This window comes from Phoxinus phoxinus, assembly GCF_949152265.1.
Source record: "Phoxinus phoxinus genome assembly, chromosome: 7".
Classification (NCBI taxonomy): domain Eukaryota; kingdom Metazoa; phylum Chordata; class Actinopteri; order Cypriniformes; family Leuciscidae; genus Phoxinus; species Phoxinus phoxinus.
In genome coordinates this window covers 16,421,391-16,651,710 of record NC_136882.1, presented here as the reverse complement: position 1 = coordinate 16,651,710, position 230,320 = coordinate 16,421,391, and the positions used below count along the sequence as shown (strand labels likewise).

The 230,320-nt window shown below is 38.1% G+C and overlaps 10 protein-coding genes and 1 long non-coding RNA gene across 41 annotated transcripts; 8 read left to right on the top strand and 3 right to left on the bottom strand.

The window, feature by feature from the left end:
* The first annotated feature begins 278 nt into the window (after window positions 1-278).
* Window positions 279-27,004, top strand: als2a (alsin Rho guanine nucleotide exchange factor ALS2 a). Its single transcript, XM_079618666.1, has 33 exons — window positions 279-644; window positions 862-1,010; window positions 2,246-3,610; window positions 5,573-5,741; window positions 5,847-5,943; window positions 7,559-7,636; window positions 7,744-7,926; window positions 8,920-9,091; window positions 9,200-9,389; window positions 9,479-9,544; window positions 9,669-9,831; window positions 9,918-10,049; window positions 12,208-12,336; window positions 12,437-12,460; window positions 14,226-14,296; window positions 14,500-14,566; window positions 14,641-14,840; window positions 15,111-15,176; window positions 15,729-15,827; window positions 15,944-16,111; window positions 16,197-16,308; window positions 16,434-16,511; window positions 16,629-16,756; window positions 16,845-17,009; window positions 17,256-17,373; window positions 17,863-18,020; window positions 18,223-18,339; window positions 18,519-18,695; window positions 23,622-23,667; window positions 23,761-23,822; window positions 23,921-24,070; window positions 24,181-24,277; window positions 24,463-27,004. Exons 1-33 carry the CDS (start codon window positions 622-624, stop codon window positions 24,499-24,501), a joined length of 5,058 nt encoding a protein of 1,685 aa, XP_079474792.1. The 5' UTR covers window positions 279-621; the 3' UTR covers window positions 24,502-27,004.
* A 302-nt stretch (window positions 27,005-27,306) lies between these two features.
* mpp4a (MAGUK p55 scaffold protein 4a) lies at window positions 27,307-41,964 on the top strand. Of its 3 annotated transcripts, none has more exons than XM_079619200.1 (21): window positions 27,307-27,515; window positions 27,858-27,946; window positions 28,133-28,260; window positions 28,409-28,486; window positions 28,776-28,859; window positions 28,957-29,088; window positions 32,678-32,759; window positions 33,576-33,661; window positions 33,782-33,853; window positions 34,668-34,864; window positions 34,952-35,010; window positions 35,570-35,587; window positions 36,403-36,444; window positions 36,758-36,775; window positions 37,772-37,819; window positions 37,911-38,084; window positions 39,282-39,362; window positions 40,306-40,399; window positions 40,634-40,742; window positions 40,838-40,972; window positions 41,108-41,964. In XM_079619200.1, exons 2-21 carry the CDS (start codon window positions 27,892-27,894, stop codon window positions 41,294-41,296), a joined length of 1,881 nt encoding a protein of 626 aa, XP_079475326.1. In that variant the 5' UTR covers window positions 27,307-27,515; window positions 27,858-27,891; the 3' UTR covers window positions 41,297-41,964. The 3 variants fall into 3 exon arrangements, 2 of the variants coding, with proteins under 2 accessions (XP_079475326.1, XP_079475327.1); XM_079619201.1 differs by having other exon boundaries at window positions 27,426-27,515; window positions 27,839-27,946; XR_013798386.1 differs by lacking the exons at window positions 33,576-33,661; window positions 33,782-33,853; window positions 34,668-34,864; ... (9 more) ...; window positions 40,838-40,972; window positions 41,108-41,964 and adding exons at window positions 30,912-31,197; window positions 31,305-32,217 and having other exon boundaries at window positions 27,342-27,515; window positions 32,678-32,757.
* A 173-nt stretch (window positions 41,965-42,137) lies between these two features.
* tmem237a (transmembrane protein 237a) lies at window positions 42,138-49,854 on the top strand. 7 transcript variants are annotated; one of them, XM_079619198.1, is made up of 13 exons: window positions 42,315-42,469; window positions 43,803-43,839; window positions 44,056-44,127; window positions 44,498-44,603; window positions 44,717-44,897; window positions 44,997-45,090; window positions 45,195-45,355; window positions 46,268-46,385; window positions 47,208-47,399; window positions 47,957-48,030; window positions 49,206-49,293; window positions 49,418-49,539; window positions 49,657-49,844. In XM_079619198.1, exons 5-13 carry the CDS (start codon window positions 44,783-44,785, stop codon window positions 49,722-49,724), a joined length of 1,032 nt encoding a protein of 343 aa, XP_079475324.1. In that variant the 5' UTR covers window positions 42,315-42,469; window positions 43,803-43,839; window positions 44,056-44,127; window positions 44,498-44,603; window positions 44,717-44,782; the 3' UTR covers window positions 49,725-49,844. The 7 variants fall into 7 exon arrangements, with proteins under 7 accessions (XP_079475319.1, XP_079475320.1, XP_079475324.1 ...); XM_079619193.1 differs by lacking the exon at window positions 44,498-44,603 and having other exon boundaries at window positions 42,138-42,469; window positions 44,754-44,897; window positions 49,657-49,854; XM_079619195.1 differs by lacking the exon at window positions 44,498-44,603 and having other exon boundaries at window positions 44,760-44,897.
* Window positions 49,855-51,322: 1,468 nt separating this feature from the next.
* On the top strand, window positions 51,323-83,346 carry abi2a (abl-interactor 2a). Of its 16 annotated transcripts, XM_079617552.1 has the most exons (13): window positions 51,374-51,560; window positions 66,453-66,620; window positions 68,977-69,153; window positions 69,324-69,341; window positions 69,892-69,989; window positions 71,113-71,262; window positions 73,918-74,039; window positions 74,996-75,202; window positions 76,411-76,569; window positions 77,933-78,019; window positions 79,819-79,989; window positions 81,555-81,597; window positions 82,174-82,322. In XM_079617552.1, exons 1-13 carry the CDS (start codon window positions 51,444-51,446, stop codon window positions 82,187-82,189), a joined length of 1,533 nt encoding a protein of 510 aa, XP_079473678.1. In that variant the 5' UTR covers window positions 51,374-51,443; the 3' UTR covers window positions 82,190-82,322. The 16 variants fall into 16 exon arrangements, with proteins under 16 accessions (XP_079473670.1, XP_079473667.1, XP_079473666.1 ...); XM_079617546.1 differs by lacking the exon at window positions 81,555-81,597 and having other exon boundaries at window positions 51,377-51,560; window positions 73,921-74,039; window positions 82,174-83,346; XM_079617538.1 differs by lacking the exon at window positions 81,555-81,597 and having other exon boundaries at window positions 51,377-51,560; window positions 82,174-83,346.
* Window positions 79,862-90,557, bottom strand: LOC307001269. The gene is made up of 3 exons (XR_013798195.1): window positions 90,476-90,557; window positions 84,953-85,042; window positions 79,862-79,994 (listed from the first exon to the last, which is right to left on the bottom strand). It is a non-coding gene; the product is annotated as an uncharacterized lncRNA (long non-coding RNA).
* A 1,532-nt stretch (window positions 90,558-92,089) lies between these two features.
* raph1a (Ras association (RalGDS/AF-6) and pleckstrin homology domains 1a) lies at window positions 92,090-171,650 on the bottom strand. 4 transcript variants are annotated; one of them, XM_079617535.1, is made up of 17 exons: window positions 171,398-171,650; window positions 129,942-130,061; window positions 129,409-129,511; window positions 128,069-128,697; window positions 126,235-126,309; window positions 121,230-121,307; window positions 118,584-118,743; window positions 114,700-114,821; window positions 113,427-113,492; window positions 113,155-113,298; window positions 104,621-104,731; window positions 103,085-103,183; window positions 102,853-102,973; window positions 102,563-102,702; window positions 97,540-100,322; window positions 92,397-93,813; window positions 92,090-92,108 (listed from the first exon to the last, which is right to left on the bottom strand). In XM_079617535.1, exons 2-15 carry the CDS (start codon window positions 130,059-130,061, stop codon window positions 98,217-98,219), a joined length of 4,074 nt encoding a protein of 1,357 aa, XP_079473661.1. In that variant the 5' UTR covers window positions 171,398-171,650; the 3' UTR covers window positions 92,090-92,108; window positions 92,397-93,813; window positions 97,540-98,216. The 4 variants fall into 4 exon arrangements, with proteins under 4 accessions (XP_079473661.1, XP_079473660.1, XP_079473663.1 ...); XM_079617537.1 differs by lacking the exons at window positions 92,090-92,108; window positions 92,397-93,813 and adding exons at window positions 101,525-101,559; window positions 151,819-151,875 and having other exon boundaries at window positions 100,185-100,322; XM_079617536.1 differs by lacking the exons at window positions 92,090-92,108; window positions 92,397-93,813 and adding exons at window positions 101,461-101,559; window positions 151,819-151,875 and having other exon boundaries at window positions 100,207-100,322.
* Window positions 171,651-179,216: 7,566 nt separating this feature from the next.
* Window positions 179,217-181,401, top strand: LOC307002037 (uncharacterized protein). The gene is made up of 4 exons (XM_079619250.1): window positions 179,217-179,372; window positions 179,664-179,966; window positions 180,273-180,391; window positions 180,579-181,401. The coding sequence occupies exons 1-4, from the start codon at window positions 179,279-179,281 to the stop codon at window positions 180,651-180,653; spliced, it is 591 nt and encodes a 196-aa protein (XP_079475376.1). The 5' UTR covers window positions 179,217-179,278; the 3' UTR covers window positions 180,654-181,401.
* Window positions 181,402-182,397: 996 nt separating this feature from the next.
* On the top strand, window positions 182,398-184,954 carry cd28 (CD28 molecule). The gene is made up of 4 exons (XM_079619222.1): window positions 182,398-182,682; window positions 183,172-183,516; window positions 184,248-184,396; window positions 184,543-184,954. The coding sequence occupies exons 1-4, from the start codon at window positions 182,631-182,633 to the stop codon at window positions 184,618-184,620; spliced, it is 624 nt and encodes a 207-aa protein (XP_079475348.1). The 5' UTR covers window positions 182,398-182,630; the 3' UTR covers window positions 184,621-184,954.
* Window positions 184,955-186,128: 1,174 nt separating this feature from the next.
* LOC307001342 (uncharacterized protein) lies at window positions 186,129-191,736 on the top strand. 2 transcript variants are annotated; one of them, XM_079617694.1, is made up of 6 exons: window positions 186,129-186,553; window positions 186,756-186,871; window positions 188,332-188,652; window positions 188,803-188,972; window positions 190,927-190,974; window positions 191,104-191,736. In XM_079617694.1, exons 2-6 carry the CDS (start codon window positions 186,817-186,819, stop codon window positions 191,218-191,220), a joined length of 711 nt encoding a protein of 236 aa, XP_079473820.1. In that variant the 5' UTR covers window positions 186,129-186,553; window positions 186,756-186,816; the 3' UTR covers window positions 191,221-191,736. The 2 variants fall into 2 exon arrangements, with proteins under 2 accessions (XP_079473820.1, XP_079473819.1); XM_079617693.1 differs by lacking the exon at window positions 186,129-186,553 and having other exon boundaries at window positions 186,578-186,871.
* A 4,676-nt stretch (window positions 191,737-196,412) lies between these two features.
* On the top strand, window positions 196,413-208,382 carry LOC307001573 (uncharacterized protein). 3 transcript variants are annotated; one of them, XM_079618253.1, is made up of 7 exons: window positions 196,435-197,165; window positions 199,232-199,675; window positions 204,286-204,333; window positions 204,436-204,650; window positions 204,731-204,890; window positions 205,137-205,255; window positions 206,526-207,156. In XM_079618253.1, exons 1-6 carry the CDS (start codon window positions 196,655-196,657, stop codon window positions 205,238-205,240), a joined length of 1,482 nt encoding a protein of 493 aa, XP_079474379.1. In that variant the 5' UTR covers window positions 196,435-196,654; the 3' UTR covers window positions 205,241-205,255; window positions 206,526-207,156. The 3 variants fall into 3 exon arrangements, with proteins under 3 accessions (XP_079474378.1, XP_079474380.1, XP_079474379.1); XM_079618252.1 differs by lacking the exons at window positions 204,286-204,333; window positions 204,436-204,650; window positions 204,731-204,890; window positions 205,137-205,255 and having other exon boundaries at window positions 196,413-197,165; window positions 206,526-208,382; XM_079618254.1 differs by lacking the exons at window positions 204,286-204,333; window positions 204,436-204,650; window positions 204,731-204,890; window positions 205,137-205,255; window positions 206,526-207,156 and adding an exon at window positions 202,006-203,323 and having other exon boundaries at window positions 196,413-197,165.
* fer1l6 (fer-1 like family member 6) lies at window positions 208,146-230,052 on the bottom strand. Of its 2 annotated transcripts, XM_079618250.1 has the most exons (42): window positions 229,889-230,052; window positions 228,829-228,908; window positions 228,513-228,630; window positions 228,368-228,422; window positions 228,106-228,237; window positions 227,954-228,016; window positions 227,795-227,873; window positions 227,503-227,659; window positions 227,229-227,415; window positions 225,991-226,183; window positions 225,470-225,792; window positions 225,236-225,344; window positions 223,744-223,900; window positions 223,522-223,642; window positions 223,020-223,120; window positions 222,180-222,270; window positions 221,670-221,789; window positions 221,200-221,352; window positions 220,934-221,111; window positions 220,693-220,817; window positions 219,924-220,058; window positions 219,605-219,751; window positions 219,321-219,428; window positions 218,331-218,492; window positions 218,032-218,203; window positions 215,963-216,087; window positions 215,619-215,741; window positions 215,474-215,519; window positions 215,322-215,366; window positions 213,898-213,974; window positions 213,661-213,789; window positions 213,430-213,570; window positions 212,339-212,466; window positions 212,071-212,241; window positions 211,819-211,973; window positions 211,593-211,735; window positions 211,405-211,493; window positions 211,216-211,314; window positions 210,233-210,474; window positions 209,907-210,064; window positions 209,573-209,673; window positions 208,146-208,835 (listed from the first exon to the last, which is right to left on the bottom strand). In XM_079618250.1, the coding sequence occupies exons 1-42, from the start codon at window positions 229,921-229,923 to the stop codon at window positions 208,655-208,657; spliced, it is 5,454 nt and encodes a 1,817-aa protein (XP_079474376.1). In that variant the 5' UTR covers window positions 229,924-230,052; the 3' UTR covers window positions 208,146-208,654. The 2 variants fall into 2 exon arrangements, with proteins under 2 accessions (XP_079474376.1, XP_079474377.1); XM_079618251.1 differs by lacking the exons at window positions 227,229-227,415; window positions 227,503-227,659; window positions 227,795-227,873; ... (4 more) ...; window positions 228,829-228,908; window positions 229,889-230,052 and adding an exon at window positions 226,510-226,648 and having other exon boundaries at window positions 208,147-208,835.
* Between the last annotated feature and the right edge of the window lie 268 nt (window positions 230,053-230,320).

The following is a 230,320-nucleotide window of genomic DNA, read 5'->3' as shown; positions in this document are numbered from 1 at the left end:
TATCGATTTAAAAGCACTTTATTGGTAGGATTGTTTTTATACAATATTGCCAAAACACCCAAAAAAAAAATACAATTAAATATTCAACAAGTCAATAAGCATGCCATTTACAAATAGACAATTCTTCAAAATTATAGTGACCAATCGAGTGGTCAACAGATTCCCAGTAACTATTTTCACAATTGCATTACTAAAGTTAAAGAAATTTGAGATTTGCAGCAAACATCCGCGTTACGTAAATCTGAACATTGAAACTATTTTGACCCTGCGCGCTTTCCATACCCAAACCAAACTTCAGAGCTGTCAACTTCAGTCGCGAGCTTTCATTTACTTTCAGATATCAAAATCGGACAGCTATTATCCCTTAAACTTCTGCAGAATGTTACACATTTCACGAAAAACAGAGTGCAAAGTTTTTTAAATAGACTTATTGAACTTAAGCGATCGTAAATACTGTTTGTTTTTTGCTCTGTTGGGCGGTTTCAATGTGATTTCGAGACAGTAAATGCGCGAGACGTTTGTGTCAGCAAATTTCACTTGTAAAGTCTGTTTAATTCACCATTTGATCTGAATTTAGTTACTGGAGTGGCTGTCACACCGTCTCAAATAATGGATTAAATAATGCTGATGGAGGAACAGAGCAGGTGCGTACTTATTTCTGTTATAAAGTGTCACTTTTTTTGAAGAAAAGTTCGTCTAAAAATTATATTTCTGTCATGACCCACCGGACGTTACAGAGTAAACATGTATGCTGTTATTTTTCCACCCAGTTGAACACAAAATTGATTTTTGAAAGATGTTGACCTCTTTACATACACATTAAAAAACGAATGCGTTTGTTTGTTCGTTCGTTCGTTCTAGCTCTGGAGAAGATGAGGGCTCTAGAGAGAAAGGTGTGCTCTACAGATGGCAGGGCTATTTCTGCGGTGTGACCCCAGAGAGACTGCTTCTGTCCAGGCCTGTGCTTCATGCTGCCCTGGGGAATTTACATGGACTTCTGCTGACAGAAGGTCGGATCTCTCTTCAAATGAGAATGAAACGACGATTTACATACAGTTGTGGTTTACACGCAACTGGCTTGAATAAGCTATTTCACATAGCAGATAGTCCACAAGACCAAAATAATAAAAAACTATACAAACGCCCCATTTAAAAGTTTACACATGCTTGATTCTTAGTACTATCATTGCCTGGATGATCCATGACTGTTTACATGTTTCGTGATTGTGAGTTGTTTATGAGTCCTTTGCTTGTCCTGAGCATTTAAAGTACCATGCATGGAATATTGCAGTATTTATTATAAATGATTTATCCATGGTCATGCACATATTATTATGTGTCCTTGTAATATTTCATCAAAATAACTTCCTCTCCCTCTTGCAGTGACATCTCTTCTCTAAAGTGTTTAGACTCACATGAGATCACAGCATTAGCAAACCACAACCATCCAATCAATTCCTAAAATCAAGTTCCTATCTGCCCTACATTTTTTTCTGGTTTGAGAAGCCAGGTCCTGTACATTCTTTGCTTTTTCAGCATGTTCTGCATATTTTAAATCTTTTTAGCAGTCGCTGTATGATTTTGAGATCAATCTTATCACATCGAGGACAATTGATGCATAATTATTACAAAAGGGTCAAACATTCTGACTGATGCTCAATAAAGCAACATAATTCAATAAGAGAAAACTTTTTGAATACAATGATCAGAGTAAATTATAGGCTAAGTATTTTATTTAGTTTCTGAAGGACAGTGCAAAATGAACTTATGACCGCAACTATAATCATATTATATAGGATAAAATACACACACACACACACATATACATACACATGTACAGTAGCCTATATGTATGTGTGTGAGCGTGTCCGTGTGAATATGTATTATTATTATTATTATATATTGTATTATATTCATCATTTATTTTACTCTCCTGAGATTCACTTACTGTTAACTACAGTACTGGAGTTTTTGATGGCGATAAATCAGTAATATTTAAAAATTTCAGGGCTGTTTTGCACTCTCTCTGACCCCTTAAACATGTATTGTTTTCTGCGGGAATAATAATTTCAAGCCATTTTAACAGCTTGTTTACTGTACATTTCTAGCACTTTTAGGAATCTAAAGGATGTTCTCTGGATTTTGATAGTTCACATTTTTTTGGGGAAATTGTGGATAGATAGATAAAGAGATTACTCATGAAATCTTTTGGACAGTCTAATTGTCAAACATATTCCTCTCTCAGATGGGCATGTGTATAGTTTTGGCGAGCAGCCGTGGAAACGAGTCAGTTCTCAGCCTGCCGGCCCTGTTTTAGAGAGTGCACTGAAGGAACACCATGTGATCTCCGTGTCGGCGGGCAGCTATCACTCTTCTGCTGTAACAGTGGATGGCCTCGTCCACATGTGGGGGGAGAACTCCCATGGCCAGTGTGGCATCTCTGGAATGGAGCAGGTACCCAATCCCACTCCCGTCAGTGTGGTGGATGGTGAGACTCATCCTCCGCAACAGGTCCAAGTCCTAAACGTGGCCTGCGGAGCGCAGCACACTCTGGCCCTGTCAAGAAAGCATGAGGTGTGGGCCTGGGGTAGTGGCTGCCAGCTGGGACTGGTTACCAGCGTATTCCCGGTATGGACACCCCAGAAGGTGGAGCATTTAGTGGGAAGATATGTGATTCAGATTGCTTGTGGTGGGTTCCACAGCCTGGCTCTGGTTGAGTTTCTTCCTTCCCCAGAGGCCAGTCAGCAAACTCAGGATAGATGTGGGCAGTGTAAGCAGAGCCTTTTCACCATGACTGAAAAGGATGACCATGTTATTATTTCCGATGAGCATTACTGTCCACTTGGAGTGGAACTGGCTGATACTAAACAAGGTCGAAGATCAGGGCAAAGTTCTCCAGCTTGGACACCAAAAACCAAAAACTCCTCGCCCGACTCCCAAGTATCCCCACTGACCTTGAATAACATTTGTGCAGGCCAGGGATCCTCATTCGGATCTCAGCAAAATACCACAAGCCAGGAGACTCAACTACTAGACCTAGCTGTATCTGAGGCTGGGCATGTACGTCTGCGACGAACCAATAGCAATCCCTACCCTGATGAGCAGGCTCTGAAAGACTACCTCAAACGGATTTCGGACCAGACCCTCGCTGAGCAGGCCGAGGCCACCTCAGTAGGAGGTTCCCATCCTCCGAGCCGTCAGACATCCCTCACGTGTCCTTTCCGATCAGACCAAAGTGAAGAGCTTACACTACGTCCCTCTTCACCGACGCTGAGCAGACCTGATAGGATCACAGCTTCTGCCAGACAACGCAGTGTATCAGATACTGTCACAGACCGGAAGCGCTCGCTCAATTTATTACCAACTTTGGATTCCACTTCTGATGATTCTTCACAACACTCAAGTGTGGATGGAGGCATTTGCATCAGTGACCTTTTAATCAGCAATGGATGTTTATTTGAGTCCTGTGAGGAGGGCGGAGACACCGCTGGAATGGACTTCTGTCCAGCCAATTCTCTGCAAAGTAAGAAGAGCATAAGTCTTATGGACATCACATTAGAGGACACTGAAGCACATGATCGCAGAGGGTCTTTACCTGGTTTCTCTCCAGGTAAACCTCATGACTTTTTTAAAATATGTTTTTATTAAATGTTATATCAGTGGCTATACATTTTTTATTTAGTCTACAATAAGTATGTTTACATGCACCAATTTCCGTCAATCCAAATGAATGCAGTTCGAATTTAGATTCAGAAAGTTCTGTTTATATCTAAACATTACATTCACATATAAGTATATGCATTATATGTATTCCAATATCTCAGAAGAGCTTTTTATGAAATATTCAGTCTCCTAAACTGACTAGTTTGTAAGATATAATCAAACATACGCATGTTCATAATCATATGTAAACATCATCATGTTTACATCATCATGCCACTGTGCATGTGTATTAGGGCTTGCACAGACAAGTTAACTAGTCGACTTTAATGATCTGCCATGACGCTTTAAGCATGATGTCAACTAGTCGCTGATCATGGCCTATAGAGGGATAAGAAATCTTTGAAGTCCACTTTTACACTCCGTTTCCAAACAGTTAAAATGACAACTAAATGCATTCTCCAAGAGCGCTCCACAAGACATGTTTGATTATACATCTGGATGCTCAAAATTGATCGGGAGAATACACGTTTTAAACAGCTTATTGCACACGTAAGTTAAACGTTGTTCTAAACTAATGTGCTGCTATATTGTAATGCACACACACACAGAGAGATTAGCTTGCACATCACACCTGGATCACTCGCACACAGAAACATTCAGTAGCACAGAAATGTATTGTCAAAACTGTTCTATGATTTATCAATAACGTAGCTTAGAAACTGAAAAGTTCTAGCATATATTTCTTAGTAACTAAAACCCACAGCTTCACTTGTACTAGAGAGACGCTGCCAGGTACAATGAATTCACACACAATCACTCTCTCACTAATGCATTTATATAAATGTAATCTTTACTCTGCTATTTTATATGTATTTGATTTAGAATAAACAGAAATCTGTGAGGAAAATAACGACCCAAAGACAAAATAACTGATAAAAATAAGCTTGAGGTTCGGGCTAGTCGACCCCTAATGTGTATACCGTATTTTGGAATTCAAATATTCAGATTCAAGCATTTACATGCTTACTTTTTTTCTTCTTCTATTGATCAGATTATTTCAGGTCTTTACCACCCCTTCGAATCTGATAAAAAGTTCCTTTGGATTGAGTCATTGAGCTCAGTCGGATCGATTGAGGTGTTTATTTGAAGACTTTTCAGTTTAAATGAGATTGAACTAATGGCTCAATGAACTGTTAGTAATTGGATTAATTACTAACTTACTAATTATTTAGTTTGATGTAAACGTCGCTATAAAGTGTGTTGTCTTAATCAACCAATCAGACCTTTTTTCTGATGGCCCAACCGTTGGGCCATTAGTTTAGAATTTCACTTTTCATTCAGAATTTCATCAAGCCAACATTTTTACTAGCTAATCATCACCAAAAAATTATACTTTTTTTGGGTTTTAGTGAAGTTTATATATATATATTTGTTAGAAATGACAGAAATGCATCACAGAAAATAACTTTTTATATATTTGCAAGGCATAAAACAATTATTTTGCAATGCAGCACTGACCTAAAAGGCCTGAACCTCTGTTTCAGCGGGCCAAGCTTATTGTTGAGGCCAGCTAACAAAGTAAAGCATGTCCTGTCGAATACTACTTCCTTTATAGAAACCCCCCTTTATGGGACCCTTTCGCTTGTAAAAGAAATGAGCCATGGCTGACTGCACACAGGGTATTTCTACAATGGCATCAGTTACTCAAAGCTTTTATTTTGCATGATGCTGCATCAATGTTAATCGTAGTACCAAGACCACTGTTGAAACACTTGTTGAAACTATTAAAGTTACTTTAAAGGGACAGTTGACTCACCCTCATGTTGAACTAACTAACCCTTAAAGAACTTATTGTAGAAATTCTACTTATTTAAGAACATTTTTATTACACTGTCTTGTTGAATTGCAGTGTCGCCTTCTGACAGTCATCGAACCAACAATATGAGAGCTGTAGTGGGTGCAGTGACATCAACTTCTACCTCAGAATCCAGAAATATCCTTCCTTCCCTCTACACTGAGGTGTGGAGTTGGGGGAGGGGCCAGGAAGGTCAGCTAGGTCATGGAGACTATTTGCCCAGGTACAATAGAGCCCTCATAAACACATACGTGTTTTGTTTATGTTTAACTGTTGGTTTCTTTGACCACAGTGCATGACTGGAAACATTTTTGTTTTCTCCTTGCAGGTTACAGCCTCTCTGCATTAAGAGTTTAAGTAAAAAGGAAGTTGTCAAGATCACAGCTGGAGCAAATCACTCCTTGGCACTGACAGCTCAGTGTCAGGTAAGAAGGGACTTCAGAATAGTTCTCCATTTGATTTTGCAGAATTCTTTCCAAAGAGTTTTAAGCCTTGAACCGAACCTAATGTGTGATTCATAGCAAAAATGTATATACATGAAAAAATATGCTAGGGACATGACTGTATATCTATGAGGATATTACTTTTTATCCCATTAAGCATTGCACATTTTAATGTATGATTTTCTTATCAGAAATCTTGCTTTATACAAACTTTAAGTAGGTAGCTACCAGTTCACGTTACCTTACCAGTTTTCAGATCGTCAACACAATCCTGCTTGTCATTGCCAGTGTTATGATAACAGTGACTTCTGTTATTGGTACATCTAGAATTTGGCTGTTAAATACAATAAAGTTGCATAATGCTTAAACACCTTGGTGCTTTTGCAAGGTCTTTTTTTGAAAAGTTTAAACCAGTGTTACTTTAGTATACCAATGCTAAAGTTGACTAATAAGAGGAATAAAAAAAATATCTTTTGGAAATTGATCTTAATGCCTTAATTAAATTTTTTAAGGAAAACTCCAACCTTTAAGGACACCAATTTTCCTTGTGAATGAATAATGTATCGTAAATAAATAAATAAATGTTCATCCTTAAAATACAGGGTGCATAAGTCAGGACACCCCTAAATTCCCATAGAGACAGGCAGATTTTTATTTTTAAAGGCCAGTTATTTCATGGATCCAGGAAATAGCCATTAAAATAGCCCCACATCATTACATACCCTTCACCATACTTAGAGATTGGCATGGGGTACTTTCCATAAGATCATCTCTCAATGCAAATCAAACCAGCTATTAGGCTAACTGAAATAAAACCATGCCAATCTCTAGGTATGTGTGTGATGATGTGGGGCTATTTTAATTCCAAAGGCCAAAGGAACTTTATCAGGATGCATAGTGTCCTGGATCCATGAAATAACTGCCCTTTAAAAATAAAAATCTGCCTGTCTCTATGGGAATTTAACATAGGTGTGTCCTGACTTATGCACCCTGTATTTTAAGGCAGAACATTTATTTATTTACGATACATTATTCATTCACAAAAAAAATTGGTGTCCTTAAAGGTTGGATTTTTCCAAAAAAATTTAATGGAGGCATTAAGATCAATTTCCAATAGATGATTTTTTTATTCCTCTTTTTAGGCAACTTTAGCATGGATGTCTAAACTTATGCATAGCACTGTATATACTACTATAGTATAAGTAGTTTTTATTTTTATATTTTAGTACTATTTTTATATTTTTGTATATATTTAATTAAATTTTTATTATTATTTAAATATTTATTTAAATTGAATTACGTTATAGAAATGTTAGTACTAATTTCAGTTACTTTCCAAGGCAACATTTCAAATTTTCAAAGTTCAAGTTTTTCATCTGATGTTTATATTTAATTTAATTTAATTTAATTTCATTTTTATTTCAATTACTGAAATTGATTTTTAATAGTTTTAGTTAACAACAACACTGGTTTAAAATTATTAATTCATTATTTGTCTGTTTATATTTTTAATAGGATCTTTTTTTTAGATCCCTACACAGTTTGTTTTTCACCTTTTTTTTAATGACAATTATTGTGTATTTCTCCTCTCTCACAGGTTTATTCCTGGGGAAGTGACAAATTTGGGCAGCTGGGTCATATGAAAGGTCCCTGCACAGTTCCTAATCTCACCATGGTATACATCCTTTAATTTTTTCATGATGTACAGTCACCTTTTCTGCAAACCTTCCCTTTTAAGGCATACATGCAAAAATAAATGTGCAGTTGTGCATGTGTCGATAGATCTCTGACGGTATCCGTGTGTGGGACGTGGCAGCGGGGCAAACGCACACTTTGCTGCTGGCTGATGGAGACTGTTATCAGCCCATTCTCTACTACAGCGGAGAGCAGGTGCTGGAGAACACTGACAGCGCTCATCCCCTCACCTACACCCAGACGCCCACCCTTCTGCCCTTCTGCATGAATGTTCGTATACAATGTTATAACAGTTAATTATTTTTACAATTAATAATTTTTGCTGCAGATAGGCTGTTAGTAAAATGACAATAAACTCTTAAATTAGTTGATTCCATTCTTCTTCAGTGAAGATTGTTATACAAAACATCATACATCAAAACATTGTACATCATTAAAACACAAAATCAGTGACAAAGAAGAAGAAAAAAATCTTAATGATAAAAATGCAATAAAAAATAATAACAAAATGTGCTAAAACAAAGTAGACATTCCTCAAGACACTATGGGCCAGATTTACTAACAGCTTGATTTGAGATTTACTTAGGCGTTAAAAAACTACTGTCAGGATTTACTAAAGACACAGTGAAAAGTGAACGCTGAAAAGGCATGGACACAGTTATTTTTGCAGCTGACCGTATTGCGTATGCATTTGTAGGGGTTTCCCTTTCAGACACAAAATCTATGGGAGGAGAGTATTTAGTATATGAATCACGCAAGGTGATTTACCAAGGTTTTGGCTCGTCAATTTACTGGTATTTGCGCCATTATTTAATAAAATAATGGCAAAAGAGCACTTCTTAAACCAGACGCTAATTTGCGTTGCTTTTGGTGAATTTGCGTTGGTCATTATGGAAATGGCTGCGTATGTGTTTTTTTAATGTGCGTCATAAGTATATCATGCAGAAAACTTTCCATTCTCATCTGTGCTTTTTTTTGGAATTGCGCTCTCATGCTAATTTGCCATGTTTAGTAAATCTTGCCCTATATATATATATATATATATATATATATATATATTATAAAAACATCAAATAAATATATTATAAAAACATGAAATACATTGCACTTTGAATTCATACTTTTGCTAGCAAGTATCAGTGATTGGTTGATATGTATAATATTACTGGAAGGTAATTTACTTACCGGTAGTTTTAATGTTTGTGATTAATTGTTTAATGTAAAGCTGCAATTTATTCTAATTTTGCTGAATCCTTTGTGAAGATTGGTTATGTGAGCAGAGTGTTTGGGGGAGGACTGAATTGTTTGGCCTTGGCCGATCAGAACGCAATGGGTTTCATAGCGACAGTCCACGAGCTTGCTTCGGCAGAGAGGAAGTTCTACTGCATCCTCAGCAAGGTGAAGAGACAAATCCTGAGCCCCCTGCTAGCTCGTGGTAGGTAACGGATTCTTTTTTACTCATTGCACTTACATTTTCGATCTTGTGGATTGTTATTGGGTTTTATAATTGGATATTGATTGTATCTGCTCTGTCGTAATGTAGCGAGTTTGAGCTCGTCTCTGGGTCAGTCCTCCATGTTGCTGTTTCAAGAGATGGTGGGTAGTTTCAGCAAGCTTTGCCATCTGACAGGACAGCACTCAGCATCCCTCACCAACTTCCTGCAGCGAGGCAAAGCGATCAAAACACTGGTCTTGATCAAGAACACAGCCATTTTCATTGACACCTATAAAGAGCAAGTATACTATTCATACTCAAAAAGAGAACAGCATCTTTTATATTTTATATATCTATAATAACACCAAAGATGATTTTTATCCTCAGGTACACCGATCCAGTGGGAAACTTTCTTGTTATGGGAGGATTCCAGTCATTGCTGAAACCTTCACAGTGCGTTGTCATACCTGAGCCAGCGTACTCATTAACATATCATGATAGTATATACGCTATCATGAATTGTCTGACGTTCTAGTTGTACAATCACACTTTGTTCATGCATGATCTGTTTCTTCAGAGAATTATTTGGGAAGAAACTGGAGTTGATACAGTCTCTGCTAGAGTCCAAGGAGAAGAACCCATCACCCTGTGATCTGTTAGTCAACTTGTTTTGCATGCCCTTACAGCACCTGCATGGGTATAACAGATTACTTCTGAAACTAGCCAACTGCTTTGAAGTGGTAAGAAAATAATCCATTTCTCATTATACTCTTAAATGGAATGAAAGTGGCATGAAAATACATGACATTAATCTTTTATTGTTTAGAACACTGAGGAATACCAGTGGATTCAAAATGGCTGCTCCAAATATGAAGCTTTAGCTCGCTTTGTCAGCAAGCAGAGAAAAGATGCTGAGGCCACTTTCAATTTCTGGAAGAACTTCAAAGGAAAGAATTCGGTATGGTACAGAATATGAATTATGGACTTATGTTGCAGTCACTTAACTGTATAATTATAAAGCAGATCGCTACAGCCCTGGCTTCTGGTTGGAGCTATGATGCGCAATAGTACCCGTCCTCCTGTCACTGCACAACTCCTATAGCTGCTGTTTTTGTTGTATAGCAACATTCATAGCAAGAACTGTTATAGCAAGGACTGTACACTACTGTTCAAATTTTGGGTTCGGTAAGATTTTTCAAAATGATTTTGGAAGTAGTCTCTCACCAAGGCTGTATTTATTTGATCAAAAATATAATTAAACAGATATTGTGAAATATTATTAGAATATATTGTGAAATATTATTAGAATTTAAAATTACTGTCTTCTTTTTTAAAATATATTTTAGATATTTGTATTAAAATGCATTCCTGTTATGGCAAAGCTGAATTTTCAGCATCATTACTCTGGTCTTTAGTGTCACATGATCCTTCAGAAATCATTCTAATATGCTCATTTTCTCCTTAAGAAACATTTCTTCTTATTATTATTATTATCATCAATTTTGAAAACAGTTTTATATTTTGCCAAACAACTATTTTATGTTGACGCAATCAAATAGCAAACAGTGTCGAGTGAGAGGCGTGCACGCTTTATAAATGCAGCTAACATGTCGGCAGTGGGGAAGCATTGTCCGAGAAAGACTCAAAAATAGCCGTTTGCAGACACTGTTCTGCTGAATTGTCTAAAAGCGGTGCATCAAGATGGACACGAAATCCAGGGGGAGAAGTCGGATCCAGATCCCACCTTACATATACCTAAACCTACCCATCTCCACCCCCTGATCCCTAAACCCACCCCTAAACCTACCAATCTCCACCCCTTAGATCTGGATCCAACTCCGCTCCCTGGATCTCGTGTACTGCAGTGAGGTGCTACTGGGTGTATCTGCAAAAACTAATTGGCAGCTAATAGGCTATTCAAGAAGGGCTCTTCTTGGGCTCAAATATGGCCAAATAAAAAAAAATCTATTTTTTTTAAGTTATGTTGTGCTTTGCTGGTATAATGTCTGCTGGAATGTTTGAAAAAATTCAGCATTAAGTAAATATTTTTAAATTGTAGTTTTGTAATTAATTTTTTCTTTGAAAAGCAAGACAAAATAGTAAAAAGCATTTTATTAAATTTATGCAATGGTGAAGAATTGGCTAAATAAATGGAAAAAAAGGCAAAAAACATCGGTATGCCGCTTTCAGCCAAGTGTTTCATTATATTCAGTTTCGGCTTTGGCCAAGATTTTTCATTTCGGTGCATCCCTATTTTCAACGATAGTGTTTATCTTTGGTTCACTTAATTAAAATTTCATCAGATGAACCTAATGACCATGCTTAATAAAATTCCTGCTGCACATTTAACCCTTTAGCTAGATTCCCAATGTAGCACTGCCTCACTTGTTAATTTATTACAAACCTTTCTATCTTACACTGCAGTCCGGTTGGAAAATTAGCTTATTTGCCCGGCAGCTATTTTAAATGTTTCAAATAAACTATAAAATAATTCACACGTGAATGAAACGCACAAATCATGAAGTTACTGTACACAAATACTGTATATAACAAAATTCTTGCTTTGAGAAATTTTGCAAAAATTAAAACACACATAAGTGTGTGTCAAGAGTACTTGCATTGTGCATTTGAGCTGCAACAAGCTACTAAGATCCAAACAAATAGCAAATAAGATGAGCTTTTCATTCTTACCATACCAAATGTGTCGTCGTTACTAAGCATCAGTATTTCTTGTCAAAGATCAATCTGAGAATGGTTTTCAAAAACAAATAAGAAGAAGAAAAGTTGGCCTGCTATAGTGTCTAACACATAGTGCAAAATAATCCAGCGCCTTGTTGGCTGGTGTTAATTTCACAGGCTGGCAGCAGAACTTGTGAATGTATATTACTTCCCCTGTATAATGTGGTTAAGTTGACCTACTTACTATTTCCTTTAATTGAAATTGAATTGCTCAGCAAGCTGCAGGCCTACATGCCAGCAGATATGACCACATACATTTCAGATACGTTTCTGGTTAGTTTATGTGCAAACCTGTAGGTGGCTGGGCAGAAAGATGTGCACATGTGATGTGTCTCCATGTGTGCAGTTCTCTTTAACCAGATATTTTCTTTTCTCAGGAATCTCTGCGCAAGCCGTCTCGTCGCCTGGTTTGTGAGAGCAGTAATAAAGCTCTGACGTTACAAAACGCTGGAAGATTCTCTGCCAGCTGGTTCATCCTCTTCAGTGATGTCCTGGTTCATGCACAGGTTAATACACTTTTAACACAAATTTGACCACCCTGTATTTTTCATTACACTCATTTCTTCATGTCATTCATGTTCTTTTTTATTTTCTTCATTCATTTAGGGCACTATTCCTTCAAAGAAGCTTGTGAGTATTGTGTGTTTAAGTTCCTGCCTGCACAGAATCAGTGTATACTTTAGGGCTTGACTTGAGACATTGAATGCATTTCTGCTCTTTATAAGCCTGATATGATAAATTGTTGGATATTTTAAAATATGCTAATATAAGTGTCCCAAGCTAGTTATCTGCTGGGATCTTTTGCTGTTTTTACTTTTAACTGAAGTAAAAGTTTTCTGCCGAAAATAAAAAAATACAAGTACAGTTATACTTTGATGAAATCTGATGTACAGAAATAATAGGCAACAGAGATGATAGAGTAAATGTGACATCTTGCTGTAACTTGGAATCTTTTTAAAATACTTTAAAACAAGGCCAAAAATGGAATTAAAAAAAAAATCAGAACCTGTAAGACATCATTTGGTTACACACTTTTTTGTGTGTGTTTTTGTTACAGTGTTATTATACATTAAGTACTAAGAGATATTAATTGATGTACTTACTATAGAGTAAGGATTAGGGTTGATGTTAGTTGCATGTAATTATGCATCATTTAATGTTGTTACTCTTCAATATATTTGCAGAGCAACTAAAACTAAATTAATAATGAAGCTACATTTATTTAAACTATAAAAAATATATAAATTATTGGTCCTGTCCCAGATTAGCCTGGCTCCGCCCTCCTACGTACTTCCGCTTAATTTTCAATTTCCTTCAAGTATATTCTTGGGTTTTCTCCAGTCAATTTTTTACCGGTCCAATCAGCGAACAGAAGGAGTGGCTGAGAACGATGACGTTGTGCGTAGTATGAGTTGTCATACGTCACGACCAAACGTTAGCGATTGGTTATGGCAGATCCAATCGTTTTAAACTTCAACAGAGGACCCGCCTTCAAGGAAGTTAACGCTTGTCAATGGAGAGAGGCCAGACTCTCTGTACAAATGAAATGTACTAGAGTCTGGTAGAACCAGGCTAGTCCCAGATAACACAACTCATAATTATGCACTTTCGGTCTTGTGGACTTACTGTACAGTGGCTGCCGCGTGGGCGTGTCCGTTAAGTCCATGAGACGTGTGTGTGTGTGTGTGTGTGTGTGTGTGAATTTGTTTTCAAGTATGCTGGCATATTGCTTAATTTGCTTCATATTGCTTTGTGGTTTTTGAAACTGAACTGTGTATGCAGTGACATTTCTCTTGGTTGGTCTGTATTTCTTCTTGGTCCTATGCCAGCGGCTTGAAAACATTCAACATTTAAATGTTTCAATTCCTTTTTTGTCTGCACAAGCTTTTATTAACAGTTTTTTTCAAGGTCTGTAAGAAGCAGAGTTGTGTGACCGATTTATTTATTAAGTTAGACAAAGACCCACATACTATCATATCATGTCATAGTACATCATAACATTTCACATCATATTATATTGTGTTATTGCATACTTTTTATTTCCACAGATTTTTTTTTTTGATTAATGCTTTATTTGTTTTGAAATGTTTGGGTGTTGGGTGTGGTTTCCCTTGTGCACTAGGGCATGTCATTAGGGCATAATTATGTAGGTACGTGGGTGTGTGTTTGTGTGAATGGCTGGATAAAGTTTCTTCAATATGGCTAATGTGTTTCTTCTTTCAGGCAAACCTGTTATTTACAAATTGTATATATTTTCTGTTTAAATGTTCTTTCCTGACTCAGCAGCAACAGCAGCAGCATCAGCACAGCATGCAAAGGCTTTAGTTTTTATTCCTGTAGATAAGGGAGTGGTTTTCTTGTGTAACTGAATAAACTCTCTTTTTTTCCCCTACAGTTCTCATCTCACTACATCTACCCACTTGCTACACTGTGGGTGGAGCCCATCTCAGATGAAAGTCTGGGCATGTAAGTTACTCATCTGAGCATCTTTTATCTTCAATTTGAACAGTTCTTGTAGTGTAGTTTAATTTAGCACATGAAATATTAAGCCGTTGGGAATGCTCTTGCACATAATAAATGGGAGTTTCAACTGGGACACTGTTGTGCTTATACAAAAAAAAAGAAGAAGACATTTCTGCCCTAGTTTAACCTATAACTTTCATTGCTAGTCTTGCCCTTAAGCTGACCACACCTGAAGATAGCTTTGTTGTTCTGGCATCTTCCCCTCTGGAAAAGGTAATGCACTGATGCAGTCAGAGTTTGATTAAGAAGTTTCTCTGCTTTGCGTTAATTCTGCCGCCTTCTGTTAGGGAAAGTGGCTGAGAGCCATTAACCAGGCCATTGAGGATGTGCTTGCTGCAGGCCTGAACAGGAGGACACATGTGTCTAGAAGCAGCCAGAATGGAGATCCTCCTGTGTCACGTACTGCCACCTACACTTTCAGCAAAGAGGGCCGACTCAAGGATGCTTCGTACGAGGGCCGCTGGCTATCAGGCAAACCTCACGGCAAGTGAGTGAATGCAAATGTTCACTGTTTGTTTTCACACTTTAAACAATAAAAAAATCTTCCAATAATTGCTCTCAACCACTTATGCAGGGCTGTCAGGCATTTGTTTTTTGAGTGAACAGCAATGACAGTCTTGTCTAAGGTGTTTTTTATTTTATCCACTGTGGATTCACAGCATCATGTTGTACAGTAGCTCAAATGAAAGTGGCTCTTGACTGTTACTGCGGTTCATGTGTGATACATGTGCCTTCTGTTCTCCTTTTCTTTAAATAGAGGGATTCTGAAGTGGCCAGATGGGACAGTTTACTGTGGCACATTCAAGAACGGGTTGGAGGATGGGTCAGTACACACACTGTTAAAGATCAACATACTTGTGCTTGCAGATTCTCTATAATGTACAATACCATTCAAAAGATGGGGTCTATAAATGGGATCTTTTTTTTTTAAGATACAGATTTACAAAAATATTAAGTGTTTGCAACATTGATAATGATTGTTTTTAGGGCCTAAAAATGAATGTTTCTTGAGCAATGATTTTTGAAGGATCATGTGACACTGAAGACTGGAGTAATGGCTGCTGAAAATTCAGCTTTACCATCACATGAATAAATTACATTTTAAATTACATATATTAAATAGAAAAGGGTTAATTTTAATTATAAATTTTTATAATTAAATTATTAATTTTATTATTAATTAAATTATTAATTATTAATTAAATTATTAAATTATTAATTAATTCATTTTAATTATTAATTTTATTTTACTGTTGTTTTACTGTATTTTGATCAAATAAATGCAGTATAAAAGAAAAACGTTGAAAAATCTTACCAACCCCAAACTTTTGAACAGAAAATTATATGCGTTTTATACTCTCTCTTCTCTGTGTAGATTTGGAGATTATATGATGCCCAACACAACCCTCAACAAGTTTGAGCGTTACCAAGGTCACTGGAAGGAAGGGAAAATGCATAGCTTTGGCACATACTGGTAATAATTATATAAATGTGTGTGTGTTAAATCATATATTTTTCGCATTATCAGTTTTATCAGGGACCCCGAACATCTTGAACCTTGCCCATGTTCTGACTGCTCCGTCTTTGCAGGCATGCTTCAGGCGAGGTATACGAGGGCTCATTCAGGGAGAACATGCGTCATGGTCACGGTTTGTTACGGAGTGGGAAGATGGCCACTCCTTCCTCCAGTAGTGTGTTTGTGGGCCAGTGGGTTCAAGGAAAGAGAACAGGCTATGGGGTGTGTGATGACTTCAGCAGGTATGCGCTTTGTATTTACCAAATTTGAGATTTGAAACATCCTCCTGCTATAAACAATTCATCGACTTCTTTGTATATCTCCCAGAGGAGAGAAATACATGGGAATATGGCTTGATGACCAGCAACATGGAGACGGGGTCGTTATCACTCAGTTTGGATTGTATTATGAAGGAAACTTCTCTAATAACAAGATGATGGTCAGTTGAGTTGGGGACACTATACTATTACATAAATGCCTGCATTTGCTGATATTGAATATATACTTATTATTATTTTATATTATTTAAGTAGCATACTAGAGTATGTCTTTTTTCTGATAAAGGGCAATGGGACTCTTCTCTGTGATGATGACACAGTCTTTGAGGGCGAGTTTTCAGAAGACTGGACTCTGTGTGGAAAGGTGACCTTGAAATAATTTGACAGTTTCCTGTGAGAGCAAATCTGTTGAAACCATATTGTGATTTGTGCATCTAAGTGCTTTTGTGTCTGAATCTCATGTGATTTTCTGGATGTGAAGGGCGTCCTATTCATGCCTAATGGTGACTCATTGGATGGGGTCTTTGATGGTCAGTGGGGAAGCGGTCTGAGAGTGGCTGGAACTTTCACAAAACCCTTTGAATTTTTGAGGAGAGAAAGCAAGATGCCGTAAGTTCATTCAAGTTTGTCATGAATAATGCTTTGGCCTACTGTATGTTTATTTGTACTGTATTTTTACGTGTGTGTGTGTGTGTAGTGTGGCTGGTCAACACGCAGTGCCTGCAGAAGAAAAGTGGAAAGCCGTGTTTGAGGAGTGCTGGGGTCGACTAGGCTGTGAAACTCCTGGTCAGGGACTGTATAAAAAAGCCTGGGAGAACATCGCCATCTCCCTCACTGCTAGACGCAGACAACAAAGAAATTCGTATGTACACACACACATGATAAACGAGTAAAGGTGCACACAACACACAAAAATGCTTTGTACCCGGCAACAAATAATGAAGGATAAGATGCCACCTTCTTTAAAAAAAATACAAAATACCTGATTCAATAGTTCACTAAACTTGAACTTTGGTACGCAAAAGACAACTTCTCTGTTCAAATGCACATGAATGTAAGTGTATGGAGCATCTTAATGTATGAAGAAGTCACGTATGTATGTTTGTAGTCCAGATGAGCTGAGCCGATCTCAGACTAAGATGCTGGAGAGTCTTGAGGTGATTCCTCAACATGTGGGCCCTGTTACTGCAGACTCCTACAACAACATCCGTCGGTATCTCTTGAAGGTGAGACTTCCAAAAGCATATTAACACCAAGTCTGCAGAACTGTACAGATGCCTCAAAAAAGCATTTGGACACTCATTGGACAATAGGACATGTCATTGCAATAGATACAAAATAGTTCTTACAGGTGTCCATAAAAGGTAACTACAGGTAGACATGTTCAACTAACATTTAACAGCTATAAAGTGTTCAAATACTTTTTGATGTTTTGAAATGTGTGCGTGTGATATTTGTCTTTAAAATCAATGATTTAAAGATTTTGTTATAAAATGCACTTACGCTTCTGTTTTATTTTTTTTACTGGTTTTAAAAGTTTTTGAAAGAAGGCTCATATGCTTACCAAGTGAAAACAGTAATATTGTGAAATATTATTACAATTTAAAATGTAATTTATTCCTGTGATGGCAAAGCTGTATTTTCTACAGTATACAGTGTCACATGATCCTTCAGAAATCATTCAAATATGCGGATTTGGTGCTAACTCCCTTTAGGCCTGTGACACCCCTCTGCACCCGCTGGGCTGGCTGCTGGAGACCCTCGTCACTGTGTATAGGATGACCTACGTTGGCGTGGGCTCCAACAGACGCCTCCTACAGCAGGCAGTGGAGGAGATCCAGTCATACCTAACACGCATATTCCAAATAGTCAGGTAACACGTTCAGGCTTTTCTGTAATTGCTTCACGGTGAGCTCCCACATACTCCAGTGCTTTAAAAGCCAGTGAAGCATTTTTGCTAGATGTAATAATGGGGCATACTATTAATTTAATTAAAATTCTCATAGACCGCTGCATTAATTGATTTTTTTCCGACAAAGCTGTTGTGTTTCAAGTGTTATAAATATTTCCTGTAGGTTTCTGTTTCCTGGTCTTCCTGCAGACGGAGGTTTTATTGTGGATTACTCCAGTTCCTCAGATGATGGCACAGACTCTCTTAACAACAGTACACACTCAGAAACTCCACAGCAGGGGTAAGACAGCACCACTATGACTGAACTACAGATTTGCATCACTACTAGAGTTACTCAGAAACTGTTAAACATGATAATAGTGGATCTGTCCTAAACCTAGTGGAGCACCTAACATCTTAGATATAGATATATACTGTCATAACAATTAAACAGGCTTGTGTGTGTTGTGTGTTCTGCAGTTGGTTAGTGAGCAGCTCAAGTCTTCTCCTGCCAGTGTTGCTGCCGAGGCTTTACCCTCCTCTCTTCACCCTCTACACACTAGAGAAAGAGAAAGAGGAGGAAGTGTACTGGACCTGTGTGCTAAGACTCAACAAACAGCCTGATCTCGCCCTCCTAGCCTTCCTTGGAGTACAACAGTAAGTGACAAAAGGAACAGTACAAGATAAAATATTACTCTATTACAATGTGTACAATGTGCAATTATAGTGGCCCTAAAAACTATTGGATGCTTTAAGGCCGATTCACACTATGCCAACAGACAGTTGGCAAACCGTTTTGTAGTTTTTAATTGATAAATCAATTGATATTTTCTTCAAAATTAAGTCAAAATATATTTGGACACGTGTCCTTGGTAATTAATTCAAAGACATTGCAAAAATGCATCAGTAGAGGTCAATTCGGTAATACTCTCTATGAATCCTGTATTTATAATGCATGCATAATGCCTTGTAAATAAATCTTATATGTTGTATCATCTCATAATCATTTACAAGTGCTCCTTGTCTGCTTTAAGTAAAGTGAAAAAGACTAGGTCTCTTAAACAGCCATAAGATATTATGAAGTGGTTTTAAACTTAAGGTAAAACTAAAACATTAAACTTAAGAGAAAATAAATGATCATGATAATGTAAATACAAATGGAATTTATAATCCTCTTATGGTAATTATAATACTCTTAAAAGGTATAACCATGAATAGTAGTTACGTATTATAAACAGGGTTTGAAATTAACACCCGTCAATTGTGGGTGAAAATCCACAGTGGCGGGTAACGCATATCACGAGCCATTTTGGCAGGTTATGATTCATAAATTATGTTCTATCACTTTGCATGGCATCACTATCAGAGCCCTTCCCCTAAAACTAGCCTCAAACATTAGTAAAGAGGGTCGCACACTGAGAGAAACGCTGTGCAGTGCCACATCTTTAAAATTCAAACACACTGTTTTTTTGACCGTAAGCACACTCCGGCTGTTCAAAATCATGCCACACCACAGCATGACTCACATAGTTTTCCATTAAAATACAACTATTTAGGACAAATATATTTCAGTTGAATTAAATCGATCAGCATTTATTGGCATGGGGCATGGAATATACGTAGCTTGATTTTGGCGGACAAGATAAAATACAATAGAGAAAATACAATCATTTGTTCAGCTTAGTCTAAATAACAAACAAAAGGAAAGGCTGCTGCAAGAAAATGTTAGAACCCCCATAGTAGATCTCTACAGGTGGTGCTGGGGAGGAGGGGGCATAACAGAAGCTTTCATTGTCATGATTCTGCCATCTAGTCCTTGTCTTTCTTTAAGTCTTGAGGCAGGATCATGACAGACCCATGTTTTATGTGCAAACACATGGCCTTGTTGGGCCATGTGCTTGTGTTGTCTCGTCTTCTAGCCCCGCCCTCCTTGTTATCCTCGTTTTGTCATTATTGCTTTACCTGTGTCACCTGTTGTTATCATTAGTCTCGTCATTATTGCTTTACCTGTGTCACCTGTTTTGTTATCATTAGTCTCCCTATTTAATCCCCTTGTGTTTGCTGTCCTGTGTCGGTTCATTGTTAATCCTTGTCAAACCTTTGTCAGTCTGTGAGTATCTCGTGAAGAGCTGTTGTCCTGTTGTACCATTGCCTGTATTAGTTGTTTGTTTTTTCTTGTAGTTATCTGTCACAGTCTAGTTAGTCTCCATTGTCCTGTCTATGTTTTGCCCCCTCGTGGGTTTTGTTTTCTCTGTTTTGTCAACAATAAATTGTGTTAGTGCATTCTGTCTGCGATTGGGTTCGTACTTCCTCACCATCATAACAGAATGAACCGACCAAAGAGGAACCCAGCAGACAGTTTGTCTTTTCCTGCCGAGGGACAATCTGATCCCCTTGAACAATGGTGGCTGTCGACTACCTCCGACATGAGGAGTGGCAAGGCACCGTTTTCCCCCCAGGGAGAGAGGTCGTTGAGTGAGTACGCCCACGACGTGGAAGAGAGGAGGAGGTTCTTGCCAGAGATCCTCCTCAATTCATACTTCATCGCGGGTCTCAATGGTCCTCCTCCTTTGATTGAACGGGAGGGGCTGATCCGCCGTCCGTTTCGGGAAGTGGTGGACCGTTTGTGTCGGGAGGAGCTGCAGGACTCCTCCACGAGGTCTTCACCTTCTGCCTGGCTGCCAGTCATTCCTGAGGGTCGGCTGATAGGCGTTGCGACGTTTGGGAACCAGGTTGGCTCCTCCACGACTCCTGAGACTCCATCCGCACCTGTAAGTCTCCGCGGCAAGCGAGGGAGACGGATCTCGTGGGAGTCCGCTTCGGAGTCTTCAGCGACGGAGTCAACCCTGCCAGAGTCTGTCCTCCCAGCACCAGTTACGGTCCCCGCTGAGCTTCCCCTACCGGTCACAAGCCCGGTTGTGGTCTCTGCTCCGCGGCCAAGGAGAAAGAGGAGGAAGGGAGCCCCCCGTCCTTCGTCTCTGCCTGGAGTAGAGCCCGCTGCAGCAGTGAACGCCGCCCCAGAGCCCGCTGCAGCTGTGAACGCCGCCCCAGAGCCCGCTGCAGCAGTGAACGCCGCCCCAGAGCCCGCTGCAGCAGTGAACGCCGCCCCAGAGCCCGCTGCAGCAGTGAACGTCGCCCCAGAGCCCGCTGCAGCTGTGAACGCCGCCCCAGAGCCCGCTGCAGCAGTGAACGCCGCCCCAGAGCCCGCTGCAGCTGTGAGAGCTGAAGAGAGAGCCGCGGCCGATTCTGCTGCTAAAGCAGTGTTACAGTCGGTTTCAGCTAGTCAAGAGATGCCTGTCGTCATTGCTGCCAGGACCCTGTCTGATTATTTGTCACGTCTCGTCAGAATCCTAGAAGTCCCTGTCAAGCCTGTCTTGTCCCCAGACCCCGTGCCTAGAGCTGCAGAGAACGCTGTTCCTGAGTCGGTTGCAGAGAACGCGAATCCTGAATCGGACATGAGAAGCGCATCTTCCGAGTCTGATGTGAGGAGCGCCGGTTCTGATTCGTCTGCAGAATTCTATGACCCTGTTCCAGCTCTGCAGCCTGCTGCTGCATTGCCTCTCTCCACTGCCCAGCCACCTACTACATCCCCTGTCTTGAGTCCTGCTTCATCTCCTACTGTTTCCCCCATCAAGATTCGTCCCGTATCGTCGCCCCCTGTTGTCCCTATCAAGTCGCCTTGTGTTTCCCCGGTCAGCCCTGTCTGCACTCAGCCCCGAACTGTTTCCCCCAAGACTGTTCCTCATGTGTCCCCTTCCAAGTCTGCCCGGATTCCTCGCCCTCAACCCTCACCCCGTAAACCCAAGACCACAGTCCCACCCACCCACCCTGGACATTCCCCTATGAACTCTCTTGTTCCTCCGCCCCCCCTCCAGTGTTTGTTATTTTTATTGTTGCACCCCAACCCTGTCGTTGTGTTTTCGTGTCTGCCCTTATTGTTGTTTGTCATGTTTAGTTGGTTTGTGTCTTTGTCTCAGTCTGTCATGTCCTGTGTTTGATGTCTCCTTGAGGAGCGTCTGGTAGCCGCTCCTTAAGGTGGGGGTTCTGTCATGATTCTGCCATCTAGTCCTTGTCTTTCTTTAAGTCTTGAGGCAGGATCATGACAGACCCATGTTTTATGTGCAAACACATGGCCTTGTTGGGCCATGTGCTTGTGTTGTCTCGTCTTCTAGCCCTTCCCGCCCTCCTTGTTATCCTCGTTTTGTCATTATTGCTTTACCTGTGTCACCTGTTTTGTTATCATTAGTCTCCCTATTTAATCCCCTTGTGTTTGCTGTCCTGTGTCGGTTCATTGTTAATCCTTGTCAAACCTTTGTCAGTCTGTGAGTATCTCGTGAAGAGCTGTTGTCCTGTTGCACCATTGCCTGTATTAGTTGTTTGTTTTTTCTTGTAGTTATCTGTCACAGTCTAGTTAGTCTCCATTGTCCTGTCTATGTTTTGCCCCCTCGTGGGTTTTGTTTTCTCTGTTTTGTCAACAATAAATTGTGTTAGTGCATTCTGTCTGCGATTGGGTTCGTACTTCCTCACCATCATAACATTCATAATCGCGCCACACGCCGGTCACAGGCTAAGGTACTATATGTATGGTTTCTTGGATTTGGAAGTAATTTGATTGACTGGTGCCACAGCATTGGAAGAACCAATCAGCGTTCATTTAGTTTCGTGTCTGTACTATGTATGTGCGTACTGACTTCACTCATATCACACTTTCTCTTTCCGTTTCTGCTGTTCTTCCTTCATTCTTGAAGTGAACTTTTCCCTGTATTGTGATTAGATTCACTGTTCTCTTGAACTTGAGAATGTGAGTACAGAATGACGCGAGCAGTGTGCAATAAGCCTGTCTGTGAGATGTCTGAGGCGCAGAGTGGCGCTTCCCGTCCGGTGTACGACCGGTGAACGCTCCTAGGGCGACCATGAACAGGCCACTTTTTTCAACCCGTTCTCATATATGCCACATGTCCAAGAGGGCAAAAAGCGCCCTAGTGTCTTTATTGCTATGTGCAGGTAAACTCGTGGCAATTATAAGAGAAGTCACAGAGAATTTTGTTTCCATTTTATTATATTTGAATGGTATCAGTAAACAGTGATTTACTGTTGTAAAGCGTTTAAATGTTTAATAATCCGATTTAATAAATCTATTTAAATCTAAGCTGTGACTTTGATCATCTGATTTTGTTTAGTTGAACTTCTCAATGGCTGGTAACTTAAAAATGTAGAAGTCAAATTGGCTTGTGATTTGAAAAATGTAATTTCAAATCCTGATTATAATGTATTAACTGTCTTTACGATTATTCATGAGATGATACAACATATTATAATATGCTTGCATAATGCATTAAGAATACCCTTATAATGCATTATAAATATAGAAAAGTGTTATCATTAAGTCTACGAAAATGTAATATATTTGATATACAGTATTTTGTTCCTTATGCAATCTATTTTATATTTTATGCATGGTTTAAGTGTCCACATACTTTCCGTTGTCTCTGTATACAGTATAATAATGACTAATCAAAGCCTCAGTCCAGGAAGGACGGTGGCTTTTAATTTTTTTTAGATAAATGTCTCTTTGTTTTCCAGAAAGTTCTGGCCAGTTTCTATCTCTGTATTGGGAGAGATAAAGCAGGTGAACCTTTCTGTCATTTCTAAGAAAATAATCAGTGATGAAACTCGTGGTAAAATAAATAACTGAAATGGTTCAATTGGATTTATTGGACAGGTCTTGCCTAGTACTAAGGACGCCTGCTTTGCTACTGCTGTTGAAACCCTGCAACAGATCAGGTAAAGACTGTCTGTGTGTAACATGGATAGAAAAACAGCAATAACAACGCTATTGTAGCAGCTTTCTTATATTTTCATTGTTGTCTTTGCTTCTTCAGCACAGCATTCACTCCCTCAGAAAAGTTGCAGGTGATACAGCTGACCTTTGAGGAGGTCACCCAGGACGTGCAGGCTCTGCTTGGGCTGGATTTTCTATGGTCCATGGATGACCTCTTTCCAATCTTCCTCTTTGTGGTGCTTCGCGCACGGTACTTTTCCAAACCTTTCACTGCATATAGACCTCACGGCAATGATGTTATCAGTTGAAACGTTCAGTTTGTCTGCCCACGTAAAGAACCTTTTGCTTGTGACCGTTTAGGATCAGAAACCTGGGCTCTGAAGTCAGTCTGATAGAGGACCTTACAGACTCCAGTCTACAGCTGGGACAGCTTGGGTTCATGTTGACAACTCTCAAAGTGAGAATGAAATTACATTTTCTTTTTTTTCCACACATATTCAGGGACAAGAAACATTACACTGGTTTTATTTTTATTTTATTTTATTTTAAGGATAATCTTATCCCACACAGTCACTAGTCCCCTATCATTCTTTTCCATCTTTTACTTAAATCTATTTCTCTCTGTTTATCTCTGCTTTTTAGGCCTGCTACAACCAGATTCAAGTTGAGAAGACTACATAGGGATGGGTTGGTTTGTGAGCAGCACAGCCGCAGCTTTCCTAACTTGCGCACATTCTTATGGAGTAGGTGCCGTTTAAATAGACACGGATTACAGGTCAAAGTCAAGATGTGCTCATTTATTTCAGGCCTCACGAAGAGGCTCACATTCAACTCAAGCATTCCCTTAAGCACTGTGCTACAGAAATTATGTTTTGATACTCTATTTCACGGACAGTAAAGTTACACCTTGAAGAAACATCCATATTAACTGGGCAGAAAAGAGACGTCATTTGTTTTATACATAATCTTTATACAACTACAATTATTCAACCACTCACCATGTCTCAATATTTTATACCAGTTTTGGTAATAACTGACACTCATAATTACTACCGTATATATATGATTTGGTATCAGACTGTTACTGACTTGTGTACTGATACTCCAACTAATGATAATGCTCTAATTTTAATATAATCAGAAGAAACTATATAATTTTATCAGAGCAGTACCTACTGTATGTACTAAGATACCTAGGGGTTTTGACAAAATGATCTCAGAGTGACAGCAGTTTGAACAACATTTGAACATGCATATACTAATGATGAAAGGTTCAAGCTCAGTAAGATTTTTTTATGTTTTTGACAAAGTCCCTTCTGCTCACAAATGTTGCATTTATTTGATCTAAAATACAGTAAAAACAGTAATTTTGTCAAATATTATTTTACTACTTAAAATAACTGTTTTCTATTTGAATATGTTTTAAAATGTAATTTATTCCTGCAAAGCTGAATTTTCAGCATCATTACGCCAGCCTTCGGTGTCACATGATCCTTTAGAAATCATTATAATATGCTGGTTTGCTGCTTAAGAAACATTTCTTATTATTATTAATGTTGAAAACAGTTGTGCTGCTTTTTTGTGATAAATTTTTTTCAGGATTCTTTGATTTAATAGAAAATGTAAAGAAAACAGCATTTATTTGAAATCAAATCTTTTGCATCATTATTCATGTATTTACTGATACTTTGGATCTTTTAAGTGCATCCTTGCTAAAACTATTAATTATTATTTTTTTAATCTGACTGACCCCAAATGTTTTAATAGTGTATAAATGATCCATCCAAAGGAACTTCACTATCATAGGAAATTCACTAAAAATGAATCAGACTTTCCAATGCTTTTCAAGAGAAAGAGAACATTCAAGGAGAGTATGTATGATTAAGTTGTTAGCTTACATGGTTACAAATGGAAAAATAGCTTGTTACTGCATGAACTTTGAAAAAAGAGTTACTGTCACGTTACTGAAAGATGTAGACAAATTATTAGCATCGCTACTTTTAACTTTTAAAAATCCGATAGATGCACTATTAACCAGCTTCTGTTTGGGTTACTGGTTCTGTTGTGATTTTGCACATTACACAGGGTTGCTGTGTTTTTAAATACATTTGAAGTCTTGTGATGTTGGTATTATAAATTGTAAGTAGAGATTGAACAATGTCATTGAAGCACTGACATGTAAAGATGGCTTGCAGTAGTGAAGACATAATTGAAGTCAGATTATGTTGTGATGTATTTTAACTGTATAATCTGTGTAACTCTGAAACAACTGATATTCTGAAAGAAATGGTTTGGATTTCAGCATATGACAGCACACTGACATGAAACACTATATGAAATTTTATTTAGTTGTAATTTGCTATACTCTAATCAAAGTGTACCAGAGTGAATTTATTAAGATATATTTAGAGCTTATACACTGGAGTCTTGAGTAATATTTTTTCAGTCCATGGCATTTTTACCCAATAAGGGAATAATATTTAAATATATTAGCAATATGCTGAGCAAACTGATCAAGCACTTGTGTGAAAGTACTGTTTGTGTTTCTGTGTTTTCCTCTAAAAAAATTTTGTACAGTACAGTACATTTGAACATGCACTGAAAACGTTTTGCTGATATGTCACACAGCCTTAGTGTGAGATCTAGTGATCAACTGAAATGGGTTTTTAATGACAATTAATGTTTTTTCATTGAAAACCAACCAAATGTTGGCTGGTGCTGTTGATCACAAATTGGCTAAATATTGGCTGATTAATCGGCCTACACAATATTTCGGTCTGTCACTAGTTAGGTCATTATCATACCTAGGCTGGTTAATACGACATTGCTTATAAAGATCATTCTAGCTTTACTGCTATACTTACAAAGGCTGGTATTATTTTCAGAAGGTTACTGGATTTTAATTTGTTCAACGCATTTAAATTGAGTTCATATGAATGAATTCATCATTTTTTAACAATTACCTGACTACTTTAATAAATGTTGCATACTTTGGAGATTAAACTTATGTTGTGGGTTTTCCTCTTTTCTTTTTTTCAATTTAAGACCATTATCAATGCATTTATCATTGGTTAATGTACCTTTAGTTCCCATGACCATTAGCAATGTGATGTCCTGGCTTTTTAGCTCTGACATACTGTTAAAAAAATGCACATTTCTTCATTAAATATGATGTTTTTCCACTATCTATTTGCTATGTATTTATTTGATTGTCATTTTTAAGTCTCTGGCATTGTCAAATGTGTTTATCTTTGTCTATTATGTAATGGTAATGTCAGGAGAAAATCTGTGGTACCGGCTGAGTTAAGTCTTGGATTTATGTGATGTTTTTTGTGATGTCTTATTTTCCATTTTAGCTGTAAAGTTGGTAGGGCCGTATTGTGTATGTGTGAGTGTGTCTATCGAGCTCTAAAAGCAGGCGGAGATAAGAAGCTTTGAGTGGCAGGCGGTCCTATTGAAGTGCTCACCGAGAGAGGCCGGCCCCTCGCAGGATTAAGTGAGATAGAAAAGGATTACAATCTGAGTTTCCAGAGACATTTTATAGTAAAATCACATGCATGTTGGCAGGCCAGAAGCAGAAGATCACCTTGATATAAAGCTCAACTGACCAGATGCTCCACAGCCTCCTGGTCTAAACGTGGGACGTGGAAGTGACAGTGTGATTTGGAGGAAGACCGTGAGAGGAGTGTAAGAAGGTAAGTGTGGCATCATACTCTAATCTTCACATGACGGCCTCTTGACCTGCTTTCGTAATAGCGAGTCACTCCAGTTCAGAGATCACTATCAATGTGAAATGTCATTCTTTAAATTAATTAAGTAAACACTTAATTTTCTAGTTGACTTCATTTAGAGATGTTTTACTTCTAAAGCTATAACCTAAAAGGTTTGTAATCTTTTTGCTTCTTTAAACCATTGCAGCCAACTAAGTGTGTGATGGTTCTGCCAGTTTTGCACTCATAATTCATGATTTATCATTATTATACAGAAATGCGGATTACTGTATACTTTTGTATTCTAGACATTGATTTGTTTCATAGGGCTGCATTGATCTGATGAACAGAGAAGCTTGTCATGCGGGAATCAATGGAGGAGGAGCCAATGACTCACCCTGGACATGATGACAATGGTGCGCCTTGGTTGGCACAACATCACTCTTAACTAGATTAAAGGAGTGTATTTGCATGCACAAATTATAGCAGGAAATCCAATACTACACAATTTTGAAATTCATGCAAGATCTTAGACCTTTGAAAGCCACTTCGCATTCTATATACATTTTTCATTCTTAATTCAGTCTTGTTTTCTTTCTCAGATGTAGGTCTGGCTCAGATCTTGGCAGAAGTGGTAGAGGAAGTGAGACTGTCCATAGACAGAGATATTAATGGTGCTGATCTTCTGTACAGTCTCCTCCGTGCTCCCTGGCTCTATTCCCTTCTCAGGGTAAGACATGCTCATTCAAACAGCTTTACACTAGATTTCCCCAATAAACCGTTATCATTATACCAGGCAGATCATTGACTCTGAAATTCTCTATCTATAGAGTTTGCAGCTGTTTTGCATGTGAAAGATTTGTTTTTTATTCCCATAGGTATATGAGTGTCTGGTGCTGCACAGTCGAGATGCCCCAAGACCATACATGCCTTACTCCTCAAGACTATCTCAGGAGGTCAGTGTCTGTCTTTTATTACTGACTTTGCTTTAGAGGGATATTGAAAATCTATGATCCTTCCATGTCATATAAAACCTTCTATAACTTACTGTGAAACCATTGGTTTGAGTGTCTACAGTATATTAAAAGACTTCTAAAGCCATTTGTGAGGTTGAGTAGATGATTATTTGAGCACTATAGTATATTAAAAGTCTTCTAAAGCCATACATGAGGGTGAGTAAATGATGAAAGTATTTTAATTTCCGGGTGAAGTAATCCTATCATCCTCTATTCTCCTGTCCCACAGATTATGTCCAGTGTGCGAGGACTGGCTGCTCCCTCCTCTGAGGCACAGGAACTTTATATTTTGCTGAAATACCCTCATATGCAGGTTATAGTCTAATTCAGGTTGCATTCATTGCTAATATAGTGCATTTATTATTGTTAGGCCACTCTTTTTGACCATTTATTATGCATTTCTCCCCCAGGCTTTGCTCTCTGCCCATGATTCTGTGGCTCAGAGGGACTATGGTCCAGTGTTGCCGCCCCTTCCTGACAAACTGCCTGACAATGAGGAGCCCATGAGGATTGTTTGCCTTGTGAAGAACAAACAGCCTCTGGTGAGGATCAGATCATAAATAGAAATGCAATTTCAGATATGTTAGCGAACAGCTTAGCTGTAATCCCACTTAAATGTCCCTCGTCGTACTATAATGCAGTATCATGTAAAGTGTGCGTGGCATTACATGTATTTTGCCTCATTTATGGTGTAGTCTATCTAAGTATTGTATTGTTGTACTGTATTGTTACGTAATAATGGGCGTTTGAGTCTTATTTTAGCACATACATACAAATCCTACCAGTCCTACCCTTGATTTTGGACTTCACTGTGTTCATTCTTATGATCACGGTGATGTGTTATAATCTACAATTCTGCTTATTTTTCAGTGCAGTGAAAGGATAAGGGTCAGCACTTTATTTTACAGTGTCCTTGTTACGTTACATGTTCTCACAATAGTAATAATTAAAAAGTAATAGTAAAAATTACATTAACCCTAAACCAAACCCTAATCCTAACACTATAGTAAGTACATGTTGTCAATAAATATTATTCAGTATTTAGCAAATTCACACTGCACCAACAGACGGGTTTTGTTGGATCACTGTGTTACCCTTTCTGTATCTATTGGCGTCTTTCAGAGCATTTCAGAGTTTTTGAGCATGTTTCATCTGTGCTTGTCGTGTCGTGGGATGTCTGAGAAGTGACATACTATAACCTGGTAGTTGTCTGCGTCTGTTGGTGCAGTGTCAATTGGCCTTTAGATGTATATTTACTGGACAAGGACACTTTAAAAGGACACTTTAAAATTAAGCGTGGGAGAAAGGTGTTCCTTGGAGATGTGGCCGAAATCAAATACTTTGTTCTTAAAGGGATAGTTCACTCAAAAATGAAAATGTTGTCATTACCTACTCACCCTCAAGTTGTTCCAAACCTTTATGAGTTTCTTTCTTCAGTTGAACACAAGTTATTTTAAAGAATGTAGGTAACCTGACAGTTGACGGCACCCATTGCCTTCCATAGTAGGAAAAAAAGCTATGGAACTCAATGGGTGCCGTCAACTGGTTCATTTTTAGGTGAACTATCCTTTTAAAGGCATGAATAATGACTTGAATGATGAAATTTAGCCAATAATTTGTCCAACAAGCACAAGGATAGAGCAATGCTTTTAATGAACATTTATTTAGATTAATATGCTATGGTGCGTCTATAAAACCAATGACTAAAGTGTGGACATTATGAATGAAATCAGGAGGACTTTAGCATTAATAATAGTACTGTAAAATGGTTGTAATGTCCGTCATGTTGCCAGAACGATTGTTTAGTATACTGTAATGGATTGTTTGATAATAATCAGATATTTTAAGGTATTTCAACTCAAATCAATATTCCATGACCATGTATAATTATTTATTTGGTGCAAAGCAGTGTAATAAGTAGTATGACTGTGCATTATCCCATGTTCATCTTGTTTATACTTGTTTGATAACCTAGGCTCAAATCTGCTTGCCAGGAACTGTTTTTCTTCACTTCTGCTTTGAGTTTTATTTTGCATCCACTTTTTCACTTTTGTGGCAGATAGCTACGTAATAGTTGGTATAATGTACGTACATCCAGGTGGTTGTTATTGCAAAATAAAGCCTTTTAGCCCTTTAAACAAGAAATGTAGCTTTAACTTCAGGTTTAAACCATGCCTACATCCGGTTCCATCTAAATTAAGATACAGATCATTTTGTCATTGTAACGGATACAGATAATGGCTTCGGTTCACCCCTTAATGCGGTTTTGCTTGACTTTTATTCTATCTATATCGTAAGATCCCCAAGCTTTTCCTGGTTTAATGTTTGTCGGTTAACACTTCCATCCTGTTCTCTCACTTATAAGAGTGTCAGAGAGGGAAAGCCCAGTTACTGGAAAAGCCTTAGGCGACTAACGGTGGAGAAACTGGCTTTAGCCAGGCGTTTCGGCTCAGGGGAAACGAGTCTCCTGGGGTCTGCAGGCGGCCTGTCGTCCTCCACAGGTCTGCTGTCCTCCGTACCCCCAGGACAGCCACACTCACTGCCCAGGTATCAGTCCACCGGGAGCTGCAACCTGTGCTGCCAAACTGCCCATCTCTCGGGAGGAGGTCTAAACCTGTCCGCTCCGGCCGTTTATGACTCTGTGATTATGGGTAAGGGTCATCATGTACCGATGGCCTGACGAGGCCAAACACTGTGTTACTCTATTTAATTCTGAAACCAAATTAATCTGTCCTGTTTTGTCCTTCACAACTTGAAGAGAACTGTACAGATGGACTAGTTGAAGATCATCACCATACATGCACAGCTTGTACCGCCTCATCTCTAGTGTACCCGCGCACATGCTACCCATCTGGATGTGGCCTCCATTCCCAGACAGCCCCCTCCAGCCCTCTGCTTCAACGCCAGTACTCCATAGACGCCACCTGCTCTTCTCATCCAGCTCCGGTGGTCACGAAGCAACACAGCCTGGATGAGCTGAGGTCCACCGTCCATACTGTTGCCAGCAGTATAGACCCCAGTACTAGTGACGGTCGAGATCTCAGGCAGAAGATGGTGGCGGTAACGGAGAGAATGACGGACAGCGTGGAGGAAAACGCCCAGGCGTTGAGTCTGTTGGTGGAAGTGGTGGACAAACTGCAGGGTCTTATTATCACCAGCAAGTCTCCAGAAGTGGCACATGCTTTCAGACCCCAACATGTCTCAAAAATGGCCTGCACCTACTCGCCCTGCCAGCCGATATTGCCAGCCAAGAAATCTTTCAGCAACACTCCTCGTGTCTCATCCTCCTTCTCGTCGTCTTCATCCTCAACCGCATCGTCGTTTTCCTCCTCTTCTCTCAGCTGTAGCATGGATGTTCCTCATGTAGCACCACAGTGCAACTCATCGTGCATATCTTCTTTAAACCAGACCAGAAACAGGTCTGTAACACCAGGAGGTGAAACCCGACAGACTTCCCTTTCAAATGGTTTGACCGCCTCCAGTCCAAATGATGACTGTGAAAAAATCCTTTGCCTCTCTAGCAAGAAGAAAAAGTCAAAGATGAGGAAATAAGAGTGACTTGTGTTCCCACTTCTCTCTCCTAACATTGCTCTTTGCTGAATTTGCTGGTTTTGATTTTACTGAATGAGGCGATGAAATTGTTCACTACAGTGGAACTACACAACAAACAGGCAATTACTTGATCTTGTTCTCATTTGTATCTCTCGTTCATCCCATCTACACTCAAGACCCATGGAACGATTCATTAAGTTGTGTTTGTTAACATTGTTCAAGAGTACCAAGATCTTCAAAGTATACGCTTCATTCTCACTTCATTCTTCATCTGAAGCTTATTTATCAATCCGTGTCTTTCCCTTAACTTCTGAAACTCTCAAGTTCCTCTTTGACCTCTGTCAAACTTTTAGTTTAGGTCAAGTCAGGCATGTTTCTGTTTGAGTTGACTGCATTTGGCAATCTCATTTCTGTAGTGTCCGTCTTCCTAATATTTGATCATAACGTTGACCTCCATTGCACCCACAGTCTTCATCCACTCATGTGCATCTGTAAGATCCATGTGTGAATCACCATGTGACACCTGCAGTCATTGACAATAAATTGGTTGACCATTCTTGTCTGTTTACCCATTTTTAGGGGGCAACTATTAGGAAGGATGAGAAAACGGGGAACATCTTTATTGCAAGGGTGATACATGGAGGACTGGCAGATCGCAGTGGTGAGTAACCTGTTGGTAGTCATACAATTTTTATTCTTTAAACTCATACCTAGCAAGAGTTACGATGGTTCAAGTCAGATCATTTCTTCCTTATTGAGGCATACATCTGAGTGAAATGGATTATCAAAAAATAAAAAATGTATGACGGGGACTTGGCTCTACCCATCGGTTGTTGATTGGATGGATGCAGATCTGAATGCAAGCTTGCGGTCGATTGTAAGAAAAGGGTTGACTAGCATTGTTTACCTTCCGTTTTACTGGAAGATCATGTTGTTTAAGAATTATAAGTCAGATTATTATTATTATTATTTTTACATATGGAAACATATCAGCATGGATGAATTGTTCACAATAAAATAATTTTTAAAAATAGAAATTTCTTTTCACGCCTACTTTAAAGGTTAAGTGTGTATTTCTGAGCCATTAGTGAAACCAAACTTAAAGGAATAGTTCACTTTAAAATTAAAATTCGGTCATCATTTAATCAAGTTGTTCCATCAACTGTCTGGTTACAGACATTCTTCAAAATATCTTATTTTGTGTTCAGTAGAAGAAAGAAATGCATACAACTTGTTTGAAACAACTTGAGGGTGAGTAAATGATGACAGAATTTTTATTTTGAATTGAACTAATCCTTTAAAACAAACTTATCATTTTGATGTTGTATGAAAGTATTAGACTCTAATAGTACTCTAATAGTAGACTCTAATAATAGTCTCTCGCGTGCGCGTGCGTGTGTGTGTGTGTGTGTGTGTGTGTGTGTGTGTGTGTGTGTGTGTGTGCGTGCGTGCGTGCGTGCGCACACTTGTCTTTTAGGACTTCTTCATCCTGGTGACAAGCTGGTGGAAGTGAATGGACAGAAAGTGCAAGGACTCCTGCCCGAGCACGTCATTCAGATTCTGGTAAACTCAAATCTTCTTTTGTGTTTCTTATAACCTCCCACACTCTCCCCCCATTACAAACCATTCTTACTCTATTCTTAATGATCGTTTCCATTCATGCAGTGTTCCACACTTTCACAGGTGAGATCGCAGGGAAATATTATTTTTAAAGTGATCCCTAATTCACCACAACCCATCAACAGCCGAGCAACAGTAAGTGCACTGTAAATATTTGCATAAAACGTTAACTCCCCAAAATGTCAGTATTATATTTAATAAATATATTTATAATATTAAACAAATATATAAAATTAAATGCACTACTAATCAAAAGTTTGGAATTATTACAATTGTTTAAATGTTTTTGAAAGAAGTCTGTTATGTTCACCAAGGCTGCATTTATTTGATAAAAAAATACAGTAATAACAGTAATATTGTGAAATATTATTACAATTTAAAATGACTTTTCTATTTTAATATATTTTAAAAATGTATAGTAAAAAAAATAATTAATACTTGTATTCAGCAATGATCCATTAAATTCATCAAAGTGACAGTAAAAACATATAATGTTACAAAAGATTTATATTTCAAATACATGTTGGTCATTGAACTTTCTATTCATCAAAGAATCCCAAAAAAAATGCATCACTATTTCCACAAAAATCAAGAAGCAAAAATGTTTTTAACATTTATAATAATAAGAACAGTTATTAATAATTGAGCACCAAATCAACATTAGAATGATTTCTGGAGGACCATGTGACACTAAAGACTGGAGTATCGATGCTGAAAATGCAGCTTTACCATCACATAAATAACATTTTTAATATGATTAGCATAAGAGACTTTTTTTCCAAAAACATAAAAAATCTTAATTATTCCAAACTTTCGACTGCCATTGTAATGCATTTAATAAATACTCACTATATACAGTATATTGAGTTTCCTTTCTATGTTAAAAATATGGCTTATTAAAAAAGGATACAAAAAAATGTATGAAGTGATTGTCTTTGTCTCCCATTAGCTGTATGTGAGAGCCATGGTGGATTACAGTCCTCTGCAGGACCCTGCGATCCCCTGCCCAGATGCAGGAATGGCCTTCAGTAAAGGAGACTTGCTGGAGATCGTAGACCAGAGGGACATCCGATGGTGGCAGGCCAGGAAACTCCACAGTGCCTCATTGTGTTGCGGCCTCATCCCCTCCACTAACCAGTTCAGATCGTCAGTTTGGAATTTTGCTAAAGTTCTTTCAAATTGATATCATTGATAAATTAAGCAAGATAAAAAATGCATTTCTTATTTTTACAGTAAGCAAAGGGAGTTGTGGTGGTCCCAACCTTATCAAGCTCACACCTGCATCAGACCCTGTACGTTAATAACACACACACACACATGTATGGACTTCTGTGCTCTCTTTAAGATGTTGGTTGGCATCATAAGCCTCTTATCCCTGCCCTCTCTTCACCCTGATCTAATTACTGTAAAGAAGCTTGAAAGTGAGCTTTTCTTGGCATGATCCTTCCTTCATGACGATTGACTAGTCCTGTCCTCCTTACGCTCAACAATTAAGGAGAATTAAGAAGTATTAGATGCTATTATTTCTAAATCACCAGATGTTAGGATTCTTCTGCATATCCTTCAGAGGAATCTGAAACAAGTGTTTTGAGATGTTTTGAATGCACAGTAGCAAAAACAGCCTTTTTATATTATCTAAGAGTCAGAGAGTCCTCATACATTTAAAAAAAAATCATGTTTACATATACAAGTTGACCCCAGAGGGAAAAAATAGTATGAAAGAATGGTATGATGCACTAATAGTGGTCGTTTCATATGATTACCCATCATGTTGCATTCATATTTATTAGTACACAATCTTTCTTTATTAAGTTTAATTCTTTGTCGTTTTCTTTTATTTGACATCTAAAGTGAGCCCGGGTGATGTTGGTATGTATCTTTTTTCTGTTTTTCCCTTTCTTTTTTTGTGTTCGCTTATGTTTATGTGTTTTCATTTATAGTCAGAGTTTAGACCATGTGTTCAATATTTAATATACTTTAAGCTCTTTGAAATATGGTGCATGTGTCACTGATATTGCTATAACGACAAAATCTTCACTATTGAGGACACGGTTTGCATAATTGTTCAATGTTCCATATGTGATGGATTTCTGCATGAAACAGAATATCCAACAAGGAAAAATCAAGGGTGTGACTTGTTTCTATCTATTGGAAAATGATTGGATTGTGCGAAATTGTGCACGAAGTACAGGGTTTGGACAATGAAACTAAACACTGGCATGTATATGCACGGCCTGGTGGCCAATCTTCACTGATTTTACATTCTATTAGTAAGAGCAGAGTGTGAAGGTTGAATTAGCAGAGCAATAATAACACAGCTGTGCATCAAACATTGAAATCCACACAACATAATGGGAGACATTTCAGAGTTCAAAAGAGGACAAATTGTAAGTGCGTGTCTTGGGGTTGGGGTAAGGGCTCATCTGTGACCAGGACAGCAAGTCTTTGTGTTGTATCAGGAGCTATGGTATGCAGGGTAATGTTGGGACACCACCTGCCACGTACTGTAGGACGAACCACTAATAAATGATTGTGGTGTAAAACCAGGTATTTTAGTTTAATTTTCCCAACCCCTGTAAATAGGGCCAGTTGTGATTTCATGTTGATTATATTGGTTAACCACATTTGTATTAACTGTGTAGTGCTGAGTGAGTGTGTTGAGACTAACTCTCTTTGTTTTAAAGGAGAAGAGGAGGTAACAGATGAGATCAAATACATTGAAACAGGTGATTATCCCACCCAATCCATGTCTTCATTTATTTAACTCATTATGCTGTGTGGAAATATATGAAAGCCCCTTTCTGCCTTGGAATAAAAACTTTCATTGCGACTTTTATGTGTTTACATTTCAGAATTCTGAGCACAAAACTCTGAATTGTTAACTTGCAAATCTGAGAGAAAAAAAAATAATTGCTATAACTAAAAATTGGAATCGCAAGAATTTTTTTATTTTTATAAATATAAATTTTTATAGTAAATATTATGGGCTGTATGAACAATTTTAGCACAATTTTTCATTTAATTTATTTGTTTTTACAGATGAAGATTTTGAGTTCGGTAGGTAAGTCTTTTCTGAGAAAAGAGCATTTCATTGAATGAGAGAATGGCTACTCTTTGTTTTGATTGGTCCACTTTAGACATCCTACTATATATAAGTAACTTTGCAACTACATGCCAACTAGTTTTGCGAAGCCAGACCTTCAGACTGATGGCAGAAGGGCTGGTCTCCATCGCAGCTTTCATTGGTCAAGGACCGGCCAAGAGGACGTCTGACCGACATGTAAGGCAACCAACCACAGTTTGTTTTGTTTCCGTGTCATGTTTAGTGGCCTGAAAATGTAAAGTGCCTATCATTCAAGAAGGTTGTGAAAATTTTTACATACTTTTGAAAATTCAGCGTTTAGCTGATCCTGATAATCGCTCCTTGTCACAGTTGTAAACACCACGGCTTTCCTCTTCCATGAGGGGGTTTGGCATCACAAAGGCTTTGGTTCCAGGCGGACTGTTAAAGAATGCGACACGCGTATCCTGGAACACCTGTAGAACTCCACCAATCAGATGACGACTTCGAAACTCCTGAAGCGTTTCCCATTTTGTGTGCCATCAAACGTCTGACAGCTGAGACTACATGCTAAACTCTCATTTGAGCTTTAGTAGACTGTTGTTAAGATGACATGCAGTTGCAAAGTTACTTGTAGTCAGTAGAATGTCTGTTGGGGGACCATCACAATAAAGTGTTAGCAGATATTTAGCAGACAGTCTACTGATACTCTAATGACTGGTAGTTGACATGTAGTTGCAAAGTTACTTATAGTTAGTAGAATGTCTAAAGTGGAGTGTTACCTTTTAAGGGGGTTGTGTCTACCACGAAGTGTACTTATGTATTTAATATGCATAATACATATTTATTTACTGACATTGGCAGTGGTTGATAAAACTGACTAATAATGAAATGTGCTTATGATGAAATCACCTTTCTATGATCTCTGATTTGTTATGACGTGTAGTCCTTCTCTTTTGTCTTTTTATTGATCCACTGTATGTTTTGTCCAGTTTCAGAGGAGGGTGAGAATGGTGAACACATGCAGGGCTTATACATAGGTATGAAATCTAAATGAATGTACATGGTAAATTTCCATTTTGGATCATATAAACCCATACACATATATGAAAAGTGAATTGTTTGATTCAGCGGGGTTCCGGCACAGTCTGCGTGTGTGGAGGAGGAAATCGTACCTTAGACAAAAGCCGTCGTGTTATTCCTGCGGAGTCGGCATCTGCCATAACACTTCAGCCAACCTCTATGAAGAGGTGGTCCACTACCAGCGCCACATAGATGATCCCCCTCGTCTCATTGTGCTCATTGGTAGGGTCCTCTAAGTTATACACGTCTTGACAGTCATACCTATATATATGAACTGATAATAACTATAATTTGAGATTAATTGATCAGAGTTTGACCCATTAAAGTATTAGTTCACTTTCAAAAAATTTTTTGCTGATCATTTACTCACACCGATGTTATCCAAGATATCCATGTCTTTCTTTCTTCTGTCGAAAATAAATGAAGGTTTTTGAGGAAAACATTCCAGGATTTTTCTACACAGAATGGACTTCAATGGCAACCATCTATCCCAATGTTCAAAGAAGGTTCAAATGTCTGTCTCAATGCAGCTTCAATGTCTCTACACGATCCCAGTCGAGAAATAAGGGTCTTATCTAGTCAAACGATCTGTCATTTTTTTATTTTTATTTTTTTATGTATATACTTTTTAACCACAGTTGTTCGTCTTGTCCTGGTCTGCGACGCGCCACGTATTATGTAATCACATTGGAACGGTCACATTCACGTCATCTAACGTATTTGTCTATGTACTCCGGTTCAAAAAAGTAGGGAAGAGCGAAAAGCTCCATCTCATTTTCTCCTCCAACTTCAAAATCGTCCGATATCTTTGTTTTAATTTAATCGAATAAATTTTTTCATGACCTTTCCATCGTAATGACGTAATACGTGGCGCGTCGCAGACCAGCACAAGACGAACAATTGTGGTTAAAAAGTATATCGATTTTTTAATTTTTTAAATGACCGATCGTTTGGCTAGATAAGACCCTTATTTCTCGACTGGGATTGTGTAGAGACATTGAAGCTGCATTGAGACGGACTTTTGAACATTGGGATAGATGGTTGCCATTGAAGTCCATTCTGTGTAGAAAAATCCTGGAATGTTTTCCTCAAAAATCTTAATTTCTTTTCGACTGAAGAAAGAAAGACATGGACATCTTGGATGACATTGGGGTGAGTAATTTTTTTTTGAAAGTGAACTAATCCATTAATGCCTTAATGCAGGGGTATCAAACTCAGTTCCTGGAGGGCCACAGCCCTGCAGAGTTTAGCTTCAACCCTAATTAAACACACCTGATCCAGCTAATCAAGGTCTTCGGGATTACTAGAAACCTCCAGGCTGGTGTTTTGGAGCAGGTTGGAGCTAAACTCTGCAGGACAGTGGCCCTCCATGACCGGAGTTTTATACATGTTTCTTAACATGTTCCATGTTTTCCACAGGTCCGTCGGGAGTTGGTGTAAATGAATTACGCAGGAGGCTAATCAAAATCAACCCTAATACGTACCAGGGACCAATATCTCGTATGTGGCCTATAATCATAATCTATGACTTAAAGGTGTTATAAGCAAGTTTTTGGGAATATCATCCAAATAATGTCCCTAACACTCAAATATCACTGAGATGTCAAAATAAAAACTGTGGCAGCCATTATTTTAAATGGGTCATGAAAACTCACATGATCAATCAATGAAGCTGTCTACGCCGCACAATGGATCTCTTATTTACATTGTGTTGCACTCTGCTGGATATGATGAAATTGAGTTGCAATGGCGAGATCACTGCATTCTTGTGCTCAACAGACTTGACTGATCGGTTACAATGGGAATAGATCTAAATATAATGTAATCAACACTTTTGATAATTAGTCTCGGCAGATGTAATAGTAAAAACTATAAAAGTTAAGTTCATTCGTCGCACAGCATTTCATGTCTTATACCACATCTCATTTTGGTGAAAATAGTAGGTCATCTGGGTATTCCATGCATATGGAAAGTTTGCATACTGTGAATGCACAGTAAACATATTATATACTGCAGAAATACAAAGAGCAGTACGCTAATCCAAACATATAGGCTGGATCCGAAATCGCCCCCTAAACCCTCATTCACTATTCCCTACGTTACTCCTCACTTGAAGAAGTGAATAAAAAAAAAGTAGTGAGCGAATTCGGACATTCGCTGCGTGTACATCAGTTGTACACTCGTTATTGCAGTTATTATTACAATCCAATGTGGGATTGAATAAGTGCACTCGATAACGTCCACTATGGTTTCGGACACCACTACAAATGGCTGTCCCCGCAAATAACGCCCTATTTGAGGGTATAGGGGGCGATTTCGGATTCAGCCATAGTTTGGAGGGCTGGGTTTTGGAGAGAGGCCACGTGATCGCCTGAAATTGCTTACAGCACCTTACATTATTTAAAAAACAGTCTGAAGTTACAAGTCTCTTGTTTTTCTCCAGACACAACGCGGCCCCAAAATATGGGTGAGAAGAATGGCCGTGAATATCACTTTGTGCCCAAGGAAACGTTTGCGTTCATGGTGGTTAATCACAAGTAATCTTATCTTTTATGTTATAAATACTTTAAAAAAACACATGTAATTGATCATCTGGTCTTGTGATTTAACTGTGTGTGTGTGTGTGTGTGTGTGTGTGTGTGTGTGTGTGTGTGTGTGTGTGTGTGTGTGTGTGTGTGTGTGTGTGTGTGTGTGTGTGTGTGTGTGTGTGTGTGCGTGTGTGTGTGCGTGTGTGTGTGCGTGTGCGTGTGTGTGTTTTTAACAATGTCAAGATTCCTCGAGTATGGAGAGGACAATGGACACATGTACGGCACCAGCTTAGACTCAGTCAAAGATGTTTTGGACAATGGGAAAATATGTGTTATTGACCTTGAACCTAATGTAAGTGTCATTTATTTATCAAAACTTAACTTGTGTTTTTGTCATTAGTAAGGTTGCAAAACAGTAATGCACATGCACGTCTCTGTTTATTCCAGTGCATTAATTCAGTCAGAACCAAGAAGCTGAAGCCCTACATCATATTTGTGCGGCCTCCGTCCCCTGAATCCATGAGGCAAACAAGAAAAGACCCGCATTTTCTTGCCAACAGCTACATTAAGAGATACTTTCATGTAAGATATGCATTTGATATTTCTTGTGGTACATTTCTTTCTGATAATAGATCGATAAGCTGCTACGTACAGACGGAAAAGAGTGTGTTCATGCATTTTGATTGTAATGCAACATTTTCCTCCTGGTTTTCTCAGGATAAAGACTTTGAGGAGATCGAGGACGCAAGCAGGGCCATGGAGGGCAAGTACCGTCAGTTCTTTGACTGCGTGATTGTGAACGATGATCTGCAAGATTCATGCATGGATCTGTTCACAGCTATACAACATGCTCAAGAAGAACCACAGTGGGTTCCTGCCAGCTGGTTTGTTCCTGTTCATCCATGACACACATTAGAACAAAGCAGGGAATTTTTTTAATCGTTATAACGAATGTAAAATAACTGAATTTCAAAAAAGCGAATGCCTTTGTGTGTAGTTTAGTCCTTGAGTAAAATCCTGTTGGTCACCAGTAATCATTTGGATTATGGCGGTAAACACACATTTAGGCCTTAATGGTTTCACTAGATCTAAATTGTATCTATCTTGAGATCTATAGGCTTATTCTGGTGATTTAAACTGTTTACACTGGCGTAGAAGAGCTAAAAAAAAAAGTGTTAGCTACATAAAGAAATGCAAATGCAATTGTCTAACAAGAACAGTCACATGTGGTTGTTTCTCCAAATTAATTTTTCATCTAGATTAATCGTTTAGCCTTTTCCAATAAACATTTTGTGGTGTGGTAGATTATGTCTTTATTTATAAACAGAAGCCTTGATTTTTTTTAAATGTTTAAAACGACTGGATGGAGGAAAATATTTAGTTTTTGATGTTTTAAAGAATATACCAAAGACATTAGAGCTCATTTTGGGGATATTTTTGAATCTGCTCTTCCTGACATTAATTAAGCATTTCTGATCATATCATTATTAGGCTATACCTATTTTGTTGGCATGTCATCCTAACAGTTTTATATATTGAGAAAAATGCATCTCTTTTCAAAAATAAATCCGTTTAAAAAAAAATGAACACTGAGAGTGTACTTATTTGTTTCGATCACTTTGTTTGTGTAGCCTACTATGTGTTTTATAGTACGAATTAATTGAACATGCTGGATAAATGTGTATGATGTAACAGTTGTAGTTACTAATAGTGTGTAGATAAGAGGTTTTGTCACTGTGTGTGTGTGTGTGTGTGTGTGTGTGTGTGTGTGTGTGTGTGTGTGTGTGTGTGTGTGTGTGTGTGTGTGTGTGTGTGTGTGTGTGTGTGTGTGTGTGTGTGTGTGTGTGTGTGTGTGTGTGTGTGTGTGTGTGTGTGTGTGTGTTGGTTGTCTCAGGGTGTCCTCCTCACTCACTCACCGATCTATGCCACACTAATTCCCTCCTTGGCCGATGAGCGTCTGTGAGGATTAAGCCCAGGATTAGACAGCCTGACGACACATCCAAGACTCTTCTCCTCCTCTCACACCAACAGCTCCTGCACCACGACTGCAGCCAGAGAAGAATGGGAAGAAAACAAACAGTAAGTTATGCCACGACGATTATAGCAGATCATACCATCAGTCATTTTGACAAGCAGCGTGAGCTTTGATTGATTGGTGAACATGATAAAGACAAAGAGCTACTGAATAACATGTCTCGTTCTCCGTGCTGAGCCTTATACCAAATGTGTGTAAAATTCGTCTCACTTTACGTTGATTATAAGAGCGAGATCTGTAGGATTTATTTGTAAACTTATATTAGTATAAGGTTTTAATAGTAAATATAAATCTGTCAGAATTAGCTGAATGGTCTGTTTACTTTTACACTAATGGACTTCAACGACAATCCCAATTAACACTTCCTATTCTCTAACAAATCTTGGTCATTTGTTAACTGGGCTCTTGTGTATTTAATGTGTCTGATGTATTTACATACTGATGTGTTTACATCGTGTGACCATGTGACCTGCTTATAATATGGTATAATTAGACACTGCGCTGATTTGTGTTCACAAATCACCTACTGAACTTGCATTGTCTGGATGTTGTACTTCAACGTGTCGAAGATTTAACTGTAACATAGCCTATAGTGTGTGTGTGTGTGTAGAGTGTAGAGTGTAGAGAGTGAGAGAGAATGAATGAGGCATTTATACATATATAGAGAGAGATGCCTATAGTTGTTTTATTATTATTTGAGATATTGATGTTATTTTTTTCTATAATTATTTATTTTAATTATTAATTTTATTGTTGAGAGAGAGACCTATCTATTTATTTTTTATTTTTTTATTGTTATTTAACATTTATTATTTGGATTAATAATTGGATTGTATTATTAATTAATATTATTTGGATCGTAATATTTGATTGTGATTTCCAGATATAGCATACATATGTCTCCAATGACTGTTAAAGAGCAGTTCATATGAAAAGTATCTGCTGTGTACAAAGTCTAAACATCTTTAAAAAGTCAGTTTTACATACATTCTAAATCATGAACATCTTGAAGATGTTTTCTGAATGTCTATTTAACATCTGAATTTGTAGACGTATTGTAGATGAGCAAATGGTCTAAAAAAACATCTTGCAGATGAAAACACGCACATCAAATAAATGTATCTGAGATGTACTTGTGCTATCAGCGAGCTTTAGTGTCATTGACTTGCTAACTGGTTAAAAGTGAGAGCTTAAGTCAGGCAGAAAGAAGCAGTTCAGTGTTGTTTACCTAATTGGCCTCCTAATCTTCTCTCAGTAAAGAGCTATATCCAGCATGAGGCTAATTTAAAGGAACATGCTCACTGTATGCTCACACACATTGATTTCAATATGAAGAAGAGAAATGAGTCTCATATTCTTCATTTTGTTTCCATTCAGCCCTGATTTTCGGGTCTGTCACGTCAAGACACCAGAGGTCAGTTATCCTTGTTGAACATCTGAACATCATGCGAACAGGAAGTTTGAATAAAAGCAATTTAACTATTTGGCTTAGCCCTTGTAAATCTTCAAAGCCTGTACTCGTCAACAGTTTCTATTGCACTTGAGTTGAGTCCTATAGATTTCTAATCTAATTACTATATAGGACAAGTATAATTGTTGGCAGACTGTCCTATTTCTGCCCTTTACATAGACACAATGCCAAGTGTCAAAGCCAAGAAAAAGAAAATCAAGAAGGAGATCAATGAAGTCGAGGAACCAGAAGGTAATTATAAACAACTTATTCGATCTTAAGAAGATGGCGTTTCTTATCATGAGTAATGTCGTATCAAATACTGTACATTTTTATTTACACTGCTGGGCAAAAACATTCTTATAAAAGGCCATTGGTGTAACATCGACCTCTGCAGGCAGGCAGTGGAATAGCTCAAATACCTGTGCAAAACACACAGACTTACAGTAGTGTTGTTAGTACATCTTGTGGTCCCATCTAATATTAAGTGTCTTTAACCACTGTGTACTGAATACAAGGCCCTTATTGGGTATGTTTTTACATTCTACTTCAATGTGTGTGTTTTTTTTAAACCTGCATTACTGCTGTAATTATTTTCTGTTATTACATCTATAATTTACAGTACACAGTTGACCCTTCCATTACCCACCCCTAAACCTACCAATACCACCAAACCTGACCCTAACCTTACCAGTATAGTGTTTTGCAATACAACATGAACTCAATAAGTAAGTATGTTGTACCTAACAATTTTTTTTTTTTATGTAAATATAATAATGGTTAAAGACGCTTAATATAAAGTGAGACCAATTTTGTAATTAGTAATTTTGTTTCCTTACAGCATTTGTCTCCTTTATATTTGTATAATGCCCAATAAGCAACAGCAGGGCCTGAGGCGGCTATAGAAATGGAGGGTCTGGAGAGTCGCAGACAGTCTGAAAGCAGAGAGCCTCTGACCCCTGAGCCTCAAGACAATCCACCACTGAAGAAGAAGAAGAAAAAGAAGGCTCAACATACTTTGGGTAATTCATTCATTTGATTCATTAGATCACTTTTCATTTAAGGTATGGATGTGATTTTCTTTTTTAGACGGATTGTTCTTGTTTTCATTGTTTTATAAGATCATGAGGGTGAGCAGCAAGACCATCCAAATGGAGATGTTCCAGAGCCCCATACAGATGGAGAGGAAGTCACCAAAAAAAGCAAGAGAAAAAAGTGAGAGGCAAACAACTTATAGAAAAGAAAGTGAATAGACCTAAAAGCAGTAGTTTGTGATTGTATTGTTTTCTAGTGGGAGTAATGCTCCCTTCTTTTTGAAGGAAGGCTAAGACGATGGAAAACCAGCCTCATAACGAGCTAGTGGCTGTGGAGGAAGATGACATCATCACCGATGTGCACGCGCCCATATCTCAGCGCTCTCTGTTCTCCGCCCCTCTGGGTCACAGTCATCCAATGGGAAAAGTGTTCGTCGAAAAGAACCGTGAGTTTCATTTTGAGATGGGGGAAATATCTGAAGTACACTCCAGGGCAAAAAAAAAAAAATGGGCCAAGCCAAAAATGGCAAAATATTTAGTGGTCTTTTAGTGATCTTAACCATTTTAAGGACAAATCACTGGTCAGGAAATTAGCAAGAATTGCACAAATACTGTAGATAAAGTAACTTGGAATAGCTTTCCCCAACTTGCAGACAGCTTTTTACAGGAAGCAGAGTTCAGTGTTGTTCCACTCAATGTTAATGGCCTTGTTCTCAAGCAACTCCTTGGTTGTCTTTGCAGTGTGTGCAGGAGCATTGTCTTGTTAAAAAACTGTAAACTCTAAAGCATTAAATGACTTTTCACAGTAAAGTAGCTCGTCAATCCCAGCCGATAAAAAGGCTCCCCACACAATGACATCTTCATCCATGCTTCATCTACCACATCCATGCTTCACTGTGGTAGAGATGTGTTTATTATTATATTTCTCAGCAGATTTTCGAAGACACCGCTCTGGAGCATCACCATGCTACTTGTGTTTCATTGTGAATCATCACTTCACACACAGAACATCCCTTATTCTGTCAAAAACTTAATTCTGTCTTTGAGGTTTTTCTGAGACAGCGATGGCATTTTAAGTTGTTAATTTGCTTAAATGTAGCTAATTTCTTGACCAGTAATTTGTGGTTAAGACATTTGGGCTTGGCCCTTTTTTTGTGTATATACTATCATTATACATTAATATATGCTAACAATGATATACTTTGCCAACAATAATTCGTTTTTACATTAATTAAGAGACAATGAGTGAGCTTACTTTCTAGAAAAAAATCTCATATTCTTTATATAATAAATATTATATAGTATATATAGTATATAATATCAAGTATGTAACCAATAAAATATGACATCCAACCTAGGCCGCTTCCAGGCGACTGATCGTTTGGGCTTATCCCGTGAACATCTGGAGGAGTACATGGAGGTCAGACCCACGTGGAATACACGAGATGTTGCCATGAGGGTCCACAGCAACTTCAGGTGAGTTTGGTTGGGAGATGGTCTCAAATGGTCTTGTCAACGCTAATTCAATCAAATGTTTCAGTTTCCAAACAGCATTTTATTTTATCATTTAACTTTTTAGTTTCAGTTTGAATTAAAGTTATCATGACCCTGCCATCTTCATGTTGTGGAGCTTAATGCTTTAGCTCCAGGTGCTTTTTTACATTTTCAACCTTCTTTAGTGTGTAATGTTGCTGTTTGAGTATGAAAAAAGTCTGCAAAGTTACAAAACACAAAGTCCCCGACTCCCTCCAAAGGCAGTTATTCTCTTTATCAGTGCTGCACACTGTTTTTGAACTCCCTGAAACGCTTCCATTGTAGTCTTGAGTTTTCTTCCTGGAACAGACACGTCATAGTATTCCTCATTTAAAAAATTCATGCCCAAGGCAAATGCAAAATAAAGGGTCGAGGCTTGGTTGAGTTGCGTTAGTAGTGTGTTGAAACCTGCGGTTATGGTAAGGACCGTGTCATTTCTGAAACACACTCGAAGAGGTTGACCAATCGCAACACACTTGTCCAGCTGACCAATTCTGAAACACACTGTGCTTTTCGGAAGGAGGGGCTTCATAGAGACCGGAACTAAACAAAGCGTTACTGACAGACTGGGAAAAGAGGTGCTGCAACTTTGTAAAATATGTGAAAAATAATGTTTTTGAACATTAAAGCATGAAAACCTATTCTTGTAGACCCCGAAAACACAATCAAGACTTTGTAAAAATGCATAATATGGCGTCTTTAATGACATTTAGTATGTAGTAATTCCAAATCGGAGCTCAACTGTTTTTTCTGTGGTTCTTGTAGGATCATTGGACTCTTCTCTCATGGATTTCTGGCTGGATATGCGGTGTGGAACATCATTGTTGTGTATGTGTTAGCTGGAGAGCAGATGACCACACTACCCAACCTTCTCCAGCAGTACCACAGCCTGGCTTACCCAGCACAGTCTCTGCTCTACCTCCTGCTGGCCATCAGCACCGTGTCTGCCTTCGACAGGTGTGTGGACCTGTAGTAAGAGAAGTGTGAATGTAACTGACAACAGTACGTACAATACATAATCAAACTCCAAGCAATTTAACATTTTATTTCATTGAGCAAATGTATTTATTCCAATCTACTAAATGTTGTCCTTCCACCAGTGATTCCCTAAAAAATTTTTTGTCAATAAATATTTATTTTAAATACACCCATAGTAATATTACAATATACATTAACAATACATTTTCATGTTCAGGGTTCTCTGATGACGGTTAATGGTCACATGACGTGCAGTAAACAAATGAAATATAAAACATTTTTAGTATGTGTTTTATTAAAAAAATATTTTATATTTTCATTATTTCATTATTTATTCGCCTTTCATCAACTCACATTCCAGTTTGAGAAAACTTGCTCTAAGATCAAATCCTTGACATACAGTACAAGACAACTGCTAAGAGAATATTTCAATCCTATCTGTTGTATAGTTTTTTGTTTGTTTTTTGAGTGTTGGAAAATGTAGCTCATGGCATTTGAGTTGTGAAAGTAAGTTGTCTGTACCATCTTCACATCAGGGTGAATCTGGCCAAAGCCTCTATGGCTCTACGAGGATTTCTTACTCTTGATCCAGCGGCTCTTGCTTCCTTTTGTGAGTGAAAAACAATAAACTTTACTCATTGTTAGTTCATGATAGTTAATGAATTAGTTAATTCTAACAAATGAGACATTATTTTAAAATGTAACCATACATTAACTGAAATAAATAAGGGATGATCCACGGCGAGCTGTGTATTAAACATTTTTAATGCACGACGTGGTGGCATTCAAATTGTTAATACACAGCTAGCCATGGATCATCCCGCTTATACCATGGTCATTTGCCAACATTAACAACTTAAATCTGTGTGCATGTTTATGTTTGCGGACCAATATTTGACTGAAAGTGTAAAAATTACGGTTATTTTTGTCGGTTACGATCTAGCATTCTGCCAGCTTTAAATCAGACAGACATAAAGTAGGGTGTAAGATTACATAGAATTAATGAATTATAGCATTTAAGAGAGAGAGAGTACAGATGTACAAAGCTTTTTTAAATTATTATTTTAATTGTCTTAATTATTTTTCTTTTATTTCTTGTTTATATAAATGCATTCATGTATTTGTTTAATGATTGATTTATTGATTTTATTGATAATTTGTTAATTGCTTATGTAATGGCCAATGCTTTGGCAATACTGTACAAGTCATGCCAATAAAGCTCATTAGAGAGAGAGAGAGAGAGAGAGAGAGAGATATGTGTGTGGATTACCTAGCAACTGATTACAGCGTCTCTCTCTCTCTATTAACAACAAAGCTGCGAGTTTAACTACTTCAAAAACAGCGATGTTACCTCTTCGTTGCTGAAAAATATGATGTAGCTATTCAGTATAAAGTACAATATACAGCAACTTGCGTTGATAACAAGTTGCTGTGCTCCTGAATGTTTCTGTGTGTGCGCAGCATGATTTCCGCTCTCCGTGTGCGAGTGACGTATGCGTGTGCGCATCAATGAAAACCACGTATTAATATAGAACGGTGATTCAGCTGACTTGGAACTACCTGTGCATTAAACGGTTTTATTGCACAGTGCACACCTTCCAGCCAATCAGAATCGAGTATTCAGACAGACCATGGTATAAAATAAAATAAATTTCATTTAGTTGCCAAAGAAACATTTCTCATTTTCATTTAGTTTGAATTGATGTATTAAAATAACTCAAACAGAATGGGCTATACTATTTATAAAGTAACCTCCTGTTTTTGTTTTTGTTTTTTTGGTCCAAGTATACTTTGCTGCTCTCATTTTGTCTTTGAGCCAGCAGATGACCAGTGATCGTATACATCTCTACCCCACAGCCAATGAAACACTTTGGTGAGTTTGTCAGACTTAACGTAATGTAATCCCACATAATGTCCTTCAAAAGTATTGAAACAATCACCACATCATTCTTTAAGTGGAATTGATTTATCATACACATGCAGTGGTTGTTGTTTAGGCCCCCAGGTTCAGAGCATCAGATTCTACAGCCCTGGATCGTGGTAAACCTGGTCATAGCTCTTCTGGTTGGACTGGCCTGGGTGTTTGTTGCTACACGACCAGACATGGACTACACCGAAGGTAATAAACCTATTTGAGTGTGTGTGTATTATCCTCTTCATGTGTCTATTGTCAATGATCTTATTCCCCTATAGTCCACATCCTAACATATGTCCTAATATCTGTCTTTACTCTCAGAGTTTTTAATGGCAATGGAGGTGGAGGAGTATCCACGTCACGATGACAAAACTGAGCTGGCAGCCTGACACACTGACACATGACTTGCTTTATCAACAATCAGAAATTAACATTGAACATTGTTTTGTGCTGCTTGTTATATAGATAATAACTGTGTAAACATATATAAATAAACTTTTTATTTAAGTATCTGGTTTCAATTTGTTTTGGGTCTTATAAGTTTATATTTTAGATGTAACTGATCACTATTTTAATCACCTTTTAGCCCCCCCCCCCCCCCCCCATTCCATGTCTGCAAAAAGTATGCATATGTTTAATGTACGTATACAACAATTATAATTTACTGTAAGTATTGCACTGCATATATATCATACAAGTTATAAGTCGATTAGAATAGAAGCAGATAAAAGGACCCTGTTGTCACCACTTGACATTTACTCACCACATCACAAAAGAGCATTTTTAACTAGTGATGGAAGAAGTCCAGTGAATTCCTGATGACAACTGTGACGTTATAACAACACAGGGGGCGCAATTTCCAAAGGAATGTGAGAGAAAAGTGCAAAATAAAGGATTCAAAAGAAGGTTTTCACCGCGATGACACAGAAGAACCATTTTGGACTCCCCGAAGAACCTTTTAGTGAACACTTCTTAAAATATCATTTTTTTGTGTCCTCCTTTTGTGTGTGTGTGTGTGTATAGAACAATTTAATAATATAAAGAATATTTTCATTCAACTATATAGAACCTTTTAGTGCAATAAAAAAGATCCATACGTTAAAGATTCTTCATGGAATCATAGATGCAAATAAAGAACCTTTATTTTTAAGAGTGTAGGCACGTTTCATTCAGTTGATGAAGTGTACGCATTCTTACAGGTATTCTCATTAAGTTATTTAAAAAAAGAAACGTTTATTTAAAGGGTTTATTTAAATAGTTCACCCAAAAATGAAAATCCTGTCATAATTTACTCAACCTCAAGTTGTTCCAAAACTGTTTGAATTTATTTCTTCCACTGAACACAAAATAAGATATTTTGAAGAATACGTGTAACCAAACAGTTGATGGACTGCATTGACTTCCATATTATTATTATTGAATACTAAGTCAATGGGACACATCAATAGTTTGGTTACTGACATTATTCAAAATATCGTATTTTGTGTTCAGCGGAACACTGGGTGATCTATCCATTTCAATAAAAACACAGGAACAGTAAAACAAGAAAAAGAAAAATGCTTAGTAATACAGATTTGTTTATCTGCTGTTTCATGTTCAGCATATGAATAAATGAAAGATAGCATTTTGAAAAATGTACGAATAACATTAAAAAAACATTGTTATATATGATAATATATCATGCTTAGATCGTTGGTTTAATAGCCAGGTTGTTAATATTGGGAAACACTTAAATCATATATGTCAAAATATTTTCTCACATTTACATGTAAATAAGATAGTTATTGAACATGCTATGCTATTATATCATATTAAATATATGATCATATAATCCTTAGAGGTTAATTTAGCTATCAAAATGATTGTCCATGATATGATGTTAATATAATAATATAATATAATATAATATAATATAATATAATATAATTAATATAATATCGCAACATCACTAGCATAAATACGCAAACTCTTTTAGTAGGATTCGTAAACGCGCTTCCCTGCTTTTTCCCAAAACTCAGCGGGAGGTGAAGCCGCTGCACTTCCTGTCGCTAGTAACGTTAGTTGAGCTGTGCGGGCGGGCGCGAGCGTGGAGTGAGAGAGATGTAAAGATGGCGGAGCTGCAGATGCTGCTGGAAGAGGAAATTCCAGCGGGTCGCAGAGCGTTACTGGACAGTTTCACCAACCTCGACAGAGTCGCCGAATACTGCGAAAGTAACTACGTACAGGTGAGCGGGCGAAGCGTTGCGAAGGAATGCTGATACGCGCTGTGTTTGGAGTTGATGTGTGCTGAAGTGTCTGCGGTGGCTGTTGGTCATCTGTTGAAGCTGAGCACCAACTACTAAATACGTACACGCAACTGCGGCTTCTCCTGGTTGAGAAATACCGTAAAAGTTTATAGCAATCGTAACTGAGGCTGTAAACCAAGCGAGTGCTACTTTTGCAAGAGATGCGCTCAGGTTTGCAGTGATTGCAGCGCGTTGGTAGTAATGATTAACGTTACATGATCTGACGCACTGGAAAAACTTTGTTCTGTCTCTCCGCGAGTAAAACATGTTGACAATTACAGTTCTGAATAACTCAAATGGAGCTTGTCACCTACATTTGGGCTTAATAGACAGATGAGACTTGATGTTAGTCATGATCATATTCATAGCGAAGCGACAGGACAAACAACTGGTGGAGGAATCTGACAGACTGCTGGATGGTTCCACACTGATGTGATTTATGGCATAGGTTTCTTTCACTCTGATTTCTAAAATAAATAAATAAAAAACAAGCAGCGTTAAGCCTAATCAACTCAAATGAAGAAAAATTCTTGAGATTCTTATTATTTATGATATCGATTTATGGTATCGATACTCGTGACTATGTCATTGACGTAGTGTCATGTTAGGACAGTGCTGCATAGGGTCAGTTTTGGTCGTCGACCATTAGGCTATGGATTTTTTTTGGGGGGGGGCCCCGATATTTTAGCAGGGTTACTGATAGCTTATATAAGCTGTTTTATATATCACTATATTTTCTTTAAAAATGGTAGATAACACATGCTGCATTTTTTATTTTATTTTACACAACATTTACTAAATTAGACAAATAATTTGAAAATTGATCAATATGAAAAAAAAAACATTTAGATGTCACCCTCGATTCTGTAATCATTATAGTATTTTTCACACTCAGAATTTGTTAAAAACATCAATAAGGAGGTAAACACTGTAACAAACAGTAGACTGGCTAGTCTGTGTACACTGGAAATCATATTTTCTCATAGAAAATGTCATATCTAGCCACTGAAGTGAAGAAAAGTCATATTTATAAAATGAACATTGTTGTTATGTTTAGATCTGCTTTATTTCTTATTTTATATTATTTTACTGATATTTTGGTTATACAGTATTTTGGTTGTACTCACCTTGATAAAATTGCATGTAATCAGTTTATTTGCTTAGGAAAGTCGATTTGCTTAGTTTCCACTGTTCAAATAGGACAGAAGAATTGTAAAATCTAAAGACTTCAAGATGCATTTAAAGGGCTAGTCTACTGTTCAAAATGTTTCATCTTTTCTTCATCGGCAATACATTACATTCCTGAAGCTGTTTGCCACTTATGCTCGATAACCTAAAGCTTTGTTTTGTGATTCCCAGTACTGATACATCACTAAGCAGTAATATTTTTCTTAGTAGCGAGGCCCAGTTAATATTTAGGTTCTTGGCTTTTAGAACAGAGACGTGAATGAAACGAGGGTAGTGTTCCTGAAGGCCGTTTTAATGGACCTTCTGTTGTATTTTCCATTTTACTTTCTGATCTTATAAACTAACTGTGCTTATGGATATGATAGACTTGAAATGGTTATTAGTGATCACATGTAATTTAACTCATAAGCATAACTGAAATGCCACGTCATAAGTGACCATGTGGAGCAATTCCGTGTGTCCACAGTCCACAGGCAAAATGCACTTGAGAGACGAGACCACTCACTGATTTCAGTAGTGTTTGTTGTTAGCATGTTGCTAAGCTAATGATGAGATCCTCTAAAAAAATAAACATAAAACTATATGTAGATGTAAAACTGTACACGGATATTACGTTAAAGTCCATTTATTCTGCAGTTTATAATTTGGGTTGTGTAATATATTTTAATGTTTTAATCTCTCAAACGCCACATATTTTAAAATGTCATTTATTTCTGTGATGGTAAAGCTGAGTTTTCAGCACCATTAGGCCAGTCTTCAGTCACATTATCCTTCAGAAATCATTGTAATTTGCTGCTCAAGAAACTTTTGTGCTGCTTAATGTTTTAGTGGAAAATGGGTTACATTTGCATTTGATGAATAGAAAGTTAAAAAGAGCTTTTCCACTAAGTGCGTTCTGGAGCTGGCTTCTTTTTAAACGATATATGGTGTCTTTGAATTTGGCTAAACAAAGCAGCATGATTTAGCTGCCTTCGGTAACCGCCTTCGTGTTGGGAGTGATGCTGCCTATTAGAACAGGCAACAAGTCACTTTTTTATTTGTCTGATCTTGCCCTTGGTTTCAAAAGTGTTTGTCATCTTCATGTACCGGTAGTCATATTAAAAAAGTATGTCCATGACTTAGATGCAAATTGAACTTGAACATACGTCTTTGTAACGAGTGTTACTCCCTTACCTTTCAGAATAGTTTGCATTGGGAACAAGCCTATGTTTCCTAAAAATGCTGTCCTAGGTAGTAGTTCATAGGTTTTGTACCAGAGCTAGAGAGAGAGAAGGAGTGAAAAAGGAGTCAGGGTTACGTGCTTGTACAGATTATTAGCTCTGTTAATTAAATGTCAGATAGATTGTTTGGCTACATCACATCAGTTGCTTATCTTTATTAGACAAATCATACGCTCGATTTCATTCCCTCAATGAAGGTTTCTGGGCCTGCATGTCTGTGAACATCAGCTGTTGGCTGAAGTGTGAAGTTTCAGTTCTTGGATCACCAGAGAAAGATAAAAGGGCTGTGGGCAAATTTGTATGTATTTAAGTTATTTGTGGTGGGGTGTCGTATCCATTCCAGGTTGTTCCAGCTTGTTTCGATTATCTCTTGCGATATTAAAGAGTCCCATTTTTAATTGGATCCATGTTTGTATGATGTGAGATGGCTCAGTGGTCCACTCTGAATCCTAATGGAATCTTGGAAGGTGGGGACGCCCTTCCAAAATGTTTGTTTTAATGGCAGCCATGGAGATAATGTAACACACTTTTCTTTGGGTTTCTTTTCCAAGTTGAGAAGGCGCTTGAAAAATAGCACGTTTTTTTATATTCCCCTAAGGAGAACTGACAGTTAGAAAACTGTCAGAGTTATAGCAAATGACAGAATTTATTTGGAGGAAATCGTTAGATTTAGTTTGGGCTAAAAAGCACAGTGCTTTAACACCGCATTCTTGAATCTTTCACAGTAAATGAAGACAAGGGCAAATGAAGCCAATACCTGCTTAAAGGTCAACTAGGCCCCTTGCTGTTGCTTCCAAAATTATGCTCTGACACAGACTGGGTTACTCGCTCGCACGGCTCCAGACTACTTTTCCACTGGTTGCACTGGTGCTACCAACTTTCTCAGTTGGTCACACATGATTTGGTTAGTAGCACCAAGTCTTGCCGTTGTTTAAACTGCTCTCCCTAGAAACGGTGCGCTCATGCTCTATCAAAGTGAGAACACATAAAGCCACCTCACAAACAGCTCGCGAGTACCAAATTGCAATAAATTGCCCTTAAATTGATCGCTCCTGCTTGACGCTCACGCACTGCTCCTACTCGCGGTGTGAATGCACTCATTGATTAACATGCACGCCTAAAAAAATATGCGCCGAGGGCCTCGAGGCTCACGCTTGCGGTGTGAAACGGCCGTAATTCACGAGGTTTCCTACTTGTGTGTTCCGTTTGCACGTGTGATGCTAATGTTGCGCGATGTTAATCATGTGGCGCCAGAGTGCATTTGACCAGCATAAAATCGGCATATGTCAGACTGACCGTTCGATCGCCGGTCATGGCCGATCACGTGAAAATCCGGCCAATTCCGGTCACCAGCCATCAATCGGTGCATCTCTATACAAAATCACCGTTTTGAGTATGCACATAAACCTAGTTGGTTTTGTCTTAAGTGAATGGAAACAGTTAAAAAATAAAATGAATGTGTATCAACATTATATTAGATCTGTGCATTCAGTCTTAAAGTGACAGCAGCCTAATAATCCGTCTCCACACAAGTCACCCAAAGCGGGGATTTCCTGATTGGAGCATCCCTATAAATAATTCTACATGATAAAAGGATGGCTTAGATCAGTGTCAGTATTGGCAGATTCTGCCTCCTGTGATCGACAATCGGTGATTGGTTCCAAATTTCCTGATCAGAGCACCCTTTAAAATCAGCCCATGCTCACTCTAGAGAGGGACGGACAAGTTAAAACTGTCTGTAATGAACCCCCGGGTTTATCTTCTCCGAGTGTGTGATTGATTGGTTTGTTATTATTCAAAGAATGGGTTTGTATGTGTTGAACTGCACTGGCTGTACTCTGTACTCTGACCAGGACATTATCCCAAAGGAAAGTTTGTCAAGTCGATGTCAGTGTGAGTCTTCGTGAAGTATGCTTCTCCTTTTATGGACAGGATGGCAGTTGGTTTCTTTCATCTCCTGGCACCAGGACTCTTTTCTGTGAGGGCAAACTCTAAGACTACTTACTGGAGAACAATATTTGCTTGTTGCTCTGCTTTCTTTCTTCTCCTTGTATTGTTTGTGTGTGTGTGTGTGTGTCTGTGTGCGCTGTTGGGGGGCCAGAGTGTATCAAATCAGTCCATATGTTATGCAAGGAATAATATTCATCCGATCATTAAAGAGGATATGCATTGACGTCACTTTCCCGCCGGAACACGCCCGTCATCCGGACTGAGTGGCAAAAGAGCTGCTGCATGACTGGATTTAACAGAGGAAACTGAGAAAACACAAAGATTCTCAGTTTAAACTAAAGGATGGACTCTCTAGTGTTCCTTACAACTTACCAAAGATCCAGTGATCCATGGATATTGACATGCAGCCAGGATTCGTGTTTCCTAAGTCCTGAAATTTATATGTGCCTGATTTTGACGCCGAAAAAAAAAAAGCAAATTTGCCTGTGAATGCTTTATATAAATACAATATACCGGTAGGTATATATATGTAAGGAATAATTGACGACAGGCCGTTGAATTATTATAAAAATAATGCACACCCGAGGTGGTACTGCGGTCACGACGCGAAGCGGAGTATACTATACTTGTACTACAGTTACCACACCTCGAAATATTGTTCAGATGATGTATTTCAAGACGTTTGTAAAGTTTTTGTCATTAAAACGCTCTTGTATGTAGGACTAATTCCTTGCGCACCTAAACCCATGCTCCGTTGCTAATTCCAAAATGTCATTTTAGAGTTAGTAACGGAGGTTTAAGCCGCTGATCGCAGACTAATGCTGGACACACTTAACGACTAGAAACATTCTCTGACTGTGAATGCATCAGATTTTAAACACCGCTGTGAACACAGACTGAACGCGCTGAAAACGTGTGCATTATCAGTCATAAGTATCAAATAATTACATTCATAACCGGCCTTAGAGAGAAGCATGTGCGTCAATATTATTATTTATTTATTAATTCAATTCGTTTTAATTCGTTCATTCTTTTTTTCTATTAGTGACAGTAGACTAGACTAATAAATGAAACACAAAGCCCTTTTAACAAGTATAGGCCTATCAATTTTATTTATTTGTTATATTATATTCAATAATTACGAAAACCCGTGCAACAGGACTATCAATTTATTTAAATATTCAGTTTAATTTTCTATTGATTATGTAGGACTGTAGCCTATACTTTATTTATTAAAATTAAACTGCATGTTTCCATTGATTGTGAAGTTAGACATTGAAAATTGCAGATCAAGCACATGGGACTGCAGTTTCTCTTGTTATGAATTGTATCCTATTTCCGTTATTACAGTTGACTACGCGAAGTGATATGGAACTGTAATGAGGTCAAGACCTGCCGGAACTACTTTAGCCGTGCGGTTCCCTGAAAATAATTGCACACCGTAGAACGTTTGTCAACCAATCAGATTCAAGCATTCAACGGCCCTGTAGTATAAATATATATAATGTAAAGGGCATATCGTCCAGCCCTAAAGCTTGTATAGTTTTTGTCAGTGTTGTTGATTGAATTGATGAGTTGTCAGCACAAAAACAATACAATATATAGGGTATGATTTTACCCCAATATATTGGGGTAAAATCAATATATTACCCCAAAATGATGACTCCAATAATGATGATGATGACGTTTCGCTGCCTGGAGTACAGTTTTTTTCTATGAATTGCAGTGATGCATTGGCTTCTCTGTTCTGTAACTTTCAGCAGTCTGTAAAAATATAGCCTACCTCAGATTTCTTGTCCAATCTATTTGTCATCTCAAAGCTTTTTCCCGGTTTTGTGTTTTATGTGTTTTTCGCAGCATTCAAGCTAAAAGGTCTATTCAACAAAGATTGCTTAAGTCAATAAATAAATTAGGTTTTAGGCATCACATTTATATTAGTATTTCTTTATGAGATTAGCTCAAGATGAGTTTTAACAGTATTCAATTATTAATGTTTTTAAAGATTAACTTTTATATTAGTGTTCGATGGCAAAGGTAATTTAAAAGTAAAAACAGAAGAAATGGGCACGAATAAGTAAACATCTAAGATTGACACATACATTTAAAACAAATGTTGAATACTTGCCCATATGCTTACAATATATTGTACAAAAAATCACTGTAATATTCACAGTGTTGTTCACTATATTGAGCAACACTGAATATTAAAGTGCTTTTTTCACACAAGACTTTATTTTGGGCCCCTAAACACCCTGAGGCTGTCATGGCTATTTTTTTTCTTTTGGCTGTGATTTAAGTCATTATATTTATTTATAATTATATTATTCATATAATTTATTACATTATATTATATATATTTTTAAGTAATGCTGCTTCCCTTTGGTTATTTAAGTAATTATCTGAACATATAATAATGCACACTGGATTGTTTTAGCAGTGATAATCACATACTAGAGTGATTTGTTTATCATGGTTTTTTTTGTTAATTGCTTCTCAGACATGCTTTTTAGTGCTTAGTCATCTTGATTGCATCATTAATGGCAAGGAGACATTTAAAGTGTGAACCAGATGTTGCCATTTGGAAAAAGGACAGCGAGGCCCATGTTTCACATTTCACTGTGCAGTAATTCACCATCTGAGAGCGATTACAGCATATTAGGAGATTTTTGCATCCAGACTCAGCAGTCAGGCCTTACTGTCTTCTCCTCCACACTCGGTCCCTCACCCCTCTCGTGAGTTTAGTGAGATGTAAAAGAGGCAAGCAGGCGTTTCTTTGTGAATTGTCCTCCAGCTTCATGGTGCAGTGTTGCCCTCTCCTCTGGCCAGAGAAACCAGACAACCAACTAGGTCAGAGTGTCAGGAACAGGCAAAACTCTGGCTAGAGAGAGCAAGACACGCACACATACACACACATACACACACACACATACGCACACATACGCACACATACACACACATACACACACATACACACACACATACACACACATACAGAAACTGACAGAGATGGTAAGAAGGAGAGAAAGAGAGGGGGGTGTTTGTAAGATTCCACAGTCAAGTCAATTCAAACTATTTATAGAGCACAATTTAACACAACCTTACAGTGAGAAAGATATTTCTGTTTGATCCGTGACCTGTTATACAGCATCCGCAGAGACACGCGATTTTGGATACATTGAGAATTGACTTCCATAGTATGGGGAAAAAATACCATGGAAGGCAATGGGTGCCATTTGGTTACTGCGTCAACCGTTTGGTTACCAATATTCTTTCAAATATCTTTTGTGATAATTTTTATCTGAAAATAATTAATTGAAGTTTCAGATAAGTGCTGTTCTTTTGAACTTTTTTTTATTCATCAAAATCAATCAAGTGTGACCTGCCGATACCAATTTTTGCCGCTTTTTCTTTCAAAGAACTACAATTGATAGCATATACAAACAAAAATCGACTTTTCTTTAATGCTAAATTTTATTTTCCATAAAAAAAACAAGTACAAAGACCGTAATAAAATAAGCACAAATATACTAATAACAGCACAAATAAATGCAATAGGATAAAGACATATAATAAACACAGCTTTAAGTTTTTCAGGTTGGTATGGAGTATATTCAGGTAAGAAATACTGCTTACAAGCAGATTAATGCTTACAATTTAAAGTTACAAAAGTTATTCTGTCAAGAGCAGAGAGTGATTTTCTTTGTCTTATGTTCTTTGATTAATATGACAGACAGCCGCAGGAATATTAGGCTCCTGTCACTTTAAGAACTTATGCACAGATACAATATACTGTTACACATCTTACGTTATCTTTCTCAACTAATTAGTTTTAAAACTGACTGTGTTTAACTGAATACTTGCCAAGATGGGCATTTTGAAAACGTTGTGTGTATTTGGCCGTTTAGCACAGTAAGCCACTCATTCTGGTACTTGTGACTCTCAAGCTGCTCGAGTGCCCTTTGAGGCGGTTTATGAGCGCCACTTATATAGATTAGTGGTGTGAGCACGAAACCTGTGGGAATTACTAAAATAATGCGCAATACAAGCAGTATTTAACTGGAGCAAATGTGACAGCGAGTGAGAGGAGACGGGTCTGTGTCACTTCGCCGTCGGAGAGAAGAGAGCGAGAACACGCAGCTGACGTTATTGCCTGTGCCGCTGGCAACAAAATGGATTGGCTTGAAATCGGTAAGACGTGAGACTGACCGGCCGGTTACCGGTCCTAGCCGTTGATGTGGAATATTATTCCATTTCTACACATTAGAATGATTTCTGAAGGGTCATGTGACACTGAAGACTGGATTAATGATGCTGAAAAATCAGCTTTACCATCACAGGAATAAATTACATTTTAAAATATATTCAGAACAGTTATGTTAAATCAGAAACTTTTAAATCCTTAAACAAACAAAAAATGTAATGGTACGGTACATATACAAAATAATTATTGGTTTTGTTCAAATGTGTCTGTATTGTGCATCCCTAGTTTTTACTTCTTAAAGAAATGTATTGAAAATGTTGTGTGCGTGCGCAATGCCATATATCCTTTACTTTCAGCAGGGCCAGTCTGTCTGCTGTAATGTTGCCTAATGTTTGGTTCATTAAATCTTTGTTTCCCTGACAACAGATGCAGTAATTACACTCACATTTGGGGCATTGAAACCATATACCAAACATAACCTGTAGTACTGTATACAGTTAGGTCCATATGTATTTGGACACAGGCACAATTTTTCTTTTTTTCAGGTATTTACCAACACATATTCAAGCTATAGTTATTTAATGGATATGGGCTGAAAGTGCACACTCTCAGGTTTAATTTGAGGGTATTTACATCCAAATTGGAGGAAGGGTTTAGGAATTACAGCTCTTGGGAGAGCCACCCCCCCTTTTTCAAGGGACCAAAAGTAATTGGACAATTGAATCAAAAGTGATTTCATGGACAGGTGTGGGCTATTCCTTCGTTATTTATTCATTAATTAAACAGGTAAAAGGTCTGGAGTTGATTCTAAGTGTAGTATTTGCATTTGGAATATATTGCTGTGAACCTACATCATGCGTTCAAAGGAGCTCTCCATGCAAGTAAAACAGGCCATCATTAGGCTTCAAAAACAAAATAAATCCATCCGAGAGATAGCAGGAATATTAGGAGTGGCCAAATCAACAGTTTGGTACAATCTGAGAAAAAAAGAATCCACTGGTGAGCTCAGCAACATAAAAAGGCCTGGACGTCCACGGAAGACAACAGTGGTAGATGATCGCAGGATCCTCTCCATGGTAAAGAAAAACCCATTCACAACATCCAGCCAAGTGAAGGACACTCTCCAGGAGGTAGGCGTGTCATTGTCAAAGTCTACAATCAAGAGAAGACTTCACGAGAACAAATACAGAGGGTTCACCACAAGGTGCAAACCATTCGTAAGCATCAAGAATAGAAAGGCCAGATTAGACTTTGCCAAAAAGCATCTAAAAAAGCCTGACCAGTTCTGGAAAAGCATTCTTTGGACGGATGAAACTAAAATCAACATGTACCAAAATGACGGGAAGAAAAAAGTATGGAGAAAGCTTGGAACAGCTCATGATCCAAAGAATACAACATCTTCTGTTAAACATGGTGGAGGCAGTGTGATGGCATGGGCATGCATGGCTTCCAGTGGCACTGGATCACTGGTGTTTATTGATGATGTAACAGAAGACAGAAGCAGCCGGATGAATTCTGAAGTGTATAGGAATATACTGTCTGCCCAGATTAAGCCAAATGCAGCAAAGTTGGTTGGACGGCGCTTCACAGTACAGATGGACAATGATCCAAAACACACTGCAAAAGCAACCCAGGAGTTTTTTAAGGAAAAGAAGTGGAATATTCTGCAATGGCCGAGTCAATCACCTGATCTCAACCCGATCGAGCATGCATTTCACTTGCTGAAGGTAAAACTAAAGGCAGAAAGACCTACAAACAAACAACAGCTGAAGACAGCTGCAGTTAAGGCCTGGCAAAGCATCACAAAGCAGGAAACCCAGTCTTTGGTGATGTCCATGAGTTCCAGACTTCAGGCAGTCATTGCCTGCAAAGGATTCTCAACAAAATATTAAAAATGAACATTTTATTTATGATTATATTAATTTGTCCAATTACATTTGAGCCCCTGAAAATAGGGGTACTGTGTATAAAAATGGTTGCAGTTCTTAAAATGTTTACTTGATATTTTTGTTCAACCCCTTTAATTAAAGCTGAAAGTCTGCACTTCAAATTCATATTGATTGTTTCATTTTAATTTTATTCTGGTGGTATACAGAACCAAAAGTATGAAAATTGTGCCTGTGTCCAAATATATATGGACCTAACTGTATATTTAAATCCATGTGCTGTTCATGTCTCTGAACTGATGCTTGGTATAACAATAACAGTCATTTACAAAATGACACAGATCACCTATAAACTCCACTGAAGCCACACACTTGCTTTCCACGTTTGGTTGCTGCTTCTCTCTCTGTGTGTGAGTTCTTGTCTCGTATGTGGCTGATATACTGACAGGCAGCAGTTACAGTGACATGAACCATAATTCTCCAGCTGTACAGAGAGAACATTGTGCCGGGAGACAGATGCTTATATTAATTTGGCTAGTTCTGCATTCGTATGCTGGTGAAGATGAAAGGGAGATGAGTCTGTGTGTGTAGGAGGAGAGACGGTGTGGGCTGCTTTGAGTCTCAGTTTGGTCTTCCACATCTGTGATACATCCTCAACTGCACGTTCACATGACTACGCATCAGTGTTGTGGGTGCTGCTTCCAGACTCACAATTCATGTAGTCAAGCTATCCATTTGAAGCAGTTATATAAACTTATCTTTTTAATTATACAGTTAACAAGATTGAATTTAACATATTTATATATATATACATTTTTGAATGGCTGCTAGCAATATATAAAAAGCAGTGTGAGGCCTATACCGGTATATATAATTCACTTAGACACATCTTGCTGAAATGTGTCTTGTTGAAAGCTTTATTGAAAAGAACCCTCTGAATGAACAGATTTGCTCAGTTGAATTGTACAACGCTACTTGAGACATCCTCTGACAGTGATTATTGCTTCAGCTCATTAAGGTTCATTGCTTTCGTTTGCGCTGAGCTACAGTCACGCTTCTGAAATCGTAGTCCGCAATGTCACCGGCAGTCTGACACCCTGTTTGAAAAGCTCTTGCTGTTGAAAGCGGTCTCTGATGAGGTGAAAAGAGCTTTGAGCACTGTGTGCATTACCATGAGGAACAAAAGTGTCATCAGCGTCTCTTGTTCTACCCACCTGTTCATTTTCAGCGTAATTATTTGAGTCATCTGTGAAAAACCAGTGTCGTTCGTTCTGCTGTGGCCAGCGCTGTGAGCATACATTAATGAGCACACTACCGTGTAATTACCCACGAGCCCTGCCTCCGTTTGTGTGCGCTTGAAACAGAGATGTACTGTGTTGGTGGGCTGAGCAGTAAATGACTCCTGTTGTACCTGCTCTCTTTTCCAGTGCTGTTCATTTCAAATGAAACAATGAGCAGACGTCCATCACCTCTCCCAGGCCTGCCCTTCAGACCCACGTCAGTGCAGGGGTCACAGACTTTTTTTAAGACTACCCCTGTTTAAGTAATGTCTATCACTTTTTATATTATTTGCTCCTCACAGGCAATTGCAAGTTATTCAAGGTGATACAATTATATAAACAGTGCTTTTGTTTATCTGAAGTGCCATAGAAATGGTGTAAACTACAGTATTTACACAAATCACTGGAAACAGTGAATCTGAGCTTAATTCTTGCGCACAGGGACCCATAAACAGAACACACATGCTAATGCTAACTGAATGTCATAACGACTGCCCAGTGTGGAAATGCTCAGTTATTTACTTCTGTCTGTCCAGATTCAGAGCGATTGTCATGTCTAGCATTAGAGTTGAGAAGTTATTGAAATCTAATTCTATTTGTGTGTGTGAAATTATTTGGGATTTATTATTTCTTTTGTAGGCTTTATGGTTCCCAGTCTGACAATACTTTGGTGAAAAAAAATGGTTTTAGTTCGAACTTGAGATATTTAGATTTTTCTCTGTGTTCCTACTCTATCTTCAGTGTGTTTTTAATGAGTTTCCCAGATCTCTACTGAAAAGTGTAGGTGTGATAATATATTCAGTAGTTGTCCTCTGTGTCTCTTTGTCCACCTGAGCGTCTCTTCATGAGCGGCGTTTGTGAGGGATGTGATTCCTCTCCAGATGCGGCTTCTCGTAGTCTTGAAGGTTCAGCTCTGTGTAGGAGGGTCTCTCCTCCCCCGCTCCCTGTGCTCCGATGTCATCAGCGTGGGTCAGCGCACTGCGTCTGCATATTAGTGTCAGTGTGTCGCTGTGTGTCCTGGGGGAGAACGGGCCTACATGCCTGCCCACTGTAAGCCCACAGCTTCTTCAGGGCCTGCAGTGTTTCAGTGAAGTAAACACACGCAGTGGTGCAAATCTTTATGGAAATAAGTTAATCCATGCGAATGAATGATTTATTTTTCGTGTCATGCGTTTGGCAGCTTGTTAACTGCTCTGCTATGGTGCAGCAAAAGAGATTCACGTAAAGGCTGGTTCACACAGAATGTGATTTTGCTGTTAAAAAAGCGAGATACACCTCAGTGCAAGGTTTGGAGACGCGTTTTTGTACTTTTAACTTGAGCGCCGCGTTTTTAGAATGCCGTGTCACGCGCAAGATGCTGCAAAAGACACACGTTAAAGAGGTCCATCTAGCTCGTTTACATTGAAAAACTATGGAAAAATAGCACAGCGGAATGGGAAAATGTGTACTGCGTGAACGGCCCTTAAGATTATGAGTGGATCGAGGTTTTTTTTGGCTGATAAACTGATTTATTAGCTCGACTGATTAGTTGGCCGATATTTTCTCATTTTGATATTGCATCAGCTGATAATCACGCCCACTCTCTTTTAAAGAAGTTTGTGAATGTTGAATAAAGGTAATTTAATTTCATCTGTTGTCAAATTTGCTATAAATGAAGAGTTCTGACTTTAAATTTAAATAATTAAATAATTGATGATATATTTTATTATTAAATAAGCAAATAACAATTTATAACTATTTAGCATGGGTGTCTAATATTGCTGTTGTAACAGTGTTGTGTATATAAAGTATTTTAAAGGAATGTGGTGGTTTTAACTCTAGGATGGAATGGGTAAAAATTGTATTTATATTAGTTTGATTTGTTTTAATTCAAAGAAATTATCAATGGCATTAAATTACACTGTGAAATAACTGGTTGATATTGCTGCTAACCTATCAATAACAGCATTAGCAACACTGCTCTCTTGTCTGGCACGAAAAACTCTTCATTAGTCAACCTAATAATTGTGTGCTTGTTTGGGGTAGTTCGGGTTCCACAGTGGGCTCTCGTTGAGTGGTCTGTTACATATATGTGCTCAATAATATAGAGCACTGTCAAAAATATGTCTAGTTATATGTGGGGACTGTTCCCTCCTGGTACCGTCCTGGGACAAAGACAGGAATTGTGTTCAGAGACACTCACATACGCTTTCTCTCTGTCAGGCTTGGGATCAAAGCCTGGGTCATGTGACTGTGCAGCTTGATGTCACAGAAGAACTGCTTAGATCCTGACATTCCACACCAGGGGCGTCGCTAGACCCTTTTTACTGGGGGATGAGTCCCAGTAACATACCACTGGCACTGTGTCCCAGTGAAATATTACTGATAAATCCTGGTCTGACGGTGGAGATTACTGTTTGCTGACCTGAAAATTATTTCCCCTGATAATATTTCAGCAGTCATCTCGTGTGTTTTCTATCAGCTGCTTAGAATTAGAACCAGAATTGCAAAATTCGTAAATTGGTATTGATGTAATAATTGATCAAACGGTTTTGTAAAAAGCTTTGAAATTGTTTTCAATTCTTCCGGAGAGTTCATTTAAGCACTGATGAGGTAGATGCATGAAACCATTGTAAGAAATAAAACTTGCAAACCATTTGTCAGCAATGAAGCAGCTCTTTATTGTACTTACAGATTGTGAACACTTTTTAAAAAAAAATTATCCATTTGATTTGGCTTAATTCTGACTTACAAGATCCCATTTTGATTCTGATTTGTTTTCATTAAACATCAATTCAGTAAAAAATATTTTAGTTTGCAATAGCAATTTTGCTTTGTCAGGTTTCGGACAACTATGTTGAGGAGGGGTCCTGCCATTTGTTCAGTCATTTGTTCAAAAGAAAAGCTTCAGCAAAAGCGTAGTTCAAGTTAATCCACAGGAATGGAGACATGCTACAAATATTTAGTGAAAGCCAGTCACAGAGATCCGCTGAAGTAAGACTTTCAGACTAATTGTCCAGGACAAATCACTCCAGGTACTCCAGTGGCACAGTTTGACTCTGAAACTGTTTTAATGGCTGAACAAATTGAATGGCACAGTGACTGTTACTCTTTTGTTTCTCCGTCAGTCTCCAGACAAGCATGTCGCTCTAGAGGAAACCAAGAACTACACCACTCAGTCCCTGGCTAGCGTAGCCTACCTGATCAACACGCTTGCCAACAATGTGCTCCAAATGCTCGACATTCAGGCGTCCCAGCTGCGCCGCATGGAATCCTCCATCAACCACATCTCTCAGGTAACCTAGCGACACACCACACCCCTTCTTACACTCTCACACTCTGGGCTATTTACTGGAGGAAGACTGAAGGCTCTAAGAGGTGAGACGTAAATGACTGTTACCTGGTTTAGGTAAAAGGTAGTCTCAGCCGTCAGGCGTCATGCCCACGGACTGTTGGCTGAAGTTCTGATGCATAAGGCACATAAAATGGGAAACACTTTGGGAATTTAGAAGTTGTCATTTGATTGGTTGAGTTCTACAGGAGTTCCAGGATACGTGTGTTGCATTCTTTAACAGTCCGCCTGGAAACAAAGCCGTTGTGATGCCAAACCCCCTCATGGAAGAAGAAAGCCATGGTGCTTACAACTGTGATAATGAGCACTATTCAGAATCAGTTTAACGCTGGGTTTTCAAAAGTATGTGAAGTTCACAGTGCCATTGTTGCAGTAAGCTTGCACGACATTCTTGAATTTGTCATTCATTAGATGCACATCGGTTTGTTATCGTAGGGGACATCAACTTTACATTTTCATGCCCATAAACATGACGCGGAACAAAACAAACTGTGTGATCGGTTGCTTTACATGTCAGTCAGATGTCCTCTTGGCCAATGAAAGCTGCGATGGAGTCCAGACCTTCTGCCGTCAGTCTGAAGGTCTGGCTACGCAAGACTAGGTAAAAGAGAAATTATAAAACGCTCTATAAATGGTTCTGACACTAAAATAAGTGTAGAAATCTTTAGACTGTGGTAAATCCGCTTCATGTTGTGCAAATCACAGCTGTTCACGGAAGTTAAATCACTTTAATGTGGCCTATTGCTCTGATCAAACATTGTTTTCATGAATGACCACACATTTAATGTACAGTTACTAATGATTGTCTTGTTTTTGTTTGTCTTTGGTTTGCTGATCAGACAGCACCCGTGTCCAGTCAGTTTTCGGTCGATCTCATTGATTCTGTAATTAAACTGCATCCCACAGACTCAGCCTGTATGGAACTGTAATTCAGCTTCGGTGTAACTGCAGGGCTCTAGTGCAACTGCTGTAGTGTTTTGTTCCTACCAAAGATATGAGCTAATGTTAGGGAGTTTTTCCCTCTTTTGCACCTCGCTTTTAAATCGCTTATTTGAAAGCGAAATTAAAATGCACACGGCCGCACGGGCGTTCACAACGGTGCGGAGCAGAGCGAGCGTTGAGCTTCCATTGGAATGAACTGAAAACACTCTCTCTGCTTCACTCGCTCCGTGCCAGTGGACTAGCACCATGAATGCCTGTGCGCGTTTTACTTTCACTTTCAAATTAGCCCCAATTCAGGGCTGGCAATTGCTTGAATGGTGGGTTCGTTATTATTCTCAATGGACACAACAACAAAAAAACAGTACAATGACAAACTCGCTTAAATTGGCATTTTTACATATGGCTTTGAAACCAAATCTTCTGTCATCGTCTTGCCAGTCAGTGAGGCAAAACCTGACTCCTGCTGATGATGACTCTCGTTCGGCTCACGCTGAATTGAGCAGACCCATTCAGTTTTTAATTGTAGTGTCTGTTCTAAACTAAATTATTTTTATTACTATAAAAATCAAAACTACTGTGGGGGCGGTGCCGCGGTGGGCAAGTGATGTAACCGGTGTTGCGGCTGAACTATCGCACCAGGCCTAGGACCTCAAATATGGATGAAGAGATAAAAAAAGCCATTTATTAGGCAGCGATGGATGCAAAACAGATCAGAAATTTGGTACGTTTACATTTCTTATGGATCTTTTCTCCACTGCCCTCATCTGTGGACTCAGCTGCTGCTCTGGACTCGAGACCTATTTACCATATCACTGTCACTTAATGCTGAAAATCGTTTAGCTGTGTTTGAGATGCCAGCAGCAGAGGCTTATCCCCCTCTGTGTTTCGTCATATTTTTATTTATTTAACAGCTGTCAACAGCATGGGCTCTAAAGCGATTAAACAGCGCCACAACATCTAATGCAGCTCTTCTCATGAAGTGCTTTTGACACGATTCTCTCCCATAATCGCCATGTGAAATGAAACCGTACTCAGCCGAAAGGAATTTCAGGCCTCTCACAACCGCATGCTTTAATATTTTGACCTTACATAGTGTTTTGTGACCTGCTTTCACAACTATGAATTTTAAAGAGGCCAAACTCAGGCCATCCTTTTTCCTCAAGATGTTTCCTGCTCCAATGGCGTAATACATTTTTGCCACTGTAGCTTTAAAACTTCTGAATATGTAAATGACCTCTATTATGTTTGGCTTTGGCATGTGAATATGGTTGTAGTTGTGAATCACGTCAAACCTGATTTCTGAATGATCCAGTTTAGTTTTAGTAGATCTGAAATGTCTTTGTTCTTTTACTATTCAGACAGTGGACATCCATAAAGAAAAGGTGGCGAGGCGGGAGATCGGCATCCTCACCACCAATAAGAACACCTCCCGCACTCATAAAATCATTGCTCCAGCCAATCCCGAAAGGCCGGTGCGGTACATTCGCAAACCTATCGATTACAGCGCGCTGGATGATATCGGTCATGGTGTGAAGGTAGGACACAAGCTCACCAGCCTCTGGAGAAAACCTTTTTCTGACTAACATGTTTGTTTTGAACTAACAAATGGCAAAATCTAACGTGGGTTTTCTTTGTGTCCGAGACGTGTCACTAACCTCTCTGTGCTTCCTCTCACCTCTGTTCTCTGCTTCGCTCTTGGTTTAAGTGGTTGCTTAAGTTCAAGGTAAGGGCTTTTACAGCTGTCCTACGATCAGGTGACATGAATGGAGAAGGAATAAGGTTTGATTCCTTAGTTCATACTTATGACCTAAATACAGACTGAGAACACTTACATTCTTGACCCGTTTAGTATTAAGCCGTCATGAAATGCAAAATAACTAGTCAATGCTGATTTGGAGATTCTGTAATCCTTTTTATAAATCGAGGAGTAAATAATATTTAAGTTTGACTTGGCAAATTTTGCAGGTCCGAAATTGAACAACCATTTGGCAATCATCCCTGTTTCTTCTTTCATCCCTACCATTTTATAATTGTTGCATGTGGCTCAGAAGTTGGCGTGTTTGATTGTTCTGTTTGTTTGAGCTTTTCTTTGTTTTCTCTAAAAACGAAATGAGAACTCTCTATCTATCACTGTCTTTCTCTCTGTAGCTGTTTTTTTTACGGCTGTACCCTAGGCCATTGTCAACTCTGATGCCGTTTTTCCTCCTCTACCGTGAAACTGAGATGTTATATTTCACAGCTAAAGGCTATTTATGATGTTGATTTTGTCATAGGTCAACACCCAGAACATGAAGATGGGCAGCCTTCTTCGCACCACACCTCCCACACAGAAACCACCCAGCCCGCCGATGTCAGGCAAAGGCACCATAGGGTATGTATACAGACCATGTAGCTCTAGAGGTCACGACTGAAAGAATCTGTGGTGGTGAACCACTCATTTGAAGATTTTGTTTTGTTATAATTTATACTCGGGTCCTTTCATCTAATTAGATCATTTAGTGTTTTTCATAAATTTTTTCTAGTGCAACATCAGTGAGGCTTTCATTTCCTAGTAAAAGCCTGTTTTTCAGTGTAGGTCACACACAGCATGATGTGACGTGTCTCTAGTCGAGTTGTGTAGGTCATGTCTTTAGTTTTGTCCTCAGGGAAAACTCTGCTTCATCCCCACAGATGACATTATCCTTCACATCCCTGTTTACTTTTATGCCAGTGAACAGCCAGATTTACATTTGGGCCAATAAAAAAGCGTGTTAAATGTGCTTTGGCATCTAAAATTGAGAAACTGAAACGGATTATGAAACGGATCAGATATGCTCAATCTTTAAAGAGTGTTCATTAAGCCGGAGCTTGATATTTCTGAGCACTGAGTCCTGCCCTGTTTTCTGAACACTAGCTGTGCAGGTTGGTGCTCTTTTGGTTCCCTGTGTAGCCCCATGGCGGCTGGTCATTGCAGGCCAGATAGTGTACTGCTTAATGGACAGGTCTGCAACATAACACAACTAAAGCATATTTCCTCATTAGATGCTGTATATTTGTGTCAGTGGCATAAAAAATAAAAATAAAATTATGTGTAAAAAAAACTAAATTTTTAGCACCATTAAGATTTTATTAGATATTTTTGCATTGTGACATTTTTCATGACAACCCTTTACAATGCGAGTACGGTAAATCACTCGCATATGCGACCAAATTTCATGAGGCAACTTAAAATGCCTTTAATTAGCCAATGGCTTGTAAATGATACGCTTAGTTACCTGTAATTGAGTTAAAAAATAAGTTTAACGCAGATGGGCTAAAATTGAATTGCCTACTGGGCTTGACTGAGAGGTAAAAACAGTCTTTGCAGTAATACTCTATCCTGGTTATATAATTTGAGAATAACAGCCATTAAATCAGGCAAACCAGTTTTATGTATAACATGGCAGCAAATATTTCAGTTTTCTAGGCTAGTAATTGTCTGATTAAGTTTGATAACCTGCTGTCTCTCTTGACAGGAGACACTCCCCCTACAGGACACTTGAGCCAGTGAGGCCTCCTGTGGTGCCTAATGACTATGTCCCGAGTCCCACACGCAATACAGTGCCCATCCTGCAGCAAAGTCCTGTACGCACAGCATCTGTTAATCAGAGGAACCGCACTTACAGGTACCATTACCCACATCCTCTTCTCTCGCACCGCTCTCCACCGGCATCCACTGACTTATAGTCACTGTATGTACATGTGTATTTATTAGCTAGCATTGATTAGTTGCTTTTGCTGAGAGACATTGCTTCTCCCCAGCACATCTAAAACAAGCATCGCTGATTGTCTGCACAATTGCATAATCTGAAACCTTGGCAACCAGTTGCGAGTGACGTTAGCAGTGCTCACATAAACGCATCATCGGTTATGGAGGATAAAGACGCCTGAAGATGCTCTCAGATGACTGCAGAGCCTCTCTTTCATCGAGATGTCTCCCATCTTAAACTTTACTTCCTTCGTTTTATTTTTCCTGAGGATTTTTCAGTCCAGTACATCGCAGAACAAGGTCTTTGAAGCTCCGACCTTTTCTTCTGTGCATGAAATTATGTAACCGCTCACTTGTTCTCTTTTGATCTCTGTGCCATCTGCAGGGATGCCTGTAAAATCTTCTTTTATGCTTTTGGCTGACACTTTTAGCCAAAGTGTTTTATAGGGGTGTTTACAACAACCTGCCCTTGTTGTTAGCGGCCCTTTTTTTTTTTTTTTTACTACTTTTTTGTGCTACAGGAATACCTTAATACACTCCTAAGCATTTCTCCGGTTTTCATCTGAGCAAGTGAGTGTCCTCCCACATGCTCTGGATCACTGCTTGTCACTCAGTGCAGCATCAGAAGAAGAGCATTTGGTGCCGTTTCTCCCAGCACTCTCCCATCTGTCTGCTAGTTGGAAATGTTATTGAACATCTTGACTATGACAAATGACAATGGTTGTTCCCTCCTAAAGTTTAGAGGGACTGATCATTTGTATCATATAAATGTAAATTCAAATTTGAGAACATTAAATGTTTATCAACAACTTATCTGATGATAGAGTTCAGCATTAATCTTGCAGAGGCTACAGACAGTTCAGAGCCTTGGCACAATGGAAGCACACATGCTCTTGACACATTAGCACTTCAAGGATGGAGGTTTTGAGTCCAGCCTATGTTGTGTCCTAATCCCATTTCCCCCTCATAATTACACCGAAAACCTCTCAAATTTTCAGGCGAAACGTCTACTTTTGGTTTTGGAGGGCCGTAATCAGTGATTAGCACGATGGCGATCTGACTGTTCAGCATCTATTTTGTGCACACAATTTGGATAAGCTATGACAGTTAACTTTTCTGGCTGGTAAACCCTTGGGAACTACCGTTGGTCCATGGCAATTACGTAATGTGTAGATGGGCTCTGGGACTCCATCTTTGTCGTGGAAAAATTCTCTGATCCGTTTTTTCTGTTCAGTCTGTTAATGTCAGACGTGAGTAAAAACATGAAGAGCTGCTTTATAGCACAAATTGAAGTTGTTTTTCATGTTTAATCTTTAAAGCTGCTTGCTGTACAGCGATCGATTATATAAAGTGCTAAATAAACATGACATGTCTTGACTGGTGCGCTGAATTGCAGAGCTGATGCAAACATGATCAGATGCTTTCTTAACTGCTGTTTTGTCACTGCTGTCATTTTTGTTGTACGTTTTATTTTGTTATTGAGAGAAACCATGCAGCACATATTTGCATAATCATCTAAACGCCGCTTTCAGCCGTGCAGGTGGCTTCGGGGTGTTTGCTAACAGTATACCAGGTATTTCAAGCTTCTTTTTACCTCAAGGCTAGTGTTTTTTTTTTCAAATCCTGTTGCTGGGGATCCACTGCTCTGCACATTTTGTATGTCTCCCTTATTTACAACACCTTATTTAGATCACCAGCTTATTAGTTGAGAGCTCCATGAACTGAACTAAGTGTGCCATATAAGAGACATACAAAATGTGCAGAGCAGTGGGTTTCCCGGACCATGATTGAAAACCACTGCTCAAGCTAAGAACTTCGCCCTGAGTATATCAGGATCTTAAGAAAGGGGGATTTAAGAGGATTAAAGATTGGAGAAGTCCGACATACATTACCTGAGAGAAGTCTGTTGTTCCACCGAAAGATCAAGTCATGATATTTTGATAAAAAAATTGGTTAATTTTTTTTTCAGTTGTTAGCAGTCAGAACAATAATATGCATTTCAAAAATAGATGGGTGAATTTCCATTTCATGCCAACATTTAAGAAATTAATTATTGCTGCTAGATCTAAAGACGCAGACAATAAAAAAATAAAATAAAATTCAGCCATGTAACGTGCGTCTTGCTCCTTTTCTTCAACTGCTTCAGCTCTATATCCACCTGGCTTTGACAAGGAGTGAGATCATTTTTTGTAAGAGAGATGAAAAGCACTCAATTGACACGTGCATTTCTTCTTGCTCTTTTCTCTGCATCTCAAGCACATTATTTCATGCAGTCTGTGTGCTCAGCTTTTGCCTTTTCAGAATTGAGCTGGTGAGTGCGCTTTTCTGGCCACAAAGTGTCTGCTGTTGCTTCTGTTCATTCTGTTTCACAAATGCTGCCATCTCATGTTCTTTATGTTATAGCAACATAGCATGGGCTGGTTCAGTGTCTAAGTGTGTTTTTGTCATGTGTGAGCTGTTGGTCCATGTATCTCTCTCTCTGTGTGTGTGTGTGTGTATGTTTGAGAGCTCTTACATGACATGAGTGTGTATAACATGAGGCACATGTACATGTGGTGTGTAATCTGTTCAGCAGTGGGAGCAGTGGTGGCAGTCATCCCAGCAGCCGCAGTAGCAGTCGTGAAAACAGCGGGAGCGGAAGTGTGGGTGTTCCCATCGCTGTGCCCACACCCTCTCCACCCAGCGCCTTCCCAGGTGACATCTTCATCTCCTCTCTGACTTCACTTAACAACATATATACCACATATTCTCTACTTTTTTGATAATTTAGAATAAGTTATTGCTTAAGTGTGATATGATCTTGCTAACATCTGATTTTATATCCAAGATCAAATACTAAAAAACAAAACCTGTTCATGCAAAAGATAAAAATGTTGATCCATTTACCCTCGTTGTTCCAAACTTTTATGGATTTTTTTTTTTGTGGAATACAAAAAGAGTTTAGTTATATTTCCACTGAAAAACTTGCATTCAAAATCTAGTCTGTTGATATTACAAGCAATACCAATGAAATTATAGTTCTTGTTCTTTTGTGTCGACTGATATATATATTTTTCCATAAATCATAAATACAATAGTTTTCAATGGCTGCAAGTCAAAATTTGCAGTTAAAGATATTGGTCTTATCACAAAACTATCATATAGCTTCAGCTGTAGAATATAACACATGTTAGTAGAATAACGTAAAATAGACTTCTTTTCACTTTATTATTCACTTCCAGGTATGGAAAAGGTGTATTTCAGCAATTTCTATGGTAGTTCCTCTCAAACGACTGAAACAAGGATTTTTCTGAATAAGGTTATAAATGAACATTTAAAAAAATGCAACAGTAACATCAGGGTTGTTCAATCCTGCTCCTGAAGTGCCACTGTCCTGCAGACTGCAACACACCTGTGTGGGTGTGTCTAGTGACCCTGAACACCTTGATTAACTGGTTAAAGTGTTTAATTGGGGCTGGAGCTAAAATGTGCTGGAAGGTGGCCCTCAAGGAGCAGGATTGGATACCCCTGATGTAAGTAGTCTTCAGAAAAGATTTGTGATTTTTTATGCTCCGCTTCTTCAATCATGCCCCCACATTACCTCCCTTTATGTGAAATGCAAAGGCATTTCTGATTTGGTTTCCTTCCTCTCTCCTCGTTTTACCCTCAAGCTGTTAGTGCCAGCACACCTTCAGCTCCAACTAACTCCACTCAGCCTTCTTTCACTTCCTCTAACTTAACCCCCACACAACCCCCAATCCCTGAATCTCTCGACTCCACCGAGAGCTCTCTGACCCCAGATAAAGGCTCTCCTACCTCCCAGCCACCCCTCACTACAACTGCAGCTAGTGCTACATCCAACACCGACCCTGAGACAGGTGAGTCCGCCACTGCCCGAATCATCTCCAGTCCATCAGTCACACCTTCTACCCTCGTGTCATTCCACACCTGCTGAGACATCATGCTATTCTGTGGTGAATTTTTGTTCTTTGTGTCCTGCTCATATTGTTTCCTCATTGAGTCTTTCAAGCTGTTTTCATTGTTGGTTTGTTACAATTCTAACTTGGTACATTTGAGTCATCAACAAAAGTACCAATGTGACTTCTACTAGCAGCACGTTTCTCTGTTGCTTGATGACCCACAAAGCTGTAGGCTGTGGGATCTTTTTGGAACTATTTTTGCTGACAGAGAACAAGTGTTAAAAATCTGGAAAGTCTGTTGTGGTGGGGGTCAATTGGTTGTGGTGGACCCTCGTTGGTTTCCCTGCAATTTGGCGAGAAGTAACAATTATTTATGTAAAAACAAAAATCGTTTCACACTTCTTTTTTGGGGGGGGGACTAAAACTCTAGATTTTTCTACTAAAGTTCTCATACATTTCATGTTTTAGTGTTTGACAAGCTACAATAAATGTTTTTTTTTACATTGCTGTCAATTTGACCCCTAACACAATCAGTGTAACCAAAATGTGTACAACATTTCCAAAACGTATAAATAATGATTGTGAACTGTCCTTGTGAAACTACTCCAGGGCCCATTGTCAAGCAGAAAATTTCTTTCACACCAACCAAATGAATCCAATTTTGGTCCACACCAAGATGATCTGGTTTCAGAAAGGGCTTAAGCCAGTATTAGGCCCTAGTTTAATTAGGATATTTAAGTAGCCTTTATAAACATGCCTTAGGATTTTTTTTAATGTAAAAACATCCTTTCAAAGAAAGCTGGTTTGCATCTTGAGTCAAAGCAATGGCACTGACATATTTTAAGAAATGTCAGTGCAAGTTTATTTCAGTTAAAACCGCTCAAACATGCATTTTAGTTTGGGACTACTAGGCTTAAGCCTTGTCTGTGAATCCAGTGGCTAGTGTGAAAACCTCAGTCCAGATCAGTTTAGATCATGAAGTTTTTATGACATTCATGCTTGCTTTTGTACCATTGATCCATTTGATCTTTATGGAAAAATGCTTGTCTTTAAAAGGTCTGACTGTAGACCCCTAACATTCTTCTCATTTATTTTTAACACTTTTAAGGAATTATCGTGGCGTTTCTCAGAAATGAACTTGTCTCGTGACTGTGTTGTTCTTGCAGGTGTTCCTCAGTTCTACAGCATGAACAGGCCCGTCCCTAGACAGATCTCACCCACAGTGGGAGGTTCGCTGCCGTATCGCCGGCCGCCCTCAATCATGGGTCAGACGCCCATGCCCTCCAGCCAACAGAATGGAGGGCCCTATTACAATCAGAACCAAGGTACCGCTCTCACTATTCATACCTCACGTCCCAGAAACACCCAGTTCTGCTTATTCGTCAACGGCAGTTTAATTTGTTCTTTGATATTATGAATACCTCATAGTCCGTCCCCCCACCTGGATTTTCTTTTCTTTTAACATTTGACACCATCATATTTCTGCACATTAATTTTTTTTCCTGTAGTAATATTTCTGTCATTGTTTTTAAAGGTGCATGCATGATTTTTTCTGTCAAATTACATTCTCTTATCCCAGTTTATAGTTCTTTGACTATTATTAGTAAGCCAATCATAGGTTTATCTCCCCCAAAAGTTTAAACATATTGGCACTTTCAAACCAATAGGCCCTATGCACAGCTGCACTACTTCCTGAACTTGTGCAGGCTCCTTTGTTTCCTGTCTGCCAGGATTGGCCAAACTGATTAATCCAGGTGTGTCTGACCAACAACAATAATCAGACACACCTGGATTAATCAGTTTGGCCAATCCTGGCAGACAGGAAACAGGAGCCTGCACAAGTTCAGGAAGTAGTGCAGCTGTGCATAGGGCCTATAAGAGCGGTCCACTCAGATCAGTCAATCTCTTTCCAGCTCAACCTATAGCAAGAGTTTGGGGTGTGGCCAGAGGGTGTCTAGGTTGTGGGATGGGATCATGAATGATGTAGGAAAAGATATTCGGTTATATAAGTGCAAGGCAAAATTCACTGCATTTAACCCTTCAAAGATTAAAGGGTCATGAAGAAAAAAATCAGGGCATTGTGATGCAACACTACAATGGACACTTCAATACCACACAGCATCATGCTGATTGATAAATGTACCAGTTTAGTCGTATACAGTTGTGGCACATCATGTCAAAAACTGTTTGTTTGCAAACTTAAGCATCTCGCTTATAACAGTGTTTATCTAAATTGCTTACTCATTACACACTGCAACACATCTAAAAGTATTCCTAATATGCTGGAAATTATATTATTGAAAGTAGCCTACATTCACCTGTTGAGACATGCCATCACAAGCAGCTGTATTTGAGTTGGGTGAGGCGCAACGGGCCAAAGAGGAGTTTGCAAGGTAGTTTGAAACGGCATACTTCACCTTTAATGATACATTGTTGTATTAACGTCGTTAGAGTGTTACTTTAATGTATAGATGGGTTAGTGTTTGAACCTCTCTAGCTGGTGTAGATCCACCCTTCATCCTTTCTGCTATGAGGTAACCACTTCCTGTTTGTCAGACAGTGTTTGCACACTCAACTAACTATCTACTGTCTTCTGTTTTTCCCTTACACATTCACTTTCTTTATCTTGGTTAATTGCTCACACCCCCCCCCCTTCCTCTGTGCTTTTTTTGTGGTCTTGTGGACTAGCCTCAGTGGCCCCCCCTCCCCCTTCCATACTGCAGATCACACCCCAGCTTCCACTGACGGGTTTTGTGGCTCGCGTACAGGAAACCAGTAAGTGGCTTTGAGCTTCTCCAATGAGACCCTCCAGCATTCAGAGACACCCACATACACACATTCAGCTCAAAGCAGCTTGTCTAAAAGCATGAAAATATACCTATACTACTTGTTTTAGGTTAGTCAATTGATTACAAATCTACATTTCCTAAGAAAGCTCTCAAGCTGACAACTTTGTGACAGAGGTCAGTGTTTCCTCTAGGATTTTTTCCAGCTGTGGTGGCAGGCCCATTTCCCCAGGGGGAGGGGGCGTCGCCCATGAGTGATATTCCCATGGGCCACGCCCCCTTTCCCCAGGTGTTTAAACCTCCCCTAAGTATTATAATTAGGGCTGGGTATCGATTCAGTTGTTCCAATTTGATTTCGATTCGCAAGCTCTCAATTCGATTTTGATTCGACTCACAAAAATCATATATTTGTAAAAAAGAACAGTGAACATAAGTTTACAAGTGGTTAATTAATCAAAAGAAATTAAGAGCTGCAAACCTGTATATTAAACTATTTTTATTTTAGGTACACTTGGGTACATTAAAACAGAACCCAACTCTATATTTCAAAAGCATACAGTGAATAGATGGGATTTTGATGCAAGATGAAAAATTGATTATTGAAAAAGTCAGAACAGTCTCATGCCTTGATCGAACAGGATCAGGTTATTTTATGTTAAGATAAAACTAACATAAAATCTCACAGCATCAGCTGTAACTTGGAGGCTGCAAGCCTATATGAAGTGCAAACTAATACTGGCTTTTGGGTGATAGATAAATAAATATGGGAAAAAAATCAATTCGTAACCTTTGAGAATCGTTTTTAAATAGACCACATTTAAAAAAACGATTAATCGAACAAAAAAAAAGTTTGTGCCCAGCCTTAATTTTAATATGAAAGGCTCCAATTTAGAGCGGCAAAGCGATTATGCGCATCCCGTGCGCCGAATGATGCACTTGAAGCAACGCAAAGTCACAGCGCGCTACATTGAAAAGTTCAAAGCACAAAGCGAAGAGATATTTGATGCTTCGTGTATTATATCTAATCTATGCAACAGTTTGAGCAGTTTTAAATTTCAGTTACAGTGCGCATGAAGAAGAATTCATAGTGCTCTCTACTCCAGTGCTGTAATCTTACAGACACCCGGGAGAGAGGAATATGATTTAGAATGCGCAATAAACTCCAGCAAGATAAAGTAATTTAATGCAAACCATAGGCCTACATAGACCTTTATCTACAAATAAAGTATAATAATGGGAACTTTGATCTTGGAGAGAGTGTCATCGTATTACTGACGTAGCGGTCGTAACCGAATGTGATGCGCTGTTTGAATGCTGAATGGAGAATGACTGAGGAGAGATGAGTTTCCATTAACTTTAATTTAACGACTTAAATATAATTTTTTACCTCACATTATGCTATCGAATGACTTTACAAGTCTTGGAATATAGTGCACAAAAACGTTATGGTACTTTACATGTTTTTTTTATGCCGCAATATATGCACAATATCGGAGCTCACTGAGAAGCTGCAGTCGTGGCGGGAGGATTTTTGGTGTGGCGGCCCACCACGGCAGAATGAATGTAGCGGAAACACTGGAGGTACATTTGAATACAGGTGCATTCATGCGTGTATGCATCCGTCTATCTGAGAATATTAGGAGTGTAACTTTTATCACTTTCTTTTTCACAGTAAACTATCCATATCATAACTGACTACTTGCTCTCTCTGCATGGATCCATGAGCGTGCATGGCCTTCTCATCTGGAGTTGTGTTTCTCCTGTTCATTTCTTTACTCTCTCACTCAGTTTCAGATGCGCCTCCCCCACCTCCCCCTTCAGAAGAGCCGGTGTTTGAGGAGACACAGAATCCAGCTCCTCCTGAAGACTGTGAGGAAGGAGAGTCTTCTGTGGTGGAGTACAGTGACCCTTACGCTGAAGAAGACCCACCCTGGGCTCCACAAACTTATCTGGAGAAAGGTACACTGAAAATATTTTGAAGATGCTGGTTAGATTAATCTCAATCCTATTGGCTAAATAGGGCATAACAGCACACTTCACAGTGATGTTCATGAGGACATTTTAATGTGTTCGGTTAAACTTTATTAGGTGTCTTTAGTGCTTGCATTAAAAAAAAAAAGATTGTTAGGTAAATGAAGATTGTGTTAATGTTGGATTGCAAAACACTTGTGCTGCTATTGAGGTGGGAAACTGGTCTAGTGGGTTGAGGATAAGTAAAGGAAGGGTCTGCAGTCTAATTATAGATGTAATTACAAGCAGGTATTTTTTAAATAGAAGTACAAAATATGTGCATTGTAACAAATTATTAATTTAAATGTTAGTACATGCTATTTAATAAGGGTGTCACGATTTCGATTTTAAATCGAAATCGACCGAAATTAATTAACAATCTCAAACTTCGAATTAAAAAATGTAATCATCAATGCTGCCACGGCCCATGGCATGTCCGGAAAAAAAAGTGCTGCGAGTCAACTTCTAAAGTGGGTCGCACGCCGGACGAGAAGTGCACAACACCATGCCGCGTCCTGGCTATGACAATCGAGGTATCGCACACCGGACGCGCACTCAGTTTATGGCCAGCAATATTTTTATGTTTAAGGACATTATGGAATTAAGATCATGTCTGTACTATGTTATGATTGTTGCTTAGTCAGCAGTCTGAGCCGTTGCTGGGCGCCGCGGACAGACGCCGGTGTGTACACTCATAGAGAATAATGTGATTGAACTTTAAAGACGTGGCGCTGCGCGACGCAAAATATTTTCGTCCGGTGTGCGAACCACTTAACTTAGCTACAGCCAGTCAAAAGATAGCAAGGCAACTGCAGATGCAGGAGAGTAGACTCATCGACAGAACTTGAACCCCTTCCTCTTTCACTGAAGGTGCTGGTGTGGAAGTATTTTGGATTTCCAGTGAGTTATGTTGACAACGTTCGCGCTTCAAAAAAGCCACAGTTTGCAAGTTCTGCTATGTGCGTGTACCATAGTCTTCCACTGGCAGCACGACTAACATGGCAGGGCATCTCCGCAGGCACCACAAAAACATAATTTATCTGTTAAACTTGAATTTCATCTTCTGTGAAGAAGAATGCAGTTACAAAAGAGAAACTAGATTGCAGGTTATTTTCCAATTGACTGACGATACAAGTTGTTGTTACATTATGTTGTTAATAAATGTTTTAAATTTGACAATGTAGTGTGGTACATTGCGAACAAAGGTCAGATATTATATTGCTAAGAGTCTAGTCTAAAAATGGTATAGCAACCTGTGCTTTAAAAAAATTAAAAAATCGAGAATCGTGACACCCCTACTATTTAAAAACTTGTTATAAAGAGAGACCTCAGTGTTGACATCACCATGATTTGTAAAAGGTGGGTGTTAAATGGCACTGATAGAGTATTATCTTATTTACAAGTGAAAACAATTAAATTAGCAAAAAAATATAATAAACACACTAGTGTTAATTTCGTTAATGAAATCTATGATGAAAAAAAGCTTGTTGACGACCTTTTTTTCTATGACTAAGACTGCGGAAGAAGCGCAGATGATCTGAAAACACCAACAAACGAGTAAGCTGGAGTTCAGCGATCTCCATTTTAGACACTCTGTCATACAGCCAGTCTGTGTTTCTTCACGAGCCACTTGTGCTGTTTGCTGCGACTAAATCTGTGATCAACTGTAAGAAATCCAAACATGGATCTCGACTATATTTGTGTGAAAATTGTGTTTTGCTGTTGTTTTAATAGAAAAACATTAATGTAGTTTGGAATTATTGGATTACTAGAAATTAATTTCTGAGAAATTCTTCTTGTTTGACTAGTTTTCAGAATGTAGAGAGTGTTAATTTATGGTACAGCCTATAATAAATCAGGAAACTAGACGAGTAAAATAAACCATGCATATGGGTTGACATTCTCTTGATTTGTGCCTATAGGTGAAATTCAATTATCCTGATGAAATGTAAAAATATATTTCTCAAATGAAAGCAATCGTCGTGAGATATTTACTTGACTAAATATGAAAGCTAACAAAATGAACACAAACACACAAGTGGTGGGAATGTGTAGAATTGTGAATGATGGGCACTCAAATTTCTGCATGGGTCAGTGGTAACTTGCCGGTCTCTTTGTTTTTCCTGCTTTTAGTGGTGGCAATCTATGACTACATGCAAGACAAGGAAGACGAATTGTCTTTCCATGAGGGGGCCATCATCTATGTAATTAAAAAGAATGATGACGGTTGGTATGAAGGCGTGATGAGCGGTACTACGGGACTCTTCCCTGGAAACTACGTTGAGTCCATCATGCACTACACTGAGTGAGCGTGTCCTATGTCTCTCTCTCTCCTCCACCTCTCAACGCCCACCAGCGCTAATCTTACACTGCAGAAGAGTGCATGTGTGCATACAAACCATGCTAATAACAGGCTGTGCTCACAGACGAGTTCTGCGACTGAAAAAAAGGACGCAATATCAAGATGAACATCCAGATGTTACAGACCACACTTTTGCACCAAGGACTGAGAGAACTAAAATTATATAAATAAAAGCCAATAACATGTTTACTTTTACCTTGAATGAAGGATACAGCGTTTGGAGTTGTGGATATGCATAAGCTAGATTTGGAGTGGGTACATTTGTATTTCATAGCCTTGCCTATTCCACAGCATTGCAGTGTTTTGGAAGGCAGCACTGGGGCTGACTGATGTCTCTGAAACGGATTTATTTTTTGAACGGCCCGAGGTGGGTTCATGGTGTTTTAAAGTGAAGTCACGTTCAAAAAGGGAATTCATTACAATCGTATTTTGAGGAAAAATGAAAGTGTGGCACTGAACAGAAAAAGTGAAAATTGAGAAATTGCTTTGTATTTATTTCATGTTGTGACAGTTTATTTTTAATTTGTCTCAGTAAAGTGTTTATTTGAATAATTGTTTGATTTATATCTATACTCTCCCATCTAAGAGAATCTGTTTCAGCCAGTTTGTTGAAATATTTGTGCGACCAAAGTATAATTTGTGTCTTTGCAGGGTTTGTCTCGTTTGCATAAAGGTCTCACCCTAGGTTTAACTTTTTTTTTAACCATCATTAAATATTTCTTACATTTATGGATCACTTTATACATCTTTCCTTATGAGACTCAGTCAGCCCTACCACACATGCAGTACTAGACATATCTAATAACCTCATGAACAGTTTTAATTTTTTGTTTGTTTTAAATATTGTGCAGTGAATGATGCTAACCAATTGGTTATTATTTGTTAAGTGTATGTAGTGCCTCATAGACTGCATGCTTAATAAAAATAAAACAAACATTTTTACATTTCATTTTTTTCTTATTTTATTTACAAGATTCCCACATTATTGGAAAGCCTGAAATATCAGAAAATTTTAAAGTGTTAGTTCACCCCAAAAATTACAAATTTGTCATTACTCACCATCATGTCGTCCCAAACCCGTAAGTCTTACGTTCATCTTCGGAACACAAATGAAGATCTTTTTGATGAAATCGGAGATATTTCTGTCCCTCCATTGACAGCTACACAACTACTACTTTGACGGTTCAAAAAGTTAATTAAATTAATTCAGTCATAGTTTTGTGTCCAAATTTTCTGAAGCGATCAGATTTAATGTAAGATTTTATTCACATTTAAACATTGATCAGCGAACATAAACTGAAGCTCAACCGAACCTGCCTGACACACGAGAACAAACCTCATTGGTTCTTGCTGACGCTCAAACGTGCTGCGTAACACGAGAATGAACCTCACTGGTTTTCGCACATCAAGCGAACATGCTTGAGCTTCTGTTTACCATATAACTGATGTTTGAGTTGTTGAATGTTTATATGTGAACAAAAGCCTAAATTCAATCTGTTCATCATATAAAGCAAATTTGTCTCTTCAGAAAATTTGGACTAACCCGCTCAATTCATATTGGATTTGATGTGTTAAAAGGATGAACGAGTCTTATGGGTTTGGAACGACATGGGGGTGAGTAATTAATTAAATCATTTTAATTTTTGGGTAAACGAACTAAGAAACGTCCAAAAAAATGTGGGAACCCTGTATTTAATTAGTTCCTCATTCTGCTTTTGTTCTTGATCCTTCTTATACCCAGTTTAAGACTTTCATATGACATGGACAATGTCTAAACGTTATAGCTTTAATCTGGGTGCTCTATAAATGTTTATATTAAATATATTGTGACATTTTGTAATGTTATTCAAAAAGTGTATAAGCTACTATTTGACAATCACTGATCTTTTTTCCCTCCTGCTACTAAAACAGTTTTCCATTTTGCAGGACCTAAAGTCATAGACTCCATTGTGTTATACCTCCATCACGAATCTGAATCTTATGTAAAGAACAGATGGAGGTTCTTTAAAGCAGGGTAGAGCCAGGTGAGCGAATCCCTCCAATAATACCTGGCAAAATGTGACGTTCAGATGGCTTAGTTTAAAAGCACATCACTGCAAACAGCACAGAGAGATGACAAATATTTATATTTTAACATAAATATAGTGATTTTTGTAATCGATCAAAGCCCATTAACTCAATATTCTTGTGTGCCAACATATGTGTATATAACTAAATAAAAGTATGAACATCAGTATTTCCATTTGTGAGGATGAAACTAAATGTGCAAGATCTCTAAATGTGAACCTTTTCCTTCCCGTTATTAGTAATTTTCATGTAAATTGTGCCCGATCGCTCTAAAACGGCACATTTCAGTGCTTTCTTAAAAGACAGCCGTATGGGTCCAGACACAAAAGTGAAAAATTGTGTTGACCATAAGCTTTCTGTTTTTGACTTCTTTCCATACTGTTATTGATGAATGTGGTAAGGGGAGTTTATAGTGAAATGTCATCTCAGATGGAGTTGAGCTCAGTGTTTGGGATACACGCCCATGTTCTTTTTCAGACTTACGTAACTTGGCAGTGAACAGGGGTCCAGATGGCTTGAGACGTACGTAAGAGTGCTGGAGGTTTGCACACTCAGACGCCCACAGGCTGTTCGCTGCAGAGACAGAGAAGAAGAGCAGTTATTCTGCTGTGACGGTTGACGCTACAACCACTATATCTTTAACATGTTTATATCTCCTGTGGATTTACTCCACATCTTTATACAGTTATATACATTTTTATTATTATTCTGAAAGGATGTTGTAGCTATATGTACAGCAAAAATTGCAACACACAAAAAAGTGAATGTTTGTGTGAAAACTGCAAATCAAAGCTCAGTTCTGTGAAAAGTGTCCCTGCTGTGAGAACAAGATATCAAATGAGCAGTGCTGTTTATCAGAAGTTTGGGGAGAAAATGTTTGTCAGTGTTTGTGTTTCTCTAGCAGTGGTTTTGTATGTTTATTTTTTATCAGGATAATGTTAAAAGAATTACATTATTGTCATATTTTTGCTATAATCTGGGGAACAAGAGGAAATCAACTAATTAAAAAGTGTGGGAACCTCTATTTAATATTTAATTCGTTCCTCATTACGCTTTTGTTTTTGATCCCTCTTATACCCAGTTTCAGACTTGGACAATGTCCAAACATTACAGTATAACTAGTGGAAAAAATTGAACTATACTAGCATGCATTCAGATAAGAGTTTACTATACTAGAAAAACAGTTCCCAGAATAAGGGTTTTGTTCATAAACATCAGGTTGGCAAATGCTGTCATGTGTTTTTTGTTGTAATTTCACACAAGTGATTAATTATATGTCACCTATAAAACCTTTAACATTTTGTTTATTTTATGATCTGTTATATATATATATATATATTATATAGGCTATGCTAGTGTATATTCTTTTTTTTAGTAGCTAGCACTTAATACTTGCGACAATATTTCAAAACACTTCACACAGTGAGCACATCAGTCTATGTGGGCTAAACTGTGGATCATTTATCATTTCTTTGGCATAAATACATTCAATGACAGTATAATATAAAAAATATTAAAGTTCAAATTCTAACAAAACAGCAATATGCCATATTGCTACAGTTATACCAAATCTAAAAAATGAAATACTTTCAAAACAATCAGATTTAGCTGAACGCCTGCACAGTTTGATTACAATTATACAATTCAGGAATAATTTTGTACTGTAATGTAAACATGGACCATGTAATGCAGTGAATGCTAAACAGTAGAGAGCTGTCATTTCTTTTTGGAAAGAAATTGTACAGAAGAAATAATTGTACAAATATATAAATATAGCTGCAAGCAGCGATTACGGGCCCAAGCCGGTGGCACCGCCACCCTGGTGCCTTTAGTTACACTAAAGGCACCGAGGTGGCGGTGCCACCGGCTTGGGCCCTCCATCGCTGCTTGCAGCTATATTATATATATATATATATATATATATATATATATATATATATATATATATATATATATATATATATATATATAAAAAGCCGCCACCCCGTTGCCTTTCGGGTTCCTGTGCACGACGGGCAATAACGTAACCCCGCTTTGACTGTCGAGAAGAAGTCTGCTTTAGAGCTTGTATCAGTGTGAGTCTTTCTGCTCCCCTCCAAACACACACAGAAAAGGGGGGGCTGTCTGTATGTGTGCCCTCCCTCCCTCCCTCCCTCCCTCCCTCCTCCCCCCCACACACACACACAGAGAGAGAATGGCAGGGGGATCTCTGTCAGAGAGAGACAAAACCACATTCAAACCAAAATATCTGACTTCCTGTTGGTCGGAGCTAATGACTGTAAATGAGAAAGTTGTCCGGATCGATAAGCACAATATACAGACCGAGTTTTGTGACTGTAGGTAAAAATAACCCCACCACTTTAGTCAAAAGTATCTTGAAAGTAACACACTTCCTGCTACCAGTTGGTGGCGCTATAACTTTGACTCACAATAGTCACATCCATGTGATCGCCCTCTTACAACAAACACACTGCTGAAGTTTCATCAAGATCAATAAATGTATGAAGACGTTATAACACATTGTGTTTTTCTTTTCTCGCCATAACTTCGTTTCCTCGCCACGGCCAAACCATTCGAGATATCAAAAATCCGTCCGCAATTTAGCGTCCTAAATGTCTTTACTTCATGCTGACCGAGTTTGGTGGCGATAGGATCATTTTTCTTGGAGGAGTATATCAAATTCCAGGGGCATGCGTTTTCATACAACCCATAATAGCCGACTTCCTGTTGGACTGGCGTAAAACTTAGAGCACGAAAGTTGTTCGGCCCGATGAGATCTATATGTGTACCGAGTTTCATACTTGTCCATATATCAAACACGCTTGCATGAATAAGTGTTCGAATCCCATTCCAGGGGGCGCTGTTGAGCCCCCATGCCACGCCCAGGTACCAGCTTTAGCCCGGCCCTGATGGCCAGGGGTTCTGACCTGTATGCAAAGTTTCAAGAGTTTTCGAGCACGTTAAGGGCCCCAAAAGTGCCCGAGAAGTCCCACACAGTAGAGAAAGGGTTAAAATAAAGCCCCCCTCCTCTCTCACACACACAGACACTGAGAGAGACTGGCAAAATTCCCATCAAATCACATTCAAACCAAAATATCTGACTTCCTGTTGGTCGGAGCTAATGACTGTAAATTAGAAAGTTGTCCGGCTCGGGGAGATAAATATAAATACCGATTTTTGTTACTGTAGGTAAAACTAATACCCCATTTTTGACTAAAGGTGGCGCTACTGAGCCCCTTACCACGCCCGTTTCTGAAACTTTGCATAAGTGTACTAGGCAATAAATGTAAAGTGTCTGTCGAGTTTCATGCAATTTTAAGTATGCTAAGAGTCTCAAAAACTTTAAAAAAGAATATTAAAGTTTGATGCGTTGCCATGGCAACAGTATTTAAGATATCAATAATCCTTTCACAGGTCCACATCTGCCGTGTGTTTACATTATACAGATGAAGTTTGAAGCAAATCGGTAAAAATAAGAGGGTGATTTCAAAGCATTTTGAAAGTGACACACTTCCTGCTGCCAGTTGGTGGCGCTATAACTTTGACTCACAATAGTCACATCCATGTGATCGGCCTCTTACAGCGAACACACTGCTGAAGTTTCATCAAGATCAGTTAATGTATGAGGATGTGATAACACACTTCCTGTTTCCAATATTCGCCATAAATTCGTTTCCTCGCCACGGCCAAACCGTTCGAGATATCAAAAATCCCCTCGCAATTTAGCATCCTCCATGTCTTGACTTCATGCACACCGAGTTTCGTGGTCATCGGATGAATTCTCTGGGAGAAGTGTTTCAAATGCCAGAACATGCGTTTCCATACAGCCCATAATAGCCGACTTCCTGTTGGACTGGCGTAAAACTTAGAGCACGAAAGTTGTTCGGCCCGATGAGATCTATACGTGTACCGAGTTTCATATTATTACATGCAAGCGTGTTTGAGATATGGACATGTTTTTGAATCCCATTCCAGGGGGCGCTGCCGAGCCCCCCTGCCACGCCCGGGTCCCAGCTTCAGCGCGGCCCTAATGGCCGCAGGTTCTGACCTGTGTGCAAAGTTTCAAGAGTTTTTGAGCACGTTAAGGCCCCCAAAAGTGCCCAAAAGGTAGTAAAATAATAATAATAATAATAATAATAAAGAAGAAGAAGAAGAATAATAATGCTTAGAAAAACAATAGGGCCTTCGCCTTTTCAAGGCTTGGGCCCTAATGAATGCTACCAGTTGATAGTGTTTTTATGAGGACAAACTTAGTTGGGTGACAAACTTTGCTAGTGTTATGGAAGAATGAGTTGATTTAAGACATGATTTAAGACATGAATGAAGTGTTTTGGTAGGTTTAGTGCATTTTGGGTGGGAAATTTACTGCTGTGCCAAGTTCAACGTTGGTAAGAACTGTGTGAAGGGTTTTGGAAAAAACAACTAAGTGACCTAAGTATTGAGAAACCTATCATAGGCTAGCAAGTGTTAAAATAAATAAATCAATAAATTGTAATGGTAGGTTCCGCTGTGACAAACTCACCCATATAGTGTGAAAAATATATATTTGTACAAAAGACAGAATATGAATACTGAAATGTACACTCATTTAATTTCATTATTTATTTGTAGAGCACATTTAAAAACAACCCATGGTTGACCAAAGTGCTGAACAAGACAGAATAATCGAAACAGGGATAATACAGTATAATAAAACGGCAAAAACAGATAATGCAGTTTACAAGCAGTAGAATAAATAATACATTGCAAAGAAGAAAAGAGAGACGGTTAAGATTTAGAGAGCGCGTTAAGTATCCACATTAAGAAAATGGTTTTTAAGCTTCAGTTTAAAAGAGGCAAATGACGATACTGTTCTGATTGATGATGGTAGGCTATTCCATAATTTGGGGCCTGCTATTGCAAAAGCTCGGTCACCTCGATGTTTCAATCTTGATCTGCGCACCGAGAGCAATCCAAGGTTACTAGACCTAAGAGACCTGTATGGGTTGTGGAAGTGTATAAGGTCAGCCAAGTACCCTGGTGCTAGGCCGTGTAGTGATTTAAAAATAAAAGCTAAAATACACTCAATAGAAGTAGCAAAATTAGGAGTGTATCGATTTCATATCACAGAGAACCAAGAATATACCAGGGAGGCAGGGACCACACATAATAGTGATTTAAAAAAAAGCTTTAGCCTAATTTTGTTGTTGTTGGGATAGGTGCTCAAAGAGGGAAAAATTACACACTAAAATTGCACACACAAAATGAAGTTAGTACACTGTAGAGCAGAGGAGCTGGGTTGAAGTAGAACATCTTTAAATTACTTGCATATTTATTTACCATACCCATACACTCAGAATAATGAATGGGAATGATGTTTAATATTTAACAGATTTCTTGAAAATGACCAATTTACAAAGAGTATTTTAGCATCAACTACTATATGCTATCATGACCACAGGCAACAAGCAGCTAAAAAATGAAACACTGACTGAGCATGCTTTAGATGTCTATAAAATAAATAACCATTCTTACAACTAATATTATTTAGATGCATTTACACTCCAATTACAGTTGCATTATTCAATTGTACGAGATTTTAAATTTCCCATTTTGAATATAAATATGAAATGGAAAAAATAAATAATTTTTTTATGATAATTTTCTATATGAAACCAAAACCGCCAGTAGATGGCGGCAAGTCTTAATAAGGGATTCAAATATTCGTCGTTGGTGAAATTTATTGAGAAAAACCCCTAAATGTGTTATATAAGCTTACGGTTTATTGAACTGTTGTATTAAAACATTTGCTATCTTCCTGATATTCTGGAAAACAGCACTTTCGCTCGAGAGATAATTTTGGTCAGGTGGCATTTCCGAACTTGCACGTGTGCGACGCCCACGCCATTTAACGCTTGTTGCCAGGCTATTGCCTAAGTTAGACTGGCTCTATGTCGATATTTAATAGTGGTTTAATTTGACAGCAATGCAAAACAATCCGGAAACTTAAGATAAACCTATCGTTACCTCATGAATGCCGCTCCGCTCGATTTGTGTTGTGGCCATGACTCGGGATGCGCACTGCGCATGGGCTCGTGCTGCGAGAGCCAATGGGTGGAGCTTGACGACAACATAATGGGTGGAGCTTAAAGGTCAAGTCCAACCACACCCATATAACCCTAGGTCAAGGGATGGAAGTATCTATGAGTAGGCCTACATCAAGGCAAGCTAAGACGGGTTTCTGTGTATAGTCATGATTATTATTGCACATTCGACATCGTATAATGTCTTAAAGGGGTGGTTGAGTATGATTTCACTTTTCTTACTTTAGTTAGTGTGAAATGTTGTTGTTTGAGCATAAACAACATCTGTTATATATATATATATATATATATATATATATATATATATATATATATATATATATATATATATATATATATATATATATATAAATATATAAAAATGTATATATTTTGAAACGTTGTCCATGTTTAGCATGGGAATCCAACTCTTCAACAGTGTAAAAAAACTAAATAGCATAATCGCAGAGCTGCTAACACACGAGCTCTGCAGCAGATCATTTGCATTTAAAGGGCCAGGCACACAACTGTGCGTTTTTGCAAACCCTCAAAAAGGTGCTACTTTAACATGCTATATACAAATATCTGTGGGGTATTTTGTGCAAAAACTTCACACATACACTCTGGGGACATCCGAGATGTATTTTACATCTTGTGAAAATGGCATTTTACCACCCCTTTAAATAATACACAGATTGATATTTTTATATTTGCAATGTAGGCTACACTAGCTCGGCTACTGTTTAAAAGTTTGGGGTTAGTATATTTATTTATTTTTGAAGAATAAATTAATAGCCGACTTTAAGGATAGATTAATAAAATTTATCAAAAGTGACAATTTTATAAAATATTTATATTTCAAATAAATACTGTAGCCTACTTTGGAATAGTTTTTTTATCCTTAAAAAATGTTTCATGGTTTCCTCTAAAATATTAAGCTGCACATTGATCATTTCAACTAATATAATAATAAGACATTATTAGTTATTAACAGGTAATAATTTATATGTTAAAAAAAATAAGAAAAAAATATATTTATATTTATGTGTAGGCTAATGCAGCCTCATGAATCCTCAGATAAAGTTTTTTTTTCTTCAAAACATCTTTATCTGCATGTTACAGCGATCTCTGGAAGTTTTTTTTTTTTTTTATAATAACAAAACATAATTTACATACAAGAGTAGGCTACATTTAACCAAATATGTCCTCAGATAAAGTAGTCAAGCAGTTTCACATAGTAACCTACCGCCCTCTAGTGGTTATATTAATATAATTATTATAGTCAACCAAGCCATAATGTGTAACCCTTACAATTGGTAGTTCACAGAAAAATCTGTCATTATTTACTCACACCCACATGTCATTCCAAACCTGTATGACTTTCTTCATTCTGTGGAACATAAAATATATTTTGAATAAGGTTTCTATATAGTTTGGGTTCACATTGAATTCCATTGTATTTGTTGCCCATGCAAAATCAATGGGAACTATCCCTTTAACACTCACTACAATAATTATTCACAAAAAAGATCATTCTGTCATTATTTACTCACCCTTGTGAGATTCCAAATCCATATCTGTATGGAGAATACAAAAGAAGTGTAAAGAAGAATGGTCACACACATTTTTCCTTGCACACTCAACAACAGCATAGTGACATCTGTCAAGCTCCAACGTTCATTATTGGCACCAATTTGTAATAATTATTACAGAAACACACCAGGAAAACATACATAGTTGCCTTTTCAAATGTGGACGTTTTGTTGTAAGACAACTCTTAAGTCATTACTGTCTCCCTGTGGTTGTTGCCGGTCAGACATAGCCATAGGCTACCCTTCACCAATATCATACTAACATATTCTCACCTTTTCGTCACTTTCTCAAGTCTACGGAATCGTGCTCGAGTCTTGTGCGTGTTGGCAGCTGTCATAGCTCCTCTGGGCATCAGCTGTATTGCTGATTCAGCTTCAGTCGGGTCCAGCTCAGAGTCCAGCAGTGAAGAGGTCATTATCCGGGGCACAGGACGGGCCACTGGGCTCTTTCTCTCCAGGGGTCATTCTATGTCAAGGAGAGTTAGACTGTTCCAGATTACTGCTTTGATTTCATAAAATGTGATTAAAACAGACCGACCGACCTCTAGTTGATGCTTTAAATAAAGCAATGACATTTGTTGAGCTTTAATCAAGATGCATTTTCACCAATAAAATAATATTATTATATCTCTGTGCACATTTCTGTGGTAAACTCACATGGACGGCCTGTTATGAAATTAAATGTTTAGTAGTTAATTGCTGTGGTACAGCCGTAATATGTTGAGTAACTTTCTACCAAAGGAACATTCCTTTACAGTTTAATAACTCACAAAAACTTGTGCAACACTTAGGTGTATATTTGTACATTTTAAAACCGTATGCATGTATTATAAAGAGTTTGTCCGTAAATGACTATCATTGTAAATCAGAAGATTTACCATAATAAGCTTTTAATTGTATGATAAAGAACCATCAAAATAACAAGAACTTAGACAACATTCTGTGTGATTTACACATTTATATTGTTCATTTTAAATGTAACAGACATTTACTTCCCCATTTTTTTTAAACTAAAGGTTCCTGACTTTAAGAAACAGCATTAGCTCTGTACTCCTACCTGTAAAGTTGTCTGTTCCTACTTTCATTGCTCAGACTTTCAAAACCAAAGGATTTTTTGGAGATGTAAAACCAATAGGTACACATTTTCTCAACTTACGCATTCAAGTTTGCTAGATGGATGAGAATGAGAGTAGGCACACAGTGATTTTTTTTTTTTTTTGCATTGAAAGTCAAGCAAACTTGACATGACACCTTTTATTTTGTGGCTATGATCCTAAAACCCAACAAAGTGTGCAATTTTAGGCAACCATACAAAGGAAGCATGCATGCTAGATTAATGTCTGTACATTTTGACATTGCCGTGACATGAGTGAAAGATGTTTCAGATATGTGACACATTATTACAGCACTGTGTGTAGACAGAGGTCAAAATAAGGAGAACGACATCACTTCCTACTGTGTGCTTCACCCATGCAGAGCTAACGCACATTGATAAAGTCAGGAACTGCAGCTGTATGTACAGATAGATAGCAATGTAACCAATATAAACAGACAGCACATCCGATTCCAGACACAGACCAGTTCCTCAAGTGGTAACAGGCTCATTTTCATCCTCGTCTAACATTTGGACATCTTCATGAAAAGTAAGGGTCCACAGCGACACAACATAACAGATTTATCAATAACAATAGCCGCGTTTCCATTACCCTTCAAATTGCGCAAATTGAAATTGCGAATTGAAAATACGCTCAATGGAAACACGTCAATTTCGCAAAAACTCTCATTTATCGCAAAAAAGTTTTTACGCTCGCATGAGGAGGTTTTTCAGCCAATTCGAAAAAGGAATATTTCGCAAAACTGCAATGGAAACAGTTTTTGCGCATTTACAGTCACCTGACTTAGAAGACGCGGTGTGTTTGGGGTCCGTGTACGCAAATAATAATAATTATCATCATTAGCCTATAACATAGGCTACATATTTAGATGAGGCTTTTATCCAAAAAAAAAGGAACAAACCAATTCGTCAAATGTCATTCATAATACGGGTTAGACAATAATAATACAGAGCTGAGATTATCACAAATAAACACAATATTTTGACGCATATCTAAGGGTATGTGTGGAGTGTGGAGCGCGCACTACATGGCACGGAGGCGCGGGCGTGAACATTTTCCTATTAACAGTGAAACAACTTAATATAGCCTACTCTATAATTTCTGGTCATACAGAAAATAATAATACATTATTTGTAACTACGTTTATTTGTGTAAACAATAACAAGAAAATGTTGTGCTTTTGTAGGCTAAAATAAAATAAAACAATCAGGCGCGTTTTCATGATCTCCGTGAACTGGAGCGCGAGAACTGAAACAAAATATAGCCTATATGTAGCTAAAGCTTGAAGTGTCCACTTTAAAACGAACAAATTCGAATCGAAAGCTATACATTTTGTTCTGATTAAGTAATCCGTATGAAAGGTGCATTTCTCTCTAAAAGCGCATCTGCTTAACAGCGGAGATGGAGATGTTTTTAGCCGAGTTAGAAAACAATAGTTTAATAATATTAATGGCTCTTTCTTATTCAGCACTGCGGGAAAATGTCAATTCCAGGTTCTAATTTGGCCTTAGAAAACCAGTAAAATCAACAAGTTTTCCATATTAATTTGTGAATATTTTACATGTTTAATAAAGGGGGAAAAAGTCATTAAACAAACATCTGAAAATTCGTCGATATTTACTTATTTGCGCAGCAGTTGGTGTAGCCAGTTCAAATTAAAATTGTGGTGTTCAACTTTGCGTTTTAAAAAGACAACCGTTTATTTTTCGTTTTTCAATTACGGGTTTAAAAAGGAAAAAACGAATGGACACAAAAGCAGCCTACATCGTTTGGAATAGGAGACAGAGTTCTTTATTAAATTCATAAAAGAAACAATAATTAGCCTATAGGAATACTGGATTCTAAACTTCAAAGAAATGCCACAATCAAAACCTCAGCGCAGAAATGAGGGTGAAAGGTCCGTGTACGTTTTGATAGTTTGTTTTTTCGTTTGAACCAAAAAACAAAATAACGAGAAACCACCTTATTTTCGTTTGTCGTTTGAAACCAAAAACAAAGAAACGGTAAAAAAAGAGCCGTTCTCCCGTTTTTGGTTTCTGAATCCAAAAACGAAAAACGACTAAACCAAATACAAATAACGGTCCGATTTTGGTTTTTGGAAATTCCTTTTTTCATTTCTCCGTTTGAAGATCGCCTTAAAAGAAAGATAGGTTGGCCACGTGACCCGAAAATAATAGTAAATATAGCCTATCAAAATAAAAGCCAAGCTTTTAGAGCGGTCATAATATGCAGCACCAACGTTATATACCAGAGTAACGTTGGAAGAAGAAAAAAATTAATCAATAAATAGGCTTATATAAACCAAGCTTAAATAAAATAAGCAACAGTAGTTTATTACAGCTATCTATATTTAAAGCTTATAAAAAAATACTAGGGAATCCTGTCCGTTTGAAAGGCGCATAGGCTAAATTACAGCGGAGATGTATGGAGATATGTTTGCAGGCAGCCTACACTGATTTAGAAAAGACGAGTTCATTAATAAACAAATAAAATGCTTCGTTATTTTTTCAGACACGTTTATTATCATTAGCCTACTTTTGCCGGTGCTTTGTGGCAAGTTTTGCATGCGCTTGAGCGCGGAATAGCCTACATGCACCCAGGATTGAATAAACGCGCGATTAGTCCTAATTGCTTAAATGAATGACTAGAAAAATCTTTAGTCTATCTATGGCAACTCTAATCAATAGCCTACATTTAATATTTGACATTAAGTAGTCAGCTCTTTACATTAAATTAGTTGAGTACGCATAATTAGTGAACTAATAAAATAATAAAATAAAGTTTAAATTAAGATACTGACCATTATATATAACATTGCTTATTCCACCAGACAAAGGACTTTTTATAAGGTGACCGTTATAGACATGTGAAGATTGTAGGCTGTATCTTGAAGATTATTGCATTGTATTGTATCTTCTGTTATAAAGACGAAGATTTACATTTCGTTAATTTAACAAAATAAGAACACAATGTTGTAGAAAATAAACAACTTAGGCTGTTTTGTTAGATGTGTTTTGTTTAACTATATCTCTAGGTAATATAGCCTATTAACAAAAATAAATTATATAAAAAAAAACGTATAGGCTAGGCCTATATAAATATATTTTTAAAAAAAGGGCGTCATTGATTAATTTTGCCTGATTGGGGGCTGCTACTATTTGCTTTTAAAGCTTTTTGAACGTAGATGTATGATAAAGACATGATAGGCGATCAGTTTTATGTGGATAAATCATAGGAGATAAATGCATATTTTGTATGACTACATGTCCTTAGGGGAAAAAATAATATTTATGTGACAGCAATGCGTCACCGTAGCCTACAGTAGGCGTCTGAATATTTTGTTATTTTTCCACCATTACGGTGGAAACCACAATAAATATTAATTTAATTATATAATATAGCGCTAACAGTAACTCTGCACACACAATAAGTTCTTAACCTATATTACATACCAACTGTATTGAACCAAACAATGCGCTCATTAAACGTGGTGATGTGTATGGCTATAGGCATGATATTAAACCACTGTAATAAACTACTGTTGCTTATTTTATATAAGCTTGGTTTATATAAGCTTATTTATTGATTAATTTTTTTCTTCTTCCAACGTTACTCTGGTATATAACGTTGGTGCTGCATATTATGACCGCTCTAAAAGCTTGGCTTTTATTTTGATAGGCTATATTACTATTATTTTCGGGTCACGTGGCCAACCTATCTTTCTTTTAAGGCGATCTTCAAACGGAGAAATGAAAAAATGAATTTCCAAAAACCAAAATCGGACCGTTATTTGTATTTGGTTTAGTCGTTTTTCGTTTTTGGATTCAGAAACCAAAAACGGGAGAACGGCTCTTTTTTGACCGTTTCTTTGTTTTTGGTTTCAAACGACAAACAAAAGTAAGGTGGTTTCTCGTTATTTTGTTTTTTGGTTCAAACGAAAAAATAAACTATCAAAACGTACACGGACCGTGGTTCAAACGAAAAAACAAACTATCAAAACGTACACGGACCGTGATATTTCGTTTGGAATAAGGGTCTTTCCCTGCCATTAATGCTTGGATAACACGTACGTCTCCCTCCATTAATAATAATAATGTCTAATGCGGTGGCTGTGAGATTATATAAACCAACGTCCGCTGCCGTGATTTTTGGAATGACTATCGCGAGAGAAAAAAGGACGTTTTAGTCGCATAACATCGGTTAATGGAAACGCCGTCATTTCGCAATAGTTTTGTATCGATATTTCGATAAAAGCGCAAAACATTTGCGCAAATCTGTAATGGAAACGCGGCTAATGATAGTTGTTTTTTTTTCTTTCTTTTGACATTTTAGTGGAAGGTTTAAAACCATTTAAATTAAACATGGAAAGTTTAGTAGAATACTTCATTTAGAATGTATGCTACACCAATGCAATTCCCACATCGGGATTTGCACATCTAATGACAAGCAAGGTAAACGTTATTACCAGGCCCTCACTATTTTTCTGAGAGTGGATCAACCAAATCACTCAGACAAAATGCGCGCACGCACACACACAAGCATCGGTTCAACAACCCTGATTTTCTATTCACGTTTAACGTTTACAGTCAAGGGTTTCAAAACTAAACTTTAAAATAAGAATATATTTCAGGTATTAAATAATTTCATATAAAAAAGTACAAGTTCCCTCCCACCCCAGAGTTCCACATATATATTTTATCATACATATACATTATCCCCTTTCCTCACAGCAGTGTCCATGCAGTACCTATAATAACGTCAGTCTCATTTTCTCAGAATTTTTGTATATCTGCTACACTTAATAGCAAAGCGACACAAACACGCAGAGAAGCTTATGTTATAGATGGTTTGGCTTTTTCATATTGTGGTTATAATCTGGGGTTAAAATGAGTATTATTTTAATGCAGCCGTTTCAGCCGTTTAAGATAAACAGAGTGGAAAAGGAGAGTAGCATATCCGTACTCGGCATATGTCCTGACTACCAATCGCTTGTCAGTTTAGTGTTTTGGTCCCGTTTGGGTGGAGCCGGCGGAGGACCCCGCCTTAATGTTGCATAGCCTGAGATGTTGGCGCTCATGTATCCGCCTTTTTTCTGCTGGCCCAGCAGCAGCTCTGGAGGAGGGGGCGGAAGGGCCATATCGTCCATGGTGGCTACTGGCTCCAGCTTGGCTGAGATTCGTGAGGAGGTGAGGGAGCCATGTCGAGTCATGGACTTCCTTTTGAGAGTTCTGTTGAGGTCTTCCAGGAAGTTGGGCTGGATGGACAGATTGGCCTTGGGCGAAGTTGGTGGGATCTGAGAGTTAAAAGAGGACAGAGGCATCTGTTGAGGAGGTGGAGAAAGGACAAGTTGTTCGAGTGGGCCACTGCTGCGGCGGTGGTGCATAGTCAGAGGCGTTGCTTTCTTCAAGGAGCTCTGTTTCCATGAGGATGTGGAGGAGTTTTGGGGTTGAGGGTTCACCACGGCCACTTTGGGAGCCCCAGTGTGCAGTTCTGACGGGAGAGGTGGAGGAGGCAGGAGTTCCGAGTCTGGTGGCGGAGGGGGAAATTCACACTCCGGAGGAGGAGAGGGGAAGTCTGAGCTGGACTGGAGATATTGACCTTGCTTCCCCTGGAGAGCCAGAGGCAGATTAGCCAAGTTGATCTTGCCTGGTTTTTGTGGTGCCCGAGGTACTGCAGATGAGTCCTTTGAAGGCGATCCTGTCGTAGAGGATGGAGTTGAAAAGGAACTGGGTGGGGCTTGACTAGTTTGGGCAAACATGCTGACCAGATCCTCCACTTTCTTGGACTCCTGGTACTCAACAGAAGAGGAGGCCTTCACGCTGGAGTTGCGCTGTGGGGTTGGAGGGGGCTTCTTCCCTCCTGAACCAGTAGAAGAATTTGATGATGTTGATGGGGACTTCTTGATTGGTGATCCCACCTTGCCAGAAGGCTGAGGGGCAGGAGGAGGGCTTGGAGCAGGAGGTGGAGGGAATTCAAGGGTACTCTCTGGTGGAGGTGGAGGAAATTCAGGAGATTGTGGTTGAGCCTGTCCTCCTGGCTGCCATTTTGGTTTGTTTTTTACCACGGGAGGAGATATGGGACATTTGGATCCATCAAGAGTGTCAGGGAATTGGTTTACAATCTGCTTTACAAGCGATTGGGTGGGAGAGATGGGGGCAGATACAGATGAAGCTTTGGAAGAAAGGCTATATTGCTTGGGAAGGGTTGGTGGAGGTTGATTGGGACTGTGACCACTGGACAAGCTCTGCTGTTTCCTCATGGTGACCGGAGGAGTTGGAGACAGAGAAGGTGGCAATGGGGAAACGGGGGAAATGCCATGGCCAGGTTTTGGAGCCGTTTGGGGTGGAAATACACCAGTGAAGGTTTTAGGTGGGGCAAGTGGACCTGACTGCTGAGGCGGCAGAGAAAAACACTCTGGAGGAGGTGGTGGAGGCTCTTCATCTAGCTGGACAGATGAGAAGTCATAGGCCATATTTGGGAACTTCTGAGCTAAGAACTGCTGGAGCCCATTGGTGCTGAGGGGAGGTGGGTATTTTAACTGTTCTGGGGGTGGTGGGGGAGGCAAGTAGCCATTACTGTGTAAGTGAGATGGTGGTGGCAGCTGGTCTTCCTCTGGAGGTGGAGGGGGAACGTAGTGGGGACTGAGAGGGGCGTGCTTCAACACTGCCATGGCTGACCCTGGCACTGGCATCTCTGGAGGAGGTGGTGGCGGTGGGGGTGGAGGAGGACTGCTGTCAGTTTCTGCCAAATTATTCATACCAGGTTTGAGACACTGTGGGGGTGGCGTAGGGGGAATAGGTTGCTGCTGTACTACCAATAAGGGGGTCTGTTTGTAATAATTTTGAGCCTGGGAGATGTTGTGCAGCCTAGCAAGGGTGCTGTATTTAGTGAACTTAATCGGGGTGGAGTGGTGCGTCGGGTTAGGGAGCGGGGGAGGTGGTGGAGGCGGTGGTGGTGGAGATAGGGGTGAGGAAGGAGACACTGGGGACACACCACTGTAGCTGCTACGAGACTGGATAGACTGGGGTAGTTGTAGAGGGTAAGAGGCTCTAGCAGGGTGTGTTGGTGGGCCATCCATTCTCATCTGTGGATATGACAAAAACCATTCAATTAGAACAGGAGTATGAATGCGATTTTTTGACATTGATTTAACATTTTTGTGAATGATACGTAGGTATTAGTAGTGTGCAAGAAGATATTCAGCAGACAGTGCAATTGACCGTTCACAAAGACCCGCCCCCTTTAGTTACTGTTGCTATGTCCGACAATCTACACCGCTCTCACTCTACACCCTGTTCTCACACAGTAAAAAAAATAATACATCGCGGAGAAGAGAGCACACTGACAACATGCTGACAGACAGGACAGAGCAGGTTACTTTTAATTTGAAACAAAGTCTCAACTTTCCTATTTGGTAATTTTTTTAAGAAATTGAAACAATAAATATAGTTTTGTGTCTCTTTAATGAGTCTGACAGATCGCTGTAGAGCCTCAGTTAAAGCTGCTCGTGAACCGATCATCTCTTCCTTCTAGTTAATTTATAGCTTCAAATAAACATGAATGAACATAAGAAGGAATGTTGTTTTAAGCGCGGAACAACGCCAGTACACTTTTTCAAGATCAAATCCTTCAACGTTAATCTACTAACTCTCCTGACTGCTTTGTTGGACAAAAATGTCGGATTCGGCGAATAGCGGATTATGATTGGTCAGATCGCCTGTCAATCAAACTCCCTGCGAAGGGTCAATCAAAAGAGTGAAATGACATGAAATGTTACAGGAAATGTTATAAAGTCTTAAGGGAGGAACCAATAACTGTTAGTATTGAGATCAGCTCTTCTAAATTCAGACTCTTTTGTCCTTACAAAATCAATTCATTGAGATGTAGAGCTCAATCTAAAAATCACCAATTATGACAACAGCAATTCAGTGTGTGCATCACAAAACAGGAGTTTATCCTGTTCCATGTTGTGCTTACCTTCTCTGAGAAGATCTCCCATTGATAACACACATCAAACCAAAACACTCCAACCATTAAGTAACAGGTTATTCAAAATACAACACCAGTGCATTGTCTGTTAAGAGTTAACACAAACTATTACAACAGGTGTCTCACACCAGTCCCCAATTACCCAACATTCACAAAAACAACTAAGATGAACCGCCCGCCACACACATCATATCAGTGGTTAGTCGCTTTAGAGGTTCACATGTGAGGATTACCGGTATATAAAATATAAAGGGCTAGAGTGTGAGGTTTTACCACACTCCTAACCTCAATCCCCACCATTGTATAGCCTTTCCAGACTTGACATTCTCATCCTGGGTAGATAAACAGAGAGGGGACCAATTCAATAATATAACTGGGGACAGTGTGACATGAGTTCGATGTCCCACAATCACGCAAAGGGTCTTTATTGTGACTCAGATTGCTCTTGCCCTCTGAGTAATTAAATTTGACACTTGAAAGTAGCTGACAATATGATGTCATATCCAAATTTAACAAATTCCACTGACATAATTTTAATTAAATCTGAGTAAATTGGAACTCTAATTAAAAACACTGACACCATCAAACCTCCTTGTTTTCTTTTTGTTTGGTGTATGCGTTTGTTCTTTCAGGTTTTTATTGTTCCTATATATATATAAACGAACATACTTTGCATCGTTCCTAACAATGCTATTCAACCATGACTGAATTCACAATGCAGTGATGCACAATGGCCTCTTGTATCTTATAGCTTACATGATGTATACCGTATATACCCGAATATAAGACGAGGTTTTTGTCCTAAAAAATAGGCTGAAAAATGGGGAGTCGTCTTATATTCGCGATATAGACAAAATCACGGGGGGAAAGGGAGAAAGAACAACAGAATGAATATGAAATAGTGACTGAAACGCAACCGATTAAGACAAAACCAGCTTTCCCTTCCAAGATGTTAAGATGGAGAGAGAGAGAGAGAGAGAGAGAGAGAGAGAGAGAGAGAGAGAGAGAGAGAGAGAGAGAGAGAGAGAGAGAGAGAGAGAGAGAGCACGCGTGCTGGAAGAGAGAGAATGAATTATCAGTGCAATTTTCAAATAAAATTATTTTATGTTGAAAACCAGATTTTTTCTACAAAAATCTCTTTTTGTCCCAAAAATAAGTCTGGAAAATGGGGGGGTCGTCTTATATTCAGGGTCGTCTTATATTCGGGTATATACGGTAATATTGCAAAGATTTTTTCAAATGGATTAGGATATAAAAATGACACCATGATGAAGAAACAGAAGTGGAACGAAGCAGAGCAAGTAAAGATATAAAATAAAGTTCTTCAATGGTCACCTTGGGTTCATCTGACTGATTGCCTCTCTTCCAGGCCTCAGAGAAGATGGAGCTGACCACACTCTGAGAGCGCACATGACCAGACGATGTAGTCTCCGACACGCCGCTGTCTGATTGGCTAGAGTGGTTGGACTGAGATTCTGCAGGCATGAAAGAATAAATGAATCAAAAGTTGAGTAAAAGAGGTGAATATAGAAACTTGATCATCTGTCTCATAGACAATACACAAGCCAGTTAAATATGAAGTACTGCCTCATATCTCAGGTTACCTGTGTTTCTGCTGAACTCACCTGGTAGACTGGAGGAGCTGGAACCAGACTTGATACTGGAGCTGGACAGGGAGGACCAATCATGAGCAGCCTCTGTGCGTCTCATAGCTTCCTGGTAGTTCACATACAGCTGCTTCCCATACTGCATTGCAAATCACATATATTCAGCCACAAAACTAGCATGAAACACATATTATACATACACATTACATTATACACCAAGCAGGGTAATGTCATTTTAACAAGATATTACCTTGGCAATGCGTATCCCGTTGACCCACTGATGCAGTGTTCTGACATCGTCACAGCACAGATACTTGATGTACTGTGATTTCTTCTGAATCTGAGGGTGCTGTGTGAGGAAATCAGAGACATTGAATTGTATTGTCTTTGTGGAAAGCATATTGCAATAGTTTCATATTGCCATAGCATTTATATACACATCATTTTCTATACTGTTACTGATGCCTGATGCTGTGCCATATTTTGAAGGAGATTTTGTATGCTGGTATATTGTTGTGGTATAAACCATTTTGGATAAACCCATCTCTAAATATAAGTTAAAAACAACAAATATGGTCATTTGTCAGACAGACTCTTCTTGTCTAAATAGGCAAGTCTTCACAAGAACAAAATGCAATGTGGCAAACCCTTTATGCTGAACTCAAAAATCTGGCTACATGAGACTAAGGTCAGGCAAGTTATAGTGGATAAATGTTACGTTAAAAGAAAGCCAAACACTGCCCAAAAACTGTCTATATTTATGTTTGTCTCACTTCTGATTTCCCTCTGAGGGTGTCTGCACAAACTGAAAAAAAGATGTTGTTCACTTCCGAATTGTAGATTGTAATGCAGACAGAGATCTGGCTTTTACAGATCCCAGCACTTTAAATGTATTCATGCTTTAACCATACAGACAAATGGGGATCTGGAAAGTAGCTTATGATAAAGTCTAGAGATATGCAAGGCCAAAAGCTTTTTTTTTTTTTACCACCACTGTGGTGGTGACTACCACTGTAGTCATTTAAGTAAATGCATTTTTAAGAACACACGGCTTTAAAAGATCCTATTCCTTTCCAAGAACAAAACAACATCTGATAATAGAACATTTGGGTCTTTACAGCGATGATGGTTTTTTGTTGGCGAAGCCTACATGGAGACAGAAAATGATAGTTCTGCAGTAGCAATCTATAGAATAGATTATAAACTCTTTTTTCCCCTCAGAATTGTGATATAAACTTGCAATAGCGAATTATAAAGTCTGATTCGGGAGACATAAACTCGCAATTGCGAGAAACAATATCTGAATTGTGAGATAAAAATATTTTATGTTTAAATGTTATCCATGTCAAATGTTATAGGTTTAAATATTGTTTCATGCTGTAACTCTAGGGCTAATACATTAGACCTATTGTTTAAATCTAATTCATACTTTAATAGTAGACTAATCATCGAAGGTTTCATCAGTCCAGTCGGTGGCTTGCAACCATAAACTTCTGTGTTTAGTTTCAAAGAGCGGCTTCAACCACAGTATTCTATAAAAATTAAGATGTTTTTGCAAGGGACAAGACACTTTTTTCTCTTATTCTGAGGATTTTGCCCACTTTCCTACAATTGTTACCACTGTTTTTCTGCCAACACAATGCGTGCACAACTGCAGTGACGTAACTATAACATCCACTCCAAGATGGTCTATGAGGAACGAAAACTTTCATGCTTTTTAGATCGTTTATAACTGCTTACAATAGAATATCTGATGCAATGTACAAGGATGATTGCTGTAACTCACCTTCAGGACCATGCAGTAGTCAGTTGGGGCTTTATACTTGCTGCGGTAGTCCTGACCCAAGTAAATATTAACATGATCCAGCTGCAGGAAGCAAACCAGGTCTCTAGAGGCCTACATGTGACACAGGAAAACAGGCAAAAAATGTATTAAAATAATTGCATGTTAGAACAAAGGATTTTTTGGGTAAATTAACCTGTAGTAGGGAATGCAGGTAATAGCCCTACTACTATGTATTGTCTTCATTCAAATGCTTGAATCTTATTCTATAAAATATTATAAGAATGATTAATAATTTGTTTTATAATCATTTTAAAGACATGCCACACAGTTGACCTGCTGTCTAATTCATTTCTTTGTTTATATTGTGGCAATGAAAATATTGCTTTTAAAATTGAAAAAAGAGACCTAAATTGACCTTCACTGTTGAATCCACTAGGGGGAGCACTACATTTGCAGAAAGTTACATTGAATTAGTGCATAGAAGCAGGAAAAACAGGTTGAAGTGCATGACACATGCAGTTCTGAATGTTCTTTTTTTGAAGCACTGAGATTCTGTAGTCTTTCGAAGAGTCAGACAGTCATGTGTTAAGCATCAGAGTTAAGTATGAAACAGGATGCATATGTTAAGTGATGGGCAGCAGCTGTCAAACCCAGAGTGATGACCTGAGGATGTGCAACAGCTGCTCTTTTATCATCTCTCTCTCGATCACCCTCTTCCTCCCTGTGGTTTGTGGATAATGAGCAGTCACTGGCCCATGTCTACTCTGAACTTGACCTCATTAGCTGATCTCTAAACATGGAAGAGACAGTCAATGGGCCCTTTATCTCCTGAAAAGCACAGGAATTATGAAATGTGACTGACAGCAAGAGTGTTGCTCAAACGCTCAAATCTCATTCAGGAATGTGTGTATTCAGATACGGTCCATCAAGATGTGCTTGTGTCAGGTTTGACATCAATGATGTCTGGTATCTAATCACGATTCCCTTAATGTGAATATGTTCTTGCACAGCAGCACAAAATGATGCTATTATAGTATCATGTATATACTATTATACTATTCATTCATATTTTATTTTAATGTGAGCTTGCTTTAGTAATTTTGTTAGATGCTTGTGTAATTAAAGATTTTTTATAGTATTTCTATATTCATTTATTTTAATTTCATTTAAATTTTTTGTAATTTTAGTACCGATCTTTTGATTTTAGTAGCGATTGTGTATCATCACTGCTGACGGGCTTTATAGTGTAAGTGTATCTACACATACATGTGACACATACACATACACTTAAGTGCAAGCATAAAACTAACATATGTGCACATAATCTTAATTCCACTCGCCTACTAAGAGATCTCTAACAACAGAGATTCTGGGATTATGGAGCAGATGAGCATCTTGCTCTGGGATTGAAATGTTAAACTAAAATAAAGCACATCCTCAGACAACTGATTAGTGCTGCCCAATTGACAGTAATAATGTAAGTCAGTATATTTTTTATACTCTGTAACATGAGGTTTTATTCCAAACAGCAAAAAAAGCACAACAAAAAATAATAATGATATCCCCTCTTATTTCGGCAGATTTCGCAAATGTGCAGATGCTTTTTTGCACTGATAATTTGTGAGGGATCACCGAAATATGCATTTTAAAGGGGTCATGTCAAAGAGCAACTAGGGATACCATCTAGGAGTTCTTCAAATCAACACATGGAGGACGTTAAATGCCAGTTTTCCAGTTTATTCTCCCAAGCCAGGAAAGTGCAAGGTGCTCACAGGTGCCAAAACATGAAACATCAAAAAGGGAAAAATAAATAAATAAAAAGACTTCAATGTACCAAAACAATCACCTTGGATCAGGTATCACAATTCAATCAGAGTACTCAGCAGATACTGCACTCACTACCACCAGTCTTAGACCTCCTGACCACTTCCTCAGGTGAGCATTTATACACATGGGTACAACCATTTCTCAATCATAAAATGGGGATGTATTAAATACCATAAACATGTATTAAAGATCAAATAACCCAATTTCCTTCAACACACAAATTTAAATAACACAGCACAAACTTCAGTTCAACAATAATTATAAATATAATTATATCAATAAACAATAATTATACATAAATAACTCCAGAACACTTCCACCCCTTACACACCATACTTGGTATCTCCCACTCCCATGATGCAACACAGCACAGGTACTAAAAGCACAACAGAAGTCCATTCCGGTCTTTTACTAACATCAAGATGGCCGCCACCATGCATGCGTGCTCAGGTGGCCAGTCTGAGACACAACAGTCTTGTTGTAGGTGCATGTTTGTGTGGGTGTGGGTGTAATCCATCTCTCCCTTCGCTGGTACATCAAGGTAAATAAAGTGTCTTTTAAAAACCCAAGTATGTGTGCATGTGTTTTTAGCAAGGGTTAACAAGGAGAACAGAGGGCAGCTCTGTGACACTTCTTCCCCCTTCTGCAGACGACCACTGTCGTCCCGAGTGTCAAATCTCCACCCCTCCAAGAACTGGGGTTGAAAAGTCAGTTTTAGTATTTACCTCCTCTGGGATACGGGACAAAAAGTCAGCCACCTTGTTCCTGGCTCCCGGGCAGTATTTCACGGTGAACTGGTAGGGCTGGAGAGAAAGAGACCATCTCGTAATCCGGGCATTAGAGTCTTTCATGCGTTCCAACCATTGCAGAGCTCGATGGTCGGTTTCTAACACAAAGGGTCTCCCCAGTAGGTAGTACCGAAGTGAATCCGTGGCCCATTTAATGGCCAAGCATTCCTGCTCCACTGTTGAATAACGTGTTTCTCGAGGGAAGAGTTTACGACTCAAGAAGACCACCGGTCTGCGATCTCCGTCCACTTCCTGCAGTAACACCGCCCCCAGTCCAACTCCAGAGGCATCCGTCTGCAGGATGAACGGTTTCTGGAAATCTGGGCTAAGCAGAACCGACTCTCCACATACTGCCTCTCGTAAGTCCTGGAAAGCTCGCTCACCCTGCTCCGTCCAGACCACCTTGTTGGGAGCTGTGGCTCTAGTGAGATCTGTAAGCACAGAAGCCCTGGCAGAAAAGTTAGGTATAAACCTGGGATACCATCCCACCAAGCCCAGGAAAGATCTCACCTGTTTCTTAGTTGTGGGGGGTTGGTAACTTCGGATGGCCTCTATCTTCTCCTGCTGTGGGCGAATGACTCCTCCTCCAATCAAAAATCCCAAGTAGCTGATCTCTCTTTTGGCTATTGTACCCTTCTTTGGGTTGATGGTAAGACCGGCTGCCTTAATTCTCCCCAGGACTTGCCGCAGATGTTGACAGTGTTCTTCCCAGGTCTCACTAAAGATGACCACATCGTCCAGATATGCTGCAGCAAACTCCCTGGTGCCTTGCAGGATCTGGTCCATTAAACGTTGGAAAGTCGCTGGCGCCCCCTGCAGGCCGAATGGCATAACCTTGAACTGGAATAGCCCAAATGGGGTTTTAAAAGCAGTCAGTTCCTTGGCTCTGGCAGTTAAAGGGACCTGCCAGTACCCCTTGCATAAGTCCACCGTTGATAGGTATTTGGCTCTGCCCAGTCTTTCCACCAACTCATCAATTCTTGGCATCGGATAAGGATCTACCTTAGACAGACTGTTAAGTTGTCTGAAGTCAATGCAAAATCTAAGGGTGCCATCCTTTTTGGGGACTAGAACAATGGGGCTACACCACTCACTAAGGGATGATTCAATCACACCCATGGAGAGCATAATGTCTAGTTCATCCTTAAGCACTGTCACCAGGCGTTCAGGGATCCGGTAACTCTTCTGGCGGGCTGGAGTTGCCTCCCTAAGGATGACATCATGTAGCACCAGGTTAGTACACCCAGGTTTCTCCTGAAACAGCCTGGGATCCAACAGCTGCTTTACCTGGTCTCTTTGAGGTTGCTCTAGATGGGATATATCTACAGATTGTTGAGTGCAGCTGGTTGGGAAGTACTGCTCTGTTGGTTCCTCTTCCTCCCCGACCACACGAACAAAAAGTTGTGCAGCTCCGGTCTCCTTCCTGGGGTGGAACTCTTTCAACAAATTAATATGAAAGTTTTGCTTTTTCTTCCCCCGCTCTGGCATTGAGATCTCGTAGGTGACTCGACCAGTTTTCCGCACAACCTCATAGGGTCCATGCCACTTAGCTAGCAACTTATTCTCATTGGTGGGTAGCAGCAACAGCACATTTTGGCCAGCCTCAAACGATCTCTCCCTTGCCCTCTTATCATACCAAACTTTCTGAGTTTGCTGGGATTTTCTCATGTTCTCCTGGGCCAATGATGTCATCTCTTCCAGACGCTCTCTCATTTGGACCACGTATTGGACCACACTGCACATACCATCCTTGGGTCCCTCCCACTGCTCTTTAAGCAGGTCCAAAGGACCTCTCACCTGCCGGCCATATAACAGTTCAAATGGGGAGAAACCTGTGGAAGCTTGCGGTACCTCTCTGTAAGCAAACAACAGATAAGGTAACCATTGGTCCCAGTCGGACCCTGACTTGGAAACAAACTTGCGCAGCATGCTTTTGAGGGTTTGGTTGAAGCGTTCAACCAACCCGTCAGTCTGGGGGTGGTAAGGTGTGGTCTTAATGGCCCTAATTCCCAACAGTTGGTACACCTGTTTTAACAGCAAGGACATAAAATTAGTACCCTGATCTGTTAAGATTTCATGAGGAATCCCCACTCTGGAAAACAGCTGTACAAGACAGTTCGCTACCTGTCTAGCTTTGATGTTTCTAAGGGGGAAGGCTTCTGGGTACTTGGTGGCATAATCACAGAGTACTAAAATGTACCGATTCCCATTCTTACTTCTTTCCAGGGGCCCCACTATATCCATCCCCAGTCGACTAAATGGTGTGTCAATGACTGGCAATGGTAACAAATGTGCAGGTGCAACCCTCCTTCCAGATGTCATCTGACATTCTGTACAGGTACGAATGAACTCCGTTACATCCGTATATATCTTTGGCCAACTGAACCGGCTTGCAACCCTTGCTAACGTCTTATGCTTGCCTAAGTGTCCTGACCACGGAACAGCGTGCCCCAGAGTCATAACTGTATGGCGCATCGATTCCGGAACAACCAATGCTTCAACCTCTCCTTTCACCTGATAGAGTATACCTTTTTTCACTATGTACTTTTCCTCCATCAAGCAAGATCCAACAGCCTTTCTAACACCATCTACTTCAGACACCTTCTGAAACCAGTCCTGCAACGTAGGATCACTTCTCTGCATTTCAGCTATGTCCTCAGGGATTGTTACATTAAGAGGGCCTTCTGGCACAGGCAGCTCCACAACCTGCCCTTTCACACTACCCTCAAACTTAGATGTACGCCTTTCTTTTTTAGATTTGCGTCTTTTCTCACCGGTCACCTCAAAGTCAACATCAGCAAAAGGCAACTCATTAAAGTCGGCTGTAGCACTCTGGGCTCGGGTTACGGCATAACAGGGCTGAACTTGGGGGACCAAATCACAGAGAATGGGAAGATCTTGCCCTAGGACTACTTCATGAGGTAACTGGGACGCAACGGCCACCCGCAACAAAAAAGTCTGCCCCTGCACTGTTAAGTAAATCTCTGCCGTCGGATACTCCCTAACTTCTCCATGCACACAGCAAACTTTAATGGAATTCTGGGAAATATATTCATCTTCAGGAACCAAGCTATCATGTACTAGAGTCTGAGTGCTACCCGTATCCACTAAAGCCTTAGCAGACTGACCATTCACAAGTACCGGAGTCAATATGTCTGTGGGGCGTGTCTGCACTGACTCATGAGATGACGTATGTGGCAGGTAGGGGCGAGGAACATAACAGAAAGCCGAATGCTTAACCTTCCTGGATGGACAACAGGGCTTAGTGTGTCCTATCTCCCCACAATAGTAGCACCTAACTTCCTGCTGGTTAGTTCTATCCCCTTGCTTGCCAACAACACTCACTTTACCTTGGGCATGACCACCCTCACCCCCAGACTTACTTGGCCATCTTTGACTCCGACCTCCAAAGTGGCGCTGGGCATCCCGGCGTGCGGCCAGATACGTCTCTGCAAGCTTTGCTGCTTCTTCTGCCGTGGCTGGATCATGCTCCTTAATCCACACTGCCATATCAGGGCTTATCATGCGCATAAATTGCTCCAAGATAATAAGTTCTGACAACTGCTGAATAGTACAGGTCTCTGGCTTCACCCATTTCGAGAAGAGATCTTTCAAGCGCACATAAAGCTCACGGGGGTTCTCGTCTGGCAGAATCTCTGAGGAGCGAAACCTTTGCCGGTAGATCTCTGCATTAATCTCATATTTTATAAGTATGGCCTCCTTGACTTTATCATAATCCTCAGCATCATTCCCATCCATGGCTACATAGGCACCACGTGCCTTTCCCGTTAACAGGGGAACCAGTCTTATTGCCCAATTGGCTTTAGGCCATCTGCACGCAGTGGCCATCCTTTCAAAGGTGGTTAAGAACTGCTCAATGTCATCATCTCTTGTCAAGGGATGTAATCTTGGCTCAATACTTCCTGATGATGTACCTTCTCCTGTTGGCACTGGGCTTGTAGACGTGTGCTGACTTCCCCTTTGGTCCCCTCCAGCCTGGATCTCTAAAACCTGGTGCTGAATTTGCTGGAATTGGTGCTGCATATTTCGCCAACGCTGGTCTTGCTTCACCATTACTTGCTCCATTCGATCATCACGGGCGGCCTGGGACTGCAGGAGAACTTTAACCAGGCCAGCCAGTTCTGACACCGTTCCCTCTGTTGGGCCCGCTGCAGGAGTAGTTATTGCCTCATCCCTACCGGCAGCAGCTGTTGCTAGTGGTAACTCCGTGGAACTGGGCAGCTCCAGATTTAATCCCAACTGTTCATCTGAACCCACACCTCGGTCTTGTCTGGTCTTGGGTGGCATAACGATCCCACTTCTGACACCACTTGTCAAAGAGCAACTAGGGATACCATCTAGGAGTTCTTCAAATCAACACATGGAGGACGTTAAATGCCAGTTTTCCAGTTTATTCTCCCAAGCCAGGAAAGTGCAAGGTGCTCACAGGTGCCAAAACATGAAACATCAAAAAGGGAAAAATAAATAAATAAAAAGACTTCAATGTACCAAAACAATCACCTTGGATCAGGTATCACAATTCAATCAGAGTACTCAGCAGATACTGCACTCACTACCACCAGTCTTAGACCTCCTGACCACTTCCTCAGGTGAGCATTTATACACATGGGTACAACCATTTCTCAATCATAAAATGGGGATGTATTAAATACCATAAACATGTATTAAAGATCAAATAACCCAATTTCCTTCAACACACAAATTTAAATAACACAGCACAAACTTCAGTTCAACAATAATTATAAATATAATTATATCAATAAACAATAATTATACATAAATAACTCCAGAACACTTCCACCCCTTACACACCATACTTGGTATCTCCCACTCCCATGATGCAACACAGCACAGGTACTAAAAGCACAACAGAAGTCCATTCCGGTCTTTTACTAACATCAAGATGGCCGCCACCATGCATGCGTGCTCAGGTGGCCAGTCTGAGACACAACAGTCTTGTTGTAGGTGCATGTTTGTGTGGGTGTGGGTGTAATCCATCTCTCCCTTCGCTGGTACATCAAGGTAAATAAAGTGTCTTTTAAAAACCCAAGTATGTGTGCATGTGTTTTTAGCAAGGGTTAACAAGGAGAACAGAGGGCAGCTCTGTGACAGGTCATGAACAGCATTTATTCATATTATTATTTTATGTTTCCTGAGGTATATTCGTATGATTTGTACAACAAAAATGGTCATAATAAATAAACAACAGGCCATTTTCTACCCTGATTTTAGCCCTCTGATTTGAGCGCTCTGTTTGAAGGGCCGTGTCTGCTGTGAGACTTCAGTGTGAACGCCCACTGCTGTGATTGGCTGACATCTTTGCACATGAAATAGCTAAGTATTACATGTGGAACTCCCTATAAAACTTTTACTACATTTTTACTTTTACAGCTGTCGAGATTAACTCGCTGTGAAAACTGTTGATTCTAGCATTGTATTAAGATCTACTCCCATCTAATGAAAGGTTGCAGAGATGAGCTTTGTAGCTGGTAACAGACGTCTGTTGAGCGCATGAATGCAGTGATCTCATCATTGCGACTCAATATCTTAAATCTCACAAATGCTTTTATCATAACTAACAGTGCAAACACAATGCAAATAAGAGATCCATTGTGCAGTGTAGAAAGCTCCATTGATTATAACAGGGGTTTTGGCGAGGAAGTTTTGAGTTCTGAAACTTGCAGGATGCTTTAATAGTACAATGACCTCTTAAATGTAAAAAAATATATAATAATTTCTCAATTCATGCCCCTTTAATACCAGGTGGAAGCAGGGTCATAGTATAAGAGTGGTTGTGCGTCAGTCAGCAAGTTTGTGAGGATTTATCAGTTATTAAGTGTGTGAAAGTGAAAAGATAATGAATTTCAAAGCAGAAAAAGAGACCGACTCACAACTCACCTTGGCTTTACCCTTTGGCACGTAATATAACCCAGAGGCTCGTAACAGGAAGTACCGCTTCTTCCAGGATTTCTTGCCGTCATCTTTGAGCCAGAGCACCCCTTCCATCTCAGGAACACTGATGGAGCTTCCACAAAAACACTCCTGCTCAAAAACACACGCACACACACACCTTTATCAGCGAGTAAAACATGTCTGACATGACCTAAATAAGTCATGCTGTTTAAAGCACAAGAGAGAATGTGTATAAGTAGGTTCACAGTCTGCCTCACCTCCAACAGAGCCTCTTTATTTCTGTCTGCCATTTCACACGTCTCCTTACGCCCCAGCAAATAGTTCTGAGGAAACAGATGATTCAGGGAGATGTTCATAAAGTTGCTAAGAAAATCGTAAGAAATTGGCTAAGAAATCTGTCTATCACTGTCTGATTTACAGGTATTGCATACTAGAGAATTAGCCAAAACAAATCTTTAGATATTTGAATGTGTTATTTTAAAGGGCATTCAACAAAGTGCAACATAAGTAACAAAGCGGTTAAACACGTGGATTGACATCTTGTATTCAGGGTCGCAGCCAGAGACTGGGCAGTAGACACACTTTAACCAGCTTCTCTTGAGATCAATTATTCATTACAGTTCAGCATTTACATGACACTGACCTACATCAGCCACATATGCCGATAAAACAACTGATCCATAGAGCACCGATGCACTAACCTCTATATTACTAATACACTCTTTGGTGACAGAACTGCACAAATCAATTTCAAGAATCATTTAAACATCACACTACTTCATTGCATGGGCAATTCATTCAAAAATGAAAATGCTGTAATTCTGAAAATTAAGGCATTATTTTTGAAAATGTTGACTTTCACTGAAGCCTTCATGCATCATTAAACACAACACCAGTGAATAACTAACTTACACTATGATTTAAAAGTTTGAGGTTAGTAAGATTTTTTTTTAAAGAAATTAAAACTTTTATTCAGCAAGGATGCATTAAATTCAAAAGTGACAGTAGACATTTATAATGTTACAAAAGACTTCTATTTCAAATAAATTATTTTCGTTTGAACTTTCTATTCATCAAAAAATGCATAATAGTTTTCCACAAACAATATATTAAGCAGCAACATTTTTGATGTTTTGAACATTGATAATCATGGGAAATGTATTTTGCACAAAATCAGCACATTATAATGATTTTTGAAGGATCATGTGACACTGAAAGACTGGAGTAATGATGCTGAAAATTCAGCTTTACCATCACAGGAATAAAATACATTTTAAAATATATATTTATTCTAAATTGTAATATTATTTCACCATTTCACAGTTTATACTGTATTTTTGATCAAATAAATGCAGCCATAAGAGACTATTTCCAAAAACTTAAAAAACAATCTTAAAGGCAGCAAACTTTTGAACAGTAGTATATAATACTATATACTTCACAAGACTTAAAATGTACTGCACAAGGACCGTTTTCTGCTGCTTTTTGGAGCTAAACAGATATGGTCACTATTGACAGACGGAGTATTACCTGAGGGTTCTTGAAAAGGGCGTATTTCTCAATGCGTTCGATGAACATCAGTCTGTTGGTGCTGTCCCTGGTCCAGTTTAGCAAGTTCTCCACCAGGTTCTCATGATCCTCGAATATTCTCTCTGGAAAAACAAAGTGTGAACATTATAAAGATGAAGAGACGGTATAATAAAAAAAAATATGTGACTTGCTGTTCAATAAATCAACGAGATCAACTAAGGAAGAGATCAACTACAAGAGAGGTCAGTAAGGAAAAGTGACATTTATCTAAATTATTATAAGCCTTGCTGGCACTGTCCTGCTCTCTTTGCTCTCTGTATCGAGATAAAGACCCCTGAAGACATTTAGGACAAGAACTATGATGCAAATTGCATGCACTAGACAAATTTGAAATAGGTCAAAAAAAAAAAAAAAACATAAATCAAATCCATACATTAACAACAATTTCTACATGGGTACTGCAAGTTCCATGAAATCAAACTTATTATTTAAACAAAACTTCATAATATATGATAATTTTTTATATATAGGCCGTTATGCTGAGCCTAAGTTTGCTTTGTACATTGAAAAGTATCCTGTCAGAGTTTAGAAACATCTGCCAGAATCAGTATCTAAAGGCAAACCCTTAACAAAAGATTAACAGTTTATTAAAGATGATAAAAAATAAAGAGAGTGAAATCACTAATCTGACAGATTATAGGTCTGTCCATTAGGAAATTAAAGCTACTTGAGGAATTAATGATACCGTATTCTCCTCCTGATCCCAATAGCTGGATTAAGCCAGATTTCATCACACCTCAATGCTAAATGAGTGACCTTTAACCTCAACATGCGCAGCCCACAAAAACAATGAGCCAATAAATATACCTGCTAAGACAGCATGACAAAAATGATTCAAGAACAATATCAAAATTAAATACATGTTTAATGTATGAAAATACATTTATTTATCTATTTCCTTATGAATATGAGTGTGCAGATGCACTCAATCACGAAATACCTCTAGAAAAGACCTCCAATGCTCTTTCTATTACAGGGATTTTAGCATTGACCATCTGGTGGATATTCTACACACGACCACTGTATATCCTTGCCTTCCTCTCTCTGCCTTTTCTCCTTCCACTGAAAGAGCAGAGAGTGGAAAAACAGAAGCCCTGGAGATGTAGGCTACGGCCACACGCATGATCGCTCAGGACCTACATAGAGAGAAGCCCAGCGCAAGAGGCCCGTGACTCACACACACATGTTCCGGGTTCAACACAACTCTAACAACAACATACCACAGGAAATACTGTACATTTGATTTGTCACTCAGAAAAAAGCTACAAAAAAAAAACTGTTTACAGTAATGCCTTTACAATGGAAGTGTATGGGGCAGCGCATTGCACCAGTGTGACAGTTCATACAAATATGCATGGTTTGAAAGTATAATATCAAGACTCAAACATTACCTGTGTTAACATGCAAAGTAACGTTACCATTTAAAAGTTTGGGGTCAGTAAGATTTATTTTTTAAATAATTAAAAATACTCAAAAAAATACTTCAGCAAGGATGCATTAACAAAAGTGACAGTAAGGATATTTATAATGTTATAAAAGATTTCTATTTCAAATAAATTAAGTTCTTTTGAACTTCCTATTCATGAAAGAATTGTGAGGGAAAAAAACGTATCAGTTTCCACAAAAAAATATTAGGTAGCACAGCTGTTTTTAACATTGATAATAATAAGAAATCATGGTAACACTTTAGTTAGAGGACCAATTCTCACTATTAACTTTTTGGCATGCATGATATTACTAGCATATTGGCTGTTTAAGTCAAGTCAAGTCACCTATATTTATATAGCGCTTTTAAAAAAGCGTTTCAAAGCAGCTTTTCAGTGTTAACAAGAAAATAATGCAACAAAGTTTGTTTCGGCTGTACAGCAGCTCTAGAAGAAAATAGTCCAGCTTAAGTAGTTCAGTGATGGTTCATTTCTGTTGTAAAAAAAAGTTATTAATTTAGTTAACTTATATACCGGTATATACAGGTGAAACTCGAAAAATTTGAATATCGAGCAAAAGCTAATTTATTTCAGTTATTCAACTTAAAAGGTGAAACTAATATATTATATAGACTCTAAACATGCAAAGTGAGATATTTCAATATGTGCATAATTACATGCAACTAACCCTAAACCCCTAACTCTATAGTCAGTACATGTTGTTAATTAATATTACTCAGTACTTACCGTATATATTTAATTACACACTATATAATATATATATTTAATATATATATTAATATATTTTACAATATTACATTCTTTACTGTGTTTATGATAGAAAAGCAGCCTTGGTAAACATACTGTAAGAAACTTCTCTTAAAAACATGAACAAATCTTACAGACGCCAAACCTTTGAACAGTAGCGCACAGTAGCATTTTAGAGTATGAATTGTGATCAGGTTTTCATTCAATATTTTAAAACTTTTCATAAAATCAGTAAAAACATAAAATTCCTTGTGCCTTCCATAACTGTCCTGACCGTCTTCAATTCTACTGCCTCAGATAACAACTTCTAGTTTTACTATTATGAAATTAGTGGAACTAGTTCTAGTAATATTTACCTAGACTAGTGCTACCCCTTCCACAGACCGCACATGATTGTATGGGATAATCCTATTGGGATTTCAGACATAGATTTTGCTAATCTATACTCTCTGCTAATCTGCACCGATCAAATAAATCAAATAGGACTGTTGTTGTGTTTTTGAAGACCAGCGAAAAATGAAAAAGATTTTGTTTGCAGCTGAATTATCATCCAGCTGTCGTTGTGCTCGATCTGGGGCAAGCCTGACCACATGACTTTAATCCCTTTTTTCATTTGTCTTTATTGATTCAATCTCTCTTTGGATGATACTTCAGACTAGTCAGTAAAGGAATGGTCTACCACCACACAACACACCGCATGTGCACTACCTGCCAGACCACGTTTTCGATGAGGCACAGGTTTTTATCGGTCTTCCTTGTTTACAAGGGTATTAAATATATACATAAAAGATACAGGGTCTTAAAATGATATTTATCGGTTTTTATTTTTGTTTAGCAATTAGCATCAAGTTATCAAGATATCCAGACGCACAATTGTATATTCTGCTTAGTTTGAAGAGTTGTGTTAGTTAGCTTTTGAACGGAAACAAAATACCCAACCATTCAAAAGTCTGGGGTTGGTAAGACTGTTTTGCTTAAGTAATATTGTAAAATATTATTACATTTTAAAATAACTGTTTTCTATTTTAATATATTTTAAAGTGTAATTTATTGATGGCAAAAGCTGATTTCAGCATCATCTCTCCAGTCTTCAGTGTCACATGATCCTTCAGAAATCATTCTAATATGATGATTTGATCCTCCTGAAACATTTCTTATTGTTATCAATGTTGAAAACAGTTGTGCTGCTTAATTTTGATACATTTAAAACTGATACATTTAAATAAACAAAACAAAAACAGCATTGAGATAGATATATCTTCTGTAACACTACAAATGTCCTTATTGTCAATTTAATGCATCTATGCAAAATAAAATGATTAATTTCTTTATTATTTTTCTTTAAAGATCTTACTGACCACAAACTTTTGAATTGGTAGATCTACACATTTTCCACAAATGTCTTCGGTCTAGCATATAAAACCTTGTGGAGAGATTATTGTGCCACTGTTTAAAAGAAAGACCAGTTTGCTCCATGTTGGTATGTTACTGTGGAACTAATTCCAAATGTACTTTAAACATGTATAAAACAATATAAAAAATTTAAATAAAAACCATGGTTGGTCCATTTTTCATGTCAATTGGCATTCTTAGCCAGAACAAGTCACAAAGAGGACCAGACAGGGGTCTTACCCGTCTGTAGTTCAGTGATGATTTCCACCAGAGACCAGTCCAGGCTATACCCGCAGTGAGATTTGTCCAGCAGGTTGTCCAGCACCTGACGCACAGTCTGTCTCTCATCCACCATCATAGTTTTTGAGCTTTCATCTGATAGGTGTACTCGGATTACCAACTGAGGGGAGAGACAGGACATGACGACAGTTATGTATGTTCAGAAGCGCCACTGGGGTTTCTGAGCCCCCTACCTAACTTTCTGTGTGCGAGGTAAGGTTACAAACTTTTGATTCTTTTCTCTGTGCGTTTCCCAAAAATGCACGTCACACGAATGATATTGTTCACAAAGTGCTGAAATGTCAATCACTCATCACTGTAACCTCATTACGTTCTATAACTTTTAGTGTAATGTAATTTTTTTATTTTTATTTACCTGACCATAAGATGAATAGAGTTTATTTATCTAAATATTCAAGGAAATTATCTACATAACTAAATTTGGGTCTTATCGGGTCCATTCGGTAAAAGCCACAAAGACTCTAATATAAGACTCAACCCGACACTCGGGAAAGTTTTGCACCCGAATCCACTCGAGTCTTGGGTCGGACCTTGGGTTTTCGGATCCAAGTGGACCAGTGCAGACCTTTACCAGGGCCCTTTGAATCATCCTATTCTTCCACCCCTTTGACATTTTATTGGGGGATTTGGCCTTTTGTGAGCACTTCAGGCAAACATTCACCTTAGCTCTGAGACAAACAGCAACATCAACTGCACACAAACAAGATTAAATGAAATAACCCTTCCACATACATATCCCCTTTTTAGTACAAAAAATATCTTCGCAACAACAAAAAGCCTGTGAACATATATAAACCACATAAGAATCCCCTCTCTCTCTCTATGACATTACACACATTATCGCAACTAAGCCACATATACATACATACACATATATATATATGATTCAGTTGCGGGTAGAGCCACTTTTAACAGTAATAACTCTTATACACGCATATTTATCAGATCATAATTAGTGAGATCCTTTGAGCAATATCTTAGAGTGACAGCTTCCTCCCTGAGCACCACCGCAAATAATCCAGCAGCTTGTTAAGTTTCTACAAGCTTTTATTTCGGATTAACTGTGGATTTTAGGAGCGTATTTATAGTGATTTCACTGTGAGAGAGCAGCATTTAAAAGAGACACAGGCTCAGATTTTGCCCTGTGACAGTGACCTGACCCAGAAAACATTCCATCAGGGCTGCTGACCCACACACACATTCAGAGAACAGTCACTGAGGGACAGTAAGGCCACGCGGGCGCACGTGCACGGACACTAATCCCCTCAATGTGTTTAAGTTGTCTTGATCATCTGGTGTCGGCTGTTTGCATCAACACAGCCTTGTTTCACCTTCTCAGATAACAACACCGAACCCTCAGGAAGTCCTGACACAGGACATCAATTTATGACTGCACTTATATCGACTTGCCATAATAAATCCAATATTATTTTTAATGACCATTTCCAATACTGATAATTATTGATTATATTGTCCAGTAAATTAAATGCAGAATCAAAATTATGAACAATATTATTATTATTTTTGGACAGCAACTAAATAATCATTATAAAATGGATAGTTCTGGTCCTTTATAATGATTGACTGAGCCGCGCTCGAAGCTGTTGTAAAATACTCTCTAAAAACACACACCTGTGACCTCACTGCATCAGTATCACTGCTGCTGCATCAGTGTGTCATTGCTGAAGAACAACTTTGACTGGTGGAAAATGTATTGAATTATAATTTGCTCTGCATTGTGCTTAATGCATAGCTGTTTTAAAACCACCGTAAACCATGGCTTCTTGTGGCTTATTGCTTTATTTGAAAACAACAATAAAACTTTATTATTATTACTATTATAATTCTGAAAGAACCATTAACCGAAATAGACAGTGTGACTTTCGGTAAGAAATATTGGACATATTTTTGGAATGATTATAAACATATAACAAACAACAATAAATTATATTTATATTGTAATAATAATAATACATTATTATAATTAATTATAATTAATAAGTATTATGTTTTATTATTATTATGAAAGAACCACTAACCAAAGAAGAAAGTGTGACATTCGCTGAAACCAAATCTTTTTGGGTAATCATTAGTAAACAACAATAAATCATATAAAACAAATACTCTTATTTTTCATTATTATTCATAATAATATTATTTTTATTATTTTATCGTCATCATCAATAATAATAATAATTGTTACCATTATATAATTATTATTGAACCATTAACCAAAGTAAACTATCAGTAAAAAACATCAACTAGCAGAGATTGTTTAATCTCTACTAAAGGCAACACAGCCCCTCTAAAGCCAAAAAACTTGAATAATTCTGTGAATATGTGCTATTAAATCATTTGCCAGGTCCCACGAGGGCCTGATTTAGCTGTGTAAGTGTGCAGCATTACACTGCGATGACCCACTTCTACACTACACCACTGCACATGCTGAAGCGGATATGTAAACTACTGTAGAGCACAGAAGTATGAGCAGTACAGGTTGTTAAACTAGAAATATTTGTGACCGGGCTGGTGTCAGTTCAGTTAAGATCGATTTACATGTAAACAAAAATCCGCTGATCATCTCACCTTTTTAACCTGAGCTTCCTTTATCTTCTCCAGAGCTACTCGGATCTTCTCAGCTTTTTGTTTGGCAGCTTGTTCCTCCTACAGACATACAAGACATACAAACACAGTCACCAAACGGAAATACATTCTGAATAGTACTGGTATGTGGGGTTCCTCACGACTACTATATGGTTAAACATTTGGACATTTGATGAGCTAAAAGAACCAGAGTGCACAATCCTCACATTTACCTGACTTTTCCAGCATGACGCCATTGTAAAAAGGGTAATTTTGACCTTGAAGAACAGTTTATACAAAGTATAAAGAGGAAAATAAAGGCTTAAAAATAAAAAAGCAGCACTAAGACATCAGTTGGTAAATACAATCGGAGCGCTCTTCTCCTGGCATTTGCATCTAGTAGCCCTTTAGCAATCCCTAATACAGATTCACCTCAACAGATTACAGAAAGCTGCTTTTCAATAGTCACATTTAGATTTATAGGTCCAGTCGAACAGAAAAATATCCCATCGTAGCAAGTCTGAAGCTAGTCCACATCTATTCCTGACTGTTCTGGCCATTGCTGAGGGGTGCAGATCCATACTGTTTAATGTCCATGTAAATCCGTAATAGTCATTGGTGAGATTACTGAAGAATAAATGACTGGAATCTTTTTCCAACAGCATAAATGATTCCCAGAGAGAAGCTCTTCTGCCCAAGAGCATAAAACGCATCTAATACAACCAGCGGAGAGGTGGAGGATGGGCAGATCTAGACTCTACACTCTACTACCTCTCATCTCCTGGCTAATCTCTCTCTCTCTCTCTCTCTCTCTCTCTCTAAAACAAAGAGATGATCCCTCCCCTTTTACTGTCAGATACACTTCTATCAAGCCCTCCTCTGTTTCGGTGTATTTGTGTGTAGTTTCTTTAGTCTGGGTTTGGGATTGTGCCGCATCACAGTGTATTATCCTCTCACACTGAATAACACACAAATACACATGAGAAAACAGCCACAAAAGGGCACATAAAAACTGACTGCAGCTACAGAATCATCCTAAAATCTGGACACACACATGCCGCCTCATTTTAACTAACAAAATGGCAAATGAGGGAATTACGGCTCAAGCCTCTTAACGGTACACATCCTCCCCTGACTAATGCGGAGCACAGCGGCCACAGGAATATTAAACAAATAGCATCATATTCACAATCAGAGCCATATCTATTTACTATTACTTATTTTTATTAGATTAAGAGATTGTATTTAGTTAATAGTGTATTTTCTTCATGTTTCTGTGGCATGAGCTCACAGACTCATAGACAGCATGTGGAAATAGGACATAGCTGACACAGAAACACATATTAAAAAAGAAGCATGTCCCAACATATTCTTCTACAAGAATGGCCTGATCTGATGTTCAGAATCCAGATAGTATTAGTGGCTTATGGTGATACCACTATTACCACTATTGAATTTCAAGGCCTCAATACAAAAACTGAATGACCCTTTGTTTAAGAAGAAAAAAAAAGACTTGTGCTATCAGCAGAAACTGGCCAGCAGCTGTTCTCCTGACCCATAATTCTACATCACAAACCACCTGGCAGCACAAACTACAATTATCTGTATTACTCCAATATCAAGGCTTGTACGGGATCCAAGGTTTTTCGGAAATTAGGAGAGCAGTGCAGCTTGTGTAGTGAGAGGAGAGAAAAAGACATCTCTGTGAACAGGTGTGTCCCCTGAGGGCAGACTTACAGTTTTAAAAAAAAGTGAAAAGGGGGAGTATGACGAGAAACATGAACCCAGGAGGTGTAGGTGTTAACCTCACAGACATTATGTGACGTCAGCATAGTGCGTATAGCGGTGAGTCACAAATAACATCTGAATCTGAACATGTTTTCACGAGACTGTGAAGTTTGTTTACTTAAGGAGAGAGTCAAGCAATTCACTTGACAAGCACTGAGTATTAATTTGCACCACCTTGTGAAAAAGAAGTGTGCTGCAGCTTAATGTGCACTTGTAGTATATTAAGAATATATTTAAAAAAAACTTGCAGATAATAATATTAATGTAATAAATGGCCACTTTTATGTCTGTTTCTTAATCACACATCATGAAAACTAGATTTAGCATGTTATTAAATATGGCAATGTTAATGTATTTATGTAATCTGTTACGCTGCTGCTGCAGAGCAAGTATGTACTTACTGCTAATGAATACACAGACAAGCTGCTGTGAGCATGTAAGATCTGCTTCTGCATGAATAGACATACATAAATCGCGAAGCGATGGAGGCAGGTGGAGCTGGGGGAGGTAGAGGGTTTCAGAAGAACTCACAGCCTCACAGCCAACAGCAAACACTGAACCAGACTATTTAAATGTTGAGCAAGCTCATTGGCCGAAAGATCAGCAGAGGCCAATCAGCTTGTGCCATGTGATAATGATGTGATTGCATGTAAAGGGCCTATCAGCCCGCACCATCTAGAGTTTCATAACTGAACTAGATATTTAATATATTTTAAATTGGAACTAATTACAAATTTGCAATTACAAATAGATTTAAATACAAGACATATAAGTTTCAATAGAAATTACATTAAAGTATTTTTTTTGTTAACCATACATATTTGTCAGTATATACAACAGTACACTTTAACTATCAAAGACAACATAATTATGAAATTACACAAAGATATACTGAAATCCTACATAAATGGTTCAAAAAGGCACTCAAGTTCAACTAATTGCATTTAATATCAATTTAAACCATAATACATTTATTTAATTGTAGTGAATATGTAATTAACATGACATTCAGTTTGCACTTAAGTATATTATATCCGTAATAAGTATTCTTTTTAAAAGTATGCTAAAGTGTACTTCTTTTTTCACAAGGGTAGTGTCAGAACAACAACTGAAAATCTAGGTAATGAAACCTCCCGAGTGCAAAGAGGATTAAAGGCACGTTCACTCAACTCCTGCAACCAATCAGATCATCTCAACCGACTCCAAGCCTCGCTAATGCCACCACAACACAGCTGACACACTTTACATAGTGTCCACAGCAAAACAGCAAAGACCAACACAAGAAATGACAGTGAAACTTCACTGTCCGTTCATTTGTAAACACTTTTCCCACAGATGATTTGCCAAAATGTAAAATATAGTTACCATGAGGTTGTGTTGGGTTTAACACATTATAAATGTGGTTATCAGCAATGGATGGCACTGTTTAGCCAGAACAGATCTATGCTAAGAAAGCTTTAATCCTGCAAACTGTTTAATGGAGGTTTGGTTAACAAACATCTTTTGTTGAGCAGGTAAATCCTCAAAAAAGTGCAAACAAACACTGGTTGCTTATGGGAGCGCAACACTTCTGTGTGAAGGGACTGCAGCCTGCTGCTTCTGAAGAAACTCAATCTCTACCTAGAATCCATCTGTTGTGCTGATCATTATGTCACTCGCTACCTTGCGGGTCCGTCTGCCACCTGTCCACAGCTAAACGATCTTAGGGTGTACCCATCTAAAAAACAGGTACATATAAACCCTGAGGGAGCACACAGTCATCACTTACAGTCATTACCACAGATGTTGTGTTACATAGGCAGTGACGAAACAAAGTTTTCTTCCATAATAACAGAAGCAATGATGCTGATCTAACAGCAATTATAAATGATCCATTTCCAGTTTTCAACCGCATGTCCTAGCTAGTATAATACTTTTTCTCAGATGTCCAAATGTTTAACCTCTAAATGGAATGAGCTCCCCAAAATCCTTTAAACATCTTCATGCATATTTAATTATTTGATTTGAACACTTCGCACTTCGCAGTGCTGAAGAGCTGCCGATAACTCACAGCTCAAAACGTATTTCAAAACATGCACGCATGAACATGTTCTCCAGATTTACCTTAAGTAAGATAACAGTCATAGTGCAAAACAATTTGTTTTCAAATGTGTATCTCAGATGATGGAGCCCCTAAGGAGACATGGTGGTAAAAAAATGAGATGGAGTAAAAATGATATTGCAATGCTTTTGCGTTCCCCCTAGAAAACTTGCACTTGCTAAAACTATAACATTCTCTTGCAAAATAATTGTGTTCCTTCGAGAAAGGTATTAAAATACAATTTTTCCTCCCATTTCACATAATTCCCATCACCAATTTTCCAAGCGAACGCAAAAGCATTACATTTTATCTACCCAGCTTCCCTGCAAGCCCTTTAGGGGCTCCGAACAGATGCAACATTATGTGATTTAAACAACCCTCACTAATATGACAAATTATAAAGTGGATTGATTCAGTAAATGTCATGCGTAAACATGATAAAAACTAAAGATCTATTTACACCAAGAATATGCACAACAACAAGATTTTAAAATGAATCCATGAACCTCTTTACACCAAATTCTTTGAGTTCTGAAATATTATACTTTTTAATTCTGTCAGGTTAGTTTTTTTTTTTCTGATGATTTTGAAAAATCAATTAGCATTTATGCATTTGGCAGATGCCTTTATCCGGCACATTTGAGAACATTGCTAAGTTTGGATGGAATTAAACATGTGACTTTGGCATTTATTCACATGTCCAAACTTTTTTTTGAGAGAGCGAGAGAGAGAATTTTGTGCAGAAAAATGTTCATGAATATTTTAGCATTTGTGTCGTTTACTTGTCAGACTTGTTGTGAATAGGCCTTAAAAAGAAGTGCACTATGACTATATCAACAATTCAAAAATGGAGAGTTTGAGTTAATAGAGACCATGGATAATAGAGTATCCATGCACATAATTTTGCATCAACCATTTATTCTGATTCATCTAATGAACTTTGATTTACTGAACTGACTAGGTACAGATGAGGAATCAGCATGACGCCTTTGTTTCATTAGAAAAGCTTCCTTGTGTCTTAACGTAAAGAAAACTGATGGAAGAAAAATGGGTGAAAATGAATCATGCTGGCATGCATAGAGGGGTTAGGAAGCCACTAGGAGAAACTCAATACATCCAGAGGTGGAAAGAGGGCGTCACCTTGGTCAGCAAGTGAGAGGGCTTTCCTGCAATGCTTTGCAGAATGAGAGAGGTCTCCCTGTCCAGATACGAGTGCTTTGTGCAGAAAGAGAGAGAGGAGAGACAAGAGTCATTAGTGCTTTGATTAATAAACATTAATCATTGTTCATAGTGTGAAAGCATAGGGGAAAATTGTGAGCAATAATCACTGCAACTAGATAGAAAATGGTCCTATCGAAACAATTGCATGTCACATTACATATGATTCATTTCTCTATGGACAATCACTGTGGTTTGGTATAAGATGCCATAAGCACTTTATTTAGCTTGTTGTTTTGTAATAGCGTGCGGAATTAAATGATATGCTAAATGAATAAAATGTTGTAATAATAATAATAATAATAATAATACATTGAAATTGATGTCAAAAGAATCTGCTAAATGATTAAAATATAATAAAATACCCAATAAAAAAATAAACAATTATCATGCATTTTATGTAATCTGTATATCAATTATTGCACACCTAAAGTACTTTATAGGTATCTGTTTAATACATTTCAGTTGATCTTGAAAAGAGACTCTCATTGGCTGGGCCCTTTTAGCCAATCAGAAAACTTCAGAGAAGTTAAGGCAATAACAAAACGCTGCGTTTTTACATTTTCAGGTTTGTTTATATGACTTTGGAGGGTTTGGGAAAAATATATGCGGTTGGGGCGGGGTGTCCAGGTTTAGCAAAAGTTTGCAAACGACTGAATCACTTATCTATCATCGTTTATCTATCATCAATCATCTGTAGGTCAATCATGTTTGTCAGTAAAAATCTGTGGGATAGAAGGATAGATTAGTGAAATCCCTCCACATCAATCTTCTCTGTTCAACCACAGAGTCAAAGGAAGCATGCAACTCATTGACTGCATTCAGACAGCTTTAAATAGCTTCCTAAATCATTTCATCTGTGATCACACACTCATTCTGTTCAACAGACTAATTCACGAAAGCTGCCCGGACAAACAGCAACAGGGACAAAAATACTAATCGCCCAACAACAAGTTGGTGTTTGTTGGCAATGCGAACTAGCCTTAATGAAAAGAAATGGTGCATGATGGCTTTCATTTAATTTAAGAAATAAAATGTAACTGATAACTGATGCATTTGAGAAGTCTGCATTTATTTAAACATACCAACAATGGGTTGAAAGTTAAACCTTTAAATATTTGGGTTAGACTACTATCAGCAAATAAATACAACCCAAACTGCTGCAAAATCACTATCTGTGTAATTAAGTCTGGGTAAAAGCCGCTTTTATTTGTTTTTTTCAGTCAGGGATAGAAACAACTCATTTGAATACTTAATCTGCTCTGCTAGAGGCCTGACGAACTCGGTTCCGTTCCAAAACCTACATAGGCCGCTTTTTAAGCACTCGCGACTGTTGCAACAGGTAGACAGCATAATCGATGTCGATCAAAATCAATGTTCTCCAAGGTCCCCTACTGTACTTAAAGAATATTCAAAGTTTTCTTCCAGTTTTTCATCATTTACTAGATAAAGATTACGGATTTTTAAATATATTTTTCTTCAGTTTCTACCCCATCAAATATTTTAGAACTTATCATAACTAGAAAAATGTCTCATTATACAAATGCCTACAGAAACCGCTTAAAGCTCCTATATATAGGTTTTTCAAAACAGTGGGAACACTGTTCCTTCAAAGATTATTATTATTTTTAATTAAGTAATATCTTGATTTTTAGATTTTAATAAGCGTTTTATCTTATTTTAAATCATTGCATGCATCCTTCAAAGATAACCCGTGTCTCCATTAGAGATTTGAACAATTCGAAGCGTTGTTTACCTCTGAACTCGGCTGGTCCTGTCCGTCCTGTAACCCGTCCTGATCAGACTTGGGTTTATCGATGTCCAGCGAGTCCATGCTGGACGCAGAAGCAGAGTTAATGCTAGAGCGAGAGGAATGGGCAAAGGACCGCACCTCATGCTCTGTGACCGTACCCACGGACCCTGTCCTGCGATGATGATGATGATGGGAGGGCGGCCGCCTCACAGTGCAGGAAGAGTACGGTGCTGAGACCGTAGAGCCCAAGGATGTGGAGCTCTGCCTGGCTGCTTCGTCCATGCTTTGGGAGGCTTTTTCCAGCTGGGCTGTGATGTCATCCAGAGAGAAGTTGGATGCCAGCGAGGGTCTGCTGGTGGCGCTGCCCACTCGGACCGTAGATGCGGGCGAGGCGCGGGTACTGCTGCTGGTGCTGCCGCCACTGCTACTCGCCCCTCCGCTGTTGCTGCCCGTGTGCTTAGTGCTGTGACTGCGGCCGGCGGGGGGCTTCTGACGGACTTTGGGGTCGCCGGCCAGTCCGAGGCGAGAAGAAGCGCTGCTGGGCTTACCGATGGTGCTGAGCTCCTGCTCGATGGAACAGAGGTCTGCCATCAGAGCATCCAGATCCACTGCGTCACCCTGGTTAAGTGCCTCTGTAAGGAAACACATTAAATTGACCAAAAGTGACAGTAATAAATGTATAATGTTACAAAAGATTTGTATTTCAAATAAATGCTGTTCTTTTAAACTTTCTATTTAAAATTAAACTTTCTAATCAAGTAATACAGTTTTTTTTAACAAGGTTTCCACTAAAATATTAAGCAGAACAACTGTTTTCAACATTAACAATAATAAATGTTTCTTTAGCAGCAAATCAGCATATTAGAATGATTTCTAAAGGATCATGTGACACTGAAGACTGGAGAAATGATGCTGACAATTCAGCTTTGCAATCAAGGAATATATTGCATTTTAAAATATATTAAAATAGAAAACTGTTATTTTAAAGTGTAACAATATTAACATGATACTTTTTTCAAAACTATATATATATAAATAAATAAAAAATCAAGTTTTGAACACTAGTGTATATAGTCCCTCATGAGGTCATAATGACATTAGAATGTAAAGCCCCCATTGAATTCAGTGATTGGAGAATATGTAGGCCATTCTTCATGAAATCATAATGATTTTTAGGGAGACAATACACAATGATTCATAATTTTCCTTGTATAGTCAAAAAATAAATGTAGAATCTATAGCCCCTGCCTGGGGTCATACTGATATTAGAATATTAACAATATAACATTACAAAATATTCTATTATTATTGACAATGTAATGTAGAGTGTATCCTGTGTATACCGTTGATGTTATAAACGGAAAAGCGGTAGGCCATGTTGGCCATGTTTGTCTCCTGTCTGAGAGGGGCTTTCTGCACCTTCTCTGGTCTCCCATCATCTAGACTCTAAAGACGACAAGACATAGAAAAAAGAGTGATGAGACTTCACATATACAGTAGTTTCACCTGCGTCAGTACTGTTAATAAAACTGTAGAGGGATTTCAGGACTGAATTAATTTAGAAAATTCCGATTATCACTGATGCAATTTAAAAAAAAAACAGAATCAGATTATTCTGTCATTCTTTGTTTTAACATTCATTGTTAATACAGTTTGTTGCATAACATTTAAAACTAATAAAAGAAGCTTAAATAGTAAACCAAAATGCATCTATGAGGATGCTGCACCAAACAAGTCCTTCACGCTACTTAAAGCCTCATGAGTTGTGACATCACAGATGTAATCTATACAGACAACCATGACATGTGTGAAATTATTAGCATCACTGCACCTATACAGGACCCAAATGTACAGGTTACAGGTCTCTCAGCCTCACCTTTGTGAGTTTGTCGAGCTCTCCGAGCCATGCTCCAAACATTTTGTCCAGGTCCTGGTCCTCTTTATCGCTGTCCTCCTCTGCAGCGTGATCTAGCTCATCATCTGAAAACTGCTCCATCTGAAACAGAGCACAGGACTGCTCAGAAATCATGGGAAACTAGACTTTCAAAAGATGATTTACTCTATTGTAATCGCGTCCGTAGACACCAGTGTTTATCCAAACTAGTTGTTCTGTGATAATATTAATATTTGTAACACAGAAATAATGAAGCTGTTTAAAACATATACATAAGGGTTGTTTCCTCCAGGGAAGCCGTCCCTCCTTAAAAAATTGTATGAGAAATAATCCATATAAAATAAAAAACGTAAATATTACAAAATGTGACATTAAGTAAACTAACACTGTCCGACGGCGACAGCAGCAGGTAGACTTACAGCGGGAGTCCGCGTCTCTCTTGCCTCCCCTGAGCCCATTGATTTTTAACAGACTCCCTAAAGCATGCGGTGGGTTTGGTGGGGGGTAATTGAGAATTAATGGGGGAAAGTCATGTGAGAGGAGGCAATGCCTCCATCGCGCTGATTGGATATGACTGGTTATGACTGGTTTGTGTGGTAAATCCCACCTCTTGTTCTCGTGTGTGTTAGTGAATCGGTCTGAATGAACAAAATTATGGCATTAATGGGACGACTAATTAAGAAGTAAGTAAATAACTCAGCCACTTAGATATCACTGCTGTATGTCACGTCAAAATCAAACTTGAAATGGCTGAAAACGTGATGACTGGGGGTTTTAGTGAGCAACCAGCTTGGTGAAAGCTGTACATGTTTCAGTAAAAAAGAAAATCAAAGCACTGTCTATCAATGAACATTTGACACTCGTAAATTTGACATGTGACCCTAAAACATGCTGCTTTCGTTGGGCTCTAATGCACATGTGTTACTAAAGCCTCAGATTCAAAGATTCAGATTTAAATCATACACTGCCCTCTGCTGGCCATTAGGACACATACAGCCTGATAATGCATGACAGACTTCACAAATTAATGTTACTCAAGGCCAATGTTGTCACTACTGTAAATTATGAAGTTCTTATGTAACATCACAAGCCCGAGGTTTCTTTGAGCTCAGCATTCAAAGTATGAAAGATTTATCGATAACAAGAGTCCTATCAATCTAACACAAACAGGACAGATGGAGACCTGGTGTGTGTGATGTACACATCTGAATATATCAGTGTCTTATCATCATGTTTATATCAGATGGTTTGGAAATCATCCTCTCCCGGTTTAAATAGTTTTGGCAAGCTTAGCAGCAACACATTTCAATGTCTGTTATTACACAGAGCCATTAAAACTCCAGTGTCTAATGTTTCTGTACCACACATCAACCCTCATATGATAACACACACTTTAATAAGTAGTTTCACGTTTATCTGCAAGCCTCAATGAACAAAATAAGCACTGTTACACTGTGCGTAACAGAATGAGAGTAATCCTCTTACGTTATTAAAATTCCTCTCAGGTACTTTGGTCTGAAAATTTCCTGTCACTGGTGAGGAAACCTCGTGGACCGACTGTACCAGGGCACAGAAATCTCCAACGTAACCATGTTACGGGGGAATAGACATGGGCTATTTACAGTAGTTTTGTTAGAACAGTTTCCAAGCCTGTGGTTCTGAAGCCAGCATTCCATAGGTTATGTACGATATGCAGGGGTGGTCAATTGCAATCTGGCAACCCTGTAATTGTGGGTCAGTCTTTCTCAAACATGCAGAAAGAAACTGGCCAGTGGGATGATGAAGTGTTAGCCAGATGTTCCAGAGTTCAAGATCTTCATCAGAACAGCCGGCAAGATCATTAGAGATGGGGACCAGAGACCATACAGTGATGATATCATAAATAATAATACCATGGTAATTTGATATACATCACGGTTCAAAAATTTGGGATCGATGAGAATGATGTTTTTGAAAAAAGAAAATTACAATTTAAAAGAACTGTTGCCTATTTGAATATATTTTCAAATGTAATTTATTCCTGTTCGGTAAAGCTGAATTTTCAGCATCATTACTCCAGTCTTCAGAGTCACATGATCCTTCAGAAATCATTCTGATATGCTGAATATGCTGCTCAGGAAACATTTATTACTATTATCAATGTTGAAAACAGTTGTGCTGTGCTTCATATTGTTGTTTCCAATAGAGCAGTATTTATTTTAAATATATTTATTTTGTAACAGTATAAATGTCTTTACTGTTCAATTTAATCCACCCATGCTGAATAAACGTTTTTTTTTTTCCAAAATAAAATAAAATCTTACTAAAACCCAAACATTTAAATGGTACTGTATATGATGGTGCTGAATAATATATATTCATATTCTATGCTATATGATGTAATCCATATCCCTTTAAAGAATGGCATGGTACATCTCCATTAAAAAAAAGAAATAAAATAAATGTTAAGGTATATGTCAATATTATACAGTATAAGAGCAGTCAGCTCATAGGGATCGGGGTTCGATTCTGGCCTGGGTCAAATCACAATCCTATTCCTCCTCTCGCTCAGTCTCTACTTTTCTGTAAATACAGTCTAAAAAGCCTCAAATATAGAGCAACTGGTTCATGCTAAATTTTAAACACATCGGTCTCAAGTTTCTGGAAAGTTTTCAGATTCAGATTCCACTTCTCGCATGTCCTCTTGGCTCGTTTCCGCGGCCCAGATCTTCCGAGCTATATCAGCAATTGTTTATGTTTAATCTGTGGAGAGAGAGAGTGAGCGAAACCAGGGAGAGAATTAAAGGGAAGCGCTTCGAGGAGCTGTGCTACAATTAGCTCCCTGCGGTTAGCAGCCCTGTGATTTGGGCCTGGACTGGCAGGCCCGGGGTGTGGGCCGCTCTGCGTACGGTAAAGACACCCAAACTGTGGTCCTTGCTGACACACACAAACTGGAAGAAGAGCGAGTATGCGTGTGTACATGTTACGACAACAACATCATCACCAGAAGGTCTGTGATCGCACGTGCTGCGGAGTCATGCCACGGTAGTCTAGTCTATTAGATGCTGGACCGGATTGCTTGGCTCGCACCTTGTCCGTTTTATGCAGATCCCGTCTGGAGAGACAGCGGCCACGTGTAGCGTCAAGCCTGCAGAGGAGGCATCTGTTTCCCATCACTGCCTTACACATTCCACACACAGCAAGCTCTTCGCTCTGATGGACTAAAGCAGGCGCTCCTGTTGCCTCCTACACGGGAGAGCTAGCAGCGTTAATACTTATTAAAAACAGCAACATGTGTCCTACCAACACTGCCACGCTCTCGCTGGGTTCACATTCTGTGAGCTTCTTGCTTTCTATTGCAGATCCCTTCAACATAATTATCATCAAAAGAGATTTTAAAACAAGCTACTGCAAGTGCACCATTACCTTGATGCGTCAACTAGAAACAATGATGATTTCAGGGTGCTGCCGTATTTTCCAGAAAATAAGCCACACTGGGTCAAAATAGTGAGAGTAAAAAAAAAACATGACTTATAAGTCACATTAAATTCAGAAAAAAATCATAAAATACACTATAAACATGTATTTTAGTTCCCATTACTTCACAACAAATGCTTTAAATTTCAAAGTATTCAGAAAAGAACAGAAATGGAAACCATGGATAAAACAAACCCAAATTACAGTGACATTGATCATAAACAACATTTATTATAAACGCCAAACCTAAACTGGAACTACCGGTGTGTGGGAAAATATATTTGGCTCATTCAGCATGAATCCAAATGTGCACATGTTTTATGTGCTTAATTGCATTATATTAGTTGCTTTAGAATGCAAGTTGCAGCACGTTTCAGATGATTAAATTTTTTTTACTTATATTCCGGAAAATACTGTACTTGACGGGTTGCTGTCGAGGAGTATCTAGTTCAGGAGTGTCCAATCCTGGTCCTGGAGGCCCATGGTTCTGCAGAGTTTAGCTCCAACTTGTCCCAACGCACCTGCCTGAAGGTTTCTAGTAATCCTGAAGACATTGACTTGCTTGTTCAAGTGCGTTTAAATTGGGGTTGTAGCTGAACTATGCGGGATAGTGGCCCTCCGGGAGCAGGATTGGACACCCCTGGTTTAGTTAGTGAAGAGGGCTCCCGATACTACAATGGTGTCAGACGCTGTACTGTCATCTACTGACATGGATCAGCATGATCATCTCTGAGTTTAATGTCAATTACACTGATACTAGTGAGTTTTAGAGCTTTAGTTGTATCTGTTCAACAACAACAAAAAGCAACTTGGGCATCACCACTCAAGATTTTCTCGATCATCAAATCTTTCCACCTTGCGTGTGTCGTACCAATGTTTACACTCGTTTTTGTGTCTTTGTTGGTTTTTCTGTCTGGCTTCAGATATGTTCTATTTCTTCGGCCATACAGGTACTGATTTTCCATTGGTAAAGCACTATATCAAGTGTTTGTAATTGTCTAATTTTAGCTCTTCACATCACCAAACAACACAGCATTACTAGCGTGTCTATAGACACAGCAGCCTAATAATAATAAATAAAAAATCTATGAGTACAGTCTTTATCTCATGTGAGTGTCACCATTTAGATGACAGAACACAAAAACACAATTTAAATTCTAAATTTGTTATACTTTTTAATTTTGCAATTGCACCAAACTACTGAAAGTATGAGCAGTATTATTAGTGTTACCAGCTTAGCAAACATATTTAGCTAAGTGGAAAAAATTAAGTAATTATAATGAATGGCAGTTTAGAAGTTAAATATCATTTAAATTTGAACTGATAACAAATCATAAACAGCAATGGAAACATTAAATCTGAGGGCATGTAGCTGTGCATGTGTGTAGGAGGACAGTCTGATGTGAACAGGAAGTGTGCAGGATGTAATGGATTCCTCATCCCCCTCGTGGCTTGTTGTGTAAGCCATCCCTCAAGATGAGAGCCACGCCAAACTTCTACCATGTCACAACAAATACACACTCCCTAAAGCAGTTCAACAAAAATTGTGATTCATTGCGCTCAATGACATTTTAGATTATGTAACTAACAGCCCATCAAATTCTTAACTGATCCTAGGTCAAAAAACCGCATCGCAATCTAGAGCAAGCACACATCTCCACCCAAAGCTGCCATTTCATAATCAACCAACCTACCAGAGGAGTGCCAGAGGAATCCAGCGTCTATCTGAGATGTGGATTTCCTAAGAACCCTGATAAATGAGCAGCTAAATCCCGAAGAATGAACTTAATGGTGATAACTGTTGGGAAGCTCCACAGATGAGCTGTAACACGCTGGAAATACCGGTGTATTTACTCAGTCATGCACTCTGACACCAATGGATAGCAGAAAATCGGATGACCCGCCTCGACAGACCAATGAGACCATCACAGTTGTTTGTTTTTTGACTCAAAGGCCGCGCAGTGTCTAATACAATATTTGAAGGTCCTCTATATAACATAATATTGACAGAACTAGAACAGTCATATATATATGAACTATATTGTTAACAGAAACTGGAAGTGTCGTTATAGATAAATTAACCACAACTTTTAGTCCACAAGTACCATCACCACAAACTTGCTGTTATGATAATCTTGGAAAATAATGAAAACAATCTTGGAAAGTAACTTATAAAAAAATAACAACAATGGGTGGATCCCAAATGGCACACTCCGGCCTTGTGGACCTTCTTCAAGTTCAGACTTGGTGACGTCAGGAAGTGCAGACCTAAGGGGCGCTGGCCTCGAGTCCACGAGGGCACGCAAGAGTGTGTTTTGGGACAGGGTTGATGACATAATGCCACCGAAAGTCAAACAGCCACGAAACTCCTCCCCTCATTTATCTGATTGGGCGTTCCCAATGATTCCTGGGTAGGTAACTCGTGTGGAGTGTGCGAAAGTGCGGGCTTCGCCGAAGTCCGCATCGAGGGCACTAAGGCGGTGGTCGCCTCTGAGCGCTGAAATGCCAAATGGGACACCCTACGGACTCGTAAACTTGGCGAGCACGCGCAATTTAAGGTCACGAGACCGCGAGTCCACATGAAGTGTGCCATTTGGGATTAAGCCAATATATTTTATTTTATAATGAGTAACAATTTGTTTATTGTTTTTTAACTAGCATTTCTCAACACTTCTCAATGTTACAACAGCCAGATATGCTTGTATTCTCAGATGATCTGTCTTTCCCATGATCCTAACTTCATGCTGTTTGCAAATGGACAACAACTGTGTGAATTGTGCTTCCCACTGCCTGACCTTATAATCTTTGATCTCTGGGTCAGAGGTCAGTATGTGTGATAAAAGCGGCCCATGAAACCCTGGTGTCTGGCATAACTTTTAAACGGGGAATGCTAAGACACTAAGCATCTCTTTACACCATTATCAAGCCCAACAGTGAAAGCATAATAATGTAATTTAAAGTGCATTGCTGGGGAGTTTGGGCCTATCAGAGGCTTTAAGCTCAGAGTTAATCTGCTCTAAAGCAGCCTGTTAAAAATGGATGCAAGGAGGCTTTGAAGTGGGGTTGTGACCCCTGTACATTCTTCACACAACACATGGTGGGTCTCATAGAAAGAAAGTGTGTGTGTTATTAATGGGAGTATGGTAAAGCCAGGAAAATCACAGATACACTGACATAAACCACAGACTGCATCAATGTATCACCACATTCATCACCTGTGAGTGCATCAAATGACCGTACATACTCACAGGTCTAAACAAGAGTCCACAAACTGGTTATATTAAATGGGCATAAATCAACAGGCAGAGGATAACATTCAAAAGTTTGGGGTCAGTAAGATTTTTTTCTTTTTGAAAGAAATTAATATTTCTAAAAATAATGAAAAAATACATTATGGTTTCCACAAAAATATTAAACAACACAACTCTTTTCAATATTGATAATAAGAAGATTTTTTTCTTGAGCAGCAAGCATATTAGAATGATTTCTGAAGGATCACGTGACACTGAAGACAACAACATCATCATAGGAATAAATTCCATTTTAAAATATATTAAAATATAAAAAGAGTTATTTTAAATTGTAATTATATTTAACAGTAGTATAGTTTTTACTGTATTTCTAATCAAATAAATCCAGCCTTGGTGAGCATAAGAGATTTCTTTCAAAAATAGTAACAAATCTGACATAGACCAAACTGGTTTCAATCATGTTTCCTTCAATTCCATGACCAGAACATAAAAACCAGCTAAACAGATCAATAAAAAGGGTGAATTCAAAATGATTGATGCTACTTGTACCTACTTGTTTGTATCAAACATCACACAGTGAAAATTTTAAATTAATTTGAATTTAAAGAAATTATGATTTGCATTAACTTATGCAAAAAAATATGCAACTTACTGTAACAGTTATAAGCATGCATTTGCTGCCATGTTAAAATAAATTGGCAGTGACTTCCAATTAGTCAGTACTACCCTGCACCCTTCACAGTGCTCATTTCTTAGTGAGCAAAGGGATCCTCACTTTCAAGTGGAATTTCCCCCAAAATTGTGGGTTTATTTGATTAAAAGCATTCCTCTAAACTCATCAACATTACCTTATGTGACATTTGGAGGCAACAACATGCTTTAACAGCAAGTGTGCATGAAAGCTTCCAATTATACGCCAACATCCAATGAATTTCCTGAAACATGACCTATATATGAAAATTTGCAGTCTTGGAAGGAACTGCGGACACGTGGCTCAATCCAAGCAATCCTTGCCCTTTTGCATCCATGCAAACCTTATCCAACCCCAACTACTGAAACAATGAGCTAGCAGAGGTGAAATTTACATGAGAAGCCAAACGGAAAAAAGAAAGAAAACATTAACTAAAGGACGGGTACAGGACCTGCCAAAAGCTAATAGGATTGTGCTTTTGAAAATAATTATATTTCGTTGACTGAGTGGTCACGCATATGATGTAGAAATACACAGTTCACCATGGAGACTGAATTATGTAGCAAGTTTGATCTGTGATGGTAAAATCTGATTAAATTCTTTAGAAACCATTAGAGCAGCATAATACTACATTGGCTAGTTCCCACTTACCTGGCTTTCAGCAGATCGGTTCGAACTTTCAGGATAACTTTACATCACCTAGTTAATATTCATGAGCCAAACTGATAGTTCATATTAAATCCCTTTACATTTATGTTCACCAAAAACGTTATGAAAGTAGAAAAACCTATAATCAGTGCATTTAGAGAGTATTTTCCATTCACAGGTCCAGCATTCATCTGATACAGATGTGGTTTATTCCAAAAGCTCAGAGCTCTGTGTCCTTGGGGGCTGCTTCAGTTTGCAGATCTCTGGTTAATTCACTCCAACTTCAGGAGCAATAAAGATACAGAGATGGATTTGGTTTGGTTTGTTGTTGGGCTTAAATACAGTAACCCTATGATGCCTGGGCATAATTACAAAGAAGCATCCACCTTCTTTGTGGAGCACAAGTGGAAATGTTCCTCCAGCCACACCACCAACTCAAGTTCAGTGCTCTCAGTAAAACATAGGGGAGCATTGAAGAGCGTTTTCCCACGACTACGACTACGGCACAGCTGTCATCCTCAGGGATGGGTGACTTGGGACACGACCGCAGTAAGCTCCTCGCACGAGGCAGATTCCAGCTGAGCTGTGGTGAGGATACAAACAGAACGTCAAGGCAGAAAGAAACTGCTTCAAATAAGATCCAGATTTTCCTTCATTCCCTCTGCCTTCATCGCGAAGAGAAAAACAAATGTACTCGTGGTGAGGACGAGCTGGCCTCAGTCATCGTAGGAAAAAATGAAAATGAATCAACAAGAGAGTCCAACTCTCAGCTTAGTATTCCAGATGTGAACGAGGGAGCATGGAAACACACAAACACAACACATTTTCTCGCTTGCGTACAAAACCACACTCAAAAATAGACCAAAGAAACATCAAACTGGAGGTTATTGGGTACACAATCAAAGTTTGGAAATATTAAGCTTTTCCTCCCTGCATTCCTCTCATTTCCTGCCTGTTTATCTCCGTTCTTTCTTGCGATTTGTGATTACTCCCAAGAGAAAGCGAGGAGTGTCAAAGGCAGTGAGCCCAAGACAGTCTTCTGCGTAGTCAACATAAACATTACCAGGGCGATGTTTAGACTGAAGTTAAGGGCACAGTGGATTTGCGATTAAACTGTCTGCAAGCAGGCTCTTTATAAATGTTCAAAACAAAAACAGAAAGAAAGACGCGGGGGGGAGAGAATACGAGGAAAAGAAAGGAGTTTTATCTCTTTTCAGTATCAAAGGTAGGTCCCCTGGCAAACCACTGTGTGTGGACACCACACACACACACACACACACACACACACACACACACACACACACACACACACACACGCATCTAGACGGGGACCAAAATAGAAAAGCAAATCTTAAGAGAGGTTTGTGGTTCTCACGGGCAAATAAAAGCAAGTGACAGCACTATAAAGGTCATCACCAGAGATCAAGGATAAGTTGACTAAACAAACATTGGAGAACATTCACAAATTTGAACCAAAAAGACTGTAGGGTCAATGACAAGAGTGTTCATAGTAAAATAATAAAATAAAATAACACAAATCTTAGGAAACTTTAGAAATGTTTCCTTGGCAACTAAAATAAATACGTTTAAGTTACAAAAAGGTACTAAAAATAATTACCGGTAGGCATAACACAATAACTAAAACTAATTATTAAAAAAACAATACAATAAATAATATAGTAAATTATAGGCTACATGATAATACTAAAATAACACTGACCTTGACACACATTTTTATGAGGGTCTGCAGGCGGTCCTCTGTATGATGTCACTTCCTGTTTTAGGTTTTTGCATGTTGGTCGCACCACATGACTTTGATTTGGTGGGCAATAGTTCTTCAAATACTAATAATCTGTGAAGCAGTTTTCTTAAAATTAATGATTTCCTCTAAGAAATAATAATAATAAAAGATTATGCAGACTTCCATGAAAAGGTTTTATTTTTCAGAATTTCATTCTTTGGCAAGCCTTCTTCCCTTCATTCAAATTTATCACCCAGACATTTTTTACTTTATGCCCCCCAAAAATATTTTGAAGAATTACCTGTATTCAAGTTATTGTGTATTCAATGGACTTTATGGTATTTTTTTATAAATTAATAGATTTAGAAAAACAACAGCACACAACAAATGAGACAAGACGTAACAGCTTTCAAATGGTAAGTTGGATAAAGTGCATGACACATGGTGTCCTGGACTGGTAGTGTGAAAATCCGTCTCCTGCTCAACAGATGGTCCAGTCTAACATAAATGATCTAAATCAAGTCAGCGCAGGTTGTCAGAAACCACATACAACAGACAGACTGAGGTACAGGGATGCTGGTACTCAGCCAATGTCACTGTTTCTGGCACAATCCCTACATATGGGAGCGATCATAGGCCGTATTCCCACTGATCCCACAGCACTGCTATGCCACTGAGATCCTTAAGCATTATTAAAGCAGCCATTTATCTACAAGACAGAATGAAAAACAAAAGTATGCGTGTGACTGAGTGCCACGTTGTGTTCGGGGAAAAACAGATTGAAGTGTGAAAGAAGAGACTGAAAAAAAGAGCAAGAATCCAGTTGAGGATGTGTGGTGGAAATGTTTAAGACCTCTCCAGCGGGAGCATTTTATCCAAGACTGATGGAATATGTCCTACTGAACAGGTCTGACAAACAAAGTCATGATTGCCTTTCCATTTACTGCACGGGGCCTGGATGGTTATTTCCACTAATTTTTTTCACTCTCAGCAAAAGTTTACATTCGATGCCTCGTTCTCATGAGCTCTACATTCCAGTCTATGAGATCAGCTGCTCCAAGATCCAGCAACACGCTATACAGATACCTAACTTTAGTGTGTCTTTAGTAACATATTAAGTTCTTTCACACAGGCCTATAGAACTTTGTCAAAAGCTATCATTACAATGCCAATTTGTCATCAATGTAATAACTTGCATTTTAAGACTAAGAAAAAAACAATGAATCTGACTTTTAACCTCCATGGCCTGCTTAAAAAGCCCCCGGAAAGACATGTGGAGGTCTCATTCAGACCTGGCTCTATTCTAGTATGGAACATCCACTTTTTTCACTGATCCTCTGATCCAATGATGCACTGATCCAATCAATTCCTGATGAGTAAAACAAGTTCTGCCCTACTTTATTTATTTTTTTCAAATGAAATATTCAATTTCATTCTAAATTGGATTATTAAGGATGTAAAACGAATGCCTAAGAAAGTTACAGCTAAAATCCAATCAAATCAACCCTGAATGCTTACTAAAAGTCTTGAAGCGGAAAATGTTTTTGCAGAAAAGATTTGAAAAAGTTTGGACGGAGTGATTTTAAAGAATCAACAAATTGACAAACAAATTGTTGAACTAATGATTCGCTATCTGCTACTGCTAGTCAAGGGCAGCTGGTGTTAGCAGACAGGACTTTCTTACTCTAGAGGCCTTCTATTTGGGCAAACATTTCAGAAATTTAAATGTATTGTTCATAAAATCAATAAAATCACAGCCAGAGTAAAAATGACACTGGAAATCCACTGTAGGAAGACAGATGAGGTACATAAAACTGGCCATTGCTCTGGGCGGCTCTGAAGTCACACTCATGCCGTTATGAAACCATGCGCTGTAATTGCTGTGTTCAATTGCTGTGTAATGTACCAGCCCTGTGTAAAAACAGTAGCCAGTCTACATGACCTTTCTGAGCTAAAGACAGAACATGAAAACTGTCTCGCTCCCACCCGAGCTACACCCATCACATATCCGTCACTGGACCGCACTTTTCCATTAAATAGTTCCTGGACTGAAGTACACTGAGCACTTAGTGTTTCACAAGCAAATTCTGGAACGCACTTCAAAGGGTTGTGTGATTATTCATGGCTACTATACAGTATGTGGAGGATGTTATTAAATACTCCATGAAATCAATATTTTGTGGCTTTTAATACATATGTGCTAGCTTTGAGGTCATCTGTATACTTGTGTACTCCTTAAAGTTGATCAAATTAATGTTTGTCTATTTAAAGTTAAGCAATACTTTCTATTTCAGACCAAAAATATTGATGATTTACATTTTAACTGTGAACAGGCTATAATCAACCAATCAACCAACCCACCAACCAACCAACCAATCGCCCTGGCATTTAATAAATATGCCCTGCTCAAACCTTTTGTTTCAATTGGAAATATATCAACACACACTCTAAAAAATGCTGGTAATTTTGAGTCAAATATGGACATACCCAGCCGTTGCGTTAAATTTTTAAATTACATTTTTAACCCAACGTTTGTGGTTTGTCCATATGACCAAAATTGTGTTGAAACAACCCAGCATTTTTTAGAGTGCAGGAAGAAAAACATGTTTTTTTTTATTAATAAATGTCATGTTTTTTTTAAATAAATGCACACACAAGCTCAATATCTGTAAACAAAATGAAGTGCCAAATCAACCGAACTCTTTGATCATACATTAATTCAGTATGTTAATCAGGATTCAGTATAAGAAAAACATATCCTCTTTGAAGATGTGGAGTTTATTTTCCAACGGGATGCACTGGATTAGATGTTTATAAAATTAAAGTCAGAGTCAAATAATATCTCAGCGGCACCACAAAGTCTCCATTGTTTATTACATCCAGAACCAAGTCATCCAATCACAAAGCAACATCCGAAGCTCAACACAAAACCTTATAGTGACCAGACAGATAGTGGAGCTGACCAGGAAGAAAGTGAACAAATCAATCAATTTGTCACACAGTACAAGTTAAAATGTTTTTATGCTAAGTGCAAAACTTGCAGTGCAAAGCAGAAATATGTGACGTCGCCGCTTTCACAATGAAGGCATAAAGAAACCCATAATGTGTCAATTAATTCGGTCCGGGACTTTGACTCTTAACTAGTTACAGGTTTAAATTTGTTGCAGACTTGCACAGATGGCACTATTTTCTACATAAAAGCAAGAATTTTAGTGCTCCTTTCCTGGAATGAAGAACACTAAATCCTCCGTGCAGTTCCCTTCTCACTGCTCTCATTATTGTGAAACTATCGTCAATGTTTCCCAACATGAAGCCACTGCAGAGTTCCGGAGTCTGAACCAAAATAACCTTGAGTTAATAGGAGACGTGTATTTTCTCAGTCAGATCTGCCATGCTTCTGTTGCCTGTCATTTCCGCATCCCAGACCAGGATAAACAAAGAGCCATCCAATTCTCTCCCTGGTCAAGCGCCTCTGTGAGGCTAATGGGAGACCATGGTCCAACCTCATGAAGTCATAAACACACACACAAATCATTTAACAGCATCTTCACACGCGAACGAACAGCAACAAAACTTGACATGAGGCTATAATTTGGTTTAAAAGATAATAGATCCATGATATTGTACAGATGATAAATGCCCATTTATTTGGTTTGTTTGGGAGGGAGCAAGTGGTTCATTTGCCCAAAAATATGAAAACAATGAAAAGAGGACGATCCTTTCAAACAGAAGCTATGGAGAGATGAAAAGATGAAAAGAGGTTGTTTCCTGTGTCTCCACAAGCAGGATGCAGGTCATTAATCAATGGTGTGTGTGTGTGTGTGTGTGTGTGTGTGTGTGTGTGTGTGTGTGTGTGTGTGTGTGTGTGTGTGTGTGTGTGTGTGTGTGTGTGTGTGTGTGTGTGTGTGTGTGTGTGTGTGTGTGTGTGTGTGTGTGTGATACTGTTGACTTGTAGATAGTCTAAATCGCCAATTTTTGCCTGTACAGAGAACGATTTTACTTCACCAGAAAATCAATACAGTAATAACTATACAGGGATTTTCAGAAATTTGTTCCTAATGCTTCAAATTATGGCTGCACGATACTGAATAAAAATGTGATATGCGATAACATGTTAAATGTGATATCCAAAATGGGATACGATATTGCTTTAAGTGTGTAAAATCAATTTAAAGTAGATTTAAAAATATTTAAAACTGAAAATGATATAACTAATATACATGTTTCACATTCTTTCTGGGAAAAGAAAGCTTTTTACAACTTCTGAAAGTGAACAGCAGTGTTTTAGCATTACATAAAAAGTAATGTCACAAATCTGAAATATCAACAACTATTTACTAAACTTGGTAATATATAGTTATTATATCAACCTGAAAACTTGACATCAAGAACATGCAGATAAACAAGAACACCTTAAACCAGGAGTGGACGGTTAATTATTTTTGTTATTTTAATTTATCTTTATCTTTTAAAAAAAATGCATAAATATTAAATTAAATGTAAATTCATGGTATCAAACAAAACAAACGTGAATGATGACGAATGACTAAACACTATATTTGAACTACACACAAAACATCTTTGTTTATGGTGGTGGGGTTGACAACCAATTATGTTTGGTTATTATACCATATATGAACCAAATATGTAATTTATTCCTGTGATGACAAAGCTGAATTTTCAGCATCATTCCTCCAGTCTTCAGTGTCACATGATCCTTCAGAAATCATTCTAATATGCTGATTTGCCTGCTCATGTAACATTTCTTATTATTATTAATGTTGAAAGCAGTTGTGTAAAAAAAATTACAGGATTTGTTGATGAATAGAAAGTTGAAGACCTCAAGTCTCTGGATGTTGCGGGGCTGTCTTGGCTGACACGCCTCTGCAGCATCGCGTGGCGGTCGGGGACAGTACCCCTGGGATGGCAGACTGGGGTGGTGGTCCCTCTTTTTAAGAAGGGGGACCGGAGAGTGTGTTCCAACTACAGGGGGATCACACTTCTCAGCCTCCCTGGGAAAGTCTATGCTAGGGTACTGGAGAGGAGATTACGGCCGATAGTAGAACCTCGGATTCAGGAGGAACAGTGCGGTTTTCGTCCCGGCCGTGGAACACTGGACCAGCTCTATACCCTCTACAGGGTGCTGGAGGGTTCATGGGAGTTTGCCCAACCAATCCACATGTGTTTTGTGGATTTGGAGAAGGCATTCGACTGTGTCCCTCGAGGCGGCCTGTGGAGGGTGCTCCGGGAGTATGGGGTCCGGGGTCCTTTGCTAAGGGCTGTCCGGTCCCTATACGACCGGAGCAGGAGCTTGGTTCGCATTGCCGGCAGTAAGTCAGACTTCTTCCCGGTGCATGTTGGACTTCGGCAGGGCTGCCCTTTGTCGCCGGTTCTGTTCATAATATTTATGGACAGAATTTCTAGGCGCAGCCAGGGGCCGGAGGGTGTCAGGTTCGGGGACCACACGATTTCGTCTCTGCTCTTTGCGGATGATGTTGTCGTGTTGGCCCCTACAGACCAGGACCTTCAGCATGCACTGGGACGGTTTGCAGCCGAGTGTGAAGCGGCTGGGATGAGAATCAGCACCTCCAAATCCGAGGCCATGGTCCTCAGTCGGAAAAGGGTGGCTTGCTCACTTCAGGTTGGTGGAGAGTTCCTGCCTCAAGTGGAGGAGTTCAAGTATCTTGGGGTCTTGTTCACGAGTGAGGGAAGGATGGAACGGGAGATTGACAGACGGATCGGTGCAGCTTCCGCAGTAATGCGGTCGATGTACCGGTCTGTCGTGGTGAAGAAAGAGCTGAGCCGCAAGGCGAAGCTCTCGATTTACCGGTCAATCTACGTTCCTACTCTCACCTATGGTCATGAGCTTTGGGTCATGACCGAAAGGACAAGATCCCGGATACAGGCGGCCGAAATGAGCTTTCTCCGCAGGGTGGCTGGGCGATCCCTTAGAGATAGGGTGAGGAGCTCGGTCACTCGGGAGGAGCTCAGAGTAGAGCCGCTGCTCCTCCACATCGAGAGGGGTCAGCTGAGGTGGCTTGGGCATCTGTTCCGGATGCCTCCTGGACGCCTTCCCGGGAAGGTGTTCCGGGCACGTCCCACCGGGAGGAGACCCCGGGGAAGACCTAGGACACGCTGGAGAGACTATGTCTCTCGGCTGGCCTGGGAACGCCTCGGTGTCCCCCCGGAAGAGCTAGAGGAAGTGGCTAGGGAAAGGGAAGTCTGGGCATCTCTGCTTAGACTGCTGCCCCCGCGACCCGGCCCCGGATAAGCGGAAGAAGATGGATGGATGGATTTTTAATCATAGTTCCGCCCCATGATCTCAAATAGGGACCCACGTGTCAGTCCTATTGGGCAGAACCTATTCTAATCAATATTCACAGCTACAACCACCCTTGTAACACAAATATCAATCCCACCTTATTGAAATAAACAAAAAATCCTGAAAAACATATGGTGTAGATACTAAATATGGGAATCCACTGGACTGGCCACAGTTTGTGGTGTCTGGCTGTAGAACAGCTGCCTGCCCATGACCAAATGAAACACTGGAACCAAAGCTAGGCTAAGTATTCCAACCATTTGTCTCGTCAATCACGTGGTCAGTTCACATTAGTAAGAGAGCTCTGGGTTAAGAGGAGGAGGAAAAAGAAAAAAGGTCCTAACATCCTGCAACGGAGTGACAAAGCATCACTAATGTCATCATTCACGCACAACTGAGTGCTGTAAACGGGAGACATGCATAGAGACTCCCTACGCGGGCTTGGCAACACACACAATGGGACAGTCTTCACACACAGCTCTGCCAATTAGAAGCAGGAGGGGAAAGAGCAGAGGATCCTAAACCAACTCCAAATGAACAAATTAGTTTGCAGATTAGATTAGCCTTCCTGCAATCGCGATATAGAGGTTAGATGCACATGCAAGCTCAGATCAGTTCAACTCATCGAACTGATCATTACGTGCTTAAATCGCAGCCAAAAGGACCAAGCAAGATTTTTTAGAAAGGATGCAAACTGAAATATTAAATGGAACTCTTTATGCAAGCATTATGCAAGACATGCAGCCTCATAGGCCTATATGCTCATGTCTAGAAGCCCCTTTATACATCTCAAGACCCAGAAGGGTGTGGCGACTGCCAACGACACATACTGGCGAATCCCCAGACGTCACAACCAGCACAGATGCTCCAGTTTTCCAATCCCAGCTGCACGGTAACAGGGTCACACCTGATAATGCACACGAAAGACAAACAAGTGCTTACCAAACCTTACCAAACCGAAACACAGGAAGTCACTCTTTAGGTTCACTAACTATAAAGTCACAAATTGTCCACCACAAAGTGAAGCAGGAGGAGCCATACCAAAACCATAGCTAAGCCTCTCTAACGTCAAGGCCATATATTTAACCTCTGGGATACGGCTGGGCTAAGGCATAAACTCTAGCTGAGATAAAAGGGGGCAACACTGTCTGCCCCGGGGCACTTAGAGATACGAGGGGCTCTAATTGAGTGAGGGTACAGAGACAGTCTGATGCTACCATTAAATTTAATGAGTAAGAAGAAAGACGGGTTTCCGCAGTGGACAGTGAATACAATTATAGATGACAATTCTGGTGCAGGACAGTCCAGCTGAGACTCCATTTACACACAGCAGGGGGGTTTGTGTTCATCCACAGAGACATAATGCGCCACACTATGAATCAATACTGTGGCCCATTCTCTTTTCAAGTAAACCCACAGGCATTGAACATGGGCCAAGCTGGCAGAAGTGCCCATGCACACATCACAATGACCTGCAGTTCATCGACAGCAACGCTGAGCCTAATTTTAAGTTCATGCAAAAATGGCCCAGAGCTGGTCAGAACTGTTTTCAAATGTAGATCACTTGCCATGCTACACTGGACACATTTAATACGGTTAAAAGATGTAGAGGGCTTTCATTTGCAGCATGAAAGCAACCGGAACAGTGTAAATGTATACATTTATTGGAAAAAAAATGTATATTATATTATATTATATTATAATGCACATGCAGGAAGGTGAGAGACATTGAGTTGGAAGATAAAAGCACACCACAATCCTCCATTACGTGCTTTCCTGTGGGTGTACTGACATCATTCCATCACATCCTGTACCCACTTGCTCTTTTCTTATCTCCAAGAATCCAGTACTATCTGAACAGTCAGTTTGTATGGCGCTGAAAGGTCAAGGTGGAACAGAATTCAGTAGAATAAGTCAGCTAAGGTCAACAGCACTTCAGGATCTGCATTTGAAAGAGCTCCCGAGTCAGCCAAAGGCCATTCTTCCACATAAAAACAAAGATCCTGGTTTGTACATGTTATGAATAGATCAAAAATATCACACCCTCTCCAGAGAGCCGCATAATAGGCAGACACACCGACTGGCCCTTGAAAATGAGACATTTGGATACACTGCCCACCATTTAGCCTAGAGATCCTGGAGATCCTCCATTGTTTCAGGCCTTAGTGCCCCGTAAATGGCACTATCCATGAAAAGAGTACAAAATAGAATTCTATTTTCAAAATAGAACTATTTTTCAACAATGGGGTTTGTGAAAAGAAAGAGGTAATTCAATTTGAGAAAATGTTCATCCATTTCAGGAAGTCAAACTAAATAGCTTTTTTATCCATTTTATATGGTAATGATATAGTGTAAAAAAAAGTTCCCGATTTAGCCTAAATGAAGTTGTCACTCAGTAGAGACAAGCTAGTTTGGGAACCTGACTGTGTTGGTTTATTACGGTTACATTTATAAACGTACATAAATTATAAGAAAAATATTTTTGGTCTTTGGTATTCTTGGTGTTTTTTTATTTATTTTTTGCTTACAGTAACTTTGCAACAATATTGGTTCAAATATATTTTCTACAATGAACTGAATGTCAATTCAACAAATTACGTACAATTATGACAATGTTTATTTTAACTGTTAAATCAACAAAGAAAGAGCAAGATTTCTTAAGATTGTGATTGTTTTTTAACCTTTCTCATCTTAAGAGGTTCCAGAAAGATTTATGTTAATTGTGAATTTGTGTATTGATTTGTGACGTGAATTTAATATTCATCTCAATACGTGACCCTGGACCACTGGTCTTATGGGTAAATTTTTTAAAATGGAGATTTATATTAATCTGAAAGCTGAACAAATAAGCTTTCCATTGATGTATGGTTTGTTAGGATAGGACAATATTTTGGCCGAGATACAACTATTTGAAAATCTGGAATCTGAGGGTGCAAAAAAATCTAAATATTGAGAAAATAGCCTTTAAAGTTGTCCATTTATGTTCACGATTGTGTTACATTCACTCATAAAAATATTTTTTTTATATATTTAAGGTAGGTAATTTACAAAATATCTTCATGGATCATGATATTTACTTAATATCGTAATGATTTTTGGCATAAAAGAAAAATTGATAATTTTGACCCATACAATGTTTTGTTGGCTATTGCCACAAATAAACTCGTGCGACTTATGACTGTTTTTGTGGTCATCGTTCACATATTAGAAATTTAATCTAAGGTCCTTTTCCAAAGTTTTCAAGCATTTGTTGCATAAAAAAATAATAATCAGCTAACACTTTACAACAAGGTTTCATTTGTTAACATTAGTTAATGCATTAACTATACAATTATATACAACTACATTTGTTCAGCATTTATTATCCTTGTTAATGTTACTTAAAAATATATATATTTTCATGTTAGTTCACAGTGCATTAACTCATGTTAACAAACACAATTTTTGATATTTAAAATGTATTAGTAAATGTTGAGATAAATATTAACTAATTTTAATAAAAGCTGTAAAATTATAGTTCTTTTTTAGTTCATGTTGTCTAATGTAGGTAACTAATGTTAATAAATGAAACCCTGTAAAGTTAACAAAATGTAGTGCCAGATAGAGCGATCGACGCGACTGGGTCGTGTCAGCGTTACGTAGCAGCTGAACTCAAGGGCTGCTATAACAGACGCCAAAAACAGCACACAGTAGGACAGTACGGCTGCCCGGGAGCAGCACATACTTTCAGATTCTATTTCCATCTAAACCTAAACAATTAGAAACGCAACACCTTTGCACAAGCTGTGTGGGACGCTGCTTCTTCGGCATCTGAGGAACTAAAAACATCTCAGCTTTTCTTCAAGGCTACTGACATTGATTTTGTACTCCTCTGACAGCCTTTACCAGTGAGTCATGTAATTACACACACACAAAAAAAATTAATATATCTTTCTACATCATGGAAAAGTGCAGTTTAAGTAATTTTACATAATTTCCACTAAGCACGATACATCTTGTTCCTCAGACAACTGGTCCAGACACCTAACACAGAGCCAAACTCCAACGCTCTTTCCCTCCACCTCACTGATGGGGAAAACGACACTTTGTGTAATTATTGTTCTAGGAAACATGAGACTAAAGTCTTTGCTCGTGCAGTGGTGGGGCCCCGAGGTCCTCTCCCACTGTCCCCTCTCATTAGCCCTGAGCTAAAGCAGGCGCTCTGGAGATGACCACACTTCTGCGACTCCCTCTGAGATCAGACGTGAAGAGGCACCAAGTGAGAGGGTGGACGGAGGAAAGAAGCACTGAGGTTTCCTCCAGGCGGGGTTCGAGGGGTTAATGATAGCGTGTGGAATGTACGGCAGGCGGCAGGTCTCAGACCTGATAACAGGGCAGACGACACACAGGGATGTAATTCAGGAACATCAGAGTCCCAGAGGAGAGACTGTGTACTGTTTCCATACATCCCCACATGCTTTCACTTTTCAAACGGAATAACCAATGCAGACGGACTCTGTGGCGAACACAGGACGATCCGAGGCTTAAAGCAGCGTTATTTGAGATTTGGCTAACTTCTGGGAGGTTTTAAGGGTTGCGTCTGTCCACGGACGTTATGTTCCTTTCAAAACACGCATCGCGTGTCTATGGAAATATTCAGAGTGTTATTGAAAAGTACAAGGAATGTTTAAAGGAAAAGTCAGTCACACACGTGGGATGAGAAAGGTCATAACTTTGTCAAGTTCGTTGTTACAACCCCATTTCCAGAAAAGTTGGGACTTGCAATAAAATAAAGAATCTGTGATTTGGATTGTCTATTTTGGAGTGTGTTCCAGACATCAAAATCTAAATTAGTTTTTATGTACAAAACACAAAATTGAGTTGGAAATCTTTTCTTTGTACATTTTGTCAGTTAAATAAAGTTTCAAGAGAATTAACCAACCACAGATTCTTGATTTCATTGCATTTTACAACATGCCACAACTTTTCTCAAAATGAAATATAATATTCTACTTCTGTTTCATAAAGAACATTGACGTTAAAGATCACGTGTGTGATTTCTGAACAACTAATGTCATCAAATTAAATTGTAATAGTTTATGATTTTACAGGAAATCAAGCTATGGTGTTGTTATTATTACGCATAGTTAGGCATGCACCAATAGTAAAGTTATGATGAGATGATGGCCGATATTCTATATGTTTTTGTCTAAAAAAAATATGACACTAAAACTAAAACAGTTTAAAATACTTTGAATTTAGGCGGTATAAAAAAGGATGAAACATGGAAAAAAGAATGAAAAATGGATATTCATTTGAGACTTGGCAGCCAAAAACAATGTTAATGTATTATGCACAATTAATATGTGGTTATCAGCATATATTAGAGATTTCTTTTGTATTTTATATATATATATATATATAGGCTATATACTGTATATAGTTGTAATCGTTGTAATCAGGTTTATTGGCAAAATGTACAGACATCCAAGGGAAACTACATGAAACATTTGTTGTGTTATTTCAATTACTTTTGTTTAATTTGTTCATAGCAAACAGCTGAAAGTCTGTAAATGTTTACAATAAACCTGATTTGCAATGGATGTCAAATAATATACACTGTATAAGATTGGAAATAAATGTCTAATATATATGTTGATAACCACATAATAATCGTGCATCCTTACATACAGCAGTCCATCACTTGAGATATTTTGGCAAACAAACAAAATCATTCAATCAGCCAGCTGCTTTTAGTGCTATAAGCTTACCTTTGGTTCTGTGGCAGTGCCAAGCTGATTTCTGAGGAGAAAAGGTCCTCAATCAATCTGTGAAACAGAAAAAACTAATTAATTTGGATTCTTAATTATAAAGTTGCCCTGGCCCATTGTTCACTTAAATCAAATAACTACAAACCAGTCCACTTTAACCATCAGATCTGCAGGTTAAGAATACATTATGCAGCTTCTGGACCTGGAGTGACAATGCAGCCCTGGCGACATTGCAGAGTCAAAGGGAAGGATAAATGCAGCCAAGCAATCTGATATGACCACAACGGACTGGCAAAAAGGTTGTTTATTGCAACATGGCGCTTGTGGTCATGAAGACAGAACCTGAGCTGTTCAAAATGCTTCAATATTCCAACCCCAAGATTCAATTCATGCATAATGCACATATAATGCAAGCACAGTAGTTGTAGTACCATAAGATAAAAGCTCTTACAGAATACAATTTTAAGCAAATTGAAATCAACCGATTGATCCCGTTAAAGTCGTCTATGAGATCACAAGATGATGTTGACATGGGGATGGTTTCTAATTTAAAGCAGAAAACCGCATAACATGTCATTAACTCTTTTCATCATCCGGATTTAAGTTAAAACATATGTATTTAGCTATATGTATAAGGGAAAGATTATATTTAAGATGACAAATGAGTTATGGTTTTAAAAGTAATGGTTTTAATAGAACAAATATTTACTGTAGTCTCCCAAATAAAGGCATAGTTCACCCAAAAATGAAAATTCTCTCAGTTTAATCCCCCTCAAGCTATCCATGATATACAGTATATGACTTTTAGGAAGATTTGTAGGGAAATAATCATGTCATGAATGGGTGCCGCTCTGTTGACGCTGTGACGTTAATCCATATGACCCCAGTGGATGAACCAATGTCTTTCAGAAGCAAATTGATAAATGTGTTTAAGAAAAATACTAATGTTTTTAACTTTAAATATAAATCAATGCTTACAGTATTACTGTCATGCGAGCAATCATGAGAGGGACGTTGTGTGTCACTTGACGTAATTGTATTGTGAAGCTTCAGAAGACATTGATTCGTCCATTGGGGTCATATGGATCACCGTCACTATCGCTGTGTGTGGTTTTTCAAGAGTGCCACCCATTCAATGGCATTATAGGGACTCACAGAGAGTGATTACTTTCCTAAAAATATGTTTATCTGAAAGAAAGTCATGTGTGAATAAACAATAATAGATTTTTTTATATTTTTGGGCGATCTCTCCCTTTAACATTGCACAATAAAACAAACTAATTTTACAAAAAATAAGAAATAAGTTATTTAAAACTGTTTTAGATAGAGGGACGGTAATCTGTTAGACCAAAGGTTTTACTTATTTTCTACTTTGGTCATCAGGTATTTAATACCAAATCTATAAAGAATAGCAGCACTCAACAAATCCAATTTCGTGTGCATAAATTACTCTTGTAACAAACATTCATTCTCAAACGAGGAACAAATAACATTTTAACCTTAACAGTTTGACATATACAAAAACAAAGATGAAAATAACTTTGCAATTATTTAAATGAATAAAAAATTAATAAAATAACCTATTAAATGTTGAAATGAATAAATAAATAAGATTTATTGTTGCAGACTAATGCTAATTTTGTCAAAAAAGCATTAAAAAGTATATGTAGCATGTCATTATTTGACACTTTAAATATAGAGGAACATGCGAGTTATATAGGAAGTATAGCATGTCACACTGCCGGACACTGCTGCCATTGCTTGGCATTTCATGTCAACGGCCCAACTACTGTAAGCAGGGCTGAGGAGCTAAGGCACAGACTGTAACACCTCAGATCTGTTTAAAACAAATCCTGTATATTCCCTATAAGGTATACCAATGGATAAATATTATTAAAAAATTATAACATTTAAATGGTGCAAGAGACCATAATGACCCTAAAAGGTTATTGTTACCATTAGATTAAGCTTTAGTGCCTCACATACTCCAGAAATGAAGTTGAGTCAAATCAACACCACTCCACTATAAATAAACAGTCAACTGTAGTGGTGTGTGTGGGTCAGTGGGTTAGGCTATTTATACATACAGTGGGGCTGAAATGCTTTGATAGACTCTCACACACCCTTCTTCATGTCTGCTACACAGCTGTTCACTACACAACTGTTCTGGTTGAACTACAAAAAAAAGACTAACTGCCTCTGTTAACTACTTCCCCAAGTATTTATACATTCATCTTCCCCCCCCCCAAAAAAAACTAAACATAATGAAATATGCCATAAAAACAAACCTTAAGTTAAGCCAATCTAAAACACTCACCAATTCACAAACACACTTTCTGCGCACCCAGTGAAGAAAATCACAACCATTTGCAATTCAAATTCAAGGATCCGCTCTCAGCGGCAGGAAGCAACATAAAGCCTAATGTTATGAGCTAGTTACATCTCGTTCATACTGATGGCAAGAGAAACAAAAGAGTGATTATCATCACTGTGACCTCCTCCACCAGTGGCCCGCATCCTTCTGCCCATGCAGACGAAAACTGATACACTTCCCTTTTCTAATGATTAACAGCTGAGCAAGAGAGAGATATGATGATGCTAGGAGGACAAGAGCTGCAGAGCACCATTGCAGTGCACAGTTGCAGGTCTGACTGGCAATGAAGGGTTGTGCGTGCCGCAGGACATCAGAGAGGAGCAACAGAGCTGTCGTACAGCATCAACGCAAGCAGTGAATACACACACTGACCTAATACTGCCTCACCATTTACACGCGACCGCACTAGTGAAAGGATGTCGTGCCATAGGCTGGTCTCATTCTGAAAAAGAGAAAGACAAGCGATATATCGGCCTATACAGATATGTTCATTTTGGATTGTTATCGAATATCAAATAAATAAAAAAAATTTCCAGTGAGTAGAAGTGTAATGCTATCACATCTTTAATGTAGAGTAGCACGATTCTGGATAAATTGAGAATCATGATTTTTTTTTTTTTACAAATCACGATTCTCCCCATGATTCTTAACACAACTAAACAAAATAACATGTAATTTACTAAAGGTTCTGACAAATGTTAATTGCTGCATTCTATTTAAAATGTTTAATTAATCTGTATGAAATTATTTTAAATCGGCTTGAATGAATGGTGGTGGCGACAAGTGTATCACTATTTGACAAATTGTATCGCTATTTGACAAATTGTATCGCTATTTGAATGCTGTTACATCAAAAAAAGTTGATTTGCTATTTTGATCGCTACCGTAGACATCAGCGTTTAGCCTAGGCCTATATCCGATTCCGAACTATAAACTTTTATCCAAGTTCTTAAAAATAACAATACTGTGTGGTTAAAAAGACTGTTTGTGAAGCTGTTAATACAGACATAAAATACATATTGTGCATAATGCTACATTATAAAAATTTTTTTGATTAAATAACTGAAAGTAGTGAGGTTACTCTATTTACATACAAAGCATAATTTTGATATGCACCGTTTAAACAGAAGTCACTTTCAAACCAAGAAGCTTTCTCTTAGTCAACACTGCAAATTCGCATGGCCAACAAATTGGTGTGTGGAAATCTTTCCCTCTCATGCGAAATTCCAAATTGCACAGATTCCTATTGAAATAACTATGAAAACCATCTTCAACTATCTGGCATAAGTATTGCTGCTCCCATGATGCGACCTGACCATGTAAAATAAGAGTATTCATCTCATGCAAGTGTGTATCATTTTAACATTTTTAAAATAAAGGTAGTATCCGTGTAATACCCAACACACCTGCAATTCATAATTATTTTAGGTTTTGGCAAATTCTTATGAATTCGTACAAAATTTTTAAATTTTCTCATGAGATCCGGGTTGGTGATTAATAAATAAAAAAACACGACAGCAACATTCTAAAGACTGATATTTGATAAACAGTCACGGCAGCTTATACCAGGTGATGCTTCCCTGTTTTCTTTCACAGATGAAGCAGGCAGCTGTGTGTATTTGTTGTATTAATGTTTGTGTGTATCTGCATGCACGTCTCTGGCCCTACAGCTCTCATTTCAAAGTCAGAGCTGTAAAGAGGAAGCCCCGCTCCCCCCTCCGGACAGACACAGATTAAAAGAGGAACGGAGGGAGCTACTGACAGCCTCTGACTGCAGCGCCAGGAGCTTTAGTGTGTCACCTGTCTCTTCAGCCTCCAGGCCTACGTTTGGAATTGAAATAATTAACCTGGCAGAGTCTGTGAGCTGCTGGTGGTGTGGAGGGATGCAGCGGAGACCGAGAGTCATTATTAGGTCAATAGGACTCGTAGAAGGAATGGACCAGAGGCCATACTATGGCTTTGATGGGTGTTTAAACGATGAAAGCCACTGCACTCTCTCTCTCTCTCTCTTTCTCTCTCTCTGAAGCCTCAGAGAAGAACTACCATCACCCATTCAAGAAAACACTCTTAAGCATCATAGCTAGTGGTGGTAATGAGAAGTCAAGCAGTTCACAAGAGAGAAAATAGAGCACTGCAAGTAGTAGGCAATCCACTGCTTTTCAATGTACAATCTATGGCATTTCAGCCAGCAATGTTTTAAAACAGAGGATTGTATATGCAATCCCAAAAACTATTTCCATGAGACACAATGTAAACTGTATTTTAAGTGCTTCAAGCGATCCACCTTTTTTTAATCTAAGCACGTTCTTAGATAGGTCACTCTATGACAAAACAGAGGGCAGAATAACTCATTAGCGCTTTTTGCTAAGGCAATTACTCATACTTATTTTTGGAAACCCCAAACTCTAAGTATTAAACACAAAATGTCTGACCTAGTTTGCGGTCAGTAAGATTTTTTTTTATTATTGGAAAAAAGAAGAAGAATACTTTAATTCAGCAAAGATGGCTTCCACAAAAATATTAAGCAGAACAACCGTTTTCAGTATCGATATTATTAAGAAATGTTTCTTGAGCAGCAAATCAGCATATTAAAATGATTTCTGAAGGATCATGTGACACTGAAGAATGGAGTAATGACTCTGAAAATTCAGCTTTGCCATCACAGGAATAAATTACATTTTAAAATATATTCAAAAAGTAAAGTTATTTGAAATTGTAATAATATTTCACAATATTGCTGTTTTTACTGTATTTTTCATCAAATAAATGCAGCCTTGGTGACTGGTGAGCATAACCGTATTCTCTCAAAAACATCTTACCGACCCAAACTTTTAAACAGTAGTGTATATATATATATATATATATATATATATATATATATATATATATATATATATATATATATATATAGCTATATATATATATATATATATATATATATATTCTTAAATTATATATATTCTTAAATGGTCAGACTTATGGTTTAAGTCTGGCGGCTGAATGGTAAAATCGGTTTAAATGAATGCAAGTATCTTACATTAGCCACTGACTGAGCATATTATGTGAACATGTGACTCATATAAAGGGTGTGAAAAGGCTCTAGACTCATATGAGACACACAAAGTAAAAAGGAAAGAACGTGGTCCATCTAGACTCTGCAATTTCTCTGGCCAGTGACATAGATGAACATACACACAAAAATATGACTCAACCACCACCCACTACGACCTCCAACAAATCTCACACAAAAGCCTCTCTGTGTGCTTGTCTTTTATGGGAGAGTTATGCTTTGAGTGGCCCAACTCCCATGACCACATGTCAGACGTTTCTACCCAGAGTGTCCTAAACTGGGCCACATGGACAAAAAGACAGACACACCTTCTCTGAGAGTTAGCCAAACCGAGGCGTGCTTTGTGTTAGTGTGACCAATGATGAAAATAGCAGCAGTCAATAAGGATACACAAGAGACAATCGCTTATACGTTAGATCATAGCAGGAAAACACAGCAAGAAGAATGAGTGTTAAAATGGAGCTGGTGGAGAAACAACACAAAGCAGGAACAATATTGGTTGCAGCCATTTCCTCCAATACAAAAATAGAACCGTATCCGGAGTTTCGAAGGGATTTTAGAAGAAAGTAGCCAACATGTACAAACGGGAAGAGTTTCTAATGTGCATCAGCAGAATGTTTCGGTATCAGAGTAAAAACTATTTCATTTTAAATGTCATAAATGTAAAGACTCATAACCAACCAATCCCTCTGGGTGGGAGAGAAAGCATGAGAAGATACCTCATCCATATCGATCTCTCTGCAGGCCGTTGGCCTTTCCCGGAAATGCACTGTGATCTCAGTGCACTGGGATCTGCCGGTAGACATGGGATGGTGGTGTGTGTGTGTGTGAGAGACATTATTCCAAAGCATCTCTCAGATTTAGTCAGCTACATAGTATACCTTACAAACATGTCCACATTTAAACTGTGCACAAAGAGATCTGCAGACAATGTACATTTGTCATTCACATTAAGAACGTCCATTAAGGCCGGGACACACCATGCCGACGGTCAGCTGTCGGGTAAAGTCGGGACATTTTTGAGCGTAGGTTGGCTTAGGTTTTTCAGTGTCTTTCATACCGTTGGCTCCAGTCGAACACGTCTGTTTTTTGGGGCGATTCAGCATGTTGAATTGGCGTCGGGCAATCGGGGAGAGAGAGAACTCTGATTGGCTGTTCAGCTTAGCGAACGACTTAGCGAAATATTTTCATAATAACATGAGCCGACTGGAATGAAGAAAGTGATTGGCATGATTTATATTCAAAATGTTAAGCAAGCCTTGCTTGGTTTAAGGTTTGTATCTGCAGTCCTAGTTTTGGTCTGCCTTTTTGAATGAAAAAAAACTGACTGTTGAGTATTGATACCTGCTGATATAGAGAGGTATTTACTTGCTCGCAGGCGCAGGACGCATTTGCTAGTTGACAGTCGCCTTAAGTCATTTTGGTGTGTTCAAGCGCAGCTTTTTGGCCGAGACGCAGTCGACGAGAGGCAACAACAGTCAGCTTTCTTCGTCACTAGTTCTTTGACGTCGGCTTGGTGTGTCCCAGGCTTTAGAGGGTAATTTTATTTAGCTGTATCAGTCATTATTAAATAATGAATTGTGCATGCATGCTCATTCTCATGTTTTTATATTTAGATTACATTTGCTATCGTCAAACCAGTGTTGTTTTTGTAAACTAAAACTATTAAATATAATTTTCAGTAATTGAAATAAAGCTGAAATAAAATAAAATATAAATATCAGTTGAAAAACTTACTAACGGCAACTAACTGAAATAAAATAAGTTGAAGCACTAAAATTATTTAAATAGAAACAGATACAAATTGAAGCAACATTTTAAAAAGAAATTTAGACATTTAAAAAATGTAAAAAGCTAATAAAATCACATTAAATTATTAATTTAATTTTAAGAAATTTAAATAAAAACTTAAAATATAAAAAAGGTGACACTCATAATTTAATAATACTTGTAATTTTACTAATCATTTTCAGTGTTTTCTTTTCTTTTTTATTTAGACAAAATAAAAATAATGATCAGCTTATTGGTATCGGACATCATTTTAAAAGAGTTTTATCCTCAGCATCATGCACACAAAAAAATATGAATATAGCAATGAAAATGAAAGCAAAACACAATGACAAGCTATTCCATACGAGGGAACGCCTTAGGCAGGAGTGCTGAAGACCCATCATAACTCCACCAGACCTGCTTTGAAATTCTAGCCCAAAAATCCATGAGCCATCTCTACTTTCACACCGCAGTAGCAGTCTTTATCACATTTATACACACAATGGTGTGTGTATGTGTATGTCTGGGTTTAATCGCAGAGGAGCAGATTAGTTTCTGCGCAGTGCGCACCACGGTTGGCGCCACTGGAGGGTCAGAGCGATCCTATTCAGAACACACACATGCTGAGTATTAGAAGCACGCAATGGTGGAAATGTTTCAATGCTGACATGAGCCAAATATGACAACAGTGAACTCTCCCTTTAAGGCTTCGTTGTTGCCATGCATTCTGGGATGGATATATCTGCAAAAGGCATGCTTTAAAATGTACTTTTATAATTTACATTGGGAAGTTGGGAACATGCCTATGATACCCTAAAATGCTGCTTACACAGGCAGCTCACTTGGTGTGATAGAGGATAAAATAACCTTTTCATTGTGCAGCCATCACACTCGCATTAAAGGTGCTGTAGGTGATTCTCTGCAAACACATTTTTTTTGTTATGCTGGTTGAAACTCTTCCCCTAAATATCCTGATAGCAATCACTCTGTTAAGCGGTCTAAATGTATTTTAATATATGTTGTCTGTGGAAGGCGTAGGACCATAGGATGTTCGTTCAATCGTTGCGTTCCGTCCGAACTGTCCTTTAGCATGTGTTCCCTGTCAGTCAATGTGTGTTTGCATACCACTGCGCAGCCCGTTTACGCAGACATAAGTCATCAGCACGTTGAAAACCATAAACTTGCTGCATCTAATTCCGTTTTTTAAGAATTTGTTTACGTTTGGTATAGTAGTACTGTTACTAACTGTACTATAAAGTTTTCTCTAAAATAATAAATATGTCTATGGCAGGGAGGGTGGGATGTACGCTTTTAGTGCTATCAGGCTAAAGTTAGCATTTTCCCAGATGTCCTACTGCACCTTTAACTTTAATAGTAAATGACTAGGTTTGATGACCTATTGTATGACTGAAACTGAACTCTCATTACATTTAGGGATCTACAACAGGATAGCCAATGCTACACATGCTGCTACATGATTTGGACAACCCCAAGAGGAGTTTTATCAAGGGCCAGTTGAGTGGATCAGATCCATTACACAGATTCAATATCACACACACACACACACGATTTACTCTTCATTTGTACTTTGTCTCTGTAAATTCCCAGACATACAGTAGCAAGCCAAGAAGTGATGGCAAGAGATGTTTTTTGCTGTTCACATTTGAGTCACAAAATAATTATTTAAATAATTAATTAGCTTAAAATAGTGCATTTCAACTTGCCTTTACACACACTTTTCTAGACACTTCACCTCCGAAGCTGAGGAAGTTCTTCATGTAAATGATATGGAAGTGGCTTGGGTTTCTTAAAAGCGATGAAGTGCAGATTAGGGGCCGGTTTACACAGAACGCATTTTTGCGGTTAAAAGCTCAAGATGATCATCAACTAATAAAATAATATACAAATAAATAACGTAAAACAAAATAAAATAAAACGCATGCATGCATACATAAAAAAGCAAGCTATTGAGACTATTTTAACTTTATTTTATCTAACAGTGAACTTTTTTGTATGGGTCGTACCTCTTTGAATATTTAGTTTCTCCAGGCTTCAGTCATTGTCGGGATACTCTTCAATCTGGTAGCATTATCAAAATATTAATATTGGTCAAAAATATTGTGTTTATATTTGATGCCATATCGCCCAGCCCTAATTGCACCCTTTCAGACTCTGAGGACACAATGTGCATGATGCCCCTCTTCAGCCACCCAATGAGAGTCTCTGGATGGTGTTAGGAGGGTCTAGGCCATGACGTCACAAAAGAGGGGAATCCTCAAAACACACACACACACAGAGAGAGAGAGAAAACGGGATAGATGGTTCGGAGTAATTTCATGGCTTATGCTACCGCTAACCCGGACGTCAAGGTCACTTCCGTGATTTGGGATAAGCCCGTAAAAGTCGTGGCAGAAAGCGATGCATAAGGATGTAGTGTAAAGACGCCATGTTCCAGGAATGCACTTATATTTTGTTGGTAGTACCAGTAGCAACAATTATTAGTTAACACTAAGTTGTCAACAAATATCAAAAAATAATTAACAATTGTGGCCGTCGTTACACTACATCCTTATGCATCGCTTTCTGCCAGGACTTTTACGGGCTTTTCCCAAATCAAGGAAGTGCCCTCGACGTCCGGGTTAGCGGTAGCATAAGCCATGAGGCAAGTATATTTAAATAAACTCCTGATGTACTTACAAACTTTCCAATGCCTCGTTTTATGAGTACAGAACCTATTTTTGTACTACTGTAGAAGTTTGGTACCATTCCATTCCGGACATTATTAGTGGGGTAATTTACGAGATACCACCTTGGCTGATATTTCTAAATACGCTCTAACTTTAATAATGTTCGACCAAGGGGAAAAAAGCTTCTGGGGGGGATGTTTGGCTCGAGGTCATGGTGCAAAGGACCCTAGGTTGAAATTACTCCGAACCATCCCTTTAAGAGATAGTGTACGTTGTAATGACTAACAAATGCTGTTTTTAAAACAGAAGAATATATTTCAATATTTAATAACAGTAATTATAATGAAATATTTTTAAATATTCAGTTTAAAAATAGTAACAGGCAACAATTTGCTTAATCCAACTGTGTGTGTGTGTGTGTGTGTGTGTGTGTGTGTGTGTGTGTGTGTGTGTGTGTCTGTGTGTGTGTGTGTGTGTGTGTGTGTGTTTGTGTGCACCTTTAGTGTCTAATACACGTTCCCTTTCCTTACTAAACATATGAAGACTTTCTGCCCCGACATGTAATTTCTCCATTACAGACAGTTGGAAAATTTCTTCTGAACTTTGGTCAAAATTGTAAAATTTTCTGACAGTTTCCAGAAAGCTGTCACGAATTACACTTCTGCCTGAAAAGAACAGGCAAAACCTATTTTTTCTGTCAATAAACACGAGTTAAACAAAATAAAGGTGTCAATCTGAACAAACTTCAACAATTTCCTATGAACATACAGGAACATTTGCCTCTCCTTTACCTCAGAGCTGGACGTGTAAGAGGGAAAAACAGCTGGGATGTAATTATGTCTCTCCTTGCATTACCACAGCTGTTCCAGACAAGTCATAACACGATCAAATGATTTTCTGTGTAAGGAGTTCACTCTTAGAGTTGGATATATAGAGGATTCTGTTACTCCCAGTGCTGAAACTAACTTTGAATTATGAGAGTAGCTTGTAGATCGGGAAGCTAAAGTTTCAAACTAGTCAAGCTACCTTTTTGTAACCGTAGTTGCAATAAAAGTTCATACAAAAAAGTAGCTAACTGGTACATAGCATCTGTTTAGCGGGGCAAATTATGTTAAAATATAACAGATTTCACATCTAGATTTCATAATTAATGAAACTAGAAAACAATATAAATAAAAGTAAAAACAGAAGTTAAATCTCTCAACTTATCACTCAAATAAATCATTTTGAACGCGTTGATTAACATGTATTGTCCGAACGTATCCACTAAAATGAATTACACTGAACTCTTTTCTCTCTCTTCATCCTGATCATTCTTCCTCAGACAAATTAAACCGATACTGCCAACATCTCTACATTTCTCATTCACCTTGAACAAGAGTTTGACCTTAACCAGCTGACACTGCTCACAGTCAGATACTGAGCTAGTAAAATAAACGTCGCAATGAATCAATAAACAGAGAGGGAAGAAGACCATAAACCTGCATCCTGATCTCCATCCTCTCATTCTTCCCCCGGTCCACCACACAGGGAACACAGAGCAGAAAGCTTGGCACGACGGGAAACAACAACAGTAGACGAGTGAACCGAAAGCAAATGAGGTTAGATTTTCCGAGCACGGATTTCAACATTATATCAACTCGCCAGAAAGTTTCTTCTATTCATACTCTTTCTTTTTACGATCTGGCAAGCCTACAATTTTGCTGCTGAGAGATTACCAATTTTTATGAATCCTCTATAAAACCAATAACAAAATGGGTTGCGTGGTTACATCAAGGTAAGATCTCAGAGATTCAACCACTTACAGGTCAAGACAGAACAACTTGTGACGCTCGGATTGCACAGACAAGGCCAAGCAGAAATCTTTTCAAGCTGAGATTTGGGAACACAGAGAACTCTGTAGTTGTCATGAAGTAAGAGACACGTCTGCCACTATTTGAGCTGACAGAGAGACAGCACAAGTAGTGATGGTTGATGCTCTATCATGCGAACTCTACCCCCATTGTCACTCTCACACACTCTCTTCCCCGAACACACTTGGCTGCCTTACAAGAGTAGGTCAGGACTGAAACAGTGGGTCGCTAGCATTAACAGCCGATCGCTAGCAGGTCGCTTCTTTGGTCATGCTGAACAAAAATAACACAGTACCACTTGCTAATATCTAAAATATCCTTAAAAAACAACCCACTCTCCAAAACCTCCCAAGAGTCTGGCACTTACTTATACACTCTCATTCTAATATTACAAATAAACTTTCTCTTTTTCACTCTCTATCTCTCTTTGGTTGTAATTTGTGCTGCTTTACATTTGATTAAACGACGAATCTAGGCTAGAAAGAGAAGATGCATCAATACCAGAATGAGAGACTTTTAAAAGTTAATGTATTGTTTTTAATTTATTAAAGCGGACATGAACTAAAACAAAAATCAATAAAGCGAACAAATGGACAGGCAGAGTCTTATTAGATACTGCGATCTGACTAGAACTTTGTTAAAAATAAAGTTCATCCACTCTTTCTTAATGTTAGGATCACAAGGACGGCAATGAAAAGACTGTTTTCCCACAACTTGGCACTTCAAAACGTCTTGTAATCCTCAGAAGCATCTCTATTGTTTTGTTGCTGGAGTAATGACACGTATGAATTGGTGGGCGGGGCTAAAAGAGGCAATGATGCAAAACGTAGATGTTAATCTTCTTCGGCAAAAGGCAGTCTTTCGTCACACTATGACGTAATAATGTTGCAAAATCCGAAACGAGTCATTTTCTGAGCTTGGTATCAATAAAAGCTGTCTAGACTAACGATAAAGTGTTGGGTTCTGAGTTCTGAAACTCTGAAAAGGATATATTTATAGTACAATGACCTTGTCAAAAGATCCAGGAAAATGTTATTTCTCAATGCATTGACCCCTTTAAGACATATGACCCCTTTAAGACTAATTGTAAAGTTTTTTTTTTTAAAGAAATAAATACTTTTATTCAGCAATAATGGATGTATTAAATTAATAACATTAAAGAGATTTATGTTACAAAAGATTTTTATTTCAAATAAATGATTTTCCTTTGAAGTTTATATTCATCAAAGAGGCTTCCTCAAAAATATTAAGCAGCACAACCGGTTTCAACATTGATAATAATTTATTGCCAAGTTGGGCCTCTCAAACAAACAGATTAGACCATGTGATGCCACGACTAGACATTATAGAAATTACACACTTACACACAGTTGACACACATACTAAACTGTTCTTCACCCTTTACTGAAACCATGCACACTGCCAGAGGAGGAGAGCTGATTGGCTGGAACATGTTGAATTACTGAAATACATATGGCTGAAAAATACACCCATGTATATTTACATTGGGTGAGGCATTGTTCCACCTACCAAAAGAAAAGCAGCTCAGGTGGCAACAGTATGAATCAGCAAAATATCATGGCATACAAAAAAACTACTTGGATGTTAATATACCACCTTTCATCAACAAATGCAACTGCTGACAACGTCAACACAATTTGATGATCTACAGCACTGACAGACAGAAACTTCTCGAACTTACAACAATATCAGAAAGCGCCAAAGGCAAATCTGCCTCACCACAAACGTATTTAAAGCTCTCTATCAGCACCACAATTAAAAAAACGTATTACATGGAATACTTGATTCTGGTTGCTCAATCATTCTGCTGTCAAACAAGTAATATTGTATAATGACCACTAAACGTTAAAGCTGTCTATCGATCACTGCACCTGTTAATAGCCCTTTTATTTCCGTTTATTGTTCATTCCAGTATTTATTTATTTTTGTCAATTTAGTGTAAATGTGTAATTTTTTTCACCACTATTGCCTATTTATTTATTGTCCTATTTTAATAATTATATTGTATTTTGCTTTAAACTTGTATGTTGTATATGGATTGGTTTATTGATTGTATGTTTATTTATTTCTATGTGTAACTGTTGTTGTTTTTGTTGCACTGTTTTCGCTTTGTCTTGGCCAGGTCGCAGTTGTAAATGAGAACTGATTTTACATGGTTAAAAAAGGTTAAATAAAATAAAATAAATAAATAAAACTGCATAACACACCTTAAAGTCAAGGCCATTTGTTTTTTTTTTGTGCTAATAAAATGGGGTTGTTGTTAAAGTGACATACTCAGAACCGAAACTCTGCATTTAACCCATTCAAGGTACATACGTTGGGAGCAGCGAGTAGTGAACACACACACACTGCAAACCGTGGATACACATAACCGAACCAGTGGGTAGCCATTTTTGCAGCGGTGCCCAGTGAGCGATTGGGGAATAGGTGCCTTGCTCAGTCACTTCCTGCAAGTATTGAGAATCGGATTACCAGTCTCTAACTCTCTAACCATTAGGCCACGACTGCCCCTACAAATATCATCAATATATGTCTAATTAAAAGAAATATAACATCTACCCTACCATAAGCTGTGCTTTCAGCTCTTGTATCAGTTGACAGTCTCTTTCTTTTCACATAATGAAACAATATAACTCAAATCAATAAGTAATTTAAATATGTATTTGATAAGTGGCCATGTAATAAGCAGGATAATATACAACCAGCAGGTCTTTCAAACAAGACACCTTTCCTTGGCATTAGGGTCCGGATTACTCCATCTGGTTTATTTTGTAATGAGCAGTTGACTGTACATTATCCCTTAATACGGTGCCTTATAATAAGAATCACATGTATTGCTTTTCTGAAGAACTCATGAGGAATGCATGGGCAGAGAAACTTCTGTCAGTTATGCACAAAAGGAGGACAAACAGCACACACTGAGAGCGTCACTTCACACTCGGCTGATGGTAGTCCTTGAGCAGAACTGATAGAACTCTGGTTATTCATTCCTTCTCTCCCTTTAGCCCGCGTCCTGTGGGAAACAGCAACTCCTCTCAGAGGGACGTGGAGATGAAGGCTGCCAAGGTCAACTGTGTCCATATAATCTTGGCAGCAGTATAATGTGACACTTAATCTCATTGACTGTCAGTGGCTAAAGGAGCTCAAATGAAGGCTGTAGCCTGTCAAAAAGAACCACTCCACTATCTGTGGTCTTAAAGGATTAGTTAACCCGAAAATCTAAATCTGTCATCGTTTACTCACCTTTATGCGATACTAATGGCTTCCTTGCCAAATCATACAGGTTGGCAACAGCATGAGGGCGAGCGTGGTGAAATTCTTCGCCCTCATGTGAAATTTTCAATTGCACGGATTCCTATTGAAATGAACCGTTTTTGTCTGTCAAAATCCGTATGGTAAATGTGAACACACCTAAAGAGTTTGTCAATATAAGATGAAATAAATAAGTGAGATGTATAACACTCAAGTAAAGCTCTGAGGTGTGGATCATATTTAATCAGCTGTTTATAAAAATGCTGTTCATAACAGATCATTGGGCACAGCCTCTAATAATGGCAATTCAAGTCTACGTTCACACTGTCAGTCCAAATCCGATTATATGTGTATCCGATTGGAATCGGATCTAAAATTGACATCCACGTTGTGTATCGCAACTGTTCAGATCTGATGTGTGTGTCAATGCCGCTCTTTCGGTTTCCGGAATATCCGTATTGGATTTTATGGCAATGATGTAGCATTGGTAGGTAATACGCCAAAAACAAAAACAATAGTAACATGGAGGAGTTTGCAATACAGATGTTGTCTTAATTATAAAATGACAATGTGTATCGCCGCACTGGACTACTGCGTCTTATCAGACAGCGGCAGAACTGTAGGAGGCTGGTACACGTGGCTTTATTAAGTGCTGTTGTCTCTGGCGGCAAAACATGTCTCCGTTATATTGTCATTTTCTGCTCGTCCGGCAATTAATACTTTATAACCTTGTTGTTAACAACATCTGACGTTTACATTTTACGTGCCGTGAGAATAACATAAACCACGCGAAATCCGATCAGAGCAGTCAGACTGAAATAGATTTCACGAAATGCGATTTGAATAGGATTTCAAACCACATATGAATGTAGCTCAAAACAGATTTGTAAAAATTGCATTTCATGTGATTTATTGCCGTTCACACTTGCTTAATCTGATCGGATTTCAATCGGATATGCACTGACAGTCGGATATGCAGTGACTCAGACTGACAGTCTAAATTATCAGGGCATTATTTTAAATATTTATTTTCCAACAATACGTCTGACTCTGAAGTAAATTATGTTTTCAGTGAGAGCATTTCATGTGGTAGAAAGCATGACTAAGAAGCTTTTAGGAGTGTGTAATTTCCGTGCCATTAGTGTCTCCAAACGCAATTGCAAAAATTATGTTTGTTTTCAAACAAGCTTTTCCCAACCCCATATACCATTGGTCAATCAGATAGTCCTGCCCCCAAACTCACACCATTGGCTGGGCTCATGTTGCATGCGTTTGACCTCGTAAATTAAAATTTTGCTTTGAAATGACAGACTTCTCTCTGGTGCCGTATGCCTTCTCCAATCATTGCTTAAACTCTTTCTTACAATCGACTGAAAGCTCACATTCAGATCTGCATCCATCTAATCAACAACCGATGCACAGAACCAAGTCCTTGACCGGCATTTGTTCTTTTTCAATAATCTATTTCACTATACATCACAATAGGGAAGAAAAGATCTGTTGCTACTTCAGTTTTTGGTCATTATAAATAATTCATGCATTTTGATAGCAAATTGAGTGCATGAACGCAATGAATCTCCCTCTCCAACAGTTTACCTCTCACACACACAGATGAAGCCGTGTCACTGCCTGTGGCAGCTGCCAATGTTTCTAAAACAACACTGGTTGAGAGGCTGTAAACACTTTTAATCTTTTACCCAATATAGGCAAGTTACAATGTAAGCAGCGCTGTTAGAAGGGAAGCCAATGCAAGGGGGGCAAAATCCGCCATTGTTGTAAGACAGTTCACATTGATGTGAACATAATACAGAACCAAACACGCCTAAATAAAACATTGGATCACAATGCAAAGCTCAACAGGCCATGTGTACAAACACTCTGACATGAGTCACCTCGTTCCACCTTTACGTTTACAGTGTTATGGAGACGGGGGGGTTTATATGACAAATCATTCTGATGACAAATCAGGCTCTGGTCTAATGTCTGTTATATCCAAGGGAGCAAACATCTGCATAGAGTCAGACAAGTGCCATTCATGAGCGAAACTAAGCTGATGACAGATCACACACACCTGACAATACATTCAGGCTGCTATAGAGCAGATGTCACCTAAATGAGCTGAAATTGGCACGAAGTCCTCCCTCCCTCACGAAACATTAGCAATATTGCACTTGTGTGCTGCACTGAAGATTGATGCGCACGGTTGACCTGCTCCTGCCCCAACAGAGGACGTCCTTTCGTCCGGGACTCATGGGACGCTGTTAATTTAAATCATTTCACTCCCTTTCATCCTAGCTGGCCGTTTCCTCTTCGTCTGCTCTTTTCCTACGTCCTGAAGAGCCCCGCAGTCGTCTCCAGTTTCAGTGCTGAGAGTGGGCGCAGTGCGAGCCGTCAGATATCGGCTCATGCTGCAAAGGTCAGCAACGCAGAGAACCTACTGGATCTTTATCAGGACTCATTTACGATCACTTAGAACAAAGAATCTGTCAAGCAGAAAAAGATCCAGACCGCTAGACTCTCCGCATTTGAACCCCAGGGTCCACACTGCCAGCATCCACCCTAGTTTCACAATCACTTGACGTCATTCTGGTATAGTAGGCCAGCTCTAGAAAGAGGAATCCGGTGGGAATGGACACTGGCTTGCTGCTGCACATATGGTGAGAGGTAATGAGAATTATTTCTGCACATACCACTAACAATGCATTTTAGGGGCCTCATATACTACTAACAATGCATTTTGGGAATCTTATAGCAAAAATTTCCCATTGTAATTCCTATATTAAAAGCAAAACAATTTCATTGTTTTACCTCCCTCTCAGCACATATTCTACTGCTCCCACTGGATTAGACTGAAGCAACAGCAGTCTGTGCAGGAGAAATAAATCTCAAGTTTAATGCATTACCAGCAGCAAGCGCAGTAAAGCTTCCAAAATCTGAAGCAAAGAGATTGCTATTGGAATATTTCCTCTCTATACAAATGCAATGATACACATTTCAGATCTGAGCTCTTCCGGCCTGCCATACGCATCAAAGATGCATATGAAAGATGATAGTACATTCTTATATGACAGTCATCTGCAATCTAAAGTAGCATTAAAAGAGTCATAAAGACCCCTCTTTGGGGGTCTGTATTTTTTGTTTTATGTTTCTTTTGCTCACCAATGCTGCATTTATTTAATCAAAAATACAGAAAACTATAATATTGTGAAATAGTATTTTTTTTAATGTAATTTATTCCTGGTATGGCAAATCTGAGCAGTTTCAGCATTATTAATCCAGTCTTCAGTGTCACATGATCCTTCAGAAATCATTCTAATATGCTGATTTTGCTGCTCAAGATTTTTTTTTTTATTATTATAAATGTTGAAACAGATTAATATGTTTGTGGAAATCATAATTAAATTTTTCAGGATTCTTTGATGAATGGAAAGTTCAGAAGAACTATATTACTTTGAAACATAAATACTGTGTAACAATGTAAAAGTGATCATTTTTATCAATTTAATACATCCTTGCTGAATATAAGTATTAGCCTAAAGTATTTTTTGTTGTTGATGATGTAAATAATTTTTTTTACATACATATATACATTTTTGCATTTTTGGCCAAAAATAGTTTGATCATGCATGCTACATTTTTGTTGTAATGTGAACTGTTTTAGAGTTTACATGCTGAAAAACTATTTAGTGGCAGGATTCATTGTAACAGCATACCTCATTACTTTTCATTTAAAGGAAACTTTAAATGAAGTGTGAAGAAAAAAATATTTGCTGAAGTAAAAGTGTACACAATCTCAGACAAGCTGGACAAATATGTGTGAAAATAGGCCTCCACTGCACGGGCACCAAGACTGGCACTAAACCCACAGCTGTCACAGCAAAGGGTGGAGCCTGAAAGTGTGTGTGTGTGTGTGTGTGTGTGTGTGTGTGTGTGTGTGTGTGTGTGTGTGTGTGTGTGTGTGTGTGTGTGTGTAGGGGAGGTCCAATTTGGCAACAGCTCATCTGTGTGCAGTATGTGTTACTGCAGAACACACGCCACCAGGTACAATGAGGGGGGATAACACCAATAACAGCAGAAACGAGACCAAAAAGGCTTATAGCGAAGGTTTAACATCTCAACCAGCCTCAAGATCCGGAACAACAGCAGATGTAGGCTATTCAGATAGATGGAGATGCACCCCATCCTCTATTTGACAGACTGATTAATCTCGCCTCATTATTCCAGATTCTTTATTCTAGTGCAAAAACTGACAAATCAGCTAAATGTAGGCTACCATTAATCGTTTCAGTATTTTAATATCGAATACAACGGGGGGAAGGGGGGGTTACACAGGGAGCAGCCCTGATATTCAGACATGAAGGCACTGCACAGCTGTCTGAATTTCAGGGCTGTTCCCTGGATTTTCCTCTGTGTATCCCTATATACTAATGAGCTAATAATACACAGCCAGTGTGAAATACACAAACCAATGCTCGTGCTCGGTTCATTAATGTCTTTGTTTCAAAAAGAGGTCGCATGCAGCAGCGAGTATAAATAATGAGTAAGCGCTTACTGTCGCAAAGCAGCCGACGGTTCTGCGGCTTCTGTCTTGTCCGAAGGAAACGGTAACAATGGAAAAAAGCCGCTGATGTGTTGCACAAATCCAGCGACAGAATCCCAGGTCCTGCACTTAAATCGGGGTTTCGCTGCCCGTGCCGACCGCTTATATTTGAGGATGAGGATGGTGATGATGATGATGAGACGAGCGAGCCTCCCGTTTCTCTCCCGCTTCCATTCCCGTTCTGAGCTGCGGACCGATGCGCGTTCCTGGCGTCTCCGTTTCCTGTCCAGCCCCGAAATCCATGTGATTGCGCCCTACCCGTTGTGACGTCATGCAAGGCATGGCAATACGGCTCACTGGCGTTTTGATACAATGGCTTTCCCATTAAAAAAATGCAGCATATATGTAGGCTACCCTGTACGGAATGTGCATTGACAAGCATTAGGCCGCATTTCTATAGGCTATAGGAAATTTTCGGAGCGCAATATATTATTTATCTCGCATAGTAGCTAACGTCTTGGCGTCCCTGACCCTGACGATTACCATATTACAAGCAAAACACTAAAGTTGGTAACACTTTACAATAGGCTAAGGTTTCATTAGTTATAACATTAGTTAAATACATTACATGAACTAATAATGAACTGCACTACTACATAAATGTTAATACATTTATTATTTTTTGTTAATGTAAATTTCAATATTTAGGCTACTAATACATTATTAAAATCAAAAGTTTAAAGCTCAAATTTGTAAACATTAGTTAATGCACTGTATTTTATTACCTAACGTTAATATTAACAAATACAGTAACAAATGTATTGCTAATGGTTAGTTTATGTTAGTAAATACTTATTGTAAAGTGTGTAACCATATCGTTTTTATTATATGTTTGTAATATTTAAATGTATTGAGTGGTAAATAATAAAACTAGACATATTTGAAATTAAATAACCTAGTGAAATTAATAGCAGTGCAATTGTTGCTTATGTAAAATAAAAAAATAAAAAAGGAATAGCCTATGTATCATTCAAAATTGTCAGCAATTGTTTTGGTAACACTTTAGTTTAGGGTCCAGTTCTCACTATTATCTTATTAGCATGCATATTACTAGGATATTGGCTGTTTATTAGAACTCATAAAGCACATATTAATGCCTTATTCTGCATGATATTCTACATCCCTTAATACTACCCAATACCTAAACTTAACAACTACCTTAACAATGCAGTCATTAGGAGTTAATTGAGGCAAAAGTCATTAATAGTTAGTTAACAGTGAGACTATTATAATGATTTCTGAAGGAAAATCAGCTTTGCTATAGCAGAAATAAATGGCATTTTAAAATACAGACTTGTTCAATAAGAGAAGTTAATTTACATTTTAATAGTATTTCAAAACATTCGTTTTTACTGTATTTTTTATCAAATAAATGCAGCCTTTGTGAGAATAAGAAACTACTTTCAAAAACATTTAAAAGTCTTACTGACCTCAAACTTTGAATGCATATCTTTGTGACACCTTAATTAGCTTCATTAACTTAACTTTATGCCTCTACACACAAGTTTGTAGGTGATGCCACAGGTGGGACGTATAGATAATGATGGTAGTTGGGGAAGGGTTCAAAGGGGTATGAAATAAGAGTAGATGAGTATGAAGACAAGACGGCCTGCAGCCTAACCACATCACATGTGACTCATCAACGCTATGTGAAACTGAGACCACTAATCTCAGCATGACCATATTTCTGTGGTCTACATCACTGTCTCAATTCTTAGTGAAGATGTATGTGCTCTGCATTCAGTAAAGGAACAGAGCGAAGATTAGAACGCCATTTAAAAACTGAAAATGTTCAAATGTTTTTTTTTATATATATATATAAAGCGTGCTATAGAAAGGGAATTTCACAGCCTCGTAAATGTTAACCAAGCAATAGGTTCTGGAGACACAGTATGTATTCTGCCATTTACATTTAGCAGACGCTTTTATCCAAAGCGACTTATAAATAAGAACAATATAAGCAGTTAAACTAACAATAGGACAACAATATGCAAGTGCTATGACCCTTCCCAGTTTAATCTAACGCAGTACGTGTACTTTTTTTTTTTTTTTAAAGATAATAGATATAGAATAGAAGAAAAATTGTTAGTATTAACAAGGCTGAAGACGCATCTTTTTCGGCAACACTTGATCCATCAAGTGTTGCCGAAAAAGATGCGTCTTCAGCCGTTTCTTGAAAATGGTCACGGACTCAACAGCTCTGGTTGAGTTAGGAAGATCATTCCACCAGCATGGAACAGACCAGAGAAAGTTTCCCAAACCAGGGAAAGATATTTTGTGCCTCTTTGAGATGGCACCACAAGACGGCGTTCACTTGTAGAGCGCACGTTTCTGGATTGCAAGTAAGTCTGAAGTAATGAGTTCAGGTAAAAGGGAGCAGAGTGGTTGTTATGTAGGTAAAAGTCAGAGACTTGAATTTTATGCAAGCGGCAACTGGAAACCAGTGCAATTTTGTGAGGAGGAGTGACATGTGCTCTCTTCGGCTCGTTAAAGACCACTGCAGCATTTTGGATCAGTTGCAAAGTTTGACAGTGCAAGCTGGAAGACCAGCCAGGAGAGCATTACAATAGTCCAGTCTGAATAGAACAAGTGCTTGGAATAAGGAGTTGTGTAGCATGCTCTGATAGGAAGGGCCTGATCCTCCTAATGTTGTATAAGGCAAATCTGCAGGACCGGGCAGTTCTAGCAATGTGGTCTGTAAAGTTCAATTGATCATCAATCACAACTCCAAGGTTCCTGGCTGACCTTGATGGAGTTATGGATGACGAGCCTAGCTGAATGGAGAAGTTGTGGTGCAGTTGGGTTGGCCGGGACCACAAGCAACTCTGTCTTTGCAAGGTTTAGTTGAAGGTGGTGGTCCTTCATCCAACCAGAAATGTCTGTCAGGCAGGCTGAGATGCGAACAGCGACTGTCGGATCATCAGGCTGGAATGAGAGGTAGAGTTGTGTGTCATCAGCGTAGCAGTGATAGGAAAAGCTATGTTTCTGAATCCCATAGTGATGTCATGTAGATGGAGAAGAGAAGTGGTGCAAGCATTGAGCCCTGAGGCACACCAGTAGCTAGATGTTGGGTCTTAGACACCTCACCCCTCCACGACACCCTGAAGGTCCTACTTGAGAGGTAAGACTTGAACCATTGTAGTGCGGTTCCCGAGATGCCCTTCGTTTTTAGGATTGACTGGAGGATCTGGTGGATAACTGTGTCAAAGGCAGCAGACAGATCCAGCAGGATGAGAACTGAAGATTTGGAAACTGCTCTTGCCAGTCTCAGAGCTTCAACTACAGAGAGCAGGGTAGTCTCGTTGAGTGTCCGCTTTTGAAACCAGACTGGTTGTTGTCCAGGAGGTTGTTCTGTGTAAGAAAGGAAGGGGTCTGGTTGAAAACAACTCATTCAAGTGTTTTCGTGATGAATGGAAGAAGGGATACCGGTCTGCAATTTCTTCCGGTCTGGATTTAGAGTGGGTTTCTTTAGCAGCCCGAGCCTGCTTAAATGCTATGGGAAAAGTACCAGTGTGAAGAGAGGTGTTTATGATGTGTGTGAGTGCGGGTGCGACTGAGGAAGAAATGGCTTGAAGTAGATTAGTGGGAATAGGATCAAGCGGACAGGTAGTAGGGCGATTGGAAAGGAGGAGTTTGGAGACTTCTGCCTCTGAAAGTAGAGAGAAGGAGGGTAGAATGTGTGTGTTAGCTGGTAAGATGTGTGTGTCAGTTTGTGGTTTGGTAAATTGGCTGCTGATGGTGGTTGTTTCATTTATGAAAAATGCGGCAAAATTTTGTGTCGAGTAATGATGCTCATTAAATATGCCCTTGTATCTGAGCTGCACCAATCACATCGGGTTATCTTATATAGGTGGGCCAGAGGCGAGATGACGATAGCGCTGCAACATTGAAGTCATTAGTAAACATTGCAAGATGGCTATGGATAAACACCAGTTGTTTGAAACGGCTTTGGGGTGCTACAATGAAATATTTAGACTTGTCTTTTTCTCTAAAAGAGGAACAGAAGACGGTGCGCGAATCGTTCTCTTCCGTCGCTCTGTATACGTCACCCAGTGTATTGTTGTGATTGGTCGTAATGTTAGCCAATTGCGTGCAGCGAGATTTTCAAATGCATGCTTGGTGCCGCCCCTTGAGATTTTTGATTGATTTTTCCCCAATATAACTGTGTTTGGCTGAACGAAGAAAGTCCAACCCAATCTCACGGCAATTTGAATTTTACGAGGTGGCTATTTCGTACTAATGACCTACCCCTGACCTCACCCCTAAACCTACCCATCTACTAGTGTTTAGACAAATCGTGCGAATTCGTACGAGTGAGGTCGTACGAATTAGCCACCTTTTACTCACTTGTACGAATTGGTCGTGAGATAGCGTTGTCATATACACCTAGGATGGCTTGAGGGTGACTAAATGATGGGATAATTTTCATTTTTGAAATGAAAACAAAAATTAGTGTTGTTGATAATCAAAGCATGATTTTCCTTAGAAATACGGATTTGGTTAAACCATTAGTAGCCTAATTATTTCCTACTTGGAGATTTTGTTTGGCTATTACAAACATTACTGATCAGATTTTTTTTTTTTAAACAGTACCGGTATGTGCATTATTTTAAATTGCTTATAAAGAATCAACACCGCATTCAGAAATCGAGAAACGTTTGCTTGCTCGTAAATGCAGTCAACAGTAGCAGAATGTTACAGAATGCTGATGGTAAAATGTACTTGTAACCACAAATGTAAAATGTAACCACAACATTGCAGGCGACACCTCTTCTTTCCTTTTGTTATTGTTCACTTCCTCTGAAATGCTGCACTGCACACAATGGATTTGTGTGTGAAAGGTGTCACTTGCAGAAGAGTGCCGAGAAGTTTCAATGCAAAAAAGTGAAGAATTTTTTTTATAAATCTCATTATGTAAAAATCCGCAACCGTTAAAATGATTCACTTCATGAATAATCATTTCATCCTTTAAAGACCCTACACATGAAGGTTGGAAAATATCTATTCTGTGTTTATTGTATCAGTTAGACTGATAAGACAAATTTGGTACACAGATAGAGGACAGTCGAAACATTAACCACTGCAATTTTGGAGTCTCAAATTCAAATTCCTCAAACTCAACTCAAGCACTACCAACTGTCCAAATTTCCACTCATCTTTATAGTAACTTTTGAACCTTAAGGCTTTTCCTCTGATTCTTGGCCTAAGACGATTATAATGCATTTTCTGCCATGAAGATGTTCCTGCCATTTTTTTTTTATTGTTCAGACGGTTTGTCTGATTTTTACCAGAATTGGCTCAGATCATCTTAAGACCGTGCTGGCAAAAAGTTATTAAAAGATTTTTGATAGACAAAACCTTTCTTGTATGGCGCAAACAAATTTGTTGAGGGGTACGCCAAAATATACGTGAGGCTGTATCTACGCAATGCTTTAGTGTATTCAGACTAAACTTACAGAAGCATGACCTGAAGCTACTTGTAGCGTTTTGGCATAGTGCCACCTAGTGGTCAGGAAATATGAAACATGGCTATTTTTGCTGATAACTTTTGAACCGTTTGGAGTGTCTTTTGATTCGGTGCAACGTACCAGTCGAATGGTACCCAATTTTTCCAGGTTGACCATTTTGGGTGTCAGCAATTTAGAATTTTGTTGTTAAATTATATATTTTATTAAAGCACTAGCATATCGTTACGAAACTTGGTATGTGACCATGACTTGAAGGTAGCTACTCAAAAAAGTTAAAGACAGCGGTAAAAAAAAAATTCTAATCTAATTGCTTTAAAATAACTTTACCTATTTTAATGAAACTGATCATGATAGATTCCTCGAGTCATACCGAGAACAATGATACCAATTATGCCATAGTCTGTCACATTTGCTGTCCGCCATTTTTAATTTTCTTTAAAAACCTGTTTTTACGAACTCCGCCTAGTCCTAGACCGTTGATCTGATTTGCACCAAATTCCAATCAGATCATCTTCAGACCATGCCGACTAAAAGTTATTAAAAGTTTTTTGATTGACAAAACCGCTCTTGAATAGCACATCATTGTTGACATGATGCCGAACTCATTCTGCGGCTGTAACTTGGCATATTGCTATAAAACTTAATGTCACTGTCACCTCACACTGACCACACCAAATAAATTTGGTGACAGCGCCACCTATTGGTCAAAAGTTATGAGCAATTAAATAACATAAAAAAATTTATCTAATTTTTCAGCTATTTTGACTAAAATCATCTAAAAATGTAAAAAAAAAATATTTGGTCTGATGCTCCCAGCCATGCTTGCAGATCTCATAATGGCTTTTTGGTGCTTGGCCCCTTAAAGCTACACTGTATAATTTTTTTTCTTAGCAAATATTTCTTAGCAAAAACCACTTTGTTCTTTCAAAAATATATGTGCTCATTAATGTATAATTACTTCTACCAACTAATCAAGTATTCTCGTAAGTGTAGAATCTGCTATTTATAATACACATGAGCTTTATGTGGAAGCCATGTTGCTCCTCCATCTTGAAAATACATTACCCAAAGAGGGACATACCTGGAAATTCAAGCTTCGCCTTTCGCGTTTTTACACTCAGAGGCACTGTGACGAATGCGAGGGGGGGATTACTCGCGACTGCCGGCAGATTTGAAATAATACGGCCACCGTAGGAGTTAAAACCAAGGGGGTAATCCATCCACCGGAAACTGAAGCCTCCGCGGGCGCCGCCATTGTAGCAGAACTTCACCTGCTGTTAGCATTCCATTGACTCCCATTCATTTTTGCGTCACTTTGACAGCGAATAACTTTACATCTGAGGCGTCCAAAGACTCCATTTGTCCATTATTTATTTCTAAAGAAACACGACAATGTATAAACGGCTCCATTACCTTGTACCTTACGTTATGGCCCCGTTGAAGCCGTTTTTGTAAAAATAGGCTAGCGATTGCGTCATAACCCACGCGACTCTCTGTCGCACTGTAGATAAATTACCGTATAGACCGGCGGAGAAGCAAGCAAGCAATCGGGGGGACGTGGAGGCATAAAGTCCGATAAAGTGAAGGGAGAAGCCCACAGAGAGTGATAAAGTTGATCTTGCTGCTAGCTCATGGACAGCTAATACTCACGCTCTCCGTCTCTGCGAGATTCGGAAGGGAATGATTCAGATTTCTCTCGGCACAGCTACTAGAAGACTGACAGCTGTCAGACACGTTGCTCACGTGTTCAAGCTCAGTTTGAGCCTGCGCAGTACGCCTGGCGATCAGGAAGTGAGTGCTTCAAATGGGCTTCACTTTTCTCCGTTGAAGTCTATGGGGTTGCTGTGTCCATCTTATATACTGTCTATGGTTAAAACGCCCTCGGAATGGGAGGGGCTAGAAAGTAATATTCAGTTGGTAGTCATATACAATTTCACCGCTAGATGGGAGAAATTCCTACACAGTGTAGCTTTAATTGCTGGTTGCAGCTATGATTGCTGGTTGCAGCTATGTTTTTCCTTTGTTTCTTTTATGCTGCAACATAAAGTGAAATATGATTCAAATCATGGAAGTATTGCCAATTTTCACCTTATATTCACTGTTTTATTACTTTAAGAACAAAAGAAGGTAACCATAAGGGAACTAAATTTTTCACAAAAAAAAGATCAGACCCTTTTTTGCAAAGATCAGCCATTTAAGACGCCAGTCAAATGTTTGGCTGCTTTTCTCAGTCCTATAGTGTTGAATTGTGACGCAGGTAGGAAACAGCCCCCACCCCCTCAGCCCGCCTGACTCGTGCATCTGTCTGTAAAAGTTTTGAAGTCATATTTCCCTGTTTTCACGTGCTCGGATCAGCAGTGCAGAAATGCTTGAGCAGTGGATCATTGCAATGGCTGTTCTCCTAACCCTCTTCCATCCTGAACTTACTGAATCCTCCTCAAACTGCAATCTCGACAAAGGTTTGAGAATTTCTGTTGCTTCTTAATTCAGTTGTGCAAGTTGATTTACGTGGTGTGCAGAATGTGACCTTGTGGATATTCATAACTGAGTGAACTGAGCATCTCCAGAATATGAATCAAAAAGAGAGGTTTTATAATATATAGTAAAGTTAATATTACAAAATAAAACTTTGCATTAAAGAAACCAAATCAACATTGGAGGAACCCGCCGACTCCACTCCCTGCGTACTTCACCACATCCTCAATCTTCGTCTTTTAAAAATAAAATGTGCATATGCTTTTACCTTTCAGGTGTACAAATAAAAAGAGTGGATGAAAATGCGACAGCATTTGTGTCCTGCGGTGAGCTAGCAGAGAATGAAAAACACATATCCATCAGTCTATACAAGGGAGAAGAAAAACTGCACTCAACAGATATGAGAAACAACACTCATCAATCATGGCAGCAGTTTCAGGTGTCCAAACAAAACTCCTCCGTCTCATATAAGATCCTAAGGACTAAAGCCTATGACACAGGACTCTACAGCTGCACAATCATCCACACTGACATCACACGCAAGCCCGAGACATTGCAGACTATACTGCTCATTAAAGGTAAAACGAGATGCAATGAAATCATTTTAATTGACATTTATGCTTTGATTAGTGACAAAACTCAGCAGTCATTGGTCACATCCCCTGCTTAAACCAACCTAGTATGATCTGCTGGTTTCCCACCTGGTCAGATCGTAAACCAGCATTGCAGTCTTGCAGTCTTTTCGCTTGATTAGTTAATGCATTGCAGATTATGCCATTAATTGTACTGAAATATTATACTGAAAAAATACTTTTACAGTAGAAAGTGTAAAGTACATCAATATATTTGGTTAGGCTAATTCAATATTATTTATATGATTTCAGCTGCTCAGCAGCCCACAGAATCTTGTCCCAATGAGCAAATGCCACGGCCACTTTTTATTGGCTATGGGGTCATCATTTTATACAACCTGGTCATCACAGTCTTCAGCTGTTACTTCGCAGTGAGTATCCATGTTATTAAGCAACCACGCGTTGCATAATATGCCGTTATTTGCAGCAAGGACATGTCCTATGTAAATCCATAAACAACTCTAAAGAGTTCATATTTGGAATCTCACAAAATCAAGATTTAAAAATTGCTTGATGCGCTAGCTCTATGAAATTGCTGATATGCTGTTTTTATTTCAGCGTAAACTGAAGAACCCCGAGCCACCTGAGAACCCCTACATAAACACAAGACCCGGAGGATTCAGACGACGCTGATGAGCTCAGCATCCAGCAAATGTAGCACTAGCAATATGACATCTTCCATTGACTGTTACATTTGTACCTGTTACAGTCAAACAAGACAGAGTCTATGTAACATATCTTGTATCTATTGCTGTATATATTCATAAGTGTATATATATTTACACTGTAACACTATGATGCCTTGACTTTTATGGAAACCTATGTTTCATTGTTGCAAACATCTTTCAATCTGGCATTTCTTCAATGTGACTTGAGTAGGATTTGAATTAATTTAGAGAAGCAATACAATCAAGATCTTTTGCACAAGACAATAAATTAATTTTGTGTTGTGTTTGCAATGCTATTACAAGTATACAATATCCCACTTTATTTGTCTGTCTCTACTTTATCTGTAATTACACTATTGCACTTACTATTAGAAATCTGCAAATCTGCACTATAGTGTCAATAGAAACATGTAATATTATATCAGTATACTTTGTTAGTAACAGCAGAGACAGGAAATGACAGGGAAAAAAAAGTTGGGTGGCGGTAACCATTGTTCTGCAAAATGTCTTGTGAGATTCACATGCAGGATCATACCTTGTGTGTTAACGGTAACCTTTGTAGCCAATGCAAATCTTAGTTTCACAGAACAGCATGCACAGTATGTGCACCACGAATGCATTATATTAAATGCTTTCAATTGTAATGTAAGTACAAAGTAAAGCCCCTTAAAAGTGTGAAACTTTGATAAAATAATAAAATTCAGATTAAATGAAATAATATTTGATCGTCCTTCCATTTTATGTCTTTAATGAACAGCACTCCCAACTAAGAGACATTATAAGTTGGATGTATTACATCAAATGCTTTAAATAGTAATGTACGTAAAACACCCCAAAATTTTGACCCAACATTATAAAATGAAACTTTGATTTTAAAAAAAATGTTTTTTTATTAAACTTAATAATATTTCGTCCTTCCATTTTATGTCTTTAATGAACAGCGCTCCCAAGATACATTATAAGTTGAATGTATTACATCAAATGCTTTAAATTGTAATGTACATAGCACTCTATAAAATGCTGGGTTGTTTTAACCCAAATTTGGGTCAAATATGGACAATCCCAACCGTCGGGTTAACATTTTTAATTTAAAATTTTAACCCAACGGCTGGGTTTGTCCATATTTGACCCAAATTTGGGTTAAAACAACCCAGCATTTTTTAGAGTGTAGGTAAAACACCCCAAAATTTTGACCCAACATTATAAAATGAAACTTTGATAAAATTATATTTTTTTTTTATTAAACCTAATAATATTTCGTTCTTCCATTTGATGTCTTTAATGAACAGCGCTCCCAAGAGACATTATAAGTTGAATGTATTACATCAAATGCTTTAAATTGTAATGTACATAGTAGGTAAAACACCCCAAAATGTTGATCCAATAGAATAAAATGAAACTTACAATAATATACAATAATAAAATTGATTAAACTTAATAATATTTCATCCTTCAATTTTATGTCTTTAATGAACAGCGCTCCCAAGAATCATAATAAGTTAAATCTGATATGATGCAATAATGAGCAAGTGATCAGCAAATTCAGTATTCTGACCAGTTTAGTACTAATTTCGAAAGTGCCGAATCTGCTTTCAAGTGTATATCTGATTTTAATATTTTCCACAAATTCAGTCAAATAATCTCTTGACCACTTGGCTTTATGATAGGCTGAGAGTCAAACCACACCCTTAACCAAATTTTCCATTTCCACTGCTATTGTACTGTTTTTGCTCTTGTCTCATTCTGCTCGTTGAATTTTTTTTCCCCTTGATTACACATATTGTGCAAATTGGCTACATTACTTGCAAAAATTTTGAGCACTTTACGGGCATTTGCAGTCAGCTTGAGGTTTCCTGCCACGTTACTGATGTCACGACGCTTTCCAGAACTCAAGTATAAAGAGACAGGGGGGATATCTCCACAGTTATTATAACATGCCACAATGATTATCACACTTATTATAACCGTTATACTATATATCCCGCTGGGATTCGGTAAGTACCTGCTGGGCTTCAAATGTTTGTTGTTGTGTCTTTGCTTTTCAGGCACAGATAGTCTAGATAGTAACAGCTTTACCACTGTGGGCAGTGTGGCAAGACAGCTTGAGTAGTAATAGTACATTTTATTAATAATTTTTAATAATAATCTTTTTTTATTAGGATCTTATCTACTATCTTTTGTTAATTGACAGTTAAAATGTTGCTATTAGCAAAATTGAGGTGAAGTGGGTCAAACTTTGGCCTATATTTACAACTTCCAACATGATCCGGATCCTCATGTTCAGCAAGAATTCCTGTTGGAATATAGACTTCATACAATCTTAATTCAGATTACACCTCTAGACTGTTCTGTACTTAAAAAATGTAATGTTATTAAGTTCAATTATCACCTAAAAGAAAAAAAAAAAGAAGAAAAAAAAGAGTATATATAGTGAGAATTCAGGCAACATCTGAGGTTTCATTCATCTTTTGTTTCGTTTCCAGCTCTACGCGTGTCTCAGCCTTATCGTGTGGAAGGAAAAGAGGGAGAAGTCCCACTCCACTGCTCCATTAGTATAAAGTTAAGGCCAGAGGAAATGCAGATATCTCTGTATAAAGGTTTACACGGCCAAGAGAAGATCTGCAGCAGTTTTGTCAACCTCTCTGAGCCCTACTTTACAACAGATGGCAGAGTTAACTGCAGAGGGAATATTAGCTCTGGAAGAGTGGATATGATCATCACTGGACTCCGAGGGGAAGACACAGACCTCTATCGCTGCGAGATCGAGATTCTCTTCCCACCTCCGTATCTCAGAGGGGTTGGGAACGGCACTCTTGTTTACATACAAGGTTAGTGATAGTCTTGTTTTCAGTCTCTTGCATGTGGTTTTCCCACAGTTTCACCTTTTTTTGTACACAGTTTTTGATGTAGAGGTATGCGTCTGTAACAATAAATCATTATGACATTTTTTCATATTTCACACGTTGCATTGACAAACAATGCTTTTTAGAAGCCACTTAAGTGTCATACATTTTTTTATCCCAATGTTTCCAACATGCATTTTAATAGCTACATGTATATAATGTTTACAGACCCTTAGCCATTGTTCATTGTTAAAGCTCTAGAGGGAGCCAGAGAGTAGGCTATAAAAGCGTGAAGAAGGAAATGGTGCGGTTACCTGAAGACACATGGGTGGAAATGGGGCCTCCCCGCACGTTCAACTTTACAGCGCTTTGTGCTCCACATTTTGATATGGAAACTTTGACTTTACGTGTGAATGATGTTTTTCTTTGAAAATGTAGATTTCTTTATGACGAAAGGGTGCTAACGTAATATCCTAAGGACTGAAAAAAACAATCACCAAAAGATGAGAAGGAAGCAGTTATATGCCACTGGCTTCCTGTTTTCAACAAGTACAAGGCCTCATAAAAATTCCGATCGCTGCATAAAAGATTTAAATGAGAAAAATGATTCACGTAGGCCTGCATACTGTATGTTTTCAAGGCAGTGAAAGGGGTATTGGATGGGGTAGGGTGCCATCCAGAGGGCAACTTCAGTAATCACTGATCTTCTTTTCTAGAAACCCCAAACTGTCCCACTGCATCCACCGTGAGCCAGAGTCAGAACCAGAGGCAGACATCCGAGTGGGAAGCTGTCAAAAATAATGTGGGACCACTTCCACTCCTATATGCCATTCTAATCATCACGTCCTGCAGCTTTATTCTACAGGTGAGAAATATGTCTATTCTAATGAAAGGTCAGCATGACAGATCACCAGTAGGCTATATGCTGAGTTTTGGATAGATTTACTCAAGAATAGAGTTTGAAAACAATGTGAATAGATGTCACTAAGATGTCACTCATTTCTAACACAGGTGGTCATCTGCAAATGGAGGGCTTCTTCGTCTATGGCACCGATGCTTTCACAAAAAGAGAGCTATATGAAATTCTAGGGGGGGAAATCTCCCCGTTTGCATGTGCTCACATGTAGTATTCTCACCTGCATGTACCTGCATGTCATTTTCTCCTGCATGTATTTACATGTAATATTTCCCTGCATGTATTATTGACATGTACTCAATGAGTTTTACAGTTGCATGTACTCGCATGTATTCTCACCTGCATGTATTCACATGTATTTACAGAACATTTGATCATTGTTCTTTTTTTATTTTATTTCAATATTATTAAATAATAAATATGTGTTTTAAAACAAAAATTATGTCTGATCAACTGTTTTTTTCGAGGTTGATAATGGGAATGAATAAAGAATTATTTTTTTAACGTATTTCTATGGTGTCAATTTGTTTTCTAGAAGAATACTTTGTGGTTATGATACTGTACACTTAATTCGTTTATTTATTTATTTATTGCACAAGTCATACATCCATTTTTATTATTCATTCATTCATTCAGAACGTGCATGAACGGAAAAAAAAAAGGAACAGGAAGAAGAAAATCTTATAATACCTTTCGCTTATTTGTGCACATAAAAAACCAAAAAAAACCCCAGCTGCTTTATGAATGGATCAACCCCAATCCTCACCCCAAACACTTTCAGTAATACCTATCTTTACACTTCATTATCATAATTGTAAGCGTGTTAGTCATCATTCTTCTTGTAACATTCCTGTATTTCTTCCTTATACAAATTCTTAAATTTACAAACACTTTTGCAGCACTTCAGTTCATAGTCCAAGGTGTTCCACAATTTAACTCCGTAAATAGACAAGCACATCTGTTTTTGTGAAGTACGTACCAAAAGAGTTTTAAAATGATATTGCCTTCTATGGCCATCTTCCTCTGACACAGGAGTGAATACATTTAGTAAAGTCCACGCACCACTTTTAGAATTGATATTTTTCCACCTTTAGTGTGATTTTTAAACCAACAAAACTCATGTAACAAACAAAGAAATACTTTTAAGGAAAAAATAAGAAGAAACGCCTAAAATGAGCTGGTTGTATAAGTGTGCACACCCTTTTAATAAGGCATGTTACTCTGTTTGGAATTAACCAAACGCATTCTAACCCGTACTGAAAAAGCAATTATAATCCTCAAGTCTCTATATAACATGAGTCTTATTCAAAAAGACTGGTATTAAAAGCAAAAGGTGCTTCAACCCAGTTTTAGTTGTGGTGTGTACATTTGTGCAACCAGGTTAATGTAAGTCTTTTAGCTTTTCCTTGTCTTGAATTTTGTGGGTTTCAATGTCACATCAGAGGTCAGGAAACCTCGGATAACTTGGTAGTAATAAGTAATGCAACAAATGGTAATGGCTTTTATATAAGTAAAAACAAGTTGAAAGTATGTCCGCCGTCAGTATCAATCTTCTTTATTTTTTAAGTCGCCAAGGCACGAAGAAGAAAAAATGTGACAAAGTCATCACAAATGTGTCACAGTTCTGTGATCCTGCAGCTTTCCATCACATAAACAGGACATGAGTACTCGATAACTTGCTGTGCTTTCAGATTTGATAGTGCTTCAACAGGATGCAAACAACCATCACCACAACTAGGACATTAACATGCTTAATTTTTTTTACCTATTAGTAAGAAAATAAAACCTGTTGAAATCATATCCGTTTTCTGGCTGATGTAAAATCACCTTCACAAACAATATGATCTCGACATGTGAACAATATAAAGATATAGCCTATTTCATATGAAACTTAAAATGCTTTAAAATGTGTAAGTATTTCATTAAAAAGAAATCAAAGTAAGTGGATCAACATTACTTTATTGCTCATTTAGTAGGATATGGGTTTTTCCTTACATGGTTGTGCATCAAACATTTTCCTTTAAACAACTTCATATTACAAGAAAGCTGCCCACTCATTTCCTCACTCACAGACGCGTTTCTCGGCTGGGACACCTTAAGCAAGAGGTAAAAACTCAATCACGCTTTTTAAATAATATCCCACACTATGATTCATTTTACAATAGTGAATCTTCAATGTGTGTGTTAAGTATTGCTATCTTCCCTCATCACTTAATTCACTTCTCACACTACCATGAGTGACAAATATGATGTTTGTGGGTGATATTGATCACTTAACCCACATACTTCCTGTGTTTTCTCCCTCCAGTAAAAACAAACTGAAGAACCTCGGCCACCATCACACAGTCAAACTCAAGAGGAACGTTAACATGCCTGACAGGTTTACTCTGCTCGCTCTCAGCTTTTCTCTGATCCTTCACAATGGTAAGGGGCTAAATTCGCATTACTCATTACTTTTCTGTTTACATTCATACCAAACTTTCTGAAAAAATACAGATAGTTTGGACCAGCTTAAAATTCCAAAATGCTTGGTTATGGCACATGTATTATTACATGGGCAATGCTGGTTTCTTTTTGGCACAGGGTAAAGCATCACTAAAACCAGCATGAACGTAGACAGAACATACATTATGCTGGTAACCAGCAATAAGTTAGTTTTAACTGGCCATTTTTGCTCATTTAAGCTTGTCATATTACTTTAATTCAACAGGTGTAACAGTTTCTGGTCAGTTTGTTTCTATTTGCCTATGTTCTCTGCCATTAATTCACTTGTTTGTTCCAATAGTTGCTGATTTCGTTCACCTGTTGTTTAATTAGTATTCTCATCCCTCCCCATGTATTTAAAGGGTTAGTTCACCTCAAAAATAAAAATGTTGTCATAATTTACTCACCCTTAAGTTATTTCAAACCCGAATTAATTTCATTCTTCTGCTGAACACAAAAGACGACATTCTGAAGAATATGGGAAAACAAGCAGTTGATGGACCCCATTGACTTCCATAGTATGAAAAAAAAAATACTATGGATGTCAATGGGGCCCAAAACAACTTTTTGGTAACCTATATTTTTCAAAATATCTTCTTTTGTGTTCAGCAGAAGAATGAAATTCATACAGGCTTGGAGCAACTTGAGGGTGAGCAAATGGTGAGTAAATTATGACAATTAAAATTTTTGGGGTGAACTAAATCTTAGTTATTTGTCCTGTATCGTTTATGGAAGTGTTGTGTTACTCCATGATTTCTTGTGTAGACCTACTCAATAAAGTGTTTCTTTTGGATTTTCCGTCGTTGTGAGATTCATACAGCCACATTGAGTGACAACAGGAAAATGTATTGAAATAAAATTTGCATTTACATGAATTAATTAGAATATGGTCGTAGTCTGGCTTAATCTGGTTTTGGCAGTCAGGACTTTTACATAATCAATGTTCTGGTTTCTGGAGATCTGAATAGGACAGATGTCATTTGCCTGTTTTCATTTCAAATCTTTCATTTCAAAGACTTTATTCTAAATATCCATCAGCTGAATATTAATTTGTACCAGCAGACGCCCCAATTAAGCTAATTCTGGGTTATATTAGATGTAAAATTTGTTGTCAAATTGTTGTGTGCAATTGAAATGACATGACTGAGAAATGACCGGAATCATAATAAATAGCAAGAGCATTTTTAAGAAGAGAATAGAAGCAAAATGTAAATTGGTTATACGTGAATATTTCCAAAAGATGTGGAGCATGTAAATGTCATTTTCAGACAATATTGATTTTAATTGAAAAATTATGTGCATAAACGGTCAACGTCAAATGGTTTTCTCAAAGTAAAAAATAAAATATCAAATGTTTGATCTGTGAATGAATGAATTACATTTTTTATTTTTTATTTCAGTTTGTAGTTGGAGTGTGAGTGAACCTCTCAACCAAACGCTCAATGACGATGGCTCAGTCAGTGTCACATGCATGTTTTATGGAGATGAAAAGATCGACGCCATGGAAGCCAAGCTGAAAATGAATGGTAAAGAGGTTTGTGAGATTTACACAGATGACCAAGAAAATAAAGAGTGTAAATGGCAGCACAATAACAACACATTCACGTTCACCTTGATGAAACCTGAGCCCCTACACAAAAATGAATTTTCCTGTCAGATAACCAAAATAAAACCATTACCAATCAAAAGTGTCGATGGGCCGAAAACAAAGCTTTTCCGAGGTAAGTTCGCCCTTTTTGATCAACACAGTACAGTTATGTATAAACCAGTTTTATATACCCATAAATTGTATATTTAACTGCATATAAAAATGTAGTTTAAATTGTGCATTTTTCACAAACAACCATTATATAAATGATTTTTATTTTAAGGTTACAGTAACCAGTGCAGCTGTTCATGTTCACATGACCAGGAGAACACACCTGAAGCCAATCACTCACTCTCAGACACGTATACCCTTCTTATCTGTGGTCTGATCATAGTGGTGGCGACGCTCTCTCTCTACGGCATTATTCTCACTGCATTCTACATGAGATTGAGGGTAAACTTACAGACTTTTTATTTTATGTTTGTACTTGTTTTATTAGTGTCTGCCTTTACTACTCAATATCTTGTTTCAGTGTCTGTATGCATATCTTGTTGCATTCATTTACGTAATCTAAAAGGAGGGGCTGTGCTATATTGTGAATATACTACATGCTGCGTTCACACTGTTTTAATTACCGTAATTTCGATATGACAACACGTGACGTTCTACTGAGCACGTCCTCGGACTAGGAGTTAAATTATGCGTTTCACTAGCATCGCCTAAATTAATCTGCAGTGGTCAGGTGGTACAAGTATGAGCTCTCAGGAAAAAGTTGTAATCACAAGTTTTACGAGGACATGAACGCTGAAATATTGTAATTATGGTAAAAATGACATGGCGTGACTATATTCACAATACAGCAAACCCACAAGAGCTGGTAACACTTTACAATAAGGTTTCATTTGTTAACATTAGTTAATGTATTAAGTTAACTAACATGAACTAACCATGAGCAATACACACTTTATTAGAAGGTGTCTTTGTTAGACTGTAATTGTATATTTAAGTACTAAGTAATATTAATTAACTACATGTACCGTGCTTAGCATAAGTGAACACACCCATGCTTAAGTTAACTAAAAAGCACCCTGTATTTTAAGGAACACCATTTATTTATTTACATTATTCATTCACAAAGAAATTTGGTGTCGTTAAAGGTTGGATTTTTCCTAATTTTTTTAATTAAGGCATTAAGATCAATTTCCAAAAGAAGATTTTTTATTCCTCTTTTTAGTCAACTTTAGCATGGGTGTGTTCACTTCTGCTAAGCACTGCACTTACCGGTACTATAGGTTTAGGATTAGGGTTTGGTTTGGTGTAGTTGCATGTAATTATGCATAACTTATAGTTATTACTATAGTAACTACATATGTAACACATATAGTAACATAACAATGACAGAATAAAGTGTTACCTACGTTTGTTACTGTATTTGTTAATCTTTGTTAACGTTAGTAAATAAAAATCCAGCTGTTTATTGTTGTTCATGTTGCTTCACAGTGCATTGACTATTAAAATCAAAAATTGTATTTGTTAACATTAATGTAATACTAAATGTTGAAAATAACATTAAATGCCAGAAGGGCAGCTTATTATTAGTTCATGTTAACTAATGTAGTTAATGTTAATGAAATATTATCTCATTGTGAAGTGTTACCCAAGAACCTTACACTTTTAAAAATAAAGGTTCCTTATTGTCATCGATGGTTCCATAAAGAACCTTTAACATCCACGGAATATTTCAATTCCAAAAAAGGTTCTTAATACGCCGTATTTTTGACGTAAGAGTGGGCGCGGCCAATTGTAAATATAATGTTTCTGGCTTCTGGTATCATCCGATTGAGTTATTTTTAGCTGTACAAAACAGCTTGTTATACTGATTGATACCGCAAATGTATTTATTACCGTATTATCACATAGCGCAATTAGCTTTACCATTTACTGCACTTTGTTATTCTTCTAGTCATTTAATATAGCGGCTAATGAAGCGAAAGTCTCGCACATTCAAAGAAAACCCACATTGCAAACCCCCCTTTTGAAATCTTTATTTTTAAGAGTGTACTGGATTAAGAAAATTATTACTATTTAATTAAATTATTTAGGACACAAATTGAAGCTATATTATATTTTTTTATTTTAAAGAAATGGCATCCTTTCACTAGAACATTGTTCCTGTTTCGCATCTTCTGCCCTCTATTGTTATACCCGTGTGTCCTATGCTTTTGTTTTGTCCTTTGTGTGCAGGCATCACTTTAGATTTAATAAAGCTGTCAAATTAGTATATATTTTAAATCATTTTCAATTCCTTGAGATAAAAATGAATTAAATCCCATGCAATGCAATACAGGTGTAACATTTGTTATTCTAAGATTAATACAATTGTGCTGTTTTTTGTCTTCCTCTCCAGCTTGCAAAGTCTGATTCTTCTGACACTATGACCTATGTGCCAATGCAGGTAAGGGCTTTCTTCTGCCATGCCAACACTGTATGTGACTGTGTGCCAGTATTGCAATATGACCGTGCTATACCTGTGGCTGTTTGGCGCAACTATACTTCAAATACAAATGATTTTACTATGTTTCAGAGGAATATAAAACGGCGTGATCCAGACAACACAGAATACGTGGACATGCGTGAAGTGCAGAAACGGGGAGGATCCCACAGAGACATGAACCACAACTCTCATATGATGACTGCCTGAACCCATTTCTAGTGGAATCAGTGAGCTCACGCTTTAACTGCTCTGGACTGAATATAGTTAAGCTACACTAAAGGAACATTGTAGGACAAAACGATTGCCTTCATACCCAACAAAACAGACTTTTCCAAATGCCTGAATCTGCATATTCAACCGCTCCCATTACCCTGTATTGTTCTCTGTCAGACGGTTTCATCTGCTGGCTAGTAAAACCTCATGCTGAATTGTAGCTATGCCAAGCTAAAAGTATATTACTGTATAAAGTTTCTAGCTTGGACATTTTTTTATTATTATTTTGGTCCCATGGACCAATAATCAATTACCGGTATATTATCAGTTTTGTTCAATACAAAAAAATGCTGAATGTTTATTTTTCCCCCAATTTTTTTTAAAACTTTTTTATTTTTATTATTATTTTTAAATATATACAGAGATTATATTGAACGATGAATTAAATTTTATCATTATTTGGTGATGTAAATAAAGAAAATTAAAGGAAGATGAGAGCTTATATACTACATGTGTTGTGTATCTAGATGTGCATGACTTAGCTACATGATCTTTTTAGGAAGGAAATGACTGCTGTGCCAATATTAACACAATGTCATACAAATTCTGTCAGGACCACTATCGTCAAATACGATTGACAATTAGCATACAGTTAGGATAAGCGGCATGGTTCTGTTCTGGGCAAGAACTTCCAGCGCATCCATGCAGCCTAGCATGGATAAGAGCAGGAGAGCAGCAATAACCGCCCTTAGGGCAAACAGAACAGAACCAACATCAATTTATTGCAGATATCATTAATTCAAGATTTTAAGTACAACATTATTCGAGAATTTATTCTCATTCGAGGGGAATCAGAATGCCATACTGACTGGACGAGAGGAGGAGCTGGGGAGGGAGGAGGGTAATTCGCACCTGAGAAACGCGATAGCTGTTGATAATACTGAAGGAGCTTATATATGTATACGGTGATAGGCGTCGTATTCCTATAGGTAGACGTGGATCAGCTGAGAGTCAGCTGATGCGAGCTTGACTAACGTGACTTGCCAGAACTGACGTTACGCTTAATTTGTATTGTACTGGAAATAATCTCAACAACGTCTCAGGTGCTGCGGTTATCACTCCGCCCAAGTAGCAGTGCTTCGCCTTCAGAGAATATAGTTCCCAGTATTTATACGGTTAAAATATGTCTGTCTCTCATGTGACTTTGTTTTTTGTACACTCTGTGACTATACAAATCACAGCATGTAAATAGGAAAATGTTTGCGTTATTTTGTCACTTATTTGGATTAGTATGCTAGCTGCAACCATTTACATCCAGTCTTTGTGCTAAGCTAGGCTAGCGGTGGGTGCGTCAAACAGACTTATAGCACGCACGGAGATGAAAAAGGTATGTATGGACTTATCTAACTCTGGGGGATAAGGTGAATAGGCTAAAGTCCCAAAAAGTCGGAGTGTTCCTTTAAAAGACAGAAATGTCTCTTACTGGAACTAACAACTACCCACAAATAGACGTATGCAAAGTCACAATATGAGCATGTCTAGTCATAACTCCTAAAAGTGAGAGAAAAACAGATAGCATGCCTCTGAACATGCATTTTCCTCCTCATACATGACATGACTCTCCCATACAGTCTTTTATGTAACAACAGATAAAGTCTGTATTGACAATATTTCAAAATGAAGAATCTCTTGATGATGAACTAAATTTGGCAGTACCATCAAACATTTGACACTCTGTCTGTGGAACAAACTCAGAGTTCCCAGTAAAAAAGGTACACAACATTTATGCCTAGCCTTCGCTTTCGCATCTCACTCTGCATAATTTCCACATCATGCAGAAGCAACAACCTTATTGTTGCCAAGCAAGTTTGTTGACACAAATTAGCAATATCCTTCAACCTCAAACCACATCCACTCTCTTCATGTAAACACACATATATTTCTATCCGTTGTTGAGGACTGAAGATCTCCCACACACTGTAAAACACATGTTTTAACATTTTAGATGACTTAATTGTAAAAAAAATTGCATCTTCTTTTATTTTAGCCTACAATAATTATCTTCCTAGTGCAACAGTGTTACAGGAAATCACAACTATTTGTAAAGGAAGGGAAGTAAATGGTTTATATAAAAAGTAGATCAACTAATCCACATTTGAAATGGCTACGTCACGGTCACACGTTCCCGCCCCACGGTAACAGCACGAAAATACTCAACGTAATTTCGAAAATATTCTTTGTATTAAAAATCTATACATTACCTGGCTTTCTATTAATGCAATGAACGAACACTGTCTGTGGTACCCAGTGGCCACCATTATTGGCAGTTTAGTGTTAAGTGATTAATTTACACCAGAACAAAAGACAACATGCCTTCATCTCTGAAAACATTATTTTTGTCTTACATTTCAAAATGACCTCAGAAAAGCTCAGTGCCGACATATTTTTGTCAGTACTTTTTTGTGAATTGAAATGTGTGCAAAAGATTGTGGATGTTTAAAGGATGCGAAGGATACACTTGCTGAGCTGAATAAAGGAAGCTAAACAACGGGCCTTTCCAAATACCCACACTTGCGGTCTTGACCACTTGAGCACGTGCACACAGCGGAAGTAAGTGCGCAAGATTGTCCCAGGTCTTTAAAAAATGTCAACGCTGGAAATTACACCAGAAGTGGTAAACGTTGCTCAAAAACGTACATTTTAACACAAACTGACCACCAACCGCAACTTTCAGATGCCATCTTTTTAGCTCAACCGTCACAAAATGGAGCGCACAGGATTGTGGGATATCAAAGGCAGTGAAGGATACATCTATGAAAATAGATGAAGGTATGTCAGGAGGAGACAGTAGGTAAAGCTAACATTGGATTCGGACGTGCCTTCATGCCTTCCTACCTTGGAATGCATCTACGCAGCCACCATTTCAGAGCGGTATTCAAAGTGTATCCCATCATGCATCATTTTCAGGAACTCATGCATGTGTCCTGAAATCATGAGATGTCAAGGAAAACATTACACTGTAAGTTAAATTAGATTTAACATAAAATGTTGCATATCTTATTGCAAGTGCAAAGATGAAAATGTGTTTACATTTACAACTGCTTTTTAGAACTACTGAACTAACATTTAGAAGCTTATTTTAAAATGCAAAGTATTAAAAATCTAAATAAATTTGCAACATACGTGTGAATTATTGAGTAATCAAAAGTTCTACTCGCACTTGTGGTCTTCCGAAAACAGGAAATACATAATGTAAGTAAGTGGTCAAGTGCAAGACTGCTAGTGTGGGTATTTACTAGGGCTGTGAATCTTTGGGTAGACAGCGAATTGACTCGATTCACTATTCATATGTTATTCAATTCGATTCAAGAGCGATTTTTGCAAATTCAGAATGATTCCATTTAAGACTATTGATATTAAATTTGATGTGATTAGTTCATGCATTTAAAGCATTATTTAAATGCTTCCCCAATGTGTCTTCTCTTTACACAGCGGCCTTCAGGGGGTCAGAGAGTGGGGCAAAAAAAAAAAAAAAACCTCTGTCCTTTAATGTTAGTCCATGATAGTTCTTAATGATTCTATTAACTTTATTTTAATAGCCTATACAAATTTCCATTTGTAGAAATTTACATAAGCCGAAAAGGCTTTAAAAGTATTGTTAGTTCATGCTAAATATTGTGTGGGATAGTGTTAAAGGCTACACAACCTGTTCCAGGTAGACCCAGAGCCTACATTAAAGGGGCGGTTGATTATGATTTCATTTTTCTAACTTTAGTTTGTTTGTAATGTTGCTTTTTGGGCATAAACAACATCTGCAAAGTTATTATGCTCAAAGTTCAAAGCAAAGGGAGATATTTTCTTTTGAAGAAATCGTTTTTTTAAGGACTAACGTTACAACAAATGGCTGGTAGGGACTACATGACATTCCTCTGGGGTTAGTGACATCACCAACCCTAAATTTTACATAAATTCTGCCCCCAGCCGGGAACACGATTTATAGATTATCATCATGACAGAATATGCTAACGTTAATCAATGACTAGAAGATACACATACATAAATTCTTCAACTAACCATTCAGAGACGTCCTGTTACATTCTACATGATGTCAGTTCTTCTTGAGTCTCTCCATCATTGTCTGACTAAACATTAAAGGCTAAAAGTTTTTTAAATTTTCAGTGCATCATGCATGTCTGTAACGTTAATTGAAGCTGCTAACGCTGCTAGCATGAGCTCTTGAAGCTCCGCTCTCTGTGCCAGGAGCAGCAGGTCATTTGCATTTAAAGGGACACACACAAACGAGGTGTTTTTTGCTCACCCTCAAAAAGTGAACATTTTTAACATTATATAATATCTGGGGACATCAGTGACTTATTTTACATCTTGTAAAAAGGGGCATTATACCACACACAATCATCCACTTTTCCTTAATCAAACTAACTTTTCTTCTCGGAATAGTAAGAAAATCCCTCTTTGTTCTCTTTATACAGAGCATTTGAATGATCATACAGAATGATGATTCTGAAAGAAACGTGCCTACTGTTGCTATAGCAACAAATGGAACTTTAATGCGCATTGGTAAACCTGCAATCTTGTTTCAGTGTTAGTTATTTGAGCAGTTTCTTTCGTACATTCAGTTTAAGTTACATTTTATTTATCATTCATCAGAACGTGCGTATGCATTTTAGACACAATTACGTTTTTTGCTCCGTCAATGCCATCCATGAATTTAAGCGGGTTTCACTTCAACTAATTTCTCTGAGAGAAATCCATGTACACTCCGGGCAGAACGAGTTGCCATAAACGGGCCGAAAGCAATGATTGGACAAACATTTTTTGGTCCTGTGACTTCCACAGATGTACATGTTTTAATATTTTAGACCACTTCTATTATTGGCTAATAGCCAATGGCTATCATCAGGATGTGATGAGAAGAGAATTGCAGTATAACAAAAAGTATTAATGAAAATGCCTTTAAATTAGTCCAACGTAAAAAAAATACTTTTAATAATGTAACTCCGAGATTTTGGGCCTGAAGTTTATTTACTTTCCCCCCCTTACTACTTGCAAACTAACTTTTCACAGTGTATTTTGTGGTGGTATTTCTGCCACCTTACCCTGGTGATGTACAATGCAGGCAAAAATGCCATCCCCATAAACCATGACTGTTATGTACGCTTTTATTCAGACAGCATCGCTGTATGCTTCGTACAGAGGGTTAATGTCATAGACTGCTGAACCGGATGTGATTCCTGCTCCGTCTCAGTGTTGTCGTTGCGTGGCCAATCAATGGCGGACGGAGCCTGTGCGTTTGTCTGGTAAACGTAGCCTACGTTTTGCACAAAATACAGGCCTACTCGAATATAAATCGGTCAATAAAATATTTTTAGTCGCGTTTTCGACCCAGCTCAGATCTTCGCCCGTCAGCATGGATGTGAATTTGACCATCTCTCTGATGCGGGGCCAAATGGGCGCTGTCATAGAGAAAGCCGTGAACGTCGCGGTGGAGACCGTGTTAGGAGAGATGATCCGTGTGGTCGGGCTCAAATTTGAGGAGATCAAACGGGAGATGACCGCTAAAGAGAAGGAGAATGAGAACATGCGGAGAATGTTGGAGACGTCCCGCTGTCAGATGAAAACAATGCGCAAGTACATTAACGTCTTGGCTGCTAAAGACGCCAACCATAGACTGCATCAGGGAGATGGAGACATGACATTATCCACAGGCATGTACTGCAGAAGAGTCCCGACGAGCACCGTGTCAGTGTGTGCCAAAGCCCCAAACCCCTGTCCCAGACCGAGAGTCCCTGAACCTGCCCCTGTAGCTGGACCCTCATGGGTGAGACATCAGATGCACATGTCCAAAGAAACCTTAAGAAATGAGAATCACATTGCTGATTTCCACAATGAAGAGATCCATGGATCATCAGTTAATAAAGGTATGAAACGCCAGCTGATATACATGAATGGGTGATTCAGTACCTTTTCATATTCCCATCATGTATATATTAGATTAAAATAACAAAGATTAGATAGAAATCATGTTTGTTAGTTGTCTTTAAATTAACAGTATCACAACATATGGCTTAAATTGTTAGTTAACCCCAAAATGAAAAATATCCCATAATTTACACACCCTAGGTGTATATGACTTTCTTCTTTCAGCCAAACACAATCAGTGAGTCTTGTCATTTTTGTCGCTAAGATAAAACTGGCAATTTATTAAGAAATATTTTTTTCTCTAATTGAAATATCACTTTTAATTTGTACTTTTACTTTCCATCCCGCTATCATTCTGCAGGAAGTGACTATTTCTGCTGGAGACATTTCTAGCTAGGTATTAGAAGTTGATTAGAATACTTTTGTGATGTTTTGTTGAATTATTTGGTTTGTCTTGTGCTTTAAACATTCAATTATGTTTAAATAAATGACAGAAATGGGTGTGATTGTCCACATTTCAGCTGTCAATCCCTCACTGAGCAACTCTAGCTCTTTATTTCCATCCTGTTGAGTTTCATCTTGTTAATTTTCTTGCCATTGTGTAAAAATTATTTCTTAAACTACACTTTCATACACTACATTTTTTTATAGCAACTCTTCCTTATATTATAACACAAGAATACTGTACTCATTTTAAAGAAGTTACATAGCTGCATAACAGGAATGATCAATACTATTCCACGGTTAGTGATGATACAAGCAAATATCACCACAACAAACAAATGGGGCTGTTTACATGAAGGAAACCCTTTTAAACACTACACTAATACCTCCATAAAATATAACACAAACTTTTTAAGTTACAGAGATCAAAAGGTGCTGCATAACAGGAATGAACAATACTATTCCATTAACCGTATATATATCACAGCAATAGGTGGATACATGCAAAGGTATCTTGTTGAAAATGGATGGATTGCATTGCAGCCAGACACACACTCAACACTGTAAAGTACACTACTACTTCACAATAAATACATTGCACAATATATATATATATATTAGGGCTGTCAAAAGATTAATCACGATTAATCACATCCAAAATAAAAGTTTGTGTTTACATAATATATGTGTGTGTTCTGTGTATAATTATTATGTATAAATACACACACATTCATGTATATATTTAAGAAATATTTGCATTTATATACTGTATATACAATACATTTATATAATTTATATTATATATAAATATGTTATATATAAAATATAACCAATTTTTCTTAAATATATACATGATTGTGTGTGTTTTTATATATATAAATAATTATACACAGTACACACACATATATTATGTAAACACAAACTTTTATTTTGGATGTGATTAATCTTTTGACAGCCCTAATATATATATATATACAGAAGTATATTGCACTGTGTATTTTAATTGTATCACTCTTTGTATCAGTATCACTCAGAACTAGTGGTAGGCATTTTTTTAAAAGGCCGATATTGATATTTCGAACAGGGTGGTAGACTATATACTATTTAACGATAGCACATATCATATGCACAATTACTGATTTTCTATAAACATTTATTTTATACAATATTTATTTACTATATAGCCACTGCAAGTGTGCTTACATAGACAACTTGAGAATCATTTCAAGTATCATCACCGTAATATTAGCAAACAGGACGCTGCATAGTTTCAAAGTGGGACAAACTGACTATTACTAGTTAATCAAATCTTTTGCTAATGCATTGTCACTCAATGCTAAATGCCACTTCTTGAATTGTAACAAAAGAAAACTAACAAATATTATTTCAATTCCCATAAATGTTACTTTAATGTTTTATAAAATATACAAGGACAGTTATGATGGGGACATGAATATTAATTTCATTACTTAAATGACCCACTATCACTACTCAAAAGTTCAAGGAAAACAGTTTAGGAATTTTGTAATGTTGACTATTATTTTCAATCAGGCAGTGTGTATTATACTTTCCTAATGTTTTCGCTCAACTCAACAGAAAGTGACTTTTGTTGTTTCCATAGTTGATAACGCAAGCCCTCACCTGGTGGACAGTCAGGGGCTTCTGTCTGAGACCAGTGATCCAATATGGGGTCAAACCTCTCTGGCCTCTGCAGAGACTGGGCACACAGACATGCCCGACAGCAGCGTCCTCTCTGCACCCATGATGGCAGATCCAAACATGTCCTCCCAGACCGCAAGCACAAGTACAGTGACCTTTGGAGCACCATCGCTGAAGATCAAACAGGAGGAGGCCGAGGTTGAAATTGTCTGTGTGAAGGATGAACCCGCAGACGCTGGCAGCATGTCTAGGCTTGAATATTCAAACCCTGAACTTCACCATCAAGTTGGGGAACCAGAGCTTGGGCTCTCACTAGATCTACCTGCATCCTTTCACGCTCTTCAGTGTCCAGGCACTTCAGCAGACCTTGCAATCCCAGCATTCATCAACATGGACCCAACCTCCTGTAAGTATAAAATTAACATTTTTACACTGTTTTATTTTTATTTGGGGTATTATGAACGTGTAGATAGTAGAGCCTTTTCTCAGGCTTTTAAATCCCAGATATCACACATATGTCGCCAAGATATGTTTTTAAGTATGGTTGACAAAAAAAATGTATTGCGTAAAAACTTCAAAGAATAATTCCATTAAAAAAAACCTTGTTTTTATTTTATATACTGGACAAGGGAATAATAATGACAGTATGAAGGTTTTATAAAGCTGATTTTAACAATCCTGTTTGATAAAGGGGCGATATGTACGAATTTTCTTATATGAATTGCTTTTTATATTGCCAATGTGTGAACAGCTTGTAACGAAACGTAAAAAACGAGAAATTCCCCGACTTTAGGTAATCGATGAAAGCCTGATTTTTGTGTGAAGGACTCCGTTTGCCGGGAAAATCCAAAGGATGTGACATTTATGCGCACTCCCAAGATACTCTCTTCTGTTCAATGACACATGAAATGAATGCAAATTGCAAATACAATATTCAGGATCATGCTGAAAGAGCTATTGTGTACCGTAATGTCAATGTGTCATTCAAAGAAAAGGGATTTAGTCAAACTATAGTCTCAAATATACTTTATAATCAAACTATCATAACAGTGTAATTTGAATTACCTCATCTGTCAACATGATGCCGGTGAATCGCAGAGCTGGAATAATCAGCAGCATGGATGATTCTAGTATATTGCTGCAAAGGTGTTTCCAACTTTTTACTTCTAAGTGAAGAACGAAAAAGAACTTTGGCGTGAGTAATGCAGGGCTTTGAATCACGTTCAGTCTCCTGTATGTTACTTGTGCTCGAAGTTGCTGGCTGCAGTTCACTTAACGGCCACCGGTGTCGCTAATAACAAGGGTTTCTAAATTCTACATACAGCCCCTTTAATACAAGATAAATGCTAACCATCGGAGTATAGTGTAGCAGTGGTTTTTAATAAACGGTAAACGGAAGCTCAACCGTTCGTGCTTGACATTAAATTACATCTATTCATTATATAAAGCGATCGTGACTCTTCAGAAGACTTTGGTTAAACTGCTTAATACATATATGGATTTCTTTTATGATTATTTATGAACGTTTTAAAGTGTCAGAGTTGTGGGTGAATAGTCTTTCAATGGAGGGACAGAAGTCAATTAGATTTCATTAAAAAAATGTTAATTTATGTTCTGAAGATGAATGGAGGTCTTATGGGTTTGGAACGACATACGGTTGAGTAAATGATGACAGAACTTTAAACAAGCCTTTTAAACTTGTTTTTAAAAATTCTTAATAAATTGCAAGAAATTTAAAGTTCTATTTAAAGTTTTACTGAAGTGGAAGTGCACCAAAAAAGATTATTAAAATTAAGTGCTTAACTTTAAGGGAATCAAGACAAAGCTTTTATAATTACGTTAAAAACTAGTGTAACCATGTAGAATCAACCAATAAAATAAAACATTTGACTTACTCTAATTTAATTGAAAAACTGTATGACTTTGTGACTGTATGACACAAATATCCTAAAACAACATCTAAGGGATATTCAAAAAACATTTTGGAGAAATTATCTGATCGTGTGGTTAGAAGTATATTTTTGTTTTGATACTTGGTTTTGATTGTGTGGTCCAAACCCGTCGGCCACAGACCTCTTTTGGCTTTGTTAGACGCTGAACTGAGGTCCGTGAGCACTAGCAGCAACCGCTGTTTACCACTGTAGCAAGAAGAAAAGGCACTAAAATGGAAATCATGGTTATCTTCACCGGTACCAATGGTTTGTCACTTTGGTTTTACAATCAAAACTTACAAACACCTGCCATGGACATGTTGCGAAGAGTGAAAGCTGCTTTCTCAAGGCAATTTCTACAGAAGAGCAGCAGTGAGATGTTCATAATCACAACTTAAGCTGTATTGCTTTAATACCAGTTGCAAAAGTGAACTGCAATCCACATGAACTGTACCGTACCTGTTTTTTAATAGGTTAGGATTTCAACGCTCAATACTCAGGTTTTCAGTCTGAGGAATTTGGTGTATGGCAGTGACGCTGATGTTGTTATAAGTCATTGTTAGTCTTACACTGAACTTCGACCCTGTAACACAGAATTAAGGTTTGAAAGTTACAAGGTTGAAATGGTCATAATATAAAAAAAATTAAAAAAATGAAAACAGAATCAATATTGACAGTACCTCACGAAAGGCTCATTGTACATATGATGAATTCATACATATCAAGTCATGCTGAGTTTAAAGAATCTATTCATTTGGAAAATGGAGAAGCTGAGCAAGTCTTCATATTGGATTCCTTTTTTCAGACTCTGTAATGGCAAAAACAGCTGCTGAAAAACAGAGAGCATACAGGGCGAGAAGGGATGCTGATCCTCACCGCAGGGAAAGGTACCTCCGAACTGAGCGAGAGAGGTGGAGAAGAGATGTTGAGACAGGGAAAAAGAAGAGAATTGGTGACCTGTGTGAGAAGGCTCAGAGATGGAGGCGCAAGCAGTGGAGAGACGCCAAAGAACGACAGAAGAGGAAACCATTTTTCAAAATAATTGACTCCCCTCCAGACAGCCCCGAAACTAGTCTGATGGTGTTACTGCAACCCCAAAGAGGACCGCAGACAGACTGACAAGTCAGGGTCAGGACGTCCCAGGTGCAACTCTTCATGGCCTTACCTAAACCAGCATAGCCTTAAAAGTGAGGTGATCATAAAAGCACTTGAGTCCATCAACATTGAGGCTCCATCGGGTAGTCACTCAGGCACCCAGTAAAATGACTTGTGACCAAGTCAATGAGCTGCACAATATTTCAGATGTGACTGAAAGAGAGAGAGGATGACTGAGATTCTGGGTAATCCATCGTTTATGATGGATCTTAATCTCCACTGACTGAACCTTGTGACATCTTGACATTAAAATTCACAAAGATGGGCCATGCTAAATTAATGTGTTACTCTTTGTATTACATGTGTTCTGCTATGAGGTACTTTGTAATGAGTGGTCAAAATTTAAATAAATGAATTAATTGATGTATGATTGAATCAATTAAGGTATATTTCAATAACAGTAGACACTTCAACCCTGTTATCATTTTTCAATTCTGTTGAATTGGACTCAGCCCTGTTACGTTTTCCCCCATCGCTGTGTTTTTGTAATATTCGGAATCTGCATATTTACAGAGTATCGGAAGTAACCAGTAAATTAAAATATTTCATGCTTTGCAATAGCATTACTGAATATCTTTAGAATACTGAATCATGTGTTAAACTGTAACAGGAATATATATATATATATTTTTTTTTTCAATGAATTACATCAAATAACTTGGTAATTTGGGCCTGAGGTGGAAAATATTTCTTCTTGAGACCAACAATAAGATTTTCATGCAATAATGAATGTTGATTATTTCATGAAAATGGTATTTAATGTTTTATTTGAAAAGGCCAGGTACACAGGGCATCCATTTCTGAAAGTGTTTGTTTACTATTGTAAGACCTTGAAGTTACATTAAATGTTTCATAGCACAGGCCAGATCATGGAATACTTTGTTCAAAACTTTTTTTTAAAGGAGCTTTCAGTGAATGAGACTGATAATCCTTTTCTAACGAATATTCATGTTAAAATTGTCAGAATTAAAAATCAAAAATAAATCGAGCTGTTCATGTTTTAATACACATCGCAAGTCATTCATTGAAGGGGAATCACAAGAGAAATGCATCAACATGAACAGGTGAGTCTAACTGCTTTACTTGAACTTTAAAACTTTAAAAGGTCACCGTGTTTAACATATATTAAGACTTCTAATTACCGTACTAAACCGACATTCATGGTTTTATGAACATTTGTTTTATTTCTGTACATTTTTAAACATTTCAGAATAGTGTTTTTAAATGGTATGTTAATATAGAATTGATAAATGATTGTAAAGGTAACAGGGCTGATGGTAACAGAGTTCAGCTAGACAAGGAAAGGTCATGACACTATATGCTTATTAAGAGAATTGAATGTGAAAACTTTACAATAATTTTCAATAATCAGACCAGCCTTTACTGTACAAAATGGTAACAGGGTTGAAAAGAAGCATAAAAAGGAAACATGTCCTTGTAGAGTTGATGTTGCCATCCAAATCCTATAATTATGACGCAATTTAAATAAGAGTTAGAGAGCCTTATGATGTCAACAGGGTTGACATGTAACCTGAGTACACACCTTCAACCTAAATCGACAAATATATTAAGAATAAAGCTTTTACTTGTTAATATTTGTTTTAAATATAATGTGTGTGTGTTTGCTAAGCAAAATGAAGTTGAAAAGAAAGCTGAGGACCGACAGACAGACAAAGAAAATTAAACCTATTGTCTGTTCTTCGTTTACAAAAATGCTTGTAATTATGCATAGTGAAAGTAAAAACAAAAAGGTAAATATTGGATCCATTTAGTCCAAGTTTGGGTCAGTTTTATTTTTTCTTTGATTAAATCATTTAGCTGCTTTAGTGCTTTTCAACATAAATCTAACAACAGCCAATTCAATTTCTTTGTTTTTCTGAAATGGATTACTGTTAGAAAAAGTTCTAATGTTTGTAAATTTGTTTTACAGCCATGTCGGATGCGAGCCCAGAGAGTTTTGAAAATAATAAATGTACAGGTAAGTTTAATCCCTTCATTTACAATGTCGAGTTAAGCGCATACATTCATAAAGGTTTACTGTTCAGTGTGAGTCCCAGCTAAATCACCGGTGGTTTTGCAGCTGACGAGAGGGCCATTCTTGAGTGGCAGGGAGAAATGGACTGGAAAATCAACCACCTGACTGCATTGGTTCAGTGTCTTGTGGGGAACCAGCACTTTGAACCCTCACTGCAGATGGAGGATGAAGACGAGGATTGTGTCTTGCCTCTGATGTCAATGGAGGATCTTGACCGGTTGGAGCAAACACTTCTAGACAAAGGGAACATTCAAAAATTGGTAAGATTCTTTGGAATTATCTAAATAAAGCAGTTTTTGGTCAATTTTTATTTACATGCTATATTCAATCTCTGTTTTAGGTGAACAGATTGTCTGTTAGTGGAGGTCAAACTATGAAAAAGACCGTGGGGAGAATTTGCAACAAGGTCTTTGCCTCAAACTTGGCCAAACAGCTCAATTGGTGCGGACGTGGAGACAAGCGAGGCTTGAGAAAAACAAATATTGGAGTACTAATAATAGGCATGTCTAAAACGAATGGAACTCTTTTAAGAATAAAAGTATTGTAGTGATATAGTTGCATATCTCAGTCGATTCACATACGAATACATTTTAATTTTCTTGTTCCACTTGTGCTGACTAAAATTTTACAATTACATACATAAACACTGTCAGACTTGGGTGCTCAGGTAAAGTTCAGTAATAAATAAAATAAAAATGTTGTTTTGTTTCTTTGTAAACTAATAACCTATCTATTTAACATAACAGCTGCAGCAATGAGGAACAGTGCCCTCCTGAATCCCACAGAAGCAGAGGCAGAGAAATGCATCAAAGACTATCTGCGTTTGGCCCCAGGAAGGACATCCTCCTAATCTATTGTAAAAAATGTCAGTTTTGATTTATACATTGCTTGTACAAAGAATTACTGTATTGCATACTGTTAAATAAATATTTTAATAACTACTTGATCTATTGTTCAGAAGTTGTAAATTAGGGTTATTAGAGTGTCCACAGTCAGTGGCAATTTTCTTTTAAACGTAATGATTTTAGATTAGGCTTAAGCCTAAAATTTTGAGCTGTTTTAACTGAAAGAGACTTGCAATTGTTTTGTCTCAAGATTTTTGATCACAAATGTTTAGAGCAAATTGGATTTTTCATTTCTCATCAACTTAACATTCTCAGAAGAATTAGAAAAATTCTATAATAGTTTACTGATGCCTCTGTTAAATTGTTTTCATATAATTATGTTCTTGGCAGCAAAATGTCTTGCAGGTCAAGGGGGTTTCATTAGTTTGATTGCAACTGTAAATGTCCTAATTGAACGAAGGCCTAGTCCTGGCTTAATCTAAGCCTTGTCTGTGAAACCGGGCCTAAGAAGTTTAACCTTTTCCCGTGGTGTGAAAATTACAAATATTCCATGTAATCTTTCAAGTAATATCATATAAAAAAACCAACAACTACAAACCTACGTCGGGTTATATTGTAAAACCAAATGCATTCTAAAAACTAGATATCTAGATATCTTGGCTTTTGTGAATCTGAAACTTGCTCAGCAAACATTGATAAGAAGATACTTGAGGTTACCAGTTATCAGAAAACTGACAGGATGTGATGCTGCAGTTAGCAGCCAAAACAGTTTTCAGGAGAGGAAAAAGCTGACGTGTAACATTAAAACCATTGCTTTCACCACACACATAGAAGCTGCGTATGCATGGAATCACAAAAGATCTGCCGGTTCGTGAGTTTCATATGAATTGTGATTCATTTAAGTGATTCTTTTGTGCCACCCTGTGACTCTGAACATGTGGCATTATCTTAAAGTGAACACTGTCGTTTAATAATGTGTTATAATAAGCTTCCGAGGGATATTCTGTAATATTTTAAGCTTCTGCAATATTTCACTGTGCATCTCTTTAGGTTTGAGGGTGTTTCTGTATAATTTACCTTTTAGTTCTTACTCTATCATATAGTAGTTTTGAGATGTGCTTCAGTTGGCCTAGGTCAATACGGAGTACTTATGAGCGTTAATGTAAATAATATTAACATCATATAAAACAATAACATGCTGCTATTGTTTGAAATAGTGGCTCAAAATTTGGTGAGGTTCAAATATTTGTATTAATATATTTAATCTCTCACCTCTCTGCCCATATTCAGATGATGACTCTCAGCTGTGCGTGGGAGGGGTCCAAAAGCAGGTGCGTCCGAGACGCAAGGACCTGAACCTGTATGAAGAGTACAAACGCAGCAGGACTCTGAGTCTAAGAGGCCGGAACACAAACCGAGGGCTTGGTACAAACCGACGGCGTGAGCTGGAGCAGACTCTACCACAGGCTCTGCTTGCAGACCTGGTAAGGGAACGAAGAGAAAAGACTCGCCTTCGAGTGGCCCGCTGGCGTGCCAAACGCAAACTACAAGCCTGTTTGATGGCCTCGCAGGCTGCGCAGTTTAACGGCGCTCCGGTGCAGAGTTCACCTGCCCAGCGAGGCGGCCTGATATCCCGCAGGCGAGGCGGGGTGACTGCGCAGCGAGGTGGGCTTGGATTGAGAAGGGGACTGTCCGAGGCTGGGACATATAACCTGCTGCTGCAGTTCGGGCCCAGTCCTACCCATTCAGCACCAGCACACGGCATCAATGAGGGTATGATGCCCTCAGCGCTATCACAGAACAGACCAACTTACCAATGATGTAGTGTTTACTTGCTGGCTAAATAATGGTGGTACTTGAAAAAAAGTTGTCGAATGGTTAATCATGTTCCTAAAACTATACATTGCAAACCAAAACCCCATACTGATCTGTGCAAACCTCAAATTAATTCAACCTTTGGCTTTGCAAACTCAACCATACAATTCTACCTAATTAGATTACATAAAGCATTTAACAACCATGACTGTATAATAAAATACATTCTACAATAATCTGTGCTGAATAAAATGTAAATGGGAAAAGTACAAAACATATTGTCCAAGGATATTGTGATCATCAGTGAAGAAATTTCACTCTGCACTCAATGTTAACATGAATTTCCTAATTATGTTGGCCCACGTAGCTTGTTGACATGTTTTTGACCGGCAGTGTTCAGGGTGTTTTTAAATAATAATTTGGTCCATTCGTTAAAATATACCCATGTGCATCATTGTGGCGTAAATTTTTCCAGAAAATGGCATTGTTGGGTATAACTATGACAGTTGTTGATCAGATAATTTTGTATGACAGTGTTTTCTAAACGAGCACACAGTGCAGATGTGCTGTATAAGCAGATTAGTGTGTTTTGAGCAGACAAACGTGGTTTAACAGACACTCGTGTAAAAAGTGGTGAGTGCTGTTTATAGTGTCGAGAAATGAGTCTCTGTTTTGGTGGCTGATGTAATGGTATGTTTTGGTATGAAAAGGTTTTACTGATAAAAATCTCACACATATAGTTATCTAGGTAATGGGGAAAACTGTAAACCAAGAGCTGGATCAGGTTTGGTATCGATTCATTTACAGCAATCTTAAGTTTGTTTTTTGTTTTTAACCACAGTGTCTTACTAAAAAAACGTGCAATAAGGCATTGTGACAGTTGCTTCTATACTTCAGTAGCTCAGGACCAAAAGCCACAATACTACGTTAACATCGCACACTTATTCTTGTCTTTGAACGATAACTTTATAAAGCTTCGTTTTTTTATCGGAAAAGATTACATTTAAATCATAGTACTCTGAGAAGTGACTTTGAAATCCAGTCAGCTGAGAGAAAACACACTGATATCAATATAAGGCAATAGACAATGTGTTTCACAAAGACTACAAATCAATTTTATTGTAACCCTCACAACTTTACATGGACTCATTTGAGTTATGCTCGCTTGTTTTATGTAATTGTATTTACACAAAATGTTCATTTTTTAGTTATTACTGTCATTTTTAATGTCACTACATAATCATTTCTCAAGTTTTGAAGCTCTACAGTAGAATAGTTCAACCGTTTACACTAGGATGTGATTAATGATTAATAAACATGTTTTCTACAGTTTTCATGTGCTATGTTCAGTGTTATGCTGTTTAAAGATTATTAAATGTTTAATGTTGTGTATGTTACATTTGTTGGTGCATAATTAAATAAAATGTAAGATCTTAAAATAATATAAGATTGTTCCTAAAATCAACCAAGTTATGCTCCCGAGTAATCATCTACCTGCAGAGCAAATGTTTAAATGTGTGCTTCAAGAGTTCAATGCGTTAAATCAACAATAAGTTACATTTGTGCTGCTCCATTGTGTCCAAAGACTTTAAATGGGTGTTTAATTACCCATTGACTATCTTACTACTGATCGCCCCTGGTAGGGTGTAGAAGATGAGAACCAGGAACAAGGTCACGATCAACAGCACCAGTCCAGCAATGATGTATTTCTTGTAGTTTCCCCAGATCAGGTGAAAGAAGCACTTGAAAGGATTCATAAACCAAGAGAAGGATGTGTCTGGGCGACTAGAGAAAAGAGAGATAATTAAATAATTACAAATAATTTACATAAACACAGTACATACAGTAAACTACCCACACAACCCCAAAACTAAAAAAAATATTTATTATAATTTTATATTTTTTCTTATTATATAGGCCTATATACTGCAACCCTAGTAATAATGGCAATTAACCCAAGGTGTTAGAGGGTTAGTTCAACCAAAAATGTAATTTCTGTCATTAATCACTCGCCCCATATGTCATTCCAAACCCGTAAGACTTTCGTTCTTCTTCAGAACACAAATGAAGATCTTTTTGATGAAATCTGAGATATTTCTGTCCCTCCATTGACAGTCTACGCAACTACCACTTTAACGCTTCAAAAAGTTCATAAAAAGATCGTAAAACTAATCCATATGAATTGAGCGTTTTAGTCAACATTTTCTGAAGAGACTCGATCGCTTTATATGATGAACAGATTGAATTTAGGCTTTTATTCAGATTTATACATTGATCAGCGAACATAAACAGAGGCTCAACTGAACCAGCTTGACGCTCGAGAACAAACCTCTTGCAGAAGCGTTACATAGCTGTCTATGAAGGGACAGAAAACTCTTAGATTTCATCATCAAAAGATCTTCATTTGTATTCCGAAGATGAACGAAAGACTTACGGGTTTGGAACGACATGAGGGTGAGTAATTAATGACAGAAATTTCATTTTTGGCTAAACTATCCCTTTAAGTGTATTAGTCACATTACTTTGGTTTCTCTAGAGGCTCTGGCTCTTTGCGTGCACGGCCCACTGGATTTTTCTCTGCCTCTTCAGCTGTCACCAGGTGGAACTCCGCTTCTACCTTCCCCTATGGAAAGAAAAGAGTTAAATAGTATAATAGTTTTACTAGGTCACATTATATTTGATTAAATGTACAGTACCATACATACTATTGTTTTACACAGAACAAAATGCATCTCATGTAATTGCATTTAAAATACATTAGTCAAAGCTTTGATTGTCCGTATGCTTGCAAACATGGAGCTATTGAGCTTCAGACTAAGTTTAAATTTTTTCACTGAAATAATTAAATTCACACACTGTGAGGTCGCCAGCTTTAATGAAGGGCCACCAGCCTTTGGAGCGTTTCTGCTGAAAGATAGAGATGTTCTCTGTGGTTTCTGTCAGCATTTCCATCTTACAAGCTTTAGCTGATTTGGCTCCATGTGGAAACCCATGCAGGTCCAACTCCACTGAGCCTGAGAAAAAGACAAAAATGACCTTCATCAAGTATTAATATCAAATATTTTGAGCCAAGGTTTCTGCTATTGTAAGCTAGCAGTGCTCCTACAGCACATCAGGAATGACTACAGAGCACTTCTAGGGAGGATGTGACGCATATAAACGGATGTTAAGCGATTTCTTACCCAGGAAGTCATCAGAAGAAAGCCTCTCAAAGTCCCACACCTGCATAACAAGGACTGCAGGGAGCTTCTGTTCAGTTTTGTCCAGAGAGTAGATACTTTCTCGCTTTTGTACCACCACCACTTTCTCAGCTGGCAGGTAGTTAAAGGGGAACACAAAGCGCCAGTTGAAGTTGCCTTCTCCGGTCAGAGAATTGTAATGGACATCAGTTTCCTGGCCGTCATCTTCAAGACCCTTTAACCACCTGAAGAAAAACATGAAATTCCACAGAATTTTGATGTTGCAGGAAAAATATTATTTAATCATAATGTTATGTATTAGGGATATTAGAAAACATTAATTGAAAAAAAAGTTTTTTTTATTAATATAAATTTTAAAACATTTAAATTTTAAAACAAATTTTAAACAGTTCAAAATCTACACTAGAGTTTAAAAAAATTGGGGTTGATAAATGTTTTAAAGTATTTTATGCTCACCATGGCTGTATTTATTTGATAAGAGATACAGTAAAAGTAATATTATGAAATATTATTACAATTCAAAATAAATTTATAATTTTTAAAATGTAATTTATTCCTGTGATGTGATTACTCTGGTCTTCATTGTCACATGATCCTTCATAAATCATTCTAATATGCTGATTTGCTGCACAAGAAACAGTTATTCTTATTATTAATGTTGAAAACAGTTGTGATGCTTAATATGTTTATGGCAACCCTGATATGTTTTAGGATTCTTTGATGAATAGAAAGTTCAAAAGAACGTTTATTTAAAACTGAAATCTTTTGTAAATGTTGTAAATGGGTTATAAATGTATTCACTGTCACTTTAGATCAATTTAATGAGTCACTGCAGAATAAAAGTATTATTATTTTTTTAAAATCTTACTGACCCCAAACTTTTAAACAGTAGTGTATATTGAGAAACTTTTTCAATAAATAAAAAAACTAAACATTTTCTGTTTATTGTGATCTACCAATGTTACCCTTTGACGTAAATGTCACTTGACTGCTGTCCTGTTATGAAGTTGGTGTCCTCTAGTATGACATCTTCGGTGTTCCAGATAATGATTCTCAGTTCATACCTTTATATAAAAAAAAAAAAATTATTGGACAAACCACTACTAACTTTACTGCACAACCCAGTAAGATGGTTTTGTGGATCTTCAGCTTACCCTTTGGGTTTGCGAGGGGAGATGTCCACAGGAGGGCCAGGATGAGGCATATCCATTGGAAAAATGTCCACCCACATCTGCAGATGGCCCTGAGGAACATGCAAATGGACAATCATTACAATCACTGTCACCTTATGCATACTATAAAGTGCATTAAGGTGACATAAACCTCTAACAACACTCATTACCTGGTCTATTCCTGGTTTGTCTTTAAGGTAGAGTGCACGAGTTTCAATATGCTCTGGGACAAGTTTACAGGCCCCACTGGTCATCTCAGACCACCTGTGTAGCACCTTTAGAGCCAAGTGCTCGTATGACTCCACCATCTGATCTGTGAAGCAGCAGCGAACCCATTACTCCTTTAGCTATTAATCAACAATCAGCATCATCACGTAAACCAAAACAGTGACATACCTTCATCAACAAATACCGTTTTCCCCGTGAAGACTTTGTTTCCTATGGTAATGTGTCCTGGAGAAAAGTGTGGGTTGTCCAGTCTGTTTTCTTTGCAAAGCTTAATCAACAGGTCCGTTGGCTTGATGCAGTCCCTCCATGCATTATAACCCTCACTATCTCAGGTGACATGAGATCATCAATTGACACACCAAGAGTGGGCATGAAACTAACATGATGAGAAGAACTGGATGTTACAATACAAATACTCACATGGCATATTCAGAAGGCAGACCGCAGGTAGCTCGATGCCTGCTGTAAAAACGGTTCTCCAAATCGATCTGTGTTTCTCCAATCAAATCATCCCCGCCGACAGTGTCATAGTCATAGATGAGAATAGTTAGCAGGGATTCCTTGGGGAAAGTGGCTTGAATTTCAAAGGATCTGAGCAGGAGAGGTAGATTGAGAGAGAATGAATCTCAATGAAACAGGCAGTTGATACAATGATTAAGAAATTAACTTTAAAATTCTGACTGTTCACCTTCCAAACACTGGGTTGAGCTGCTTTGGGATGTAATTGACTCTGTCTTTGATCTCAGTTTTCCCAAGTTTCAGCACTATATAAGGGTCTGCTTTGCCATCTGGATCCGCAGGGTGCAGGTTGAAGGCCTTTAACATGCATAAAAGTGACAATTGACTGTATAATCTGGTGGTCACTGCTGTTGAACACCCCAAAGACCAGCAAAGCTGCTCACCAACATTTGTCGATGCTCATAAATCAAACACAAATCAACAGTTTGGGGTTGGTAAGATTTTTTTATGTTTTTGAAAGAACTCCCTTGTGCTTGCTAAGGCAGCATTTATTTGATTAAAAATATAGTAAAAACATTATGAATAAATACTAATGCGTTCCTATGATGGTAAAGATGAAATCTTCCTAATATGCTGATTTGCTGCTCAGAAAGCATTTCTTATTATTATCAATGTTGAAAACAAGTTTTTTTTCAGGATTCTTTGATGAATAGAAAGCTAATTTTAAAAAGCTAATAAATGACTCTTTAATCAGAGGTCAGAAATGTGACCACTGACTGTCCGCTGTGTTTATATTGTGTTATACTGTATTATTATGTTTATTTTAACTATGTATTGTTTCATTTTATGTAAAGGCCCACTAGGGACTAACATTGAGAATTTGCTTCGGCTAAAATGTTGTAGTATGTATCATGAGCTTATGTAGCATACCTGTCCCTATTCAAATAAACTTAAAATAAGTAAATAAATAATTTATTTGCAATAGAATTTTTTCTAAAAATGTCTATATAAATGTCTTAAATGACATATAAATGTCTTTACTGTCACTTTTGGTTACTATAATGCATCCTTCCAAAAAAAAAAAAAATTACTTAAATAAAAAATAAAAAAATTGTTCTGGTCAACTAGCCAAACCAGTAACAGAACGGAAATAACCAAAATCCAGTGTGAACCAGCATGGAAATCCATGTTTTTTTTTCCAGTGACACTAAATCCATTGAAGTGCATGACCAAACGATGAATAACAATTACCAGAATTCAACCAATAAGTATGTCAGTTTGCATCAATATTACTGTATAAAAAATATGAAAGACACTTACTGCAACTACGTACACGCGGATCAGGACCTCTACTGCAGTGTTGGGAGGAATACCCTGGTTTATTTTAAACTGCCCAGAATCCAAATATCCATCCTCCTCCTCGTCATCCGTTTCTTGCAGTTTGCACAGACAGAACCTGCCCTGATGGCGCAATCAATGATGGGAATTCTGTGACCTGGACCTTAAAAAGTCTCCATGTATGTTATGGTCCTACATGCAAAACCAGTTTACCTTGAACTTCCCGACAAATCTCTCATCAGCAGAGCCGTCCTCCTCATTGGCCTTTCCTCGATAGAGTTCAAAGGTTTTTACCCAGTCGTCAAAAGGCCCAAACTCCACCTCCAGCTCTTTGTCATACACCTGGAGTGATTAAAAAGTGAGGCTGCATGTCTGTTTGATGAATAAATACAAATGTAATGTATAGACAGTATTTGCAGGAAAAACAAACATTCTAATGACACATTTTACCTGTAATGATGCAAGCCTGGGCTGTTCTATCACACTCTTGTAATTCATCTCCTTTTTCTTTTCCCTAAGACCTGATGCTAAACATACCGTAGAAAATAACATAAAATAACTTTTTACAGTCTTTAAAAGGTAAACCGTTTATTACATTTTTAAATAAATATGTTTTTATCACTTCCACCAAAGAGCAATTTAAGTGTCTTACACAACCAAAACAAACCAACTGACTGACAACTTCCCAATGTACTGTCAAACACATGAAACACAGATTTTTTTATATATTCCAACCCTCACCAGGCACTACACATTTAATGTATTTATACACTGCAAAATTAGTAAGCTGTTATACACAACCGTTTAAACGTTTGGGGTCAGCAAGATGTTTTTTTTTTTTAAAGAAGATAAATTAATACTTTTATTCAGCAAGTAAGCATTGAATTAATCAAAAGTGACAGTAAAGACATTTATAATGTTACAAAAAAATATCTCTCAAATAAATGCTGGTCTTTTGAACTTTCTATTCATCAAAGAATCCTGAATTAAATGTATCATGGTTTCCACAAAAATATTAACCAGCACAACTGTTGTTAATATTAAAATTGTCATGTGACACTGAAGACTGGAGTAATGACGCTGAAAATTCAGCTTTGCCATCATAGGAATACATTTAATTTCTAAATATATTAAAAGAGAAAACTGTTATTTTAAATTATAATATTTCACTATATTTGTGTATTGTGTATTATGTATTGTTAACTTGTGAGCAGAAGAGACTTCTTTCATAAACGTAACACAAATTAAAATAAATAAATAACTCTCAACGAACCGGCCCCAAACTTTTGAACGGTAGTGTATGTGCACAAAACCCCTAAATAGAAGTGCAGATCTGGGCACACTGGGATTGCAAAATGTTGTGTGATCGCTTGTAAGCAAAATTAAAGGGATAGTTCACTTTAAAATGAAAATTCTGTCATCATATACTCACCCTCAAGTTGTTTCAAACCTGTTTGAATTTCTTTCTTCTGCTGAACACAAAGGAAGAGATTTATAAAAATGTCAGTAACAAAACAGTTACCAGGTCCCATTGACTTCCATAGTATTTTTTTTTCCTACTATGGAAGTCAATGGGACCTGGTAACTGTTTTGTTACTGACATTTTTCTAAATATCTTCCTTTGTGTTCAGCAGAAGAAAGAAATTCATACAGGTTTGAAACAACTTGAGGGTGAGTATATGATGACAGAATTTTCATTTTAAAGTGAACTATCCCTTTAACTGAAGTTTTAAAAGACTATGTGGACAATTTAATTCCATTCACATTTGTATGCTAATGCACAGTTTGCATAGGGAACAAAACACTCTGCAATCCTGTTGACCGCAGCGAAGGAGGAGGGCCAAGCAATGGACATTCTTCCCAGTCATTCTTACCCAGATTGATCAATCCTTCGGAAATAATGTTCTCCAGAGGAGTTACTGAAATACATCATAATGTGGGCATGTTTGACTGGATCATGTAGACATGTCATGCTCCAGCTTTAGAGAACAAGACTGATTCTGGAATGAACTCAGATATCACTTACTATTTTCAAAGAGCAGTGGAAAAGGATTGTTTTCTTTTTGCTTTGCCTAAGAAAGAAGTTGCGGTACAAAACAGCTAGTTAGCAAAAATACAAAAGCAAGACAAATAAAACCATCTGATGCTTACAAACATGTTTAGAAGCTTACCAGTTGGATCTTCTGCATTGATGCATAGTATTTCGACCACCAATCAATGACGTTATCAGCAGACTCATCAGCCGTGGTGCGTTTCTTCCTTTTAGTAGATCTTCGTTTGCTCTTCTTCGACACCTGGCATTGAGTTTTATAGAACAATAGTAGAGTGTGCATGTGCGTATATGCTTCTACTTGCACATATGTATTTTCAGAAATTAGGGGATAGATTAAACTGGGGGGGGGGGGGGGGGGGGGGGGGGGCTGGACATGTGTGATACATATTTGACAATATAGGTGATAATATTCACAATCTGAGGTTCTCTCAAAATGTTTAGTTTATCCAACTGAAAACAAACCTCCTTGTCCTGGAAGTCTGGCTCAGTTTTGGGGGGATGGTGGATTATCTCCCCATGCTCTATTTCTATGGCGATCTCCACGTTTGGCGGTGGCACAACACTTTGCTGCAGAGACAGCTGAGCCACTACAGGCGCAAAACAAACCATACTTTTAATCAGATTTAGGCAATCACTATTATTCATTTCTCAGATTCACTGAGGAATTTAATCATCAAGGTTTAGGGATTTAATAAAACTGCAGACAGATGTGTTTGAGCAGAGTTGAAACTCAATTCTGCAGGATTGAACTAAAGCCTAATCCTGGGTTAATCTAAGCCCTGTCTGTAAAACAGGCCTATATGTTATTGCGGACTCTGAATCATAATGTGCCCAAGACGTTGACCATTGGGTACTAGTTGCAGGCATGAAAACAGGTCAGGGGTAAAAAAGGTGAGAAGGATGCGGCATATATATGCCCCCCCCCCCCCCCCCCCCCCCAAAAAAAAAAAACAACAACAACAAAAAAACAACTTATAATCTGCATTGGCATTGTAGTAGGCTACCAGTGTTTCTCACAGGATTTTTGGATCACTGTGATGAGTGGTCCTCTGCCACTCTAGGGGGGTTCGGGGGCATGCTCCCCCGTAAGAAAATTTTGTGCTTTTCAATGTGAAATTCATCAATCTGGTGCAAATTAAACAAAGAAAATTTCAAAACTCTTTTAGTTACAGTGTCCGTCTACATTACTAGCCTACTACAATAATAGTTATAATATTAATCCCATGATAGTAATAGCCATATAGCCTATTGTAAAACAAATGCACTGAAAAATAAAGGAAACTTTCATAATTAGTTTTGTACTAATTTCTATACTTGAAAGAGTATATTTCTATACTTCACATTAAAGATGTGATTGGGCTAGCCCAGTGTCAATCAAGAAAAGAACCAATGGGCCGCTGATCTACGTATTTCATCGGGTCTCAGAGAAAAAAAACTATTTACTACTACTATTTATCCCAAAAATGCCCCAAACCAGTCGTCTGTATGATAATCTGAAACAAGCACTGGTGAGCCGTTGTCCTGCTTCACTTCACAGATGCTGAGTGAAAGGAGAATTATAGAATGAAAGGATATTCATTTATATGACACTTTATTAATCAGGAGAGCAGCTTGTTCAGCGCGTCATACGTCGTCCTTTCAGTTTCGGTTTTCAATCGATCAAGTTTTTTCACGTTCTCTCGATAAACCACCCCTTTCAATCCGATCGAAATAATTTGTAATAGAGCTGACACTTTGAGTTTTTAACGGGTTATGTTAAAGCCCTACTTGTTATGTTTTTATAAAATATCTATAGTGAATGCATTATCATATCACCGTATTATTTACCGCCATGCAACTGCGAGCCACAAATTAAAGCTTGGCGAGCCGCATGAGGCTCGCGAGCCGCGCAATGAATACTTGTTCCTGCTCGCTCAGCGCTCACGGCGCCCGCGCCCACTCGCGATATTATCTCGCCCACTTCTATGTCAAAATAAAAAATAATGACATTGGCAACATCGCTGTCTGTATCTGACAGGACAGTTAACATTGTAAGCTAACTTACCTCAGGCTTGCTTTCCGACGTGCGGTTCTTTGTTCGGCAGTGTGTCCAGTTCTCAGACTCGCGGTGTAAAAGACTTTGAAAACATTTCTGCCCTAACGTTACTCTGACTCGTATTGGCTGTCATGTTTCGGCATTCGGAATGATGATTGTTTTTTAAAGCTTATAGTTTTGTAAAGTTTATGGTAACTTTATAGGGGATAAATGCTGGCCTCGACCTCGAACACCCCCCCCCCCCCCCCCCCCCTCTCTCTAAAATATTTTCTCATCGGATCTGCACAAATCACGTAGGTGACCCTTTTAGGTTTTAAAACGGCGAATTTCGCCGAAAGGTGAGGAGTTTTCATGCCTGTAGTTGTATAGGTTAGACTGTGTTGGAATTTTTCTGGTCAAGAAATTTGATGTTGAGAAATGAATGTAGAGTTGTGGTCTCTGCTTATTTTTCATTTATTAGGACTATTATTGTGACTGTAACTGGGACGTGCGTTACCTGCTATGTTTCTGGGCTCCTGTTGGGGCTGTTGGATCGGTAAAGGGATGTGTTTGAATAATGCCAAGTTGTTGATCATATGAGTACCCACAAGTGTGCTCCGTCCAAAGGCCCTCCAGTCCACCACGGTGATGGTAAGAGGAGGGAGGAGGTATTCATCTTCAGGAAGCTCCTACAGACAAACAACAGCGGCCAGAGACATCCTGAGATCAGCAGAAAATCAAGCGATGGATCACATGAGAGAAGCGATGGGGACGACACCGTACGTGTCAAAATTGTTGTTGTAGCAGTCGACTTACCACATCAAAGGCATCCACAAGTATTGTGAAGTTTGGGTTTTTCTTGTAACTCTGTATCACTGAGGAGTTGACACCTGCCCCTGCACACTTGATAAAAACTTGGGGCCGATCGACAGATAAGAGCTGAACTTTTTTCAGTTCTCTGAGGCCCCAGAACAAAACCTGCAGTGCACATATATACAAGCTCAACAACACTTGTGTTCAAAGTACAGACGAAAAAGCCACATTAATTTACTTGAAACTGTAATGCATGTTACACTTGCCAAAATACACATTACAAATTAAAACTTCAAAAACAAGTGTGACACCTAATAAAAGTGAGACCTGGTATATAGACAACAGGACTATTTCCAACTATTACCTTTTAATAGGTTTTGCCTATGGGTGAAAATACTGTTCAGATGAGATGATTTTAAAAGATGCCTATAAAGCTAAAACGAATTCACAACACTTTTGGGAAATGGTAGTTGAGTCGAGATATAGTGGTTTGACACCAGCAGAAAAAGCTCTGACTACACAAAGGTTTCAGAAGTAGATGTCACACGTTGACGCATGAAAGATGTTTAGACTTGTGCAGTGTACTGGAGGAGTTAAACCTGAATTACTTAAATCTGTATGGTATTTTCCGTTACAGTTAAAATAAATAAATATATAAAATCAATCAACACATCAAATGATCAATCACATTAAAATCAAATGATTTTTAAGAATAACGATGGGCTTAGAATTCAAATGACAAACAACCACCAATCTCTCTAAAAGAAAACAAAGCATTTATGATCGATGTATGGAATAAAATGGCTCCAAAAACACAAATCTCACACTATGAAAAGATAAGTAATATGTTTAAAGTAATTCACTGCTTGAAATCTATGCATTTTTACAACTGTCACCTAAACTAAAGAACAATGCAAAATGCTTTCATAAGAATGGTCATGAAGTGTTTTGCTTTTTTTTTTTGTACTTTACATATAGTTATAGATTGTGCACCTCAATTCTGTACTTGCAGAGCACAGGCCGGATGTATGAAGGTACAGGGATAACCCCTCCATCTGGCTCATCTAAATCAGGGAGAGTGTGTTCTCCTGACTTTGAGATCTACAGCATCATGGGTAAGACAAACAGCAGACACAATATAAGTTTCTGCATTAGTAGAACATACAGAACTCATTATTCCTATTAGCAGTAGTAGTAATAATAGTAATAAATAACTGATTCAACCAAATTTGTAAATTCATATTGCGGTCATGTGTTGCGTTTTTTAAAGACTGGACCTGAATGAGTTCAAAGGCTCCCAGTATGTCTCCTCCTGACAGGCCGCCACAGAACAATGGACTGTACTGCAGCTGAGGAGGGACGTATCGCTCCTCTGACAGTTTGACTACAGGAACAGCCACTGTCGACCCCAGGTACTCTGTACCCTGGAGAGAGCAAACCATTGTGCCTCAGGTCACAACATTTAAGACAGATTGAGAAATAATGAAAAACATAATGATGTTTTTCAGCTGCAGAACAAGCGTAATTCAATTACAGAACAATTAGAGAAGTACTATATGTGTGTTCCGTATACGTAGGTGAATGTGCTTTCCTTACCACTGCATCATCATCATACACTTCAATCACAACTAGCGGTGGCTCCTGGACTATTTCGTGGAGACCTCCATACAGAGACACGTTATTTATCAGGATCAGCTGATTCCACGTGGGAGTCAATGTTTGCTTGATGATCTGAAAAATTACAATTTAAACAAATTTTTTCACATTATAAGGTTATTTGCTTAGTGGCAATTTTATCTTTTGTGAAGAATTATCCAGAATCAAAAGGAGTATTTGTAAAAAAAAAAGTTGCTCACGTTTCTATCCATTTTCTGAAATGTACTTTGACAACCGATTCACTAACTTAATTAATAATCTACTTTCTTTACCTCAAAACCTTGCACTTTTTTTTATTTATAGAATCATAGTAATATTCTACTAATATATATTATACATACACACACATGCTCACAGTATCGGTCAATAGAAAATGAAAACATTACTATTTTTAATGAAAGTCTCTTAAAATAAAGCATCTTATGCTCATCAAGCATGCATTTATTTGATCAAAAATACAGAAAAAAAGTTGTTTTATTATACGTCATATAATATTTAAAATAATTATTTTCTATTTGAATACACTTTCAAATATATTTTTTTGTTATGCAAAGCTAAATTTTCATCTGCCATTACTCCAATCTTCAGTGTCACATGTTCCTTCGGAAATCATTCTAATATGCTGATTTGATACTATATTAGTGGTGCAGTCAACAGCGTCATCTATCAATTTTGTGTCTGGAATGTCATCACATAAACTCATGCTTACACCAGTGCTTTGGCTATTGGACAGAAAAGACACCCAGGCAAAGGGGTCTGAGAGGCCAGTGTTGTCTGCTGCGATGAGACCACGAGCCTGGTACATATGAGCCCTCAGCTGGAACGTGTGCTGCTCTGTATACCAACAACAAACAGGGTCAAACATGTCAATCAGTGTCTTACAAAGAATAAGAAACCGAGACAAAGAAAAATGCTCTTTCTAGCAACATTCGAGTGCTGAGCAATCTTGCCTGTGTACAGTAAATGCTCAGGAGGATGGCCAGTCCTCTCCTCAGATGAGATGCCTTCCAGCTCAAAGCCTGATGGGAGATTGTTCAACATGTGGGATGAATCTCTGCAAGTTCCCAGCCATAAGTACACATCAAGTTTAGCCTGGACGGTCCACCCCGGTCCACGCTTCCCTGGAGGCTGAACGACACATTTTTATGAATATGTAATGAACGTTTCCTTTTAAAAGTTAAAGCCAGAGCTTAGCATTTTATATCAGAGTTCAGACCTTGAGGAACAGGGTCTTGATCTTCCCACAGTTTCGGCCTCTCTGATCTGGGCTTTCAGAGAAGAGCAGGTGACGAGCAGGGATTCTGGCATACGCCAGACGCTTGTTATTACTGACCAGACACACAAACACATCTGGTAAAGTGTGTTGAGGCTGAGACAGGCGTGAGATGAAGAGGAATATTAGTAATGATGTAGACTTACATTAGGTAACACTTTATTTTAAGGTGACAAAGTTACATGTTTCTACATGTACTTACAATAGTAATAACAGGAAATTATGGACAATTACATGCAATTAACTCTAAACCAAACCCTCACTGTAACTATTGTAAGTACATGACGTAAATTAATATTACTCAGTTACATTATACTTTCTTAAATAAGTGCCATGTCACCTTAAAATTAAGTTTAACCTTACATTATACATATGAGAGTTCAAGGATTTGTACATAATGACAAAATAACAACCTCTTCCACCAGAAATCTCAGTTTCTTTTTAATTTTCTGGACTTCCAGCAGCATCTCTTTTACAGTCAAAGATCTCCTCTTGGGCTCAAGGAGTCCTCCTGCTACTTCAGTCATACTCTCCTGAAGAGCAGCAAATAAAACCAAAGATTAGTCAAATATACATACACTACCAGCCAAACATTTATATACACATGACAGAATTTATGCTCTAATGATCTTACAAATCTTAATCTCTTAATCTAATCTAATTGTAATCTACCTAAATGCTTGACATTGGTTTTGTAGACAAATTTAAATTTCACCTACACATACATTTCATTGCACATTTTTTTATTACATTTTGGTGTTTAAATAAATGAGTTATGAGGACTTAATAAGGACTAGATAGAGGAAAAGCACAATAAGTCAAAGTCATAAAGGCATAATAAAAGACAGAGAGCTCTTCTGAAGTTTCTACAAATAGAGGTCTTTTAAAAACAGCGTATGAGAGCATGCATAAAAGACACCCACCAGCTCCTGTTTGCACAGGGTGAGCCTCTTTTTATCCAGTAAGGTCAAGTTGCTTCCCTTCACCTTCTTTTCAGCAAATGCAATAAACTCCCTGTAATAAACATACCGTCACATCCAGCATAAACATAATTGGGATACAGTTGTAGAATTTCATTAATGAGCGGACAATAGGAAGGATGAAAGGAAGCGTTTATGAAGGGATAGTTCACCCAAAAATTTATCTTCTTAACCACATGCTTTTCCAAACCTGAATGACTTACTTTCTTCTGGGGACCACAAAATGATAATGTTTCCAATAATGTTTTAATGTTATAATGATAATTTTAATGATAATGTTTTTGTCCATATATTGAAAGTCAATGTGGTTTAAATGTTGTTTTGGACCCCATTGACTTTTACTTCCACTGTATGGACCAAAACAGAAAAGAACTGGACCACAGAACAAAAAGTTATACAGGTTTGGAACGACATGAGGGCGAGTAAATGATAATGACAGAATTGACATTTTTGGGTGAACTATAATTTTATAGGTCTCATAAACTATTTTTTTTTGTTATCTTGTCAAATAAAACACTGTTGTACTATGAAAACATTGTACCATTCTGAACACAGAACTTCCTAAAGTGATACAACAGTGACACCTATTGGGTGTTCAGAAATTTAAGTTCACCCAGTCACGTCTTAAGGTACAAAACTGGAACAAAAAAAACTTTAATAGGCCTATTTTAAGGGGACCTCAGGGGAAAATACTTATAATAATAGCCTACTAAATTCAAACCCATTTGACCTCTACTAATTGTACAGAATGGAATATTGGTTCTGCTTTTGCTTTAGACCTACCTGGCATCTCTTCTAAATTCCCGAAGAACATGGTGCATAAGAGTCCACGCCTCTGGAGACAACATTTTATCCAATTCTGCCACCTTAGAGATTCCCTCCTCCTGACAAACATTGAAGGGATAGTTAACCCAAAAATGTACATTTTGTCACCACTTACTCACCCTTAAGTCGTTCCAAACCTGTATTAGTTTCTTTCTTCTGTTGAACACGAAAGAAGATTTGAAGAATGTTGGTAATCAAACAGTTGACAGTAGCCAATGACTTCCAAAGTAGGGGAAAAAAAATACTATGGAAGTCAATGGCTAAGTGTCTGGTTACCAACATTCTTTAAAATATCTTCTTTCGTTCCCAACAGAAGAAAGAAATTCATACAGGTTTGGAACAACATGAGGGTGAGTAAATGATGACAAAATGCCAATTTTTCACTGAACTATCCCTTTAATTGAAAATAACCACATGAACTGCGAACTAATAACAAGGCAATGTAATAAGGCTGACATACAAACATCAAGGCAATAGTGTCCAGCATGTTGGCGTGATGGAGTCGGTAAGCTCGATCCTCCCAGCTGCTATAAACATACACACAGGGCTTTTGCGCTGTGATGGGCAAGTGCATGTAGTGCCTGCACAAAACAACATTATGGGTCCAGTTTTGCTCAAGAATAAAGTATTTCCCATTATTTAATGAAAGTATAAACTTGTTAGTGTCGTTTGATCTGAGCACCTCTGAGCAATTTCGAAAAGAGGTTTCTCTGGTGTTGTAGTGGATTTGCCCGTCATTGTTGCTGCGGTTTCCAGAAGAGGAGTGGTAACTGACACATCTTCAACCCTTTTCTTTGAAGGAGGAGGTGCAGCGCCGTCAATGAAGTTCCCAAAGTTACCTGAATAAACAAGTACACATTTAAAGGGGTCATAGTATACCATCATATTATTATTAGTTCTTCAGGTGTTATGTAATAATGACATCTATCATGCATTCTTAAAATATGAAATGGTTTAGTTGCACTTTATTTTACAGTGGGCTACGTGTACTTGCATGTTATTATCGAAGAAAATACTGGTACTATCATGCAGGGGTGCCCAATCCTGCTCCTGGCGATCGACTGTCCTGCACAGTTCATCTCCAACCCTAATCAAACACACCTGAAGCAACCAATTAAGGTCTTGAGAGTACGTCAGGATCACTTGAAAATTAAAGGCAGGTGTGTTTGATTAGGATTGAAGATGACATGTGCAGGACAGTCGATCGCCAGGAGCAGGATTGGGCACCCCTGCTATAAGGGTTAGTACCTAGTTATGCCTACCCCCACTCCTAAAATCATATAACAACACCATAATTGTTCAAATGACAGTAAGTACATTCCGTGTTGGGTGTAATGTATTACTATGTAATTAATTGCTGTAATTTAATTACTTTTCCCTTGAAAATTAAAGTAAGGGATTACTCTTAACTTTTCTGCAATTTAATGAGTTACTTTTAATGTAATTGCATGAAATATTGTATATAGACTATTCTATATAAAGCAATTTTTAATTTTTGTATTTAAAGTCTAATGTTAAAATGTGTTTTTAATGTAACCTTCTCCCTTTAAAAAGTTTGGTCAGTTCAAGAAATTGTTTTTGCAATTTTATATATATATATATATATATATATATATATATATATATATATATATATATATATATATATATATATATATATAAAAATAATTAAAAAAATATAATAAATTAATTTAATATTTAATATTGGTTAATAATGGTTAATATTTGATTTAGAAAGTAATTAGTAATAAGTAATGCAATACTTTTTAGAGAGAGTAATTAGTAAAGTAATCTAATTTCACAGTTGAGGTTGTAATTACTAGCTAGTAATTAATTACTTTTTTAGAGTAACTTACCAAACACTGAGTGAGTACATTCGTTTTTTTATTTTAAGTAATTTATCTGTCCCATATATTGTGTGCAACTATGTTACCACATGATTTACAAATGACACTCAAAAAGAGATGTATCCAACAAGTTCAACTGTTTAACCCGGTTACCAAAGTTATTTACCGGTAATGAAAAACTGAATGAATGAAAAGAATTCTGAAGATTAAGCAAACTACCATGACCAGAAAAAAATGAATCAGTTAAAGAGTTTCAGACCCTATTTTGAACCGACTTGTGGAAGGTGCCATTTATGTTGTTGAATGTATAAATCCTGTTATGTTTACCAATGGTGAACTCAAGGGTGATAGGTTTATCACCGATTCGTCTGTCAATCATGGAAGCCTCGAACACACAGCCAAAGAGAAGGAAGGTTTCCATGTCTTCATCATTTATCTAAACGCAAGTTAAACAATGAATTTGGTTGGTTCAATACAATAGAAATGTATGTACAAAGGATGAAAAAAAACCCCAGACAGATTAAAGAATGGAGTAAAAAGGAGAGCGACTGCTGCAAACACCTTCTGTATGGGCTCCACTGGCATCACCTCAGGTCCTATAGTTTTGGATTTCTCCTCGTCACCTCCAGCTCCTGTCCCAGTTTTGGGATCTTTCGCCGCTGCCTTCCCTCCCTTGGTATCTTTCAGACTGATCCTTGAAAGCATGGATTTAGATTCAGCACCTCCAGACAGGATCTCCACACCGAGTTCTATGTAAACCCTGCCTCTGTAGGACACCCCCTCTCCAACACCCTCGTTCAGCTCCTGGCTGTCGTCCACCAGTGTGGAATTACGAAGTGAGCCGTAAAGGTTGATCCATGCCGGTCCGAATGTGGGCAGGAAACCTAGAGAAGAGCAATGAATGATGAAAGAATATGGTAAGTACCATAATTTTTTTATATATAAATGTTTGATATTTTGTATATTGGTTTTCTAATACAATAATATTCAGACATTTTTAAATATGACCAAGATGCCCAAATGTTTAAATTCAAAATAATTCAAAACAACTACTTTTTAAATAATGTAATGAAATGGCAAACCATTGTCTCCATCATTGTCGTTTGAGATGGTGTGCAGGTCAATGTAATGAGTCCCAATAGCCACATCGTTCATGCTTCCCTCATCCAGAACCCGAATTTTCAGTCTTTGACACAGTGGAGGAAACATCTCCTTAAACACCACTTGCTCGTTCCATACTGGTTCTGCTGTGCTCTTCTGAGTAGACGTTCTGCCCTTTCATTCATGAAAGAAAAAGAGTGTCAGAAAGACATTTCGGAACAGCTCTTGCTATAGGCCTTATGAGCAGCAATCTTTAGAATCTTTTTTTTGAATTTCCGATAGTAGTTGTTAGTAGTTCTGTATATGTCTATAGTAGCTAATTGTTGTTGAAGTGGATTTACTTATTGTAGAATTAACGAAAGTTGAGAATTGTAATGTTTGAAGCAGACTGTAAAAAAAGGTTTGAAGCGGAAGTCATAACAAATGCCAGTATATTTTAAAACGAGCAGTAGGCCTACATTCATTAATCCATTTTACATTCATGAAGTGATAATACAAACCGGAAGACAGAACACAACAAAGCGTCGCGCTGAAAAAAGGAGCGGACCATAAGGGAACCTTATAGCCTACTGAAGCAAAAAAGAATAAACTACCAAAAAAATAAAAAATAAAAAATAAACACCGCCAAAAGCACGGGTCGCATTCTTGCATTTAAAAGCGCGAAACGCTGCGTATCAAACGGGAAAGAACGCAACGTTCGAACGTTCGACTTGACAGTGCGTCATATGCCTAAAAAATAATCACTTTCAGTATCTTCTATCTTGACAAGCCCTGCTCAAACGATGTTTTGTTGTTGTAGCCTATGGAATGAAATACGTAACGATTCCTCTTTGGTGTTCGATCTATGAAAAAATAAAAAATAAATAGGTCTTTTACAGGTTTGTAACGAAGAGGACAGTGTGCAAATATTGTTTGCTAAAAATATTTTAAATGGTTTTCGATAATAATGAAATGGGCCTAAAGCTGAAAAAAAAAAAACTTAAACACACAACTAGGCTAACCAAGACAAATATATTTAAATTGAAGGACTACAATTACAAAAAAAAGTAATACCAAAATTAAGCATAGTAGAAATATAAAAAAATGAATAAAACAAACTAATGAAAATGGCAAAAACACATAAAATGACGAAAATCATAAAAACTAAAATGAAAATATTTTTGGTGAACCACCCCTTTAAGTGTGTGTTTTTGTAGTAAGCACTGGATTGTGAGCTTACAACTTGACCGAAGAATGACACCTCTACGTAAGGATCTATGAGGGCTGTCGTGTCTCCAACAAAGGCTTTGGTCACATTGGCCATAATACTGGAGTTTATTCTGGGAAGACCTTCTGCTCGGTACACTATCACGTAAAACCGAGCCCATGGCCGTTCAGGGCTTAAGCCTTCAGGAATCAGGAGGTGCCTGGGAGAGGACAAACGTTTTCAACAACATCATGAGATGCATTCAACATCCAATCTTTATCATGCCATAAAATAACTGAGATCTTACTTGTCTATCTGTTCGTCTGCGTCACTGAACTTCTGGGACGGTAGTGCAACATCTCCCTTTCCTGACACGCTGATATCACACTTCAAGTGCCCTTTCACCCCTGTGCGGATGTCAGCCGGGTCTGTGAGCGTGGCCCACTTATTGATGAACTGATGGCCTGGCACAGCGAGGGCAAGATTTATTGTTTTACAAGCAGAATAACCAACATTCCAAATCTGAGACCAGATTCACAAACTACTTCACTATCTCTAGTTAAAGAAAAGCTGCGACAAACTGCAAACCAAGCATTTACCAAGTTGGGAGTAAACCGTCCCGACATCAATCTTGAATATTCCCACACAGTAGCTCTTCATGATCTTGGAGTGCATAACCTTTGGGAGAAGTACACTAATGTGAGCTCTGCCGGGTCGTGTCAAGAAATCATTTTGTTCACATTATGTAGCCTACTTACTGATAGTTTGATGACTTTGTCAAAAAAGATGTCTTGATTGCAAAAGAAGTCAAACACAAAATACTGTTGGTATGAGAATATTGTTGTTAAAATTCTTGCCATTAATGCCATTATTTCAGAAAGTGTCCAGCAGTTGAAGATCGTATGATCACCTCATTGTAAAATGGAGCATTGGTTCCTTCTTTCACAGATGATTGCTTTTTCTCGTCTCCAATTTCAATCACAACACTAGGATCTATATTATCCCCGATCAGCTGCCTAGCCTCTGTTATATTGATGGAGATCTTAGGAAGAACACAACAGATGTTTTGCCAATCTTTCAATAAAGCAACAGTTTTAGCATCTCAAAACAAATCAAGAAAGGTCATGTTCAAAAGGCAACTTTTACTCAAGTTACAGTATATTGAATTCTACCTGGAAATGTTGCGGTTTGCTTTCAGCTTCCAAGATCCTGACCACAGGTTTACACCTTTTAGGTATACAAAAAAAGTGAAATGATGAAGATGTGGTACAGAAACTACAAGAAAGAACACATTACGCTGAGGAAAACAAGTATTGCCTCTTAGTATTAGCAATCTGTCTGAAGGAAGCGAGCGTCGAGGTGGACGCTTCAGCGAGTTCAGGCTGTGGAACGTCTATCACTTCTGGATCGCCAGGATTAGTTTCAGACTCTGCCTCTAAAATATAAAAGATTAAACCAGCTCAGTCAGAATTGGTTTACAAGCATTTTAAAGCTTCTGTAGCGCTCATGATCAGCTGTCATATGTCTGAATTAATGGATTTAAATTCTGTGTCAACAAAACCATGCAGTTAATCCTCATGAAATGTTCTACATCTTTACTCGTGCAACGTCGTGTTTGCTTTCATGGCCTTACCTAGAGCATTTTTGTTTGCGATAACAACACCCTTGTGTCCTTTCCGGTGTTTCTTCTTCCCTTTTATTCCGAACTTTTTGCTGCAAAAACACATGGGAGTAACAGATCATTGTAAATAAAGCCTCTCAGTCTCCACACTGCATATTCCTTGACCATATTTTGCCTCTTTCACACATTGTCCTTATAATAATGAGACCAAGTAGTTAAGAATTGGGAATAGGAATAGAAAGGTTGGAAAGTTTTCAGTTGAAACTGGAACTGTCACCATTGGGCCTACTTCTAAATTTGTAAGTATTTTATATGTTGCTTTGGATAGAAGCATCTGCTGAATTATTAGACATCAAGTTTTGTTTTCATATGCAGCAATATTATTGGTTTAACTGCTCTCAGTGTTGGATAAGGATTAAAACCTCAACCGAAATGAGCTGAATAATGACATTATTGTCTTCTGCTTTATATAGCGGAATAATTTTTTGGTCATACTTTGGGTCCAGTTCTCACTATTAACTAACTATTAAATCTGACTTTTGCTTCAAACTTAACAACTACCTTACTATTATTAATGAGTTTAGGTATTGGGTAAGATTAAGGGATGTAGAATACAGTCATCCAAAAAGGCATTAATATGTGCTTTATAAATATTATTAAACACCCAATATCCTAGTAATATCCATACTACCATAACTAGTTATTAGTGAGAATTGGACCCTAAAGTGTTACCCATTTCACGCCCAAAACTGATTAATTCTCCAACATTGACACTATTATTGAAATAATCTGAATCAACTTTGAACTGACTCAAGCTGAATAACGACACTATTATCTTTAGTAGAGCTGAATTATTCATAATGAATGAATTTTACAGTTATTGAACTTAATGGAATCATCACTGAACCAAATTAAAATGATCTTGCTGTACAGTTTACAGCAGAATTTGGATTTGTCTCAGTTTTGGTGAAGTTTACATCATTAATTCGATCACTTTCCTGTTTATTATTGTGAAGCTGCTATTATATGAAGCGAACCAATAAAGAAGAAAAGTGCTCCCAGGAGAGCTTACCCATGAGGCGCAGCGCTGTCTTTGTCTCGGTCCATTCTTTCAGGAGGAATTCATTCATTCAAGGGGGAAAAAATCCAGCTCAGAAACAGTGCGTGTAACCCACTCCATCCAGCGAGACAGTGAGTGCACTTCCTCCTTTCCCTTCTGTTTGACTTTCTGTTGCTGAACTATTGCATTACAAACAAGGGTGGAAGACTGTGGCATGTGTGTTTTTAGGAAACTCAAGAGGCCATACACAGCATTTTCAATTTCAGAATGTCAATACACTAAACACCTCGCAAATAAAGATGTCAATCTTGTTTTGCAGTTTTACATTTTAACTGTAGCCTATAGTATTACACCCAAAAAAGAAAAGTGTGCACACAAACGTTCTCCCTTATCAGAATGAAAATATCACTGACGCCATAAAACAACATTTGGCACATGGCAGTC

Excerpts from the sequence above, each read along its gene's own strand:
- als2a (XM_079618666.1), top strand. The coding sequence starts at position 622 with ATGCTGATGGAGGAACAGAGCAG. Across the intron at positions 14,567-14,640 it reads CATCTTCCCCTCTGGAAAAG|GGAAAGTGGCTGAGAGCCAT; the intron begins GTAATGCACTGA and ends GCCTTCTGTTAG. Across the intron at positions 18,696-23,621 it reads GCCTTCCTTGGAGTACAACA|AAAGTTCTGGCCAGTTTCTA; the intron begins GTAAGTGACAAA and ends TTTGTTTTCCAG.
- fer1l6 (XM_079618250.1), bottom strand. The coding sequence starts at position 229,923 with ATGGACCGAGACAAAGACAGCGCTGCGCCTCATGG. Across the intron at positions 228,631-228,828 it reads CGCAAACAAAAATGCTCTAG|AGGCAGAGTCTGAAACTAAT; the intron begins GTAAGGCCATGA and ends TTTATATTTTAG. Across the intron at positions 212,242-212,338 it reads CTCAACCCAGTGTTTGGAAG|ATCCTTTGAAATTCAAGCCA; the intron begins GTGAACAGTCAG and ends TCTCCTGCTCAG.
- LOC307001573 (XM_079618252.1), top strand. The coding sequence starts at position 196,655 with ATGGATGTGAATTTGACCATCTCTCTGATGCGGGGCCAAATGGGCGCT. Across the intron at positions 197,166-199,231 it reads TGGATCATCAGTTAATAAAG|TTGATAACGCAAGCCCTCAC; the intron begins GTATGAAACGCC and ends TTGTTTCCATAG. Across the intron at positions 199,676-206,525 it reads CAACATGGACCCAACCTCCT|ATGATGACTCTCAGCTGTGC; the intron begins GTAAGTATAAAA and ends GCCCATATTCAG.
- raph1a (XM_079617535.1), bottom strand. The coding sequence starts at position 130,061 with ATGGAGCAGTTTTCAGATGATGAGCTAGATCACGCTGCAGAGGAGGAC. Across the intron at positions 129,512-129,941 it reads AGCTCGACAAACTCACAAAG|AGTCTAGATGATGGGAGACC; the intron begins GTGAGGCTGAGA and ends TGTCGTCTTTAG. Across the intron at positions 102,703-102,852 it reads CAGCTCCTCCAGTCTACCAG|AATCTCAGTCCAACCACTCT; the intron begins GTGAGTTCAGCA and ends TCATGCCTGCAG.
- cd28 (XM_079619222.1), top strand. The coding sequence starts at position 182,631 with ATGATTATCACACTTATTATAACCGTTATACTATATATCCCGCTGGGA. Across the intron at positions 183,517-184,247 it reads CACTCTTGTTTACATACAAG|AAACCCCAAACTGTCCCACT; the intron begins GTTAGTGATAGT and ends CTTCTTTTCTAG. Across the intron at positions 184,397-184,542 it reads CCTGCAGCTTTATTCTACAG|GTGGTCATCTGCAAATGGAG; the intron begins GTGAGAAATATG and ends TTTCTAACACAG.
- LOC307002037 (XM_079619250.1), top strand. The coding sequence starts at position 179,279 with ATGCTTGAGCAGTGGATCATTGCAATGGCTGTTCTCCTAACCCTCTTC. Across the intron at positions 179,373-179,663 it reads AAACTGCAATCTCGACAAAG|GTGTACAAATAAAAAGAGTG; the intron begins GTTTGAGAATTT and ends TTTACCTTTCAG. Across the intron at positions 179,967-180,272 it reads GACTATACTGCTCATTAAAG|CTGCTCAGCAGCCCACAGAA; the intron begins GTAAAACGAGAT and ends ATATGATTTCAG.
- mpp4a (XM_079619200.1), top strand. The coding sequence starts at position 27,892 with ATGCGGGAATCAATGGAGGAGGAGCCAATGACTCACCCTGGACATGAT. Across the intron at positions 28,261-28,408 it reads GGCTCTATTCCCTTCTCAGG|GTATATGAGTGTCTGGTGCT; the intron begins GTAAGACATGCT and ends TTATTCCCATAG. Across the intron at positions 40,973-41,107 it reads ACATTAAGAGATACTTTCAT|GATAAAGACTTTGAGGAGAT; the intron begins GTAAGATATGCA and ends TGGTTTTCTCAG.
- abi2a (XM_079617538.1), top strand. The coding sequence starts at position 51,444 with ATGGCGGAGCTGCAGATGCTGCTGGAAGAGGAAATTCCAGCGGGTCGC. Across the intron at positions 71,263-73,917 it reads CAGAGGAACCGCACTTACAG|CAGTGGGAGCAGTGGTGGCA; the intron begins GTACCATTACCC and ends TAATCTGTTCAG. Across the intron at positions 78,020-79,818 it reads GGCTCGCGTACAGGAAACCA|TTTCAGATGCGCCTCCCCCA; the intron begins GTAAGTGGCTTT and ends TCTCTCACTCAG.
- LOC307001342 (XM_079617693.1), top strand. The coding sequence starts at position 186,694 with ATGATGTTTGTGGGTGATATTGATCACTTAACCCACATACTTCCTGTG. Across the intron at positions 186,872-188,331 it reads TTCTCTGATCCTTCACAATG|TTTGTAGTTGGAGTGTGAGT; the intron begins GTAAGGGGCTAA and ends TTTTTATTTCAG. Across the intron at positions 188,653-188,802 it reads GAAAACAAAGCTTTTCCGAG|GTTACAGTAACCAGTGCAGC; the intron begins GTAAGTTCGCCC and ends TTTTATTTTAAG.
- tmem237a (XM_079619193.1), top strand. The coding sequence starts at position 44,061 with ATGCCAAGTGTCAAAGCCAAGAAAAAGAAAATCAAGAAGGAGATCAAT. Across the intron at positions 44,898-44,996 it reads GAAGGCTCAACATACTTTGG|ATCATGAGGGTGAGCAGCAA; the intron begins GTAATTCATTCA and ends TTGTTTTATAAG. Across the intron at positions 45,356-46,267 it reads AGTGTTCGTCGAAAAGAACC|GCCGCTTCCAGGCGACTGAT; the intron begins GTGAGTTTCATT and ends CATCCAACCTAG.